General features: G+C 43.1%; 2 protein-coding genes across 3 annotated transcripts; both read left to right on the top strand.

The window, feature by feature from the left end:
• The first annotated feature begins 90,456 nt into the window (after window positions 1–90,456).
• FERMT1 (fermitin family member 1) lies at window positions 90,457–228,947 on the top strand. Of its 2 annotated transcripts, none has more exons than XM_030196311.1 (15): window positions 90,457–90,546; window positions 120,828–121,000; window positions 128,123–128,356; window positions 136,162–136,302; window positions 145,084–145,297; window positions 153,029–153,131; window positions 154,792–154,899; window positions 161,655–161,786; window positions 180,976–181,025; window positions 194,334–194,458; window positions 204,925–205,031; window positions 206,623–206,844; window positions 217,760–217,884; window positions 224,379–224,520; window positions 228,204–228,947. In XM_030196311.1, exons 2-15 carry the CDS (start codon window positions 120,850–120,852, stop codon window positions 228,375–228,377), a joined length of 2,028 nt encoding a protein of 675 aa, XP_030052171.1. In that variant the 5' UTR covers window positions 90,457–90,546; window positions 120,828–120,849; the 3' UTR covers window positions 228,378–228,947. The 2 variants fall into 2 exon arrangements, with proteins under 2 accessions (XP_030052171.1, XP_030052172.1); XM_030196312.1 differs by having other exon boundaries at window positions 228,254–228,356.
• Window positions 228,948–246,246: 17,299 nt separating this feature from the next.
• Window positions 246,247–277,749, top strand: LRRN4 (leucine rich repeat neuronal 4). Its single transcript, XM_030194985.1, has 5 exons — window positions 246,247–246,282; window positions 251,409–252,119; window positions 256,578–256,782; window positions 272,045–272,179; window positions 275,993–277,749. The coding sequence occupies exons 2-5, from the start codon at window positions 251,435–251,437 to the stop codon at window positions 277,251–277,253; spliced, it is 2,286 nt and encodes a 761-aa protein (XP_030050845.1). The 5' UTR covers window positions 246,247–246,282; window positions 251,409–251,434; the 3' UTR covers window positions 277,254–277,749.
• The last annotated feature ends 10,609 nt before the right edge of the window (window positions 277,750–288,358 follow it).

Genomic DNA, 288,358 nt, shown 5'->3' with positions numbered 1-288,358 from the left:
AAACTATTTTCCCTTTGACCCCCAGTTTCCATCTTCACTCATTTGCTTTGTTTTTTGCAGTCATCTGGGTTGCAGCATATAGTTTAAGAGAAAGAGAGGTATTTTCTATAATAAACATCCACGTCAGAATCGGGATGTCCTGCTCATAACAAGCAAAAAACATCCATTTCATAGCCATTTTTGAACAGGAAAAACATTCAATTCAATTCTTGTATACTGCTAATATCTCATTCAGTGCAGTTAACATTCTAGGTGAGACAAAAGCAGTTAGTATGAGGTATGAGAAACATTAGAGACCATTGGTGTAATACATGAGACTAAAAATATTAAAGGAAAGGATAATGAATGATACTAGGAAGTAGAAGTCATAATGGATTATTATGAAGCAGTCTTTGGGAAGAGAAAGGTTTTTAGCCTCTTCCTGAAGTTGAGGTAGCTGTTTTCTGTTCTGATGGGAATAGGTAGAGAGTTCCATATTTTTACTCCAAGTATGGGGAATAGAGAGCTGAATATTGGGGTTTCCTGTTTGAAAATACATGAGAACATCCAAAATGAACAGCCATTTTACAAAATAAAATGTCCAAATTATGAACACCAAAAAAACAGTGACAAGGACATCGGCCTGGCAGCATTTGTATGAAAATGCCCACACAAGATATCCTTGTAGAAAAGAGGGGCAGCCTTGTAGTCAATGCAGTGGACTTTAATCCAGGGCACCCAGGTTCATATTCCATTGCTCCTCTTGTTTTAATTGGTGAGCCGTCCAGAGACAGGGAAATACCTACTGTATCTGAATGTGCACCATCTCAATAGCCCTCAAGCTTGCAGGTGTCTTTGATATTTAGGTACAGTAGGTATATCTCTGTTTCTGGAGGGCTCACAATTTAAGGGTAAAAAAAGGGTGGGAGTTGAAGTGGGATTTGAACCTGGGTTCTCTGGTTGATAGCCCACTGTACTGACCATTAGGCTACCTTTCAGACATGCTTGCTACTCTGTTCAGAATGCCCATAATACTTGATGTTATCATGGGGCTTAGTTTCCCTTTCCAGTGTCAGTGTAAGGAAGGGGATCTGTAACCACTGGGGGATTAAGGGGGGTTAATTATTTAATCCCTCTAGTGGTCAGCTACTCAATCAGGGCACCTTTCTATACCCTGGACATGACTGAAACAGGTCTAACTTAGGACTCCCTTCTTTTTAGACTTGAATGTTTCTTCACATTTGATTATCAATGTTGGACTTCCAACATTTGTGCTCTCCCTTGTCCTGCTCTAAACATGCCCACAACATGGCCCCTTGCAATTTGGATAAACTGCAGTGTAGTACGTCCAAATTCTGCCTTTCAAAAATTGCTATTTGGATGTGTTTGGCAGATAGACATTTTTTTTGGCCATTTTGAGATGTCCCTATGCTTTGAAAATGAGCTCCATAGAGTCATATAGGATAATTTTGAATGGCAAGCAGTGTTGTAAGGTATGTGCACACTTTCTGCATCTGTACCGTGTAATACCACCCTGCCCTCTAAAAACAGCCAGCAAGGTATATATGGACAAAGCAACAACAACAACAACAACAACAATCATTTCTAAAGCGCTACTAGGGTTACGCAGCGCTGTACAATTCAAACATAGAAGGACAGTCCCTGCTCAAAGAGCTTACAATCTAAAAGACAAGAGAACAAACTAAAGACAAGTGAACAATCTAGAGGATGAGTGAACAGTTAATCTGATAGGGTGGATAGATTGGGGTATTTTACCATGTGAAGGGTAATTTTATAACAGAATGCTCATTTTATAAGGGCACAGATCAAAAAAGAATCATGTCCCATAGTACTGGCTGTCAATACCAATCTTCAAAAAACATTCCTCTATATATCAGGTATCTAACAAAGAAGTACCATATCATTTTTATATAGGACCTTTAGCCACAGGCTTTTTGGAGATTCTGATGATTCAAGTCTCCATTAATACAATAAATTGTAATACTAGGTCCTTATATATATGTGTAATTATAACTCTATATCAGGGGTACTCAAAGTCCAGACCGTGAACCTAATTCCTGTGGACCGCAGCTGAGCCTTAACTTGAAAAACATATGAGCAAAATCTGTATTTTATTTATTGATTGATTGATTGATTGATTGATGACATACCTCACATTTTCCCGTACAATATTGAATTCAATGGGGCTAACAAGCTAAAAAGAAGTCATTACAAACTATAAAACAAAATACAAAACTGAGTTTTAGCCCACAAAATTAATTTCAAATTGAATTTAGGCCTAAAAAGTATCATTTACCAATGATAGGGCAGAAAACTGGCAGATATGGCCATCACTGGATTGTTGTAGCAGCCCTATGGGTCAGTGCTGTAGTTAAACACAACATCAATAAATATATTTTGCAGTGTCAACAATCCAAGCATGGCCACGCCCATGCTCAACATCACAAAGTTGTCTCATAGACGATACCTATTGTAATAAATATAAGAAATGCCCTGACATGACCTTGCCACCAGAGGGATCTCTTGTGCAGAAAGGGCAGTGTAGTGACCTGAAGCAGGCTACTAGAGGCAGCTCATAGGTTGAAAACAACCTGCTTATATGGGAAGAGATCACTAGAGGGCGCTCTGGCATTAAAGGGGCTTGAGTTGACTTGAAAAAGCCACTGGAGGGAGCCCTATCTTGGTGATAACCCCATCCCAAAATAGCTTGGAGGGGGAGGGGTGGATGTTCCTTTGGAAGTGTAAGCTGCACCTGTGCCAGCCTCTCACCTACCAAGTACCAAGTTCTTTGAGTGCCACCTTCTGCTCCTCTTTGCTTTAACAGCGCAGATGTAGAAAGTCTTCTATTAACCCCCTCTGCTTCTGGGCTGATGCACAGGCCTCAGCTCTGACACAGGCACAATCATCAGAGGTCACCTAACCTATTGGTGCATGCATGTGACAATCTCTCAGCACACACTACCAGCAAATCAGAGATGAAGTGTACATGTGCGCTTGAACCCAGAGACTAAGAGAGCCAACCATAATTTTGTTTTTTGTTTTTTTTAGAGAATGGATGTAGACAAGATTCCAGCAGGGATATGCAGGAACAGATTAGATTTCTGACCCTGTGTAACTGGGTAACACCGGATCATGTAAAGTAAGACTGATACTAACAGCCGGGGGTGGAGGACATGTCTGTAAAGTTAGAGTGAAAATAAAAGTCCTGTCCAAGGGGCGGTGGCTGTTCTTAAACTGAGAACCCAACCAGTGTTAAATTGTACAGCGCTGCGTAACCCTAGTAGAGCTTTAGAAATGTTAAATAGTAGTAGTAGTGAAGAGTGACGTTGCAAGGAGGAAATAAGATCTCATACAACTGTGACAAACAAGGAAAAACAATGCTTTTTTTAGCGATTCTTCAGCACACAGTGCAAAAAGTAATCATAGATCAAAAAAAACCCTAAAAATATTTTTATATATGTTTTTTTTATCTTGCATTATAAAATCTTCTTGTCTTGCATATTGTCATTCTGGCACATCATACGCACTGCCTCACAGAAGTGCGCTTTTATTAGCACCATTTATAATATCTATAATATCTCTTACTGAAAAGGAGATATATTATAAGTATGTCTCCTACTAAAAAGGGGAGATCATCACAAGTTGGTACCAGGAATGGGGCCTAAAGAGCTACAGGAAAAGAGAAAAGGTGGAGGTCTGAAGAGCTGTACAGAGAGAGTAAAACCAGAAAAGCTCATACATAGACTACGGGAGGATCACAGGAGAACCCAGAAACCAGAGAGGTTGTGTCCTTTGCCTGGAGTCCCTGACTGCACACCAGAAGCTAACTCAATGAACTGGTGACCAGGGACCAGCACCATCCCAGCATACAGGCACTTTCCAGCTGCCTCTGAAGTTAAGAAGTACCTAGGGGGACTACTACTGGATTGGTAAATGCTTGGGGGTTGGTGGAGGCCTGAGCAGGCAGTACTGAGGGTTCTGGAGAAAAAGTACCACACTTGGTTGGAGTATTTTTGTTGTTGTTGTTGTTGTTGTTGTTGTTGTTGTTGTTTCAGCAGTACACCAGGATACACAAGGGTGTTGGTGGAGTCCAGCAGGTGATCTCAAGGAGTGAGGAGATCCAATCTCATCTGGAGAGGAGTACAACCGAGAGTATGGTGAAACAAAGGTAGAGGATGTGGTGACAGGATTTGCTGGAAAAGAGGAAGTTGTATGGCCTAAAGGACATCTGTGGAGTAGTGGTAGGATCCATGAAGTGGAATCCTTTATTTTGTTTTATCTGTGGAAGAGAACCCTGAAAGTAATATTGAATCCACTAGAAGAATCCAGTTTGTCTGAGGAGTCTGTGTTCTTGCCTAACCCCTTACTTAAAATAGTATGGGTAAAAGGGGGGTGGAGTTGGGGTATAAAGGAGGGTGTTCTAAGTCCAAATTTCCCACTAGAATCCTCAATGTTAGGAATTCTGGGGGTTTGGCCTGATGTTAAGGAAACAGTGGGGGGAAATAGGGCCCATGGTAAAAACTGTTTTGGGAACTGCTACTAAAGGGGCACAAGGAACTCAGGAGGGGTCAGAAGCCCGAAGGGGAGGTGCTAGCAGAAAGAGAGAGCATAGGGGTCTCACTGCAGGAGATGTATCAGTTGTCCCAGGGGCAAGAGTGGCCTGGAGTTCTGGAGATGCCATGAAGGAAGTAGAGTTCCGGGAAGTATTGATATATTTTTAGCACCAGAGAATGAGAAACATCCTTATCCTAAGGGGAAAGAGCCAAATCTGGTCTGGGTAAGGGAGACCAGGAAGATGGGTGTTTGGTATGCAGGCAGGAAGGTGGGAGCCAATAGACCACTGAGAAAGGAACAGATAGGCAATGCTTCCCGAGGGGGGAGGGATGAAGCCCATTAGGGAAAAAGATTCCCAGGGGTTCCAGAAATTGGAGGAGCCTGGAAGGAAGGGGCTCTGAGAGGATTTAGCAGGGGTTCCAGAGGGAGATCTGTCAGGGTCTATTTAGAAGGCTGTGCAAGAGGAAGTAAGCAAGAGATTAGTCCCCTTGCAATTAGACATAGAAGCTTTAAAGATATTTGCCCCTGCAGAAGGTACAGAGTTGCACAAATTATTGCAAGCATATATATATATATATATATATATATATATATATATATATATATATACAGCTGCAAAGACTTATTGGAACAGTATCAGATAAATTTGTCTGACCATCACCTTACCTTAACAAAGGCTAGCCGGGTGGATACTTACAGTCAATCAACACATCTCCAAAGAATAAAAATCTGAATATTGACAGCAATCACAGAGACTGGATTTAACAAAAGACAGCGAAACTCCACCTAATCTGACAAAAGAAAGCCTATCTACTCTCAGAAAAAGACTCTTTTAATCCTGTCAGATGCTTTCTGGATGTATATCACAGAAGATGTCCAGACAGAAACTCTTATGATGTCATTAAAACATGTGACCAGTTACCGTGCTCTATCTCAAAACTAGATGGAACTAGTTTTCAGCTATCCCTGATTTTTCATTGGATCAAATACACCCCACCTGACTTCAGCCTATGGTCCAACAAGAAATTATAAAAAGCCTGGAACATTTTCAGTTCACGCTCTTCCTCTTCTCTCTGGCCCTGCTCTCTTTGTCCTCTCTGCTGCTTCCTGTGGACCTTCACTGAGCCTTGCTGGACTTCACACACATCCAAGATAAGACTCTAGACTCTAGCAACAACTCTGCAATAAAAAGACTTCTTTTCCAGCAAGGATCTCCTTCATCACTCCATCCAGCAGCCTCCACCAAAGTGAGTTACCATTAATCCAGTCTAATTTATAATTCAGACTTTCTAATCTTGAAGCACATTTCCCTTGTGAAAGATCCCTAAAAACTGCCTTCTCTCTCTTTAATATTATTATTGCATTACCTGTATTGTAAATAAAGCTTTTAAAGTAAAATATATGGTCTTTATGTTCTGAGTACATGTCCTTAAACCTTACAATGCAGGTTAATGTCATTCAACAAATATATTAGTTCATTCCCCCTTTTCTTACATATTATTTTTACATCTATTATTTTTTACATTATAGATGAAATCCCTGTTACAGGAAGCCCAAGCAAGGGAAGAGGCCCAATAAAGGGAATGCTAAGAGGTTTAAAAGTTCTTACAGTGGGAGTTATATGGTGAATGGGCTCAGGCCAGCACAAAAGGAAGGGAGAGATAATCTAATTAAGGCACTCCAGGTGAGGTTGGCAGAGAACTTGAAGCATCAGATGGAGAGGAAAGCAGAAGTTATCCAGCTGCAGGAGGCCTTTCAAATAGAAAGACAGCAGTTGGAGAAACTGGACCAAGAGGCCCAGCGAGAGAACACCCTAGTGGTTCTAAAGCTAGGAGAGGAGTTAGAGCAGGCCATAGGGTTAGCCAAGAGCTTGGGGCATGCGAACCAAAGATTGAAAGCTCAGGGACAGAAAGCCACCCAGCAGGTAGAACAATTGACTCAAGAAAAGGAAGGATTAGGACTTGAGCTAGAAAAGTCCAAGAAAGCCTGGAAAACCTTGAGTATGATCTTTGGAGAGGCCTAGAGGAGGCTCGAGAAGCCTGGGAGGCTCAATATAGGGAGTTGAGTTGTAAGGTAGTAGAACTCTCCCAGAGTAAAATATCCCTAGTGTGAACTTGAAGTACCCATAAAGGCATTAGAAGTTGGGAGAAGTGAATTGGCCTGAGAGCAGGAGCTCAGGCAGTGCCAGGAGAAGGAATTAAGGAAGGTACAAAAAGACAATAGGGGAGTATGTTTGAGTAAGGAAGGAACTGGAAGCTCAGTTAAACCAAAGTTGGGTTACGGAAAAGGCTTTGTGAGAAGATAAACGGGCCCTAGAAAATGAATATAAAGCTTTAATTTTGAAAATAGGGAAACTTTCACAAGAGAGAGAAAGTCTGGAGTGGGAAAGAGCAAAGGCTGAAGCTAGGAACATCGAGCTACAGGGTAAACAAATGAAGGTGGAGGCCCTACAGGCTGAGCTGGTGAGGAAAAATAAAAGTTTACAAGGCCAGCTGGAAGAAAGGGGTACTCAAGAGATCCAAATTAAGAGGCTAGAAGGGCAAGTCATGGAGTTTAGCCTCTAGTTACTCCAGATGCAAACTCAGCTGCAGGACGAAGTACAGCAGAAGGATGACCTGTGCAATTCCCTTAGGAAGGGCAGGGAAGGAGTGATCCTATTATGAGAGCAGCTTAGAGAGGGTGAAGGAAAGCTTCAGGGATCTGCTGTAGTGCATCTTAGGTTTGGTGAGGAGGTAAACACCCTGAAAGGCGAGAATATTGCCCTAAAGTCGCAGCTAAAGGGCAGAGGAGAGTAGGCTAGCTCTGAAAGAAAAATGCAGGCTATTGACCTTAACCATGGAAGTCCTCTTCCAGGATGGGAAAATAAGATTACAAAAACTCCAGGATGCAAACTCCTACATTCCAGACCTCCAGAGAAAGGTCAAGGGAAAGAAGAACCCAGGAGGGGTTAGATCAAGTCAACTTCTATCTATGGATAAGGGCCAGAGAAGGCGGAATCAAAGGATCAGGTCAAAAACCCAGAAAGATGTGGGGAGATGACTAAGAGGTTTGAAAGACTCATGGGGGGCAGGGGAAAAGGAAGAAGGTGGCCCAAAGAGAGAAAGACTAAAACCTTATAAAGAAGGGTTAATCTTAGGCCTATGGTGGTGGTGGTGAAAGAGAGAGCTTCCGCATGGGGGACCCAGGTTTAGTCAGGGAGCAGGAAGAATTTTGAGGTACCCAGGAACTGGGGGGATTCCATTATCCCAAGGGATAATCCAGGATGTAAAATAGGGAGAAGACTGCCTGGTAAAGACCCGGTGGAGAGGAAAGGTATATCCTTAGGGGGAAAGACCCCTGAAGCCGAAGATCTTAGAAGTAGGCTATGGGAGAGCCCCTCAAGAAAAAGTGAAGGGTACAAAGCTGACTTTGAAAAGAGGGAAGAGGTTTAAAAAGAAAGCAACCCTAAGAGGGTGTAGAAGGCTCCGAGCTCAGTAACCTGGGGAGTGAACAGCTATTTTGTAATGCATTACCAATGGTACAGTTTCTGCTTGCATCAAAATTCTACTTCTATGTTTATTTTTGTTAGATATACTTATGTGAGAACCTGATATACAGAGGAATATTTTTGAAGATTAATTTTATACAGGCAACATAGGTATCTGTCTTTATAAAAGGGGGCACAAAGATCCAGCTTAAATGGGAGCCCCCTATGTCCTACCCGTGCTTCATCCACATGTACACCCCCTCTTTCAAATATATGCTAGGCAAGCTAGATGAGGATTTACAGAATAGTGCTTACAGCTAGTTAGCTCATTTATAGTCTGCTAATACCAATAAAATAGTTCACACTAGGTTACAACAAAGATACTAGATTAAGAAAAAAAATCTAGGATGTGACAATAATTTCGTTGTTTGACATAAACTGAAATAACCAGATAAATAATAATCCTAATATAACAACTTACATTGTACTGTAATTACTTCCTTAGTACATACTTATAAAACAACGTCTTCAGATCTTTCTTAAAAGTAACATAACTTGGAACAGGCCTTAATATGGGTGACAAAATGGGCTATAAAGTAGCAGCCTGAAATGAAAATAAGCATGTAAACAATTTTTTTGAAGTAATTCCCTGAGGCCTAGGAAAAGAAAAGAAAAATGAATTACAGATATTATATTGTTGAACCGAATTTGAGTAGCATACTAAGGAACGCATATATTGAGGGATTAAACCACATACAATCTTATATAATAAGCACCCCAATTTGAACAGCACCCTAGCCTCTACAGGAAGCCATGCAATTTGATAAAGAATGGAGTAATTTGATCTGGTTTCTTAAAAGATTAAATGTGGAGCTAAATTTTGGATAGTTTGAATCATTTTCAGAGTCTGTTTCGATAAGCCCAAGTATACAATGTTACAATAGTTCAATTTACTAAGAATAAGCGACTGTACTACTAGTCTAAACAGATCTTCTGATAGATATTTTTGAATACTTCTCAGTTTTCTCAACATAAGGAAAGAACTTCTTACTAACAAATTAATCTGATTTTCCATGGTTAATTTCTCATCCAACACAACATCCAAGATTTTAATTGAACAGTCTAACAAATAGGAATCTCTGTAAATATTAAACATTTAATCCATATCTAAACTCTGCCTAGTTCCCAACAAAAACAGAAATTTAGTTTTTTCTTTATTTAATATAAGATAATGAGAAGTCATCCAATCTGCAATGATTGTGAACAGTGAGAAATAGTACTTTATATATATATAAGATCTGTTATAATGGGAAAGATTATCATTATATTGTCTGCATATATATATATAAGCAGAATAGCCTTCCTTTTCCAAACATTTACCCAAAGAAGATATGAGAACATTAAACAGAACTGGTGATAGGGGAGGTCCCTGAGGCACACCCCAAGGAAGAGACCAACTTTTTGAAAGCAACCCATGCATCTTTACTCGATAAGATCTAAAAAAATTTAAAAGCCCTTAGTCCATGATAACGTCAACAGTAATACCAAAACTATCTAGAATTTCAAGTAAAACTTCATGATCAACTAAATCAAACACAGTAGAGAGATCTAATTGCACGATAAGAACTTTCTGGCCTTTGCTCGTGCATAAAATGGTTCAAAAGTGCAACCACCAAAGTTTCTGTACTATGGTTTGCACAAAATCCAAATTGGGACACATACAGAAACTGAAACTGTTCCAAATAATTGCCTTGTCATCAAGACCTCCGCTCTGACCTCCATCAGACCACCGCTGCTTGCCTCGACGACCGCATAATCATCATCACCGATGCGGTGCCCACTCTCGGCTTGGGCCTGCCGTCAGCACTCGAGAGTCCCTGCCTCCCCGGACTCCGGCGACTAACTGCAGCGATGCTAGCGAGCCAGGCCCAGCCCAGGCAGCGACGGCCCCGCCCCCGACAGTGACAACGACTAGGACAGACAGACGGCTCACCTCCAGGCTCCAGCTTCCCGCTCAATGTCCCGCCTTCTGAAGTTCTGATGTATTTCCTGTTTCCAGACCGCGAGGGCGGGAGTCACTGAGTGGGAAAAGCTGGAGGTGGTGAGGTGAGCCATCATTGCTGACGCCATCTCTACTGATTGAGTGAAGAAGGCTGCTGCTGCTGGAGTGCTGGTAGGCGACTTGAGATTGTGAAGGGATATTAGAAAGAAGAGGCAGGCAGTAAAGGGAGAGTGGAGATGGCTGGGGCTTGAGGAGAAAAAGACCTGATGGACCTTTGGGTTGGCAGTTGATTGGTAGAGGTAAAGGGAATTGTGAAGGGGTGGGGGAGAAAGATGTGATGGCAGGAGAGAAAAAAGGAACCAAGGTTTGAGGGTGAGGGGAAATGGGCACTAGGAATTGACACTAGGAATTGACAGGGAGAGGAGAAACCTGAAGGTGAGCGAATCAGCAGGGACTCAGGGACTAGAGGCCTGAGGAGGAGAATGGAAGGGAGAAAAAGTGGCCTTAGCTGGGGATGGCAGAACAGCGATTGGAGGGAGAAAGGGAGACCAGAGGAGAGAAGAGTGAGTGAGATTCAGATTGGCAGTGGGCTGAACAGGATTTGGACTGGAGGGAGAAAATGTTGTCTTGAAGGAGAGAGTGGAGAGTTGTGCAGGCACTGACAGTGTGAATGGGAGCGAAGGGCATTGGGTTTGAAGCAGAGAACACTATGAAAGGGGATGCGATTTGATATACTGTCTTTCTGTGCTACAACAGTTGTGCCAAATCAATCCATTAAGGCAGCAAGCCAGCCAGGTTACAGGTATGATGATAGCTTTTTTCTAGGAAGAACCTTTTTAAATTAAAGTACTGTCTGTCTCTGTCTGTGGTGGTGAAATGTTTCTGCTGCCTGTAGTCCACCATTTTGTCAAAGGGTTTTTTTTGCCTGTGGGACCCACCCAGGGGTGTGCTGGTAAAATTTTAACAACGGGCTCTCTCTCCGGACATAGCCAGCCCTGAAATTTGGGGGGAGGGAGGAATACATGCCTCTCTCTCCCCTCCCTTGTGCGGGCATGCTAGGCATACATTTGCCGAGCCCCACCAGCCAATAAATGGACTGCCACCATGGGGTGGAGCTAGCGTGGGGTGGAGCTAGGGTGGGGGCGGTGCTAGGGTGGGGCGGGGATAGGATGGGGCCCCACCAAATTGGTCTGAGTGGGCGGAGCTTGCTTAGGGGGAATATTGTCATATATGGGTGTATGTGCACTCATATGTGCATCTATACCAGGGGCGTAGCCACAGGTGGGCCTGGATGGGCCCAGGCCCACCCACTTTTGCTACAGGCCTGCCCCGCCCACAACAGCCCCCTGCACTGACCTGAAGCGCGTTCTCCCTCCAATCCAGCACCGGCGATCATAGCCAGCCTTCCACCACATCCAGCAGGAAGTTGCAGAGTAGGCGGGACGCGCCTGAGAAGAAGCTCCGACGACGCGCGCTGGACGTGGTAGAAGGCTGGCTATGCTCGCCGGTGCTGGATTGGAGGGAGAACGTGCTTCAGGTCAGTGCAGGGGGTTGTCGCGGGCGGACACAAAATGTGGTGGCGGCGGCGGCGGGTGGGCGGGGGGTGGACGGTGGAGAGGAAAGAGGTCTGTGCCCACCCAGTCCACCTCCAGGCCCACCCAAAAATTAATCGCTGGCTACGCTACTGATCTATACTAGTATTCTAAACATTTATGCAAGTTACCGTATTTTTCGGACTATAAGACGCACCGGACCATAAGACGCACCTAGGTTTTAGAGGAAGGAAATAGGAAAAAAAAATTTTCCTTTTTCCCTCCTCTAAAACCTAGGTGGTCCGGTGCGTCTTGTCCGAGTTCGGGATCGCCCTCCCCTACTCACATCACGCGATGTTCCCTGGTGGTCTAGTGACGTCGGGGCAGGAAAGAGCCCCCTCTTTCCTGCCCAGCGGGCTGCTCTCCGTCCTCCTGTATGCTGCCTGACGGTCTCGGCGAGATTCAAAATGGCCGCCGAGAATTGAAGTCTCGGTGGCCATTTTGAATCTCGCCAAGACCGTCAGGCAGCATACAGGAGGACGGAGAGCAGCGCGCTGGGCAAGAAAGAGGGGGCTCTTTCCTGCCCCGACGTCACTAGACCACCAGGGAACATCGCGTGACGTGACGTGAGTAGGGGAGGGTGATCCCGAACTCGGGGGGAGGGCGATCCCGACCTCGAAACTTGCTACCTTCGGACTATAAGACGCACCCCCCCATTTCCTCCCAAGTTTAGGGGGAAAAAAGTGCGTCTTATAGTCCGAAAAATACGGTAATGTGTGTATAACTGGTTTATAGAACTGCTCTTTTTGTTGTCATCTCTGGGAAATATACTTAGAGATCCATTTTCAAAGACACACTGAGTTGACAAGATAACTGGATAGTTTTAGCCATTTAGGAAAATTTAGCCAATCAAAGTTCAATGGCTAGATCTATATGTAGATTTACTAAGCTAAGTGAGTCACATTAAGATAACATACTCTATATCTGTGATGCACCTTATTTGTGTTTTAGTGCAAATGAGATACTACTACTACTACTACTACTTATCATTTCTATAGCGCTACTAGACGTACGCAGCACTGTACACTTGAACATGAAGAGACAGTCCCTGCTCAACAGAGCTTACAATCTAATTAGGACAGACAAACAGGACAAATAAGGGAATTACTAAGGTGAGGATGATAAAATAAGGGTACTGAACAAGTGAGTAATGGTTAGGAGTTAAAAGCAGCATCAAAAAGGTGGGCTTTTAGCCTAGATTTGAAGACGGCCAGAGATGGAGCTTGACGTACCAGCTCACTCAACACTAGACGCTGATCAGAAGGTATTTCTCCCGTACTCTTTTCGAAACCCATGCAAACAACACAACCAAAAAGATGTTCTACTGCATGTGGAAACTGAAAAGAATAAGATCATTCTTCCCAAGATCCGTTTTTCGCAGCCTAGTGCAATCCCTCGTACTCAGCCATCTGGATTACTGCAACTCACTGTACGCATTTTATACAAAGTGGAGAACCTACATGCTAATGTGGGCTTATAGACCAATGCAGCATGCATTAAAAATTTTACTTTAGCTTTTGAGCTGTAGTTATATTAACACGGGCTTGATCTTTCAATTTGTTTCTAATTCAAATGTGATCTAAGGGCAGAGAAACACCCCCGACACATAAAGGCTGCATTTCCAAAAGATGTTTTGACAATATAGGTAGCTGATTACAATACATCAGTAAATCAGCCATGTCAGTGTATTCAGACACCTCCTCATATAATCTGCAGAGAGGACAGCAACTGCCCAGGGCTGCTAAGAGTGAAGGCAGGGGACAAGATTCCCCTGGGCCCAGCCTCAAAGGGGGGATCTGGTGCCAGAAATAGAAAAGCTGCTTTCTTCTGGTGGCAGGCACAGGCAGAAGGTTGGAATGGTCTCCTGCTCCTTTGTGCTAGGTTATCACGTTATCATATTAACTGTGCTCTCTCGGCCATGTCCTACCTCCTACATGAAGTACTTCCTATTTCTGCATAGGTGGGAGGAGACCTGGCAGGAAGAATGACCCATGGCCAGCAGAGCAGACTTGACATGATAATACAATAACCCAGCACACAAGAGCAGGAGAGAGACCCAGAGAACAGTAGACTGCTGCCAGGTTGGATGCCAGGGGGGTGAGAGGCCTATGAGTGGTATGGGGGTAGGTGGCCTGCAGGGGGTGGGGGTCCCAGGGTATCACCCTCAAAATTGTTTGTCCCAGGCCTGACTTGGTCTCTCAGTGGCTCTGCAAGTACCTGTATGGAGCCAAGAAGGGAACAGAATAAGATTATGGGGTAGTCAGCCAGTCATTGCCATCATATTTTTATACCCAGATATTCAATGCTGCATCATGTCCAGGTACCAGCACTGAATACTGGTTTTGGGCAGTGGGCTATCCCTTATGCAGCTAAATGCAATATTTCATGGCTTGACAGAAATAACCAATGAAATCAATGACGGCCTGAGCATCATGGACTCCTGGGCAAATTCATTCCAACTGAAAATGAACACTGAAAAAAACACACTACCTCATCCTCTCATCTCAACATAAGAAGTACAAACCCACAACCATAAACACCCTAGAACACACCCTCCCTACCTCAGACAGCCTAAAAATACTCAACGTCACAATTGACCGCAACCTTACCCTTGAGAGCCAAGTAAATTCTGTAATAAAGAAAATGTTCTACTTTATTTAAAGAGGGAAATCTTTCGAAACCTAATGCAATCAATGGTCCTAAGCCATGCAGATTACTGCAATGCAATCTATGCTGGATGTAAAGAACAACTCGCAAAAAAACTCCAGACCGCCCAAAACACAGTGGCCAGGCTGATATTTGGTAAATCACGCTTCAAAAGTTTCTAAACCCCTCCGAGAAAAGCTGCACTGGCTCCCAATCAAAAAACGGATCATCTTCAAAATCTGCTCCTTTGTCCACAAAATTATCTATGGCATAGTCCCAGGATACATGACAGACCTCATAGATCTACCAACCAGAAACAGAATCAGATCATCACGATCATACCTAAACTTACATTACCCAAATTGCAAAGGACTTAAATACAAAACAACTTACGCATCCAGCTTCTCCTACGTAAGCGCACAACTATGGAATGGACTCCCAAAAGCTGTAAAATTAATCCATGACCATCTAAGCTTCAGAAAATCACTAAAAACCAACCTCTTCAAAAAGGCTTACCCCACCGATCCAACGTAAATCCCCACACCCAACAACACAGCACAATCAATGATCGTACTGAACAATATACAATCTTCATTCCATTCGACCTTCACGGTGCCTGACACACACCTACCTCATTTGACCACAATACAACCTTGTATTTGTTATCAACCAACTGGTGAACGCCTCTACGGTATTATGTAAGCCACATTGAGCCTGCAAATAGGTGGGAAAATGTGGGGTACAAATGTAATAAATAAATAAATAAATTCAGCTCGTAAGTGCCTAAGTGAAACCAGACAAATATAGAACTGGGATTTATGTGATCTGACTTGTCCAGTCAACTTAAGTGGTTACATGCTGAATATTGGCACTTAACCACAAAAGTACTGACTCCACTCCCTGACCGCCCCAAAATAGCCAACTATTGCTTTAGCGGTTAGTGCTGATATTCAGCAGCACTATTTGGTTAAGTGCCTCTGAATGTCAGAGGGTAGCCTTACACATGTGATTTAACCAGCTGGGAGATTCTCTTGGCAGGTAAAACCATTTTGAATATCGACCCCTACATGTATATTTTCAGTTCCAAAACCACCCTTCTGCAACTGCTTCAGCATGAGACTGGGCTCACAGAGTATTATGGAACTCTATGAAGTCCTCAAGGAGGACTTGGAATCTCTCATCAGCCATTCTCATGCCATCCTGGGAACTGTGAAGCTATTATGGGCACTTCATCTACTAGCTTCTGGTTCCTTCCACAGTATAGAAGCCACTAGGTGGTCTCTGAGGACTGGGTTGAAAACAACTGATTTAAACACCTTGGCTGGCATTTTAAACAAATTCTAGCCACTGTGTTAAGATATTGACCTCAGCAAGTTTTGCTTTTGAGCAAGACTTTTCTCACATTGAATCATTTGTTGTTTTCTGGGGGACTGGGAATTAGTAATACTGTTAAAGCATCATTTTGAAAGTTAAATTATGATTTCGTAACAGGAAGAACAAATTTCAAAGCAATTTACCTTGGTTTAAATTACCCTTTTTGAAAATTGCCCTTCCTTTTAAGAAATCATCATTCATATTTCAAAATGATAATTTAACAATATCTCTAATTCCCAGTTCCCCACTGTAAATTGGCTGATTGCATATTATTCTTCAATGAGGCATTCTTTGGGGGAGGGGTGTTTTGGTTGTGGAAGGAAATACTATTTATAACTTGCATTTTCAGATCAGTGGATTTTATTTTCCATTAAAATTCAGTAGTACTCGCAGAAAGAAGCTGGTACAATATGAAGTCCTTTTAATAAGATGCGCTGAAAAATGGCCTGCAGTAGTGTAGACGCGGGTTTCAGGTGCGTGCAGAATCATTTTTTAGTGCACCTATAAAAAATGCCTTTTTTTAGTTTTGCCAAAAATGGATGTGCAGCAAAATGAACATTGCTGTGCATCCATTTTAGGTCTGAAACCTTCCCGCTAGCCATTGAGCTAGTGGTAAAGTCTCACACGGTAAGCGGGTGGTAATGACTATGCGTGCCAAATGCCACTTGGAGTGTGCCCAATATGCGTGGCAGAAAATAAAATTTATTTTTCGGACGCACATATCAAACGTGCACCAAAAATGAAATTACCGCAAGAGCTAAGAGGTAGCCGTGTGGTAACTCCATTTTGACACACGTTGGGCGCACGTAGTGACTTATTCGGCTTAATTAAAGGGCCCCTATATGTAGAAGCATTGAGCCCATGGCAATTTTCAAATTGAAAGCAAGTCTGTACATTGGTTTTGAAACTTAGAGCACAATCTACATGTAAAAAAAAGAAAAACCCATAGAGTTTTGCCCAGAATGCATCATTTGAGAACTGATCCTTATACTCAGCAAATTCAAGATTATATATTAAAAAGTAGCCAGATTTTCTTTTTAAGCAGTAACCTTACACTCCTAATCATTTTTCTTTCAGAGGCTGTCATGCTACAGAATGACCCCTCTTCTCTGAACTTGTCAGCACCAGAGACAACACTGCTTTCCTGCTTTGATATTCCAGGCTTCAGTAAAGGTCCAAGACCTAAACTGAGGGTTTCAAGAGCACCCGGCTGCACTCTCTCCGGAGCAGAAGAGGTTGCTGGTGGTATCAGTCAACAGTATGTCCTGACACTTGACTTGCAAAGTGGCACAGGTCCTGGCTCACCTCCTGATTGTAGATAAAAATACGTTTCAGAAGTAGTTCTCAGTGGAAAGAGACATCAAAAATAAAACAGATGAGAAAGCAGAACAGAAATATATATCATTAGATTGCTAGTAGTTTTTAATTGCTCTCACTGGCAATTGGATATTTCAAATTCTAGGGCCTATGCAAAAAAAAAAACCCTCACACAATACAAATTTTTGAGGGGGCTCAATTAATGGCAAGTTAAATACCATGAGCATGATTAAAAGGAGTCCATTTTCCTCTTGGTTCTTCCTGCTGCCTCCTAAGGGGTCTATCACTAAGGACCCAGAAACTAAACTATAGTAATATGTGCAATTTTACCACACAAAAATTTAATGCAGGATTCACCAACCTGTTGTAAGTCAATATTGTAGCTTTGTGACTCCCCAGGCAAATTGACTTTTCCATTGCTGCAGCTATATGCATTCTTTTTGTTATTTTTCACCCATTTCCTCAGTTTGCTTGTCTCCCTTTCTAAAATTTATCTACTACTGCGGTAGTTTTCCTTATTAATTTCCCTTCAATGACTATTTAATTTGATTACATTATTGCCATGTGTACCAGATCCTGTACCTCAGTGAGGAATAGATATAGAGTAGAATGGAGAAACATAGAAAAATGAAGACAGATAAAGACCTTATGGCCTATCCAGTCTGCCCAGCCATGCCATCTACCATCCCTTCCTTTCCCAGAGAAATCCTATGCACTTGTCCCAAGCTTTCTTGAATTCAGACACAGGTTTCATCTCCACCAAGAGGCCATTCCACGAATTCACCAACCTTTCTGTGAAAAAGTATTTTTCAGGTTACTTCTAAATTCAATATTTTTATTAATGCTACAAGTGAATAAAGATTAATAAGATACAGTTAAGTATGTATTAAGTCAAATGAGCAACATCATTAAGGAAAACCAATACAAACAATGAATAAAATAGTACAACCATATAATGAGGAAACAGAGTTATTAACCAATGCAATAAAATGAAAAATAGAGGGGAAAAAGTCGATTTGACTGTAAAACAATAATCTATGGGAGACCACGGTTGACATAAAGCAGTTGAAAAAGACCTTTTCTTAGAAACATGCAATTTGTATTGTTTATATAGGTATACTGTATTCCACCAAAATGAGTAATTCAGGTAAGAGATATTTTTCCAGTTTTTAAGAATATGCTGAATACCAATTACAATACGAATGTCTATTCATTTTGGCTTACGGGAAGAGGACTCAAAACAAGGGTGTAGTGAACGAAGAAAACAATTTCATAAGAAACATTTGAAGAGCAATTGGTTATAAGTTGTATTGTTTGCCAAATCTGAATCCAAAAAGAAAAAAATTGGAGGGCAGTCAAAATCATATGACGCAAGGATCCAGAGGAAGTCGAACAGTGCCAACAAAGGTCATCTTGTTTGAGTTTCATTCTCCACATTGTGTCCAGAAAGCATTGTGCAATAAAAAAAAATAGAGAGATTGAGTCATTCCAGCTGAAAGTAGAGGCCTATTAGCTGTAGTCCAAAGAAGAGCTCAATTAGGTTGAAATGAGATGTCATCAAGATTAGAGCACCAAGTATTATGCAGGTTACTTCTGAATCTGTCCTCTTTCACCTTCATTTTATGCTCCCTCAATAATGTTTTGCTCAAACAACTGCGGTGTAAGATTACTGTGACAGTAAATGATAAATCTCAGAAAAAGTGAAAAAAGCAAACCTTTGACTCAGACTCTGACACCTCTATCCCAGTTCTGACTCCAACTCAGACTCCTGCAACTTGAGTCGGTGACAAAGCAGTAACCACCAGGGCAATATCTCAAACAATTTCAAGGTATAACTTATATTTACCAGTACTTTAGCTCCAGGAGAAAAAATATATGTAATAATAAAATGATAAATTTAATGTTATGGGTTTTTATTTTGAAGCTGAAGTTGGACTTAGCACATTTTTACCAACTCCACCCGAAATCACTTCCAACTGCAACTCCAACTCCATGACTCTGACTCCAACTTCACAGGCCTGGAACAGACATGCATCAGCATTTTTAAACCAGAGGTTCTTTTTTTCTGTAGCCATCTTTGGATCCAGTCGTCTGCAGGCAAGAGGTGCATGATATCCCCTGAAGCACTTGAATCAGCAAAACAAGGACCCTATCGGGATTAAAATTAGGTACCCTCATGGAATTAGAAGGACTTTTTTTTTTAATCTAACTACGTTTTGTATTTTTGATATTTTAGACATTTTTGTGAAATTGTGAAAGTGACACCACAGAGGGACCCTATGATTTTGCACTTTAATGTAGTGGGGCAGGTTTTTTGTGACTGCGTTTGTTGCAATTTGTAAAGCAGTTAATATTTTGAACAATTTGTTAGTGGAATTTATTTTTATGACCAATGATAGTACTGTTATCAACCTGAGACAAGGAGGAGCATTTTCGATATCATTTGTAGAGCCTCAAGATATGATAAGGCAACGCCTTTACTATGTCAAATTCATTGGATCCTGATCTATCTGAGAATTTCATTTAAGATTCTTATCCTTACATATAAAGCGCTTTACTCAGCTACACCATCCTATCTTGCGAACTTAACTATTCCATACACACCATCACAAACTTTACGTTCACTTACTAACAATAGGCTGGTAATTCCACCTCCCTTGAGAGCTAGGCGGGAATCAAACCGAGCTTCAGCCTTTTTCTTTCTATCACCATCATTGTGGAACTCCCTCTCAAAATTTATCAGGGTGGAAGAATCATTTACGCTCTTTTGTAAGGCCTTGAAAACCTATTTCTTTGAAAAAGCTTTTGATATTTAGCAATGCCTATCTTGAGAGCCACTCAGGAAGGAAAGAAAATATAACAATTGATTAGGGACTATATATTACCAAAGGAAATAGTATTGACTGATGTGATGTGTATGATTGATACAATTAATTGTTTTGTCCTCTTTGGTATGGAAGTTTTTGTTAGTGCTGTTCTATCATAAAATGGATTTCTTTTATAAGTGAGAATATCATTGTATGTTATTTGTATTTTTAAAGATGAAAACCATTCTGATTTGCTCTGCAAGAAGTGATGGTATAGTAATTAAATAAACGATAAATGATAAATGATATGACGTCCAAGTCAGACTCTGGAAGTTTTGCGCTAAACAACCCAAATCTGAATAGAAAACATGACCATTTTTGAAACCACAAAATGTCTAATTTTTTTCAAAAATATTGTTTATAATATGTTTTTGTGCCCTGTACGTTCATCTTTTCAGCCCATTTTCGAATAGGGCAAATGAAAAATGTTGAAAATCAAGTCATTGGAATGTAGGAGGGGCCAGCATTTTTAGTAGACTGGTCTCCCACACATCTCAGGACAGCAATGGGACACCCTCAGGGAAACTGCTGTGAGCTTCATATAAATGCTCCCAGGTACACATTTCACAGTTGCTCCCTTATCTTTTCTGCTGAACCCTCCATAACCCACCCAAAACCCACTACCCCAACTATACACCACTATAATAGCCCTTTTGAGTGCAGGTGACACCTATATGTGGGTACAGTGGGTTTCTGGTGAGTTTTGAAGGGCTCACAGTTTCCACAAGTGTAACAGGTAAGGGGAGGCATGGGCCTGGGCCCACCTGTCTACAGTGTACTGCACTGACTACTTCAGGGACCTGCATGCTGCTCTAATAGACCTGGCAATAACATAAGAATATAAGAATAGCCATACTGGGTCAGGCCAATGGCCAATCTAGCCCAGTATCCTGCCTTCAACAGTGGCTAATCCAGGTTACAAGCACCTGGCAGGAACCCAATCAGCAGCAACATTCAATGTTACCAATCCCAGGGCAAGCAGTGGCTTCCCCCATGTCCATCTCAATAACAGACTATGGACTTATCCTCCAGGAACTTGTCCAAAACTTTTTAAACCCAGATACACTAACTGCTGTTACCACATCTCCGGCAGCGAGTTCCAGAGCTTAACTATTCTTTGAGTGAAAAAAATATTTCCTCCTGTTTGTTTTAAAAGTATTTCTGTGTAATTTCATTGGGAGTCCCCTGGTTTTTGTACTATTTTTATTCACATTTTTGTACTATTTTTATTCACATTTTTTTGAGGGGTGAGAGGGAGTCAGTGACCACTGGGGAGGTAAGGGGGTCATCCCTCATTCCCTCCAGTGGTCCTCTAGTCATTTAGGGCCGTGCAGCCAAATTAGCACACACACCCTTAAGGTGCCATATATAGAATTTGGAGGATAACTTACAGAGTTACACAGGTACCTGCTACATTTAGGTACTTGTACATACACTAATTCTATGGCTGGGCTGTACCACATACCCTCAGGGCATTAAATGGAGGGGCCCATTTATTTATTTGGCATTTATTAACCACCTTTACGAAAAGATTCACCCAAGGCGTTGTACAGCAGGAACAATTTAACATTTAAACATACAATTTTGTTAACAGCATTACAATAGTAAAATGACCAAATATAAACATAAATAAAATCAATGAGGTATACTTGGAAATGACAATTTTGAAATCTAGTTATAGGGCTAACATGATACATTCAGAAATATACACACATTTAACAGCACTCTACAACAATCATATAACAGAAACAGGGGCGTATCTGGAATCCGGCGGTAGGGGGGGCCAGAGCCAGAGAGGGGGGGCACATTTTTGCCTCCCTTCCCCCCCCCCCCCCCCGCCGCCGCTGCCTCTCTCCACCCCCTCCCCACCGTCAACCCTCCCCCGCTGCTTACTTTTGCTGGCGGGGGGCCCCAACCCCCGCCAGCCGAGGTCCGACCCGCAGTCTTCATATTTCGTCTTCCTCCGTGGCCATGCTGCAAGGAAGTAATGCTGCAGTGCTAATTCGCTGAATCCAGTTCGGAGTCTGACGTTGCAGCACATTGTACGCGCGTACAACGTGCTGCGATGTCAGACTCCGAACTGGATTCAACGAAGCAGCACTGCAGCATTCCTTCCTTGCAGCATGGCCATGGAGGAAGACGAAATATGAAGACTTCGGGTCGGACCTCGGCTGGCGGGGATTGGGGCCCCCGCCAGCAAAAGTAAGCAGCGGGGGAGGGTTGACGGCGGGGAGGGGGGCCAGGGCGAAATCTGCGGGGCCCAGGCCCCTGTGGCCCCACGCAGATACACCCCTGAACAGAAATATGATCAACGTAAGTATAATACAAACAAAACCATAATGTACAGCATGGAAGAAAATTCAAATAACAGAGATATGATACAATATCAGTATAATACCAATGAAACACTTAATAGGCATGCATTAGAACATTCAAATAGCAGATATGATGCTGGTGCTGTTCTTACAATACAATGAAACATCTTACTATATAGGTGAGGGAGCAAGTGCAGCTGAGATATACAGATGGAGATAAGATTATAGAATTGGCATATATTACAACTTTCCAATCTTAATTTTTATATTTCCAGCATTTGCATATAGACAATTCAAAATATGTTTTTTTAGTTTTATTCAGTTGATGGGGGCAATTTAGAAGTCACTTATTTAAATGTACCTTTATCACAACCTGTCTTGGAATATTCTAGTTTCCTCAATTTGCCAGTATCCTTTGAAGATACATCGCTCCACACCATATCCACCTGACTGTCATTTCCTTCCATGGTCTAATTTAAAATCTGGTCTTTCTCCTTTTTAAACTATAGAGGCAGCAGCCAGATTGCATCTTGGCTGAGGTAAACCCATCCTTTCAGAATATAATCTCCATTCCCCCAAAATATTGCCCAGTTCCTAACAAATCTAAAGCCCTCTGCTCTGCACCTTTGTCTCAACCACTCATTGAGACTCCAGAACTTGACCTGCCTCTGGGGTTCTGCACATGGATTGTGGACATTTCTGAGAATGCTACTGTAGAGGTTTTGGATTTAAACTTTCCACCTAAAAGCCTATATTTGGCTTCTAGAAGCTCCCTCCCACACTGCCCTATGCCATTGGCACACACATGTACCAATACAGCCAGTTCCTCACCAGCACTATCTAAAATCCTATTTAGGTGATGCGTAAGGTCCACTATCTTCACACTAGGTAGGCAGGTTATCAAGCAATTCTGCTATCCACTAGCCTAAGGATCAAATGGTCAACTACAACAGTTTACCTGAGCACAGGACCCTAGAGATATGTCCAAGGTGAAAGGATACCGTTATCACCTGGAGAGCAGATCTAGCTACAGGATCACTTCCTACTACATCAAGGTGAAGCTCTCCTTCCAAATGACTTTGCTTCTTCAAGGCAGCATGGGGGCTGCCAAATTCGAAGTAGGACCATGCCAAGCAATGAAGAAGTTCAATGTTTTCTCCAGATTACAATATGTAATAATCCTGATATGTGATCAATGATTCTTTGGGTTTAGGTTGGGTTTTGTTGTTGTTTTGTTTTTCCAATTCTAGCAAGGATTCAGGTATTATGTTTTGTGATACACCAGTTCTGAACAGAGAGGGGTTTCTATTTACTGAAAGTGTTTTGCTCCATATGTAAGAACTATTGGCATGTCTCTCTTGAAAACTGCCTCATGGTAGTGGTCTACCAAACTGAAAGAAGGAGTCTCTCTTGGGCTGCTCAGAATACCTCTCCACTTGACAAGTAAAAATCAATTCAGTTTATAGGTTGCAAAATTGTGTTCTTTTACATGACTGGGTTAAATACCACTTGATTATATTTGAAAAATGAGAGCTCATATGGCAAAGTTCTAACTACCTGCAAGCAAATAGTCAAACTCCTCTTGGAGTTTCCATTTGGCTACTTGTGAATGTGTCTAAGGATCTTTACTGTAAACCTATTTGCTTCCTACTCCACCTCCACCCTTCACATGTTGAAAGTATTCCCTCAATGACACTGCTAGCATAAAATCCCTAGAGGCAGAGAGAAACTGAGATCACTCTTTATTTAGGTTTCCAGAAGTGAGCAATGATGTGCTAGCTTCCACGTTATCTGCACTTTGTGAAGGAACAGATGCCGGATTGCTTAGATGACCCCTGGCCCATGCATCAAGGGAGATAACATAAGTGTTGCATGCTTTGGACTGAAAATGGAATGCTCAGAAGAGGAATAAGATACTTACAATGGTGAGAAGATAAATATTAAGCAGACTGAAGAGCTGTACTGCTGCTTCTAAAACATCCAGAAAAACAAAGGTGTCTATATCTGAAATTTGACTCTTATCAGTGCAGTGTGATGTGACAATGCAGATTTTAACTGTTATGCTTTTATTAGTTTGAATTTGTAAAATAAAATGCAATGTTTGCGGGAAAGAAAGTTCCTGAAAAAATCAAATGACTGTGATGACTTTAGATTAGAAAGACCCAAGACTAAGCAATTATACAATATGAATCCTATTTTAGGCAAAAGTATAAATTAGAATTGAGAAGTCCAGATTGGGAAGTGTCAAATTCTGGTAGTATTTTAGAAAATGGATCTGCTGAGCTAAAGACTCTTCCAGTAGAGTACCTAGAAAATTTTGACACCTGGGATGGATCATTATTTAACACCCCCTCCCCCTCCTCTATATGACAAAATTGAATGAATAATAGTAGTGGCCAGAAAAGAAATGCAGACAGCTAGACCAACCAAAGATTTTCTTGGAGAGAGGAGTATTTTATCATTGACATTGTTTAGAATTGCCAGTGCCTGGTGATAATAAAAAGCCAGTGGCACGCAGTGACATATACTACAGGGGGTTCATAAATTTCAAACACTCCCAACACCATAGAGCATCAATACATCTAGTGAAAAAACTGAACAAGCCAAATTACTTCAGATCACTAAATAAAATTCATGCTACTAGAATACTTGGTCCTGATCACAGATACAATGCATCATATATTGCTTCCTTTATTAATCTTTATGCTTCGCTGAGACTTCTGCGAACCTTGAATGACCATCACTTGTACATTCCATTCATTTACCAAGCCAGACTTGAAACTTGGAATAGGTGTTCAGTGTGCGGCAGTGGCTAAGAAAGCAAATAGAATGTTAGGTATTATTAGGAAAGGAATGGAAAACAAAAATGAGGACATTATAATACCTTTGTATCGCTCCATGGCGTGACTTCACCTTGAATACTGTGTGCAATTCTGGCCACCGCATCTCAAAAAAAAAAAAAAAGATAGTGGAATTAGAAAAGATACAGAGAAGGGCGATGAAAACGATAAAGGGGATGGGACAACTTCCTTATGAGGAAAGGCTAAAGTGGCTAGGCCTCTTCAGCTTGCAGAAAAGACAGCTGAGGGGAGATTTGATAAAGGTCTATAAAATAATGAGTGGAGTAGAATGGGTAGACATGAATTGCTTGTTTAGTCTTTCCAAAAATACTAGGACTAGGGGACATGCAATGAAGCTACAAAGTAGTATATTTAAAACAAATCAGAGAAAATATTTCTTCACTCAACGTCTAATTAAACTCTAGAATTTGTTGCCAGAGAATGTGGTAAAAGCAGTTAGCTCAGTGGGGTTTAAAAAAGGTTTGGATAGCTTCCTAAAAGAAAAGTCTGTAAGTCATTATTAAGATGGACTTGGGGAAAATGCACTGCTTATTTCTAGGATAAGCAGCATAAAATGAATTGTACTGTTTGGGGATCTTGCCAGGTACGTGTAACCTGGATTGGCCACCGTTGGAAAAAAGATTCTGGGCTTGAAGGACCTTCGGTCTGTCCCAGTATAGCAATATTTATGTACTTTATGTACTTATTGTATTGTTCCATCTCTTTGGAATGCCCTGCCCTCCGAGCTTCATCTGGAATTGTCCTATAGTAAATTTGTCCTATAGTAAATTTAGATCTACTCCAAAGACTCATCCCTTTCAGAGAGCTTTTGGTGATGAAATTGGTTGTAGCACAACATTCTACCTGGGGAGGACTAGCCTATGGAGACTGGTTGTACTAAGACAATAGCATTATAGCCCTCCTTTCCAAAGAATGCACACGATGCTTTACAACATTATTACAATTCAGATACAATAAGTTACTGTCGAAAAGAATCCCCACTCATCCTTTTCTCACTTCCTGCCCCTGCATCCTTTGTCTTGCCCTCAAAACCTCTCTTTTTCCCTCCAGCCCCTCCCCCACCCTCAGAAAGGCAAATTTGGATTTGTAGGTTTTTTCCAAGGAATGGTCAAAGGCAGCTTACAAGAGGTATTATGAAAAGAACAATATCAGGTCAGCCAGAAATAATATTCAGATAGATGCATCAATTCTCTTAAGTTTAAATAAAAAGTAATGTTTTCAGTTTATGACAAACGGTCAAGTAATTGTGTAGCTTGTAAACTTCCAGAGGATGTTTATTCCGTAGTTTGAACACCTGCAAAAAGAATGATCCATTGTGGACCCATTTCAAGCAAGCTTCCTTGATCAAAGGAATATATAGAATGCAAGCTTCTGGTGACCTAAGTTAGTTACCTAGGTGAAAACCTTGGAATCAGTCACAAAAGGTCATTCAGCTCAAACTATTCATCTCCTTAAAAGTGAAGCATTGAATTTTAAATTGGTCTTTATATTCAACAGGAGGGCAATGCAGAACTTTCGTAACTGGATTATGTGTTTTTGAAGTCCTGTCTCATAAAGTAAACAAAGCCATAGAATAACAGAACAGTACTCAGGCAGATTATTGGCTTGTACACATTTATGTGCACATGCACACATTTATATGCAATTAATCTAAATATTCATGTGCACATCAACCCCCGGATTCTATATATTGCAACTGAAATTGTGTGTGCAAATCTGGTCGTATTCTGGATTTGCATGTGCAATTTAATTACTTAACAAGCCAATCAGCACCGATAGTTGCCACTTAACAAGCAATTATTGATACTAATTGGTATTAATTAGAATTTATGTACAAAACTTGCCAGGCGTATTCTGTAAAGTGGTGCGCATAAATTCTAATGCACGCTGCCAAAAAGGGGTGTGGCCATGGCCATGGAATAGGCAGACTGTGGGCATTCTGAAAATCTATGTGTGTGGTTATAGAATACACCTGCTCCACGTCTAATGTAGGTGCTGGTATTTACATGACATTTTGCTTGGCGTAAATGGACATGCCTAGAGTTAGGCACAGGCATGGCCGCTAGGCATGTTCTATAAGCCATGCTTAAATCTAGGTGTGGTTTACAGAACATGCCTAGGTAGAAATATTTTGGCACCAGTTTTTCAGGCACCATATATGGAATCTAGTCCCAAATGTATCAATGCAAGTGCCTAGTTTATAGCATTGCCCTTAAGCATTGGCACCAATGTTGGGCACCTACAGGTCTAACTTATGGCCTGGATGTGGCAAATCCTGGAGATTCTGGGCCAAATGTATAAGCCTTAAATGTAGGCACTGATATTCAACATCTATGCATGTAACTTACATGCAGAGGCACCAATATTCAGCTCCTATATGTACAGAGTAGGTGCATAAGCACCATGTATTTTCAGCTGTACATTGTATGCGTGCAGTGCAGCAAAAAATCTGCATATTCTATATGTATATGCATACATATAGGGGCCCTTTTACTAAGGCATGCTGAAAAATGGCCTGCACAGGTGTAGGCACAAGTTTTGGACATGCGCAGGTCCATTTTTAGCGCGCCTGCAAAAAATGCCTTTTTTTTGTGGCCAAAAATGGATGTGCGGCAAAATTAAAATCAGCACGCATCCATTTTCAGCCTGAGACCTTACTGCCACCCATCAACTTAGCCGTAAGGTCTCACGCGTTAACCAGGCGGTAATCGTCAGCACGTGTACTTCCAATTACTGCCGAGTAAGCGCCACAAGGTAGAAAACTTTTACCGTGTGTTTTGGATGTGCGTCAAAAATGAAATTACCATCTGAGGCATGTGGTAGCCAGGTGGTAGTCCCAATTTGACATGTGTTATACGCATGAAGGCACCTATTCTCAATGTAGGACACAGCAGTAAAATCACAATACTGAGAATAAACACATGAATACATTTATAGATGATAACTGAATAGCTCATGTGCTAATAACTACAAAATAGACCTATATAAAAACAAATTCAATTTATCTTAATAAAATCTGACAAGGGCCATGTTTTTATGAGGTTTTATTGTGTACTATCATCAATAAATGTACTCATTAATTTCTTTCTGTTTGGTTTTACTCCTGTACACTATCTGTTTTTATAAAATCCTGTTTGTCTTTTTTTTGTATTATCCCCAGTGTAGATTGTTGATCTGATACATCATTATATCTTTCCACTCAAGCCAACATCAAATAACAATTTTAACCTGATACATCAGCAATGTTGGGATTGCCATGCAGACTTGAGTTGAACATCTAGAAACATCCAGGAGTCGATATGATCAACAGCTTTAAACCAAGTCAAAAGATAAGCAATGATCCATTATTTTGTTTATTTGGACATAAGCTGGTTGATATTCAAAAGCACTTATATGGTTGGCAGTGGCACCAACCATATAAGTTTTAAAGTTTCATTTATTTGATTGATAACAACATCCTAAGATACCAAAGTGATTTAAAAAACAAAACATGCATATATAAAACTCAGGAACACAGTTGCTACAAAAAACGAACTGAAAGTACAATGAAAGCAAATTCAAACTCTAGTTACAGAATATGAAAATTCTTGTCCTCTAAACCTTACAATACTAGGGAAGATTTTGAGCTCACAGATTTAAACTCCATGTTAATACCCAGACTTGAGAGGCTTGAGGAATTAAGTGTTGATTTGGCTGTTACATTATGGAACACTGCATTGTGTGAGGCTCTCAACAGACCTTCACCTATGAAAGAATGGTGTTCAAGTCGCACGCATAAGGTTCCAAAGTATGGTGATCACCTTAAAGAACATAAGTGGAAACTCAGACAAGCTGTGAGGAAATGGCGGAAATGTCTTTCTAGGATAACATTGGAAGAGTGTAACTTATTATTGCAGTCAAGTAATTCAGCTAGTATAAGTGCAAAAAAGAATTATTATAATACGACTGTTGAATCCTGAATTGAAAGAACTTAAGAATAGACATACTAGGTCAAACCAATGGTCCAACTAGCCCAGTATCCTGCTTTCAACAGTGGCCAATCCAGGTCACAAGTATGATACCTAACAGAAACCCAAATAGTAGCAATATTTCATGCTACCGATCCCAGGGCAAGCAGTGGCTTCCCCTGTATCTATCTCAATAGCAAACTATGGACTTTTCCTCCAGGAAAATGTCCAAACCTTTTTTTCAATCCAGATACGCTAACTGCTGTTACCACATCTTCTGGCAACAAGTTCCTGAGCTTAACTCTTCATTGAGTGAAAAAATATTTCCTCCTATTTGTTTTTAAAGTACTTTCATGTAACTTCATTGAGTGCCCCCTAGTCTTTGTACTTTTTAAAACAGTAAAAACTTGATTCATTTTTATCCGTTCTACAATACTCAGGGTTTTGTAGTCCTCAATCATATCCCCCCTCAGCTTCCTCTTTTCCAAGCTGAAGAGCCCTAACCTCTTTAACCTTTCCTCATATGAGATGTCTTCCATTCCCTTATCATTTTGGTCACTCTTCTTTGAACCTTTTCTAATTCTGCTATATCTGTTTTGAAATACGATGACCAGAACTGAATACAATACTCAAGGCGAGATCACATTATGGAGTGATACAGAGGCATTATAATATTCTTAATCTTATTTCCCACCCCTTTCCTAAAAATTCCTAGCATCCTGTTTGCTTTTTTGGCCATCACCACACACTGGGCATAAGATTTCAGCATATTGTCTACAATGACACCTAGATCGTTTTATTGGGTGCTGACTCCCAAGATGGACCCTAGCATCTTCCCAATGTGTATCACTTTGCATTTATCCACATTAAATTTCATCTGCCATTTGGATGCCCAACTTTAAAGGTCAGAGTCTAGAAAAAAATAATTTTCAGAAGGTGTTGAGTGTTCCAAACTTGGGTCACGTGTGAACAAAATAATCCTGCATACGGCTACACCCCTAGACTGTAAACCTTTGCAGGTTCTTGGGTAGCCTTTGATTCTGCTCAGCTATTAGAATATAAGCTTGAGGCCACCCAAATTATATTTTTGAGTAGCCCCTGAGTTATCCAATTCTAATTTTGTGATAGCAAAGATCTTGCTGGCAGTCTTCTTATGACAACAGCTGTATTTACATTTCAGTTTTAGTGGAAAAAATCATATTAATGGGTATATTATAAACACACATGAAATAGTAGAGTGGCCAAAAATGTAAGTCTTTCAAAACAGGAAATTTCAAGAAGAACATATAGTTACTGACTTTTCTGTTATAATAGATAACCATATACAGTTCATTCAATGGTTTGATCTTCTGAACTCATTTTACTTCTGAACAAAATTAAGTATTACATTTTACACAGGAAGCAATTGAAGTTAGAAGCTCAGTCATCTAATGTGTTAATGTTACTATGAGCCAAACACCTTATTTAAAGACTTTCTTACCCCCCCCCCCCCCCTTGCCGGTGTGATAATGTCAACCCAGTCCATTCAAAGTGAATGGGCTGTGTCGGAATTGCTGCGCAGTAGCTACTAGCGCGGCTTTGTAAAAGGAGGGATTACAGAGTAAGCATATTACATTATTACACTGTTTTCTTTTCATTATCAATGCTGGACTATATCATTCTTCATTTTGAAAAAGTCAGCATAGTTAAAATGTTCCAGAAGGGTGGGAGAAAAAACAAGATGGCGCCCGGAAGGGAACGCTAGCCAGACGGCTCGTTACCCGTTTCCCCTCAAATTCCTTGTAATCTTTTTACCTTGCGATGCCGAAACGGAGGGGCAGGCAGCGGGTGACTCCCTCCACAGCTGCCGTGGTCTCGGGACCGATGGACCGTTTTGCGCAGCCTGTGGGTGTAACGGGGCAGGATTCCTCGCTGCAGGAGGGAGCAATGGGAGGTTTCTTGCTCCCTCAGCTTGAGGCCGATATCACCTTTAGCCCCGAACAGCGGAGTCCTCCGATGATGCCGGCAAGGGGTCTGCAGCAGGGGCAGGAAGCACTCAGTGTCTCTGACCTGGAAGTGCATTCAGCAGAGGGAACTGTAACAGACCAAGAACTACCGGCTGTGGAAGTCGGAGGAAAAAGACTCAGTGAATTGCTGGCTGGGAACCAGGAGCAGACAATGAAGAGAGATTTGACTGAGCTTACTACATCTAGTAAGTCATTTTTGCCTTCTAAACCTGGGAATATAACTCTTGACTCAATTTGGGAAGCCTTGGTGGGACTTGAGAACTCTTTTACACAGAAGATATCTCAGGTGCTACAAGTAACTCAATTGCCTTTGGAAAAAATTGACGCTTTAGAAACTAGAATGAGCAACACTGAAAAATCTTTAATTTCATGTAATGAAGCATTAAAAACTTCTCAACAAATACAATCAAATCTGATAAAGAGAATATTATTTTACATCAAAAGACTGAAAATTTGGAAAATCAACTAAGAGCTAAAACTCTTAGATTGATTAACTTTCCAAAAACTACACTAATGGCTCCACTAATAATGTTTAAAAAATATTTATCAGAAATACTAAAGATTCCCGAACAAGCATATCCTCCAATTTCAAAAATTTATTATTTGCCTCCATATAAAATTGAGAAACAAAAAGGTGTAGTGGACCAACAAGAACAAAGACCTGATGCTTCATTTGACATGTTGAACTTAACGCAAGAACTTCAAAAAGAAGAAATGACAACGATTCCAGCAACATTGATTGTCTCCTTTGTGTTAGAACCCGACCGCGATTGGGTTCTCAAACAATTTTTCCGTCATAGAGAGGAACTCTTTATGAATAACAAAATTAGAATATTCCCGGATATTGCCAGAGTAACACAAAGGAGACGTCAAGCATTTTTGAAGCTCCGCCTAAGGGTCCTACAGTTAGGAGGATTATTCTGGTTAAACTTTCCATGTAAATGCGTGATTAAAGTTAGCTCAGTCAAATATATTTTCTATGATGCATGTCAATTGAACAATTTTCTTGATTCTAAGTTTGCGGTTAATTCTAGTCAGCAATTACAGGCTCTGTCTACATCTACTCCGTAAAAAAGGATTATAACAGGCATATTATGTTCTCTTCCCTTTCTTTCTTGATCCTATGTATTAATGAGGAAAACTTTTCTTGGAATTGTACCTTGTTTTTTCTCCCATATTGTGGTCTTGAAATGGATGAGACAATGTAAATACCTTATAATTTGATTTTCCTATGAAAATGATGTATATTTTCTTCCATTTTTTCATTTACAAGAGTTCTTGTAATAATTTGTTAAAACTTATAAATAAAATAATTAAAAAAAAAATGTTCCAGAAGGGTGTATATGGTTCAAATACATCGCCAAGAGGGGAAGCTATCAAGGTGCAGTAAAGGGAGAGCTTTAGCTGCACTTTGATTTACCACAGAAGTCACCAGTCTAAGGTATCTCATTCCTGCAGGTTGCTGACTCCTGTGGCAAATGAATAATGTTGCTTGCGAGCCACCTTGCTAATGGTGTTATTTCAGCTGCCCGGGAATATTGGGTCTCATTACTGTCACCCCATAAGTGTAGTTTGGGGGGAACCAGGGAGGCATTGCCCCCAAATAGCTTGCTACCTCCGGCATTGCCCTGAGTGGTGTGGCATCTCCCTCTCTTTTTCAATCCCCTCCTTGTCAGATCCAGGATTCCTCACCCCTTCCCTTCCTCCAGCACTGCAGTCTTCAATGTGTTCCGGCCACTGGCAGTGTTTGCGATGTAAGCACTCTACCTTCAGCCTGTCCCAGAAGCCTTCTGTCTGCAGAGTCCCGCCTTTGTGGGAACAGGAAGTTGCAACATAGAGAAGTCTTCCAGGGCAGGCCGAAAGCAGTGTTCTTACATCGCTAACACTTCTGGCAGCCCAGACAGATTGAAGACTGCAGCACCAGAGGAGGGGAAAGGGGAGAGCAATCCTGAACCTCATGGGAAGAGGGAGGAGAGAGGGAGAGTGACACTGGACCACCCAGAGGGATGGGGGAGAGGAATACTGGACCTCCTGGGGGGAGGGAAGAGAGAAGAAGAGTGATCCTGGACTTTCCAGGGGGAGGGAAGAGTGAGGGAGACTGACACTGGATCTCGTAGGGGAGGATTAAAGATGAAGAGTGACACTGGATCTTGTGGAGGGGTGCAGCAGAAGAAGAGAGGCAGAGTGACACTGGACCTCATGGGTGGTGGTGGTGGAAGGAGATGCGGAGAGTGACACTGGACCTTATGGGAGTGATGGAAGAAGTGAGGGAGTGTAACACTGGACCTTATGGGGAGGAAGGAGGAGAGAGAGAGAGAGAGGGAGAATGACACTGGTCCTCACTGGAGGGAGGTAGTGGAAGGAGAACGGGAGATGTCCTACCCATAGCTGTGGAAGAGAAAAAAGATGCCAGATCACAAGGGTGAGGGAGAGAAATTGCTGACCATGGGAAAGGGGAAGAGGAAGCAAGAGCTTGGAGAAGCTGGGGAAGAGGGGGGGAGAAAAACTGGACCCATGTGGGGGAGAGAGAGACAGAGACATGCTGAGATGGGGGAGAGAAAGATGGGATGCATGGGGCAGATTGGGAAAGATACTGTATCTATGGAGGGGGAGAAAGAAAGAGAGAGAGAGAGATGCAGTACCATGGGGAGGGGATAGGTGAGAGAAGAGGGAAAGATGCTGGCCTTGGGGAGGGAGTGCAGGGGCAGAAGTGGGACAGGAGGGAAGGATGGGACACAGAGGGTAGATACTGAATATGGGAATAGGGACAGAGACAGAGAGGGAATGTGCTGGAAGGGACAGATAGGGACAAAGGAGGAATGATGGTGGACATGGAGAACAAATGTCAAATAGGAGATAGTGGAAAGCAGAAGGTGAATTGAATTGGATTGGGATGGAGAGAAGGAGCAGAAGATAGATAGGACTGTGAGGGGTGGTGGGTAGAGGAAAAGGACCAGAAAATGGATGGGACTGTGAAGAGTGGGGGTGGAGGGAAGGAGCAGAAGATGAATGGGACTGGTGAGGGAGGGGGAAGGAGCAGGAGATGGATGGAGCTAGGGGTTATGGGATGAAGGGAGGAGAAAAGCGGAAGATGGACTGGTGGTAAGGGTGGGGGAGGGGATGAGGCTAAATGGTGTGGCGGGAAAGAGCAGGAGATGAATGGGTCTGGGAGGTGGGGGAGGGGAAAGAGCATGAGATGGATGAGACTGGGGGTTATAGGTAGAGGGGAGGGAAACAGAGCGGAAGGTGGATGGGGCTAGGAGGAGTGGGTAGAGGGGAGGGGAATAGAGCAGAAGATGGATCAAGCTAGGGGGTGTATGTAGAGGGGAGAGGAAGAGGAAGAGGAACAGAGCAGGGAATTATGAATAGGACAGATGGAGTAGGAATTTATATATTTTGACATTATCCCAAAGATATTCAAATTCAATGTGGTTATCAGTAAATAAACAACAGACAAGGTTTACAAAGCTATAAACAAACTATCAAATATAGACCACTGATCTAAGATACTCCATCAATGGATAGAAGCCTCTCAAAGAAGAGAGTTTTCAGTCTTTTATGAAATACCAAGTAATCAGGCTGACCCTTGATTGCCATTTGCAATGAATTCCACCACTTAGCACCCTGGTATCTAAAGCCAGCAGAGTGAACACACTGATAACACACTCTCTTGCAATGTGGATGATGAAGTCTAAGGTAGTCCCTAGAACCAAAGGTTATATTGCATAGGGGAATACTTATTAAGGGCTGCATATAATCTGCTGTCATGCCATATAATATTTGAAAAATAAAAACACATAATTTAAAAATAATCCTGACTTTAATTGGCAACCAGTGCAGCTTGCATAATAATAGAGTGGCTCTATCAAAATGTGATACCTTGAGGACAAGCCTAGCTGCAGTGTTTTGGGCCATTTGAAGCCTTTTTAGGACACACTCCTTAATCCAGCATAGATGGAATTGCAGTAATCGAACTAGCAGTCTAAAGATGTCTGCAAGAAATATGATCTGATTCTCCTCAGCTTCCAAAGAGACCTGAAGGATTTTTTACTACTGAGGAAACCTGAGGATCGCACGTGAGGTGACTATCAATTAACATACCCAGTACCCCAAGCATAGAGTCTATGGGTATGACACAATGTCAATAGTAAAATTATTATATGCGGTACTGTTAAAGGGGTTGGTTACCACAAGAAATTTAGTCTTATCTCTATTTAACTTAAATTTGGAAGTCCAGGATTCCAACATATCCAGATCAAGCCTCATCTTAGGGAAAATTTCTGGAAGACCAGTTCTGAAAAGGATATAGATTGTGACATCATCAGCCACATAAATAAAAGTGCAGAACCTCGCTGCCTCTAGCCTTTCACCTAATGGAGCCATCATAACATTGAAAAGGATTGGAGAAAGCGGCAAACCCTTTAGCATCCCACAGTCATGAGACCAGGAAGGGGAGAGAAAACCTGACAACTTCACCTGATACGATCTAGATGTTAGGAAGCCATTGGAGGACCTTCCCACGCAATCTAAACTGATCCAATAGGTCTAAAAGCAACTCATGGTCAACAAGGTCAAAGGCACTTGATATATTGAATTGCATCACAAAAAACGTAAAGCCTAGACTTCCTAAAATCAGATTTTAAGGTGGTCAAGACCTTCTCGGTACTATAACAAGGCGTAAAGTCTGACTGGGATATATTCAAAAGGGAGAAAGAGGAAAGGTGATTCCTAAGTTGAGTACTAACTATTCTCTCCATTACCTTAGTGAAGAGTGGGATAGAAACAACAGGTAGTAACATCTCCCAATGAAGCCGAGATGCTCTTAGGGATTGGGGTAAGTACTATGGAATCTTTCTGCTGAAGAAAAGCCCCTTGAGTCAGCATAAATGAGATATGATCATGTAGAAGGTCAATGAATCCTGCTGGTATAGTTTTTAATAAATAATTTGGACAAGCATCCAGAAGGCAATGTGAGGAAGAATACTTTTTGAGAAAGGATTTGACAGTCTCATGAGTCAGTCAGCCACAATACCAGCATTTGGACTAGGTTGCTTGATGCAAGATAGAATGTCAATGGCCTCAATTTGCAATACAGCCCCCCTAATGTTAGTTACTTTTTGTTTGAAATACGTAGCTAATTGATTAGCAGAGGGAATGGCTACAGTTACTGATGTTGAGTTTTCAGTCGATACAAACTTATTAATAAGATTAAAGAGTTTATGGGTGTTTAAGTGGCTGTGACCAATATGCTCTTTATAGTAGAGTGTTTTAGATTCTACAATCTTTTTCTTATAATCTCTTATAACTTTCCTCCAAATCATTTTATTCTCATCAGATTTATGTCTGGACCACTTCCTCTCTAATTATCTACACTGCCTCTTCAGGAGGAGAATATCCTGATTGTACCAGGGAGACACCCTATGGGTGAGTTTGGGCAAAACTTTGATAGGAGCTACGCTATCCAGGGTAGAACTACATAACTCATCCCGCTTACACAAAAAATTCTTGCTGTCTGCATCTGGGAGCTGTGGACTATCAAAGATTCCAGACCAGAATTTTACAGGATCAATTCTGCCTCTTGATTTAAAAGAATGAAAGGTAACAGTGAACTGAAAAGATCTAGTAACTTCCCTCCAGAAAAGAGCTACGTATTTCAAACAAAAAGTAACTAACATTAGTGGGGCAGTGATGCAACTTAAGATTTCATTCAGTTTCTTTGACTCGTCAGCTTTGAATATCATTTCTGGCACCATTATCTCTCCCAAATCTTCCTCGGTGAAGACCGAAGCAAAGAATTTATTCAATCTCTCCGCTATGGTTTTGTCTTCCCTGAGTGCCCCTTTTACCCCTCGGTCATCTAAATGTCCAACTGATTCTTTTGCCAGCTTCTTACTTAAGTTTTTACTATATGTTTTTTGTTCCAATGCTATCTTTTTTTCAAAGTCCCTCTTTGCCTTCCTTATCAGAGTTTTGCATTTCACTTGCCATTCCTTATGCTGTTTCATATTAATTTTAGTCAGATCCTTATTCTGAAGGACTTTCTTTTAGCTCTAATAGAGGGGCATAATTGAACGAAAACGTCTATCTCCATGGGCGTTTATCTCCGAGAACGGGTCCGTGAAGGGGTGGACCGATCCGTATTTTCGAAAAAAATAGACTTCCATGTTTTATTCAACAATTTGTGAGCTGGGCGTTTTTGTTTTTCAGTGATAATGGAAAATGAAAGCACCCAGCTCAAAAACGAATAAATGCAAGGCATTTGTTCGTGGGAGGGGCCAGGAGTCGTAGTGCACTGGTCCCCCTCACATGCCAGGACACCAACCGGGCACCCTAGGGGGCACTTTTACAAAAACAAAAAAAAAGGTAAAAGAGCTCCCAGGTGCATAGCACCCTTTTCTTGTGTGTTGAGCCCCCCAAATCCCCCTCAAAACCCACTGCCCACAAGTCTTCACCATTACTATAGCCCTAAGGGGTGAAGGGGGGCACCTACATGTGGATACAGTGGGTTTGGGGGGGTTGGACGACTAAGCATTAAGCAGCACAATTGTAACAGGTAGGGGGGGATGGGCCTGGGTCCACCTGCCTAAAGTTCACTGCACCCCCTAACAACTGCTCCAGGGACCTGCATACTGCTGCCAGGGAGGTGGGTATGACATTTGAGGATGAAAATAAAAAGTTGTGAAACATCATTTTTTGTGGGGGGAGGGGGTTAGTGACCACTGGGGGAGTCAGGGGAGGTCATCCCCGATTCCCGCTGGTGGTAATCTGGTCATTTAGGGCACTTTTTGGGGCCTTATTCGTGAAAAAACAGGGTCCAGGAAAAGTGCCCTAAATTCTAGCTACAAACGCATACTTTTTTTCCATTATCGGCGAAAGGCGCCCATCTCTCCTCGGCCGATAAACCACACCCCAGTTCCACCTTCGCCACGCCTCCGACACGCCCCCGTCAACTTTGTAAGCTTCCAAAATCGGCTTTCCATTATACCGATTTATTCGTTTTTGTGAGATAAACGTCTATCTCCCGATTTGGGTCGCAATATAGGCATTTTTCTTTTTCAATTATAAGCTGGATAGCTTCCTTCACCTCACTTTTTAACCATGCCAGCTGTCACTTGGCCTTCCTTCCTCCTTTTTTAATACATGAAATATAACTGGCCTGGGCTTCCAGGATAGTATTTTTGAACAGCATCCATGCCTGATTTAAATTTTTGACCTTCGCAGCTGCTCCTCTAAGCTTTTTTTTTCACCATTGTTCTCATTTTATCATAGTCTCCTTTTTCAAAGTTAAATGCTAACATATTGGATTTCCTGTGTGTACTTCCTCCAAAGCAGATTTCAAATCTGATCATATTATGATCACTGTTATCAAGTGGCCCCAGCACCATTACCTCCTGCACCAGATCATGCGCTCCACTAAGGACTAAGTCTAGAATTTTTCCTCCTCTTGTTGGCTTTTTTACCAGCTGCTCCATAAAGCAATCCTTGATTTTATCAAGGAATGTTACCTCCTTAGCATGCCCTGATGTAACATTTATCCAGTCAATATCTGGGTAATTGAAATCACCCATTGTTATTGTGTTCCCTAGTTTGTTAGCCTCCCTAATTTCTACATCTGTCTGATCATCCTAGCCAGGTGGATGGTATTACACTCTTATTACTATCCTTTTCCCCTTTACACATGGAAGTTCAATCCATAGGGATTCCAAGATGTGTTTTGTGTCCTGCAGTATTTTCAATCTATTTGATTCAAGGCCCTCTTTAACATACAATGCTACCCAGTGCCGTAGCGAGGGCTAATGACACCTGGGGCGGGTCGCTGCTGTGCACCCCCCCCCCCCGGGTACAGCACGGCGTGACCCCCCCCTGCAGCGCACCCCCCCTCCAGAGCAACCCCCCCCCCCCGGACCACATTCTTACCTGCGGGAGGGCCGATCTGCCCTGAGTGCACGTCACTCGGAGCTGCGTCGGCCCCGCTGGTTCCTTGCTCTCTCTGCCCCGGAACAGAAAGTAACCTGTTCCGGGGCAGAGGAAGCAGGGAACCAGCGGGGTCGGCACCCCCCGAGCGTGTGCACCCGGGGCAGACCGCCCCTCCCGGCCCCCCCTTCCTACGCCACTGATGCAATGGGACTTGAACCCAGAACCAAAGCCTGCTGCACTAACCATTAGGCCACTCCCCCCTCCCACAGTGGTCAGGCTTTAATATTTGGATTTAGCACCAACCCCTGCACTATCTGGATAGTGATGATGTTCACTACACTATCTGAACAGCTACCTGGATAAAGTTTGGACAGCCTTTTTCACATACAGTACCACTCCTCCACCTTTTTGGCCATCCCTAGCCTCCCTAAAAAGATTAAAGCCCGGTATGGTTGCATCTCATTCCTGAGAATCATGTCTCTGAAATAGCAACAATATCCAAGTCTTCCTCAAACATCAGGGCTTGCAAATCTTGAAACTTGTTACTTAGACTTCGAGCATTTGTGTTCTTTGCTTTCCATGTGTTTAGTGAGTTTAAATGGTTTTCTATATTAATATTACCTTCCCCCACCACTGTCATGTTTTTGCTGGGGGTGATCATTTGAATTCCCTTGCTTCCTATTGTCACCCCCACCCTCTAGTTTAAATGTCTAGAAACATTCCATCTGAATTTATCCCCAAGGATCTCTTTTCCTGTCACAGAAAGATGTAGCCCATCAGTACAGTACAGTCTGTTATTTATCTACGTACTGCCCCATCCTCCTATGTATCTGAAACCTTCTTCTTTACACCACGCTTCAAGTCATTTATTGAACTCCTCTGCTTCACGTAGTATTTCCTCTCCCTTCCCAAATGTAGGGATAACTTCAGAAAAAGCTGCAATCTGAATCAAGGCTTGAGTCCCTCCCCAAGCTTCTGGAACGCTCTCTGTGCTCCAAACTTGCTATTGTTGGCCAGGTGTTTTGTCCCCAGGTGGATTACAATATCAGTATTAGAATCCTTACTGTCTTCTCAGATCACATTCTGTATTTATTTGGTACTTCTGGTAGCAGAGGATCCTAGGCATTTCACTAGATTGGGACCCTTGAACTGTGTTCCTAAATTAATACCTCTTATAGAGTCTCCTAGCAGTAAAGGTTTTCTCCTTTGTGCTGATCTGTCATTGTTTTGAGGATGTCCTCAGTACTAAGGTACAACATATATTGCATTGAATAAAAGACATGTTGATATGTTCCAGGAGGCAGGGTTGGCCCAACCATTAGGCCATCTGAGGTGGGGGCCTCAGAGAGCACTCTTTGGGGAGCGGCATCTCCCCTTCCTTCCTCCACCCCTTTCCCTGAGATTTATCTTCTTTCTTCATGTTCCAAAAGCCAGCAGCGGCAGTGATTCAATATGCTGCCCTGCCAGCAGCACCTGCCTCTTCTCTTTACTCAGCTGCCTCTCTGATGTAATTTCCTGTTTCATCAGAGGCGGCCGCAGTAGAGAAGAGGCCAGTGCAGGCGGCAAGGCAGCATATTGGAATCACTGCCACCGCCGGATTTTGAAACATGAAGAAAGAAAGTAAACTTGACTGGGGGGGGGGGGCAGAGGCATTTTAAGCTCCCTTGTGATTTATATGAACTGTGGAGTAAAATGTCCCAATTCTAAGTTTAGAAAATCACGACTTAAATGTTTTTGTGAGAAAAACATCCATTTGCTATTTTGTGCTGCTTTTGAGACATTTTTCTCATTTGAAAATGAGCACCATAGTCACTTTAAAAAATGCAGCTCTTTCACCAGGCAATGTTAAAAAAACTTGTGTTCATCAGTGGCTGGCTCAAACAGTAAAATAATTTATGTTACTAATTACTTTCCAGATGCAGGAGCAACTGCTATTGCTTCTGCTCAGCCTATCGTAGGCCACCATGGATGGCTTCAGATAGGCCTGGGGATCTATTAGGAGGTTGGGGTCTTTATAGGGGGTATGGCTGCATTCTGTAATGTGTCTTTTGAGGGTGGGGCTAGGGCAGGGGTGTGCTGGTAAATTGTTAACAGGGGGCTCACTTTCACCAGCAAAGTAAAAGAGAATTCAGGAGGGGCCCAAGCCCACATTTTGGGATCCATTTGTTAAAGTAGCCGTGGAGAACCAGCTCCCAAAATTCTTAAAAACTTAACAAATGGCTCTCGAGAGCCTGTGAGAACCTGCTCCAGCACACCACTGGGCTAGGATAAAGGTATCTTCCTGGAGAAGGGGGAGCCACTTCTTTTTTTCCCTTTCAGACCCCTTTAATATGGTGCTCTGGAGCTTCAGGCCACATGATTCTCCCAGAGAGGAAAATAACACCAGCTATGAGCTGGTGCAATTTTTCCAGGAATAATGCAGCTTGTGAAATTCACCACAAGCTGCATTATTTAACTTACATAATAATAAGGTGTTTGCATGCATTTGCCTATTTTACATTTCATCATTAGGTAGCCCATGGTAACATATACTAACATATATTATGGTAATATAACATACATCATTGCTGTTTAATGTACATTAAGAAGCAAATATTATGTGCTATTGCTGACCCCTGCTGCAGTGTGGTCGAAACTTGATATCAAGGTGGGAAACATTATGACGACAATAGAGTAATATATTTTTTACACCTCCTTATTGGCACTGTACCAGCATGGATTGTTGCAATGTTACTGAAGATAAGTAATTTTTTTTCATTGTGTTTTTATGTTTCTAGTTTATTTGGACTAATTTATTGCATAAAAATTTGTTTTAAACTATTAAGAGCTATGACTGAACTATATTTCTTATACAACAGCATTCATTGGTTTGCTACAATTTGAAGCTTCTGTTTCTGATGGTTCATACTCATCATTCTAGTATCCTTTTGGGGGGGTGAAGGGGAGTGATGAAGAAAAAAATGCATGATCCACAGTGAGCCATTTGAGGACAATGTATGTCAGTAGAAGCTGATGAAGGGAATGAGCAGGAAATACATGCGACTAGCAAGAATCACTATTTGCACACCAACAGTAGGAAATTAAAACACATCTGGCCTTGATAAACAAAGACATTGACTTCCTCCAATTTGAAAAGGAACGTTCAATGGTTCTATTTAAATTGACAGATGCTTTGATCAAAGCAGGATGGATAGCATTTCAAAATAAAGAATGTGAGCTGCCCAGTGGTGTATTCAGAAATAGAAACCAATCATTAAGAAAATCTCAGTTCATGAAAAGGCAGAACCACGGAGAAGAAGTGACTGGGATCTGGCTGGTTTATTCATTTTCTCAAAAAGGTTTGCTCTGCTTTTGCTGCCTCTTCTTTCCAAACATCACCAGAAAATTCTCCATAATTATTTGAGATACTGGTTCAGTCAGTAGAAAAAGCTGAAAAGCTGAAATTGCAAAAAAAGAGACTATACCTGGTAGTAGTTGGGTTGTTTTGGGTTTTTTGTGTTGTTTTGCTTTGTTTTTATATGGAAAGATGTAGAGCTTTCAGTAAACATTAGTGTAATAGTTGACTGAAAATAATCTTTAAAAAACAGATTTAAACTGAAAGGATTAATTGGAGGGAAGTGCTGTGATGATTACTGGATGTTATCAAATTACTACCTTGTCAGAATTTCCTTACATGTAGCCATTTGGAAAATATAGCACCAGACGAGGCAAATTCAAGAAATGGTTTGGCTGTTGCAAAATTGCTTGCCAAATACAGTACTGTGATGGAGCAATACTTCACTGGGCAATGATGAATCTATAAGAGGTGGGATACCTTGTACTGTAAATACTGTATGAGGGCAATTCTATAAGTGGGCACCTCCTTTTAGGCCCCCTGATACCACTGTTCCCTCTAAGCTGAGAGCGTGTCCTCCAATTGCATTTCTATCAGTAGGGGGTGCTGGTTCAATATTGTGTTTTCAATCTCTAGGTACAGGCAGGATCCCTGGAATCCTGCAGAAATTGTCTGTCCCTCACTATTGAAAATGTGATAGTGAAGCAGCTCCACCCACTGGCAGGACTGTAGGTGCAGCTGAGAGGAAACAGTACCCGATACTACATGTTGAGAGCCTATTCTATTTCAGCATCTGGGTGCACGGATTCCCTTATAGAATGCTAGGGTAAACTGGCATCACACACTTACATTAGACATAGACAACCTAATTGTGGCAAGGATGGACATAATAGTGGAGGAGTGGCCTAGTGGTTAGGGTGGTGGACTTTGGTCTTGGGGAACTGAGTTCAATTCCCACTTCAGGCACAAGCAGCTCCTTGTGACTCCAGGCAAGTCACTTAACCCTCCATTGCCCCAGGTACAAACAAGTACCTGTATAAAATATGTAAGCCACATTGAGCCTGCCATGAGTGGGAAAACACAGGGTACAAATGTAACAAAAAATATATATACATACAGTATTCTGTAAGTTGTGCATATAAGTGACAGTGCTGCCCATGCTTTACCCATGTGATTGCCCCCTTGAATTTATACACCTTGCCATTTATGTATGCCCTTGCAGAATAGCACTTAGTCACTGCTGCCACTTATGTGTACAGTGTCGAGCAAGTTACTTTGTAAAACTTATATATTAAAGTTGCTAGTTACTGCAAGGAAAATGTAATATATTACAGTTACTAATTACTTGTTTAATAAAAGTAATATGTTAAGTTACTGTGAAAGTAGTATGTTACTTTTAGTTACTTTTTAAATCTTGGATATAACAGTTGTTTCAACATTAATTCTAGCAATTGGAAATCCATCCGTTATCAAAGAAAACATCTAAACAGAAAATGCCCTCAAATATTGGGATCCAATACAATCAGAGAGGAAAAAAAACATATGAGAAGTGCAGAAATCAAACATTACCTATATTCAGCAGTCCTTGGTGTGGCAGCACCAGGCAAAACTTTTTTCTGGTGTCAATGCCAGCAAGAAACAAAAACTTGTTCAGTCAGGTCCAATGACAGTTTTCTCGTATCAAGGCACTGTTTTTTTGAAGTATAACACCTGCTAATACTTTAACTTAAACAGTTCCTATTACAACGAAGGAGCAATTACATTTCAAAATGTTTTTTTCTGTCATTCTGCATCTTCTTGGAGTCATAATTTGTCCACCCATGCTGAAAAGCTTTTCAACAGGAGCACTTGAAGGCAAACCCATGTTATACTTCAAGAACAATGTCTTCATATAAGGAAACAACTGTGATACATTGATTACTTCACAATTAGAAATAGGTCCAATTCAGCAGCAACATCATTTCTGTTACTGCCATCTACATTCTGAAAACACCACAGTCACTGGATGAAGCTGGTGCAGTTTGTACTGATGACAGCTTCACTGTCTTCATTGCTTCGAATGACCAAAATGCTCATTGGACCCATGTTGACATGCATGAACCAAAGATGAGGCATATTTAAGGTCTATATCAACTTTAGGGGTCCTTTTACTAAGCCACGTAAACATCTACGTGCACCCAATGTGCGGTAATTCTGAGTTACCATCTGGCTACCATGCAGTCCAGGTGGTAATTTCATTTTTGACGCGCGTCAGAAAATATTGTTATTTTCTGGTGTGTGGGCGGTAATCGGCATTTGGACACAGATTGACCATTACTGCCTGGTTAACACGTGAGACCTTACCACTAAGTCAATGGCTGGCGGTAAGGTCTCAGACCCAAAATGGGCGTGCGCTAATTTTCATTTGGCCGCACATCTATTTTCACCCCCTCCCCCCCCCCCCCCCCCCCCCCAAAAGGCATTTTTTTTACAGGTGCACTGAAAAATGATTCTGCGTGCATCCAAATCACACACCTACACTAGCGCAGGCTATTTTTCAGCGCACCTTACTAAAAGGACCCCTAAGAGGGGCATAATCGAACGGGGCGACCAAGTTTTCCTGAGGACATCCTCGCAGGACGTCCCAGCGAAGGGGCGTGGAAACCTGTATTATCGAAACAAGATTGGCGGCCATCTTTTGTTTCGATAATATGGTTGGTGATGCCCAAATGGTCGTGCTTAGAGATGGTCGTCCCCGATTTTCGGCGATAACGGAACCCGAGGACGCCCATCTCAGAAATGACCAAATCCAAGCCATTTGGTCGTGGGAGGAGCCAGCATTCGTAGTGCACTGGTCCCCCTGACATGCTAGGACACCAACCAGGTACCCTAGAGGGCACTGCAGTGGACTTCAGAAATTTCTCCCAGGTGCATAGCTCCCTTACCTTGGGTGCTGAGCCCCCAAAGCCCACTCCCCACAACTGTACAATACCATAGCCCTAAGGGGTGAAGGGGAGCACCTACATGTGGGTACAGTGGGTTTCTGGTGGGATTTGAATGGTTCACATTTACCACCACAAGTGTAACAGGTAGGGGGGGTGGGCCTGGGTCCGCCTGCCTGAAGTGCACGGCACCCATTAAAAGTGCTCCAAGGACCGGCATACTGCTCTCAGGGAGCTGGGTATGACATTTGAATCTGGCAAAAAATATTTTAAAGTTTATTTTAGGGTGGGAGGGGGTTAGTGACCACTGGGGGAGTAAAAGGAGGTCATCCCTGATTCCCTTTGGTGGTCATCTAGTCAGTTCAGGCACTTTTTTGAAGCTTGGTCGTAAGACAAAATGGACCAAATAAAGTCGGCCAAGTGCTCGTCAGGGACGCTCTTCTTTTTTCCATTATCGGCCGAGGACGCCCATGTGTTAAGCACGCCCCAGTCCCACCTTCACTATGCTTCCGACATGCCCCGTGAACTTTGGTCGTGCCCGCGATGGAAAGCAGTTGAGGGAGCCCAAAATCGGCTTTTGATTATGCCGATTTGGGTGACCCTGGGAGAAGGACGCTCATCTCCCGATTTATGTTAAAAGATAGGCACCCTACTCTTTCAAAAATGAGCCCATAAGTCACCTTCATTTTCAACATGACTAAAGTGGGCAGCAAAAAGCCCAAGTAACATTTAGCTTCAGTTTGTAGGATGTCCACAGCAGCTGCAAGTGCACTCATGACACGGCAGTACCCACCCAGAAAAATGATGGAATCAATTTTCTCAACAGCATAAAAGAAACAATTCTAGCATGTTGCATTAGGAATGATCAGCTGTATATTGCATTTTTCTTTTAAAATATCAGCTGCATGAGCACTTTGACTTGTCTTGTTTCATAATGCTGCACACGTTGCCACTGAAGTTTGAAAAAAAAAAATGCTATATCATTACAAGTATCATCTGAGTCATTAACAGCTACCAAGTTTAGAGTGTGTGCAGCACATCATTAGTGCAGTGGCAAAGCTTCCATCTCCTCTGCTATTGTGACCATCAAGACCTGACCTATAATTGTAAAGACAGTCCCCCCTGATATTCTGCTGGCAGCGGTCAGTGTTTTTTTAAATGCTTATCGTTGCCAGTTAAATTATCCCCTAATATTTATTTTTGTTACATTTGTACCCCACGCTTTCCCACTCATGGCAGGCTCAATGCAGTAGGCAATGGAGGGTTAAGTGACTTGCCCAGAGTCACAAGGAGCTGCCTGTGCCAGGAATTGAACTCAGTTCCTCAGGACCAAAGTCCACCACCCTAACCACTAGGCCACTCCTCCACTCAGCTGCATTCAGTGCCGGGCCAGGTCCGGGCAGGGGCACTGAATATTGGTCGATAATTTTGGGCAGGCAGGCTGCTGGAGCTTATGCAGGCCTGGCCAATAATCAACTGGGCCTGCATAAGGGAGTTATGCGGGCACCAGCTGAATATTGGGCTGGGACCACCATAAAAAATGTTTTGACCCCCTCTCGCTGATATGTGGCCCCTCCCCAAGGGGACTGCACTGCTGTCCCCAAAGTCCCCCGCTGGACCACTAGGGAACCAGGTGCATCCAAATCACAAGGAGCTGTGTTGGGAGTGGGATTTGGGCATTCCAAACACATTTTTCTATCATAATGGAACAAAGAAAAAAGGTCCAGGGTTAAAACCTAGACGTTTTGGGCTAGACCTGCTTTAATAACAATTAAGTCAGAAAAAGATGCCCAAATGACCACTGGAGGGATTAAGGCATGACCCCTTCTTACTTCCCCAGTGGTCACTGATCCTCTCTCACCCACCCCCACCCCCAAAGATGTGAAACAGTACATACCAGCCTCTATGACAGCTTCAGAGGTTATAGCCAATCCTATTAGAGCAGCAAGCAGGTCCCTGGAGTAGCCTAATGGTCAGTGGAATGGACTGTAGAGAAGTGAGCCCAGGCCCATATCCCACCCTAACTGTTATGCTTTTGGTGGAAAGAGTGAGCCCTCCAAAACCCACCAAAAACCTACTGTACCTAGATATAGGTGACACTTGCAAGCATAAGGACTATCATATTGGTGTACAGTTGGATACAGTAGGATTTTGGTTGTTTTCGGAGGGCTTACCATACAATATAAGGGGGCAACAGTGAGATGTATACCTGGGACCTTATTATGTACCCCACTGCTCTGCTGGGATGTCTGTGTGGCCAGTCTACTAAGAATGCTGGATCCCCTTACATCCCAATGGCTTGATTTTGTGCATGTTTCAGGTGGAAGTTTGTTTTGCTTTGTTTTCAAAAATGGTCCAAAATGACAGATGCACTGAATACAACAACATGTAGCAAATGGTTATTTTCGAAACAAAACGGACATCTTATAGAATTGTGCTATGCACATTAAATTTTCAGTGACGATTTTTAGGTGCTACTTACAGAATTTACTCCCAAACATATTCTATATACGGCGCCTAACTTTCAGTGCCATTTATAGAATAGCGCTTAGCGTGTTATTTTTTCAGTGACAATTTTTCAGCACTATTCATAGAATTTGATCCTAACTGTATCCCTCCAATATTGAGCTCACTGTAGTCAGCGGTTTTTTAAAACACCAGCTGCAGGTGAGTAAAAAAAAAAAAACATATTCAGGGACAATAGTAACGTAACATAGTAGATGACGGCAGAAAAAGACCTGCACGGTCCATCCAGTCTGCTCAACAAGATAACTCATATATGCTACTTTTGTGTATACCCTACTTTGATTTGTACCTGTGCTCTTCAGGGCACAGACAGTATAAGTCTGCCCAGCACTATCCCCACCTCCCAACCACCAGCCCCACCTCCCAACCACTGGCTCTGGCACAGACCATATAAGTCTGCCCAGCACTATCCCCGCCTCTCGCCACTGGCTCTAGGCCTCAGGGTATATTCTAATGCTGTGCCAAATCCGAACATGTTACCACTCAGGGTTTCCTCCACATCCTGCGGGATTCCCGGCTTGCATGCACTGCAACACCCTGATGCCAGCTGGAGGTCCCAAAGTGGGAACACTGCTTAACTGCTTACGCAGGAGTCACCATTCACCCTGAATGTCACCAGCGCAGCACAACATGTCCCAAGCAGTGATCTCTCCCCTGCACCAAGTAGAACTTGCAGCCCTCCAAGTGGTTCTGAGTGAAATTTTAGTCGGACTTACCACTGCCAACTGCTGCACTCTCCCCCAAGCTCACAGTCTCCACAAGACTTACCACAGATGAGAAAGGCTCAGGACTGATATTCTGTCTCATGCTCTTTCCTTTTCCTTCTTTTTTATTTTTTTTTATGGTTGCTTTGCTGGAAAAGGAGATCTCCACAGGAAACAGGGGAGAGGTGAAGGGAGGGAAGATGTAAATTTGCGGGCACCACAGATAGGGATCTGAAGACCTCCAGATATGACTCTATAGCCACCCACAAAGCTAAACTGGGGACCCGATGACCAACGGGACCAAGAGCAAGTCACTCAGAACCAGAGGCTGAAAAGTGTGTTGGAGATAGAAAATACTGAAGAGCTGGACTGGATGCCAAGAGAGACATGTCTCAGCTCAGCCCCCATGTCTCTATCTCCACCCCCTGGCCGATAGACACAATCATCCCACCGGTTCTGGAATAGTGGGAAGCTACGTAATGGAAACTCCGATTAGTTCTAGGAAGCTGGAATGTGAAGACAATCAGATGATCATTTTTAGTATCTGTGAAAAAACTCAAGGGGCTGGTAACTGGGTGTACTGGCAAAGAAAACATCAACTAGGGTATGAAAAGGATGTCAATACTGCTGAACAAAACAAAGAACTTGCAGAAGAACAGTTATGAAGGGCTGTGCTACATCAAATCAGAATTCACCAAACAAAATTAAGTGCTTTATTATAAAATTAATACAATATCTGAATAGTTGTTGCCACTGAATACCTGCAGCCAGCACTGACTGATTGTGCTATCTAGTTAGTGCCAATTATTAAGGCCAGTCTTAACTATGTGGATAGCTATGCAGTTAGTGTTCTAAGTGTCACCACTAACAAGATAACCTTTGGCTCCACCCAAGCTCTATCCATGGACTGTCTCAACACTATCTGGAGAATGCTGAAGCAGTCAGAGGAAATACTCAACGGCAGTATCCAGTATTACCACTATAGGGTAAACTGTCAATTAAGGGCATTTTGGACTTATTTATTTATTTGTTACATTTGTATCCCACATTTTCCCACCTTTTTGCAGGCTCAATGTGGCTTACATAGTAAGTAATGTTGATCACCATTTCCGGCATGAGAAATACAAAAACAGTTTAACATTAAAGTGCTTAAATGTTGAAGTAGGTTGTAAATAACATTTAACAGCCAGATCCCTAATAGTAATACAGCAAGATTGCTGTTATAGATTACAACTGCCATTTTCTAAGATCAGGAGTGAGTGGAAATTTTTTTCTGCTCCTGCTAGACACCAGGGACCCCAGCAAGGCCAGGGATGGGGATTGGGAGTGGTAGGGTCTTTGGGGGAGCAAGGAGGGGTGAAGTGGGAGGTCTTCTTTCTGGGGCAAAGGCTGCTGAGGAGATCAGATATATTAAGGATGGAAGAGTGGATGTGTTGGGAGGTGTGTTGGGGGATCACACGTGTTGGATTGATCAGATGCCTTGTGAGGGAGGAGACATTGGAGGCCTGCAGGTGGTTTGGGGGGAGCAAACCTTGGTATTGGCACTTGCCCCTTGAAGCAGGCAATTATGTATGCCTGGAGTCAGGTGTAAATGCTGGCATCTAGATTTTTTTGTCTACTTGGATTCCTCATATAGGATTCTACAACTATGTAAAATAAGAGTTATAATACTGCCATGTTAAATGTGAGCCACATTGAACTGAACATTGTTCAGATAATGTGGGATATAAAAGCAAATAAATGAAAATGAAAATATGGGAAATTCACATCAATATGATAGGTCCACCCAATCCTTTCTCTTTCCCAGACTCTACCATGTCTCCCGGCAAAGTAAGCATGGTGAGCACCCGCCACATATAAATAGCCCCCTTTCTAAAATAGATTCAGCTGCAACTGGTCTTTGGATTCCATATACTCCTCTTGTATTGCCCTTCTGTTGTGAATGGCAATCTACATGTGTAAAAGCTGCTATTTAAATGAGGAAATGCTTCTAACGTAAGGGCCTAAATGGCTTGAACTAACGGACATTAAAAACTCACTATAGTAAATGAGCCCCTAAATTTCCTTTATTGTAAATGAGCCTGAAAGTAGGGGGGGAGGCTAGTCTGACATGAATGAAAGCAGCTTCCATGTATTTTAGTTTCTAAAACAGAATCTACTTACAATAAACATAGCTATTTTGCTTCAATCATTTGCACATGTTTCTCATCTACAACAGACAAGTTTCGTTGAACCATCCTCGCTGCAGTCATACAGCACATAGCAGAAGTTTCTTTGCCTTCACTCTTGATTTAAATTTGTCATGACACATTTTTTTGAATAATAGCAGGAAACCTCACTTCTGACTTTAATTATAAAACACTGTTATAAAATTATATCCACATTTTGCTTTTCACAGTAAGCAATCCTCATTGAACACTGGGATCTCTTCCTGGCCAATCTAGTTCTCCTTGGTTGATTTCAGCACTTACTGTATGTAATTGGTATAAAAACACAAGGCTTAAGAAGCAGGACCTGGGACTTGCTAAAAGAAATAGTCATTTGCTGCTCTCCGTCTTTCTCTATTTTTTTCTTTCTTCTACATATCAAGAACACGCACAAGGGACAAAGAGAACAATTCTAGCTTTTCAAAAAACAAACCGATGTTAACCCAAGTTCTTCACTCTCATGTTAAGTGTTTTGAATGTAAAAAATCTGTGGCTCTCTTTCTTGTGAAATCACAGCTGTTTCCAGTGTTTAGAAAATGGCGGATACGTATAAATATGAATGGGAACTATAAATAACTATTAATAGCTAATAATTCTGCTGTTCTCTGTTAGGAAAATAGAGCACAAATACATCACTTTACAAATAGGAAGAAAGAATTTAACAAAAGTAGAAAAGGCATTTCCCCAAGAGTGCTTTTTAGTCAAAGGTTAAAGAGGGTTAACATCGGTACTGCTCAAAACAAATTAGCAACATACAGAGCAGAGAAAGAACTGTCCATTTCGATTAGTGATGATAGTTTACAAATTTCCACAGCTTTAACATAACCAGAGACTTCCTGACAGCCCATGTTTTCCCTCTGTCCCAACCTTTAACAAAATAAACGACTTCTGTTTTATTTTAATCAAAGTTGCATATTTCTTTTACCATATTTACAAAACACACAGATCAAAAAATGGACATTTTCAATGAGGCACCCACGCACCTATATTTTGGCTCACACAAGCCTAGCTGACAAGTGGGAGCAATTTTATTCTGGATTGGAGGGTAGGCAGGCAGCTATTTTTATCCTGTTTTATAAAGGGATATACTGTAGTTGCATATATGTCTTTATAAAATACTAAGATTAAACCAGCAGGCATTGAAGCTAGATTGAATCTGCAGATATTTATGTATGCTTGCCAGCAAGCATACAGTTTGCTGTGTAAAATATGCATGTATATTGGGCATTTCATAAATAATGTGTGATTTGCAACTATGCAAAGTTCCACATGAACCCCGCCCCAGAACACCCCTGGAGATGATCATTTTATAAGAGACCTTTTATGTGTATAAAAAAGGATTTTTCACTTAGGGGTCCTTTTACTAAGCTGCAGTAAAAGGACCCCTTACTCTCTACATTATCTGTGCTAGTGGCCATTTTTGCCACATGCTGAAGCCCTTTATACTACAGTAAGTAAAAAGGCCAAAAAAGGAGATGCCATGGTATTCATATACCTCTTATTATTAAATCCAATTTTTTTTTATTTTGCTCACACCTTTTTTGGTAGTAGCTCAAGCTGAGTTACATTCAAGGACACTGGATATTTCTCTGTCCCAGAAAGGCTCACAATCTAAGTTTGTACCTGAGGCAATAGAGAGTTAGGTGACTTGCTGAAGACCACAAGGAACAGTAGTGGGATTTGAACCAGCCACCTCTGGATTACAAGACCAGTGCTTTAGCTACTAGACCACTCCTTTCCAATGTTAGGCTCACATGCTTTTGAACACTTTAACTAATTGGAGGAAAAGGACCTCAAATGTCCCGGCTTCGCAGCAAGCATAATGTCTTAGTGCCAGCTCAAATTGGACTCCAATCTTATCGCTGGTCTAAAAAAACCTCCAAATATTGATTTTTTAAAAAATTTTATATGTATATCATGCACTATAACTTCTCCAAGTGTCTTTGAATTTTATAAAAATCCTTATATCACATTACTTTTCCAATTCTTCATAGATTATTACGGCTTTTAAAAAAAGGCACTTAGCTTAATTCTTGTGCCAAATTCAGATAATCGAGAGAGTAGGGGGCCCTTTTACTAAACCATGGTAAAAAGTGGCCTCTGCTAGGTTTGGCATGTGAAATTGGTGCGCACTGGGCCACTTTTTACCATGGTGGGAAAAAGGCTTTTTGTTTAAGGAGGCAGTAAATGGCCAAGCACTAATATTATTTTTGTTACATTTGTACCCCGTGCTTTCCCACTCATGGCAGGCTCAATGCAGCAGGTAATGGAGAGTTAAGTGACTTGGAGTCACAAGGAGCTGCCTGTGCCGGGAATTGAACTCAGTTCCTCAGGACCAAAGTCCACCACCCTAACCACTAGGCCACTCTCACCTAGTGCACAGCTATTTACTGCCACCTATTTAGAAGGTGGTAAAGGCTCATGTGCTAATCCCACTGTAATCGGGCAGTGTGCAGCAATGTGGCCGCTCTGCCATTTACCACTGGGAATGCTCCCATAGTAGGAAGTATACACCCCTTTGCAGTTACACCTATGTACGCCTTTACTAATATTACATGCATGCATGAACCAGTCCTATTGGGAAAGAGTGTGTACTCTTATCAGTGAATATCAGTTGAAATGGCCATCCAAAACTGAAGGTTCGATATGTACAAAGCCTGTGTGGTAAATGCAAAGGGTGTGGCCAGCATCTGTCTTGCATGTACTGCACAGGAAAGACACCTACCATACAGGCATTTCATTAAATGCCTTAGCAGATGGCATGGGTGCACTTGCGCTATCTGCTAAGACATGTTAATGGCAATTCTATAACTGAATGTGCGCCGTTATATGTGCCTTGCACTCATAAGTGCAAAGAAAAGGTTCACATGCAGAGACTCACTACAGGATGCTCTATAAGGCTGTGCATGAAACTGCAAAGGGGTGTACATGTAGGCACAGCATGGGAGTGGCATAGGTGGGGCTGCAAGTTGCACAGGTTGCATGCCACACTTATGCCTGCCATAGGGCAGTTATCATGGCTCTTTCCTTTGGAATTCCCTCCCTCTGCAACTCAGATTGGAGCCCTCCCTTCTCAAATTCAAATCCTTCCTTAAAACTCATCTCTTCTCTAAAAACTTCTGCACCTCTTGCCCATGACCTATCTTTACCTGGCTTACTTCCTTTTCCCTTTCAGTCCTGCTACTTTTTTTTTTAATTTTGCAAATTCAATATATATCAAAAGAAATTTGAATCAAGATATAGATGTTTAGTGGAAAAAACAACAAACATTAAAACACTATACAATAGGGGGAAAAGAAAAAAAAATTACTTGAAACAATCTATTAGACCACATCAGAGGGGAAAATCACAATTCAAACTTTAGAGGGAATATAACACTTCCCGTTGACATGAAAAAAGAAAATACAGTGGATGCCCCTGAAAAACAAAAATACAAAAAGACAGGATCAAAAAGGAACCCTATCAAATCCATCATGGCACTGACACTCCCTTATCTTCAAGAAACAATTGTAACTGTGAGGGATCATAGAAAACATGGGAATTTGATCTAAATAGATGACGCATTTACAGGGGTGTCTCAGTTGAAATTTAGCCCCTAAAGACACAACCTGTTGCTTAAGGGCCAGGAATGTTTTCCTCCTAATTTAAGTATATTCGGAAATGTCCGGAAATATAGAAATTTTGCCATCAAAAAAAAAAGAACTTCAATGGACCTAAAAAAGAGACACAACAGCACATCCTTGTCCTGCTCAGAAACAAAAGTCACAACCTACGTAGTTCTTAAAGTTTCAACTGAACTTTCCAAGACATTGGTAATATTTAAACTATCAGAAGACACTTCCACCAAAGAACTGCCAACAGGAGAACTAGTACATATAGGAACTGGCATATAATATATTTTAGGAAGAGGAGAAAGTCCAGAATCAGAATACTTCTGAACTTTTCCTTCAGAAATCTATAGAATGATTCTTTAGGTGTTACAGTCAGTATTTTTGGAAAATTCAGAAGTCTCAAATTGAAATGCCTAGTAAAATTATCCAAATTGTCTGTCTTCTGATGCAGTATTAATTTATCCTGAACCAGAAACACCTGAGTTGCCTGAGACTTCTGAAAGGTTCAATTTATCTGACTGAGGGGTCCTTTTACTAAGGTGCGCTGAAAAATGGCCTACGGTAGTGTAGGCGCGTGTTTTGGCTGCGCGCAGAATCATTTTTCAGTGCACCTGTAAAAAATGCCTTTTTGGGGGGGTGGGGCCGAAAATGGATGTGCAGCAAAATGAAAATTGGGGCTCATCCATTTTGGGTCTGAGACCTTACCACCAGCCATTGGCTAAGTGGTAAGGTCTCACGTGTTAACCAAGTGATCAAATGCCGATTACCGCCTGCATACCAGAAAATAAAAATATTTTCTGACGCACGTGTAGTGCACATGCGTAAAAAATTAAATTACTGCCCGGGCCACCCGGTAGCCGGGCGGTAACTCAGAATTGACATGCGTTTGGCATGCATAGGTGCTTATGCGGCTCAGTAAAAGGGTCCCTGAGTCTTCAACGCCTTCTCACACTTGGCAATTCTTTGTGTGTGCTGTGAACAAGAGGAGAGATTCCTGTACACACTTTGTAGGTGGAATCCAGCGCAGTCCAGATAGTATCCAGGGTCACTTCTGAGAGTCTCATCAGGGGTGGAACAGCTGGAGTTGCCCCCTCTCCCGAAAGACCCTCCACCAAACCACAGTCCTGCCACTTTAGTCTGATCTTGTGAACCACGTGGAGGGGCATAATCGAAAGGGGCGCCCAAGTTTTCCTGAGAACATCCTCGCAGGACGTCCCGGCGAAGGGGCTGGGAAACCCATATTATCGAAACGACGGAAAGCAGTTGAGGATGCCCAAAATTGGCTTTCGATTATGCTGATTTGGGTGACCCTGTGAGAAGACGCCCATCTCCCGATTTGTGTCAAAAGATGGGCACCCTTCTCTTTCAAAAATAAGCCTGATAGCTGCCTTATCGGCCCTCTTGCAGTATATCAAGAAGGGTGAATAAATAAATAAAAATATGTATAAACATGCATATCTACATTTAGGCATGCCAATGAGGGTTTACACTAGTTTCTCCCTCTTAATTTTCTGAGGTAACACAATTTCAGAGGTCAGATCAATCATTGAGAACAAGCAATGATAAGAAAGCAAACATGTCTGATTTGAGGCGCATTCATTATGCAGAAACCACAAAATGTGCATTTTCTGTTGCGAGTCCGTTACTGTGGAATTCTCTTCCAGATTTTTTCCGGTTTTGTAGTTCCCTGAAGCAGTTTAAGAAAGATCTACAGACATATTTTTTCTTCAAGCTTTTAATACATGATGACTTTGTGGATTGAGTAATACAGGCAAAGATGTGTTACATATTTTTGGTTTGCTTTGTATTTTGTGTTTCTATTTGTTTTTTTATTTTACGAACGTATTGCTAGTTTTTAGGCAGGGGTATAAGTTTTATAAATAAATAAATAAATACATAATTCTTTAACGTAATCCAGATTCCCACATGCCCAGTTATAGAATTGGCCCCATAACGTAGGCCCTGTTGCAAATGACACTACGATTAACACCCGTAGCCCAATCTATTCCCCTTGATAGTATCCTTGCCTGATCTATTCCCCCCCCCCCCCCCCCGTTACCCCTCACCCAATCCATTTTGCAATTAAAACTCTTGGGGGCCCTTTTACTAAGGCACACTGAAATATGACCTGTGCTGGTGTAGGACACAGGTCCATTTTTCAGCATGCGCCTGCAAAAAAAAGCCTTTTTTAGGCCGAAAATGAACATGCAACAAAATAAAAATTGACGTGCTTCCATTTTGGGCCTGAGACCTTCCTGCCACCTATTGACTTAGCAGTAAGGTCTCATGCATTAACCGGGCAGTAATCGTCAGAATGCATACACTGCCAATTACCACCCAGTTAGCGCCATGTGGTAGAAAATAAAAAATATTTTCTGTCGCACGTATTGGACATGCATAAAAATTAGAATTACTGCCCGGGGCATGCGGTAGCTGGGCGGTAGTTCTAATTTGACGCATGTTGTACGCACATTAGCGCCTATGCGCCTTAGTAAAAGGGCCCCTATTTACTACATCATGTGAGGTTTTTAATGCAGAAAATACTGTGAAATAGCAAGTACATGTCCTGCATTAACAATATATCCTAATTGACAGTTAAACAGCTAACATGAAACACAATATTCTGCGGCATGAAATGGAGTTAATGAAGAGGTTGCTACTGTACATTGCTTGTTAATACAGCAGATAATACAGAACAAGAACAGAAGTCCATTGACTAAATATAATAAAATATCTAGAAACCAATGTGACAGGCTTTAATAGAGATTTGTGTTTCCTATCACATTATAAAATTTACACTCTTTCTGGTTACCCATCCATCTCTCCCTGTTTCTTACCCCCCACCCCACCCCACCCCTACTTTTCCCCCTGAGACTGTCATTAGAATGCTTTTATGTTTCACTTACATAATTCTGATATTGTCATCTTTTGATCATACTGTCCTGACCTAAGGAGGAATGTTCTCACCTTCAAAAGCTAGCCAAAAATGTAATGTTAGTTCAGTAAAAACATTATCATTTTATTTTGTTTTGCTTCTATTTATTATAATACCTCTAGAGATTCTCAGCCTGCTGCTCTAACCATTAGGCTGATTCTCCAATTGTATATACTCTCATTTTAGGCTTTCTTTTTTAATATGGCAGGCTGAGTCTCTTATATGCATTTCTTTTATTTTCATTCATTTTACATGCCTGTTGTTTGCCTTTTTGTGATTTTGTTTGGATACTTAAAAGAAAAAACAAAGAACGTCACATATTAAGACATCATAGGTTTCAACCTAGTTATATAAGGAACTTTTAAATAGCATGAATATTTCCTGTTATAATGTTAGACTGCCCTCTCCTGGGGTAAATTAGATCACATTCTACTGCAGTAGCATTAGACATATTTGGGGGTCCCTTTACTAAGCTGCAATAGAAAATGGCCTTAGGGATCCATTTACTAAGGTGCACTGAAAAATGGCTTGCGGTAGTATAGGCGCGAGTTTTGCGCTTGCACCGATCCATTTTTCAGCACACTTGTAAAAAAGGCCTTTTTTAAAATTTTTGCCAAAAATGGATGTGCGGCAAAATCAAAATTGCCGTACATCCATTTTAGGTCTGCGACCTTACTGCCAGCCATTGACCTAGCAGTAAAGACTCATGTGATAACCGGGCGGTAATGACCTACGCACGTCAAATGCCAATACACGCATCCAAATATAATTTTTCGGATGCACATATCTGATGCGTGCCAAAAAAGAAATTACCGCAAGAGCCACGTGGTAGCCGGGTGGTAACTCTATTTTGGTGCACGTTGGGTGCACATAGGTGCATACACAGCTTAGTAAAAGGGCCCCTTAATGCACCCTTACGCAGGTCTTTCCTGTGCGCTAAGGCCATTTTTACCACAGCAACAAAATAGCCGATTTTCCTTTTTTTTATATTAATGGCCATGCGCTAGTGCAGATCCTTAATTACAAGGAACAAAATTGGATTTTCAAACTTAATTCTGTTGAACCTAATGGGCTCAATAGAGAAATTGAATGGATGTCTCTGATTTGACAAGTCCTGTTTTTGGTTGGTGGAGCCATGTGACCTTGGCTTTCAAAAAACTGTGAGGTAGACGTCACGGCCATCTTGGCTGAAGGGGTTGAAACACTTGATACTCTTTTTGAGACAGAAAGGTAACAGACCACGGAATTGAAATATATGGATAATGAGATAGTTATACTGTTGTCCGATATTTGACTGATGTAATTTTTTCTCTATAGGGGCATACCTTGAAAAAGCCTTATCAAGCGAAACACGTGTTGGTATGTAGCCCCAGTATTTAGTCCAATAAACATCAAGATAATTTAATAGCTAAGTAAAGATGATATCTTGTTTAAGTAGTAAATGGAAGAAGAAACTGAATATAAAAAATGTATTTAAAGAAAATATACTACAAATACATATAGGTATTCTATACCAAAGACCGATGACGAGAAAGGTGGGAAATATTCACCACATGAGAATTGATAATGGTGTACGTGCGCTAGTGTTGCCATTAGAGCATGGCCACTACAAAAACTACCACGATAGCAACTACCAACACCTATTTTGCAGGTGGTAAGGGCTCCTGTTCTAATCCTGTGCTAATCAGTTAGTGCACGGAAGAATGTGTGCTTCAGTTCAGGGTTTACCTGGGCATGCTCACAGGATCTGCGCTTACTGTGAAACTCTTGTGCGCTTGCGCCAGACACATTCTTTCCCCTTACTTTGTCTCGCAGCATGCATATAATTTCAACGCCATTAGCTTTGAGCATTTGAGGGCTATTTTTCTGCACTGTTTAGGCAGTATGGGGTGGGTGCTGTTTGTGATAGCGCTGGAGCTTTGAGCATCGGCCTCCCAGAGGTCAGAACCCAGTGTAAAGTTCCGAGTGCAGTTCTTTCAAGCTGGCTTTCAAAAACTTGTTCATTGTTGGTAGAAATATGGAGCGAATAGTGGCGACTATGTAGAAAAGTAAATACATGTAATAATAAAGCAAGTTTAAAGCATTATTTTAAATTTTTATTCATTACAATATCTTCATTTAAAGAAAAGTTACTTTTCATTTAACCCACATATAGAAAAGTGCCAAGAACTTATGCATGTAACAGTCAATTACTGACATTAATCAAATGCATAAGTGTCACGATTCCATATTGGCACAATTGGCACCTTACTTTAGGCACGGCTTATAGAATTGCCTATTAAATGTAGAGGAGCAGGTAGCTACAATGCAGATAATTGTCAAGGAGGGAGATTTCAAGAGGTCTATCAATGCAGCAGTAGCTCTTATTTGATGAGACTTGACTGTGGAACTGAGAAGAATGTCCACTTGTTCACAGCAGAATTGTATTCAAAAGGCTAGCCAGTCTGCCAAAGTTCTTTTCACAACAGGGAAGGAAATAAGACTTGGATTGAAAGAGAGAAATTGTTGAGTTGACTTTCTTGAAGATGCAGTTCTTTGTTAGTAGCAAGTGAGAACCTTTTATAATCCAGAGTATGAAGGGCTCTTTGTCAAGAATTCAAATGAGGCTTCAGATGGAAGGTAGGAAGCACTATTTATTCATTAATGTGGAAAGGCATGACAACCTTCAACAAAACATGGGATATATTCAAAGGACAACCTTTTGGTGATGGAACTGGGTACATGGCTCGTGCATTTGGCAAACCTATATGTCGATAATTTTGAAAATCAACACCTTACAGCTCACCCTTTTTCTCAACATGTCAAGATTTATTGTCGTTACATAGATGATATCTTTATGTTATGACAAGGGACTGAAGAGACTTTAATGGCCTTTTTTCAGTGGTTCAACACTAGAGACTTAAACCTCAGATTCAAGATGAAGTATGACATTAAAGAGATTCACATTTTGGATTTAACAATCACCAAGAATGAATACTTTTTTAGGACCACCATTTACAAAAAGTCAACAGATAGGAACACCTTTTTACACTATTCCAGCTATCATAATCCCAAACTCAAAAGTAACCTTCCTTTGTGCCAGCTCCTTCGCCTACAATAGATTTGTACAGACTTTGAAGAATTCAATCTACAGGCCAAATCCTAAAAGACACATCACTAGCGGATATATTAAAGCATTGACCCAAGACCGTGAAAGCCTACTAAAATCCACTCAAGAAAAGAGGGCTCCTGACGTGTCTGCACACTCAAGTATTCTTTTCAGGCTAAACATATCTCATGCTATATTCAAAGATGTTGGCACATATTAGAAGGACTTGAGTGTTTCAAGAATAAAGAATTGGTCATTGCATATTCTAGAAACAAAAATCTGAGAGAACATTTGGTACCTTCCACTTTGCCAGAAATTAGAACTACTTCAGGTATCCCACATTTAGGTCACAGGAAGTGCGGACACTGTAGCGTATGTAATCTGTGTCTCGAGACTGCTGTTTTTACCCATCCAATCATGAGAAAAACCTAGGTTTTGAAGCACACATCTGACTGTAACACTGCCTCGGTTATTTACACCATTTTGTGCCCATGTCCTCTTTTATACGTGGGGAAAACCATCAGAGCCATTAAGACGCGTATCATAGAACACAGAAGTTGGATCAATAGGAAAGTAGAATCTGCACCTCTTGTTCAACACTGGTATGCAGCTAACCACACTACAGCATATTAATGGTTCTTTGTGTTCAACTTTCACCAAAAAGTGGAGGAGAGGCAATTTCGATAATCTCTTACTCCAAGAAGAAAAGAAATTCATTTTTTACTTAAATACACTCAGTCCCCATGGCCTAATGAGATTGATTTCCGTCCATTCCTCTAAAATCACTTGCCAGCACTTGAATTCATATACATACTTAGAAATCTGTAATACAAGCACTTTTAGTATTTTTTAAACATTTCATGCACAGGTCTAACTTCTGATATATTCATTTCTAAAAATCCATATACTTCATGCATAGGTTCATTTTTTGATGCATACAATTTTTGTACTTCTTTATGTACTTAAGCATTTTTAACATTCATTCACAGTTTTATTTCTTCACCACAGATAATTTATGCTCCACAATTGTATTGTATATCTAATTGTTTTACATTCTTTAAGTTCTTTGTAATCAACTGTATTTATTATTTATTATAGTTCTGTATATCTTTCCTATATATCTTTTTATGTTCAATCACAGTATATGTCTCTTCACCATATTAAGTATGGTTTGGTAACACTAAACGTCTACCTGCATACATAAAAAGGTTTTTTTTTTTTTAATTATTATTTTTTTATTTTTTTTTTATGTATTATTATTTTTTATGAATATGGTTTGTTTTAATATATTTCATATATGTCTCAAGGTATCACTCAAAGCACTATATTTTGACCTATAGTGTAAATCATCAACTAATGATTGGTACCATCAAAAAAATTATTTTTTTATCAAAAGTACATGTTCTATTTTTATATTTTTTTATTATATGACAATCTACATACTTTTTCCATAATTTTACCAGTTGGATGGTATTTAACATTTAAGATAAATAAACACCTTACATATTCACTTTAAGTGTTCATTCATTATATGCACTGTAACTAATTATATGTCATTATTATACATTGTCTAGTAACACTGAATGTTTATTTCAAAAACATTTTTTCATTTTAATGTATTTTATCCTAACTGTATGTTTATATGTTTCTAGGTATATTTATATATAATATTTCTTTATATATAGATCTGTATATGTTTCATCTTCCATTATTTCTTTTATCAATGATTTCATTTGCTTGGTTTCTCTGTGTAAAAAATCTTTTCCTTAGGTAATTCATTAGGGGATTATAACACTCGAAAATGTTATTTCATTTTGAAGACTATGTTCATGTTCAGATCCATAAACATTTGTGCTGGCTTTTTAATCATATGGTTTCACTGCTCATTCACTCACATATTCCATTTCAAACATCATCCATGCAGTGTTGGACCTTTCATTCACACAACTCCACGTCACTGATTAAAAATGATTTAAAATATTTTATGTTGTATTGCACTATTATCCTCCAGTCACATCATGCATACATTTACACTATATTTTATGTTGGATTGTACTATCATCCTCCAGTTCATGTCATGAGTACATTAACACAAACAATTGCCCTTTCATTCACCGTTCATTTCAGTTACACATCACACATGCAAATAAACTATACGTCATAGACTTCAACATACTATTTCATTACAATTTATATTTCATTTGTTTTTGTTGTTCTTCCCCCCTTATTTAGGTTTCCACAATTTTTAGAATATTTTTCTATATATTTTTTTGTTCTATTCACGATTCGTTATAGTTTCAGTGTTTTCTGTATACGTCATGCACACGTCACATCCCTCATCTTTTCGTACACTTTTTGGTTTAAAAGACATTCACTGTCCATCAGCTGTTTTCAATATCATTCACTAGACTGCTTATCTCATGATTCAGCTGTAATTCTACACCAACGGTCTTTCTAAAGGTAAGGTGTTTCCTTGGTTTGAACGATCACAGCTACATTTATTCTACCTCTAGTCACTTTCAACGATTAAATTTGTTCACATTGTACACCCTGATACACATGGGCAGAATCTGGTGAGGTGCACAGGTATGAACATAAACTATTGAATATTATAATATATGCTCATTTTTTTAGCATTCTAGGGGGATGGGATGACTTCCCTATGAGGAAAGGCTAAAGCGGCTAGGGCTCTTCAGCTTGGAGAAAAGGCAGCTGAGAGGAGATATGATAGAGGTCTATAAAATAATGAGTGAAGTTGAACGGGTAGATGTGAAGCATCTGTTTATGCTTTCCAAAAATACTAGGACTAGGGGGCATGCGATGAAGCTACAATGTAGTAAATTTAAAACGAATCTAATAAAGTTTTTCTTCACTCAACATTTAATTAAACTCTGGAATTCATTGCCAGAGAATGTGGTAAAGGTGGTTAGCTTAGCGGAGTTTAAAAAAGGTTTGAATGGCTTCCTAAAGGAAATGTCCATAGACCATTATTAAATGGACTTGGGGGAAAATCCACTATTTCTGGGATAAGCAGTATAAAATGTTTTGTACTTTTTTTTGGATCTTGCCAGGTGTTTGTGACCTGGATTGGCCACTGTTGGAAACAGGATGCTGGGCTTGATGGACCTTTGGTCTTTCCCAGTATGGCAATACTTATGTACTTATGTAGGCACGAGCATTTACACTTCTCTAAAATAAATGAACATGACTGACTACTTTGGTCGTGACTTTGACACATTCTTCAGATTGACTTCTCTGTATTTTCTTTAAAAAGCATGATATCCCCTTTTTACGAAGTGTATTCAGGATTTTTTCTGATCTAACTAAAGAGATTCAAAGGAGAAGGAAGAGTTTTCCTCCACTTAAACATGGAGTGATACAATTAGGAGCACTCTTTTTACTAAAATATCCATATAAATGCATTGTAAAGCTAAGTCAGTTAAGTATCTATTTTTGAGCCCGCTTAGCTTTTATCTAAAGTAATAATAATATTAACAATAATAATAATAATAAAACTTCATTTCTAACCCACTGTATCGGAAACATTCTAAGCAGGGAACAAAAATACATAGAAAATAAGATATAACAATACAAACCAAACAACATAAAATACAATAAATAACAACACTAATACAGATTCAACCGCTACCAAAAATAAAACAGCATCATTAATCTAATGACCCATATGCTTGAACAAACATATGGGTATTTAATTCTTTCTTGAACTGAGCAATATTCTGCACAGAGCAAAGCTCAGCAGGCATAGCATTCCATAATTTAGGGCCCTTAATAAAGAAAATGGAAGGTCTATACTCTTCCAGTTGAATCTGCCTAAATGATGGAACCTCAAGCAACTGTTTTTGAGAAGATCTCAAAGAGCACAAAGGTTGATAACATCTTAGAATGGAACTGAGTGTCAGGGAAACATAACTATTCAATATTTTAAAAGCCAAAATTAAAATCTTGAACTCAATACGAAACCTAATAGGAAGCCAATGCAGGGACTTCAAAAGAGGGAAGATAGTCTCCGGTTACTACTACTACTACTACTACTTATCATTTCTATAGCACTACTAGACGTATGCAGTGCTGTGCACTTGAACATGAAGAGACAGTCCCTGCTTGACAGAGCTTACAATCTAATTAGGACAGACAAACAGGACAAATACGGGATAAGGAAATTACTAAGGTAGGAATGATAAAACATGAGTACTGAACAAGTGAATAGGGGTTAGGAGTTAAAAGCAGCATCAAAAAGGTGGGCTTTTAGCCTAGATTTGAAGACAGCCAGAGATGGAGCTTGATGTACTGGCTCAGGAAGTCTATTCCAGGCATATGGTGCAGCAAGGTGAAAGGAACGGAGTCTGGAGTTGGCAGTGGGGGAAAAGGATGCAGATAAGAGAGATTTACCCAAAGAATGGAGTTCCTGGGAATAGGGAGAGATAAGAGTGGAGAGGTACTGAGGCGATGCAGAGTGAATGCTCTTGCAAGTCAATAAGAAGAGTTTGAACTGTATGCGGAAACAGGGAGCCAATGAAGTGACTTGAGGAGAGGGCTAATATGAGAATAGTGACACTGGCAGAATATAAGTCATGCAGCAGAATTTTAAACAGACTAAAGGAGAGAAAGATGGCTTAGTGGGAGACCTGTGAGAAGCAAGTTGCAATATTCTAAGCGAGAGGTGATAAGAGTGTGGATAAGGGTTTTGGTAGTGTGCTCAGAAAGGAAAGGACAAATTTTGGCGATATAAACAAAGAAACGATAGGTTTTAGCAGTCTGTTGAATATATATAGAGAAAGAGAGAGAGAGAGGAGTCAAAGATGACCCCAAGATTATGAGCTGATGAGACAGGGAGAATGAGTGTTACCCACAGAGTAAGAGAATGGGGGAAGAGGAGAGGTTGGTTTAGGGGGAAAGATAAGAAGCTCAGTCTTGGACATGTTTAGTTTCAGATGGCAGTGAGACATCCAGGCAGCAATGTCAGACAGGTAGGCCAGTGGCGTTCCTAGGGGCGCTGACACCCGGGGCGGATCGCCGATGCACGCCCCGCCCCGGGGTGCAGTGCCCCCCCGGAACAGCGCGACCTCCCCCCCCCCCAGTGAAATAACCCCCCGGGTGCAGCGTGACCCCCCTGGTGAAAGAACCCCCCGGGTGCACGCTGCTGGGGGGGGGTGCCGCGTGCCTGTCGGCTCTTCGTTTCCATGCTCCCTCTGCCCCGGAACAGGAAGTAACCTGTTCCGGGGCAGAGGGAGCATAAAAACAAAGAGCCGACAGGCACGCAGCACCCCCCCAGCGGCGTGCACCCAGGGACGACTGCCCCCACCACCCCCCCCCTTGGTACGCCACTGAGGCAGGCTGATTCTTGAGCCAGGATTCCTACTGAAATTTCTGGTGTGGAGAGGTAGATCTAGGAGTCATCAGCATAAAGGTGATACTGAAAACCATGGGATGAGATCAGAGCCCAAAGGAAGAAGTATAGATGGAGAAAAGAAAAGTTCTCAAGACAGAGCCCTGAGGTACACAAACTGATAGTGGGATACAAGTGGAGGAGGATCCACCAGAGTATACACTAAAAGTACGAGGGGAGAGATAAGAAGAAAACCAGGGAATAACAGAGCCCTTAAATCAGCAAGAATTTGAAATGTATGAAGTCAGCATGGGCATGGGATTTCAGCCAAAGGCGTTTGGCAGATCACCTGAGAGATCTTTTGCTGTGTGATTTCATATGTAGGATAGTTCTCTGGAGTGTTCTATGCTACATGCTTATTGATTATGATACTTTGGAATGGGGAAACAGAGGGACAGAAAAAGGAAAGATGCTGAATATAAAGAAAGATAGTGACACAAGAGAGGAAAAATACTGAGCATGGAGAAACATAGGTACACTGAGAAGGGAGATAATGAACATGGAAAGAGCAGAAATGGCAAATGGACAGGAGACCCTGGCAACAGAATTAAGAGAAGACAGGGGAAAACAGAAACCAGATACTGGGACCAACATGATTAGAATTGTAGGAATCTGTGAGATTTATATACAAAGGCTGTGCATAGCAAATTCCTTCAGGCTCATCCAATGTAAAGTGGTTGCTATGTAGAGGGTATTCTATAGTGATATTCAAGAGTGCATCAATAACCAGAAGAAATGGGAGTGTCCAAATCTCTAATTGGTGAAAATTGGTAAAATAGGAGGTGATTTAGTCCTGGAGGGAAAGTTAGAAAATATAAAAGGTAGTTCCCAACTTTGAAAGTTGTCTGTTGGCTTCTGCATCCCGAGCCATCCAATGTAATGCCATTAGCTTTTTAGGCACAGCAAGTACTTTACAGCAGTTACTCAGTGAATCGCATGGAGACAGGAAAGATCCTCCAGTATCATGAAAAGCAGCTCAATATGTGGCAGAAAGATACAGAAATATTTCTCATTATTTTAGGTGCCACAATCTTGATCAAAAAGAACTTCTAAGCGTACTTGGATAAGTTACATCTTACGAACTCCAGAAAGAAGCTCTCTTTGGCACAATGCAAGTACTATAGCGAGCACTAGCAATAAATTTGAGAGAATGAGATCATACTCCACATATCCCAGCTTAGGAGTGAGGTTCATTCCTGTTGAGGTATTTGCAAAACTAATCCATTTGGAGAAATTCCCCCAGTCAACACATCATAGCTGTCAATAATTTTATTAAGCAACAGACAGGTTCCAGAAGCGTCACCCAGACCTCTGACCGGCTTTCCCTGTGGTGTAAGTGTGAAAACGGGGATCTGCCTCACCCCTTTCTGCTAGTAACTGGAAGAGAAGGAAGGAGCACTTGTGTCTAACCTGAGGTTTACCGTCTGGCAACTTTAGCTACCATCATTACTATTGCACAGTCTGTCAAAGTCAAATAACTGGCTGGGAGAAGGAACCCCTACACTTCCAGACTTGAACATCAGCACTTATTGAATATATCACTAACCTTTCATTTCCTAGAGGATTACAGGAACAAGCACTGTCTTGAGCAAAGCTACTATGATCGCAACAACTGTAAGTGTATCTGGTCCATTGTTATTACTTGCTACAGATAGCAATGACTTCTGCATGGCTTGAGTATTATTATAAATGTAGCCCTATGGGTTAAAGTTTAAAAGATTACCTGGCTCCTTCTAGATCTGGTGTAGAGGCAGTGAGCAGTGCAATGAAACTGAGTAGACTGTGCGAATACGCTGAGTGTTCCGCATGCTGATGGAACTCTCAACAGAGTTACAAACAGCTCAGGCTGGCAGACGGGAGGGATCTGTGTAAGGAATGGATGTCTGAGACTGCTAGTGTCTTTTGAGGTTTGAGAGTAATTTAAGGTAAAGTATGGCCTCTTGCAGGTGTGTGTTCGGGCTAGGAGAGGGAGCATAATTAATATGTGAGCCCGAGGTAGTTTAGGCTCAAGGTTGAGAGGGGAATTTTTACAAGGGCAGATGTGTGTGAATCAGCATGTCTGTTGAGTGTTTTAAGTGGGTAAATTTGCCTAGAAACCGAGTGTGTGTTAAGGCTATGAGTGTTTTAACTGAAATTCTGGGCTCCATGGTGGGGGGGGGGGGGGTTCCTCAAGGTTTATTTATTTGTTTTTTAGGATTTATTTACTGCCTTTTTGAAGGCGTTCACTCAAGGCAGTGTACAGTAAGAATAAATCAAACATTGTTGGGCAGACTGGATGGACCGTGCAGGTCTTTTCCTGCCGTCATCTACTATGTTACTATGGGGCTCATTTTCAAAGCACTTAGCCTTCCAAAGTTCCATAGAAACTGTTGTTTTATTTGCTTAAAGTTTGCAAATAAATCATTTATTTTCATTGTTAAACTCCCTGGTTGGTGTTGAGTCATTTTGGGGAAACACTGTGACATATTTGGTACCATCATTATAATACCTTGCTCTGCCACCAGGGGGCTTACATAACATTATTGGAGAACTCCAGAGTTCTCAAGAGAGATGTGAGAAAAGTGATATTGTACATAGATAGAGAAGCCCTCCATTTATAGTGCCTCTGCAACTATTGTCTTTGGATTATTGGAACTGAACAAGTGTGTGAAGTAAATTGATCATGTGGTTCAGAGCATATCTAACCATGTGGTCTGGCTGAAAATGGACGTGCGGTGAAATGAAACTTGGCACGCGTTCATTTTGGCCCTGAGACCTTACCGCCACCCATCCACTTAGCAGTAAAGTGTCACGCATTAACCAGGCGGTAATCGATAGCGCACGTACAATGCCAATTACTGCCCGGTTAGTGCCGCGCACTGGAAAATAAAATATATTTCCTGGCAGGCGTAGTGGATGCATGTAAAAAATGAAATTACCATCCGGGCCACACAGTAGCCAGGCAAGAGTTCCAAATTGGCACATTGGGTGTGAAAAGGTGCCTACGCGGCTTAGTAAAAGGGCCCCTTAAATGGCTTTGAAAACTGTTCTCCACACACTATAGCAAATTAATATCGTCTTTACTAGCCAGCAGGTGGAGCTGGTGCAGCTGTGCTAATGCTGTGAAAAGGCAACCATACATAATTTCACCTATTTCATTTTCAAATAGTCCTTGAATACATTGCAAGGCTCTGCTTCTCTTGTCTTATTGTATGTACAGGTGAAATGTGAACCTTACCTCTGCTACTTCTCACCATGGAGCTCCTCACTGACAAATTCTACTTGCTGACAGGCTTCCCTGCTGCTGTCCTTGTGGCCCTCTTAGTAGCACTGCAAGAAAACAGCAGGGACAAAGCCTATTGTTATAGCTCATGGCATTGTGAGAATATGCAGAAAAACAGAGGATAAATGGCCTTCTTCAAAACAATATATCAATAACAACCAAAAACTAATAGACTTCCTGAGCCAGTACATCAAGCTCCATCTCTGGCCATCTTCAAATCTAAGCTAAAAGCCCACCTTTTTGATGCTGCTTTTAACTCCTAACCCTTATTCACTTGTTCAGAACCCTTATTTTATCATCCTCGCTTTAATATTCCTTTATCTCTTATTTATCCTGTTTGTCTGTCCTAAGTAGATTGTAAGCTCTGTCGAGCAGGGTCTGTCTCTTCATGTTCAAGTGTACAGCGCTGCGTACGTCTAGTAGCACTTTAGAAATGATAAGTAGTAGTAGTAATTTGACTGATAAACAGGGAGAAAAGACCTCTGAAATCAATGACAAGATGACAACACACTGCTAAAGCCACTTAACAATCTAGTGGCTGATATTGAGACCACAGGAGGGTGCCCAGCTAACTCCTGTGGTCAGTGACGAACCTGGAAATTCAATGTCAAGGCCGTCTCCAGTGGCCAGCATTAAATTTCTGGGTTTTTTGGACACCAAAATCATAGCCGGTTAAGCCGATATTCCTTGGCTGACCAGCTAAGTTATAGCGGCCAAAGATAGGCCTGCTATTTACAAGGGTCTATCTGACTGCTAAACTTAGCTGGTCAGCCAATGAATATTGGCACTAACCAGTTATGTCACATGACGTAGCCGGTGACCGAGCTAGCTGTTAAGCAGTAATAGTCAGCCGAGATAGATGGCTATTTCACAGTGAATATTAGCGCTTAGCTGGCCAAGAGCTTTTCCTAACTAGTTAAATAGTTTAAATATCAACTTGCTAGTGACTCCACTTTCATTCATAGATAAAAAAAACTCCCACCTTTAAATATTTTTCAACTTGTATATATTTTTTATATGTGCAACTTTATGAGTTTTCAATCCAGGGGCGTAGCCAGACAACTGATTTTGGGTGGGCATAGGGAAGAACTGGGTGGGCACCAATTGTTCTCCCCCTCCCCCAACCACCACCCAAAAAATATCTCAGCTGGTGGGAAAACTCTTCTTTCCACCTTGGCAGTCTGCAGCAGGCATGCGCTGAAAACTGAACATACGCAGGTGACGGTATCATGGAGAGTAGCATTTTCATTACCATCAAGAGGAAGTCTTCAGCTGGCAGAGCTTGGGATCCCACCAGCTACCACTAAATGTGTGCTACTGTTGGGTGACCTGAGCCCTAAGTGGGTGAGCCCACCCAGGCCCACCTGTGGCTATGCCACTGTTTCAATCTCTCTAACCCTTAAAGAGTATCCTACAGAATGGACACTTGTCTCATATGTGTCAGACTCAATAGGGATTGAAAAAAAAAAGAGCACTTACCTTATAAATGAATCAAAGAATTTGACTTATTTGTTCCAAACTTCCATACCAAACTTCAAGTACATATCACACTCAAAATAGCACCTAACTTTGCAAGGACACCAACATAGCTTAAAATATACGACATAGCTGATGTCATGATATGATGGTTTCTTCATAAATTAACCAGTAAATACTGGTTGCAAAATTACTTAGGTACTATGTTCAATAATTTATCAGAAAATGCAGACCGTTTAAGGGTGAATTCTATATATGGAGCCGATAAAATCTTCACTGAAAAAAATCATCGCTGAAAAAAATGTTATTCTATAAGCCATGCTTAAAGTTAGGCACGATTTATAGAATAGCACTCATTCTCAGGAATCATGCCCAGCTTTAGTGGTGCAAATGTATGCACCTATATTAGGCGTGTTCAGGGGCGTAGCCAAACACCCAATTTTGGGTGAGCCTAGGCCCAAGATGGGTGGGCAGAAGAACCCCACCCCATCCCACAGGTGATTTGGTCTCTCCTGCATGCCATATGGTCTCTCAAACATCCCCCCTCTCTCGCATGCCTTTTACATAGCAGATTTTCACCAGCAGCGAGCAGCAACTAATGCACACTGCTCATGTTGGCCCTATAGCCTTCCTACTGATGCAACTTCCTCTTTCTGCATAGGTGGGAATATGTCAGAGGCAAGGCTGTAGGGCTAGTGCAAGCAGAATGTATCAGTCACTGCTTGCTGCAGGCAAAGATCTGCTATTTACAAGGTATGCAGGAGGGACAGTTGTTGGGAGTTTTCAGCTGGTGGGGCTTGGGAATCTCTGCCAGTCATATCATAGGTGTGCTGCTACTGGGTGGGCAAGAGCCCAAAGTGGGTGGGCCTGGGCCCACCCAGACCCACCCTTGCCCACGCCACTAGTATCCCTGTTATTCTATAACAATGTGCATTAATTCTAGGAACACCCCCATAATGCCCATGACCCTCCCATTTCTGCACCCCATTTTTTTACTCAGACGTAAAATTTAAGTGCGGATTCCTTGTCTAAATCTATGTGCATAAATTCTAATTAAATCTAATTAGTGTCCACAATTGCCTGTAAGCCAATTATTGGCATTAATTAGGTCATTATTCAATTGAATTGCATGTGCAAATTCAGCATGCACCCAAATTTGCATGTGCAATTTTTGGTGACTTTTATAGAATTAGGGGGTTACTGTTTAAATTCAATTTTAATAACTATAAAATGTATCCGTGCTCAAAGTGGCACCTACTTTACAAGGATGCCAACCGCAGGAAACTGCTTGATATTATTTGTGCTCACATGCCAGTTTTTGGTTATGATAATGGCTTATGGACTTTCTTTTAGGAAGCTAACTAAATCTTTTTTAAACCCCGCTAAGCTAACTGCCCTATGGTGTAATAGCATGCACTGAATGTGTTTCAACCTCTCAGAGCCAGCACATTTCAACTGATGGTCTCTCACCTCACACAAATTTCAGTGCTAGTTTTTATACTTTCTTGTACTTGTAACTGAGCAATCACATGGAACTGTGCTCGGTTCTTTGGTTACGTGATTGTTATTGTTTCTTCAGGGGAGTAATATTTTTGGATTGGGAATAATATTTTTGGATTGGTTCTAAGGGTCTGAGAGGCCCTTTCACTAAGCCGCATAAGCATCCACGAGTGCCCAACGTGTGCCAATTTGGAGTTACTGCCCAGCTACCGTGTGACTCTTGTGGTAATTTCATTTTTGGCACACATCCAAAACGTGCATCTGAAAAATATTTTTTATTTTCTGGTGCACATCTGCAATGCACGCCATGTGGCATTTGAGACGCGTGGGTCATTACCGCCCGGTTACCGCTAAGTCAATGGGTGGCGGTAAGGTTTCAGACCCAAAATGGACGTGCCAATTTTTATTTTGCCGCACATCCATTTTCGGCAGGTGCGTTGAAAATGGATCTGCGTGCACCCAAAACACGCACCTACACTACCAAAACACATGCCTACACTTCCGCAGGCCATTTTTCAGCGCACCTTAGTAAAAGGACCCCTACACCAGGCACGTAGCATCCCAAATTAGCTGTGTTCGTTCAACCTATCCCCTGAAAAATACAAAACATTTGCGGAACTTATACTCTAGATAATGATGGTATACAGGGTAGCATGTTATAAGAAAGACTAGACACTGATTATAAGCAACTGGTTGTTATTTAAAATATATAGAATGAAAATCCCAAAATTCAAACTTTCAATAAAACAAATATTATAAATTGGGATAATGTCTACTGGTATTTGCAATTGAGTTTTTAAATTCAAAGTGGAATTTTGCTCTGCTTAAGCACAAAAAGGTCAATAAGTGCAACAAGTCTGCAGTTTTGAGTCCTTCTCTTCCTCAAAACCGTCAGAATCAAAATTTTCTGAAATTTGCCAACCCACAGGGTCTGAGGAGCATGGCTTGCATGCCATGATTTAGATTTTGAAACAGAACTTCTCCTCAGGGCTTAGACTGGAATGTTACAGGCAGGTACATTATGCCAGCACTTTTCACACCCATCCAGCCAAAGAGAGGAGGAGGAAAGGCATGTGCAATCATCCACCTCTGCTTAGAATCAAGTTTTCCACCTCTCATTCCACAGGGTGATAATGGATCTGGTCTTTCTCTCTTAACAATTATAGCCTCATGTTTTCTCCTCTTCCCAGATGACACTAACCTTCTTTCCAGCAAAATATATATTTATATACCAGCTCCAGGACTTATATCAAGAGCTATAAAATTAGATTTAGGAAGGAAAAAGCAAATATTCATAGAGCCACTGCATCTCAACCATGGGCAAAAAAAAAAAAACAATTTCTGCAAAATGAACTCATTACCAGCTCCCTTCTTTTCCCCCGTGCTCCATCATCAGTTTTGCTCCCCTCTTTCCTCCCTCAGCTCTAGCACCACTATCCCATTCTCTCACCCCTTGTAGTATGAACAGTAGCAATGAAGACTGCAACAAGCTGCTGTTCTCTGTGACAGGTCTTACTCTGGTTCTGCATACTTCCTAAACAGAGTGCAAGTGCCTGAGGAAAGAGACAGAGGATCCTTGCAGACTGACTGTGCATATGTTTGCTAAACTCCTGTCTCCATGCTCATTTCTGCAGCCTGGATTTAGAGGAACGCCTCAGAAAGCTTAACATGGTGTGGATCGTGGGGAAGGAAGAGGGAAGGGTAAAAGATGACAAGTTACTTAGGGCCCCTTTTACAAAGGCACGCTAGCATTTTTTAGCACGCACTAAAAATAAGGGTGACTAAGGGGTCCTTTTACTAAGGTGCGCTGAAAAATGGTCTGTGTTTTGGACACGCATAGATCCATTTTTCAGCGCACCTGTAAAAAAAATGGCTTTTGGGGGGCTGAAAATGGACATGCGGGAAAATGAAGATTGGCACGCGTCCATTTTGGGTCTGAGACCTTACCGCCACCCATTCACTTAGCGGTAAGGTCTCATGTGTTAACTGGATGATAATGGTCTACGCGCGTACAATGCTTTTTACCACCTGGATAGTGCTGTGCACCAGAAAATAAAATTTATTCTCTAGTGCGCATAGTGGATGCGCGTAAAAAAATGAAATTACCGCCTGGGTCACGTGGTAGCCGGGCGGTAATTCCAAATTGACACATCTTGGGCATGCGTAGGCACCTACGTGGCTTAGTAAAAGGGCCCCTATATGTTACAGACATATGGGCATCGCTAGCGCTTAGCGGGCACTAAAAACATTAGTGCACCTTTGTAAAAGACCCCCTTAGTTCCTGGATGGAAATTTGGGGGTTTACTGGTTTTGAACTTACATCTCAAAACAGTGTAGGATTTCTAAAGTCTGATGCTACCCAATGAAAACAGTGCTATAAGTCCCATAATGCACCAGGATGGGATGGTCAGAAGTCCAGGTCTGTCCTAAAATCTCCAACCTGGAACTGGGTAACCTGGCACATCTTGAAGGGTAAGTTAGAAGAAAACTCCTGGAAGAAAGAGGCAGAAGATGAGAGAGGGATCATGGGTGTAGCCAAGGGTGGGCCTGGGTGGGCCCAGGCCAACCCACTTTGGGCTCAGGTCCACCCAGTAGCAGCACACCTATGATGTGGCTGGCAGGAATCCCCAAGCCCCACCAGCTGAAAATTCCCAATAACTGAACCTCCTGCATACCTTGTAAATAGCAGATCTTCTCCTGCAGTGAGCAGCGACTGATACATACTGCTCGCACCAGCCATACAGCCTTCCCTCCAGTGGCGTAGCTAGGGGGGGGGGTGCCAGGGGAGCGGCTGCTCCCCCAAACGGAGTTCTGCCGGTACCGGCGCCTATTTTTTTCACAACGTATTGCATTGAAAATGTGTGCCGGTGCCGGCAGAAGTCCGCTCTCACGCCGCTTTCATTCCCCCCGCGCCGTCAACCTGGCTCTGCTTCTGCTTCCCTCTGATGGATTCTCGCCTATGTGGAAACAGGAAATTGCATCAGAGGGAAGGCTGTGGGGCCAACATGAGCAGTGTGTATTAGTTGCTGCTTGCTGCCGATGAAAATCTGCTATTTAAAAGGTATGCAGGGGAGAGGGGATGTTTGAGAGACCATACGGCATGCAGGCGAGAGAGGGAGAGACCTAATCACTTGTGCGACAAGGCGGAGTTCTTCTGCCCACCCATCTTGGGCCCAAGCCCACCCAAAATTGGGTGTCTGGCTACGCCCCTGGGTCATGGTGAGGAAAGAAATAATCTGTTGAAGGGAGAAGAGACAAGAAAGGAACTCGAGGGGAGGGGAAAAGAGAAAAAGTGAAAAAGGGAAGGAAAGAAGAAGAAACTGAAAGGGGTAGGATAGGGGGAAAGAGGAAGGGTTGAGCATGTGAAAAAGAGAAGAGGAGTGATGCTGGTGTCAGGAAGGTAATGGACAGATAAGATATTATGGGCCAGATTCAGAAATTGGCACTCAGATTTAGGCACCGGGAAAAATTCACACTAAGCGCTATTCTATAAAGGGTGCTCTGGCTGACTGCCTTTTGTAGAATAGCACAGATTCCCATGCTCAACTTCAGGTGCAAGGACTTACATCTGCTAAACCACGGTGGAAATCCTAGCAGGCAAGTTGGGTGTGTAACCCTAGTATTCTACAACACTGTGCCCAAATTTTGGGAATGATCTAGACCCACCCATGCCCCTCCCATGGCCATGCCCCCTTTTTGAGTGGCATGCCACACAATATAGGCGAGCAGTGTGATAGAATAGTGGAATTAGTACCAATTAACTCCAATAATTGATGGTCAGTGGCTTGTTAACTAATTAGTTTACATGCAGATCTGGGCTCTGCACCCAAATGTGGGTGACTTATATAGAATCTAGAGGTATAGGCTGGGTTTTTATTCCTGTGTTGTACAGAGTGTGCACTATTCCAATTTGTGCATGCAATTTAATGAGCAAATTAGTGCCAATTGGCTTTTTAACAAGCAATTATTTGGGCTAATTGACATCAATTAACATTTACACATATAAATTTAGATGCATGATGCATGCCTAAATTTTACGTATGACCCGGAAAAGTGGGTGCAGAAATGGGAGGGTCATAGGCATTTCAAGGTGGAGCGTGGGAGTGGATTTAAGTTACGTGTGTAATTATAATATAGTAGATGATGGCAGATAACGTTTGATGTGAACTACATATGTATACTTGATCATGATTTGTCCTTGTCAGTTTCAGGGCATAAATCATAGAAGTCTGCCCAGCACTGACTTTGTTCTCCAGCTGAAGTTCAATTTTTCCAGCCATGATCGGGGCACAGACCGTAGAAGTCTGCCCAGCACTGAATAAAGGGGTTCCCCACATAAATTTAGGCGGGAGAATTTGCTCCATATTTTCATTGGTGCAAATGGACACGACTAAATTTACGCATAGCCCCTGCGCTTAAGCTCTATTCTATAAACCGTGCCTAAATTTAGGTGCAGCTTATGGATTAGCACTTAAGCATTTTTTTAGAGCTGATTTTTTAGGTGCAATTTATAGATTTCACCCCTATATGGAAAGAATTTTGCTCTTTGGGAACTTCAGAAAGAGTGCATATTCCTTCCAGAGAGCACACATTACATTCAACATTGCCCCCAAAATAAATAAAATCAGAAAAAGAAAAAGAAAATTCCCCTAAACATACAGGAAATTAAACAAAATGAACATTTAGGGGCTGTACCCTCCTCCTATGTGCATTGTTTACTACAGATGCTATTGGGACCTAATTACTAATAATTGTGTTAATGGTGTTGTGATGGTAAGACACCTTACTAAATTTTTAACGCAAATCTTTAGGAGAGCAATGTTGAAAGCCTTTTATTGCACAAAAACAGAGGTTAATACCAGAAAGGACTTGGAAAAGAGAAGATATGATTGCGGTGTACAAAAGTGGTGTAGTACAAAGACTAGGGGACACTCGAGGAAGTTACATGGAAATACTTTTAAACAAAAAAGGAGGAAATATTTTTCACTCAACGAATAGTTAAGCTCTGGAACTCTTTGCCAGAGAATGTGGTAACAGTGGTTAGCGTATCGGGGTTTAAAAAAAGGTTTGGACAAATTCCTAGAGAAGAAACTGCTTGGCCCTGTGGTTTGTAATATGGAGTGTTACCACGATTTCCAGTTTCTGCCAGGTACTTGTGACCTGGCTTGGCCACTGTTTGGAAAACAGGATACTGGGCTAGATGGACAATTGGTCTGACCCAGTATAGCTACTCTTATGTTCTTATGTATAAAATTGTCCTGGCATATATGCCAGTAAAATTATTCCCGTAATGCCATTTTGCCCATACTTTAAGAGTGGAGGAGCGGCCTAGTGGTTGGGGTGGTGGACTTTGGTCCTGAGGAACTGAGTTCATTTCCCACTCCAGGCACAGGCAGCTCCTTGTGACTCTGGGCAAGTCACTTAACCCTCCATTGCCCCAGGTACAAATAAGTACCTGTATACAATATGTAAGCCACATTGAGCCTGCCATGAGTGGAAAAGCACAGGGTACAAATGTAACAAAAATAAAATAAGCACAGTGCTGCTGGGGGTCAATTCATATAATTTATGCTCGCTTGCTCTTGCAGCAGGAATTAAGCACATTTACCCTACCTGTCTACTTTTGAGTACAAAAGGTTCTGGCTTGTGCATTCCTAAAAACATAGTTTATTCAAAGCCAGCAAGAACACAGAAACCAATTGTTCAAAATCTACTGACCAGAGTGACCTGTACAGAATCAGAATCTTGCAGTGATAAACTGGACTCTGGTCCTCAAAAGCTCAGTAAGGGGCCCTTTTAATAAAATGCACGACGAAATGTGCTTAGGGCCAGATTCTATATAAGGCGCCTAAAAAATCTGCACGGTAAACATTTTCACCCAAGCATATCCTATAAGTGGTGCCTAGAATTAGGCGCAGTGTATAAAATACACTTACAGTGGGGGAAATAAGTATTTGATCCCTTGCTGATTTTGTAAGTTTGCCCACTGACAAAGACATGAGCAGCCCATAATTGAAGGGTAGGTTATTGGTAACAGTGAGAGATAGCACATCACAAATTAAATCCGGAAAATCACATTGTGGAAAGTATATGAATTTATTTGCATTCTGCAGAGGGAAATAAGTATTTGATCCCTCTGACAAACAAGACCTAATACTTGGTGGCAAAACCCTTGTTGGCAAGCACAGCGGTCAGACGTCTTCTGTAGTTGATGATGAGGTTTGCACACATGTCAGGAGGAATTTTGGTCCACTCCTCTTTGCAGATCATCTCTAAATCATTAAGAGTTCTGGGCTGTCCGCTTGGCAACTCGCAGCTTCAGCTCCCTCCATAGTTTTCAATGGGATTAAGGTCTGGTGACTGGCTAGGCCACTCCATGGACCCTAATGTGCTTCTTCCTGAGCCACTCCTTTGTTGCCTTGGCTGTATGTTTTGGGTCATTGTCGTGCTGGAAGACCCAGCCACGACCCATTTTTAAGGCCCTGGCGGAGGGAAGGAGGTTGTCACTCAGAATTGTACGGTACATGGCCCCATCCATTCTCCCATTGATGCGGTGAAGTAGTCCTGTGCCTTTAGCAGAGAAACACCCCCAAAACTAACATTTCCACCTCCATGCTTGACAGTGGGGACGGTGTTCTTTGGGTCATAGGCAGCATTTCTCTTCCTCCAAACACGGCGATTGAGTTCATGCCAAAGAGCTCAATTTTTGTCTCATCTGACCACAGCACCTTCTCCCAATCACTTCTCGGCATCATCCAGGTGTTCACTGGCAAACTTCAGACGGGCCGTCACATGTGCCTTCCGGAGCAGGGGGACCTTGCGGGCACTGCAGGATTGCAATCCGTTATGTCGTAATGTGTTACCAATGGTTTTCGTGGTGACAGTGGTCCCAGCTGCCTTGAGATCATTGACAAGTTCCCCCTTGTAGTTGTAGGCTGATTTCTAACCTTCCTCATGATCAAGGATACCCCACGAGGTGAGATTTTGCGTGGAACCCCAGATCTTTGTCGATTGACAGTCATTTTGTACTTCTTCCATTTTCTTACTATGGCACCAACAGTTGTCTCCTTCTTCGCCCAGCGTCTTACTGATGGTTTTGTAGCCCATTCCAGCCTTGTGCAGGTGTATGATCTTGTCCCTGACATCCTTAGACAGCTCCTTGCTCTTGGCCATTTTGTAGAGGTTAGAGTCTGACTGATTCACTGAGTCTGTGGACAGGTGTCTTTCATACAGGTGACCATTGCCGACAGCTGTCTGTCATGCAGGTAACGAGTTGATTTGGAGCATCTACCTGTCTGTAGGGCCAGATCTCTTACTGGTTGGTGGGGGATCAAATACTTATTTCCCTCTGCAGAATGCAAATAAATTCATATACTTTCCACAATGTGATTTTCCGGATTTAATTTGTGATGTGCTATCTCTCACTGTTACCAATAACCTAACCTTCAATTATGGGCTGCTCATGTCTTTGTCAGTGGGCAAACTTACAAAATCAGCAAGGGATCAAATACTTATTTCCCCCACTGTAGGTAATGTCCCATCACCTAAAACTATGCACCTCTATTTACACCAATGAAAACATGGCATAAGTCCCCACGCATATATTTACGCGCACTGGGCCATATTCTATAACTATGCACGTAAATTTAGGAATGTCAACAGAACACCCATTTCTCCACCCATAAGCATGCCCCTTTTGAACTGTACGCATTGGATTTTAGGTGCAGTTCATTACAGAATATGCTTAGCGAGTTGTGTGTATAAATTCTAATTATTGCCAGTTAGTGCTCATTATTGCTTGTTAAGTGCTGTTATCAATGCTAATTAGCTTGTTAAGCCAATTAAGTTGTGTGTGTAGTTATAGAATACACCTAGATTTCAGCGCGGATCTCTAGGCGTGCTATATAGAATCCAGCAGTTAGCATGGGACTTTCCCACGCACTAAGCTCATGTTTAGCACATCCATAAAATAGGCTTTTTCAATTTTTTTTCATTTGTAGATCATGTGTAATGTCATTAGCATGTGTCAACTGCAAATAATTAATACAGGAACACTTACCGCCCCCTATTTAGGAGATGCAAAGGACTCCTGCATTAACCTTGAGTTATTCAGTTAGCCTGCACTGTCAGTCTACTATTTTTAATAGCACTTTTCTGCCCATTCTCTGCCTCTAACACTCTCCCCTCCCCCCAACCCCCAAAAAATAGCAATTAAAAGAAAATACTGCACGGTTACAATTTCAAAAGGAAAAATTACCGCAAGGGGCTGCATTCAGTAAATGACACTCAAAACTCAGCCAATGGAAACAGGAAGAAGGGGGGGTCCAGGTCTTCCACAGAAACGCAAGCAAAGCAGACCAAGGGTGGAAGTAAAACGGATCCAAAGGACCAGCCCAAACAGGAGAGTAAGTTTTGAAGCTCTTGCTCTCCTGTTTGGGCTGGTCGTTTGGATCCATTTTACATTCATCAGTGGTCTGCTTTACTCAAAATTCAGCGCCAAACAAAAGTTGGCACTAACCCCCGGATTCTATATCTGGCACCTAAAAATCCATATGGAAACTGAAGATAATCCATAACAATGCGCATAACTTTTAATTGGTTAACTAGTTAATCAGCGCTGTTAATTGGATGGCAACAAGCAATTATCAGCACTAATTGGCATTAATTAAGATTTACACACACAACTAGCTAAGTGTATTCTATGATGTGTTGTGCCAAAATTCTAAGTCACATCGTTGAAAAGGGGGTATAGGCAGGGGCAGGGCATGGGCGTTTCTAAAATCTATGCGCATTATAAAATACACCCAATCTACACCTAATTCAGTCATCTGGATTTACAGCAAGTAAAATGTGACCTAAATAAACACTCCCTTATTGTACCTATTTACCCCTACCTTACCTGACCCTTTATCTAACTGTATTTGTTTAATGCCTACCGTATATGGAATTCACCATTACGGTATCTTGTAAGCCACATTGAGCCTGCTAATAAGTGGAAAAATGTGGGGTACAAATGTTACAAAATAAATAAACCTGGTGTTAATGCTGGTGTCCAAGTTAGGCGCGCTGAGGACGTATTCTATAATGTTGCATGCAACTTTTCAGAATGTCCCTGACACACGCATGCCCATGCCCATACCCCCTTTTGAGTTAAGCATTTCTAGAGTTAGACACCCTTCCTTATAGAATAGCGCACAGCCAGATGTGTACACAAATTTTAATGAGTGCCATTGGTTGTTAGCACCCAATTATTGATGTTAATTAACTAGTTACTCAATTAATTTACACAACATTGTAGGTGCACGTACAAATGTGGGCATGCAATTCTGGGTACCATCACCCTGCTTCTATAAAGGGAAAGAGAAAGGGAAATAGGACTTGATATACCACCTTTCTGTGGTATTTTGCAACTACATTCAAAGCGGTTTACATATATACAGGTACTTATTTTGTACCTGGGGCAATGGAGGGTTAAGTGACTTGCCCACAGTCACAAGGAGCTAAGTCACCAAAAACTGTGTGCGTAAATGTAGGCATGTTCCCGATTTGCACGTGCAATTTAATAGAACAATGAGCCAATTAGTGCCAATAATTGGCTTTTTAAGAAGCAATTATTGGAACTAATTAGATTTAATTGGGACCTACATGTCCACGGGATCCACACCTAAAATTTACACACAGTCCAAAAAAGGGGACATGGAATGAGAGGGTCATGGGTGTTTCGGGGCAGAACGGGAGCATGGTTTTGAGTTACAGATGTAATTACAGAATAAGGGTGCTCCACACATAAATTTAGGTGCGTGCAGGCATTTGCACCATGTTTTCTTTGGTGCAAATGGTGACACCTAAATTTACCCACCACCTCTCTGCTTAAGCATTAATTCCATAAACTGCACCAAACTTTAGGTGTGGCTTATAGAATACCATTTAAGTGGGTATTTTTCTGCACCAATTTTTTAGGCACTGTATATAGAATCTAGCCCCATTTATTTTATTTATTTATGTATTTGTTTATTTATTTATGCATTCTTGTATCCCACTGTTATCCAAAAACAAGTTTCAGTTCAAAATGGCTTACAATTTACAGTTTGGTGAAATTGCAATATTGTTTAGCAGTTAGGATGTGGAGGGACATTGATAACTTACGTAGTTAGCTACAGAATTTTTTGAAGAGGTAGGTTTTTAGTTCTTTTCTGAACTGATGATAGTTAGTAATGCTTCTTGTGGTTTTGGGTATTGATTTCCAACATTTGGAACTCAGGTAACCAAATCCTGCTGTGTAGGTGGTTTTGTTTGTTATGTTTCTGCAGCTGGGTAGATGAAGGAGTAGGTAGCTTCTGGTTTCTGGGCTTGAATTTCTTGGGGATAGTTCAATCATATCTAACATATATTCAGGAGCCATTCCAAATGAGCCTGCCATGAGTGGGAAAGTGCGGGGTACAAATGTAACAGAAAAAATAGTATTTTGAAAATGAGTGTGCTAGCTTTCAAGAGTAGTCTTGCTTTGATTGGCAGCCAGTGTAGTATTTCAAGCAGTGGAGTAGCTCTTTCGTATTTCAACTTCTTGAATATCAGTCCTGCTGCTGTGCTTTGGACGGTTTGCAATGATTTTAGTGTTTTTTTCCTTACACCCTACGTATGCTGCAGTACAGTAGTCTAGTTGTGATGGTATCATCGATTGTACCATTATCTGGTCTCTAATCCTTCTCAATTTCGATAGTGTTCTGAAGCATTTTGATGTTACTGCTGATATTTGACTGTCCAGAGATAGATGTTTATCGAAAATAATTCCTAGTATTTTTAGTTGTGTTTCAATTTGGTATCTTGATGGTTGACTGTGAAATTTTGGTGAGATGTGGGGTTGTGTGAACTGGGTAGAACCAGGAACTTGTCTCTGTTTAATCTGATATATAAATCCGTATTAAGGCTTAGCCAAGTGTGCATAGGCGCCCCGTATAAGAGGCTTGGGGAGGCTAAGCCTCCCCAGCCCGCCACTGCCCCGCCCCGCCGCCGTACCTTTAAATATTATAGTTTTGCTGGAGTCGCGGGCAGCCGGCATTGAAGACATCGGCAGGCTTACGCTGGTTCCAGCAGCCTTCCCTTCCCTCGTTGCAAGTCGGATGATGGCTCCGCCCTCTTCTGACGTATTTCCTGTTTCTACGAGGGCGGAGCCATCATCCGACTTGCAACGAGGGAAGGGAAGGCTGCTGGAACCGGCGTAAGCCTGCCGATGTCTTCAATGCCGGCTGCCCGCGACTCCAGCAAAACTATAATATTTAAAGGTACGGCGGGGGGGGGCGGAAGGAAACAGGGCAGACGGGAGAGGAGAGGAGGGTTGCTGCACATGGTGGAAGAAGGGGAGAGGAGGGTTGCTGGATGGAGGGAAGGGGAGAGGAGGGTTGCTGGACATGGTGGAAGAAGGGGAGAGGGCAGGGGAGAGGAGGGTTGCTGGATGGAGGGAAGGGGAGAGGAGGGTTGCTGGACATGGTGGAAGAAGGGGAGAGGAGAGGGCAGGGGAGAGGAGGGTTGATGGAGGGAAGGGGAGAGGAGGGTTGCTGGACATGGTGGAAGAAGAGGAGAGGGCAGGGGAGAGGAGGGTTGCTGGATGGAGGGAAGGGGAGAGGAGGGTTGCTGGACATGGTGGAAGAAGGGGAGAGGAGAGGGCAGGGGAGAGGAGGGTTGCTGGATGGAGGGAAGGGGAGAGGAGGGTTGCTGGACATGGTGGAAGAAGGGGAGAGGAGAGGGCAGGGGAGAGGAGGGTTGCTGGACATGGTGGAAGAAGAGGAGAGGGCAGGGGAGAGGAGGGTTGCTGGATGGAGGGAAGGGGAGAGGAGGGTTGCTGGACATGGTGGAAGAAGGGAGAGGAGAGGGCAGGGGAGAGGAGGGTTGCTGGATGAAGGGAAGGGGAGAGGAGGGTTGCTGGACATGGTGGAAGAAGGGGAGAGGAGAGGGCAGGGGAGAGGAGGGTTGATGGAGGGAAGGGGAGAGGAGGGTTGCTGGACATGGTGGAAGAAGGGGAGAGGAGGGTTGCTGGATGGAGGGAAGGGGAGAGGAGGGTTGCTGAACATGGTGGAAGAAGGGGAGAGGAGAGGGCAGGGGAGAGGAGGGTTGCTGGATGGAGGGAAGGGGAGAGGAGGGTTGCTGGACATGGTGGAAGAAGGGGAGAGGAGAGGGCAGGGGGAGAGGAGAGTTGCTGGATGGAGGGAAGGGGAGAGGAGGGTTGCTGGACATGGAGGGGGAGGGAGGAGTGAGGAAGGAGATGAGATAACAGAAAAGGAAGAGAGTAGAAAAACTGCACATGGATGAAGAAAATAGGCAAAAGCTGGATCCACTGGACAGTCAAGTTTGCGGAGGACCCAGCTTTTACTTATGGATGTAGGACAAGAAATGAAGAAGAAAGGCGGAAAGTAAACAAATAAATGGAAAGGAAGCCCTGGAAACGGAGTTAAGAGGACAGATAGCAGCAGAATCGGATACTGGGCCAGCACAATCAGAAAAACAAAGTCACCAGACAACAAAGGTAGAAAAGATCATTTTATTTTCATTATAGTGTTTGGAATATGTCCACTTTGAGAATTAGGTGCATAACATTAAAAGTTTATATTTATTTACTTATTTATGACATTTTATCCCACATTAAACATGAATTATGGTGTTTTGTGGCTCTACACGTATCATGATATTATGATCCCTTGTTTCATATTGTTGACGGTATGCATTTTCCGTATGGGTGGTATATTGGTGTAATAGGTTCTGCCCAGTGTAATATTTATGGTACAGTAAGGTTCAGAGTGTGTTTTTGCACAAAGTTGTGCATAGTGTTTTGCAGTTGAGCGATTGTGGTTAGTATATGCTTTGAGCAACCACTTTATTCTTTGACATATGATACATACCTAATATCTAAATTTAATAAAAGGTATTAATTGTGACATTTATTTTTTTTTTCTGTGTGTGATCAGACAATTATGGATTTAAGCCCCACCCCTAACCCCGCCCCCTTTAGCCTCCCCAAACAGTTGGGCCACCGACCGCCTATGCAAGTGTGTTTTTTTCTAGCGAAAAAGGTGCCGGTACTGAAATTTCAGGCCACTCTTCAGGGGTGGGGTGATCACTGGGGGACCCACCCCACAATAGCCAGGACCCCTGCAACCAGTCACTGAATCTGTGACAAGGCAGAATTGGTGGTGTAGAGCCTGAGCTCTTTCATTAAAACTTGGGGACCATGGGTCAATTTTAGCAGACAATAGAAAAGGTGCCAATACTCAGTACCCCCAAGTACCCCATCGAAAAAAAGCTCTGGGCTTAACACACCTTTTTAAAAGGGCCCTTAAATTGGTTAGTCTATAATGTGTCACCTATCTCTGTCAATTTTGTTACACCAGACTAACATGGTTACCCTTTTTAAAGTTTTTATTATTGCATGCAAATTGTGTAGGTAGCATGGGTGCACTTATCGCCTGCTACATGGAAAAGTGGTCTAGTGGTTAGAGTACCGCTCTTGTAATCCAGAGGTGGCCAGTTCAAATCCCACTGCTGCTCCTTGCAGTCTTGGGCAAGTCATTTAACCCTCCATTACCTCAAGTACAAACTTAAATTGTGAGCCCTCCTGGGACAGAAAAATATCTAGAGTACCTGAATGGAACTCACCTTGAGCTACTAATAAAAAAGGTGTGAACAAAATCTAAATAAATAAATAGGAAGCAGTAAGTGCATCTGTGCTACTATTGATGAATCATCAATAAATTCCTTGGAATTCTAGCTAATAGACCATTGGAATAATCAAATGAAGGACAAACTACACTCTATACTACTGTACAGGCATTCAACAAATCTCTCAATCTTCTAACCATTTTCAATTTAAAGAAAACTTGCTGTACTGTTTTTAAAACTTGTGATTTCATGATCAGGGATGAATCCAACATAACTCCCAAATTTCGAATGATCTGCTGTTGGAATAGATATTTCACCCATTGAAAAAATAGGAAGGACATCTGTCACACAGTGACTAGAAAATAGTAAAATCTGAATTTTAGCCACGTTCAGTTTTAAGTGATTCCCCTTCATCCATTGTTCAATGGTAGCCAAACATAAATTCAGCAATGAAAAACAATCAATAAAAGAAATGGTCAGTTATCAGTAAAAACAATATTATCTACATAAACCCTAGGCAATGCAGCAATTTCCACATTGGGCAAGAGAAAAATATTAAATCGAATAGCCAAATGACAAAATCCCTGTGGAGCACCTATAAAACACATCATTTCAGAAGATTATTCAACATTTTTCATAACACAAAATTGCCTCTCATTGAGGCAAGAACAAAATTAATTCCAGACTGCTGCAGTAAGTCCAATTTCATATAATCGGTTAAGCAAAATTTTGTGAATTATTGTAGCAAAAACTGCCAATACATTGAGCGTAGCTAATAGATAGCAAGAACCCCTATCAAATACAGTCCTGATTATATCAAGACAAATGAGAAGTGTCTTGGTATCGTACTGTGTCTGAGACCCGAACCGATTTTTATCCAAAATCTCATTAGATTCCAAATAAGCCACCAACTGGTCATACACTTCTCTCTTTATTAACTTTTGGGGAAAAAAAGGCAATGGTGAAATTGGCCTATAATTATCAACCACATTAATATCCAATGCTTTCTTTTTAAGTAATGGGTGAACCATAGCAATCTAAAGTGTAGATGGCACTGGACCATCAGGGATTGTAAATTATTACTGGAAGGGGGTCTACTCTTTGTATTTTTTTTTTTGTATTGCAGTTACAAGTAATGCAGTTATGGTCTTGCACAATAATTTATAAGGTAAATAGAGAGCTCCAAATACATGCTTCAGATAGAAAAGTATTGCAGGAATTTAAGGGGCCCATTTACAAAGGTGTGCTGAAAAATGGCCTGCGGTAGTGTACACGCATGTTTTAGGTGCACGCAGAATCATTTTTCAGCGCACCTGTAAAATATGCCTTTTTAAAATTTTTGCCGAAAATGGACGTGCAGCAAAATGAAAATTGCCACATGTCTATTTGGGTCTGAGACCTTACCGCCAGCCATTGACCTAGTGGTAAAGTCTCACACGGTAACCAGGCGGTAATGACCTATGCACATCAAATGCCACTTGGCACACGTCTGAAAATAAAAATGATTTTTCCGACGCGCGTATCAGACACGTACCAAAAATGAAATTACCTCAAGAGCCATGCTGTAGCCGGGCAGTATCTCTATTTTGGCGTGCATAGGGTGCACATAGACGCTTACACAGCTTAGTAAAAGGGCACCTAAGTCTGTAAATTTGAGGTGATAAGCTCCTTAGGAATTAGCCTCTCTGTGGAGTTATAACATCAGCTGTCTCTCCAAGTATGGAGCAAAGTCAACCACTGTAAAAGCACCATGCTTTTTAGTTCCAGTTTTCATTAGCTGTGGTCCATGTGTGCAGAGACTATTTTGCATGAAGGTAAAATGTGGTCTTTCATTATTTAAATTATATTCTGGCTTTGATACTGTGGGTTTAGCAGAGGGATACAGACTGCAAGCTCTGAAATCCCTAGCGGCTCTCACTGTTTCACTTTCACACAACCCAACTTGAGTTTCAGTTTTGGTAAGAGGGCATGCCTAAATATAGGAAAGGATGACAGCTTAGGGGCCCTTTCAATAAGCTGCGTTGGTGCCTACGCTCGAACAACACGCATCAATTTGGAACTACCGCCTGGACCAGGCCGTAATTTAATTTTTATACGTGTCCGCTACACATGCCGGAAAATATATTTTATTTTCCGGTGCGCAGCACTAACCAGGTGGTAATCGGCATTGTGCATGCGAGGATGATTACTGCCCAGTTAACATGTGAGACCTTACCACTAAGTGAATGGGTGGCGGTAAGGTCTCAGACCCAAAATGGATGTGTGCCAATTTTTATTTTGCCGTGCATCCATTTATGGCCAGAAAAGGCATTTTTTACAGGCGCACTGAAAAATGGATCTGCACACACTCAAAACACACACGTACACTAGTGAAGACCATTTTTCATCACACCTTAGTAAAAAGGCCCCTTACTCTGTATTCTATAAGAACATTTAGGTGCATAGGTGATCTTATACAGTTGTGTAGCTAGGACTGAATGAGTCCTGGGTGAAAAAATTAAGACGGGGGGGGGGGGGGGGGGCCCTATAACACCATTTGTCCCAAGGTGGTGAGGAACAGGGGAGGAGGAGGAGGGATCCCTTTAGAACTCCAGTTAACAAATATGCAAACAGCCCAGTACAGAATACCTGTCACAGTAAATCCAAATAAATAAAAAAAATAGAAACTGAAAGCAAAATACCAGAGAAAGGTAATGATAACAGTGCTTGCAGTCTGCCAACTCACAATCATAGGTCCAAAACGAATCACACAAGAATTAACTATTACATAATGATGAAGAGAGACAGATACCAGAAAAATTATTATCACTAAAGCAAAAATTTTGCAAGCAACTAAGCTTAAAATTGTTTTCGAAACAATAAGAAAGAATTAATCTTTTTAACATCAACTGAGAGTGAACACCACGTAGAAACTGCCTGATACAGAAATAATGTCTATAAGGATTTCTTAAATCTTACTTTCACAAATGATGGAAAATAAAGAAGGCATGAATTGATGGCACGTGATGAAGTAGGAGATAAAGGAAATGAAAATAAAGAAAATAAATATTCTGGACATATACCGCAGAACATCTTATATACCTAACATGCAACCTTAAAAAGAATTCAGGCTTTAATGGGCAGCCAATGAAATTTGATCCAATCTCTTCTGCCAAACCTGACATATCACAATTAATAAATTCAGGAAAAAAACACTTTTTTCTCTCTTTGTTGTCTGAGCATTGCTTTCATTATAGTGTCTCTTTTCAAGGTTTCTCTGCTTTTTTTTTCCAGGATCTCTTGTTCTTTTGACATTTCTTCTCTATATCCACCATCCATCTATCCGTTCTGTCCAGTGTCTCCCCTCTGTATCCCTATCCCTCCCCTTGTGAACAGCAATGCCACTGTGTCCCTATCCCTACGCTCCATCCATGCCAGCACAAATTCTTCAGAGGAGTAGAATAGTGAGGATACAACACCACAGAAATGGAGTCAAGAAGCTTGTGCTATTAAAAAAAAAAATTATTAGTTCTGACAGAAATGAATATGAAAGTTTCAAGTGAAAATAATACAAGGTGATTCCACTCAACTATAAATATAGTGTGCCACTGATCGGACTTGACACCGCTGTGTTTCAGCGGTAATGCCTGCATCAGGAGTCATACAATCCAATAGAGATGTCACTCGGGGGGTCTTTTTACAAAGCTGTGGCAAAAGGGGGCCTGCACTGCTGTCAGTGCATGTTTTTGATGCATGCCAAGGCCCCTTTTACCACAGTGGGTAAAAGGCAGGTCTTTGGGGGTTTTTTTCAAGAAACGGCCATGCGGCAAGTGAAGCACCTTGCCATACAGTCACGGCGGAGCAAGGGCCGGGGCGGTCCACCCCAGGTGCACGCCGCTGGAGGGGTAAAGAGAGCAGACACACGCCTGTCTGGCTCCGCGGTTTACCTGCTCCCTCTGCCCCGGAACAGGTTACTTCCTGTTCCGGGCAGAGGGAGCAGGAAGCCAGCGGAGCCAAGAGCCACGCGGCTGCTCCTAGCAGCCAAGAATGCACCCGGGGGGGTTGATGCACTGGGGGGTGTCATTGTGCCGAGGGGGGTGTCGTGCTGCACCCGGGGGGGTGCGCATCCGCAATCCACCCCGGGTGGCAGCCAACCTAGGATCGTCACTGCAGTCATTTCGGGAGGGATCACCTACCGTCACCCAATGAGGTGGCAGTAAGGGCACTCATACTAACCTGGTGGTAACCGGGTAGCGAATGGCACTGCCCGATTACCGCCGGGTATACACTGGTGCTATAAAAACTGAAATATTTTTCCAGCACCGGAAATGGCGCACGATGGGGGAGGGAACTACTGCCGGGGTTACTGCAGTAGCCTGGCGGTACTTCCCTTTTGGTGAGCGGTAAGCCCACGTTGGACTTACTGCCGCTTTTTAAAGGAACCCTCAGTTAATGTGAAATAATCCAAACCATAAAGCAAAATAAACAGCAGACCAGTAACCCTCTGGTGGCACTACATTTCTTGCTGAGCAGAATTACCTTGGATTATTTGCGTCTGGAACTTTCATATCCATTTCTGTTGAAACTAATATATATATATATTAAAAGGTTTTAAAATAACACAAGGTTCTTGACTCCATTTTTGTGGTATTTTTATCCTCAGTATTCTGCTCCTACCAGTTACGTTCTGACATCTGTTTTCTTCTCATTTTAATGATAGCCTTTCCATTACTTACATTATGGTTTAACTTTTCATAGCGAATATCTAACTGATAGAAAATGCACTGCCACGTTTTTATTACACTTTTGATCGCTTCCTTTTCCCATCCGATTTTCGTAACACAAAAGACGAAAGTTTAAAGAGAATGAAATAACATGAACCCACTGGAAATGAAGGAGAAGCCGGAGCCTTATGCCAGTCCCAAACTGGCAACAACAGTGTAATGACGTGCTGAGAAGGATCTCAGATTACAGCCCTGCCTTCTACTGGGGGAGACGAGTGTGAGGAGCACAACAGGCCAGGTGTGGAAAGCAAAGCACACCAGGAGACAGAGCAAAGGCGAGGGAAAAACGCCACAGCAGGTAAGCACAAATGATTCAAGAATCAACAACTTAGAGCCTCCCCAAATGACTTCCAGGAATGAAAGAAGGAAACGGACTTCTTTGCAAAGAAAACAGGTTGCATTTTAGCACTTTTTAAAAAATGTAATAGTGATATTAGTAGTGAAAGTGAGAGCATTGTAGTCTATGGAGGAGTATGATATGGGGGAGTCGCCTTTGACATATGTGTATTAGACGCTTTTGTTCCTCATGTTTCAGGTGTTTTATTGAACGCCCTGTATTCACTCCCTAGGCTGCTCTGAACACTGTCACAAATTGGCACTGTTCCCCCTTTAATCAACAAGAAAACTCCCGAATAGGTAGCCGAGCCTTAAGATTTTGTGTTCCAGAAGTCTGCTATGGATATAGAATAGGAAGATGCTCAGGAAAATAACATTCAAAGTGCTTTCTGAAGTTTTATTTGCAAGTTACTTTGGTGCTCTTCTCTATATTGCTATGCGATTCTGTCATTCTTCAAGCTGCACAGAAAAGTTTGCTTTTCCTGCCCCTGGGGCTGCCCTTCTCTGTGTCAGTACTTCCTGGTGATATTCAGCTCCATTGTGAGCACGCCTGGCGTGGATTTAGAGCACTACCTGCAGAATTCCTTTCCTGTCGCGGTATTTTATCCCCACCGAGAGCTCACAGCTCTGGGCAGTGGCAGAATGGAGAAAGCCGACATCTCAGGTCTTTTCCAACAAGTAACAACTTGTTTAATAGGTTCTTAATGTTCAAAGTTCACTCTGACATGAAGGTGAAAGACACGCTCAGAGCAGGAATGCGGGGAAACTCGATTCTTTGATGGTCGGGACTATTTACTTTCCCTGGAATTCTTTCTTATCAACCAACTTAGCCCTTGAGATATGTGTAATCGCAGTGAGGTTTAATAAAACACTAATGAAACAGATTCCTTCTTGAGCGATGCACCTTGTATTATGGGAAGAATTTGAGGGCCCCTTTTACCAAGCCACGGCAAAGGGGGGGGCTGACGCTGGCCTCAGGGGGGCGTGTTTTACATGCGTGCTGAGGCCCCCTTTTACCACAACTGCTAAAGGGAAGTCTCACTTTCCTACAGGAAATGGCCAGGTGGCAAGTAAAGCACTTGCTGCACAGGCATTTCGGGGGGGGAGGGGGGGGGAGCCCTTACCGCCACCCATTGAGGTGGCGGTAAGGGCTCCCGCGGCAACCGGGCAGCACGTGCCACTGCCCGATTACCACCATATACACTACAGTACTACAAAAATTAATTAATTTGTAGCGCTGGAAATGACGGCGCGCTAGGGGTGGGAAGTACCACCGGGCTGCTACGGTAGCCCAGCGGTACTTTCTGTATAGCGAACGGTAAGCCCGCCACTTAGTAAAAGGAGCCCAGAATTATGGAGCAATTTGTTATTTATTTATTTTTAATCTGTGAGAACTAAGCACTTATTCTTTGACCCTCCTATTTCAAGACACTAAAGCCCTGGCAATTAGCTTAGCTGAATTTAAAAGGTTTTCTGAACAAGAACCAGGAGAAGACCATATACAATTATTAGACAGATAGACCTGGGGACTCCCTGGGAGTAAGCAACATGGAATGGCTTTGCTGCTTGGGATTTACCATGTACTTCCTAGCGAGCCATACTGATCACTTTTGGAGACAGGATATTGAGATTAGTGGACCTTAGGTTTAACTCAGTGTGGTTCATTTGATGTTATGTTAAATTAAAAAAGCCAATATATTTAAGTGACTCAGACTTTTTACTTTTTTCCTTGGCCTTCACTCATAGTTCTGAAGGGCAGCCAATAGGTCAGGTTTTCAGGCTGTAGGGTTACATACCATTAGCACTCACATCCACTTCCATACTCACTCACAAATTAAACCATACACCTGCCATCTTTCATGGAAGAAAACTTGTCTGCAGCTTTATTTCAATATCAATCAATCAAAAAATAATAACTATTTAACAATCGACCTTCAAATTACCTTACATCTATGTTGCTAGTTGGTGATGAACTCGCTGCCCCAATTCCATCAAATATACTTATTCATCATATGTAGTCCAGTGAGACCTGTGGTGTCAACAAGGCTTCACCTCGGCTTGTGGAGGTTTCACACACAAGCATCTCAAACCAGAAAGAAAACAGTAATTCAAATCATAAATATAGGCCACTTGCCAATTATTCATTGTCTTTTCCCGCCACTGCGACCCCCTACCCCATCCCCCCCCCCCAAAAAAAAACAATCCCACCAATACAAACAACACAGCACAAAACAAGAATGTTAAAAACATATCCCCAGCAAAATTTGAAACCAAAATTAATAACCCCCCAAAAAAGAGGTTGGCCAGGTGAGAGCAAAATTATCAAATTTAACACCTCCACATTCCTGCTCCAACCACCCACTGCCAAGGCCTTCTTCACAGAATATCTCCTCAGCCTCAATGTTCCGTTTCCTCCATCCTGCCTTCCCAGACTTCCAATCACATCTCAGCTTCCATTAACCCTTTCCTTGTCAGTACTTCTCCCAATAAATACCCTCAATTAAATTCCACATTAAGTTCCCCAAACCTCCTCTTAAATGTATTTAATTTAATTCCAATTTCTTTTAGCATAATTTTAATTTTATACCCAGCAGCTCCACATAAATTAATTAAATTTACTTGGCCCTCCAATCCTGCTATTAAATGTTTCCTTCTTACAACATGAACATACTTTAAACTAATTTCCGTGCCATTAATCCTACTTTGATTAATTTCACCCCCTCTCCTCATCCCATCCCACATCATAAATTCACTAACCAGATGGCATGCACTTCAGCTGGAGCAATGCCAATGTTATATTGCCCTCTGATAATTCCTCAGGCTTCCTTGAGTAGAGAGGTGTGGTAGCTGTGTTAGTCCACTTTTAAAAGTAATCAATAGAAATAAAACAAAATAAAACATGGAAAAGAAAATAAGGTGATACCTTTTTTATTGGACATAACTTAATACATTTCTTGATTAGCTTTCGAAGGTTGTCCTTCTTCAAGCTTCCTTTAAACTTGGCAATGTTGTTGTTGCAGCCTCACTAGCAAAACTGCAATAAAATTAAAAATATATGCATACAGTACAGGTTTGATGCTAATAAAATAAGAATAGCCATACTGGGTCTGACTAATGGTCCCATCTAGCCCAGTACCCTGCTTCCAACAGTAGCCAATCCAGGTCACAAGTACCTGGCAGAATCTCAAATAGTAGCAACATTCCATGCTACCAATCCCAGGGCAAGCAGTGGCTTCCCCTTGTCTGTCTCAATAGCAGATAATAAAGTGATGTTGGTTTTAGGTTCTCTGCTTTGATTCTCCCTTTTCTGGGATATGACTTGTCTCACACCAGGACCACTTTTCATATCATACAGATGCCACATCTCTAAGGCTAGAGGTCAGGCAGTCACTTAATAAGCATACCCAAATAACATAAGAGGAAGCCAGAATACAACACTCAAGTACATGCCCAGCCTGCAAGGCAATACCCTTTAGTCAGTCATAGAGCCAAACAGCAAGCACAAGAAAAGGCAGAGAAGAAACAAACATTTAGCTCTTCTCTATCAACAAGCCAGTCAGTGGCAGCTTAGCCAGCTGTGTTATAATCAGCTGGGTTCTACCCAATGCTTTTTTTGTAGACAAAAAGGTGCCGGTACTCATTATGGGCGGGGCCACCACATATGGCCCCACCCCTGTGATAGCTATACCTACATTAGCCACACCCCTTATACCAGCCATGGCGCATATTACTACTACTACTACTATTTAGCATTTCTATAGCGCTACAAGGCGTACGCAGCGCTGCACAAACATAGAAGAAAGACAGTCCCTACTCAAAGAGCTTACAATCTAATAGACAAAAAATAAATAAAGTAAGCAAATCAAATCAATTAATGTGAATGGAAAGGAAGAGAGGAGGGTAGGTGGAGGCGAGTGGTTACAAGTGGTTACGAGTCAAAAGCAATGTTAAAGAGGTGGACTTTCAGTCTAGATTTAAAGGTGGCCAAGGATGGGGCAAGACGTAGGGGCTCAGAAAGTTTATTCTAGGTGTAGGGTGCAGCGAGACAGAAGGCGCGAAGTCTGGAGTTGGCAGTAGTGGAGAAGGGAACAGATAAGAAGGATTTATCCATGGAGCGGAGTGCACGGGAAGGGGTGTAGGGAAGGACGAGTGTGGAGAGATACTGGGGAGCAGCAGAGTGAGTACATTTATAGGTTAGTAGAAGAAGTTTGAACAGGATGCGAAAACGGATAGGGAGCCAGTGAAGGGTCTTGAGGAGAGGGGTAGTATGAGTAAAGCGATCCTGGTGGAAGACGAGACGGGCAGCAGAGTTTTGAACCGACTGGAGGGGGGAGAGGTGACTAAGTGGGAGGCCAGCAAGAAGCAGATTGCAGTAGTCTAAACGAGAGGTGACAAAGGTGTGGATGAGGGTTTTGGTAGAGTGCTCGGAAAGAAAGGGGCGGATTTTACGGATGTTGTAAAGAAAGAAATGACAGGTCTTGGCAATCTGCTGGATATGAGCAGAGAAGGAGAGAGAAGAGTCAAAGATGACCCCAAGGTTTCGAGCTGAGGAGACAGGGAGAATGAGAGAGCCATCAACAGAATAGAAAACGGGGGAGCAGGGAGGTGGGTTTGGGGGGGAAATGAGAAGCTCGGTTTTGGTCATATTTAATTTCAGGTGGCATTGAGACATCCAGACAGCAATGTCAGACAAGCACGCTGAAACTTTGGTTTGGATGCAAGGTGAGATATCAGGGGTAGAAAGGTAGATTTGGGAGTCATCAGCATAGAGATGGTAGGAAAAGACATGGGATGAGATTAATGAACCAAGGGAGAAGTGTAGATAGAAAAGAGGAGGGGACCAAGAACAGAACCCTGAGGTATGCCGACAGGCAGAGGGATAGAAGTAGAAGAGGATCCACCAAAGTGAACACTAAAGGTGCGGAGGGAGAGGTAGGAAGAGAACCAGGAAAGGACAGAGCCCTGGAATCCAAGTGAGGACAGGGTATCGAGAAGTATGCTGTGATCGACAGTGTCAAAAGCAGCGGAAAGATCAAGAAGAATGAGGATGGAATATTGACCTCTGGATATAAACAGACATCATTGAAAATATTATACTAGTATAGGTGAAAAAAAATAAAGTGATTTTTTTTCATTATAAATGATTTCTGTAAGCTGTTACAGCTCCAGTATACACAGTGCAAAATAAGACAGCAGATGTAAATTCTCAAATTGGACATATTCCAAACACTAAAATGAAATAAAATGATTTTTCTACCTTTGTTGTCTGGTGACTTTGTTTTTCTATCTCAGTCTCTGATTCTGCTGCTCTCTATCTGTTCTCTTTCCTCCTTTCTTCTTCATTTCTTGCCCTACATCCATAAGTAAAAGCTGGGGTCCTCCTCAGTGGAATTGACTAGAGGAGGTATAACACCTTCCTTCACTCTTCCTTCTGCTAATCTTTGTACACTACTAATTGTATCTGATATCCTGGAATGACTATGTCATAACAAATCTCTATAAGCCACATTGAGCCTGCAAATAGGTGGGAAAATGTGGGATACAAGTGCAATAAATAAATAATAACATGGATCCAGTTTTTTCCTATTTTCTCCATCCATGTGCTTTTCTCCTCTCTTCCCTTTCCCTCATCTCCATCCATGTGCATCTTCTTCTTTTTTCTTTCCTCCCCTCCATCCATGTCCAGCACTTCTCCTCTCTCCTCCCCTCCATCAATGTCCAGCATTCCTCCTCTCTCTTCCCTCCCCTGTATCCATATAAAGCAATAATTCTCTCTCCCCTCTCTTCCATCCAAGTCTTGCATTTCTCCTCTCTCCCCACAACCCCTCCATCCATCCATGTCCAGCAATTCTCTATTTCCTGCTCTCCTGTCCATCCATTCCAGCATTTCTCCTCTCTGTCCCCTGCCCTCCCCTCTCATGTGCATCTCCTTCCTGTCTCCTCTCCCCTCCATCCATATCCAGCATGTCTCCTCTCTCCCCTGCCCTCCCCTCCTATGTCCAGCGATTCTCCTCTATCCCCTGTCCTCCCCTCTCATCCATATCCAATGATTCTCCTCTCTCCCCTGTCCTCCCCTTTCATCCATGTTCAGCGAATCTCTCTTCGCTGACCTCCCCTCCCATCCATGTCCAGCGATTCTGCTCTGCCCCCTGCTTTCACCGCCCATCCATGTCCAGCAATTCTCTCTTCCCTGCCCTCCCCTCCCATCCATGCCCAGCATGTCTCCTCTCTCCCCTGCCCTCCCCTCCCATCTATGTCCAGTGATTCTCCTCTCTCCCCTGCCATCCCCTCCCATCCATGTCCAGCGATTCTCCTCTCTCCCCCCTGCCATCCCCTCCCATCCATGTCCAGCGATTCTCCTCTCTCCCCCCTGCCCTCCCCTCCCATCCATGTCCAGCGATTCTTCTCTCTTCCCTGCCTTCTCCTCCCATCCATGTCCAGTGATTCTTCTCTCTTCCCTGTCCTCTCCTCCCATCCATGTCCAGCGATTCTCTGTTGATGGCTCTCTCATTCTCCCTTCTCCTCAGCTCGAAACCTTGGGGTCATCTTTGACTCTTCTCTCTCCTTCTCTGCTCATATCCAGCAGACCGCCAAGACCTGTCGTTTCTTTCTTTACAACATCCGTAAAATCCGCCCCTTTCTTTCCGAGCACTCTACCAAAACCCTCATCCACACCCTTGTCACCTCTCGTTTATCGACTACTGCAATCTGCTTCTTGCTGGCCTCCCACTTAGTCACCTCTCCCCTCTCCAGTCGGTTCAAAACTCTGCTGCCCGTCTCATCTTCCCGCCAGGGTCGCTTTACTCATACTACCCCTCTCCTCAAGACCCTTCACTGGCTCCCTATCCGTTTTCGCATCCTGTTCAAACTTCTTCTACTAACCTATAAATGTATCACTCTGCTGCTCCCCAGTATCTCTCCACACTCGTCCTTCCCTACACCCCTTCCCGTGCACTCCGCTCCATGGATAAATCCTTCTTATCTGTTCCCTTCTCCACTACTTGCCAACTCCAGACTTCGCGCCTTCTGTCTCGCTGCACCCTATGCCTGGAATAAACTTCCTGAGCCCCTACGTCTTGCCCCATCCTTGGCCACCTTTAAATCTAGACTGAAAGCCCACCTCTTTAACATTGCTTTTGACTCGTAACCACTTGTAACCACTCGCCTCCACCTACCCTCCTCTCTTCCTTCCCTTTCACCATTAATTGATTTGATTTGCTTACTTTATTTATTTTTTGTCTATTAGATGTAAGCTCTTTGAACAGGGACTGCCTTTCTTCTATGTTTTGCAGCGCTGCGTATGCCTTGTAGCGCTATAGAAATGCTAAATAGTAGTAGTAGTAGTAGTAGTCCTCCTATCCATGTCCAGCATTCTCTCTTCCCTGCCTTCCCACTCCCTTCTGTTCGTGCACCCGTGCTCCTGAGTTGAAATCTTTTGTTTACACCAAGTCGCCAGCGAACCCGGCAGGGATAGGCAGCAGGCAGGTTCAACATCCTCATCGCTTCCCTACCCTCTCAGCGTGTCCCGCCTTCCTCTGATGTAATTCCTTTCCGCGAGGGCGGGACACACTGAGAGGGAAGGGAAGCGACGAGGATGCCGAACCTGCCTGCCTGCCTGCTGCTTTCACTGTCGGTTCGCCACGACATCAGGTAAACAAATATTTCAACTCAGGGAGCATGGGTACACGAATGGAAGGAAGCGGGCAGGTAGCCTGACCTCAGGAAAAAGGTGCCAGTACGCTGTACCAGTGCGTACCGACACAAAAAAAGCACTGGTTCTACCCAAAGCTTCCTAAATGTTGCTACTATTTGGGTTTCTGCAAGGTACTTGTGACCTGGATTAGCCACTGTTGGAATCAGGATACTGGGCTAGGTCGACCATTGGTCTGACCCAATCTTGAGTTCTTATCCCGCCAACTGTTACTACTCAAATGCAGTGACTAAAGCAATAGGGATGTGCATTCGTTAGCAGGCATGCAGGTCGTTAGCACTGTTCCCTCTAAGCTGAGTGGAAGTCCTCCACCTACAGTCCTGCCAGTGGGTGGTGCTGTTTCGCTATTACATTTTCAATAGTGAGGGCCTGGCAAGCTGTACAGAACTCCAGGGAACCTGCTTGTCCCTAGTGTTTGAAAACACAATATTGACACATCGTCATCATCCCCCTTCCCCCCCCCCCCCCCCATTGGCAGCAGTGCAATTGGAGGACTCCAGTTCAGCTTCGAGGAAACAGTGATCGTTGGGCACCGTCACAATTTTAGTATATGTGTGCTCAAAGGTATGCACATAAACCTATGAATTAATACTCATGCAATCGATTTGCACATATTACAAACACACAAGCAATGCAAGCATAAAAACAGATGTGAAAAAAACTGGAAACAATTTGGGAAAAATGTGGAAAATTGAAAACAGATATGTTTTGGCCATACATATCCCTATAAATGAGTATTCTGTGCTGATATCCAGGGCTTTTTTTGAGGGGGTACTTGGGGGTACTGAGTACTGGCACCTTTTCCATTGTCTGCTAAAATTGACCCATGGACCCCACGTTTTATTGAAAGAGCTCAGGCTCTACTTACCAATTCTGCCTTGTCATAGATTCTGTGACTGGTTGCAGGGGGCCTGACTATTGTGGGGTGGGTCTCTCAGTGATCACCTCACCTCTGAAGGGTGGCCTAGCATTTGAGTACCGGTACCTTTTTTGCAAGTAAAAACGCACTGGATATAGCTAAAGCAGTACCAGCACTTAACATTCAGCTAAGAGCAGATCAGAGTCTTTCCTTCTCCTCCCATGGGGCTTCCAGGAGGGTTCAGATGAGAGAATATGATAAAGGTCTAAAAATCTTGAGCAGTGTGGAATGGATAAAAGTGAATCAATTTTTTTTTTACTTTTTCAAAAAATACAAACACTAGGGACACTCAATGAAGTTACACGGTAATATGTTTAATATGAATAGGAGGGAATATTTTTTCCACTCAATGAATAGTTAAGCTCTGGAACTTAACTCCAGAAGATGTGGTTACAGCGGTTAGCATATCTGGACTTAAAAGTCTGCTATTGAGATAAACATGGGGGAGGCCACTGCTTCCCCTGGTATCAGTAGCATGGAGTCTTGCTACTATTTGGGATTCTGCTGGGTGCTTGTAACCTGAATTTGCCAGTTTTGGAGGCAGGATGCTGAGCTGGATGGAGTATCAGTCTGACCCAGTATAGCTATTCTTATGTAGGTGTAGGGAATGGAGGGGCTGGTTGTCTCCTGCTGAATATTCCCAGTTAGTGCTTAGCAGATAACTGGCTGTATCGCGCGATATAACTGGCTATCGGCAAATATTCAGTGCACCGTCAGCTAAGTTTGGTGGCCAAATTGGGCTGCCAATATAGCAGGCCTATCTTTGGCCACTTTCAACTGAAACAGCCAGTGCTGAATATTGATTCAGCCAGTTAAGTTGGAACTGGCCATAAATTAACTGGATATTCGAAGCCAGTCACCAGAAACGGCCTGGCATTGATTATCTCGGCTCAGCACCAACCGCAGGAGGCAGCCTGGCTATTTCCCCGTGGTCTGAAAATCAGCCCCTTGATCTTTATCTGCTCTTGCCATTTTTGGAGCACAAACTGTAAATGTCTGCCCAGTACTGGCCTTATTTCCCAGTTACTGGAGTTGCTCTCTAAGCACCACTTAGGGTCCTTTTTACTAAAGCTTGATGTGCGCTATCGGAATTAGCGTGCAAAATGCTAAGAAGCACATAGATATAAAATGGGCTTCTTAGCATTCAGGGCTAGATTCTATATATCACGCCTAAAATATCAGCACTGAGAAAAAATACACCAAGGCGTATTCTATAAAGTATGCATAAATTCCGGCGTACTTCTTAGAACACGCCTAAATTTCAGCACGGTTTGTAGAATATGCTGAGCACCTGTCTGTGTGACTAAATTTAGTTGCGGGCAGTTACGCCAAGTAAAACTTGCTGTAAATGCCAACATCTAAATTAGGTGCAGACCTGGTGTATTCTATAACAATGCGCATAGATTTTGGAAACGCCCATGACCTGTCCGTTCCATGCTCATGATTAATCCTCCTTTTCAACTAATCAACTTAGAATTTACATGCTTCACATTACAGAATATGCATGAAGGCGTGTTTTCAAAGCACTTAGACTTACAAAGTTTCTACATAACATTCTAAATCTAAGTTGCTTCAAAAACGAGCCCCTTAGACAGTTGTGTACGTAAATTCTAATTAAAGCCAATTAGTGTCAATTGCTGGTTAATTGGCAATTAGCACTTATTGGCTTGTTAACTAATTAAGTTGTGCGCACAAATCCAGAATATGACCAGAATTGCACGTGCAAATTAAGTCACGCTATATAGACTCCAGGGTTTATTCCATTGGTGTGCAAAGTTTTAGTAAAAGGGCCCCTGAGTTTGTTTTGCTTCCATTCTGTTTTCATACAGGGATCTTTTATGTTTGGCCCATGCATTCTTAAATTCCATTACCATTTTCATCTCCACTATCTCCCAAGGGAAGGCATTCCAGGCATCCACCACCCTGTCTGAGAAAAAGTACTTCCTGACAGTACTCCTAGGCCTGTTGGTCTCCATATAACTTGCAGACCAGTCCCTGGAATACCCCAAATCTTGCCCTATTTGTTTTTTGGATGGATGATTTTGGCCATATATTGATTTCTAAGCCTAAAATTATCTGTTCAAGTGGCCCAGAGTTTTTACAATAAACACTTCTGTCATTGGTCTTCACGCTCAATTCTTGAGGGCTGCAAAGTTGCCAACAGGTCAGGTTTTCAGCCTAACCCTAATAACTATGCATGGTAAAGATCTACATGCCTACTATCTCCACTGTATTCAAATCTCTCTCAAGCATATTCATTAGGGTTATCATCAAAAGCTGACCCATTGGTGGCCCTCAAGGATTTAGAGTGAATGAATACCACTGACTTATGTCAAATAACTAATGGTATTGGAATCTGACCCCGTGCTTGCTCGGTCAGGAACTTAGAAAACACATCCTGCATTTTTACCTTACAGCCTTCGTCCTAATGGATATGATTCAACTATGAATGTTTAAGGCTCGTCCTGATCTATCTTATGTTGAAATCACTTTCCTGTCTGAGGAATGAATATTACGTGGATTTCTGTGTAATTGTCTGTGATACTAATCCTTCATAAGACAAACAATTCTGGTTGTATTTATGATCCCTTAAGGTCTGTTATTCACACTCATTGCATAATCTGACCAGTCATGTAGTCATTCATTCTTAATACTGAGCCTCCCCACCTTGTACTCATCATATATGGCTCATGTGCCTGATGTTTTTATAATCTCAAAAGTTAGTTAAATGTATACGCCTACTACAGCATTTTCTGAAGTTGTGTGGGTAACAAGGTAGACATGACATGAAACAGTCCCTGAATATTTAAAATATCTAAGAAAACATTATTGCACGAGAGAGAGACAAGCTTTTGTCAATATATCCTGTACAGTCCCTGATGGAAACTAAGGTCAGAGCTTTGAACAGGGGTATATGCTCAGATGAAACAACAGAACTAGTCTCCCTGTCCTTTTACTCATGCCTTTTGAGTTATTGAAATTATTAAGTGTGCAGTAGGTATGTTGAATGGTTCTTGGCAAGGAGGAAGGGATGAAGGTGCTGTTGTTTCTTAATGTTGTATGCTCCTTAGCTGACTTGTTCTTACATGTAGTCAGAACAATCCCAGGCTTGTGTAAGACCAGCTTACACAGAAGCTATTATATTTAGCTGAGAGAAGCTACCATAACACCGGCACACTCCAAAGTTCCTGTCTGTGTCCAAGGAGTTGAAAGGCACTGGAGCAGCAGTAAGAGATAGGATTGTCTGATGTCAACCAAAACAGACCAAAGGACGTGAGGCTCAAAGAAAGACAAGGAAATCTGGAGAAGTGAAAACAGAGGAAATATGAGAGGATGCATGGCATATTAGAAAAGTTGAGGAAACTAGATCACATGAGAGCATGGAAAATGGAGAGAGGACATGAGTGCATGAGACATCTAGAAAAAGTAAGACTATACAGTTATATATTAGAAAGGCAATACTGAAAGAAATTTACCTGGGGAAATTAGCCTGTCTGAAAATTGTTTTTGTCCAAATGTATCTGTGGGCTTCCAGAGCACAAGCATTGTTAACCAGCTAAAAAGAGACATTAACAGGAAAATAAGACAACATATATGGGATTTTCAACAGTGTGGGGAAAATTCTATAAATGGTGCTCAAAATTCGGCACCAAAAGAAATTGGCACTGAATGGTATTCAAAAACGTGCATTCCAGGATCAGCACCCTATATAGATTAGCATGTAGTGCCGGGATTCGCACTCAACTTTGGTCACGAGGAACTATACCAACTAAAATCAGGTGTAAATCCTGGCATGCAAGTTGGACACGGATCCCCTGAATTCTATAACACTGCACGCAATTTAAGGGAATGCCCCTGACCCACCCATGCCCTTCCCATGGCCACGCCCCTTTTCAGATCCACATGGAAATACTCAAGCGCTATTCTATAAATGGGTGTGTAAGTGTGTTTTAGTGCAGATCTGCCATTTTTGCCCCATTTTGGTACCTTGCATCCATTGGAATGCTTTTTCCCACCAAAACTTTGGCACAGAAGTAGCATGTTCAGTGCCACGTATAGAATTTCTGCTTTTGTGTGTCATTTTACTTTCCCCCACCCCCAGCCCTGCAGTCACCTACACAAATAGCAAGTGCAATGTGCAAAGGCACTTTTGGAGAGTAATTTTATAACAGAACACCTAGTTGAAGAGACCCAAGTAGGTGCCTGCCTAGGCACCTCTGTGCCTTCATAAAATACTAGCAAATGGCAGAAATAAATCATACCTTCAGTGCAGGCATGGACATGTACACCTGCTCGAAAGCCAGTAGAAATATTCTTGAGTAAAGTCTGCAAGTATATAGATCAATTAAAGTATTTTATAATCAACTTGTTTTCTTTCAAGCTCTATCTGCATTCCACCCAGACTGCACTCCCAGCTACTCCCACAGGCAAAAAAGGCACCTTCTTGACAAGGTGCATACATTTGAGCAAGTTGGTTTCTTTCTCTCGTTCGTCAATAAAGAAAGCTTTTTTTAAAAGTCAGTATTTTATAAAAGGCCATTAATGTGGTCACATGGAGGGGAATTTTTGAAAGAAACGTCCAAGTTGGGATTTGGACGTCTTTGTAAAACATCCAAATCCAGGGGTGGGAGAAACCATATTTTCAAAAAAAGATGGACAGCCATCTTTCATTTCGAAAATACCAAGGACGACCTTAGAGATGGGCGTCCTTAGACATGGACGTCTTTGACTTTCGGTGATTTTTAAAACCAAAGACGTCCATGTCAAAAACGTCCAAATGCAAGCCATTTGGACGTGGGAGGAGCCAGCATTTGTAGTGCACTGGTCCCCCTGACATGCCAGGACACCAACCGGGTGCCCTAGGGGGCACTGCAGTGGATTTCATAAATTGCTCACAGGTACATAGCTCCCTTACCGTGTGTGCTGAGCCCCCAAAACCCACTACCCCCAACTGTACACCACTACCATAGCCCTTAGGGGTAAAGGGGGCACCTAGATGTGAGTACAGTGGGTTTGTGGTGGGTTTTGGAGGGCTCGCTGTTTCCTCCACAAATGTAACAGGTAGGGGGGGTATGGGCCTGAGTCCGCCTGTCTGATGTGCACTTCATCTAAATATAGACTCCTATATAATATATCTCGCGTCAAATGTATGTTTAAATTTATAGGGGAAAAGCCTCAATCCCGGCGTGCGCTCCTTGTGTTGTAAAACAACGTAAGGGAGCACCGCCCGATCATCACTGGCTAAAAAACCCCTATTTAAGTAACCCACTTCTGTTTCCTATTTTTCAAAACAACTTAGATTGATGGTTACTTAGCTTCACTGCTGAAACTCTCTTAAGCAGTAAACCGGAACACAGTCGTCTGAACCCAATCCACGGCCCGACTCAGCCCAAGCTTCGCCTTCTTCCTCAGGGTCCGTGGGTCAATCAGCTGTGTTTCAATCGGCTTTTCGCTTTTCTCAATGTGCACTTCACCCACTAAAACTGCTCCAGGGACCTGCATGAACTGTCATGAACCTGAGGCTGGCATAGAGGCTGGCACAAAATATTTTTAAAGATGTTTTTTAAGGGTGGGAGGGGGTTAGTGACCACTGGGGGAGTAAGGGGAGGTCATCCCCGATTCCCTCCGGTGGTCATCTGGTTATTTCAGGCACCTTTTTGTGCCTTATTTGTAAAAAAAAAAAAAAACACATTTGGGTGAAAACATCCAAGTTTTACTTTAGGTCGTCCCTGCTTTTTTTGATTATGGCTCAAAGATATCCAAGTGTTAGGCACATCCAAGTCCTGCCTTCACCACGCCTCCGACACGCCCCCCTGAAATTTGGACGTCCTTGCAGTTGGAGACGTCCAAAATCAGATTTCGATTATACCGATTTGGATGTCTCTGGGAGATGGACGTCCATGTTTTGGTTTATGTCGAAAGATGGACATCCATCTCTTTCGAAAATGAGCCTAATATGCACAAAAAAGACTGTAAAATGATCACCTTAGTGATTTGCAAAAATATAAACAGAGTACGTGTGATATAAGCACTTATGCCCTTTGCCACTGTGCAAACTTATTGATAACTGCCCCTTTTAAGGCTTAAAATGGTAACGTGCATTATCTATCTACACCAACTGAACAAGCACTTAGCAAATGACCTAAAAATTACTATCATATACAACAAGGGGGAAGAATAGCAATGATAATACATTTCTATAATTTGATATTAGAAATATCAAACCCAATACTCCTAGGGGCAATTCTATAACTGTACACTCCCTGTTGTGCATCCCAATGCAATGTGAAAAGCGCCTATTCCAGAGCTTTCCAAACTGTGGGTTGGGACCCCAAATGGGGTCACAGAATCTGCTTTTGGGGTCAGAGCTGCTGAGAGGGCGGGCATGGGGGGCAAGATTCCTTAGGGTCCAGAAGCGTAACCAGGTTGTGACACTTAAATTAGGGGAGCAAACAGCGGACTGCTTAGGCACGCATGTGCACTACATAGGCATGATGGACTGCTGAAAAATAGGCATTGGTGCCATCGAAAGTCTGTTTGGGGGAGCAGTCGCTCCCCTGGCACTCCACTTAGCTACACCTCTGCCAGGGCCATGCCTCCAAGGAGGGCCCACCTGGCGCCAGCATGGCTGATTGGTCTCCTGCTCCTGTGTGCCACTTTAATTCTGCTCTGCCAACCACAGGTCCTTCTTCCTGCCTCATCCTGCCTCCTGTGTGAAGTACTTCCTGTTTCTGCAAACACTTAAGGAAAATAGCAGGAAGAAGGACCTGTGTGGCAAAGCAGAGTTAACACAGTCCTGGCACACAGGAGCAAGAGACAAATATTAAGCAAGTAGCATTCTCACAGAGAGAGACCATGCATAGTGGGAAGAGGGGTGCGCACGGAGGAGGTGCCCGGTGGGTGTTTATCCCAGGCCCAGCTGTGTCTCTCGGTGGCCTTGTTTGGTTTCACAATCTACTTAGTCTTTCCATAGGTACATCATTATTCTGCACCTCCAAAGGGGGTCACACAGTTTTATTTGGTAATCATGGAGTCACAGGCACAAAAAATTGGGAAGCAATAGTGTCCTATTCTGTAACTGCATCTGGGCACATGGATTCCATCTTAGAATACTAGCATAATCCGCACTGACATGCCTAAATGTAAGCATGCCAAGTTATGCCAGGACTATGGCAGGCTTAAATAGGTGAACCTAAATGCGGCAGGCATCATGTGTAACATAGCATTCTCTAAGTTGCGTGTGTGAATAACGCACTCATGCCCCTCCCATGCTCCACCCACATGTTTGACCCCGTGCAGCATATACTATATCACTTACATGTGCCCTTATAGAATAGCATGTGTGCACACATAGGTGAATAAGTGCTGATTATCTGTGCACTTACACGCGCAAGACATGTGTAACTGCACGCGCTTCATTATAGAATTGCCCTTAAAGATGTTGTGCTCCTTTGAGTTCAGCCTTAAAAGATTCCTAAATGTATGCTCAGAATTTCACTAAACTGCTAAGTTTAGGAACCTAAAAACTGGGTGATAACAGAGGCAGATTTAGAGTGGAGAAAAAAGTTAGAAGCCTAGTACTGATTTTTTTGTACTGAAAACCTAAGTTAGGATCACAAATCTAGACATATAAATGGCAAGGCCTATATTTCGGAGCATAAATTTGGCAATGTCGATATTGAAAGTCATTTAAATGGACAGGGGTGCTAATATTCATCAGCGCTCACTAGCCATGATCCAAGTGGATAGCTCAGGGGCATTACAGGGGCAGAGCCAGGAAGGAACCAGGAGTTATGAGGGTGCCAGCAATATTCAGTGTCAGCACCTGCATAGCTAACCAAAGCATGTAGGATTGCGTAAAAAACTATCCTAACTTTGCCCAATTAGCTATGCAGGTGCCGGCACTGAATATCACCTACCACCCATATACTTCCAGATACCAGCCTGCAAATTATACTGTCCTCTTCTTCCTTCCCATCCTGGTGTATTCCAATCCCCCCCCCCCCCCCCCCCCCACCACCACCTGACACCATAGGTGCCAGCTCCGTGTGCTTGAGCACCCCTAAAATTGAACAAACTCCATTACTTTAACCAGGGAACATTCACTTGTGTTGAGTTTAGCACCCCCAATAATTTTGAAAAGTTAGCTCCTATGCCTGACACCAGCTCCAATCCCGCTTGCAACCCTTCCCCATCCACAGCTCCGATCCCCTTCCAGTTTCCTCTGGCACCAGTTCTGATTCCACTCCCTCTCTCTCACCCAGCACCAGCAATTATTCCCCTCCCAATGCCTTCCCTGCACAAGGAGTGAGGACAGACCAGTGACTACCAAAAAATGATGAAAGAGGAAAAAAAAGATCCCCAGAGTTGGAAACATATATATAAAACTTTATTGAGAGGCCAGTACAACCAAGACCCGACACAGTGCCTGTATCTGAAAAAAAATACAGGAGTCTGTATCTGAAGAAAAGACTCTCCGTTTACAAAAAGAATGTCCTATCTTTATCCAGATACCTGTCCAGTTAGTGGTATGAATGGCGCTGCGTCCGGTTAGTGGTATGAATGGCGCTGCTAACCGGATAGCATTTCCAGGACAGCACTAAAGATCTGGTTTTATTTTAACTGCAGGGCCGGATAACAACAATGTAAACATAGTATGAAAATTTGAATAATGAAATAAGAAAACCTAAAGACTTTACCAGCCGATATTCAAAGTGATTTTAATGGACAGGAGCCTCTGTTGCCCGCTTAAATTGCTTACCACTGCCTAACCCCCGATATTCAGTGGCACTAAAGGGGGCAGTGGCATCTAAATATCGTCTCTGACCAGCAGGTCAGGTGCAGTACAGTGGGTGGTGTTAGGGAGTGGCTGGAGGTTATGCAGGTGCCAGGAATATTCAGTGCTGGGACCAGTAGCATTCCTGGGGGGGGGGGGGCGGTGGGTGCGGTCCACCTGGGTGCACGCTGCTGGGGGGTGCCGCACGCGCCTGTCCTTCGTTCCATGCTCCCTCTACCCCGGAACAGGTTACTTCCTGTTCCGGGGCAGAGGGAGCATGGAACAAACGAAGGACAGGCGCACGCAGCACCCCCCCCCCCCCCAGCGGCATGCACCCGGGGGGTCCTTTCACCAGGGGGGGGTCGCGCTGCACCCGGGGGGGCAGGGCGCATCAGCGATCTGCCCCGGGTGTCAGCACCCCTAGGATTGCCACTGGCTGGGACTCGCATAGCTAAGCGGGTTGATTTAGAATAGCTCTAAAGCTCTACTAAATTAACCCATTTATCTATGCGGACCCCGGCACTGAATATCGACTGGGACCCGCATAACTATGTTTTACCTTTAAAGCTCCCCCACCAATCCTTTTCTTGCCCTCCAAAATAATCCCCTTCCCCTCCTACCCCTCCCCCAGTCCCTGGGAATCAGAGGCCCTCCTTGAACAAGCCCTCCAACCCCATCCATCTCCCCTTAGATCTAGGTAGGCCCCCTTGGCCTACCTGATATCCCTGGTGGTCCGTGGGGGTCACTGGGGCAGGAGCGAAGTCCCATCACTGGGGCAGGAGCGAAGTCCCATCATTCATACCCCTTACAGCTGGCCTTTGCAATTGGCTGTTGCAACCTCTTGTGGTGGCTCATGGTGCTTCGTGTAGTACCACGGGCTGCCGAGAGAAATCATAGCAGCCATTTTCTAAGGGAAGTCACAAGGGCCAGCCAGCTGGGTTTTCAGGATATCCGTAATGAATATTCATAAGAGTGATTTGCTTATAATGGAGGTGACAAGCATTCAAATCTGTCTCAAGCACACTCATTAGGAATATCATCCCCATGACAGATATGAGAACCATTACTCTAGATACTGGCACTCTAAATAACCACCTAGTCTGCCCGATACTTTTATTTATTTTATTTTTGTTACATTTGTACCCCGCGCTTTCCCACTCATGGCAGGCTCAATGCGGCTTACATATACAGGTACTTATTTGTACCTGGGGCAGTGGAGGGTTAAGTGACTTACCCAGAGTCACAAGGAGCTGCCTGTACCTGAGGTGGGAATCAAACTCAGTTCCCCAGGACCAGAGTCCACCACCCTAACCACTAAGCCACATTCATTCATTCATTCATTTATTTACTTACTTACTTACTTACTTATTTAGATTTTGCTCACACCTTTTTCAGTAGTAGCTCAAGGTGAGTTGCATTCAGGTACTCTGGATATTTCTCCGTCCCAGGAGGGCTCACAATCCTGACAAAATAACTTTGAATATTGCCCTTGTTATGTATACCATTTTATTCATTATTATATATTTACATGTCTGTTATTACAGCTTTGTCACAGTCGTTTGTGATCTGTTACCTTTCGTGCATGCATTCTAGTCTGAGAGAAGCATTTTGTCTTGCACTGGGTTAACATCAAGTTAGCTTTGTTTCTTATATGAACATGTGATACAGAATGCCGTAGGAAATGCATTTTGCCAGATTTCATTTCTGTGTTGTATCTTATACTGAAGCTGATATACCTGAAATTTCTTCCAACAAGTAACAACTTGCTTCTCAGATATGGGATACTTAAAGTTCACTTTGAAAGAAGAGGTGTAGAAAAGTTTCAGAACAGGAATTCAGGAAAGTCTGATTCAGTAATGTAGAGGTATATCGATCTCTGGAATTCTTTCTTTTTATCATCCTGAAATTTAATTTAAAAAAAACAAAACCTTATGAAACAGCAACTTTCTGGAAGAGAGCACATCCATCTTGTGTGTGTATTGGGGAAGGGGAGGATAAATATAGAGACTGCAAAATATAGAGACTGCATATTTTATAAAGACCAAAAATGTTCAGTATAATTGAGCATAGAGGTGTGCATTCCTCATAACGGTTGTTGTGGAGTGTTTAGAAAGCTTCTAAAGGCCCGGTTGTTCAAGAAAGTATTTGAAGGTTAGCAGTTAGTCATGGGGTATTCATGGGAATTTCAGAATGTTGCTGTAATTGGCTCCACCTCCGGATTACCCCAGAACTGCCCAGTTAGTGCCAAGGCGGACCTCCTGGATTTTCAACAGCACTATCCAGGTAAGTGCTATTGGAAACCCTATTGGCGTAAGTAGGAGACACTGAAAATTGACCCAGGTGTTGTTGGGTTTTGGTTTCCTTTTATTTCTAATCATTAGGGTTTGTTTGTTTTTTACTTTGCCAGTCGCCTTGGGCTGTTTGACAAAATGAGATATCAAATTTGATAATCAAATACATTTTCAAAAATGCCTACCGCTCCCCCACCTGCCCTTACCACTTCCCTTTGTATTTGTCCCAAATGTGCTCATATCTTCTTACACTTTTGCTTATTACTACCTCATCTGGCAGGCTTTGCAAGCATCCACAATCCTTGCTGTAAAAAAAATAATATATTTCCCCATATTTCCTCTGCGCTTCCTTCCAGGTTAATATCACGACCCCTTGTTCTTAGGGAAAATGCCTCCTTCTACTTCATTGAAGGTAACTAAATATTGGATGTTTCTAAAGAGTGCACTTTCTCTCTTTCTGCAAGTACATTTTGAATTCCTTAAATCTCTCTGTGTAGGTGTGACAGGTTGCCACTCATGCCCTGTTCAGGACTGCTGCCCAATAGTCTGAAAATATTCACAGCTGCAGGCCAATGCACTGAAATAATGCAAAGCAACAGGAAGTTCCAGGGCGAGAGCCCATCTCGAGCCCCTGCCTTAACTGGGGCCAGTGCTGCCTGAGCCAGCTATGTGCTGATGTGGGTCAGCACATGGGGGGGGGGGGGTTTGGAAGGGGTGCTCAGCTTCCAGGGTACCCCTGAGATGAATCCCTTGCCCGATTGAGATGTAATTTTTTAATGATTTTGGCATGGAATCCCAGTGCCACGAGTAGCAGTCCAGTTATTTTAGCCACACCCTGGGAGCTCAGGTCAGTTCGCTTGCTGTTCAGAGGTAGCAGTCCCCCCACCCTCTCTTTATCTTGGCTATGTTAGTATGTCCAGCCCTGCATTTGTTCTCTTTGTCTGTATGGAGTTGTTGATATATGGGTGGTGTTTGTCGCAGCTGGTGGGAACCCGAGTTAATTTGGCTAGTAGTGGGGTAACAATTAGCCCTCATTAAGTTCACCTGGCAGTGAAATTAAGATTTTTTAGGTCATATGACCTGGCTTAGTAGCAAGGAGGTCCATGCTGGTTTCCTGAAGTCTCAGCTGCTATGGTGAGGTTAACAAAAAATAACCTGGTGAAGGGTCAAGCTACTTTTGAGTTATTCATGTTTTTGTGAATAGGCTTTGTCGGCATTGCTGCGCTGGAATCACTAGTGCGGTTTGCTAAAAAAGGCCCTTGGTTAGTCATTTGCTGACTAATGTTATTTACTTCCTAACAGGTTCAAGTTGGGGAACTGGAAGTGGGGGAGATGTCAAAGGGTTAAGTTAAAGGGGTTAGTGGGGTTTCAGCACATAGATTACAGGCAGTCACTGTTCCCCATGTTAGTGCATTTTCTATAAAACAACATGGAATGGAGGAGTGGCCAAGTGGTTAGAGCACCAGTCTTCTAATTCAGAGGTGGCTGATTCAAATCCCACTGCTGCTCCTTGTGATCTTGGGCAAGTCACTTAACCCTCCATTGCCTCAGGCATAAAATTAGATTGTGAGCCCTCCTGGGATAGAGAAATATCCAGTGTACCTGACTGTAACTCACTTTCAGCTACTACTGAAAAAGGTGTGAGCAAAATCTAAATCTAAATAAATAAAATCACCTTAACCATCCATTGACACACATCAGACCTGAACTTTACCTCTCAGGCTATATCCTGACACTAATCTGTGACCAGCCTTGAGTTGTGGCTCCCAGCAGCTTCCTTCAGGCTCCCTCGTGTCCTGGTAATGGTGACTCCTGTTGCACTATGGTCCTGTATGACTAGTCCTAGCACTTCTAGTTTGGCAAGATCTTCCCATCATAGAGCTAAGCTGTCCAGAGTCCTACAATCTACTTGCTTCAAGTTTCTGCTCTATCCTTGTCTTTAGCAATGTCTCCTTTACTCACTAAGCTGAACTGAAGCATGGATGCCCAGTGTAAGAGGTTTGGGTATACATAAATACACAAAAAAATCTGCTGCCACAAAATGACAATAAACTGCCTACAGGTCAAACTGTACGCTGACCAGCAGGAAAAAAGGCCTCAAAGAGCTTCCAGATCCTGAATCGATCTGTTGAAGCTATAATGGGTCTAAGGACCCTGCCTTCATCATTGGCCAAAAAAACCTAATGTTACAATGCACTTCCTGCTGGTAAGATGTAATCTCATAAAATTTCTTAGAAGATATGATACATTTACTTCAAATCAATAAAGCACCACACTTATCTTTATAGTAGGTGCTTCTGGACAGCGTTGCGTGCTGTACTCCACTTTCTGTTGTTGATGTGCCGAGCCGACGGTGGCAAGCGTTTCGCACGGCTGCTTCAGGGTCTCGGTGTCAGATTTCAGAGAAAGATCAGCACGACGTCTCAACGCTATCCTACCATCCCATCCTGACTTAAGGAAGGAGGTTTTGGCCTTTGAAAGATAGATGAAAAATGTATTAAGTTAATCCAATAAAAATGTATCACTTTATTTTCCTTTTTTTTTTTTCAATTTCTTAATTTGTAAGGTAGTGATTACAATATATCAATTTTAGAAAATTTACACCTGCTATCTTTATATTTGCACAGTATATGGAGACATGTTTGTGCTTCTCTTTCTTTGGTTGTTGCATTGTAAACAGCGTCTGCTTTTAGGAGTTATTATTATTATTTATTGCATTTGTATCCCACATTCCCACACCTATTTGCAGGCTCAATGTGGCTTACATAGCTTTGATAACATTGTCATAGCTGGATATCAGATACAGTTAGTTATGTGTAGTGATTAAGGAAGAGGAGAGGGAAGAAGTAAGAGAGTTGTTAAGGAAGTTATAGAAGGTGTGCGTTCATAGTTGAGTGAACTTAGTGAGGTTATAGGTTTTCATTGTAGGCCTTGTTGAAGAAGAATGTTTTCAAAGATTTTTGAAACATAGTTATTTCTTTGATTGCTTTCAGGTCTGTAGGTAATGCATTCCATATCTGCATGCTCTTGTAAGAGAAGGTAGTGGCGTGCATCAGCTTGTATTTAAGTCCTTTGCAGCTGGGGAAGGGCAGGTTGAGAAATTTGCGGGATGATCTTGTGGCGTTTCTGGGAGGTAGGTCCACAAGGTTTAGCATATAGATTGGGGCGTCTGCATGAATGATTTTGTGTACAATCGTGCAGATCTTGAACGCAATGCGCTCCTTGAGTGGAAGCCAGTGAAGTTTCTCTCTTAGGGGTTTTGCGCTTTCATATTTGGTTTTTCCAAATATGAGTCTGGCGGCTGTATTCTGGGCAGTTTGGAGTTTTTTGATTGTCTGTTCTTTGCACCCGGCATATAGTGCATTGCAGTAGTCCAGATGGCTTATTACCATTGATTGTACCAGGGTACGGAAGATGTATCTCGGGAAGAAAGGTTTTACTCTTTTAAGTTTCCACATGGTGTAGAACATCAGTTCAGTTTAATTTTTGTCTACGTAATCTATTTTTAGTTTGTGGTTACTTATTCTATACTTAGCGAGGGTCTATCATTGTTCTGCATGTGCAGGTATTCTGTTAGCATTGAATGTCCGCATAGGATTGATTAGTACTAATCCAGTTTGTTTAGTTTTTCAATAGGTGTATTGATGTTCTACTATCCACATCCAAATGACCTTATTTCCTATTTGGATTTTGGATGTTTTGTGCAAAACGTCCAAAATCGGATTTAGATGTCATATCAAAAATGCCCCTCCATGTGACTTAAAATGCAAAGTGAATGCCTAACAACAGTTCGCTCCCTGAATACTTCGTCACAATGATTTGGTGTTTGACTTTCATCTTACCCAAATGAAGAGTGATCCATGCTTGACCCATGTTTTCATGACAGTCTCGCAAGTATTGATCACCAAAGACCACTAGTGAGGCATTACTAGGAGACAAATGTAGCTCACAATGCCCAAATAATAACAGAACTAACTCCACACACAAGGGTATTATAACAAAAATAGTGCTTCTTTATTTACAATAGCTGCAAAAACAATATGGAAATTGCAGGAATGAAGACAATGAAGGTCTTATCATAGCAACAGCTCAGAGAGAACACACATTATCCAGACAGACATAATTTAGTCAGCTAGTCTAAACCCACATCACTTATATGGCAACGTACATGGCAACTATACAACCTGATGCAGAAGTCCAGCAGATGGCAGACTGTTCCTCCGATGGTCAGTCAGAGGCAAAGCAGGGACTGCTCAGATGGAATGTTCCCTTGTTTCATTTACAGTCCTTATAGAAGAAAAAGCCAGCTCCAGCTGATGTGGTGATGTCACTCCTGGCTTGGCCTGGACCCCACGTGTTCTCTCAAACAACCTTGTTTGTTACAGATTATTAAGACTTAAAGGGCCACAATGCTGTCCCATCAGCACTACAGAGAAGGGCACTTTAAACACAAATTCAGTGTTTCAGGGAGGAAGGTGCTTTCCTGAGATTCAACTGTGTCACTGAATCTGAGACAACATACCTGGGACTTTCCAACATTGTGGTTTACAGATCCCACCACTATTTCACATCCAAAATGTACCACTCTGACTGTGGAGTGCATTGTCCCAGGAAACAGCGTGTTGTGATATTCTGTCTCTCTAGCCATTATGTCAGCTCAGTCACCAAGGGAATTTCCAGTGGTCCATGGATGGCCCGCAGTTTTCATGCTGTCTGCAATGTCCTTGCTGACTGTGCCCACACACACACAGGCCTTAGCAGTGAACGATGAAGTTAGCCAAAGTTTGTATTTAAAGTCAGGTTGAAAATGCTGAACAGTGCCATGTATTATAATCCCACATACTTTATTATACAGAAATATACAGTGCTGTATATAATGCTTTATACAGGGGCCACAGCCCCACCTTACCCCATCCCATCCTACTTTATCCCCCCCCCCACCCCCACCCACACACACACACCTTAGCCTCCCCAAACACTTGAGTCATCGACTGCCTATGGTCTGGTTAGATAAGTAGTTATCTGACTTCTCTTTGTTTACACTCCTATAAAAGGGGGCTATATCTGCTCTTTTGTAGCTCCTGTTAACCTCTCCAGACTCCAAAAATAAATTGAACATATGGTGAGTATTTTCTTACATTCTTTCAGTATTGTAGGGTGTAGTCCAAGTCTGATTGCCTTCTCCACTTTCCTTTGTGTATTTACTTCAGGTTACTTCCTTCCCTGTGAAATGGGTTTGCAATCATTGTGCAATCATTTATTCTTCTGTATCCTACCTTAGACAAATCACCTTCCTTTCCTTTTGTGTGTCCTGAACTAAGTGACTTCTTTTACATGTTTGCCCTGTCATCCCCATCCTCCCTAAGCCCACGCTCTCCATTTATTCGGAACTATTCTATCTTTGATTTTATGCCTCTTCCTTAAATATTTAAAGAAGGGTTTATCTTGTTTGTTTATTGATTGGTCAATATTATCCTCTGTGTCTTTCCTTCTACAACTGCTACCTCTGCCTCCCTTATGCTTCTCGTAAGAACATAAGCATTGCCATGCCTCTGTATCGCTCCATGCTCAACTTGAGTATTGTGTTCAATTCTGGTTGCTGTATCTCAAAAAAAATAATTCAAGTGACCAAAATGATAGAGGGGATAGAACTGCTCCTATATGAGGAAAGGCTAAACAGGATAGGGCTCTTCGGCTTGGAAAAGAGACGGCTTAGGGGGGATATGATTGAGGTCTACAAAATCCTAAGTGATATGGAGCCAGTGGAGGTGAATTGATTTTTCACTCATTCAAAAAGTACAAAGACCAGGGGACACTCAATGAAGTTACATGGAAATACTTTCAAACAAATAGGAGGAAATATTTTTTCACTCAAAGAATAGTTAAGTTACAGAACTCGTTGCTGGAGAACGTGGTAATGGCGGTTAGCATATCTGGGTTTTAAAAAGGTTTGGACAAGTTCCTGGAGGAAAAGTTAATAGTCTGTTATTGAGATGGACATGGGGGACGCCACTGCTTGTCCTGGGATTGGTAGCATGGAATGTTGCTAATTATTGGGTTTCTCACAGATACTTGTGACTTGGATTGGCCACTGCTTGAAGCAGGATACTGGAATGGATGGACCATTGGTCTGACCCAGTATGGCTATTCTTATGGTTGCACACTAATGGCTATTGATTCAGAACATGGAAAAATGGCCCTAGCGCATGGGAAAGACCCTCATAAGGGTGCGATAAGGCCACTTTCTCAGTGCAGCTTATTAAAAGGACTCCTTAGATATTTGTTGATGTCTTTATGCTTTTTTGCTGTTGTACTTCCCATGATCATATGGTACATATTTCATCTGCTCCCTTCAAATTCTGGAATCCTGCTATGGCATCCTTTGCACAATCAATTCTTTTGACAGCAGCCTTTATGGAGTCCCTGTCCACATCCTAGTATTGTTCATGGAGATGCTATACTTAACAAAACAGAAGAGAAACAGGCAGCACTGTAGCCATTTTGGGCCACAGATGGTGGTCACTTCCCTTGAATATACTTATACCCTTCATTCCATAACAGATCACTTAAATTTACACAATGATTACATGCGTAAATTTATAGAATACTGCCATCCACATGGTTAAAAGGGCACCATCACACCTAACCAGTATTCTCTAATTATGCGCTCCAATGGCATAGCGCGTAACTGTTAGAAGGGAAGGAACGTGGGCAGGCCATCAATGGAGAATGCTGTTAGTTGCAAGCCATATAGGCAAGCCATAGATCTATCATATAAATGGTTGTGGCTACATTATGGCACACTGATGCAGTTTTAAAGTAGGTATTCTATATCATTGTATCACTGTGTTATTGTCAGGTACCTGTGTAAAAATCTCTATCTCAAGTGCGCTATTTAGGTGTTGTTCTGGATGCTAGCTTTTCTTTTAAATCTCAGCTACAGTTATTGATTCATAATTCTTATTTGAAATTGCGGATTCTGAGTACGTTAAGGCCTTTACTGTATAGAAAGGATTTTGCAAGAGTTTTGCAGGCAATAGTGTTAAGGGGGTTGGACTATTGTAACATCATTTATTTGGAGATGTCAGTTTTTTTGTATTCAGTCACTTCAAATCATTCAGAATTCAGCAGTGTGGCTAATATTTGGCCTGCCACAATCTGAAGCATGCCATATTTGAAGCGATTATGGCTGCCTGTTGTTTATTGTATAAAATTTTAACTGCTGATATCGGTTCATTGTGCACTTTATCAAGAATGTTCTTTTTATTTGAAGAATACTGTTAAATGATATCACTACTACTGTGGTCGGCAATGGGATGTGATCTTGTTTTGCCCTCTTTACAACGCTTGCATTTGGAACTGAAAATAAATAAAATTAATAAAAGCAGTTCCATCTCCACACATAGGACTTGATCCATGTTTCGTAACTGGTACTTCAAAGGCTGGTCCTTAAATTCTGTGTGAGTGCCTTTGAAGCAGCAGTTGTGAAACATGGCCCATGTCGGCCAGGGGTCCTGGTGTGGAGTTGGAACTGCTTTTATTAAGATAAGTGCAGTAATAGATTTAAATAGAAGTGATAATAAGTATTAAGGAGGAACTTTAATTCCAATATGAATGAAATGTTATTTAATAAATAGTATTTGCATACTGGCCGATGACAATGTTGGTGACTCATGAGTAGAGATGGCTAATGGGAAACGAGTCACCACTGAGGTCAATTTAAATCACTTCAAGCTATCTGTATTGTTCTTTAGTTGTTACATTTTCATGAGTAATTCAGCATTGAGCAATACTGCAGGTTCTGTTACCACTTACATGCATAAGTGTACATTTACCCCTGAAAGTGCTAGTATGCTATAAATTTACACGTGTAGAACAGCATACAATGGAGAGGGCCAATGTACACAGCACAAACAACCAAAAAAACAGCATAAAGGGCTCTCAAGAATGGAACAAGTGTGCTTTATTAATGACCCTTTTTAGACCAAGTGTGCTTTATTAATGATCTGACACTGGCCGTGATTCGGCATTACAGTGCCTACGTCAGGGGTTGTTAGTCCACTATGCAGCACACAATAAATGAACTGTTGTGCAATAAGATAAGATATGTCTGTTCAAAGCAGTCTTTACGACATAAACTGAAGCGGAGCAAAACGCTGTGTGATCATGTAATCACACGGTGTTTTGCTCTGCTTAAGTTGGGCAAGTCGAAGAGGGGTCCCTACTACTCACAGAGGCATAGGTACACTTCTTCTTCTCACCAGCCTCAGCAGGCTCAGACCCATCATGCTCATTCTCATCAACAGTGTGCGCCCAAGGCCCAGCCGGCTCCCCAGTCAAAACAGGGGATGAAAGTTTGACTAGCTCCAGCAGAGCATAGTCATAGTAAAACTAACTGTCCCGGACGACCTACTGGTAGGGGGAGGCTGAGTTTTTTTCAAGGTGCTTGGTCAGCTCAGGAATCAGATCTTGAGATCAACATCCTGGAGCCACAGGCAATCTGGAACTTTCTAAAGGCTTTCAGAGATCAACCTTTCAACCTAATTGTGCTCATTCAAACGGACAATCAGGTTGCAATGGATTACACCAACAAGCAGGGGGTACCAGATCTTACCCTGTATGTCAGGAGGCCGTTCAGATGTGGCACTGGGCTGTCCAGCATAGGATAGTTCTCAGGGCCACATACTTGGTAAGCAAATCCAACACCCTGACCGAGAAACTGAGCAGGGTCATGCAACCACATGAGTGGTCACTCAGTATGAGTATTACCCGTGAGATCATCCAAACATGGGGCACTCCCTCGGTGAATCTCTGTCACTCCACTCATCCACAAAGTCCCTCAGTACTGTTCCAGGGTCAGATTTGTCCTACTTTACAAGTGTAAGTGATGCCACTTACACATGTATGTGTATATTCTGTTATGTCCCTCACCTGTACGACACTCCTCCCAGCTAGGACGAGTATCGGGAGGGTCTGTTTTGGTTTCCTAAGTCTGGCAGTCGTCATCCGACTTAGAGCAATGGTTCAGCCATCTTGGATAGATCAGATCCCAGGAAGTCATCTTGGACTAACGAGGACAGGAAGGAAGCCCATATTTGGTCCTTAGAGCTCTGCTGATGGGGGCAGCCATCTTGGTTCAGCTGCAAATGCTTTAGCCTAATTCCTTCTCTACTTAAGGCACTGCCTCCAGCTCTTCAGTGCTTCGGCTTCTGCTGTTCAGAGGTTGTGGTCTGCATTCGTGTTCCTGTTTCCTGTGTTTCGACCTTGGCTTGTTTCCTGACCACACGTTGTGTTACTGCCTGCCTTTTGACCCTGGACTATGTTTTGACTATTCTCAGCTCTACTGCTTCCCTGGCTCTTGGACTGTGTCTGTTGGATACCTGTCTGGTCGGTGGTCCTGCAACCCCACCGGTTCCCGAAGTCCTGCCGGCCGCTTGAACCCAGGGGCTCAACTCCTGGGGAATAGTGGCTAAGTGCAGGTGAAGCTAGGGGTTGTCTGGCTGCCTGACCAAGTGCGGTGCGCTCCATCTTCGCCGTGCTCAGTCGGGGCACAAGGGCTCACATCTCCAGTCATAACATATTCACAGAGCATCGGAGAAGATTACAATAAAAATGTCATACAATCATAAAAACAAACATATGTAAAAAGGTAAAACAGTTTTGGTACAATTCTATAAAGGTCATCCAAGTTTTGGTGTTAAAATGCAAATGCCTACTTTTCTTCATAGAATCAGCTTGAAATAGGCACCTGCTTATCCACTTGTCCTGGGTACATCTAGGTTAATAGTGCAAGAAGGCACCTATTTTATAAAGATCAAAGGCAGCTGTGTGTCTTTATAAAAGAGTAGCACAGATCTTGCAGAAATAGCACAAATTCTAAAACGGCATCTGGGCCCAGATTCTGTCATAGAATAGAGCATCAGTTGGCATTTGTGAACAAACATTTGGGTGCCATCCCTTGCGCTATGTGAAAGGCAGGCATAAATGTTAGCACGTAAAGGCTATGCTTTAGCTCATAACTTAAGAAACATGGACATCTAAATGCTGGTTTTCAGATATCCAAAACAGGAACAGAGCTTCTGAAATACGATTATAGAATTAGAGGGATTATGTTTAACAATGCTGAAATGACAAAGTCTTAAGATGTTTCCTGAATAATACATAATTGGTTTCCTCTTTTAACTCCTATAGAAGCCTATATCAAATAGAAAAGCCTATATATGTAAAAGTCCTTTCTCAAATCGAAAGCCACCTAATTGGCGAAAGCGAGGGAATATCCAAGTGGAGCCAATTAAGGAGCCAACATCCAAAGCCCTAATGTTTTGCTTTTTCAGGTGGTTTTGAGCACCAACAAAGCCCAGGCCTAAACAAGCTGTTAGCAAATGGTTGTGCATGACTCAGAGAAAGTGTAAATGCCAACTCAGCTTTTTGTATATGTGAACCTAACCTTTCCAAAATTCCTTTCTAGGCCTGCTAGAAGGCAAAACAAATTTTGAGAATGTACGTATGATATCCCAGTGATTTCTTACGCAATTTTATTTTGCAGGCTTTCATTTCATAGTGCCAAGATGAGTTCACATAGTGAATATGGATCCACTTCTTGGGAACTCAGTGTTACTGTTGATCATCAGTACAAAGAAGAGCAAAAGGAATTTGGCATTCGTGTATCAGGAGATCTCCACATAGGTGGAGTGATGCTCAGATTGGTAGAACAAATTAGTAAGTACAAAGTCCTTCTGTTTCTTAAAGTAAATCCTGGTAGAAATCATAGAAAATATATTTTAAAAAGTACATATGAAGCATTGTACAAGTAATGCTCATTTAGTCCGTGAAGTAAAAACCCATATAGAGAATTCTGAGCATGAGCTATGTCCTCTGCTAATCCTATGAAGTCAACATTCCTACATATTAAATTCATTGATATTTGAAGTTATGCTTATCATATTTCATTTTGCACTGATCCTACAATATGCTATTTATTATGGATTTTGATGTTCTAAATTCAAATTTGACAATTAAAACAGTTGATTGACTACTATTTCCAAGATATAAGATTTTACATTTTATGTATATACATACAGTGCCATTTTAGATAAATTGCGGAAGTGGGAATAGTCATTTTTGTGACAGTTTACAATACTAGGGCTGTACATAGAGTGCGACGCCAATTATCCAAATGCTGCTTATCTGGATGTCCAATTATGCGGACAGACATCACCCTCCCCCCCTCCCCCCCCCCCCCCCCCCCCCCCCCAGTTTCCATTTCCCACAAAAATTAAAATTGCTCATCAGAAGGATGTGGAACCACCCAGAGATGGATAGAAAGAAGCCCCTGTGAAGCTCCACTGTATCGCAAGTGCCCGCGTGCCATGCATGATCACATTTACATGCATGCGCATCAATATGAGGCACGCACTACTCAAAACTGACCTATCTAACCTGTGGAAAATCATACATCATGTTTTAATGGCATGTACTTTGCTGGCAAGTGTGTGCAGGGGCAGCATGTCTGGAGCACACTAGGAGGCTCATTTTCAAAGCACTTAGCCTCCCAAAGTTCCATAGAAACCTATGGAACTTAGCCTCCCAAAGTGCTTTGAAAATATGCCTCAAAGGCATGCATAAATTATAGTATTTTATAATTTATGCATGCTCTAGTTAATATCTTGTAGTGGACATTTTACACCAGCGATAGGACTGTTGTAAGCAATCACATCTTAAATGTAAACATATTTTCTGCCACTTGCACCAGTATTTTGTAAAGAATATGTGGTGCCTACTTTTCTTCATAGAATCAGCTTGAAATAGGCACCTGCTTATCCTCTTGTTAATAGCGCAAGGAGGCACCTAGTTTTCATCTATATTACAAAGATGGTAGGTAGCTATGTGTCTGTATAAAACAATCACAAATGCAGCAGAACTACCACCTACACTGAAGGTATAGATATTTGCTTCTGCTCAGAAGCAGGTCTAAATGTTAATACTTAAAGGGGCCCTTTTACTAAGGCACGCTGAAAAATGTCCTGCTCTGGTGTAGGTGCATGTATTGGATGCAAGCAGGTCCATTTTTCAGCGCACTTGCAAAAAAAGCCGTTTTTTTGGCCCAAAATGGACATGTGGCAAAATAAAAATTGGTGTGCATCCATTTTGGGCCTGAGACCTTACTGCCACCCATTGACTTAGCGGTAAGGTTTCACACATTAACCGACCAGTAATCGATAGTGCACTTATAATAATACATAATTATACATTCTTCCTTAATTACAACACACTATCCCAATGTACACCCTCTTCCCACTCCCTACCTCTACCACCTTCCTCCCTTACCCATCTTTCTTACCCACTTTTTATTGTCCACCTCTTTATATACTATATTCTGCTGTTTTATCCATTTTGTATTCTTGTAAACCTGTTATTTTGTAAACCGCATTGAGCCTGCTAATAAGTGGGAAAGCGCAGGGTATAAATGTTACAATACAATACGTACACTGCTGATTACCACCCGGTTAGCGCCACACGGTAGGAAATAGAAATTATTTTCTGCCACGCATTTTGGATGCACGTAAAAATTGGAATTACTGCCCGAAGCACATGGTAGCTGGGTGGTAGTTTTAATTTGATGCGTGTTGTATTTATTTATTTGTTGCATTTGTATCCCACATTTTCTCACCTATTTGCAGGCTCAATGTAGCTTACAATATTCTACCCTGGTTATTGCCATAGCAGAGTAAAGATACAATTAATAATTACAGAAGAATATATGTAACAAATGAGATAAAGCATTAGTTATAACAGGATCAATAATAAAATGACAGTTAAAGTTGTACATGTGTAGGCACATACACACCTTAGTAAAGGGGCCCCAAAATGTGGATTTGCATATTTTATCAAATACATCCATAAATTGTGACCACCTATGATCTGCCCAAACTCCTTCCCTGAGCATGGCTACTCTAGCCTTACAAATACACTCCTACATTCTCCGTGTGTCCTTTAAGGAACTACCTAATTTTACATGTGTACATCAGCAGTTACTCATGAAAAAGGTTTGTTAAATTACTTCCATAGTTCCACGGTGGTCTGTATAGTGCCTTTGAAAACCGGCAGCTAGGTGCTGGTAAACATACAGGGCTAGATTCTATATATGGCGCCTGAAAAATCCGTGTGGTAAAAAAATACGCCTAGATGTATTCTCTAAAGTACACCTAAATTTTATAGAATCATCTTAAATTTCCATGTGGTATATAGAATACGCCGAGCGCCTCTTCACGCAACCAAATTTGGTCATGTCCATTTAGGCCTTGTTTTACTCGGCATAAATCCCGACGCCTAAATTAGGCACAGAGCAGGTGTATTCTATTAATAATGTGTATATATTTTCAAAACACCCACAACCGTGCCCCCTTTTCAGCTGTGGGACTTGGAATTTACCTACACCACATTACAGAATACACTTAGCGAGTTATGCGTGTAAATCTGAATGCCAATTAGTGCTTGTAATTGCTTGTTAACATCCAATTGACAGTCCTGATGAGCAAGTTTATCAATTAAGTTACGTGCATTGTTATAGAATACACTTCAATTTCTGTGTGTAAATTAAGGCACAATATATAGAATTTAGGGGAAAAGAGGTAGATTCAATAAATGGTGCCCAAAATTCAGCACTGAAAAAAATCTGCAGTGCCTGGTATTCTGTAATCAAATTTAACAGTATCTGTGACTTCTCTCAATGGAGGAGGCTCCTATATCTTCCAATAACAACGCCCAGCTCCAGACCAATTACAAATTCTTCTTATAAATAACACTTATGTCTAGTAGTACTACTGGATCTATTGGATGCACATGTCACCACTACTATGGCTAAATTTATCAAGCCAAGCATTGCTTAGAGTGGGCATTTATTCATCATTGATCCAAATTTTATTATTTTTTAACTTTTTTTATTTTTAATCTATCTGTTATCAAAAAACTTATTTTTCAAACTTCAAGTACTTAGCTTAAAAGCTTCTTTGTTATTTTCTCAATTCTTAGTTTCCCCATATTAGATTGGAGGAGACAATCCTTGACACAGCAGTTTTGCGAAATATGAGTTCATGTCGGTACGAGAAGTCAAGTTTTGCTGAGGACGTCCTCGCAAAACATCCCGGCGAAGGGGCAGGGAAACCCGTATTATCGAAACAAGATGGGTGTCCATCTTTCGTTACGATAATACGGTCGAGAATGCCCAAATCTTGAAATTTAGGTCGTCCTTAGAGATGGTCGTCCCTAGACTTGGTCTTTCTGATTTTCGACGATAATGGAACGCCCATCTCAGAAACGACCAAATCCAAGCCCTTTGGTCATGGGAGGAGCCAGCATTTGTAGTGCATTGGTCCCCCTCACATGCCAGGACACCAACCGAGCACCCTAGGGGGCACTGCAGTGGACTTCATAAATTCCTCCCAGGTACATAGCTCCCTTACCTTGTGTGCTGAGCCCCCCAAAACCTACTACGCACAACTGTACACCACTTCCATAGCCCTTATGGGTGAAGGGGGCACCTAGATGTGGATACAGTGGGTTTCTGGTGGGTTTTAGAGGGCTCACATTTACCACCACAAGTGTAACAGGTAGGGGGGATGGGCCTGGGTCCGCCTGCCTGAAGTGCACTGCACCCACTAAAACTGCTCCAGGGACCTGCATACTGCTGCGATAGATCTGAGTATGACATTTGAGGCTGGCATAGAGGCTGGCACAAAATATTTTTAAAGATGTTTCTTGAGGGTGGGAGAGGGTTAGTGAGCACTGGGGAAGTAATGGGAGGTCATCCCCGATTCCCTCCAGTAGTCATCTGGTCAGTTCGGGCACCCTTTTGTGCCTTGGTCGTAAGAAAAACAGGACCAGGTAAAGTCATCCAAGTGCTCGTCAGGGATGCCCTTTTTTTTCCATTATGGATCGAGGACGTTCATGTTAGGCACATCCAAGTCCCGCCTTCGCTACGCCTCCGACACACCCCTGTGAACTTTGGTTGTCCCCGCGACGGAAAGCAGTTGGGGATGCCCAAAATCAGCTTTCGATTATACTGATTTGGGTGACCCTGTGAGAAGGACGCCCATCTTCTGATTTGTGTCGAAAGATGGGCGTCCTTCTCTTTCGAAAATAAGCCTGCTAGTGTACCCAATTACTCCTATTAAGTCTAGTCTAACTGTAGTCACCTTTCCTTACACTTTACAATGCCTTCTTCTGTGCCAATAAGATGTTCCCACTCTTACCTATACAAGTTTGACAGCATGAAGACGGTCACTCCTTATCCTCTTCACAATAATTTGTGGAGTGTAATCAAGCCATCATGCCATCTGTGAAAATTATACCCAAGACTGAACTAAAACCTTATAGTTGTTCTATCATAATCAACCTGGTCATCTCTTCCTGAAAGGTTCACATAATTGTATCTCTGTTTTATACAAATCTGCTTTTGTTTCTTTGTGTACTGTCATGAAAGTACGTTTAATGATTGTTCTGTGGCATACTGATGATGGCTGAAGAAGAGCATATTAATCTAGAAAACATACAAAGAAAAATGATTTGGCCTATTAGTTTGTTTTACAATGGAGGGTTTTATTTTCCAAACAAGACGGATATAACATTTGGAATGTTAATTGAATCATTGAGTTATGAAAGTTTGAAAATAATGGCCCTGAAAGTAGAAATAGCATATCCTGTCTTGCTTTGGGCAATGGAAGTAAGCTTGGAAATGGATCATTTTTCATACAGGAACAATATTCATTACCTTTTTGCATGGGTATTTCCTGTTCTATTACAAAAGAGTAAAACTGGTAGAAAAACAATTGAATTGTTAAAGCCAAGTAATATCTTTTGCATTTGACATTTCACATGAAGACAAATTTTCACGTGAAGACAATATTCTTTCACATAATTAATTTCCCTACATAAAGTTTCATCTCCATCCAAAGTAGCACAAAATATCTAAGTAAAGATTCTTAGGACATTAAAAAGTTGAAATATCAAGTCTTTCTGTTCATTGACAAAAATATATTTAAGTGAAGTTAAAGATGTGCTTAAATAGCAACCCCCCTCCCCCACCACCCCCACCACTACTCAATGGCAACTGGATCTTTATAGACCTTCAAGCTTCTGGAACACGTCTATCTTAAGTACACAGGTCCTTCTGGGATTGGAGCCAAATCGAGGCAGAAAGATAGTTGGCAAAGAGGGGGGGGAGTTCTGACTTTGGTGCTCCAACAGAACCATAAACTTTCCCACATGTATACCTTGACCCCAGGTAGATCCTGAAAATCAACACACTCAGGCAGTTCATTACAATAAAATTACATTTGCTATTTAACTAGGGAAAATAACAAAATGGAAAATATTAACTTGAGTGAGGTAATAGAAAGAAAGAAATAACATAGGTTAAGGCAATACAGGTAATGGCAAACATATACCATCTCACAACATAGCATGCAAGGTTAGGTGGCAGTTCTATATAGTCACATGAAGATATAAGCACCACAAAGAGATACACGTAGCGTCAATTCAAGAATGGTGTTAGAGCATGCCTAACCTGATATAGAATATTATGGATATACATTGGAATTGTTGGGTAACCTGTTCTATGATTTTCTAATTAGTCGCTTTTCTCCAATACCGACATTGTTGTTGTTGTTTGGTTTCCCTAGCTCTAGAGGAGTACGTTTTTTTGAAAATTTTAATGCTTGGTTTCCTTTTGCAGTCATTTCTGAATGGAACTCTTTAATCTCTTTGATAAGGCTTGGAGAGTGCTTTTTTGATTATTTCGAAGGAAACTGCAAAGCTTGTTTGAAAACTAATTAATGCTACTTTATTTTGTATGTAATTTTGGGTGATTCTATGTAATTCACTTTCTTTTGTAAACCGCAGTGAACCTGTGAAGGGATATTGCAGTATATAGGTATCTGGCTGGTCCTCTCCACTAGGTGCCTCTCTCTTCACACTCTGTTACTTCCCTCAAATCATAACTAGCCTCACCTTTCCTGCCAGGTAGAAGGAGGAATTAACTCTATCACTGCTGATTCACAGTGAAATCGCCTGTCTTGCTGTTTACTTTGCTACACAGCACTAACCACTAATTTTCAACAGAGATAACTGCTTAAAAGCCGCTGAAAATTAGCAGAAAGCCCCAAACAAGTAATTTAACTAATCAGCAGCCGTTTCTGGCCAGTTATATCATTTTGAATATCGACCAGGTCAATTCTTATTAATCACTGAGGGGGTCCTTTTTCTAAGCTGCAGGAAAAAGGGCCCTGTGGTACCGGTGGGGGCCATTTTCCCACACTTCAGGGCCCTTTTTACCGCAGTGAGTAAAAAGCCCCTAAAAAATGGCCATGAGGTAAGATTACTCTTAACGTGTGACCTTGTGGGAGGGAGCACTTACCGTCACCCTTTGAGATGGCGGTAAGAACTCCTACGGTAATCCAGCAGTAAATGGGCAGTACGTGGCAAAGCCAGATTACCACCGAGTTAGCGCCGTGCTATAAAAAAAATTTCCAGCGTGCTGGAAATTTTGTACGCTCGAGGCAGAACTACCACCATCGGCCATGTTGGGCTGTCGGTAGTTCTGAGTTAGTGTGCAGTAAGCCCACATTGGGCTTACCGACGCTTTGTAAAAGGGCCCTGATTTCTGAAGATCTCATTAATTGTAATTCGTAACTTTATTAAAAGCTTCTACAACAGCCTTCCATGACTGGAAGTTCAAGTCCTAAATGGGCCATTCTTTTACTCTCAATAAAATGCTTGAAATATTTTCAAACTAAAATCTATGTGACTTCCGTATAATTTCTGTTATTTTATGTTTTTTTGTAGAAGTGTGTCAGGATTGGTCAGACTATGCACTTTGGTGGGGACAAAAAAACTGTTGGCTCCTGAAAACGCATTGGACACTGGACAAATACGGAGTTCAAGCTGATGCCAAGTTGATCTTTACAAATCAGCACAAGTCATTACGTCTTCGTTTGCCAAACATGAAAACAGTGAGGTTGAAGGTTAGCTTTTCGTCGGTTGTCTTCAAGGCTGTTACAGAGATCTGCAAATACTTAAGTAAGTAAAACCTAACTGAACATTACAATTCAATTTGCAAACACTTTCATGCAGCTTTTCTGCCAACAGTAGGAAAAAGGCAAAGAGGATGGGTTTCCAACCAGAAATATGCAAATTCAAGGCATGACTTCTGTCTTGATAATATAAGAGGTAGAACCCTACAGAACAGGATGAAGATGCCTCTTTGGAAGAAAGGGAATGGGATTTGATATCCTGCCTTTCTGTGGTTACATTCAAAGCAGTTTACATATTATACATAGGTACTTATTTTGTATCTAGGGCAATGGAGGGTTAAGGGGGTCCTTTTACCAAGCTGAGAGGAAAAGGGCCCTGCAATAGCAGTGGGGGACATTTTTCCTTCGTACCAGGGTCCTTTTTACTGCAGTGGGTAAAAAGCCACTAGACACACATGGCCATGCAATGGGGAGCCCTTACCGCCACCCATTGAGGTGGCGATAAGGGCTCCCGCACTAACCCGGCAGTAACCGAGCAGCACGCATTGATGCCTGATTACCGCTGGATTACCACCACACAAGCCATTTCCAGGGGTTTTCTTTTTCCCATGGAACTGGCATATACTCAGGCCAGACTACTGCCAGTGGCAGCATTGGACCAGCGGTCGTTCCGGAAGAGCAAGCAGTAAGCCCACGTTGGGCTTACCACTGCTCTGTGAAAGGGCCCCTAAGTGACTTGCCCAGAGTCACAAGGAGCTGCAGTGGAAATTGTACCCATTTCCCCTGGTTCTGATGCTGCTGCACTAACAATTAGGCTAGTCCTCCACTCCAGAAAGGGTATGGATAGGTAAACAATGCTGGGGGGAGGGAGAAGATACTGGTAGGGAGAATACAAACTGAATGGTACAGTCTTGGAAAAGAGAGAGAATCTTGGAAAGAGAGGGAGGAGCTGAGGGAAGAAAGAAGACATAGATTGGGAAGGAAAATAATGACAGACCGAAGCTAAAAGTGCCAGAATTAAAGAAAGAAAACAGCATGGGGAGAAAAAGAGAGAGTGACTACACATGGTAAAAAGAAGGGTAAAAATGCATACTTAGATTAAGGGTGGAGCAGAAGAGGCAGAATAAAAATATTGACAAATACTTTAGAACTATTAAAAACCAAGAAGAATTTAAATAAAATAAAATAGCTAGAGAGAGAGAGAGAAAAAGAAAGAAAAACATATGTTAAAATACTGACAGAGGAAAGCAACAGTATGAGATAAACGGAGACAAGAAAAAAAGATATAATAAAGCCAGAAATTGGAGCCACAGATAATTAGAATAGAAAAGTGATTTTATTTTTTTGAAAAGAGAATGTTCTTGCCAAAATTCCACATGATATACCTGGTCAGCGGCAGGTACCAGCCACAGATATGGTTTTGTTTTAAACTATCTGCACAGAAAAGTTTGACCATATAATTGGGTATATAGCCAAACTTTATCCATACATCTGGAGGATAGGTTAAAGGACGTTTGTTTGTTTTTTTCGGGGGAGGGGAGGGAATAGTTTTAGTTTATTTAAACACTTGCTCTAGGTTCAGCATCTGAAGAAGGGGTGAATAATTGCTTCTTTTTAGGTGCTGAGTATGTAACCTGAAACCAGGCTCGAACTGATCATCATCATAAGAACATCAGCTAGTAAGCCATGCAGTGGATTCTTAACATACTGCACAAGATATGGTCAACCAGTGACCTAGACAGCTTCACTGAACCTAGAACTCTCACTAAGCTAAACAAGGAGGCGGGATTAAAGGCAGTCCAAGACCTCTGGAAAATGTCACCAGGTGTGTCACCTTAAAGACAGGTATCAACCATCCCAGAGGGTGCTAGAAACTCTGCTAAAAAATACGAAACTTTGAGAAAAATGTGGAAAAATCATCCAGAGAATAGGGCATAGATTTATCTATATTTAACTGATTAGGAGATTTGGAAGGACTTGCAACAACATTGAAGAGTTTCTTTGGGTGATTTTGCTGAGAACGGATAAATTATAAATGTTTTGCAAAGCAGAAGACTTTTATTTTCTCCAGTTCCTCTGGGAGTGATGGGCCTGTCTTTACAATAGATGTACGCCATGAAGATACAAGGAATGGTCATGTTTAAATGCAAGGTCTTGTACCCGAAGCGAGCACGATCCATGAGATTGGTATTTAGAGGATTGTACAAACTAGAAGCTTGGTTCTCCAGCAATAACTCAGAAAAGCCACAAGGGAAGGCAAAGCATTTTGGGGCTAAGTCTTCCAAAATGACTTTGCTGTGCCTCTAGACTACCTATTGACTCTACCCTGGATGCAATTTGGTGGAGGATGAGGAAGATGAAAAGAGACTAAAAAATAATCAGTGCAGGACAAGGGAGTGGTAATGTCTTCATTCCCCACAGTAGGGACCTACCTAACAGAAATACAAGATCTAGATAGTGATATGACAGGGGGAATAGACGCACTGGAACAGGATGCCTATGTGAGAATTCTGAAAACTTGACTGTACCTCCAGGATCATCTGCACAAGGGAATATAAATACATGCCATCTTGTTGGTACAAGTATTTATACATACATATACCACACATGCAATTTACATGAAGAAACCACGTTACAATGGCATCTTTGAGGATCATCTGCATGAAAATTAAGGTCACCCAAGGTAACATGTGAAGTTACATTGGAGATCAATAAGTAGAGTTCCTCAAGAGAGGTCATACTAGATGGTGGAGGGTGGCAGACAATAAGAAAGGTAAGTGCAGGTTGAGTATATAGTTGAAATATCAAGCGCTCGGAGTACAGGAGTTTTCCAATGGTAAGTTCAGTAACTGAAATGATAGAGAGAAGAGAAATTAAGTCACTCTCCATGTAGCTTTATATATGTACCTTAAAGGATCAATAACAAATGTAAATTCCTGGGAGAAAAGTCCATAAGCTGTTATTAAGTTAGAGCTAGGGAACGTCACTGCTTATTCCTGGGGTTGGGATTTTTTGGGGGATCCTGCCAGGTATTTGTGACCTGGATTGGCCTCTGTTGGAAACAGGATACCAGACTAGATGAACCTTTGGTCTGACTCAGTATGGCAACTCATGTTACTCTGCTATTCCTTGTGATGTCGGGCAAGTCACTTTACTCTGCACTGCCTCAGGTGCAACTTAGGTTACAAGTGTACTTGGACAAGGAAAACATTTGTGTACCTATTTGTAATTTGCCTTGAACTCAGATTTGGTGAGTAATGAAATCTAAATCCCAAATTAAATAGGCATTTGATTTAATTACAATTCAGTTATATGGAGGGCCGCATTACATAGAAACAAAGAAAATGTATTCAGATAAAGGCTATTCGGCCTATCCAGTCTGCTCATCCATGCCATCTACTCTCCCTATCACTCCCTTAGAGATCCTATGTCCTAAGCTGTCTTCAATTCAGATACTGTTTTTGTCTCTACCACAAGGAAGCCGTTCCACAAATTAGAGTGGAGGAGTAGTCTAATGGTTAGTGCAGTGGGCTTTGAGCCTGGTAATCTAGGTTCAATTCCCTCTGCAGCTCCTTGGTATCTTGGACAAATCACTTAACCCTCCAGTGCCCCAAGTACAACAATTTAGATTGTGAGCCCTCTAAGGTCAGAGAAAGTGCCTATATATAATGTGTACAACTCTACATATGTCTAACAGTGCTATAGAAATGATTAGTAGAATTCACCATCCGAGATTCTCTCATCCTCTCCCACAGCCACCCGAGGTTCTGTTTCTCTCCCTTCCCCACTTCTGACAGCCACCCAAGGGTCTTTCTCCCTTCCCCCCCCCCCACAATGGCCACTTGCAGTTTTCTTAATTCCCCCTGCTGCCACCTGCATATGGTCCAGCATCTTCCCCCCTCCCTAACCGCCGAGAGTTCTCTCTTTCCCACCCGGTTTTACCTTTTTCCATTTTTAGTAAATGATGGCAGATAAAGAACTGAATTGTCCATCTTACAAAAAAGTTAGTTGCCCTTAACAATAGCTCCTTTCAGTTTTGCCCACTGTTTTCCAACTTCTTCCAGATGTTCCAATCCAGACAGCAATTCCTGAGGTAATCCCCCATCTGAACAAAGTTAGCCTTTTTTATATAAATTGATTGAATTTTTTTCAAATTTTCTAAAACATACAGAAAATATAAGAATGACAATCCAAATGTAAATAAGTACAAGAAAATAATAAATGATATCTAATAATGTAATACCATCAAGCCCCCATGAAGAGAAGTTAGCTTCACTTTTCAATGAGCCCTCTCCATGCCTACTTTAGGGGCCCTTTAACCAAGTGGCAGTAAGAGGTGGCCCACAGTGGTGTCTGAGCATGGGATTGCCGTACGCTTAGGCCATCTTTTACCGCAGTAGGTAAAAGGGTTTTTTTTTTTCAAAAGAGACAGTAAATGGCCATGAGCTACTTAGAAAATTGGTGCATGACCATTTCCTGCCAGAGCCCATACCATTTCCTATTTAGGAGGCGGTGAGGGCTCTGTTAGTAACCCAGTGGTAATCAAGCTGCCCGATTACCACTGGGCATGCCTTCTCCCCACTCACCAGTGCTAGAAAATAAAAGTTATTTTCTAGCACTGGAAACAGTGCAGCGAAACTTGAACTACCACCGGGCTCCTGGGAGAGCCTGGCTGTAGGGCCGATTCACTGTGTGCTACCCCGACGGTAACCCTATTGCCTTTACTAAAAGGGCCCCTTAGTATTAAACCACTGGTGATCACTGGATGCCAGATGATCACCTACTATAACATCAGAAACACTCTCCCTATTTTTAAGTACTAAGTCCAGTATGGCCCCAACTGCTGAAATAGTTCCCCCTGTACAGAATCCAGGATCTCAATGCTTCTAAAAGACCCCGCAATAGAGATACTCCAATCAACATCTAGCATATTAAAATCACCTATTAGTAGTACTTCACCTTTCACAGCTATAATTTGAATGTCTTCAATTAAATCTCTGTCCATTTCTTCTGTCTGTGAAGGAGGCTTGTATGTCACACCAATGTAAGTACATATGTCAGCGGTTTTCTTTTCATCACTTTTGCTATGTCCACAAACTTTCTTTCCAAGCAGGCCCACAGTCAAACTCCCAAGAAATATGCAGCCCTAATTTCCTTACCCTTTTACAACCAGGGACATCTAAATAAACCATACGGCTCTCTATTTTGGAGCAAAAAGGTTACAAAATAAAACATTTAAAACTTAGCTTTATTCCTCATCCTTTTCTGTAGTATTAGGGCTGCACCTTTCAGACCCTTGCTTCCAGGCCTCGCCTACCCCCAGGAAATTTTGCCTACAGAGCCTTAGACCTTTCCACGGCTTCCTGGCCCAGCATCTATTTTGGGGTCTTTCCTACCCCAGGTTGGGTAGCCCATTTACTCCCCGCTGGCCATCTGTAAAAGAGCTCTTTTCTCTCCTTCTCCCCTCTCTCCCTCTTCCTCCACTGACCAGACTTTTCTTATGCTGAGAAGGAAGTTTCCAGAGAGGTGTCTGGGTAGCCACATCCCTAGGTCTTTCCTTCTCCCAGCACTAAGACCAATGAGGATTTCCTAATCCCTTCCCACTTAAGGTTCCCAGTCTAGGGTTCCTACCTGTCTTAAAGCTTTCCTACACCCTTGTGCAAGCAGCAAGAGCACTGGGGGAGTGCCACGGACTCCTTGCTCATCACAATATATATAAACCATTTGTGTAAGTGACACCATTTGACCATTACACATATAGGTTATGCATTTCACTGTGGCACTACCTTATCATTCTTTTGGGTGGCACAAAGAAAATATATAAGGGTCAATATTTAGTGTTCAAGCAAAATGCCAACTGCCATAGTTAAAATGAAACCAGATATTCAGTAAAAGTACCTGGCACCAACCAACGCTGATATCCCTTTTCAGGATTGACCCAGAAGTGCAATCTGGCTAGCAGCCATAATCAGATCACTAACTGGATAGCGAACCAGATAAACAGGCCATTCTACCAAACTGTATTAGGCCCTTAATGTACATTTAGCATGGAAATGGTATTTTCTTCTTTTCCATGTGCAAACCATGCATTAACTATTTTTCAAAAATAGTTTTTTTATAGGGGACGTGTCATGGGCAGAAAGTGGGTGTGGAAATGTTAACCAGCTAGCGTGTTCCAATTACCATGTATTAACTGTCTAATGCCCGTTTATTAAAGGGTTGGGGCATGACAAAGGGCTCACCACAAGGCAACCCAGAACTACTGCCGGCCCAACGCAGCCACTGGTAGTAATTCCGCCTTGAGCGTGCACCATTTCCAGTGCTCTGAAATTATTAGCGCGGTGATAACCCAGCAGTAATTGGGCAGCGACAAGCGCTGTCCAGTTACCGCTGGGTTACCGTGGTAGCCTTACTGCCACCTCAATGGGTGGCGATAAGTGCTCCCCTCTCCCCCCCATGGCTTTGTGGTAAATGCAATTTTACTACATGGCCATGTCGCTTTTCAGCCTTTTTTACTCACTGCGGTAGAAAGGGCTCTGGCATGCAGCAAAAACAACTGCTACTGCAGAGCCCTTTTTACCACAGCTTGGTAAAAGGGCTCCTTAGTGCCTCCTAAATTGAAGGTGGTAAGTGCTCCCACGTTACCTTTTCCCAGGTACTGCACGCTAATATGAACATTAGCGCTTGACCTGAAAATCAAAAAACTTGACAATGCTCTAAAAAAAAAAGTGTTGCATTTAATCTGGGTTTAGGGCACAGGAAAGTCCCCCATTAGCACTCACTAAGCAGTGTTTTTGCTGTCCTAACTTTTATCTGATTAGCTATCTGGTTAACGGTCTGAATATAGCCACTAACGGGCTCTAACATGGCCACAGACCACCCCAGCACAGTCCAGATAGTGCTAAGTTGACCAAAGGGCATATTCAGTGGCATTATTACTGCCATTGAATATCCCTCTCACTAGACCTCATCCGGTTAGTAGCACTTGCTAACCAGATAAGTGCCTTTGAACATCAGCCCTAAAAACTATATGTTATTATTATTATTATTATTACATCCCACTTCTATACCGCTAAAACCATAAGTTCTAAGTGGTTTACAAAATCAAGAAACCAAGGTATAGTCCTTGGGAATTACATGGCATACAAAAATAACATAAGAATCATTATTCTCAATAAAAGTAAACAAATTTTCTAAAAAGTACAGTCTTAAGTTGTTTCCTAAAATGCAAATAATCTGTCACCATATCCATACCTGTCAGTACATTTTTCCAAACTTTAGGAGCATGGAAAGTCAACAATCTTTCAAAGAAATTAAATCATTTCACACTCTTAGGGGATGGTAATGAAAATGGTTGATAGTTATGTAACCTTCTAAATCTACCAGGAGTAGTAAAAAAAAAAAACCAAATGAACCAAAAGGTATCCTGGACATTCTCCATTTAAAATCTTATATAATATATGTGTAGCAGCTTACATTTATGGAATATGCATATAAGTACTACTACCCCCAGAATACTCCAAGCCCAATTCCTTTGTCTATATATAATTCTGGATACATAATATAATGGATTGTATATCTAGAATTATATAAATGGTGCCACTGGATTTTATTTTTTTTAGAAAGTACTTACACATTTAGTGCCGATGCTTTAAGTGTAAGTGCTTTCAATAGGCAGCTCCAATATCTATGTAGATATTTCTAGACAGAAATATTTCACCAAAAGTAAAACATTCAAAAACTAAAGTATTGGGCCCTTCCCAATTTAGTGCAGAGTCGACAGCTAGTGACTGTTGTATTATGTCTACGTAGCCAATTACTTAACCAGATTTCCTGTTCTAAATGGTACAGATATTAGGCGATCAGAAGAGCTTTCATTGTTAAAACCATCAGAAGAATCTGTGAAAAAGAAAAAGAAGAAAGAGAACAAAGACCCAGTAATTGAGGACATCTTGAATTTGGACAGTTCTCCAGTGATATCAGGGTCACCAGGTAAGAGCATTGAATTAGTTTTAATAAATCCTGCTTTTCTGTATCAAAAACAACAAACTCAGTCCCTGTTCTCCAATGAGTCTCCTAATAAGACTGTGTTTTTTAAAAAGAAATTGACACCTTAGCAAACCTTCTCCTTCCATTTGTGTAATTTAAAGGAAATATGAAGATATATTAAGCTGAATATTTTCTCTAAAGCAAACTCAAGCATCTTAAATATCTTAATCTAATTAAAGGGGATCCAAGAAATGACTGATGTCTATATTCATTAAAATATTTGTGAGTTACATACTTTGAGCAAAACAACCGCAAAAAGTGGAAAGAACACAAAGATCCCACAAGGTGGATAGAATCAAGGAACAAGGAGTGGGAACTGGATCAGGCTCTTCAAAAACAGACTCAGGATGCTGGAATGGAATTATAGATGTTTATGAAAGCTGACTTGACATGGAACCATGTTTCGGCACATGTATGCCTGCACTCCGAGTACAGGCCTGAAAGGCCATACACCACAAGAGCCCTTTAAGATACCAAGGAACTGAGTCTGCATATGATGCCTGATTAATCAAATATGCAATCTTACATAACACCCTAAATTGAATAGATAATCAATGCAACAAACGGAGTACAGGCGAAACATGCTCAAGCCAGGATGTACCACTTAACAAATGAGCTCTAGCATTCTGGACTTTGTGCAATGCTGTATTCTAAATTTAGCAATATCGAGGTACAGAACATTGCAGAAATCAATTCAAGAGATCACCATACTCTGTACTACAGACCTAAAATCATGCTTTGGTAACATTGGTTTCAACCTAGTCTGGCGACTAGATTTGAATATCAGGGGGGGGGGGGTTAACCATTAAAAAATTAACTGCTTATGATGGTTACAGATAGGCCTACTACGTGACCTATTTAACCACTGAACATAGCCAGTTAAGCGTTGAATATCTGCACCTAACCAGCTATGTCACAAGATAACTGGTTATCTCTTGCTGAATGTCCGCTGTTAGGCACCAAAATGCTCTTTAACTGGTCAGTGGCCATGTCTGCCCAGTTAAATAGCTTTTAATAGCGGGGGAGGGGGGCTAGTTTCATCAGAAAAAAAGAGTTTAATTTAACCAACCAAATTCTGGTTTGCTAATTTGAGTGCTTTGGACTATTTTATAAACTAACTCCATACTTCTGAAAATTGGTTGGCATAAGAATCAGGGGGCCAATATTCAGACCGCAGGAGGCAATCCAGCTAATTCCTGCGGTCGGCAGTGAGACCAGCTATTCAATGTCAAGCCGTTTCCAGTGACCAGCATTGAACATCCAGTTTATTTTTAGCCGGAAACTGCCAAGCCTTGGGTCGCAAAAATCCAAGGGAATGGTACAGTATAGGGGGTGTAGTGCTTCAGTGTGTGAAGGAAGAGCGGGACTTGGGGGTAATTGTGTCTGACGACCTTAAAGCTTTCAAACAGGTAGAAAAAGCAACGGCCAAAGCCAGAAGGATGCTTGGGTGCATAAAGAGAGGCATGACCAGCAGGAAAAAAGAGGTGATAGTGCTGTTGTATAAGTCTCTGGTGAGGCCTCATTTGGAGAACTGCATGTAGTTCTGGAGACAGCACCTACGGAAAGACATAAACAGGATGGAGTCGGTCCAGAGGGCGGCTACGAAATTAGTAAGCGGTCTTGAATGCAAAAAGTATAGGGACAGGCTTATGAACCTCAACATGTATTGGCTGGAAGAGAGGAGGGAGAGAGGAGACATGATAGAGACGTTTAAATATCTCAAGGGCATTTATGTACAGGAAGAGAGCCTTTTTCAAATGAAGGAGAGCTCTGGAATGAGGGGGCATATGACAAAGATAAGAGGGAATAAGCTTAGGAGTAACCTAAGGAAGTATTATTTCACAGAAAGGGTGGTGGAGGCATTGAATGGTCTCCCGGTGGAGGTGGTGGAGTCGAGGACTGTTCCATAATTTAAAACGGCATCGCTTAGGAACAGGAAGAATTAAGGGTTACAGAGGATGGGCAGACTGGATGGGTCATATGGCCTTTATCTGCCGTCATGTTTCTATGTTTCTAAGCCAATATTTAGAGCTGGCCTGTTAAGTTTAAACTGGCCAAAGATAGACCTGTTATTTCGGTGGACCAATTTGGCTACCAAACTTAGCCACTGCACTGAAAATTCGTGGATAGATGGTTATATCACATGATATAACTGGTCAGCTGCTAAGCACTGAGTTCAGTTCAGCGGGAGATAACCTGATATCTCCCGCTGAATATTCACAGATAACTGGTTAAGTAGCACTGAATAATGGGGGGGGGGGGGGGGCAGAGGTAAATATTGAGCTGGTAGTCAGCGATTTTTCACCATCACTGGCTTCATGCCTGGATATTCAATGCTGGGTCATGTTTGGGCACCAGCAATGTATATTCATGTATGTACAAATGGCCAGCACTTAGCCAATTAAGGACACCCCCCATGGCTATTTTAACAACTGGCTCCCAAAATGTGAGCTTGGGTCCCCTCCTGAATTCTCTTTTATTTTCTGGCGGGGGTGCTGAGCCCCACCAGCCAAGTAAATGGACTGCCACCACTCCCAGTTCCTTGTTTCCAGCTCTGAGCAGCAGGCTGGGACTTCTCATACATGTGACAGAAGACCCAGCTTGCTGTTCAGTGCCAGAAACAAGCAGTGGAGAGTGGTGCAGTCTATTTATTGGCTGGTGGGGCTCGACATCCCTGTTAGCAAAGGTATGCATAGTGTGCCTGGAAGAGGGGGGAAGAGAGAAGCATGGATTGCCCCCCTCAAATCTACCGCTGCCCCCCTCAAATTGCAGGGCTGGCTGTGCCCAGAGAGAGAGCCCATTGTTAAAAATTTACCAGTACACCCCTGGAATTCACTCGTGTAGAGCAAGAATAAGTCAAACATAAGCAATGGAAAATTACAGCAGTAAAAATATTCAAATAACAGTACAAAGTATGGCATAGAATACAACTTACAATGTCAACACAATGTGTAATAAAACATTTTAGACAGCGTAGGATATAAACAAAGATGGAAAATATAGATAGGTAAGATAAAATAAAAGGCATAAGAAGATGAAGGGATTAATTTAAGAAAGTTGCATATGAGGTCAGAAAGGTGCTTAAATATTATCTTATCTAGGGTAGGAGTAGATAAGCATGTCCTGCTATCATATGTGCAGCCGGTGTCACTCCTTGAATGTATGTGTGACTAGCAAGTTAGTTACTTCTTCCAGTGGCGTACCAAGGGGGGGGGGGCAGTGGGTGCAGTCCGCCCCGGGTGCACGCCACTGGGGGGGGTGCTGCGCGCCTGTCCGCTACGTTCGTTCTGTGCTCCCTCTGCCCCGGAACAGGTTACTTCCTGTTCCGGGGCAGAGGGAGCATGGAAACCCCCGGGGGGGTTCTTTCGCTGGGGGGGGGGGTCGCGCTGCATCGGCGATCCACCCCGGGTGTCAGCCCCCCTAGGAAAGCCACTGACGTCTTCCACTAAAGGCCTGGTTGAAGAGCCAAGCTTTCACCAGCTTCAGAGACAGTCTTGTGTTAAGTCTTTCAGGGAGTACATTCCAGAGTGTGGGAGCTACTCCAGAGAAGGCTTGCTGGCAGGTATCACATCATGTGATGCCCTTTGGAGATGATGTGATTTGGAATATTCCTTGGGAGGACCTTAGCATCCTTTGGAATTGTGTCAAGGGTGATCCTGTTCTTCAAGCACTCTGGGCCCTTTCTTTTAAGGGCCTTGAAGATCAGACAGAGAGTTTTAAATTTAGCCCTGTATTGTACTGATAGCCAGAAATCATTGCAGTTCAGTTTTGACAGGGCAGACTAGTTCTGTTATGGGGGTTGCAGTAGGTTGTTTACTATGCTGAGCAGATACTTGGTTGAGTTGGCAGCCTGTTCAATTCATTGAGAGAAATATTATTTTTTGGTTGCTGTTATTTGTTTCTTTGGTTGCTCTTAAGGTTTGGTGGTACTTTGTCATGTGGGGCATAAGACCTTTTTTAGTGGTGACATTTTCCCAAGGATAGGCAAGCTGGATCAGATTAGTTTATAAACCATTCCTGACTGGATGACATAAAACGTTTACTGCTCTGATACAGTCTGAACTAATCGAAACCAGTTTGGTTTAACTCAAATATTCAGGCTAAGTACAACTTCATTTCACATTTTATTTATTTAATTTAAATTTCTAACCCACCCATACCCTAGGCGGGTTACATGCATAAAATACACATAATATAATCAACACACAAACATAAAGACAATCCATTGCATCACTGCTTCACTATTATTCCAGAATATTAAGAGGGGCATTTTCAAAAAAACATCCAAGTCCAAAAAACCCGCCTTGATTATTACGTCCAAAAAATTAAAATCCATCTCACAGCCGTAATCAAACAGGAAAAATGTATAGATTTCCTGTTTGATTGGACATTTTTGCACCTGAAAACATCCATAATAAATAGCCATTTTCCAAATTGAAACATCCAACTTTTGAATGACAAAAAACAAGGACATGAACATCTGGCATAATTTTCAAAAATATGGCCACACAGATATCCCTGCAGAACAGAGGAGTAGTCAAATGGTTATTGCAGTAGACTGTAAACCAAGGGACACAGGTTCAAACCCCACTGTGTCTTTTTTTTGTAGATGTTATCCCTCCAGGACCTGAAAAATACGTACTATACCTGAATGTACATCACTTCAATAGCCTTCAGGCTTGCAAATGTCTTATATATATAGGCTCAGAGTTATTAAAAAAAAGAAAGGAGCTGAAGTGGGATTTGAACCCAGCTTTCTTGGTTTATAGTCCATCGCCCTAGCCACTAGGCTAATCCTCTGGTTTCACATCTAGGAGAGAGGGAGGAGGATGGAAACCACAAGGGGATTAAGGAAGGATCATGCTTTAATCCCTCCAGTGGTCAGCTGCTCAATAAGAGCAACGTTTTGTAACTTGGACGTGATTAAAACAGGCCTAGATAAAAACATCCTTCTTTTTTGACATGGACATTTCTTCCCATTCAAAAATCGCAGTTGGATGTCCTACTTTTGGGTCCTCCTTAGTCCCTCCCAAAACACGCCCACGACACACCCCCTTGCTATTTGGACAAAATACAGTATAAAACGTCCAAATTCTGACTTTCCAAAATCAGGATTTGGACATATTTAGCAGACGGACTTTTTTAAAGGCATTTTAAGACATCTATCTGCTTTGAAAATGAGCACCTAAATCAATCATGCTCTTATACTGCTGATGTCATAACAGTACCAGTCTTCTACCATACTGCTGCATTGGTCTGCCACAAAACTAAACATATTACTTCATTCATTAGATATTTTAAAAGGCCTACGCAGATAGGTGAGTTTATAGCAACCTCTTAAACTGTGCTACATTCCTACATAAACGTAGAGATCCCGGCAAGGAATTCCATAGTAATGGATCGACCACAGAAAATGCAGTTGATCTAGTATCTACATAATACACTCTCTCTCTCTAAAGATAAACACATTGCTATCTCTGATCTCAACTGGGCAAGTCACTTAACCCTCCATTGCCTGCCGCATTGAGCCTGCCATGAGTGGGAAAGCGCGGGGTACAAATGTAACAAAAAAAATAATAATAAATTTTTTTTAAAAACTGTCTCCTTGACACATAAGCTGACAAAGTGTTGACAAAGTACCAAGGAGCTGTATCATACAAGGTTTGATGGATCAATGATAATACCTTAAACTGTATGCTGTATTTTACTAGCAGCCAATGTAGCTCTTTCAAAATAGATGTCACATGAACATATCTATGGGCTCCACTAACCATCCTGGCCACTGCATTTTAAATAAGCTGTAAAGCTTTTTTTATGATATTTTGAACCCTCAACTACAATGCATTACAGTCATCAATTTTACATATGACCATACTTTGTATCACACTTCGAAAATCACTCTTAGGGAGCAATGCTTTCCGTTTATTTAACCAGCGAAGCTGAAAGAGAGAGGATTGCACTGTTTGAGCCACTTAAGCACCCATTGTCAAATGACTATCCAATACTACACCCAACAATTTCATCTCTCTTTTTTACTGGAATCATTATGGGACTCATTTTCAAAACAGAAAAATGTCAAAAAATCTCACAGAGCAGCAGATGAACTTTTTTTTTTTTTTGTAAAAATATCCAAATCGCTACTTTTGAAATACATTGTTTTTAGAAATGTTTCTATGCAGTGCGTCCAAATCATAAGGGGGGTGTGTCGGGAGCATTCTGGAGGTGGGATTTAGGTGTGCCTAACACTTTGACATTTTTCTGCCATAATTGAACAAAGCAACAATGTCCAAGGTTGAAACCTAGATGTTTTGGTCTAAACCTGTTTTATTAACAAAGTCACAAAATGACCACTGGATGTATTAAGGCATGACCCCCATCCCTTACTTTCCTAGTTGTCACTGACCCCCTCCCACCCCCTAATGGTATGAAAGAAACAGTACATACAAGCCTCTATGACCGTGTCAGATGTTATGGCTAGTCCTATTAGAACAGCCTAGTGGTTGGTGTAGTCCACTGTAGAGAAGGGGTCATAGGCCCATATCCCACTCTGTTACACTTGTGGTGGAAAGTGTGAATCCTCAAAATCCCACTGTACACACATATAGGTGACACCTGCAACCATAAGATAAGGGCTATTGTAGTGGTGTACAGTTGGGTATAGTAGGGCTTTGGTGGGCTTTGGAGAGCTCCCCATCCTATATAATAAAACTCACCCTCAACGTTCTGAGGACACTGACGTCACTGTCAGTTCCTTCGGGCACTTCCTTCCGTTTCGAAGGGTTTGTGGTGGTGAAGCCACCGAAATCACTGTGTTGGGGCCCCGCCCTTGCGTCAAACGTGATGTCATCGAGGGCAGAGCAATGGCGTCAGTGGCTTCACAACCAACGACTCAGCACATTGAAGGTGGCATTGGCGTGTGTCGAGGTCCACAACAATGGTGGCCAGTGCCTTCACAACGCCGAAGGGGTGAGCAGGGAGGGGTTCAGGAGGAAAACCTTGCTAGCGCCCGTTTCATTTGCGCCTGAAATGGGCATGTTTTACTAGTATAATATAAGGGGGTAATAATGAGATATGTACCTGGAAGCTTTTAAGTGATGTCCACTGCAGTGCCTCCCAGGGTGTCCCACTGCTCTGCTGGGATGTTTGTGTGGCCGGTTTACTGAGCATGCTGACTCCTCCTACATCCCAATGCTTGCTTTTGTGCGTTTTTCACCGTTTCTTTTATTTTGTTTTTTTTTGTTTTTAAATGGTCCAAAAGAAAGACGCACTGAGCACAACAACATCTAGCAAATGGCTATTTTGGGGAGAAAAAAAAAGATAGGCTTTTTCAGGTTTGAAAATGGCCATGTTCGCTACTGGATTTTTGAATATTTTCTGCACAGCGTTCAAAGTCAGATCGAAAAGGCCCCTCCACATCTCACAGATGCACAGACTCTGGCCACAGCTCATCCCCAATCCTCCTGAGGGGCTAGCCAGGGGAAAACAAAGCAGTAGCACTTGCCTCTATCCTTCTATTTTGCAATGTCATTACATTTAAATAGTAGCACTAGATTCATTTCTAAACACTGGTGTTTGATAGTGAATTCTGGTGATTACATACACATGTCAGACTATTTCTGTGTCCTAATTCTGCATGTAAGTTATATGCCAAGTAGCTGAATTTTGCAGGTCTGTACCTTGCCGCCAGGGGCGTAGCCAGACAGCAGATTTTGGGTGGGCCTAGTCAAGAAGTGGGTGGGCACTGAGTGTTCTCCTCCCCCCCCCCCCCCCATGTGATGAGGCCAGTATCAAGTATCATAAGCTTGGGAAGCTTAGACTGCTGAAGTGGAAAGCAGTGTTTTCAGCACCACCAGGGGTAGGTCTTCAGCTGGCGGAGCTTGGGATCCCCACTAGCTAGCACTAAATATGTGCTGCTGTTGGGTGGGCTTGAACCCTAAGTGGATGGGCCCCAGCCCACCCAGGCCCACCTGTGGCTACGCCACTGCGTTGCCACATCTCCAGTTTATCTTCCTCCATTATGCATAGCTGTTATGTGTATAGCAACTTATACACATAAAAGTTATACATATTCCCCAGGATTCTATATATTGTGCCTTAATTTCTTCATGGAAATTGAAGCGTATTGTGTATATTGTGTAACAATGTACATAACTTAATTGTTCAACTAGCTAATCAGTGCTGTTAACTGGATGTTAACAAGCAATTATCAGCATTAATTGGCATTAAGATTTATGCGCACAATTTGCATGGTGCTTGTAAATTCTAAGTTGCATAGTTGACAGGGGGTGTGGCCATGGGCGGGGCATGAGTGTTTCTAAAATCTATGCGTGCTGTTATAGAATACACCCACTCTGTGCCTAATTTAGGCATTGGGATTTATGCAAATTAAAACATGGCGTAAATGGCCGGGACTAAATTTGGTCACGTGGAGAGGCGCTCAGCATAATTCTATATACCATGTGGAAATTTAAGCCTATTCTATAAAATGTAGGCGTACTATAGAAAATACGCCTAGGCATATTTTTTTCCACGTAGAATTTTCAGACGCCATTTATAGAATCTAGCCCTTTAGGGTCCCAGTTTTATTTAAATGCTGCTTCTGTGGTCAATGCTACCAGTAGCCACATAACCAGCTTTGCATATCCCCCACCCCCATTTTAGTATCTTATGTTATTAATTCCACTCTGTGGTTTCTTCCATTCATTTTTTAAATTTGTCTTCTAGCAAGTCCTGGATTGTACAGTAAAACCATGACTCCAATATATGATCCTGTGAATGGAATGCCTGCCTCCGCCACAATTACATGGTTCAGTGATAGCCCACTGACTGAACAGAACTGCAGAATCCTAGCCTTCAGTCAGCCTAACTGCTCACCGGAGCTCCTCGCTCAAATGTATCAGCCTCGAAGCTTGATTGAGAAAGCAAAACTCAATTCTGGGTAAGGTTGATCCTTCATTGCAGAACCAGTATTACTATAACATTTCTTAATGCCTGACATACAGTCTGGAATATGGCCTTATGATTTTGTGGTTTTCCCATCATATCATATTATGTCTAGTATGCAGTTTCTTGCTCTGATTTTGTTTCAGTTTAATACAGGGCTTTTTTTGAGGGGGTACTTAGGGGTACTGAGTACCAACACCTTTTCTATTCTGCTAACATTGACCCATGGTTCCCAAGTTTTAATGAAAGAGCTCAGGCTCTACACGACAATTCTGCCTTGTCATAGATTCTGTGACTGGTTGCAAGGGGCCTGGCTATTGTGGGGTGGGACCCTCAGTGATCAACCAACCCCTGAAGGGTAGCCTGGCATTTGAGTACCGGCACCTTTTTTGCTAGAAAAAATGCACTGGTTTAATATATACAGTGAACTTCCACAAACCCAAATTGAAATACTCGCAGTATGGATTCAAACACTCAGTGCTCAACACACCTCTTTAATCACAAAGTTATTTAAACCAATATTTTTATTTTAGAATGGAGGAAAAGACCTTTAAAAAAATCTGTGGTACTTTTCTACCATATTCAATATTTTTTATGTTTTTAATTGTTACTTTATATCATTTTTATAATCAACGACCATAAAACTGTTTCCAAATGAAAAACAGAAGCATCAGGTAGAAATGCTTATCGTCTTAATCCCGACTGGGTCCCGTTTCGCCCACAGCTTTTTCACAGGATATGCTGTGCTCTGCTATCATCTGCAAACAAATAACGGAGGTCACAATGTTGATTTGCACCAGTGTTGGATGGCTCTTCTGTATGAAGCAATATAATCACCAGCTCAGCTCCTCCAGGGTTATAGAACTGCTTCACTTAAAACTTCAGCTTCTAGTGCAGACTAAAGGCTTCTTTTACAAAGCCGTGCTAGCGATTCTCGTGCGGCAAATAAGAGGAAGCCCATGGGAATTGAATGGGCTACCTCTCATTTACGCACAGGAATTGCTAGCGCAGCTTCGTAAACGAAGCCCTAATATAACATAGTAACATGTTGTAAATAAAAATAACACTTCCTTGCATATATACTGCATTGCATTTCAATGCACTGGGGCTTCAAAAATGGTGCCGGCTTTTAAATAAAACGTCAGCTTGCTGCTGACTGATCAGCTGACCCACACTGGTCAACTACGAGAACTGGGAGAGCTCAAAATTCTCCCGATTAGCTTGCTTAAACAGAAATTGATCAAAATGTCATCTGCTGGAAGAAACCCAATCATAAAAAAACTGCCCATTCAATCAATATATTTAAACCTGCTCGTTCCATGGAATTCACATTGAAGCAAGCAATGGGCACAATCTGCACCCCAAATATTGTTTTTAATCTGATCGATAACAAAGCAACTCAGTTGTGAAGAAACATGATTTGTAGCTGCACAATGCGCTACTAACGGATCCCCTTCTTTAAAATGTGCTATGTAGGACTTATGTTCAAATGTGTGTGAAATTTTCTAGTGGTTTTGCCAACATATATTCTGTTACTGGAACACTGTAGGATGTAGACCACATAATCAGAAGTGCAATCAGTCGTAGAACACATTCTAAAGCATTTTCCATTTGCTGGATTGATTCATTCAGTGCACTCTTCAGTAACATTGCAGATACTACAGCCTATACACTTTTGGTGTCTGGTAGATGAAATTGAACGTGTACTCGCTTCTTGTTTGCATAAGTTTGCAGGACTTAGCATGGGCGTAGACTGGGGGGGGGGTGAGGGGGGGACAACTTTCACCCGAAGTCGCAGTAAAAGCACCAAGAAACAGGCAGGCTCAACTCTGTGACGGAGTCTCCGTCCTTCGCTTCCCTGCCCTCTCTGCTTCCCGGACTCCTGCCTTCCTCTGACGTCATTTCCTTTTCGGCAGGACGCTGAGAGGGCAGGGAAGCAAAGGACGGAGTCGAGCCTGCCTGTTTGTTGGTGCTTTTACTGGTGCTAGTTTGCCGCTGCAAGCCTGCAAGTCTTGTCCTACTAGTGGAAGTGACTGAGCCTGAGCCTATCAGTCCTGAGTGAGTCCACAGAAGGAAGAAGATGTCATTTGGTAAAATCTCATTTTTTTTCAACTCCCCCATGCAGCCGTTGCCATTCACTCAAAACACAGCAAGCAAACCTGTGAGTTGCTGCTGCTGCCTGCATCCACTTTGTCATTCTGTACCTCTTTATCCATCTTGTTAGAGATTTGGACTTAGAATGTTTTAAAATAATAATCATGCCTAGCCTGTGAGCTGCTGCTGCCTGCATCCACGTTGTCGTTCTTTATTGGTCCATCTTTAGTCTACTACTCTGACACTGTTTTGTTGGGCAGTGCCTTACAAGATGGAGGAGAAAATAAATAACTTCAGATGGCCAGATCTGTAACACTGTTTTTGTTGGGTAGTGCCTTACATGATGGAGGAAAGAAGGAAGGGAGGGAGAAAGAGCTGGCTTGATATCTCACACATATTCATTATGGTTATTCCCCAAAAAATCCAGCTTTTTTTCCCTTCCTTCCTTCCTTCCTTCCTTCCTTCCTTCCTTCCTCCATATTAGCATATTCATTTGCATATATATATATATGCATATGCAAATGAATATGCTAATTTGCTCCGCCCCATCCTTTGCCCCCCCCCCAAATGAAACAGTCAAACTACGTCCATGAGCAGATGTGTCTGTATAATGTCCCAGATTTTTCTAACAATCTTTGCAAACTTATGCAAACAAGAAATGAGTACACATTCAATAGACATCCTAGTTTTTGTCTGCTTGGAGATATTCTCATTATTATTCTTATTGTAGTATGTTTCTCTACTGAATCACTACAAATTTTTAAAGAACCTATAAATAAATGTATAAGCCCAGAGAGAGGAGTGATGCTCCAGGAACATAGAGGTATCAGTGAATAAGGGACAGAACAGTAGAAATTTGGGACCTAGGGCCTATTTACTATGTTGCAATATGCAGTAATGTCCATTAAAGTTACGTTAATGCAGACGGATCCAAGATGGCCGTCTGACCAGACGTGTGTGTGAGAGCTCCAAAAGTTTTCCGTTCGAGGGCTGGCGACACGGAGCGCTCCCCGAGAGTAATGGGGAAGAGGAAAGGCAAAACTGTGGCTCCTACCTCCTCGAGCACAGTTAATGTGCCCACCAAGTCACAACCCACGTTGGAGAGCTATGGAATCCGCCCACCGGGAACGCCGGCTCTTGCTTCTAGAAGTTCCACAACGCCATCTTTGGAGCACAGCACAGAGGGAGCCACGTTGAGCCCCCTTGCCAGTTCGACCCCTCCACAACCTGGGAGAATTAGCGGGACTGAGAGCGGGCCGTATGAGGGAGCGACTGGAGTTGTCGACTTACCGACGGCTGTGGGAGGACCAGCCCTCACTTCAACCCCAGGTACTGTAACAACAGAAGGGGTTATTTACCCCTAGGAATAATCCAAGGAGAGCTTTCTCCCGGATTAGGAAGAGGCTCATCAAAACCTGAAAAAGTCACTATAGACACTCTCTGGGAGGCCATCCAAGGGGTAAACACGTCTCTACAGCAGATATTTAATTATGCTCAAACTGAAATAAGTCAAACAAAAACTACTAATGCACAGATATCCACTAAGGTTGAAAGCCATATTGCCAAACTGGAAACTTGTGACTCTGAGTTAAAATCTTTGCAAGCTACTGTGGTGTCTGTAATTAAGGATAATAAAGCCCAGCAAGCAAATTGGAGTATACTGAAAATCAGCTAAGAAGGAATAACTTAAGGTTTTTGAATTTTCTTCATTCATTACAGCTATTGAACTTTTAAAAAAATATTTCCTGGAGATTCTAGATATCTCGATAGAAAGTTACCCTTTAGTGACTCGAACACAATATCTCAAAATAATTCCTTGTCCAACAAATGGAACACCAGAACCTCCGCAGGAATTGAATTTAACTGATTGTCTTGAAAGATCTGAAATTTCAGATCGTGCTACATTGCTTGTTACTTTTGCACTGGAATCGGATAAAAATTTGGTATTGCGTACTTATTTCCGAAAAATGAATGTCATCTTTATGGGAGCTAAAATTCAGATTTTCCCAGATCTAGCTAGAGAGACTCAAGCCAGGAGGAAGGAATTGATGGTTTTTAAACCAAACATTCTTTCACTTGGGGGAACTTTTGTTATTAAATTTCCTTGTAAATGCATGATTTCTCTGCATGGAGTTCATTACCTTTTTTCCTGTCCTAAAAGATTACAAGAATTTATTACTGCTAGAGAGAATGTGAGGGTTACCCCTGAAATGGTTTCCTCCAGTTAATGTGCTGTCTAGGCTGCATGATCCTAAAATCCTTCTGGTCAGTTTGAATTATGATATAATTCTATTTATGTATTAGATAGTTGGATTTATTTCCTATTCTTGGATCCTTCTATTGTGGACAAAATATATTTGTATTTTTTTCTTCATTTTTATTTTTGCTTTAGCTTATTGAGTTAAGCAAAATATTGTGAATTCCTAAACATTTTGATGTAATATCATCTCTGTGTAACTAATTGAAAATTAATAAAAGATTAAATAACTAAAGTTACGTTAATGCACAATAGAAATCAACTGATCGTGGAAAAATGCTTAATCCCTACGAACGCAGTATCAGAATGGACAGCTTTTAAAATTGAGAGTCTCATTATTTTGGAATACTAAAAGTGGCTTTCTTTTAGTTTTCAAATAAGTTTGCCATTGAAAAAATATCTTTAACTTTTTCCATCATCAGGATATCAAGAAGCTCTATTACAAAACTGCAGTAAAAAGTGGCCTTAGCATATTCTTATGTGGGTGATTCCCATGCGCTAAGGTCATTTTTACCACCGAGGCAAAATGGCCAGTTTTTCTATTTTAACCATTAACGGCCATGCACGATTTTCCCATTAGTATGAGTCCATTAATGCATAAGCCCCTAATGCCATCTATTATGTAAGCGGTAAGGGCTCACTCGCTAAGCACATGGTGATTGGTTAGTGTGCGGCAATGTAGATCCAAGTTGCAACCACACCTTGAGTATTGCATTCAATTCTGGTCGTCATATCTAAAAAAAGATATAGCAGAATTAGAAAAGGTTCAAAGAAGGGTGACCAAAATGATAAATGAAATGGAACTCCGCTCATATGAGGAAAGGCTAAAGAGGTTAGGGCTCTTCAGCTTGGAAAAAAGATGGCTGAGGGGGGATAATGTAGAGGTCTACAAAATACAGAGTGGCGTAGAATGAGTAGAAGTGAATTGATTTTTTACTCTTTCAAAAAGAGCAAAGACTAGGAGACACTCAAAGAAGTTACATGGCACTACTTTTAAAAGGAGCAGTAAGAAATGTTTTTTCACTCAATGAATCGTTAAGCTCTGGAACTCATTGCCAGAGGATGTGTATCAGCGGTTAGCGTATATATGTTTTTAAAAAAGGTTTGGACAAGTTCCTGGAGGAAAAGTCCATAGTCTGCTATTGAGACAGACATGGGGAAGCCACTGCTGGAAAGTTGCCACTAATTGGGATTCTACCAGGTACTTGTGAACTGAATTGGCCACTGCTGGAAGCAGGATACTGGGCTAGATGGATCACTGGTCTGACCCAGGATGGTTATTCTTATGTTCTTATGATTAGCTCAGAATACAATAAAAGCAAATGATGTAAAGAATGTAAGATGCCAGTATAGCATTTGCTTTTTTCAGCAATGGTCTTTTTAAAGACCAGCTAATGTTCATTTTACCAGAAACATTGCCAAGGACAAATGTGAGTACCAAGACTCCTGAGGCAGGCACGTATGTGCCAAAACATGGTACCATGTCGAGTCAGAGTCAGCTTAAATAAACACCTTTAACTTTATTTTGGAGTCCTGAGTCTGTTTTTGAAGAGCCTGGTCCAGTTCCCACTCCTTGCTTTTTGATTTTATCCACCCCGTGGGATTTTGGCGTTCTTTCCACTTTTTGTGGGGAGGTTTTAGCACAGAATACACCCACTCCACTATTTTTTAGCATGTAGATAGAGCGCGCAGATGCCAAAATTACCACAGGATGCTTGAGCATGCCCTTTGGTAAGACATTTATTGCTGTAGGAAACACACATTAGTGCTTACTGCAGCTTAGTAAAATGACCCTTAAGCTTTTGTAAACCCTTCCACATATGCTGTTCTGAATGGTTCATCTATTCTACCTATCATAAACTTTTCTCTAATGTCCTTGTATAAGTAAAGTGATTCTTCATAAACAGAGATTTGTTTGTACGCACCTCTTTAGTCTATAACAGGTCACCTAAACTACCTTTTGCATGCTTACATTTATACAATACTCCATGTGGGACGTGCAAATGGCAGTAGTGTGCCTAAGTGCTATTCTGTAACTATGCATGTAAATGCCACCTGAGGCAATTCTAGCAATGGCATGCAGCAGGTAGCATTGCTTTGCGTGCACAAGGGGGTGCCTGTATTGGCAGTTACATGTGCTAATGCACCATGTGCTATTCTCTAAGGTAGCTCATATGTAGGGTTACCATATTTCCGGATTTACCCGGACATGTCCTCTTTTTGAGGACATGTCCGGGCAACCGGGCGGGTTTTGCCAATCTGCTCGTTTGTCCGGATTTCTGGACAAACGGGCAGGCTGGTGGGCGGGACGGCCCACCCACCAGTCTGCCCATTTGTCCAGAAATCCGGACAAACGGGCAGATTGCTAGGCTCCCCTCCCCTTAGTTACTACTGCCCTGGTGGTCTAGTGACCTTTTCCGCCTTCGGGACAGGAAAGAGCCCCCTCTTTCCTGCCCGGAGCGCTGCCCTGCATGCATCCTTCCTGTTGGTGATCTCGGCGCCAATTCAATATGGCCACCGAGAGTTGAAGTGACCTGAAAATTGCCAGCACCCGCATAACAACAAAAAAAGAATCCCGGAACCCCATCCCGCTCACCCCCTGACATCTCCTCCTTCCCTCCCGTCCCCTCCCCCCAGCCCTAGCCAATATGAAGCCTCCCTCTGGAATGCCCCCACCCACCCACCCCCCAGCTGTCCAGGTAGGTCTCCCCTGGGCCTACTTGTATCCCTGATGGTCCAGCGATGGTTGTTGGAGGGCAGGAGCATAGCTCCCTCACTCCTGCTCCTTCTGGTGCCATTCTAAAATGGCTGCCATGACCTCTCAAGGCAGATCACTATACTACACGAAGTGCCGCAAGCTACTGTGAGAAGCTGTGGCAGCCATTTTGATCAGTGCTGCAAGAGGCAGGAGTAAGGGGGCTGTGCTCCTGCCCTCAACAACCACCATCTGGACAGTTGGGGGACTGGGGAGTTCCGGGGTGGGCCTTCCTTCTGTGGACTTAGGGAAGGGAAGCAGGAGGCATTGTCAGGGGCAGGAGGGGGCTCTGGGGAACTTTATTTTCTTTAATTTTTTGTTGTGTGGGTCCCGGCCTGATATTCAGACAGTCCGCATAACTCTTCTGTGCCCAAAATTATCCCCTGATAGACAGTGCCTGTGTCTGGGTATGGCTCAGCTCTGAATATCGGGGGATAATTTAGCTGGTGACAATCAGTGGGGAGACTGATTTTCATTGCCCAATAAATCCTATATGCTGGTAGAAATTGGATGCTATGTGGATGTTGATTGTAAAACAGTAGCACTGTGATTATATAATTTAATTAGATTATAGAATCTAACCTCTGGTGTATCTTGCACTTCTTCTCATCATTTAACAGTTGGCTGGACTCATCCCGATCGCTAATGGAACAAAACATCCAGGAGGATGATCTGTTATTACTGCGCTTTAAATACTACAGTTTCTTTGACTTGAATCCAAAAGTAAGATGATCATTCATTCTTTGTAAAGTTCAAGGATTATATGTGGGATGAGCTATTATACACATACAGACTCATACCCCACCCCCTCATGCACAGATATGTCAAAAATACGCAAACATATAATTGTGTATTTTTGTGGCCATTTCCAGGGCAGGGTTAAATCAAGGAAGGCAACTACATGAATAATTTTGAATATTCAAAATTAAGGGGTGAATTCTATATATGGCACCAAAAAAATCTTGCACAAATTTTCACCTGCTCCGGCAGGAAGTGCAAATACATGCGTGTATGTACATATTTAATTAACTGTATACGTACATTGCAAACACCACCCCTGCTCTGCCTACACATATAGGGAAAGATTCTATATATGGCGCCTATAAAATCGGTGCTGAAGTCAGTGCCAACTAAGCGTATTCTATAATCGGCACCTAGATTTAGGCGCCAATTACAGAATACGCTTAGTTGATATCTCATCGCCTAAAAGTACGCTTATCCATTTACACCAATGAAAATGTGGCATAAATCCCATCACATAGATTTATGCGCACTGGGCCATATTCTATAACTACGCACATAAATTTTGGACCACCCATTTCCCTGCCCATAAATACGCTCCTTTTTCCTTGCACATGCTAGAACTTTGGCACACTTCATTACAGAATATGCTTAGCAAGTTGTGCATGTAAATTCTAATCAGTGCTAATTAGTGCTCATTATTGCTTGTTAAGTGCTGTTATCAGTGCTCATTAGCTTGTTAAGTTACACGCATTGTTATAGAATCTGCTTGGATTTTGGCACGGATCTCTAGGTGCACTATATAGAATCTGGGAGATATCACATAAAAGTAGGCCCTATGTTTCTGTGTATGGAGTGGAACAGGTAAACGTGAATCGATTGTTTACTCATTCAAAAAGTACAAAGATATGCCATGAAATTACACAGTAGCACATTTAAAACAAATAGGAGAAAATATGTTTTCACTCAACATATAGTTAGGCTGTAAAACTCATTGTCAGGGCAAGTAGTAAAAGCAGTTAATGTAACTGAGTTTGAAAAGGTTTGGACAAATTCTTGGAGGAAAAGTTCACAAACTGTTATTAAGGTTGACCTGGAGAAAGCCACTGCTTTTCGCTGGGGTTCAGTAACATGAAATCTTGCCACTTTTTGAGATTCTGCCAGGTACAGTACCATCTCGATTATCCGATGTAAACGGGACTGACTCATTGTCGAATAAGCAAAAAGTCAGATAATACGGAAAATACTGCATAAACCCCTAAAATAATGCATTAATAAAGGCATAGCATTCCCAATTTTCAAAAACTGTTCTAAAACAAAGATTTTTAATAGAAATAAATGCAATGATGTCACCAGGGGAGGGTCTGTTGGATATGCCGCATGGTCAGATTAACAAACATCAGATAATTGAGACTGTACTTGTGACCTAGTCTGGCCACTGTTAGAAACAAGATACTGAGCTGTATGGACCCTTGGTTTGCCCCAGTTCAACTTTTATGTTCTTATATACCAACAATTTATGCATGTTTGATCTTATAATAGCCATTTTCCACATGTATAACATGCTGTGCATATAAAATGGCATTCTTATTGTATATTATCTTCTTCGGTCAAGTTTTCATTCTTATCTTTTTTGATTCAGTATGATGCAGTACGAATAAACCAGCTATACGAACAAGCAAAGTGGGCCATTCTTTTAGAAGAAATAGACTGCACTGAGGAAGAAATGTTGATGTTCGCAGCACTACAGGCATGTACTTGATCTTGGTTACAAAACCATTTTCTTCCTGAAAGCAGAACATATTGAATGCCAGAAAATAAGAGCATTCCCTTTGGCTCATTATTTCTTTCACATATTCTCTTTGTCCTAAGTTATCCGGATGAGTTATCCAGATAGCTGAATAGCACCATTAGGTTTACACCCTGAGTTAAACCAGGGTGACATAACATGGCTTCGTAGCAGCAGCCACGGTAATTTATTTTAAGCAGCTGGTAAAGGAGACATTCGGGATTTATGTAAATTACTAGCCGTTGAGCCCGTAAAAACGGGCTAGTAAAGGAGGGGGGGTGAAAGCCCCCCCCCCCGGATAGATCGCCACCGCCCCCCCCCCCCCCCCCCCCCCGGAGTCCCCTCTGCCACCCCTCCACCCGGGCTGGGTACCTGGCTTCACTATTCAAACCGCCGGAACGCAGCACACAGCTCATCTGAGCTGCCGTCGGCCTTCCTTCTTCTCTGCGTGTGTTCTGCCCTCGTGTGACGTAACGTCGGCGAGGGCGGGACACAGGCAGGTAAGGAAGGCCAACGGCAGCTCAGATGAGCTGTGTGCTGCGTTCCGGCAGTTTGAATAGTGAAGCCAGGTACCCGGGCCGGGTGGAGGGTGGGTGGCGGCGGCGACTCCGGGTGGGTGGGGGGAGTGGTAGCGGCAACCCTGGGGGGGAGAGCGGTGGCGACGGCGGTTCCCTCACTCGCAGGTGCGCAGGTTCCCTCTCTGTCACGCCCCTGTTATCACATATTGACGCTGGGGCGGGACAGAGAGGGTCTCTACTGCGCATTTGCGAGTGAGTACGCCTCTTGCCATTTATATGTTTGATAGGCAGGTGATCAAAAGCCCCACACTGTTCCAAACAGTACTCTAAAAATAGCGCAAGAACAGTGCGAGGCTTTACCGCACCAATTATCAGAGATAATTACATGCAAATTTAACAATGAAATTCTCTCTGATCATGGGGTAGAAGTGCGGGAGGATTGTCAGGCACAATCCTCCCGCACTTGTTTGACAGGTCTGGGCTGTCAAAAGCCCAGACCTGTCAAACACAGGGGCTGGAGGTCCATAGGACCACCAGACCCCAACTACCCCTGCCCCAAGCAAGGCAAAACGGGGGCTAGAGGTCCGGTGGACCTCCAGTCCTCCTGACACCCCCCTCCCCTGACACAGGTTCAGGGCGGGCTGGAGATCTGGTGGGTCTCCAGCCCTCCCTAAACCTCCCCCCCAGCATTTCTAAGACGTCCCTGGTGGCCCAGTGGGCGACTGACAACCCCCCCCCCCCCCAGCAACAGGGGGCTGGAGGTCCGGTGGACGTCCGATCCTCCTGACCCCCCCCCCCCCCCCACACACACACACACACACAGGTTCAGGGGGGGCTGGAGATCCGGTAGGTCTCCAGCCCCCCCCCCCCCCCCCAGCATTGGCAAGAAGTCTCTGGTGGCCCAGTGGGCCGCGGTCAGTCCCCCACCCCGCCCTACCTTGGGTTGGAGGAGGGAGGTGGCTTCCCTCCTCTTCCTTCAGTGCCGCCTGCAAAATGGCGGCGCCCAGCTCTGCCCAATGTATCCTGGGATGTGCTGGGTGGGGCTTCACACCATATAAGACCAAGAATATTACAATGCCTCTTTATTGCTCCATGGTGTGACCTCACCTTCAGTATTGTGTTCAATTCTGGTCACCGTATCTCAAAAAAGATATAGCGGAATTAGGAAAGGTTCAAAAAAGAGTGACCAAAATGATAAAGGGGATGGAACTCCTCCCATATGAGGAAAGGCTTAAGAATTGAGTGCTCTTCAGCTTGGAAAAAGTACGGCTGAGGGGGGAAATGATTCAGATCTACAAAATCCTGGTATAGAACAGGAAAAAGTGAATCGATTTTTCACTCTTTCAAAAAGTACAAAGACCAGGGGACACTCAATGAAATTACATGGAAATACTTTTAAAATAAAAAGGAGGAAATATGTTTTCACTCAAAGAATAGTTAAGCTCAGGAACTCTTTGCTGGAGGATGATGAAACAGCAGTTAGCATATTTGGATTTTAAAAAGGTTTGGACAAGTTCCTGGAGGAAAAGTCCATAGTCTACTATTGAAATGTACATGGAAAAGCCATTGCTTGCCCCAAGATTGGTAGTATGGAATATTGCTATTAATTGGGTTTCTGCCAAGAACTTGTGACCTGTATTGGCCACTGTTGGAAGCAGGATGCTAGGCTAGATGGACCATTGGTCTGACCCAATATGGCTCTTCTTAGTGTACAATTTGTGTATTCATGCCCACAGCTCTAGTAATGCTATTCCCCTTCTTTTCCTCTTCAAAGTCAATTGAAAATAGTTAATTCACATGGAGTCCTACCATGCTATAGAAGCTTTCAGTCTCCTTAAATAGTTGCACCTCTGGCCCCCTGATCCAGAAAAGCACCATTTAACATTTTCATGAGTCCTCTGGCAACCTTGATTCAAGATTGTGGAATTAGTGCTTATTTTGACAAAAATGATATCTTATTGGTTTTTTTACACCTCCTCTATTCTTCCAGACCTTAGCCCTCTCCAACTTTGCTTGACTAGGTTTGCTTGACTAGGGTAACTGAATGGTTGAAGAGTCATATGCTCATCCTCAATCTTGATAAAACCACTCTCTGCAGGATGACAGGGCATCTCAGCCCACCTACTCTTTCCTCAGTCGTATAGGACTCCCCTGTTAAGACAGTAAGAGGGTCTTTTACAAAGGCATGCTGGCACTTTTAGGGCACACTAATGATTATCACACGCTAAACGCTAGAGATTCCCATAGAAATATATGGGCGTCTCTAATGTTTAGCGCATGCTTATTTTTAGCATGCACTAAAAATGCTAGTGAGCCTTTGTAAAAGGACCCCTAAGTTACTTTAAATATTTGGGTGTCATTTTTGACTCAGATCTGTCTTTCAGGGCTCATGTCTCCTCCCTTAGGCAGTTAGGTTTTCTAGTTCTCAGATTACTCTGCTCAGTTGAGAGCTTTTTTGACTTTGAAACTCTACATCTGCTTCTTCTCCCTTTGCTTGTATCTTGTTTGGACTGTTGCAGTGTTGTCTTTGCAGGAATCCCACTGTACCAGGTCACGCGATGGAGCATAGTGAGGGTTTATTCTATAATGACATCTGGATGTCAAGATTCCATTATAGAATATTAGCAAAACCCTGTCTGATGCGCTTACACCAGGTCAGTGGCAGACATCAGTGCATCTAAGTGCAGCAAGAAATACACACAACTCATAGTACTCTCTAAGTTGCGCGTATCAGTAAGAGACATGCCCATGCTCTCCCATGCTCCACATAAGTGTATGCCATCTTCCAGTTGTATGCTAAGCCACTTACACGTGCCCTTACAAAATAGCACTTCAGGTGCTTGCATGCAAATGTTACATAGCATCAGCTGTACCCCATGTAAAATAATAGAACATTCCTCCATTTTGGACGCCCAAAATCGGCTTTCGATTATGCCAATTTGGGCGACCCTGTGAGAAGGACGCCCATCTCCCGATTTGTGTCGGAAGATGGGCGCCCTTCTCTTTCGAAAATAAGCCTGATAGTATTTCCATTGTCCTAGTTTCCACCTTAGTAACTCTAACTTTTGGTTTTCATTCATGGAACTTGCATGTGGATCACACATCCATTGTCGTGTTCTGGCCTCTTTCACACTTCATACATTCCATGCATTCACACCAATCTCCACTGCTTCTTTTTCTATCTCTCTCCTCCTTTCTTCTTTCTTCTATTTCACTTCACCCTGTATCTCCTATTCCAAAGCATCACCTGTCATTAAGATGGGAGACAGATTGCTAAATATTCTTCCCTTTTACCATATTTGTTTTAGTTCCTAAGCACTAGAGCAACACACCTCTGGTTCTACCACTCTGCTTCCATTATCTGCTAACAGCCTAAAACATGTAGCAACAGACCCAACCTCACTGCATATTTTGTAATACAGCAGCTCTTTGTATCCTGGCTCTCTAGTTTTACTTTAAAGCTCCAGGTTGTAAGTTTTCTGATGGGGTGGGAGGGAACATGTGCCTCCAAAACTATTTACTCATCAGTCTTCAAATCTTAGGCTCCTCCTCTAAATGTTCTTGTCTGGAAAACACATCACGTATAGTTAGTCCATCTTTCTTCTCATGTGGTATGACTCTTTCCTCCATTTCTCCATATTCCAACAGTCTCAAGCATTCTCGGAATCTTCAAGGGGTAGTTACTTGTCTTTGTTCAACCAGGTTTTCCATTCAGACACAGTCACCCTTTGTATGGTGTTCCAGTCATTCTACATCTCTTTCTAGTCTTGGTACTGTTGATGTCATTGATTATATCTCACACCTCTTCAAAAGTGTGATCTTTAGCCAGGCTTTGCCATTCAAAACAAAACAACTGTTCTTCCGTGTCTGTTGATATATTGGTATTACTCTTAATTGTCATTGAATTATAGTGCCCAATATTCAAAAGGGTTTAACCAGGCAGGAGAATCTGTCTATTACAAAGCACATTGATCTCTCCTTGTGCTTTGCACCTTACACTGGTCTGGCTCCAGAGAAACCCTCATACTGTGGATGTATTTGTTTCAGATACTTAGTTCCCTTTCTGCAGCATGCGGCCTTCATCCACTCACCCCCCAGCTCCGTATTGTGGTCTTGCACTAATTGCACCCACAGCCTGCATGTGCCTTGGTTACGCCAGCCATGCTTTTTCAAGTTTGGCTTGTTTAAGCTTTTACCTTTACTGCTCTGCCTCACCAAGGGCCTGCTTTGCTCCTCCATCCACCTCATGCTCTCTCAGCTGTAAGCGGTCTCTCCTCAAACACCACCACGCCTCTCAAGACCGGCTCAGACATAGTTCACCACCTGGTCTCACCTGCGACTTCCCCAGCACTTTCTGCCCACCCCAGGTGCCGTTTTCTGTTGTATTTTAAGGTGTTATATTAGCAATTCTTTTTCTTTCTGGCCAATTTCAGGTAGTTGGATTGTGTTTAATTCTGTTAAAATGGTAAGGAGTATGGAACTTTCTAGTGCCCTCATGAATCCAGTTTTTATACTTGTAAATAGCACCTAAGATTTCTAAAATTACTCCACAATGGCAGATGGGACCTACATGCTAAAGAATTTTTTTCCCCCATTAGCCAAAAATATCTGTTTATTGTATCCATTTCCATTACATTAAATATACAAATGAAGGGTAATTTTATAATAGGACATCAATAAAAAATCAAAAATACATCCCTTTTTATGCTATGTTTTCTGCCTTTTTAAATCCCCAGCAGAGGACAAGTTAACTTGCACAAGTTACATCTGCTCCAGGGCAGGTGTAATATATGCATGTTCTCCATGCGGGTATGGGCATGTTATATTTATTTATTTGGATTTTGCTCACACTTTTTTCAGTAGTAGCTCAAGGTGAGTTACAGTCAGGTACACTGGATATTTCTCTGTCCCAGGAGGGCTCACAATCTAAGTTTGTACCTGAGGCAATGGAGGGTTAAGTGACTTGCCCAAGATCACAAGGAGAAGCAGCAGGATTTGAACTGGCTACCTCTGGATTGCAAGACTAGTGCTCTAAAAAAAATAGGCCACTCCTCCACAATATTTAAACTGCACATTCAACATTTCTTGTAAACAATGGTCACAGCATTTAAACTTGTGCTCGGATCTTCAGCACTGGGCAATATCTAGATCTAGGTTTAAAAAAGGTTTTGACAAGTTCCTGGAGGAAAAGTCCATAGTCTGCTATTGAGCTAGAAATAGGGGAAGCAACTGCCATCCATGGGATTAGTAGCATGGATTCTGGCTACTATTTGGGATTCTGCCAGACACTTGTGATCTGGATTGGCCACTGTTGTAAGCAGGATACTGGACTACGTAGACCACTGGTCTGACCCAGTAGCTAAAAAAAAAAAGAGGAGAGAGACAATGTCCTCACAAAAAAATGAGCATCAACCAAAAGAAAGTGAGGTGAATGCAAGGAGGATTCCAAAACAACTAAACTTTATTGTAGTAGTCATATAAATCGACCCAACACGGCCGTTTTCAGCATATAGGCCTGCCTCTGGGGTCAATGAACCAATTATATTTAGTGTTGATGAAGGGTAGCCTTTGATCCAGAAGGTATCAAAGTCCATTTCTTTGAGAAATTTCCATTTCAAGATGAAGAGCAAACATAATAGCTCTGTAACAACAACTCTGCAAAAACGACTCTCCGGGAAACCAGTGAGATAGTACATGGAATACTGACCTAGTATGTCTATTCTAATGTTCTTATAACTTAACAGCCAGGGTCTCTATGGGCTTTACTGAAGAAAAGTTTGATGTCCATGATGACAATTGGTTCCAGAAACACTTGACTACATTAAATTGTAGGAGATATATCTCTACCTACGTATATCAATTAATATACTTACAAATATACCTGTGTATATCCTTGTACATTGGAAGTCATTTTGCCAAATACAACTTTTTTGTAACTCCTTTTTTTTTTAAAGAATGTAAGCATGGGTGATTAAAACGCAATTTTCAGATTAATCTACATAAAAATTCTTTAACACAAAAGCATTACTGCATCTACTATAGCTGCCCATCCTCAATCCTCCCCAGGCCCAGGTGCCATAAAGTATCACAGTGATATCACGTTATAATAGAGTGGTTATAGTACTTTGAGATGCTTATAAATAAAATATAAAATGTGAATCGTTGCTTACTTGACCTATGTTTTATATTTGTTATCAGTATCATGTAGGCAAGTTGTCCTCATCGTCAGAGACTCAGGATTTCACAGCTGAGAGTGAAGCTGATGAAGTAGCGGTTGCTCTTTCCAACCTGGAAGTTGCTCTCGAAGGTGGAAAAACTGATAAGATTTTGGTATGTGCAACATGCATATATTCTTTGCTTTGCTGCATCTTCTGTAGATCTCAGATTTACATTTCTAATCATTTGTGATTATATATGTAGCGGTGCTATTCTTGTAAATGAATATACCTCTGACCAGCAACTATCCATTTAAAGATAGGTCTACTATAAAGCGAGATTTATTTCACATACATACAGTCCTACATTCAAAATGATTTATGAGGGCAAGAGAGGCTTCTGCCTGCTTAAATTGTGCTGAGTGGGTTGAGTGGGGATATTCAGTGGCATCTAGGCAATGCTGTTGAATATCCCCTCTGACTGCAGCAGCATTTCCCCGTTAGTGCCAGGGTGGTCCAAGGGCAGAGTTTGGGCTGAACTGAGAGTTATGAGGGCACTGGCGATGTCCAGTTCTGGTGCCCACACAGCTAACCGGGCAGGTAGGACCGCTTACACAGCAGTCCTAACTATACCTAGGAACAGCACCTGGTTAGTTAAATAATACTTAGTGGGTTATCCGGTGATATTCAACGGGAGGTAGCCGGCTATCTCCCACTGAATATCGCCGGTTAGTTTTCATCTAATATTGTATTATTGTACAGTCATCTCTGTATTACTGTTTGCAAGTGACCCTTGTAGAATGAAAAATTATAAATAAATGATTAAAAAAAAGAGAGAAGTGATTGGAGGACTTGAATATATATACGCTAGAGAAAAGGAGAGAGAAGTGATATACAGACACTTAAGTACTTGAAAGGTATTAATATTCAAACAAACCTCTTCCAGTGATGTAGGAGCAGTATAATTAGAGGACATGAATGGAGGTTGCAGGGAGGCTAGACGTAGGACTAACATCAGGAAATACTTTTTCACACAGAGGGTAGTGGACACCTGGATGCCCTTCCAGGAGAGGTAATAGTGTCAAAAAAACGAATTCAAAAATACATAGGATAGACACCGGGGATGCCTATGTAGAAAGAGGATATAAAACACAACATGGCTGTTGAGGTGTTATCTTTGGAAAGAGTAGTGAGAACTGAGGCCGATGTTGGACAGATTTCTGTGGTCTGTGTCCCGCAAATGACAAAAGACTGAAAACAAATAACCCAAATCCAGCATGGGGGAACTGAGACCGGTGCTGAACAGACTTCTCTGGTCTGTGCCCCACAATTGGAAAATACAGGTGAAGCTTCGGCAACTCCAGTTTTATAGCTCACTTTATTGTCAAGTGCTGCAAGTGAAGGTGCAGTGCAGCTAAGAGGGGAGGGGAATATATCTTGACTGTAAGCTGAATAGTCAGCAATACTTGGGGATGATATGTGACTATAACCAAGACTCCTTTATGTTTAGCTGCCTATATGGTTGGTATGGTGTAGACTTGACAACCAGCTTTTAAGCATGGGTGACTGAGGCCCACACAGAATAGTGGGTGGAACGCTGGCTACCTTGTTGGGCAGACTGGATGAACCATGTGGGTCTTTATCTGCCATCATTTACTGTTTTATTGTGTTAGTGTGTACAGTGAAGTAATGCAAATTCTTGGCTGCAACCAATTTCTGAAGTGTCTGTACTAGTGTACTCCACCCATTTACCTAAGCAAACAGTATGTGTTTTGAAACTACTGCCTGTATCTGATTATTGGCCAAATAATTTCTTTGAAAGTTTATAAAGTAAACATTCACAGTGTGACTAACAAATGCCTAATTTCTTCAAGTGAAAATGTCACTTGGACAGAGGCATTCAAGTATAAGATGCTTTGGGAGGCTAAGCCTTCCTAAAACCCAGGCCAGATCATAGAGTTCTGAAAATATAGGCTGAGAGCAGAAATAGTGGTAGATGATGGAAGAAGAGGTTCTTCTTCTTGTAGCGTCTTTAATTCCCCACCTCCTGCCTCTGGTCCTAGTTAGCTGAATGAGCAAATCAGCAGCCAGTGGTGGAGAAATACTTTAACTCCTGTAGTGACAAGTGAAAGAAGCAGAGAGAAGAGAGTATGAGTATTGTGTGAAGGATGGCAGAGTGCATGAAAGTGGGCATACAGAGTGGAAAACCTAAAAGATCGTGTACGTTTAATATTTCCCTAAGGGAAGATTGGGGGAAAAAAAAGAAAATCTGTTCAGCCTAGCTCCCCTCTCCTCTTCAAGCTCCTCTGTTTCAGCTTCACCAAACAAGTGAATCATCAGTCACCCATGCACTTAGAGGAAGTCATTATTTCAGCAAACATGTTAAAATATGAAAAGGTGTCGGTCGTTATCAATCTGTCGTTTCTATATGCAGAGTTATGTTGCTTTGTGTTACCTCAACACGAGGGTTAACCATTAACCTGTTATCGCTAGCAAAAAGCTTGCATGTGGATTCTGCTATAAAAGGAGCACTGAATTTCCAATCAGTCAACTAGAATCAGCAGACTAGCCCATGAAGCCAAACAGTTTGACACCAACAGGATGATGATGACCAAGCAGTGCCTCAGCAAGATGAAGAAAACAAGAGACAGATAAAATACAATTTATTGGCAAAGCAGGCCATGGGATAGTTGCATCTGATGTGTGGCAGGAAATGGAACAGAGAGCAGCAGAAAACAGCAGTGATTCAAATGGGACCGGAGACCATGATTACAACTTAGGAATGAAACCAGTACCAGAGGTACGTTGACCGTACAGTATCTCCTTTCCGTTTTCTGGGTTTTCCCATTTAACTAGTGACTTTTTAAAGTACTCCTCATCATAACAAAGATTGTTTTCCTGAAATCTAGGACAATCGTATTTGAATTAACCATTTCTAGACTCCAATATTGAACCATACTGTGGAGTGATCATTGGATACCAAAGGTCATCTACAATGACATCAGGAATATTTTCCTCATTTGAAAGATTTCATTGCAGCTATGGTTTTAGGTGTCTTAAACACGGTCAAAGAATTGTATTGTAGTGTACACTGTATTGGGTCAGCTGTAAGATATTGGAGGGTGAGGATGGAGGCTGGTGATGCCAGTGCCATTGAGACAGTAGGAACAGAGGCAGAGGAGAAATAAGCTCTTAGCATATTGACTTTATCAGCAAAGCAGTTTGGAGCCTGACCATTGATGAAGGTTAAGGATGGAGGATTAGCAGATGAGGTGTTCATATGCCTAATTAGTTTAAACAGTCTTAATGATCTGGCACCTTCTGAAAGTTGAGAAATAGCACTTAACTATTCCTTGCTCCACCATCCCATCATTCCTACAGTTAATTGCTGGGTTTGGGAAGTTCTCTGGATGCAGAGTGAATTAGGCAAAGACAGAGTTAATGCCTTTGAATATTTATTGTACTAAGAGCATGATTGATCCATTACCAATTCAGTGGTGTAGCTCAGGAATGAAGTATCTGAGGATAATGTTGTAGCCTACCATTTTTGATATGATTGTAATGAACGGAATATTTTGCACAGGGTAAAGAGCATGTGTGGTGGGTGGGTATCGCTACATTTAAGTTAGTGGGGGATGCTGTAAACTATTAAAATGGCACCAATCATAATGAATAGCATATGCATGATACCTGTAATGTTTTCTGATGGGTTTTATAAGGACATTAAGAACTGCTCAACTTCCTGTGGAAGCACAAGAATCCGAGGACTGTATTGTGAACGTTGCAGAGAAGTAAGGAGGAGGGTGGTGTGAACTTCCCGCATTTTCAAAATTACCACAAGGCTTTTCTTGTCCAACAAGGTTTACTATGGCTTGTGGACATGGACTTGCAGCTGATACCTTCCTGGATGGGCCTAGAAACATCATTAGTTCAGCCTTTAAAGCTGCAGTTTTTGTTAGGAACTAGGTTCCCTTCACGAACAAAGCAGAACTGGATTCTTGCATCATTGTTGCTGATGTTGCAGGCACTGGATGCTGTTTTGCCACCTAAGGTTGGGGATTCTAAGACAGCTCCTTTGTGGTGGAACCCTCACCTCCGAATAGACGTAAAGGAGCTGTATTGTGAGGACAGCACAATATATGGACGGTTGAACATTTGATGTGTGATCAGAGTGTTATGCCATTTCAAGAGCGTAGGCGCCTGAAGAGTCTCCCTTTCTCACAGATTTACAAGTGGTGTCAGCTCATGCACACGCTGAAAGCATGGAAAAATAATTTAGGATCAATTGCTGAGGTTTCTGGACTTTATGTAAATTTCAGAGAGTAGAAGATGTCTGCAGCTAGTCTGTATAAACTGCTTCATCAGTCAGAACAGTGCATCAGATTTGGGAGCAGGAAGCTGCTGGGCATGTAACACTTGCCAAATGGAAGGCATTCTGGACTTTATGGTTCATTGTGCTGCTTCAGCATCTATGATGCAGTCCATGTTTTTCTTGGCGCATAGAAACATATGGATGCCAGTCCGTCTCCAACATCTGGGGCCTTGGGTATCTAATCAGTGTTGGTCCTGTGCATCTTCTGTTGGAACACTAGAGCATATGCCTTTCTTTTGTCCCATGTGCATACATTTTGGGAGCTGGTATGGCAGAGAATTTGTGAAGTGTTTCAGCTAGAGGCACTGCTGACTAGAGAGTTGTACAGGGACAAGAATTTAACCCATCCCCACAAGAATTTAATGGTACCTAAAAAAAAAAATTCCAGTTGGCTCTTTCGGTCTCTGGGTTCAATCCACAGCACACGTAAGACTTGTCTCTGATTCGCTGGCACTGTGTGCTGAGAGGTCACCAGATGCATGCATCAATAGGTCAGGTGACCTCTGATGCTCGTGCCTGTGTCAGAGCTGAGGCCTGTGCATCAGCCTGGGAGCAGAGAGGGTTAATGGAAGACTCTACATCTGTGCTGTTAATGCAAAGAGGAGGAGGTGACATTCAAAGAACTTGGTACTTAGTAGGTGAGAGGCTGGCGCAGATGCAGCTTACACTTCCACAGGAACCCTGCAGGAACTGCTTCTGACTCTATGGGAATGCCGCAGGAACTGCTTCCATTCCCACAGGAACCCCACAGCTCTGGAGGGAATTCCCGCAGGATTCCCACAACCCTGAACCTGTGCAGGTCTGTACTGCTGACCTCTTGTTTGGGTTTCCAGGTGACTTTTTAACTAAGTCCTGACTATGTGGCAAGCTCTATTGTCTTATGGTGGCTGTTGCTTTTCAAGACACATTGAAGAATTGGAAGAATACATCGGTGCTGCATGTAACATTCTGGTGGAACTCTGTTTACTTGATATACAAATATGAGGCAATAGCAGCAGAGTTGCCAGACATTATGAGAACTTCTGTTCTCCTCTGCAGTGTTACATGGGGTTTTTGGACTAGTTTGGGTAGACCTTTGCTGTGTCTGGGGGGGGGGGGGGTGGATTGGGAAGGTTATGTGCTTCTTCCTTAGTCTCTTTAATCCCCCTGGGTAAATAATACAAATTAATCACATTTATCCCCTGTTTACTAATCTGTGCTAGCAGCTGCTAGTGCACCAATACTGACTCAGCCCATTCATTTTGCCGCTAGTGCAGCTTAGTAAACAGAGGGGTTAAAGTATCACTATTAGAAATTTAAAGAGCATGTCTCAAAAAACAGCGCAGATCACAAGGATAAAATTCAAAAAAGTCCAGTTTATTCACTACTAAAATAATAAATAGATAAATAATTTAAAGCCCAACATGGCTGTGTTTCACCCTGTCAAGGCTCAATCAGGGGCTTGTAACAGAACTGACAATAAACACATAAAAATAATTTACTATAAATAATAAGACTATATATATATATATATATATATGTGTGTGTCATATTGTCTTTATTGAAACTTACAACAAGACAAACCAAGCATACAAACAAGCGATAAAACAAGCAATAAAACCCGCTAACTAATACATAAATAAAACCTTACTGGCCAATACCCCCGCCCCTCAACAAACCCTCCCACTCAGGGAGGCTGAAACGAAAAACCCCTCCAATGCCTTGCCCACTGTAGTCCAGAACAATGCTCCTTCTCCCTCACTGCCAGCTGCTGGACAAAATGTACCACATCCCCTGCCACCTCCTGTACAGACAGCCACTTCCGATATAATGAAGCTTGGCAGCGTGCCTGCCACAGGAAGTAACAAAGGGCTGCAGCGATGATATACAGTGTCTCCCTACACCACCCCTTTCCTTTTGGAAACCCTCCATAGGCCCATTCTGCATAAGATAGCTGGTGGAAGAAAGGAATCCCTAATTGGCGGGCTACTGCCTGACAGACTTGTTGATTGAACGGGCACTTGAGGAGGAAGTGGTCCATTGTTTCATCCTCCGTCACGCACTCCCCCCTCGGGCACTTACGATCATTGCTGTTTCTATTTTTCATGTTAGCTCGAACATAAAGCCGGCTGTGGAAAGTCAGCCAGGCCATGTCCGCAATCTTCCGGGGGAGGCGTGATGAATTGAGGAAAGCCAGACCTTCCTCCTGTAGTGGACCTGGGCAGTCCCTCAAGGCTAGATGTGTTGAAAAGTGTGTCTGAATAATGCGGTGTTGTAGCTGCCTCCTGTCCTCCTTCTGGATTTCCTGTACTGTGATACCCCATCTCTTCACCAATCTCAACAGAGGTGAGATGTACTGTGGCAAGTATCCCGCCTTCCCTCGCAGGGGCATTGCCTGACCTCCCCTCACCCAATCCCTCAAGTACCGCTGAAGCCAGGAGGCCATGCAGTCTGCCCAAGCCGGCCTCCCTTCCCGCAAGACCCCTCCCAGATTTTGTTGGAAAAAGAAACAACTAAAATGTACCACAGGGTTGACCATTCCCAACCCCCCCTCCCTTTTGGGCAAATAGGTCACCTCCCTCCGGATAATATTCATCCTGTTCCCCCATAGCTGTTGGAAAAACAAGCTGTATACTCTGGCATGTAACGATATAGGCAGTAAACAGACCTTGGATATGAACAGGAGAAGGGGTATCAGATAGGTCTTAATGACATGCAGTTTTTCCACAAACCGCAACTTATATGATTTCCACTGGGCCACCCTTTCCTCGACTCTCCCCAGCCCCTTCTCCCAGTTGATCGTATCATAGTCCTGTCTGCCTACCCAGAGACCCAGGATCCGTACTTCATCCCTTGCTACTGGGTACTGACTGGGAAGTTTGAAAGCTGGTCTGCCCTGTCCTACCCAAATTGCGGAGCTCTTATCCTGGTTTATCTGGGCCCCCGCAGCCTGTGTGTATTCTGCCATCCAGGTCTGAACTCGCTCGGCTTCCTCCTTGCTACTGATTACTACTGTGACATCATCTGCGTAGGCGACACATCGCCATGTGTGTGAACCCAAAGAGATGCCCTCTAGTTGACCGCTAAACTCTCCACTCAACCTTCTGAGGAAAGGATCTAAGGAAAGGACGTACAGCAAGGGGCTGAGGGGACACCCCTGCCGTACCCCTGACCTCACTGCAAAGCTCTTGCCCACCCAACCATTTATTAGAGTGCTACTCCTTGCATTGCGATACAAAGTCTGGATCCACCCTATAAACTGGTCGGGTATCCCATAGCACCGAAGCACTAGCCATAGGTACTCCTGGGACACCCTGTCAAAAGCCTTAGACTGATCAAGGGTCAGCAAATACTTTCCCTTTGTCCCACCTTGACTCCTTTCCACTATTTCACGGATGGTACAAACTGCTTCCACTGCCCCTTTCCCCTTCACCGAGCAAAACTGTGCTGAGGACAAGAGACCACCCACTGCCCCAGCCAGGCGGTTGTAAATAATCCTGGCCATTATTTTCCTATCTACATTCAGAAGACTTATGGGTCTCCAGTTCTCGATAAGTTCCAGATTTCCCTTCTTTGCGAGGAGAACCAAAATAGAACACTGCTGTGAAGGGGCCAAACGCCCGTTCTGCAAACAATTATTAAAAATTGCAGCTAACACTGGAATCAGGACCACACGGAATTTTTTGTAGAACTCTGGGGTCAGCCCATCGGGACCCGGAGTTGTACGTGCTGATAGCGTATCAATAGCATCATCTACCTCTCCTGTGGTAATGGGCCTAAGCAGTTGTTCCATCTCCCCCTCCGAAACCTTTTCCAAGCCTGGGGCACTCTGCACGTATGATAGCATGAAGTTAGAAACCAAGCTCTCTTTCCCCCACAATTGGGTGTAAAACCGAATGACCCTGGCCTCGATTGAACGTTGGTTCGTCAATCGCTGCCCTGCTTCATCTCTCATAGCATAAATGACCTTGTGTCCTACTGCTACCTTGCAATTCTGGAAAGGATCCGGGGAATACCGATGCCCATATTCCCTTTCCAGAAGCAAAGCAGCGTATCGATCAAATTGCAACAGCCTCAACTGGGCCTGCAAAGCTTCTATCTCTCCCTTCTCTAGATGGTTGGAGACCGCGTGGTCCAATTGCTTACGAAGACGACAGCACTGTGCCTGTAACCCCAGACTCTGCTTCCTGGCTAGGGACCGGAAAAGGGCCTTGACTCGCCCCTTTACCATGTCCCACCAGGCTCCCTTATCATCCATCACCTCCCATAGTGTTTCTTGGTCTGCTAAAAAAAACCTCAAATATTTGTCTGTTTTCCTCTACTTCTAATAACTTTGCACTCAGTTTCCAAAATCCTGGGCCTTTCTGCGCCCCTTCGCATATTGTTAAGACTGTGGAAACTAAGGCATGATCTGAATATTCCGTCCATCTATTCGGCTGCCCCTGAAACTTAGCCAACCCGCCTACAAAGAGCCAGTCAATACGGCTCTCCGTGTCTCCCCTTCTAAAAGTGAACCCCTTCCCTCCCGCCACCTCCAGTCTTGCCTGTTTTACAATTGCTGCCAGCTGGAGGCTGTCATAACCCACCTGACGCCTGGACCCCTTTCTATCTGCTTGCTGTAAGACCATATTAAAGTCTCCTCCAAATACCACCAATTTGCTTGTATATAAATACGGTTTCACCCGGAGCAACAGCTGCTTGCGTTCCCAACTAATCTGGGGCCCATAAAAGTTAATGATTCGCACTGCTACCCCTCTAATGAAAACGTCTAAGACAACACACCTCCCTATCTCCACCTCTATTTCCCTCGTAATCTCCACTTCTCGGGTGGCAAAAAGAATAGCCACCCCTGCGCATCTTTCTTTGGCCAGAGACCAGAATGAGGGCCCCCCTTTCCAATCTCTCTTGGCCCGGTGCAGGAGCTGCAAAGAATCCAAATGAGTCTCCTGCAACAGGATGCAGTCTACCTTGCACTGGGTCAAATCGCTAAAGGCGACAAATCTAGTTCTCTCTGCCTTTATGCTGGCTACATTCAGAGTTGCAAAGATTAAGGACAAGGCAGCCATGGTTTATTTCTTAAATTTCTTACCCCTCCTCATCTCTTCACCGCAATCCCTCTTCACAGATATTCCTGCCCCCATCATTTCTTCAGGATCCTCTATAATTTCTTCTAATTCCAAATCCTCCCACTCTGAGTCATCTTCCCCGGCTTTCTTTCTACCCTTTTTTTTCTTGGTTTCCTCTGGACCAGCCCTTTCCCCTTTCATCCCTTCCTTACCCTCCTCTATTTCCTGCATGAGGCCCTTCGTTAAACTAGTAGGATGTGATGGTAGACTTGGGGGTAACACTGCTGGCTCCTCTCTGTTAAGTCTTTCAGATGATTCATTCCTCGCTCCCCTCCCCTCCCTCCTCTTCTCCTCCAAAACCTCCCTTTGGGGTGGATTCATCTCAAGATCACCCTCTCCTTCACCTGAAACCTGAAACACTGCATATCGATTACTCTGGCTCTTCTCCAGAATATCTGTTCTCCCCGCTCGGGCTAGCCCCCTCCCCTCCTTCCTCTGACCCCCCTTCCCTCCATGTTTCCCTACCAGGGTCCATGCTTCCCCTTCTTCTCCCCCCTTCTCCCCACCTCCTTCTTCCATCCTTTCACAAATACCCCTTCTTTGAATGTGATCCAAACCTGATGCCCTTTTCTCCCCCTTTCCCTTTCCCTTAGTGCCTGCCTCTGTATGAATACCAGTATTTGATTTATCCATTAATCCCTTTAATGCTTCCCACTTCTGTCCTTGTATCCTTGTAGTTTCTGCTTGTGCCCCTTCCTCCCCCCTCCTCTCTCCCTCTACCTGATTGTGCGATGCTTGTGGGCACTTGCTAAAAGGGTGCCCCAAGCCTCCACACAGGTTACAGCGTATGGTAGTGCAGTCGCTGGTGTCATGATCTGCACTACCACATCGCGAGCACTTTAACACTGTACACGACATGCTTAAGTGACGGAAAGATCCGCACCTGTAGCACTGTCTGGGTTGTCCTGCATAAAAGCATTGAATTCGATCCCTTCCAATGTATGCGGCTGAAGGTATATGTTGGGTGACATAGCCTGCCTGTTTTAATTTTACAAGGGCACTCCACCCCCCCCCGCCCACACACGACTCTGGTCTGGTATTTTGCTTAATGGGGTCCTAATTTCGGCATACCGTCCCAACCAGTATGACAGGTCTGCAGCCATAAGAGACTCATTACGTACCAAAATGGTAATCTGGACTGCGTCCTGTCTACTGATGGGGACAGCCTTAAAATCCACCCATCTACCCTGATGCTGCACCTCTGTGTACTTTTCCCAAAACAGGTCCAAACCTCGCCCTGTTAAGAAACTAATATCATATTCAGGGATTCCCACAGGGTGTATGCATGCATACAAATCTTCAGGGATAAAGCCAAGGGAGAATACCATTCTTAAAACAACCTCTCTAGGTGGTGCTACCCCTGTGCCCACCCAACGCAGCTGGACAACATTTCGACGTTTTGGGGTAACACCGCTCCCGGGACCCCGCAACGGACCAGAAAATGGATTTCCCCTTGTCTCCATGTCTGACTCCTGCCTCCCCTCCTCCTTCCCTGTCTCTGCCCCTCCTCCCCGTACTACTGCTGCAAAGGATAAAGGGGCTGATACCAGTATGCTCCCCCCTTCCCCACTCCCTTCCTGCCTTCCTCCCCTCCCCCTCTCTTCCCCTCCCTCCTCTCCCATGTCCACTAACCCCACTATGTTCAGTTCACTTGTGCTGTTTCTGTCTCTTCCCCCTCTGCAATATTCTACTTCCAGTCCTTTGCCAGTTGCTGCTGTTCCCAACCAGCACTCGTTCCCTTGCTCTGCAACTGTCCCACTCAGACCAGGTCTGGGATCTGTCTCCTCTTGTAGCTGACACTCTCCTCCATGCACTTTCTCTGTTTCTGACACTGTCATACTCAGTCTGAGTCTTGGCTCCGCCTCCTGGTGCAGCTGACACTCTCCTTCATGTACTCTCTCTGTATCTGGCACTGTCTTACTCAGTCTGGGTCTTGGCTCTGCCTCCTGGTGCAGCTGACACTCTCCTCCATGCACTGTCTTACTGGGTCTGGGACTTGGCTCCGCCCCCTGGTGCAACTGACACTCTCCTTCATGTACTCTCTCTGTATCTGGCACTGTCTTACTCAGTCTGGGTCTTGGCTCCACCTCCTGGTGCAGCTGACATTCTCCTCCATGCCCTGTCTTACTCGATCTGGGTCTTGGCTCCGCCTCCTGGTGCAGCTGACACTCTCCACAATTCTCTCTCTCCTTTCTGGGACTCCTGCTTTGATGGGCATGAGTTTCTGAGAAGCTCCCTTCTGCTCTTTCTTCTTGTTTCTGAGTGGCAGAATCTATTGGGAGCCCCTGCCTGTCACTGAGCTTCCCCCATGATGTCATCAGCACTTCTGATTGAGATTGGATGGCAGCTCTTGGACAGCCCTGCTCAGAGGTCTGCCCTATCAATTCTGTCCATGAGTGACTGTGGTGTTCCCACGATGTTCCCGCCCTCTGTCCACCATATTTGCTCTCAGCTTCTTCCATCTCTTGTAGTACTCCACTCAGGGGCGTATCTGGAATCCGGCGGTAGGGGGGGCCAGAGCCAGAGAGGGGGGGCACATTTTTGCCTCCCTCCCCCCCCCCCCCCCCCCGCCGCCGCCGCCGCCGCCTCTCTCCACCCCCTCCCCGCCGTCAACCCTCCCCCGCTGCTTACTTTTGCTGGCGCCGAGGTCCCGACCCGCAATCTCCGTTTTTCGTCTTCCTCCGTGGCCATGCTTCCAGGAAGTAACGCTGCAGTGCTGATTCGTTGACTCCAGTTCGACGTCTGACGTCAGACGCCGAACTGGATTCAACGAATCAGCACTGCAGCGTTACTTCCTGGAAGCATGGCCACGGAGGAAGACGAAAAACGGAGATTGCGGGTCGGACCTCGGCGCCAGCAAAAGTAAGCAGCGGGGGAGGGTTGACGGCGGGGAGGGGGGCCAGGGCGAAATCTGCGGGGGCCCAGGCCCCTGTGGCCCCACGCAGATACGCCCCTGACTCCACTACTCCATTCCTGTACTTTCCCATCCTCTTTAGTCTCTGTCTCCATCTGCAAAACCCCTTGTTTTTGCTCTACTTTCCCTCCCGTTGTTCCTGGTAACTTCTGTACTTGCTCAGTGTGTAGTGATTCTTCTCCTACCTCAGCATTCAAACTGTTCTGATTCTCCTCAGCATTCAAACTGTTCTGATTCTCCAGGCTGTCTTTCTTCTCTGTCTCTCCCAGCAAACCTGAGCTCTTCTCTGTGGGTTCGGCTATGCCCTGCCAGCTCTCTAAGTATAAGGGACGTTTTTGAATTTTTTTCAGTTTCATAGCTCTTTTGTGTTCCAAACTTGCCAGGCTCTCTTGCTGCATGCAGTGCTGGAGCCCCTCCTTATCCACAGTACCTGCCACAACTGGACTAGGAGCCTCTGTTCTACAAGGCTGGTAAGTGGATGGAGCAGGGGCGTATCTGCGTGGGGCCTCAGGGGCCTGGGCCCCCGCAGATTTCGCCCTGGACCCCCCTACCGCTGCCAACCCTCCCCCTCCGTTGCTCGCCTACCTTCGCTGGCGGGGGACCCCAACCCCCGCCAGCCGAGGTCCGCGTCCTCCTGCCGCTGCCGGCTGCCTTTGGTCCTTTAATTCTTCCATTGAAGCTGGCGCCGACGAAAGTTTCTTTTGAGTCTGACGTCGCTGCACGTTGTACGTGCAGGACGTCAGACTCAGAAATTGTTTCTGAGTCTGACGTCCTGCACGTACAACGTGCAACGTGCAGCGACGTCAGATTCAAAAGAAACTTTTTCGTCGGCGCCAGCTTCAATGGAAGAATGAAAGGACCAAAGGCAGCCGGCAGCGGCAGGAGGACGCGGACCTCGGCTGGCGGGGGTTGGGGTCCCCCGCCAGCGAAGGTAGGCGAGCAACGGAGGGGGAGGGTTAGCAATGGCAGCGGCTGGGGGGAGGGGGATCGGCAATGGCGGCGGCGGCGGCGGGGCGGGGGGGGGGGGCTATAATGTGCCCCCCCTCTCTGGCCCTGGCCCCCCCTACCGCCGCAGTTCAGATACGCCCCTGGGATGGAGCACCTAGCTCTTGGGAATCCTGTAGGAAATAAAATACTGGTGATAACTGGGAATTATTTGTGTCAGTCTTGTCTTTTCCTCCTTCTGGCTGCTGCTGTTTCACTTCCCCTGCTGTCCCTTCCAGCATAGCCTCTGGGGTGTCTGGAACCACGGAGTCCTGTGTGTCTCTGGGTTCTGCTTCCTGCTGAATCTGGGACTGCGTCTGGGTCTGCTGCACGCGCTCCCTGTTCAGGAAAACCTCACGAAGGGGATTATCTCTGCAGTTCTTTAGTTTTTGCAGCTGCCTTTGTTTTGCTGTAAGCCGCTTCTGGAGCGCTTCAACTCCCTTAACATACTTGTCTCGTGGGCCAGTGGAAGCCAGGTTACACATAGTTTTTGCTAGCTTCAGCCGCTTCCTCAGTACCTCTATTTCACCTTCTACTCGATTCATTTTCTTCACTGATCTAATTACCTCTTCAGGATTCATATGCTGGGCCTCTTTCTTCTGCCAGGCCCTAGGCCTGGATTCCTCCTCCTCCTCTTCCTCACTAACGTCCTCTTCAGACTATCCACTATTCTCTTCCACCACCTCTCCTCTGATACTGGATGCAGAGAACCCTGCTCTGGAACCCGGGCCCTGCCTTCTTGCCCCCTGTTCTTCACCCAGCTTAGGAATGTTATGGCCAGGACTTACAGTCAGGGTGAGCTGGCTCCTCAGCAAGCGCTGCTGGGCTCTGGTCCTTCCTCCGTCCACAGGCCTGGGCTCTCCTGGTTCTCCTGGTTGCATGCTTGGGGCTTGGGTGGAGGAAGCCTCCCCTTCATAGTGTTTCTCAGCTCCAAGTGTGCTAGGCCTTTCAGCCTGGGGCCCTCCTGCAGGGGGGCCCCCTCCCCTCTGCATTGTTCAGCAGCCACAGGGTACAGCAGCTCTCCTTTCAGCACCTCTTCACCACAGGTCTGTACTCTGTGTGTGTGTGTGTGTGTGTGTGTGTGTGTGTGTGTATCAGTTATTAGTACAAACCATATATAAGAAACACAGAACATGTACAAATGTTAAATTTACATAATCACACATGCCACAAAAAAAAAATATTCAATTGCTTTAAGATGCCAAGCATAAGATTACAGGATTACATGCCCCAAAGATGTAGTCTCTCAATTTCACCTATTGGTTTTAAACAACTGAAAACAGAAAATATTAGCACTTACCCCCTCCCCTCTTTTACAAAGCCATGCTAGCAGCTGCCATTGCGGTAATGCTGACACTGTGTTATGATTCTGCTGAGACAGGCAGGGGAATGACTGGGACTCACTTCTGATTGGCCCGTCAGGGATTGAGCTGACGTCTGAAGCAGCAGACGTCAGAAGTCAAACCTATTTAAACTTACCTCTCCCTACACCGTACACTCTAGCGTTGATTCCTGTCAGCTGAGCCTGGTTCCCTCATTCAGTCTGTGCTTGTGCACAGTGTATATTCTTTGGAGTTTGCTTGCTCTTCCCATTGCTTATGGTTTCTTTGTGTGCTGGTTGTTACCAGCGTGTCCTTGATTGCTTCACTGCACTACACCTGGCTCTGTCCTCTGCCTGGTTTCTCCCTGCCCCCCCGAAACTGCGCTTACTAAAGTCTCCAATGACCTATTACTGGCTAAATCCAGAGGTCAATATTCCATCCTCATTCTTCTTGATCTTTCCGCTGCTTTTGACACTGTCGATCACAGCATACTTCTCGATACCCTGTCCTCACTTGGATTCCAGGGCTCTGTCCTTTCCTGGTTCTCTTCCTACCTCTCCCTCCGCACCTTTAGTGTTCACTCTGGTGGATCCTCTTCTACTTCTATCCCTCTGCCTGTCGGTGTACCTCAGGGTTCTGTTCTTGGTCCCCTCCTCTTTTCTATCTACACTTCTTCCCTTGGTTCATTAATCTCATCCCATGGCTTTTCCTACCATCTCTATGCTGATGACTCCCAAATCTACCTTTCTACCCCTGATATCTCACCTTGCATCCAAACCAAAGTTTCAGCGTGCTTGTCTGACATTGCTGTCTGGATGTCTCAATGCCACCTGAAATTAAATATGACCAAAACCGAGCTTCTCATTTTCCCCCCCAAACCCACCTCCCCGCTCCCCCCATTTTCTATTTCTGTTGATGACTCTCTCATTCTCCCTGTCTCCTCAGCTCGAAACCTTGGGGTCATCTTTGACTCTTCTCTCTCCTTCTCTGCTCATATCCAGCAGATTGCCAAGACCTGTCGTTTCTTTCTTTACAACATCCGTAAAATCCGCCCCGTTCTTTCCGAGCACTCTACCATCCACACCCTTGTCACCTCTCGTTTAGACTACTGCAATCTGCTTTTTGCTGGCCTCCCACTTAGTCACCTCTCCCCTCTCCAGTCGGTTCAAAACTCTGCTGCCCGTCTCATCTTCTGCCAGGGTCGCTTTACTCATACTACCCCTCTCCTCAAGACCCTTCACTGGCTCCCTATCCGTTTTCGCATCCTGTTCAAACTTCTTCTACTAACCTATAAATGTACTCATTCTGCTGCTCCCCAGTATCTCTCCACACTCGTCCTTCCCTACACCCCTTCCCGTGCACTCCGCTCCATGGATAAATCCTTCTTATCTGTTCCCTTCTCCACTACTGCCAATTCCAGACTTCGCGCCTTCTGTCTCGCTGCACCCTACGCCTGGAATAAACTTCCTGAGCCCCTACGTCTTGCCCCATCCTTGGCCACCTTTAAATCTAGACTGAAAGCCCACCTCTTTAACATTGCTTTTGACTCGTAACCACTTGTAACCACTCGCCTCCACCTACCCTCCTCTCTTCCTTCCCGTTCATATTAATTGATTTGATTTGCTTACTTTATTTATTTTTTGTCTATTAGATTGTAAGCTCTTTGAGCAGGGACTGTCTTTCTTCTATGTTTGTGCAGCGCTGCGTATGCCTTGTAGCGCTATAGAAATGCTAAATAGTAGTAGTAGTAGTGTTTTGTCTGTGGTAAGCTCCTTCCTGCTTTGTTTGTTTAGTTTCCCTTTCCTCAGTTTTAACCTTTTATGTGCAGAGCTTAGTATTTGCCTTCTGTAAGCCCTGCCTCTGTTAGGCAGCCTTTCTCTGTGTTTGCCTTATTCCTTTCTGTACTCTTGTGTGCCTGCTTCTTTCCTGTCCTTATTTGAAAGCAGCCTTTTCCTTCAGCCTGTTTTTCCCTGTTTAGCCTTCCTGTGGAGCTTCGCTTTTGTAGAGTCCATGTCTGTACATCCCATACTGTCTCCAGCTTTCCCTTTTTCCCTGTGGGCTTTGCCCTCCGCTACCTGAGTTTCTGTGTAGCCTTTGTTTGTATTCTCTCCCTCTGGTCGTAGGCTGTATCTGCCAGTATTGTCTGTCGCCCTTCCCTTTGTGTCACTAGCTAGCGCTGTGTGCGTTGCGTGAGCTCCTGTCCCTTCAGGGACCTCTCGTTGTGCTTTTCCCTTCCCTAGTGTATGATTCAGTTCCAGTTTGGCCTTGAGGCCCATACGCTTGGACTCTGTACAAGTGGGTTCCGGATCGGCCTTGCGGCCCGCCTGAGTGGTCTATCTCCCTTTTCTGGTGGTGGTTGTTGATTGTCTTGAGTGTGCGGGGCTTTGTGGCCTGTGGTATTGCTTAGCACCTGCTTGGTCTACCCTACGCCTTGGCCAAGGTCCTTCCTAAGCCTTCCTAAGGCTCAAGGGCTCACGATCAGATTAACACACAGCCCATTCACTTTGTGTCAGCATTTCCACAAGGCAGCCACTTGCGCAGTTTTGTAAAAGGGGAGGGGGTAGTCAGAAAACCATTCTTTCCTTATTGCTTGGTAGTATCCACTTGGGTTCTCCAAAATGAAGCCAGCAGATAGGAAAAGCAGAACAAAATCAGTACTTACATACCTTCTGTCCTAGAAAAACAGCAGTATGCAGTGAATCTAGCATTGTACTTTCAAGGCTGACTCGATAAAGTAGCCGCTAGGGGTTCAGGGGTTACAGGCATGCCAATTCTCAAAAAAAGTTATAAGTAACGATTTTAAAACAAAAGTTAAAAACAAAAGGCATAAATCTCAGCCACATTGCTGACTGATTCACCATTTTTATCAGTTTCTCAAATCAGGACATTTTTGCTTTCTAAGGGAGGCAGTCTGGAAATTTTTATTTATTTATTTATTAAGGGTCCCCTCTACCAAGTTACGGCAAAAAGGGACCTACACTGGCGTTGACATGTGTTTTTGGCATGTGCCGAGGCCCCCTTTTACTGCAGCAGTTAAAAGGTAGGTCTTTCTTTTTGTTCAGGAAATGGCCACGCGGCAAGTGAAGCACTTGCCGCATGGCCATTTCAGGAGGAGCCCTTACTGCCACCCATTGAGGTGGCAGTAAGAACTCCCATGCTAACTCAGCAGTAACTGGGCAGCGCGCAGCATGGCCCAATTACCGTAATTTTTGTAGCGCTGGATATGACGGCGCGCTGGGGGTGGGAGGTACCACCAGGCTGCTATGGTAACCCGGCGGTACTTCCTTTTTAGCGAGCAGTAAGCCCACATTGAACTTACTGCCGCTTTGTTAAAAGGGCCCCTTAGAGCAGCAACATGGCTGAGATTTATGCTTTTTTTTGTTTGTTTGTTTTAAAATTGCTACTTATAAGTTTTTTTAAGAATTGGCTTGCCTATAACCCCTGACCTCCTAGCGGCTTCTTTATCAAGTCGGTCTTAGAAGTACAATGCTGGAATCACCACATGCTGCTGCTTTTCTGAGAGAGAAGGTATGTAAATACTGACTTTGTTCTGTTTCTCCTAATCTGATGGTTTGTTTTTGGAGAACCACAATGAATACTACCATGCAATAAGGAAATAATGTTTTTCTGAGTAAATGTTATTATTTTCTGTTTTTATTTGTTTAAAACCAGTAGGTGAAATTGTGAGACTACATCTCTGGGCATGTAATCCTGTAATCTTATGCTTGGCATCTTAAGGCAATTGAATACTTTTTTTATGCGGCATGTGTGATTATGGATTGTTAGCATTTGTACATGTTCTATGTTTCTTATATATGGTTTGTACTAGTAACTGATATATATATATATATATATATATGGTCTTATTATTTATAGTAATGTATTTTGTGTTTATTGACAGTTCTGTTACAAGCCGTTGAAGCAGCCCTTGAGAGGGTGAGACATGAGCATGTCGGGCTTTTAATTATTTATCTATTTATTATTTTAGTAGTGAATAAACTGGATATTTTTGAATTTTATCCTTTTGATCTGCTCTGTTTTTTCCATGCTGGATCTAGTAGATCCTTAGCCTATTTGTTTTCTTAAACATCTCTCAAATACATCCTGAACAACTCCCTAGGGGATAAATAATGAGTCACAGGGAAGTTCAGTAACCTCAGGTTATGTGCTCTTGCTGCATTCTCAATTGCCTCCATCTGCATATGAAGCAAAAAATTATCTTTAGTAACAGCAGCAAGTGCTGATTGAACAGATTTCAAGCTGAGAATCAGTCTTGGGTAATTGCTGCTCCACTAAATTAACATGATTATCATGTTCAGCAAGTTTCTGAGAAGTCTCTTCCAAGAATTTAGCTAACTTATGTTTTTAACGCGCGTTAACCATACATGTGCCTACAATATCCCTATAGGCGCCTACATGGTTAGCGTGCGCTCTAAGTGTTGGCGCGCTAAAAACACTAATGCACCTTAGTAAACAGGGCTCTTCATTTGAGTTCAACAGTGGACTCATTCAGGTACGCATTACTATGTGGTATCAGATACTAATATATCTGGACCTAAGCTGCTAAAATAGATGATGAATATTAAATTTCAAAATTACATTTTAATACTCCAGTTACAAAGCTCATAACAGTTTCTAATTTCTCAACATGTTTTGCTTAATCTTAGGAGGATATCACAGATATACCAAAACTTGCAGACAATCTCAAGCTATTCAGGTGAGTATCAGGAAAGAAATCCAGGACAGAGCTGGAAATGGCATTTGGTTGCATATTTTCAAAACAATAACCACGAGAATAGAAAACGTTTCCACAGAAAATGATGACTTTTCTAACAGGGCCGTTCACTAAAATACATAAGGAACATTGAGGCCTGTTTACTAAATGTGCTAAGCACTGTAGGGTAAATTCTATAAATGGCACTGAAGTTTAGGCACCGGGAAGATGTGAGCGCAAATCCTATAACCAATTCCATGCGGAACTGCCATTAAAGATCAGTAGCGTAAGTTCCCAGTTTTGTGCCTCACCTTAGATGCAAGCACTTATTCCATGTCAAAGGCCGCAGTCAGTGCTCGCACCTAGCTGTTGGCAGTTAGGCGCATGAGCCTAGTATTCTATAAACTGCACATGTAACTTTTAGGCATGCCCCTGACCTACCTATGCCCCTCCCACAGCTACGCCCCCACTAAAAGTTGCACATGACAGAATTCGCAGAGCAGCTTCTAGAATAGTGACTAAGATCATTTGCATGCACAACTGCCAATTGGTGAGAACTAACATCAGTTAATACCAATTTAAGCCAATAATTGGCTGTTAACTCCAATCAGCCGCCAATTCTTAAATTGACTGCGCAACTGACCTTATTCTATAAATTGGGTGCCCATCTTTGCTCACTAAGACCCTGAAAAATTGGCACTGAAAAACCACATGCATAGCGCTATTCTATAAACTATGCCTAAGGTTAGGCGTGCTTTGTAGAATATGCACATCTGCCCTTCTTGTGCCTAAAATTTAAGCGCACCCATTTAGGCCACCTACAACCAGGTCTAAATACCTGCGCCTAAGTTAGGCGCAGATCAGATGTATTCCATAACAGTGCACATAGTTTTTTGAAACACCCACAACCTGCCCATTCCATGCCTATGACTATTCCCCCTTTTCATCTGTGTGTATTAGAATTTACACACACTGCGTTATAGAATATATCTAGAAAGTTGTGCATGTAAATTCTAATTAAAGCCAATTAGTGCTGCTAATTGGCTAAGTACCAATTATCAGCGCTGATTGGCTTGTTAATCAATTAAGTTGTGTGTGCAATTTGGCCGCAAGCACAACTTGAGGCGCCATATATAGGATTTGGGGGTAAGCATAAAGTTGGGTGCCTGATTTTATAGAATTTCAGCTAGGTGAACTGTATGTAAAATGCATAGCCCTTTTTGCTGGTTTTGTTCCTCTGATGCTTTTTTATAGACATTTATTGCAGTAAGCTGTTTTGCTGAGTTCCAGCTTTTTTTGTCCATTTGGATTGTATTTTTTGGATTTTGTTAATAACGCATTATGCAGATATTTATACTGGGTTTTCAGTGGCATAAATGGTCATGCCTAAAAATAGGTGCATTACCTGGCTCTATGCACATGCTATTTTTGGCGGGGGATTGGGCATCCAAATGGCAGATGAAGTTCAACGTTGACAAGTGAAAAGTGATGCACGTGGGAAGGAGGAACCCGAATTACGGCTATGTCATGCAAGGTTCCGCTTTAGGAGTTACGGACTGAGAGAGGGATCTGGGAGTCATCGTGGATAGGACGTTGAAATCTTCCGCTCAATGTGCTGCGGCGGCTAAGAAGGCGAACAGAATGTTGTGTATTATTAGAAAAGGGATGGAAAACAAGCATAAGGATGTTATAATGCCGTTATATCGCTCCATGGTGCGACCGCACCTGGAGTATTGTGTTCAGTTCTGGTCGCCTCATCTCAAAAAAGATATAAAGGAATTGGAGAAGGTGCAGAGAAGGGCGACAAAAATGATAAAAGGGATGGGACGACTACCTTATGAGGAGAGGTTAAGAAGGCTAGGACTCTTTAGCCTGGAGAAAAGGCGGCTGAGGGGTGATATGATAGAGGTGTACAAAATAATGAGTGGGGTAGAGCAGACAGATGTGAAGCGTTTGTTTACGCTTTCTTTCTTTTTTTTTATTTATGAACATTTTAGTATACATAATATTCAAATAAGAATAATAATACACAATTTGTGAAATATCATAATGAAATAAAGAAAAAGAAATTAATATACAGCTACCATCGTCCACAAGTAGAGTAAGAAATGATCCAAGAATTTAGAAAAAGCAAATATATCAAGCTAGAAAAACCAAGCTTTTAAACGAAACTATTTAAATCAAAGGCTGCGCCATGCCCTATGGACTCACTCCAAATTGCTATACAGTGTTACAGTGGGGGAAATAAGTATTTGATCCCTTGCTGATTTTGTAAGTTTGCCCACTGACAAAGACATGAGCAGCCCATAATTGAAGGGTAGGTTATTGGTAACAGTGAGAGATAGCACATCACAAATTAAATCCGGAAAATCACATTGTGGAAAGTATATGAATTTATTTGCATTCTGCAGAGGGAAATAAGTATTTGATCCCCCACCAACCAGTAAGAGATCTGGCCCCTACAGACCAGGTAGATGCTCCAAATCAACTCGTTACCTGCATGACAGACAGCTGTCGGCAATGGTCACCTGTATGAAAGACACCTGTCCACAGACTCAGTGAATCAGTCAGACTCTAACCTCTACAAAATGGCCAAGAGCAAGGAGCTGTCTAAGGATGTCAGGGACAAGATCATACACCTGCACAAGGCTGGAATGGGCTACAAAACCATCAGTAAGACGCTGGGCGAGAAGGAGACAACTGTTGGTGCCATAGTAAGAAAATGGAAGAAGTACAAAATGACTGTCAATCGACAAAGATCTGGGGCTCCACGCAAAATCTCACCTCGTGGGGTATCCTTGATCATGAGGAAGGTTAGAAATCAGCCTACAACTACAAGGGGGGAACTTGTCAATGATCTCAAGGCAGCTGGGACCACTGTCACCACGAAAACCATTGGTAACACATTACGACATAACGGATTGCAATCCTGCAGTGCCCGCAAGGTCCCCCTGCTCCAGAAGGCACATGTGACGGCCCGTCTGAAGTTTGCCAGTGAACACCTGGATGATGCCGAGAGTGATTGGGAGAAGGTGCTGTGGTCAGATGAGACAAAAATTGAGCTCTTTGGCATGAACTCAACTCGCCGTGTTTGGAGGAAGAGAAATGCTGCCTATGACCCAAAGAACACCGTCCCCACTGTCAAGCATGGAGGTGGAAATGTTATGTTTTGGGGGTGTTTCTCTGCTAAGGGCACAGGACTACTTCACCGCATCAATGGGAGAATGGATGGGGCCATGTACCGTACAATTCTGAGTGACAACCTCCTTCCCTCCGCCAGGGCCTTAAAAATGGGTCGTGGCTGGGTCTTCCAGCACGACAATGACCCAAAACATACAGCCAAGGCAACAAAGGAGTGGCTCAGGAAGAAGCACATTAGGGTCATGGAGTGGCCTAGCCAGTCACCAGACCTTAATCCCATTGAAAACTTATGGAGGGAGCTGAAGCTGCGAGTTGCCAAGCGACAGCCCAGAACTCTTAATGATTTAGAGATGATCTGCAAAGAGGAGTGGACCAAAATTCCTCCTGACATGTGTGCAAACCTCATCATCAACTACAGAAGACGTCTGACCGCTGTGCTTGCCAACAAGGGTTTTGCCACCAAGTATTAGGTCTTGTTTGCCAGAGGGATTAAATACTTATTTCCCTCTGCAGAATGCAAATAAATTCATATACTTTCCACAATGTGATTTTCCGGATTTAATTTGTGATGTGCTATCTCTCACTGTTACCAATAACCTACCCTTCAATTATGGGCTGCTCATGTCTTTGTCAGTGGGCAAACTTACAAAATCAGCAAGGGATCAAATACTTATTTCCCCCACTGTACATTTGGGTCTAAAGTCTCACAACAACACTCTCTTTACTTTTTAGAAAAACAGCCAACTGATTGGGTTCAAAAAATTGATATTGTTTAGTGTGAAGTAGAATCCTACACACACAAGGAAATTTCAAAAGAAAGTTTGCACCCAGGGCTATTGCCCTAGGACGCAAAACAAGAAATGACTTACATCGCTTTTGGGTTTCCCTAAATAAATCTGGGGAAACCCTTACTTTTGAACCCCAAAATAAAGAATTCAAGTGTTTTAGGGAAAGCCTGAGAACTGCATCTCTATCTAACTCTAACGCGAAGGTCACCAGCAAAGTGGTTCTTTGCGTGACCACCTCCAAAGAAGATTCCAGGAAAGCTGTTAAATTCATTGCATTTTGAGGGTTTAAATTTTCTGGGACTTGCCCAGTAGTTTGAAGGTAATATGCCCTTGTAATAGGTGGCAATGAATTCTCGGGCATTCCCAGAATATCCACAAGATATTTCTTAACCATTTGTACAGGAGAAAAAATAGGTGATTTCGGAAAATTTATAATACGTAGGTTAAGTCTCTTGGATTGATTTTCCAAATATTCCATGCATCTAGAAATAAAATTCCTCTCTTTAATTAGCGTTTGTTCCACAAGTTCCGTTTTTTCAACTCTTTGAATAAGGTTTTTTACTTCAGTCTCATGAACCTCATTAGTTTGTAATTGTTTTAGTGCCGCTTCAGCCAGAACTTTGATAGTGTCTGTATTCTTTGAAATAGCTGACTGCAAATTTTGGAGAGTTGTGGAGTTTAGGTCCCAAAGTGATTCTAAGGTCACTACAGCAGGTTTTTCAAACTTTCCTTCATTAAATACCAGGGGAGACGCTTGAACAACTTGTTCCAGGGTACTCACGATTGCAGAATCTGCCACAGCAGTGGCGTAGCCACAGGTGGGCCACCCTTTTAGGGCTCAGGCCCACCCAACAGTAGCACACGTTTAGAGGTAGCTTTCCGAGTCTGCTGAGCCCAACTAAGAACGCGTCCGTTAGCGCTAGGTCAAACCGTCGCCATCTTGGATCAGGTTGTTTATGCTTTCTAACAATAATAGAATCAGGGGACACAAGATGAAATTAGAATGTGGTAGGTTTAAAACAAATTGGAGAAAGTTTTTCTTTACTCAGTGCGTGGTTAGACTCTGGAACTCATTGCCGGAGAAGGTAGTGAAGGCAGCTGGTCTTGCTGAGTTTAAAGGGGGTCTGGACAGATTCGTGAAGGAAAAGTCCATTGATCGTTATTACACTTTGGGGTTTTGCCAGGTTCTTGGGGCCTAGATTGGCCGCTGTCGGAGATGGAGTGCTGGGCTTGATGGACCTTCGGTCTTTTCCCAGCGTGGCAGTGCTTATGTACTTATGTACTAAGTCTGTGTAAAATGGGGCTCAAGACATGTCTGTGGCAGAAGTGGGACTTGAACCCTGGCCTCTTTGGTTTGTAGCCCATTGTTCTTATCAGTAGATCACATTCTTTCCCTTGAAATGCACTTCATTGAATAAAGAGGCATTCCTTTTTTGTTTATTGACTTTTATTTCTGTTATTTTCCAAGGAATTTAAATCCTTAGCCCAATATGTGCTCCTTCAAACCTGTCCAAACAAACTATCATTGAGGCTTTTGCACCTTTATTTTCTTAGTGATTTCATGAAACTCAGTCTAGTCCTACACCTTTCTTCCTGTCTACATTGACATTCAATTGCCTCCAGTTTCAATTTATTTGTCATGATTTTCAATGAGCAATAAAAACTGATGGTTCAGCAACGTTAGACAAATGAATCATGGCAATTCCAGCACCCACAGACAATACAAAACTCAGTCTTCTGATGCTTCTACCCAACCCCTGCAATTACCATGTTTACAGTATGTGTTTCACTGCACCTCTGATAGTCCAGGGCTGGAGGGGAGATTCAGAGAGAAAAGAAATGCAGCATTCATGGCAGCATCAAGGTGTGCTGAGATGAAAGACAATGCGTCCCTTTGATGTTGCAGGAGTTATTTTAGAGAGGTTTTGTTGTTATGATTATTATTATTTTATCCTTTTTCATTTATTGTTGTTTGTGCTTAAGGAACTATTATTTAGATAATCTAATAGCTAGGGGGAAAAAAGCAAAACATTTTCAAGGAATAAAAGATGAGGCTTTCACATAAAACCAGGGACCCTTTTACTAAGCCGCGTAAGCGTCTACGCGCGCCCGATGTACACCAAAATGGAGTTACTGCCTGACTACCATGTGGGTCTTGCAATAATTTCATTTTTAGCGTGCGTCCGATATGCGCGTCTGAAAAATATTTTTTTATTTTTGGGTGCGCGTAACGGACGTGCACCAAGTGGCATTTGACACACGTAGGTCATTACTGCCCAGATTCTATACCACTAGATCAATGGCTGGTGGTAAAGTCTCAGCCCTAAAATGGGCATGTGGCAATTTTGATTTTGCCGTACATCCATTTTCGACAAAAAAAGGCCTTTTTTACAGGTGCTCTAAAAAATGGATCGACGCACCCAAAACCCACGCCTACACTACCGCAAGCCATTTTTCAGTGCACCTTAGTAAAAGGACCCCCCACCCTAGTCTTTATAATGCTGTTTGTCTTACTTTATATCGATCTGCCTTGTTTCAGTGTTAAAATGCTTGCAAAATATTTTCAGTTCTATCCAGTTGAGATATCATATCAATTGTATTAAAAGTCACAATACTGTAAGATAATTTAGAGCGTTCTGGCTGAGTAGCAGAGTTCTGAAGTTGATGTTGTACATTATAATGACCAAAACAAAGCAAGAAGCCCAAGTGGACCTTCAGGAACGGAACAAAGGAAACTATTGGATGGACCGAACATGGTCTGCATTTCGATGACCAAGCACCTGTGTCAGGGGAGTAAAAAGTTACTTTGAAAATGCCCCCTCCGCCAATGCAGATAAAAATCCTTGCAATTTCTTAGCATATGTAATTTGGACTCAGCCAGGTCACAGCAGCTAAATGCATTCAGTAAAGGCATAGGAGGGGGCATTTTCAAAGTAACTTTTTAATCAGACCCCTGACGCAGGCACTTGGTCGCTGAAATACAGACCATGTTGGGTCCATCCAATAAAGAGTTTTCTTTGTCCTGTTCCTGAAGGTCCACTTGTGGTTCTTGCTTTGTTTTGGACTTTGACTGTACTCAAAACCCTCTCTTTTCTGCCTTTGTACGTTATAATGACTGCACATTCTATAACATGATATGTTTATCTACTTGTACCCTAGCTAAGATAATATTCAAGCACCTTTCTGACTTCACGTGCAGCTTTCTTTAAATTAGTCCCCTTATTTTCTTACACCTGCTACTCTGTTTTACCTATCTATATGTTCCATCTTTGCTTACTTCCTTTGCTGTCTATTAAAATGTTTTATTGAGTATTGTGTTGATATTGTAATATAGCGCTCTCTGGTTGTCTGAAATTTTGCTTTGGTGCATCTATAAGCCACTGAAAGTTTTTGTTCTGCTATGATTTAATCCTCCATTCTAAGATAATTTCCCCCTGCACCAAGCTGCAATATCTTAAAAAAAAAAACTAAAGAAAACAAACAATTTATCTGTTTAGGAATCTGAGGTTCATGCCCACTTTGATGTATTAAGTACATAAGTACATAAGTAGTGCCATACTGGGAAAGACCAAAGGTCCATCTAGCCCAGCATCCTGTCACCGACAGTGGCCAATCCAGGTCAAGGGCACCTGGCACGCTCCCCAAACGTAAAAACATTCCAGACAAGTTATACCTAAAAATGCGGAATTTTTCCAAGTCCATTTAATAGCGGTCTATGGACTTGTCCTTTAGGAATCTATCTAACCCCTTTTTAAACTCCGTCAAGCTAACCGCCCGTACCACGTTCTCCGGCAACGAATTCCAGACTCTAATTACACGTTGGGTGAAGAAAAATTTTCTCCGATTCGTTTTAAATTTACCACACTGTAGCTTCAACTCATGCCCTCTAGTCCTAGTATTTTTGGATAGCGTGAACAGTCGCTTCACATCCACCCGATCCATTCCACTCATTATTTTATACACTTCTATCATATCTCCCCTCAGCCGTCTCTTCTCCAAGCTGAAAAGCCCTAGCCTTCTCAGCCTCTCTTCATAGGAAAGTCGTCCCATCCCCACTATCATTTTCGTCGCCCTTCGCTGTACCTTTTCCAATTCTACTATATCTTTTTTGAGATACGGAGACCAGTACTGAACACAATACTCCAGGTGCGGTCGCACCATGGAGCGATACAACGGCATTATAACATCCGCACACCTGGACTCCATACCCTTCCTAATAACACCCAACATTCTATTCGCTTTCCTAGCCGCAGCAGCACACTGAGCAGAAGGTTTCAGCGTATCATCGACGACGACACCCAGATCCCTTTCTTGATCCGTAACTCCTAACGCGGAACCTTGCAAGACGTAGCTATAATTCGGGTTCCTCTTACCCACATGCATCACTTTGCACTTGTCAACATTGAACTTCATCTGCCACTTGCACGCCCATTCTCCCAGTCTCGCAAGGTCCTCCTGTAATCGTTCACATTCCTCCTGCGACTTGACGACCCTGAATAATTTTGTGTCATCGGCGAATTTAATTACCTCACTAGTTATTCCCATCTCTAGGTCATTTATAAATACATTAAAAAGCAACGGACCCAGAACAGACCCCTGCGGGACCCCACTAACTACCCTCCTCCACTGAGAATACTGGCCACGCAATCCTACTCTCTGCTTCCTATCTTTCAACCAGTTCTTAATCCATAATAATACCCTACCTCCGATTCCATGACTCTGCAATTTCTTCAGGAGTCTTTCGTGCGGCACTTTGTCAAACGCCTTCTGAAAATCCAGATATACAATATCAACCGGCTCCCCATTGTCCACATGTTTGCTTACCCCCTCAAAAAAATGCATTAGATTGGTGAGGCAAGACTTCCCTTCACTAAATCCGTGCTGACTTTGTCTCATCAGTCCATGTTTTTGTATATGCTCTGCAATTTTATTCTTAATAATAGCCTCCACCATCTTGCCCGGCACCGACGTCAGACTCACCGGTCTATAATTTCCCGGATCTCCTCTGGAACCCTTCTTAAAATCGGAGTAACATTGGCTACCCTCCAGTCTTCCGGTACTACACTCGATTTTAGGGACAGATTGCATATTTCTAACAGTAGCTCCGCAAGTTCATTTTTTAGTTCTATTAATACTCTGGGATGAATACCATCAGGTCCCGGTGATTTACTACTCTTCAGCTTGCTGAACTGACCCATTACATCCTCCAAGGTTACAGAGAATTTGTTTAGTTTCTCCGACTCCCCCGCTTCAAATATTCTTTCCGGCACCGGTGTCCCCCCCAAATCCTCCTCGGTGAAGACCGAAGCAAAGAATTCATTTAATTTCTCCGCTACGGCTTTGTCCTCCTTGATCGCCCCTTTAACACCATTTTCGTCCAGCGGCCCAACCGACTCTTTGGCCGGTTTCCTGCTTTTAATGTATCTAAAAAAATTTTTACTATGTATTTTTGTTTCCAACGCTAATTTCTTCTCAAAGTCCTTTTTTGCCCTCCTTATCTCCGCTTTGCATTTGGCTTGGCATTCCTTATGATCTATCCTGTTACTTTCAGTTGGTTCTCTTCTCCACTTTCTGAAGGATTGTTTTTTGGCTCTAATGATTTCCTTTATCTTACTGTTTAGCCACGCCGGCTGACGTTTAGTCTTTTTTCCCTTTTTTCTAATACGTGGAATATATTTGTCCTGAACCTCCAGGATGGTGTTTTTAAACAGCATCCACGCCTGATGCAAGTTTTTTACTCTGCGAGCTGCTCCTTTCAGTCTTTTTTTCACCATTTTTCTCATTTTGTCGTAATCACCTTTTCTATAGTTAAACGCTAGCGTACTTGATTTCCTAGTTTCACTTCCATCAATGCCAATATCAAAACCGATCATATTATGATCACTGTTATCAAGCGGCCCTCGTATCGTTACCCCCTGCACTAGATCATGAGCACCACTAAGGACTAAGTCTAGTATTTTTCCTTCTCTTGTCGGCTCCTGAACTAGCTGTTCCATGAAGCTGTCCTTGATTTCATCAAGAAATCTTATGTCCCTTGCGTGTACAGATGTTACATTAACCCAGTCTATATGCGGGTAATTGAAATCCCCCATTATTATTGTGTTGCCCAGTTTGTTTGCGTCCCTGATTTCCTTTAACATTTCCGCATCCGTCTGTTCGTCCTGGCCAGGCGGACGGTAGTACACTCCTATCACTATCCTTTTCCCCTTTGCACATGGAATTTCAATCCACAGTGATTCCAAGGAGTGTTATGCACCACGTTACTGCAATGTTAACAATTTCACTGTCTAAGACTGTCTAAACTCCTATTATTGCTATACATAAAAGTCAGACATTGAAAGCAGACATTAAGAACATGTCAAACAGTATTACTAATTTTAAAAAAACACTTCAGGTGTTCAATTACGTCTGGGTGATCCCTCCCCTGTGGATTGCAACACAAGCATTCCTTTGGAAATACTGAAAGCCTTACAGTCTGCTGTGTTCCTTACTCACTAATATATGAGCATTCATGTGTATAGCTGTGTATCTGTGGCATACCAAGGCAACGGATTAAACTCAGACACAGCGCTGATAGTATCTATCTCAGAGCAGCAGTGCCATGGGCTCGGTTGTGTTTGATTTCAGAGAATAAACAGTCACAGCACTACTCCAACCAACAGTATCGCCGTCAATACCACTGTGAATAATGAGGCTAATATTCAAACTATTTGTCTGGGTAACATCAAGGGCTAAGCAGACAAATCATGACCACCATCAGAGTGGTCAGGCTTTGTCCAGACAATGAGCTCCAAATTCATTCAGTTAATAGAGGATGGGAAGAGGCATGCCAGGAGCATAGTTATTGTTTATATAAATGGCGCTGAAAACCATTAATCCCCCAAATTATATAAAAAATGCTAAAAATTGCATGTTCAAATTTGGGCACACTCGCAATTTAATTGAATAATGAGCAAATTAGCACTGATAATTGTCTTTGTTTAACAAGCAATTAGCACTAATTAGAATTAATTAAAATGTATACATGTAAATTTAGGCTTGGGATCCATGCCTAAATTTTACAAGTAAGTCAAAAAAAGGGGTCGTGAAAATGGGAGTGTCATGAGTAGATCAGGGGCATCCCTTTCAGTTACGTGCGTTATTATAGAATAAGGTGAGATCCGCCCCCTAATTTATGAATGAGCATTTGCACCACATTTCCATTGGTGTAAATGGCCGTACTAAATGTAATCACAATTCCTGGGCATAAGCACTTGCTACGAAATGCCTAGCCACCCGCCTGGGGTTACTCCACGGCCACCTAGAGGGTCTATCCCCAGCACAGTTCAAGTCCACCTGCACCTGCCACTTTTGCTCTACACTAGCACCTCCTCCCATTGACTGGGTCACAACCGCCTCTGGGTGAGTCTCCCGCTCTCAAATTATCCCCAGTGATTTCTAGGTTGCTGGAGGCCACACTCCCAGTGGTCCCCCCGTTCTCAGAAAGCACTCACAGACCCAACACACAAACCACTAGGATTCTTTATCAGTCCAGACAGGCAGAGGCAATAAACAATTATTTATTGTATTTAAAAACTGAACAATGAACAAAAAATGTGCAATCAGCAAACAATAGAAGATAACTGAAAATGGATCAATTAGAAAACTAACTAAATGTTTGTATACTGTCTAAACAGTACCTGGGAAGATCAGAACAAATAATTCACCAAGCCTCAGCAAAGAGATATGTCTCTCTTTTCTCCCAGGCTAAGACTGAAGCAGCAGCCAGCAACAACCACTGGGTAATTTCAAACTCCAAGCCAATCAGAGCCCAGTCAACAAGTTTTAAAAGTATACTGCTCACAGTACTGTAGATTCATTTCTTCACTAATGCCCAGATGATTGAAAGCCCCGCGCTGTTCCAAACAGCGCTCTAAAAATAGCACTGGAACAGTGTGGGGCTTTACTGCCCCTATGATCAGAGATAATAGCATGCAAATTTAAGCGCACTATTATCTCTGATCATAAGGTAAAGTGCATGAGGCTCAGGCACAATCCTCCCATGCTTGTTTGACAGGTCTGGAGATCCGGTGGGTCTACATCCCCCCTACCCCCCCCCCCCCCCCAGCATCCCTCCAACAAAAGCCCTTGTGGCCCTGTGGGCCGCAAATCAAGCCCCCCCCCCCCAATATCTAGCTCTTTTCCATCCCCCATATCTTTGTTGAAGGAGGGAGCTAAACTCTCTCCTCTTCCAGCAGCACCGCCTCGAACATGGCAGCGCCCAGCCCTGCCCAGTGCATCCTGGGATGCGCTGGGCAGGGCTTCACACCATATAAGGGAGTTTCATGGCACAAGTTATACAAGTTTGCCTGCTGGAAGAGCAGGTGTAAAAACCAAGACCAGCTTCACCATCCGATCCTCCTACCCTCGCCTCCCATCCCAGCATTTATTCAGCCCTGCCACCAACATCTGAGCCAAAGTTTAATGGACTCGACACAAATCGTGCTTTGGCCACAAAGGCCTGCCTCAGGAGTCCCTGTGCACTGTAAATACTGGGTTACTCAGCACCCTAAAGGTATAGCAGCCAAAGTAAACCTTAGTTTTATGTGTCAGTAGCAGGGGCGCCAAATGTACAAAGTTGCTGCTAAACAAACAGCATGATCATGTGTCACATTCGCTGGGTTTGTTTGTTTGTCAAGAAGAATTAGATGCCAGGAGGCCTTTTTTGTTGCCGGGGGGGAGGGGGAGAGGGATATTGATTGGCAGATGGGATTGGATGCTTGGGGAGCTAATTAGGGTGTGAATAGAGAACAGGAACTGTAATTTTAGAACGCTTCTCCCATTTCCTGTTCTTGCCAGACATGGGAAGACATGGATATGGAGTCTTGCACAACTTTCTATACATTTAACAAAACCTTTGTAAAATCCAGGAGGAACTCTGCACATAACGCAAGAAATATGGTCTAACACAGAAAACGGTAAAGCGTTTTGCGTTAGGTTTTTTTTTTTCTGAGGAGGCATGTCAGGGGCAGAGAATGGACGCGGAAGCGCTATTCAGCTAGAGTGCTGGCATTAGTACAAGCTAATTGAATAATGCTGACAACATGGGATCCTAATGGTAACATTAGTCCATGGCCAGATAAAGATATAATTGAAAAAGGCCAAATTTACAGCTGCGCTAGAAATGGGCTTAGCGTGTAGGAAAGTCCTGCGTTTAGAACATGCTAAACCCATGTACTAGCACAGTTTAGTAAAATGGCCCAGAATAACTTTTAATATCACCACTTTAATTACCCACTGAATTCTACTTAACATGCCATATAAACAATGGGACATCATTAAAAGATGATATGCTATAGATTGGATGTGAGCTTTAAAACTGATCTTTCTGTTTACCTTGCAGGCCTAAAAAGCTAACATTAAAAGCATGTAAACCTTATTGGTTCATATTTAAAGACACATCTATATCATACTTTAAAAGCAAAGAAGCCGGACATGGAGAACCCATTGAGAAACTGAACCTTAGAGGTAAAAATAAGCTATACACTATTCAAGCAAAGGAATAAAAACACAGAGCAACTTACAGACTGTATAAAAATGGTGAGGCTGATATTTAAAAACACTTATACTGCTAGCACTGAGGAATCTTCTCCTAAATGCCTTTACTTAAATTTGCAAGGATGCTTTTTTGGTCATATAAACTGATATCTGGCCAATATTTATCAGTATACCTTTAGGAAGAGCCAGGGGTGTTCCGGGTGCCGGGCCTAAATTTATCCGGAAAGTGTCAATATTCAGTCACTATCTGTATAAATAAGCCATATAAACAGCATTCCTTACCTGATACATAAAACTTATGGGGGTAATATTCAGCCTGTGGGTAGCATTAGCCACAGATATTCAATGCTGGCCTATGGTCACTGGTGCTGAATATCTGGGGCTAATGTAAACAGGACATGCATAACTTTGTTTGTTTCTTTGTATTTTAGCCACTCTGATCCCTCTCCCAGCCCCTGAAAAAGACCCCCTCCTTCCCTCCCCAGCCCACACCATGCAGAAGCCTGTAGAAAATGGCACCAGTGACCTCTTGTCGCAGTTTGCGGAACTTGTGTAGTGCCATGAGGCTGCCATGAAAGGTTGGCAGCCATTTTCTACAGGCAGCCACAACGGACAGGAGCAAATGGGCTTCGCTCCTGCCCCCATCGCCCCCACTGGACAACCAGGGAGCAAAGAGTAGGCTCAGGGGGGGGCCTATCCAGACTGGGAGTTGGGGATTGGGGGGGCGTTCTAGGGGAGGGAGCTTTTGAGCTGTCCTAAATTCGCCTACTTAGCTACGTGGGTGCTGGCACCCACATAACTGCCGGCTGTCCCCCAACACCGCCCCCTTGACTACTTTTAACATGGACAGTCAGAGCCAATATTCAGTGGCATTGCCTGGTTTAATGCTGCTAAATATCAGGGTTAGGTGGTTACGGGCGATTTAAGTGGGCAGGAGCCTCGCTTGCCTGCTTAAATTGCTTTGAATATCGGGCAGTACAAGTTCAGGATATTCAGATGTCCAACTTTACATACTAGTTGGCTGATTATACACCTAAAGATCCTTATGCATTCAACGTTTAATAATGCAGCTAAATTTCAAATATAATAATTTGAGGGACTTTGTTTTTAATTGCAATTTCACAAACCAAATTCTTATGACAAATCAAGAAAGATGAAATATTGTTCCATAATAGCTGCAACAGCAAATAAACGTAAAGAAATACTGTAGTACCTAATATTCATCTATAGTCCACTTCTTATCTCATGGGAGGCCAAAAAAAGAAGAAGAAGAATTATGTATATCGACATATAGAGGTGTATTTTCAAAGCACTTAGACTAAGAGGGGCATAATCGAAAGGGGCGCCCAAGTTTTACTGAGGACGTCCTCGCAGGACGTCCCGGCGAAGGGGTGGGGAAACCCGTATTATTGAAACAAGATGGGCGGCCATCTTTACTTTTGATAATACGGTCGGGGACACCCAAATCTCAACATTTAGGTCGACCTTAGAGATGGTCGTCCTTAGAGATGGCCGTCCTTAGAGATGGTCGTCCCCGATTTTTGGCTATAATGGAAACCGAGGACACCCATCTCAAAAACTACCAAATCCAAGCCCTTTGGTCATGGGTGGAGCCAGAATTTGTAGTGCACTGGTCCCCCTGACATGCCAGGACACCAACCGGGCACCCTAGGGGGCACTGCAGTGGACTTCAGAAACTGTTCCCAGGTGCATAGCTCCCTTACCTTGGGTGCTGAGCCCCCCCCCCCCCAAAACCCGGCCAAAACCAACTACCCACAACTGTACAACACTACCATAGCCCTAAACTGTGAAGGGGGGCATCTACATGTGGGTACAGTGGGTTTCTGAAGGGTTTTGGAGGGCTCACATTTACCACCACAAGTGTAACAGGTAGGGGGGGATGGGTCTGGGTCCGCCTGCCTGCAGTGCACTGCACCCACTAAAACTGCTCCAGGGACCTGCATACTGCTGTCATGGAGCTGGGTATGACATTTGACGCTGGCATAGAGGCTGGCAAAAAAATATTTTAAAAGTTTTTTTTGAGGGTGGGAGGGGGTTTGTGACCACTGGGGTAGTAAGGGGAGATGATCCCCGATTCCCTCCGGTAGTCATCTGGTCAGTTGGGGCACCTTTTTGAGGTTTGGTCGTAAGAAAAAATGGACCAAGTAAAGTCGCCCAAGTGCTCATCAAGGACACCCTTCTTTTTTCCATTACCGGTCGAGGATGCCCATGTGTTAGGCACGCCCCAGTCCCGCCTTCGCTGCGCTTCCGACACGCCCCCGTGAACTTTGGTCATCCCCGCAACAGAAAGCAGTTGAGGACGCCCAAAATTGGCTTTCGATTATGCCTATTTGGGCCACCCTGGGAGAAGGACGCCCATCTCCCGATTTGTGTCGAAAGATGGGCGCCCTTCTCTTTCGAAAATAAGCCTGTTACTAACTTATGCTTTGAAAATGAGCCCCCTAGTATACTGAAGCAAGGGGAACAGGAAACGACCTCTATGGAAACACAAAGGCAATAAAACAAAGTAGAAGAGACAACAAGAGTAACACTGCTGTGGCGTCCTGTTGAGACTCCATGACACTTTCTGGCTTCTTCAGCACTATTTTGCCTTCTCTGAGAGTTCACATTTAAATATGGTACTCACGCTAGGTTATTTTCCAACATCCATCAGTGTCTCTACGACCCCTGGGGCAGGCAGGTTTGCTACGCCGAAACATGGTCCCTTGTCGGGTCCATACTGGTGCAAATAAAGGTTTTCTCCTGGACAGTTACCTGTGTGGGATTTTTTTGCATACACTCCCAGAGCTGTTACTCTTGTTGTCTCCTCTACTTTGAATTATTGCCCCCTGGAATATCACCATATACCTTAATCAAATTCCAATGAGGGTTACTGCATTAACAAAAAGGGGTAATTTTACAAATGTTGTTTTCACATGTAAAAGGGATATTGTAAAATTGCCTCATGGTTTACATGCATAAATGAGCACATGGGACCAGGGCACTTTATAGAATCATGCATAGTGCCAATTCCTGGACTCTAACGTTAGGCACCAGCAGGGGCGTAGCCAGACTTCGGCAGGAGGGGGATCCAGAGCCCGAGGTGAGGGGGCACATTTTAGCCCCCCCCCCCCCCCCCCCCCAGCTCTACCACCACCACCAACAACAACTTTGACCCCCCCCCCCCTGCCAACAACCCTCTCGACCCCCCTCCCGCCACCAACTCTCCCCCGCCATCACCGTTGCCTACCTTTGCTGGCGGGGGACCCCAACCCCCACCAGCCAAGGTCCTCTTCTTCCTTCGTTCTGTTTCTGTGAGTCTGACATCCTGCACATTACGTTTTGAAGCGAGGGCAGGGCAGTGAGGGGGAATGGAACGCTGGAGGCTGGCTGACGTCATCAGATGTTACAAACCCAGGCAGCCAGACAGCGATGGAATGTTGGAGGTGCAAATTATTATATTGTATACATAATGGACTCAACACGAATCGTGTTTTGGCCGTGAGGGCTTCAATTGAGAAGTGTGCCTGTGTATGTTATATTCTACTTCAGTTCAGTAGTGGCCGCTTCGGTGTTTGATACAACAGATATTAGGTCATTTCAGACACCATAGAACGTGGAGAAGTTCAATTTGTACACTATACAGGGACTCCTGAGGCAGGCCCTCATGGCCAAAAGACGATTCGTGTTGAGTCCATTACATATTTTTGAATAATCTCTTTGAGTCCATTGGATGTTATTTCCACATCATCCTTTGTGTCACCTTTGCTGTGTTTGCAAGCTATTGGCAACATTAGCGCATGTCCATTAATAGAAAAAAAAATAGAAAATGGGCCATTTTCCAGCTGCAGTAAAAATGGCCTTAGCACGTGGCAAAAACCGTGTAAAGGTGCGCTAAGGCCACTAGTTACCACAGCTTAGTAAAAGGTCTCCTTAATATATAGCCATTGCTTTTAACAGATTAAGAGGCCTTTTTACTAAACTGCAGTAAGCATTAATATGTGCATACCGCAGAGTAAAAGGCACTACAGCGGAGCAAGCTCAGGCGTCCTGTAGTAGTCTTGTATTTGTTGTGTGCTACCCATGTGTTAAAAAATAAAAAATATTTTTTAGCGCTGGGGCAGGTCTGGGGATGGAGCCCAGTTCTAATCAGTTAGTGCAGCTGCATCACAACGCGGTAACCAATTAGTGCAGCTACATTGCCGCACACAATCCGATTAGTGCATGGATAGCTTGGAAGCCCTTACTGCCTAGAAAATAGGTGTCAGTAAGGGTTCTCGCGCTATTAGCCACACACTAATAGGGAAATTAGAGCGTAGCCATTATTAGACAAAATGGGGCCATTTTACGACCACTCTAAAAGTGGCCTCAGCATGCAGGAAAGCCCCGCGCTGGGGCTACCGCAGGCCACTTTTTAGCACAGCTTATTAAAAGGGCCCCTATGTCTGTAGGAGTTTTATGCAATTTGTTATCCATGTTTATTTGTTTCTGGCTCAGAAAGTGGATGATATGGGTGATAAATATTTTAAAATAAAATTAATTTCCTTATGCCATCAATAACATTCCAGCTCATTTTCAAAAGTGATCGCCGGCCATCTTCCGACACAAATCGGGAGGTGGCCGGCGATCTCCTGAACCCGGCCAAATCGGTATAATCGAAAACCAATTTTGACCGGATTCAACTGCTTTCCGTCACGGAGCCAGCGAAACATCAAGGGGGCATGACAGTAGGGTAGTGAAGGCAGGACGGGGGTGGGACGGGGGCCTGCTCACGAGATAGCCGGCTTTGCCCGATAATGGAAAAAAAAAAGCCAGGCTTGACGAGCATTTCGCCAGCTTTACTTGGTCCCTTTTTTTTCACGACCAAGCTTCAAAAAGGAGCCCCAACTGACCAAATGACCACCGGAGGGAATTGAGGATGACCTCCCCTTACTCCCCCAGTGGTCACCAACCCCCTCCTACCCAAAAAAAAAACTTTTTTGCCAGCCTGTATGCCAGCCTCAAATGTCATACCCAGCTCCATGATAGAAATATGCAAGTCCCTGGAGCAATTTTTAGTGGGTGCAGTGCACTTCAGACAGGTGGATCCAGGCCCACCCCCACCCCCTACCTGTTACACTTGTGATGGTAAATGGGAGCCCTCCAAAACCCACCCAAAACCCACTGTACCTACGTGTAGGTGCCCCCCTTCACCCCTTAGGTCTATGGTAATGGTGTAGAGTTGTGGGGAGTGGGATTGGGGGAGATTTGGGGGGCTAAACAACCAAGGGAAGGGAGCTATGCACCTGGGAGCTATTTTTTTTTATTTTTAGAAGTGCCCCCTAGGGTGCCCGGTTGGTGTCCTGGCATGTGAGGGGGGCCAGTGCACTACAAATGCTGGCTTCTCCCATGACCAAATGCCTTGGATTTGGCCTGGTTTGAGATCGCCGGCATTATTTTCCATTATGGCCGAAAACCGATGCCGGCCATCTCAAACCCGGTGAGCTCTGACATTTGGCCGGGCCCAACCATATTAGCGAAGAAAAAGATGACCAGCCATCTTTTTCGAAAATACGGTTGGCTCCGCCCACTTACGGCACCATCCCCGGAGATGGCCACCCATAGAAATGGCTGGCACGGTTCAATTATGCCCCTCATTGTGACCTAAATATTATTCTAATTGTGATGTTCAAACAGTGTGCATTATGTTATGGTACTTATTAAAGATGAGGACAAGCCCATATTCCCCTGGATGCTATATAGTGCGACCAAAATTGTGCATGCAAATCTGGTTGTATTCTGGATTTGTGCACGCAATTTATTTACTTAACAAGTCAATGAGCACTGATAATTGCCACTTAACAAGCAATAATTGATACTAATTGGCATTAATTAGAATTTATGCACACAGCTTGCTAGACATATTCTGTAAAAGTTCTGCACATAAATTCTAATGCACGCTGCCAAAAATGGGGTGTGGCCATTGGCGTGCAATAGACGGACTGTGGGTATTCCGAAAATCTATATGCGCATGGTTATAGAATACACCTGCTCCATGCCTAACTTAGGCACCGGTGTTTACACCAAGTTTTACTTGACGTAAATGGATATGCCTAGAGTTAGGCGCAGGCATGGCCACTAGGTGTATTCTATTAACCACACCTACAGAATACGCCTAGGCGGAAATATTTTCAGCACCAATTTTTCAGGTGCCATATATAGAATCTAGTCCATTATGCTTTATTTTGTACTATAATTGTTGTGTAAATTTAATGAAATCTACTTAAGCCAACCTGATAAAACAGAGAGTTTCAGACACGTTTAGCAAGGTCTGCATGGGACAGATTCTATCTTAAGGTATTTTGGATATACTGGGTGCACTCCTAACAAAATGTTAAACAAGAAAATATTATTGCACAGCATTTGGGATGTTCATCATCATAAGAATAGTTATGATATCACAGGTCAGTGTTATTTCATGTGCTTTTCCTGTGACACCTGGAATGTGAAAGCTTGCAAATGTATGTTGTTATTTAGAGAAAGGATCCGAACAGGAGCAGTGCATTCACACAGAATCTGAGTGTAGTCCACAGTGCATGGTATCACTGCAAACCACTGTCTCAATAGGCTTTAGTTTCTCTGGTATTCAGCAGTCCTAGGGTATAGACTGTGAGAACATTTAGAGCTGCGTGAAGCTATGAACAGCCAGGCTACAAGTCTGTTCCAGTTTATTTGTGTTTGCCGGTGGCAATGGAATTGTGAAAAATCATGCTTTGTTTTCTTATACACTGGCAGGAGCTGCCTAGAATTCATTCACATTAAAATCTTAGAACAGTTTCAAGAATTTGTTTAAAGAATGTAAACAATAAAATACTGCTAAATTTCCGCAGTAAGCGTTTTTAGTTGTTTTGTTTTTTTGTTTAATCCACATGCCTCGATACTTTTTAGAAATCATCTTTCACTGCAGTGCTTCGCAAAACTGTTACAATAACATTAGTAGAGCAAGGAAGGCATCTCTGTGCTCCCATCAATTATTACGATCGTGGATTATCTTCTTGTTTCTCAGCTGCTTGCTGTGGCATGTCTCCCTTGCTCTGTGGCAAACCTCCATCAAATATTTTTGCCCCCAGCCATGTCTCTGCAGTGCGAGCAGTTTAATGTAATTAAATTTGCTTTGTGAGCAGTTGCAGCTATAACATTTCCTCTAGGTATATGCAGAAGATGAAAGACAGACCTAGAAAAATACAGGCTTCCTTTATATCATGGATGTGAAAAATAAAGAATTCACAGCACAAATGTAATTAAAAGGGCAAATGTAAACTATTAATATATCTAGGAACCCTTATATATAAAATATTCTTGAAAGGCTCTTTCTCCTAGGTATAATTTGAAAAACTTCTCAAGATAGATATACACAAAGGAGGAAATTCTATAAATGGCACTCAAAATTTGGCGCGGAACGGTATTCTATAGCAAGCATTCTGGGATCGGTGCCCTTTAAAGAGTAACCAATAGTACCAGGATTCATGCTGAACTTGGGGTGCGCGTGCGAGGAGTTACATCAACTGAACCACCAAGGGAACCTGGGCTTGGCTTTCTCCTTTGACATCTCACTGGGCCCAACTGTGGCGTGGCAACAGAGAATAAACCTTCCTTGCTGAGGTGCTGTAGGGAGTTTCTGCAAAGCATGAGGAGGCTAAGGGTCAAGGCCCAACATGAAAGTTAAAAGGAATTTAATCACTGGAGAACAGGGTTTACTGGTTACACAAACATGCAGAAGTACCTCTGGGTGTTTGAGGAGTCCCGTCAAATGCAGGATTTGTGTTGGCACCAGAAGAATTGTGAGTTCTGTTCAATCCTATCCTGTTTTTTTCTCTTACTCACCCGAAAGTTTTTTCTTTAGAGTCAATTTTGGATACAATAATTTCTTTGAGAGCATCAAAATCTATACAAGTTGGTGAACTGCATCAAAAAGTTTTCAAGTATGGATAAAATATTTCTTATTTGGAATCAGAAATCAAACAGGTTTGGAAGGACCTTCAAGAACATGATGATAAGAAGAATGTACTGTGACTTTTGGAACACAAAGTCACTGATTTATGACAAGAACATAAGGAAGAGGAGACTTTCAGCATTATTCTAGAGGCGAGAAACCTCATAATACTAGTGGAAATAAGGATGAGGATACCAGATGAGCAGAACAATGTCTTCTGCATTAGACAATCTTTTGGCAGGCACTTGCAGGTATTGCAAATGATTGTTTTGTTGGCATCATAAAAATGTGTATCTGAACTAAAGGGATGTGTTTTCTATATAGTCCGTGATAGGATTGGCCTGGTCATGATGTTTAAAAGAGAGTAAGTCATCATAGAAACATAGAAAATGACAGATTTCAACCATCCAACTTATTTTCAAAGGAGAAGGGCGGCCATCTTCTGACACAAATCGGGAGATGGCTGGCCTTCTCCTAAGGCTGGCCAAATCGGTATAATTGAAAGCCGATTTTGGCCAGCTTCAACTGCTTTCCATCGCAGGGCCGGCCAAAGTTCAAGGGGCGTGTTGGCAGTGTACCGAAGGCGGGATGGGGGCATGGTTAAGAGATGGCCAGCCTCGGCCGATAATGGAAAAAAGAAGGCCAGCCATGACAAGCATTTGGCCGACTTTACTTGGGACCTTTTTGTTCATGACCAAGCCTTGAAAAGGTGCCCAAACTGACCAGATGATCACTGGAGGGAATCGGGGATCACCTCCCCTTACTCCCCCAGTGGTCACCAACCCCCTCCCACCCCCCAAAAAAGTTTAAAAACATTTTTTGCAAGCCTCTATGCCAGCCTCAAATGTCATACCCAGCTCCATCACAGCACTATGCAGGTCCCTGGAGCAGTTTTCAGTGGATACTGCAGTGCACTTCAGGCAGGCGGACCCAGGCCCATTCCCCTCATACCTGTAACACTTGTGGTGGTAAATGGGAGCCCTCCAAAACCCACCCGAAACCCACTGTACCCACATCTAGGTGCCCCCCGTTACACATTAAGGGCTATGGTAGTGTTGTACAGTTGTAGGTAGTGGGTAGTGGGGTTGGGGGGCTCAGCACACAAGGTAAGGGAGCTATGCACCTAGGATCAACTTCTGAAGTCCACTGCAGTGCCCCCTAGGGTGCCCGGTTGGCGTCCTGGCATGTGAGGGGGACAAGTGCACTACAAATGCTGGCTCCTCCGACAACCAAATGGCTTGCATTTGGTCATTTCTGAGATGGATGTCTTTAGTTTTGAAAATCGCCGAAAATCAGAAACGTCCATGTCTAGGGACGTCCAAATCTAGGGATGGCGAAATTTAAGGATTTGGATGTCCCTGACAGTATTTTCGAAACGAAAGATGGACGTCCATCTTGTTTCGAAAATACGGGTTTCCCCGCTCCTGGATTGGGACGTTTTGCAAGGACGTCCAAATCGAAACTTCCGTAAGGCACTGAAAACACATCTCTTTAATAAGACATACCATAATGACATAATTGGAACTGTAATTCACCATCATTTACTTAATAATCCCTTTATCATACTGTTTAATTTTGATATGTAATCCATGTTCAATATGTGATACCAATTGTATATTTTCCCTTTTTTACCTCACTGTTCATTTAGCATTCATGTTCTATATATATATTACCAATTGTATATGTATTCTGAAATGACATAAGCCATGACGGAAAATTGTAAGCCACATTGAGCCTGCAAATAGGTGGGAAAATGTGGGATACAAATGCAACAAATAAATAAATAAATAAAAATGTCCCTCAATGTCACACAATGGAATGATTTACTGTCTCAATGCTCTATGGATTTAATGTTGACAAGTATTCAAAAATTAAATCAAATAGTAAAAACAACTCAGGAAGAGGTAGAAAGAAACAAATACAAGAATTAAACAGCAGGAGCACAGGGATTGATTCTGAAAAGAAATATGAAGAACATATGCAAAATATGGAAAAATATAAAATGGAAATAAGAGCACAAAAAATTCTAAATTCAAGCATGATGAGCAAGATTACACTGGTGGGTTTGCACCATCCAGGCAAATTCAAAAAAGGAACAGATAAGCGCCGTGCTGATACATCCTAAAATGCAGGTGCCATCTTGGATTTCTGACAATTCTATCCTGGTGCATTATGGACCTGCAGCGCCAATTTCATTGGTTAGAAATAAGGACTACAAATACCACACTGCATTGGGAATGTAAGCAACTTTAAAACCAGGACTGGTCTACGTTATACATACTGGAACTGAGTGTTAGCAGCTATGTATCTCACAATTTATAACAAGCATTTTCATAACAGTATAGAAGTAATTATGTTACAATGATTCCAAATCTGAAAGTAAAAACACCACAAGATGAAAACATTTAGTCATAGCATTGATCCTGAATAAATTATTTCTTGTACTGTCTTCTTTTTCATCCAGGGTGTGAAGTTGTACCAGATGTAAATGTGGCAGGGAAAAAATTTGGAATTAAATTACTCATTCCTGTTGCAGATGGCATGAACGAAGTGTGCCTTAGATGTGAGAATGTGAGTAAAGCACCAAACTGTTGATACTAGATATCTTTCATTCGCACGTATTTCTCTAGATTTGTCTTCCTTCCTATTAATTGTGTCTGAAATATTTGAAAACTGTCATAGGATAACTTTCTGCTTCTGCTGTAAATAAACTCAAGGAAGGGCAGTTCAGATCTATGACAAATATAAATGAGAAGCCTAGGCATCCATGGATATCTGCAGTGAAGATGGACTTGTTCTGCAGAAATAAGCCCAAACCTTAAAAAAAAAATTTTTAACTCAGTCTCTGATAACACATTTCATAGCTTAATCTTTCATTGAAAAAAATTACTTTTTGAAATTTATTTATATTACATTTGTATCCCATGCTTTCCCACTCATGGTAAGCTCAATGCACAGGCAATGGAGAGTTAAGTGACTTGCCCAGAGTCACAAGAAGCTGCCTGTGCCAGGAATTGAACTCACTTCCTCAGGACCAAAGTCCACCACCCTAACCACTAGGCCACTCCTCCACTCAAATGTCATTGAAGTCTGCTAGTTAGTTTCATGGAATGTCCTTTATTCTGGTATTTTTTTATGTGATTTTGTAAACTTCTATCGCATCTTCGTCTCTTCTCCAAACTGAAGAGCCCTAAGCTGCTAGACACTTCCTAATAAGAGGAGTGTTCCATCACCTTTACCCCTTTTGATGCCTATTTCAAGCCTTTTCTATAAAGAACAGTAGGCACCTACCTTTCTTTACAGTATAGTAGGGCAAGTGGCACAAATTGTGCTTATAGTTAAGGTCTGATCATTTACACAAGCCTTATAACTGGTAGAAATGCTCATCCCTAGAGGTTAGAACACATGTAAATTACTCTATAATCTAGACACATATTTGCTTGGTCCACTCATGCTTTGCCCAAATTCCACCCATACACATGTCTGATGGCAAAGTATTCAATAAGAGGTCATTTATGATAAGTGGCCACTAAGGGGCCCTTTTACAAAGTGTCGGTAAGCCCAACGTGGGCTTACCACATGCTAACCAGGAACTACTGTCGGACCAACGCAGCCACCGGCAGTAGTTCTGCCTCGAGTGTGCGCCATTTCTGGTCGCCAGAAAAGTATTTTTATTTTATAGCACAGCACTAACCTGGCGGTAACCAGGCATCGCTGCATGCTGCCAGTTACCACCTGTAACTGTGGGAGCCCTTACCGCCATCTCAGTGGGTGATGGTAAGTGCTCCCCCCACCCCACATGGCCATGTGGTAAGAGTAATCTTACCGCATGGCCATTTTTTTAGGGTCTTTTTACCCGCTGTGGTAAAAAGGGCCCTGGCGCATGGGAAAATGGCCCCTGCCACTACCTCAGGGCCTCTTTTCCTGCAGCTTAGTAAAAGGACCCCTTAGACACCTTAGTGATTAGATTATCACCATTTAGATGCATTCCTGCCCCGTAAAAACGGTGGCTTCTTATAGATTTCAACATCATTTTGCTGAGTAAAAGAAAGGACAGCTTCAAACTATGAGTGGCCTTTACTGTACCATCATGATCCTAGAGAAATGTAAACCCATATTCTTTGTATACCTTTATACTAATTATAGTGTATTTTTTACATAGGAAAACCAGTATGCTAAATGGATGGCAGCTTGCATTTTGGCCTCTAAAGGAAAAACGATGGCTGATAGCTCATATCGTCCTGAGGTTCATAATATTCTTTCATTTCTAAAGATGAAGAACTGTGTGGCTGTTCCTCAGGCAGCTTCTGATCCTGACAATGTGGACATCAAGCCTGAATGCTTTGTGTCACCACGCTACACCAAGAAATATAAAAATAAGCAGGTAAAGTTCAAGTTGTGGGCAAAAGTTGTTATTCTAAGTAAAACACATGCTCAGCTGGGTCTGATACTCAAACATATCACCACCATGTTAAAAAGAAAAGTGTAGCAGGCCAAATGAAAGCCTTGGGCTGGTCATAATCAGGATTTTATATGCAAACCAACTGCTAATTGTAATGTGAAAAGGGAACCAACACAACAACCCCTGGCCCCACTGCTAGCCAGGATTTCCAGATACGAAGGGGGATCATTTTCAAAGCAATTAGAGTTACAAAGTTCCTACAAAGTCTACGTGCTTTGAAAATACACCTCGCACATGCCTTTACAGTTGAGGTAGATGGTCTGCAGACTTCTTGAGTGTGGTATTTACTCACCAGATTTATGGCAACGACCAAAGTAAAACTATGCGGGTATTTCACTTTGATCATTTATCTCCTCATGAGCCATTTCTGCTGCCTTAAAGGCAGGTAATTTTTTTAAAGAGGGAGCAATATGCATAGTTTTGAATATATAAAACCACATGCATCATTGCCTTCACCATACTTTGCCATGATGGCCGACAGAAGAGCAGCTCCTTGAGAAGCTCCCTCGCCAAACTCCCAAAAACCCAGACGAACTGACTACCTGGGCCGTCCTGACCGGACCGGAACGGACCGGGAGGGAATTAAACCACGACCGAATCCTACCGCAGTGGTCCTAGCACTGAATAATCCAACCAGGCAAAGTTCGGGAGGGTAACCGGCGAGTCTTGGAGGAGCTGACCACGCCACGAGGCCCATCTGCCTGCAGGCGACCAAGACCCAGAGCAAGCGGAATCGCTGGGTCACCCAAGCAGCGAAGAACGCCCTGACCGCACCGGAAGGGTTCGGACAGTGCCGAAGCCGAGGCCCTTAAAAGGAATCAGCAGGAATCAGCTAACCTTCTTGAATCGGAGGACCTGAAGGCAAACGCCAGGTCTGATTCTCCGGGCCGCAAATCGAGGAACGACCAACAGCGGGAAGACAACAAGCAAGCCGAGGCTGACCTGGCGGCTCCGAGTGATCTGCCGAAAAGGACGCCGCCGAACGCAGAGCAACGGAGCTGCAGAGCCTGATTCGCCGTAGAGCTGACCCTGCTGAATCCAGTGGGACCGCACGACCTGACCCACCGAGCCCAACGCAAACAGATGATCAACCGGCGACCTGAGGCCACGCAACGCCGAAGACTGATCGAGACGCAGGAACGAGCTCAGAGGATCGCGGGGAGCAGGTCGAGCTCTCCTTTGACCAAACGACCGTGCTACTGATCGCCGCTCGGGCCGCCAAGGACGACTGCTGACAATCAAGACCGACTGTGAGGGTCAACCTGCCTGAACAAGATCTACCTGCTGTGGCCGAACTGAGTATAAAATACCTGCTCACTTTAACTGCATGCATGCACTGCTTAGCTTTAACATAATTTAAAAATCCTCGCTTTATCCTGTTTTGCTATGCTTACTTTTACTGAAAGCCACTGTTGCCATGCTTTAAATCAAACTCCCGTTAAGATTAATGCAAATGCAAATATTACCTCATTTGCCTAATAAAGAATTGTTGCCAAACTTTCAGTGCAGGCTTGCCCAGCAATAATCCGTTGCCAAGCTCTAAATTAAATTGTTGCTATAATTAAATACAATTATAAGCACTACTGCGCATGCCTAGCACTGAACCGCTGCCAGCTTTAAACTAAACTGTTGCTAAGCCTAACTGAAAACGTTAGCACTATCTCGCTTGAATTGTAGCCAAGCTCAAATACAATTGTAAACTGTGAATTGCTCAAATGTTAGCTTTAACCTAACTATTGCTAAGCTCAACTGACAATGTTAGCACTAACTTGCTTGAATTGTAGCCAAGCTCAAATGCAATTGTAAACTGAATCGCTCAAATGTAAACCAGACGCCTAACTACCACAGCGCCCAACACATAGACATGAACACCAGCAACACACTCATAACCATCCAGAGTCTCATCATACTCACTATATTCTTACACGCTAACACAACCCACAACCTCGACAGCAACAACCCCACCACCCACAATACGCACAACACTCACACACACACAATGCACGCCCAAAACAACAATCATCACAACCCAACTACATATCACCAATCCTACGCACAATATTTAAACAACCTACCAAATCAAAGACACAATAACCAACCAACTGGAATAAACCCCAGATATGCACACCACCGGCAAAACAAGGAAAATAATGACAACAGTAATCTCAACCACCGAATAAACAGACAATTAATAAAAATAAACACATCAAACCCCACCATGGAACCACATCACCCAATCCAACTAGGATACATCAATGCAAGATCAGCAGTAAGAAACTCAGTAGACATACTAGATTGGATCATCACAGACAAATTAGACCTCTTATTTATCACAGAAACCTGGTTCCACAGTCCCACAGACCCAGCCATCTTACAAGCGTGCCCACCAGATTACAAAATCACGCACTGGACAAGAAATGGAAAAAAAAGAGGAGGCGGAATAGCGATAATATACAAACCTGAATTCACCATCACAATCACAGGCGAATCTACCTCACCACAACTTGAAATTGCATCGACTAGAATCAGCCATCCAAGCCTAATAGGACACCTTAACACAATCCTATTCTACAGGCCACCAGGAAAATGGCAAGACACCCAAACACAACTCATGGATTTCATCTCGAATACCTGCGTATCAGCCTCAAACATCCTCATACTAGGCGACATCAACCTACACCTAGAAAACGACACACTACCAAGTACACGAGAACTCAAAGAATTCTTAAAACTCTGGGACCTGCAAACACCCAACTTACAACCAACCCACGAAAAAGGACACACGATAGATATCATAACAAACAGATTCGAACCGGACTCAACTATCACACTCACTAACACAAGATGGACACCTACACTATGGTCAGACCACCATAAAGCAAATGTCACTCTTTACTGGCGAAAAACACAACTAAACACAATCAACAAACATGAACGAAAAACCTACACAACAAGAGGAAAAATAGACCCCACAACATTCTGGCAACAGATTTACCAGAGCGAATGGACCATAAACGCCAACACCATCCAATTCCTCCAAGAATGGGACGATATAAGCACAACAACACTAAACAAAATCGCCCCAGTCCAAACCAGAACATCACACAGGAAAAATGCAAATCCATGGTTCACCGAAGAACTGAAAAAACTGAAAACACAAGTCAGGAGACTTGAACGAACATGGAACAAAAAGAAAGACGAACAAACACTAAATGACTGGAAACAACTTCGGAGAAAATATAAATACACCATCAAACAGACAAAAATACTACACTATAAAACACTAATAGGACCAAACTACAAAGACACACATAAACTCTTCAACCTCGTGAACAAACTGTTAGACACCACACCTGTTACAAACAACAGCAAAGATATACCAAGTGTCGACAACCTTGCGAAATACTTCAAGGAGAAAATTACACTATTGCGACACAAAATACCTGCCAGCCCTATAGAATACACCACTCTCCTAGACTGCCTAGATCCAGAAGAAGGAACACACCCAGCAGACAGAACCTGGACCGAATTTGAACTATTATCAGAAGACCTCATCTCTAAAACTCTCAAAAGATATGCCAAATCCAACTGCAAACTAGACATATGTCCGAATAGCCTCATGAAATCTGCTCCTCAAAAATTCATAGTAAACCTAACAAACCACATAAACTACATGTTACAAAATGGACTCTTCTCAAAAGAAAAAGGAAAAATCTTACTCACACCAATTCCTAAAGATACAAAGAAAAACACGAACGAAATAACGAACTACAGACCAATAGCATCCATACCACTAATAACCAAGATAACCGAAGGCATGGTAACTAAACAACTCACAAACTATCTAGACAAACATTCGATACTGCATGATGCCCAATCAGGATTCCGTTCGAATCACAGTACAGAAACAGTATTAGTCACCCTTGTGACCAAATTCAAACAAATAATTGCAACCGGCAACAATATACTCCTCCTACAATTTGACATGTCAAGCGCCTTTGACATGGTTGACCATGAAATCCTACTACACATACTTGAATACTTTGGCATCGGAGGAAGTGTCCTGAACTGGTTCAAGGGGTTCTTAACCCTGCGTTCGTATCAAGTGACATCAAACTCAACCACGTCCAAAGCATGGATACCTGAATGTGGAGTCCCACAAGGATCACCTCTTTCACCAACCATATTTAACCTAATGATGATCCCTCTAGCGAAACTCCTATCAAGCCATAACCTCAACCCATATATATACGCCGATGATGTGACAATATACATCCCATTCAAACAAGACACCAAAGAAATCTCCAACGAAATCAATCAAAGTCTACATATCATGAACACATGGGCAGATGCATTCCGCCTGAAACTAAACGCAGAAAAGACCCAATGTCTGATACTCACCTCCCAATACAACACAACCGAATACAACGTGATAAACACACCAAACCTAAAACTTCCAATCTCAGAAACGCTAAAAATCCTCGGTGTGACTATCGACCGCCACCTAACACTTGAAACTCACGCAAACAACATAACCAAGAAGATGTTCTTCAGCATGTGGAAATTGAAAAGGATAAGACCATTCTTCCCAAGATTCGTCTTCCGCAGCCTAGTGCAATCCCTCGTCCTCAGCCACTTGGATTACTGCAACTCATTATACGCAGGCTGCAAAGAGCAAATACTGAAGAAACTTCAAACAGCCCAGAACACAGCAGCCAGGCTCATCCTCGGAAAACCTAAATATGAAAGGGCAAAACCACTGCGCGAGAGACTACATTGGCTTCCACTCAAAGACCGCGTTACTTTTAAAATTTGCACACTAGTCCATAAGATCATTTACGGTGAAGCCCCAGCGTACATGACTGATTTAATAGACCTACCACCCAGAAACGCCAAAAGATCATCCCGAACTCACCTCAACCTTCACTACCCAACTTGCAAGGGGTTGAAATACAAGACGATATACGCGTCAACCTTTTCCTACATGAGCACAAAGTCTTGGAATACACTACCGCGCAACCTAAGAACGACTAACGAACAAGCCTCCTTCCGTAAACTACTAAAGACTCACCTGTTTGAACAAACTTACGGAAAAAGCCAAAACACTTAGAAACCACACTCACTGTTCACCAACTCAATACACATCCACTTCTGATCCCACATCCCTTTATCCAGTCAATCATTCACCTACCTACGGAACAATGTACCGTGATACTTTCAATGCCCTTTTTTTTTTTTTTTTTTTTTTTTTTTCCCATTGTCTCCCTCTAATGTTTCTATGTTGATGTCCCATTGTCATACTCCCATTGATATTCGAATGTCTCGCACAACTCTGTTCAATGTAATCCATAACTTAGTCGTAACAAATGTTTTTCTATTATTCATGTCTTATTGTAAGCCACACTGAGCCCGCAAATAGGTGGGAAAATGTGGGATACAAATGCAATAAATAAATAAATAAATAAAATACAGGGTGGCAAATAATCAAACAGCAACTATACAAGAGTAGATTATACAAAAGAATGTTTAAGAAATAATTCCATTAAAATCTAAAGCAGACCCAACAAGGCCATGTTTCACCTAAAATGGCTGTGTCAGGGGGGGGGCTTCGCAGATAACAAGCTCTGAGGTTGCTTGGATTTGGTAGAAGGTTTTTCATTTTTTAAACAATCTACTTCATTGTCATTTCTGCACACTGAGGCCTCCATACAAGACCCCTGATGCAGCCTTTTTAGGTAAAAAAAAAATATATATATATATAGCCATGTCAAGTCTGCTTTAGATGACTTTAATTGAAATATTTATTAAATTTTATTTTGGACAAATTACTCTGATACAGTTGGTCTGCTCTGTTGGTTGTCTTTTGACTGTAGACCACAGCTTCTCTTTTTGGTTTCTCAATTATCAAACAGCCTATTTCTATGAGTAAAAACCTGTTTTAACCCTCTGAAATGGCTTTTATTATTGCCCTTCCCTTGTGATATTGAAAATTAATAGAACAAAACTAAGGGGACCTTTTACTAAACCATAGTAGACACTAGCGCATGCTTACCACGTTGAAAAAAGCACTGCTGCTGGACACACTGAGGTGTCCCATGGTAGATTGCCCATCAGCAAGGTTCTGGTGTGGATTAGGAATTGGTTATTGGACAGAAAACAGAGGGTAGGGTTAAATGGTCATTTCTGTCAGTGGAGGAGGGTAAACAGTGGAGTGCCACAGGGTTCTGTACTTCAACCAGTGCTATTTAACATATTTATAAATGATATGGAAATTGGAACGCTGAGTGAGGGGATTAAATTTGCAGATGATACAAAACTATTCAAAGTTGTTAAAACACGTGCGGAGTGTGAAATATTGCAGGAAGTCCTTAGGAAATTGGAAGACTGGTCATCCAAATGGCAGATGAAATTTAATGTGGACAAATGCAAGTTGATACACATTGGAAAGAATAATCTGAATCATACTTACCTGATGTTAGGGTCTGCCTTGGGGGTCATCACTCAAGAAAAAGATATGGGTGTCGTTGTAGATAATAGTACGCTGAAATCTTCTGCTCAGTGTTCAGCAGCAGCCAAACAAGCAAACAGGATGCTAGGAATTATTAGGAAAGGGATGGTGAATAAGACCAAAAATACTATAATGCTTTTGTATCGCTCCATGGTACATCCACACCTTGAATATTGCGTTCAGTTCTGGTCGCCGTATCTCAAAAAAGATCTAGCAGAATTAGAAAAGGTTCAAAGAAGAGCGACCAAAATGACAAAGGGGATGGAACTCCTCTCGTATGAGGAAAGGCTAGAGCTCTTCAGCTTGGAAAAGAGACAGATGATGGGAGATATGATTGAGGTCTACAAAATCCTGAATGGTGTAGAATGAGTAGAAGTAACTCGATTTTTTACTCGTTCCAAAAGTACAGAGGACACGTGAGGAAGTTAACATGGAAATACTTTTAAAACAAATAGGAGGAAATATTTTTTTACTCAACGAATAGTTTAGCTCTGGAACTCTTTGCCAGAAGAGGTGGTAACAGTGGTTAGTATATCTGGATTTAAAAAAGGTTTGGACAAATTCGTGGAGGAAAAGTCCATAGTCTGCTATTGAGACAGACATGGGAAACAACTGCTTGCCCTGGGATTTGTAGTATGGAGTGTTGCCATAATTTAGATTTCTGCCAGGTACTTCTGACCTGGCTTGGCCACTGTTTGGAAAACAGGATTCTGGGCTAGATGGACCATTGGTCTGACCCAGTATGGCTACTCTTATGTTCTTATGAGGTGTGTCTATGGGCAGAGAGTAGGTATGCCCTACGCTAATCATGTAATATGGGTAACATTACTGCATAACATTACCAGTTAGCCAAGAGTCCTTAGAGCCTGCTAAATAGGTGGCGGTAAGGGTTGCTGCGGTAATGGCCATGCGCTAATTTGGAAATTAGCAAATGGCTATTAATGGAAAGGATTGAAAAGTGGCCATTTTACCACCACACTAAAAGTGGCCACTTCATGTGGAAAACTTGCACGCTAGAAGTAGTGTCAGCCACTTTTTTAGCGCAGCTTAGTACAAGGACGCCATAAATTACTAAATCTGATGCCTTGTGATACACTTTTTAATTTAATATAATTTAATGTAATTTAAATTTTGGTATTTATAATCTGCTTCACCATCAAGTTCTAGGTGGAGGACAATCAATCTAAAAGAGATACAATCAACTAGGATGCAGAAGCGTAGCCAGGTTGAAGGCGTGGGGACAGCTGACTGCTGACTGCGCCAGCACAGATTTTAAATGCACCAGATCATGTGAAAAATAGTCACCAGCACCGACGGAAGTCCATTTCCTGGCGACTCACTTAGCCACACCTCTGATAGGATGATCTTAAGACTTTTACATAATACAAATGCAATCAGTTCAATACATAACAATATAAAAGTCAGACAGAATTCAATATCCAAAATGTTTTTGAAAAAGCCAAGTTTCCACTAAGCATCAAAACCTCATATAGGGTTCCTTTTATAGTGCAGCAGTAGTGGTTCCCGATGCGGCAAATGCGACGAAGCCCATTCAGTTCCTTTGGGCTTCATCGCATTCACCATGCGGGAATCATTAACACGACTTTGTAAAAGGAGCACAGAGGGGGTCTTTTACTAAGGCGCACTCACGTTTTTAGCGCACGCTAAACATTAGAGACGCCAATGCATTCCTATGAGCCCCTCTAACATTTAGCGCACCCAATTTTAGCGTGCGCCAAAAACGTGAGCGTGCCTTAGTAAACGACCCCCTTAATTCATTGTCAGTCTAATTTCCAGAGGTAAAGAATTCCAAAGTTCTGCTCCTCTTCCAAGTATAGTTGTGTTGAATGTCCTTTCAGATGACATACCGAGTAAGTAGGGATTATCAATCTAACAACCTGCAAAGACTCCTATTTTCTCCTGGATCAATTGCTCTATACAGGTTTCAAATTTATATGTCATTGAACTGATTATGCATTCAAGTTTCATATGTGTATGCTAAAAATAGAACGCTATACATTTGGGCCTTTAAGTGTGCATATAGATCCCTTTAACAGTGAACTAGCAAGCAGTTAACATGAGCATGCTAAAATTAGCCTGTCCCATATTCAATCAAAGGACATCATCCCCCTGATTCTATAAAGGTTGCCAAAACTTTTGTGCACAAATTTAGGCACAGCCCCGATTTGTACATGCAATTTTAATAGAATAATGAGCCAATTAGTGCCAATAATTGGATTTTTAACAAGCAATTATTGGCACTAATTATATTTAATTGTGATTAATGTATGTAAATTTAGGTGTGGGATTCATGCCTAAAATTTACGCATAATTCAAAAAAGGGAGCACAAAAATGGGAGGGACAACAGGGCTGCTGAGAGAGGGGAGTAGGGGGGCAAGATTCCCCGGACCCGGCCTCCAAGGGGGCCTGGCACCAAGGTCTGTCTCTCCCCTGCTCTTGTGTGTCGGGACCCGGGTGATTGAGGTCCCGGCACACAGGAGCAGAAGAGAGACAGATCGAGGGAGGAATAGATGCAGGAAAGTAAGGGGGTGGCTGCTGCCCAAGGGGGGGGGAGTGGAGGCAACAGTGGCCCGAGTGGGGGGGGGCAGTGGCCTGAGTTAGGGGGGGTGATAGTGGCTGCGGCGGTCCTGCCTGGCCCGGCCCTGTCTCTTGGCAGCCCTGATGGACTGGCCAGCTTTTCTCAGCTGTTGCAGCTAGCCGCAGCATAGTTCCAAACATCCCTTCTCCCAGGATAGTCACAAACTCTTATTACCATCTTCCCCTTCACAGCAATGGTAGAATAACTAAATAAATAAAAGTGTCACCTTGTTATATTCCTTCAGGTTGTATCTGTTATGCAGAGCTTTTCCACTGCTCAAACACCTTCATTGGTCAAAATTCTGATCTGTGAATTGGTCTGAGAGTTCCTCTACCTGCATAGTTTCAGATACTCTCCCAAGCATCTAGTTCCCCCACAGCCTGCTCTGGTACAGGAGGCCCACCCTTAGGCTCTAGTCCTCATCTGCACTGATTGAAGAAATGGATATTTCTGGGCAGGGCCAAAGACTCCAGCTTGTCATAGGTCTAGAATCCTGCCTGTGTGCTCCCCTCATCCCTATGGCCTAGTGGTTAGTGCAGTGGACTTTGATCCTGGGGAACTGAGTTCAATTCCCACTGCAGCTCCCTGTGACTCTGGCCAATTCACTTAACCCTCCATTGCCCCTAGAACAAATAAGTACCTGAATATAATATGTAAACTGCTTTGAATGTAGTTGCAAAAAAAAAAAACACAGAAAGGCAGTATATCAAGTTCCCTTTCCCTATTCTTTCTCCTTAGCCCTTGGGGTTGCCCTAGCTGCGTTCCTTTTGCCTTCTGAATGCTTACTGAGTGGACTCCATATCTCTTTTTTAGGTTCAGTGCCATGATGCATTTTATAAAATATGCATGTAAATCACAAGTTTGCCCATGCTCTACCCAAGCTCTGCCCCCATACCCTCCTAGTGTACAAGTAAGTGCTGGCTTTTATCACATGAACTTTTAGGCATCACCTAATTTTATAGAAGCTTGTTTATATGTGGAAATCAGCATTTCACGTCCAAAAAATCATTTATGCTTAAATCATGTTTATTAAGCAAGTGGCATATGAAAACAATCCAACATGCTCAACAAAAAAAGCAAAAATCATTTATAAAATTACCCTGGATGAGAAGGAACAATTTCAACCAGGGCAATATACCCTAGTAAATCCCTTTCAAAATGGAAATCAATGATCTGCTTGACTTGGGATCACTTGTATTAACCAGGTTTGTGAGTGCACAATGTGAGACATTCCAATCGAGGGCAGACTGACCCTTCAGGCAACCGGGCAGTGCCCGAGGACCTAGAGCAGTTGGGAAGCTCCCCATTCCAAGCTGCCAAGGGAAACCGGTCACTGTGCCAGAATCGAGATAATATGTGGTTATGGTTTCTAAGGTTGCATGTGCCAGCTTTGAACTCCTTGATGTTCTATACATTTATTTTTCTAAAATAAATGTTTATGCTGCAGACATCTGGCACATAAACATCCATTTCCCTGAATTTTAGAATAGGTTCTACTTCAGTGGTGAAACTTGAGATGCCCTGACCTACACTCTCAATTCCTAGTTCTACAGCCTGTTTAAAATGGGGGTGCCCGTTAAAAAAATGATCATCTAGTTTGCAACAGTGCCGGGTATTTGAAAATTGCTCCTTAAAATGTAATGATAGACTTTTATGCAGTTGAACTGGATGTTCATTTAGCTCTCAGTTTACAGCCTGTAACTTTTGTTCTCATTATTGTACCTTATAGCTGGCAGCTCGCATTCTGGAAGCACACCAAAACATGGCACAGATGCCTTTGGTTGAAGCCAAGTTGCGTTTTATCCAGGCCTGGCAGTCCTTACCTGAATTTGGCCTAACATACTACATTGTAAGGTAATTATAATATCTGCCTATGAAAGAACCTTAATTAGGTGCCCTCCTATCACTAGTGCAAGAGAGACTAAAGGACCCTTTTACAAAAATGCATTCAATTTTGAACTTAACGTGCTTTACTGTTGTAAATTAAAGTGTGCCAAGAACAAAACTAACACGGTACTTAATGGGGTCGTGCCCAGCATGTAACCTGTAGTTACCGCATTGAGGGGCCCTTTTACTAAAAGGTTGGTGCATGGCAAGCCCAATCCAGAACTACCACCGAACTACCACAGGAGCCCAGGAATAGTTTTCACACACAGCGCTCACTATTTCTGGCGCTACAAAAATGTTTTCAGTTTTGTAGTGCTGCTGCTTACCCAGCGGATTAGTGTAGATGCTACCCCAAAAAAATGGTCACATAGCAAGTGGTTCACTTACTGCACAGCCATTTCTTTTCCCGAAAAAAGACAGCCTTTTACCTGCTGCGGTATAAGGGGGCCTCAGTGCGTGTCAAAAATATGCACTGACGCTAGCACAGACCCTCTTTTACCGCAGCTTAGTAAAAGGACCCCTAAAACATCCATTAGCGCAGAGTACTCAGCAGTTAGCACTTAGCACCTCCTATTTAGGAGGCAGTATGTAGTCCAGTGCTAACTGCACATTAGTCGGTTAACGCACGTAGTTATTACAGTACTAGTGGAACCATGCCCGTTTCCTCAACAATGAAACGGGCCCTAGGTAGGCTGTCCTGTAAGCTTTTTTTTCCCTCTCTCCCCTGCCCTCCCCTCCATGTCCAGCTATTCTTCCCTCCCCTCCATGTCCAGCGATTCTCCTCTTCCCTGCCCTCCCATCCGTGTCCCGCGATTCTCTCCTCTACTGTCCTCCCATCCCATCCATGTCCTTCAATTCTCCTCTGCCTTGCCCTGCCCTCCCCTCCCCTCCCCTTCCCTTCGTTCCTTCCTTCCCTCGATGTCCCACAATTCTCTCCTCCCCTCGATTTGTACCCGAATGTTCTCTGACTGGCTGGCTGGCACTGGCTTCCGTTCCATTCGTAACATCCCTCCTGACATCTGCTCACCTCCAGCGTTCCCTTCCCTCTCTTTGTTCCGCCCTCTGACGTCATTACATTTTGACACGAGGGTGGGGCAATGAGTGGGAATGGATGTTAAGAACCCAGGCATCCAGATGTAGAACGTTTGGAGGTGCAAATTATTATATAGGATGTTAATGGGGGATTCTACAAAAGGTGCTTACAGTTAGGCGTTAATTCTGCGCCCATGTTTTGACATAGAAACATGTTCTAACGAATGCAAGGCATCAAAATGGGGTTGAAATGGCAAATCAGTGTGGAAATAGGCCAGTTATAGGATAGCGCCTAAGTGTATTTGCACACAACTGCAAAGGGGGTGGGTCAGGGGCATTCCATAAAATTTGCGCGCAGTATTATAGAATACCGCAGATGCATGCTGAACTTGCATGCCAGGATTTACACCTGGTTTCAGTTGGTATAACTCTTCATAACCAGTGGCGTAGCTATGTGGGGCCACAGGGGTCTGGGCCCCCATAGCTTTAGTCCTGGACCCCCTGTCAATGACCCTCTCGACCCCCCCCCCCCTCCTGCCGCCAACCCTCCCCCCCCCCCCCCCGCCGCCATGGGCTACCTTTGCTGGTGGGGGACCCCAATTCCCGCCAGCCGAGGTCCTCTTCTTCCCGCGAAGGCTTCGTTCTGTTTCTGACATCCTGCACGTTGTATGTGCAGGACGTCAGACTCGCAGAAACAGAATGAAGCCTTTGCGAGAAGAAGAGGACCTCGGCTGGCGGGGATTGGGGTCCCCCACCAGCAAAGGTAGCCCACGGCGGCGGCGAGGGAGGGTTGGCGGCAGGAGGGGGGTCGAGAGGTTCGTCGGCAGGGGTTGTCAAAGTGGTAGTGGTGGCGGCAGTGGCAGCAATGGTGGGGGGGACGGCGGCACCGCGGGGGGGGGGCTAAAATGTGCCCCCTCACCTTGGGCTCTGGACCTCCCGTCCACTGAAGTCTAGCTACGCCCCTGCTCATAACCAAAGTTGGGCCTGGAATTCAGCACACAACGCTTTTCTATAAAGAGTGTTCACCCCAGAGTGCCCTTCATAGAATAGTGTTAGGTGGCCATTTTTTTCAGCGACCATATGTGGGCACCATTTACTGAATCTGGCCCCGAGTGCCAAATATTCTCCATGTCCAATCTCCACCCATGCCCCGCCCAGTTCTGTCCCCTTCCAAAAAAATGGCCTTATCAAGCGACTAACTGTAAATACAACACTTAGGCTGTTAACACATTTGTGTGCTAACTGTTAACATGTACCAAATCATGCAATAACAGCCTAACACACGTTAGTAAACGGGCCCTTAAATATTCCCTCTGCTCAGAAACAAGAATATGTGCTCCATACACAGCAACCTAAGATGTTTTTTTACTAAGTTCAGGTAGGAACAATTTTTAGTACTGCTGCCCTGATAACTCTCCAGTACCTCTCCACTCTCATCTCTCCCTACATTCCTCCCCGGGAACTCCGTTCACTGGGTAAATCTCTCTTATCTGCACCCTTCTCCTCCACTGCTAACTCCAGACTCCGTTCCTTTTATCTTGTTGCACCCTATGCCTGGAATAGACTTCCTGAGCCAGTACGTCAAGCTCCATCTCTGGCCGTCTTCAAATCTAAGCTAAAAGCCCACCTTTTTGATGCTGCTTTTAACTCCTAACCCTTGTTCACTTGTTCAGAACCCTTATTTTATCATCCTCACTTTAATATTCCCTTATCTCTTGTTTGTCCTGTTTGTCTGTCCTAATTAGATTTTAAGCTCTGTAGAGCAGGGACTGTCTCTTCATGTTCAGGTGTACAGCACTGTATACGTGTAGTAGCGCTATAGAAATGATGAGGAGTAGTAGTAGTTGTAATATAATTAGGACAGCAAAAATTGAATATTGCCACTCACCAAAGAGTAGCTGTATCCACATTTTTGGTGGCACCCATTATCCTGAGTATCTGAATTTTTTTGCCCATGGTAGCCAGCATTTTTTTTAAACTCTGATTGCTGCAGGCTCAATATTGGGTGGGAAGGGGTGAGGTTGATATTCATGTTAACTGTGGCCCAAAATTCTCCATGATAATCAACCCTTTCAGTTTAGCCAGTTAGCAGTGGTAATTTACTGTGCTCTGAACTTCAGCAAAGTAAGTACTCCTTTCCCAGCCCTATGAAGCCAATCATAGACACCCCCTATCTCTTCCCCGCCCCCAATAGGCATCTCCCTGACAAGGATTTCCTAAGGCCCATAGGAATCTACTCAGTAGTCAAAATACCGCCCACCAGTCCCCCAGCCAGGGCTGGCTTAAATTGCCTAGGATTGCAGTTTCTGAGAAACCAAAAGGAGAAACTGCAATGAAAGCAAAACAATAGATCCTGACAACCACACTAACTCAAAGAACCATCCCATCGGCATGTACTTACACCTGCAGAAATGGTGAGTAATTTTTAAATAATCTGTTTACTGGATAAGTGTCTTTTCAAAATTGCCCTCATTTCACAAGTGTGTACGAAATAAAGTTTAATATTTAAAAGTGTGATATCCGTCTGTGCATTTCATAGGATTATTCTGGGATGTGTGGTGTTGAGGTAATCATGAGGGGAGACACAAGGTTGAAGATTCGCTTATGCTCATATGAGCTAGCTCTAAAAATGCTGTGGTTGCTCAAGCACCCCCCCCCCCCCCCCCCCCCCAATATTGAGCAAACTCCTTCAATGTAGTCAATGAGGGGCAGTTTGTTTTGAGTCTAGAACCCCCAATCATTTTGAAAAGCTGGTTCCTATGCCTATGGTGTTTAATATCCTTGCATCAGCAACCCCTTTAGCGACAAGCCTTATTATGCTGGGGAAGCAACCCTCCCCCTCTCGCCCACACAATATTCAGCCGGCAGTGGACAGTGTTTTTGTTTTTTCCACAGCCAGGGCTAAAATTGGAAATGCAATGCCTGGCCCTGTCCAGGTTTTGGCAGTGAATATCTGTTTTTTTAAAAGCCAACTAGCACATGATGACCAGTTAAGTTAATAGTCAGACTTATCCAGCCATGGGTTAATGGATAAACATAAGACAGTTTTTTATGTGGTTTTGTTTATCCACTAAAACTGGCCAATTATGTCTGAATATCAGGATATAACCAGACTCCGCTCCTGGACATGGCTGGCTTGAAGTTCGACGTTAACTGGTCGTTTTTAGCAGCAGTATCCAGTTACGTGCCACTGAGAATGACCAGATAGCCATGAACAAGTGAGTTAACCAGTGGATGGTCATTCTCAGCCGGTTAGCTTGCTTTGAATATTGTCCGGTGAGTCTTTAGGAGCAGAAAGAATATCACATCTTCCTACTTGCACCACTACCAATAGTGAATAATACTGCTAGGGGTGCTTCACCCCATCAAATGATGGGATAAAGCACCCTAGTAGTGTTAGTCACTGGTGGGAGTAGTATAAACAGGAAGAAGGACTCTTGCCTCCTTCCTGCTGTGAAGGCCCAGCCCTTCCAGAATGATAGGACATGTTTCCAGAGGTATGGGGAGATAGGGGTCTTTGGCCACTAGGGAAACACCCTGCGGAGCAACTACCCATTGAAGGGATATGTTTATGTAGAAATAAATGTGCCTGTGGAAAGGAGTGCCTTGTATATGAGGTGATAGTGCTCCAAATTTGGGGAAGAGAACTTACTTTCTTATGTGACTCAGGGAAGAGGAAATTTCCTATACTATCTGACCCAAAGTGAAAGGGACAATAATATTGATCATACTGGGCTGTTGCATGAATGGAAAAAAATTTAACATCTCGTGCAAGGTAGGAATGTCAGCATGCTAATGTTCATAGTGCTGCAGACTAAGGCAATGCAATTATCCTTTTGGCTGCACTATATCACTATGGTGTAACACACCAAGGGCCTCATTTTCAAACCAGAAAAATGTCCAAACAGTGGCACAAAGCGGCAGATGGACCTTTTTTTTTTTTTTTACAAAATGTCCAAATTGCTATTTTCAAAACAAATTTTTAAGACAGTTTTCTATGCAGTTCATCTAAACCTCAAGGGGGCGTGTTGGGGCGGGATTTGGGTGTTCCCAAAACTTGGACATTTTTCTGCCATAATGGAACAAAGTAAAAACATCCAGGGCTAAAAGTTAGATGGTTTGGTCTAGACATGTTTCAATCACAAATACATCACAAAAAGGTGCCCTAAATGACCAGATGACCACTGATGGGATTAAGGAATGACCCCCCCTTTACTCCTTCAGTGGTCACTGACCCCCTCCCGCTCCACAAAGTTGTAAAAGAAACAGTACATACCAGCCTCTATGACAGCTTCAGATGTTATGGCCGATCCTATTAGAACAGCAAGCAGGTCTCTGGAGTAACCTAGTGGTCGGTTCAGTAGACTGTAGCGAAGGGGACCCAGGCCCATAACCCACTCTAACTGTTATAGTTGTAGTGGAACATGTGAGCCCTCCAAAACCCACCAAAACCTACTGTACCTACATATAGGTGACATCTGCAGCCACAAGAGCTATTGTAGTAGTGCACAGTTGGGTACAGTAGGTTTTTTGGTGGGTTATATACAGTACATTTTCTCTAGCAAAAAAGGTGCCGATACTCAAATGCCAGGCCACCCTTCAGAGGTGGGGTGATCACTGAGGGACCCACCCTACAATGGCCAGGCCCCCTGCAACCAGTCACAGAATCTATGACAAGGCAGATTGTGTGTGTAGAGCCTGAGATCTTTCATTAAAACTTGGGGACCACGGGTCAGTTTTAGCAGACAATGGAAAAGGTGCCGGTACTCAGTACCTCCAAGTACCCCCTCAAAAAAAGCCCTGGTTATATACAATATAAGGGAGTAACAGTGAGATGTGTACCTGGCACCTTTTATGTGAAGTCCATTGCAGTGCCCCCTAGAGTGTCCCACTGCTCTGCTAGGATGTCTGTGTGGCCAGTCTGCTAAGAATGCTGGTTCCCCATACATCCCAATGGCTTGTTTTTGTGCGTTTTTCCCTTGGACTTTATTTTTCGAAAATGGTCCTAAAAGATAGACACACTGAGCACAAAAATGTCTAGCTAATGGCCATTTTTGAAACAAAAAGCTGGATTTTTTTTCTGGTTTGAAAATGATGATGTTTCTTTTAAATGGCAATATTTTATACAATATTTTGTATGCTCGCTACTGGATTTTTAGACGTTTTACGTAAAACATCCCAAATCAGATTTAGACATGTCGAAAATGCCCTTCCACATGTTCGATCAGTTTTTACTCCAAAGTTCTATGATTCATTTTTTTATTGGTGCATCCCTACTTCCTTGACCTCTAGTAACATGCGGAGCATCTAAAGGTCAGACTTGAATCCCATTTGTTCTCACTAATCCAAAAGAAACATTTTTATTAGATATGCCCTAAACTGAAAATGCAACAGCCATTTAATATGCAAAATAATCTACTGTTTTACAGATTTAAAGGCAGCAAGAAAGATGATCTGCTGGGAATTTCATATAATAGGTTAATAAGGATAGACATCACCACTGGCGACCCAATTACAACATGGAGATTCTCCAATATGAAACAGTGGAATGTCAACTGGGAAATACGTCAGGTAAAAACTAAATTGTTCTCAACTTCACTTCCTGATAACATTCTGTTTGATACTGTTCCCCATTCATTAAAATGCTTCTATCATTTCTGAAGTGATTTTATAAAAATGAGGGTCTGGGAAGGTAGGTCAGGAAGACGCATTTACTAAAGAGTTCTATATACAAAATATCTTTTCATCAGAGTAAGATGTGATCATGACAATTTCAGTCTATTTTTATGGGCATGAGGGTGCAAGAATGCTGGTTGCTGCTTCTATGGCTATTGAACTCCAACACTTTTTTTAAATATTCACAAACACTTGGAAATTATTCTAGTGATCACTAAACAATGCAGTGGCTTTAGATACTTCTCAAGAGTGTTTTGCACATGATAACCCAGTCAGACTCAGAAGTGGCTTTGTATGCTAATTTTTATTTTCGAGATTCACATGATCTGATTACTGGTTTCATCATCTCTGTGCTTAATCCATTAAGATGTTCATGCTCACTCTCAGATTTAAGACTTGCAGTACCGAGTGTAAAATATTGCCATTTAACAGAAACAAGAAATGGACAATTATAGGTAACGATCCTTGTGAGGGAGTGGATGGAATAGGGTAGAGTACTCCCTCACTGAGGATACAGTTCAGCCAACTTGCAATAAGTGGCGCTAGTCTGCTAAGGCTGAGTTTGAGTCATGGGGGCGGGGCTCAGGCCAGGAGGGCGTTAAATTCCCTGAGCCAGAACAGTTCAGAAAGGCCCCGATACAGGGTTTTCCACCAGGGAGGCCCTGGGAGGAGAGAAGCTGCCCTGGAGCGAGGGTCTCCACAGCTTCTAAGTAAGCTGCCAGAACCTGAAACAAGGTAGGCTAAGCTTGACTTTTAAGCTACATAATACTGTTGAGGTCTGGTGGGACGCAGACCCGTGTAGTAAAACCTAACAAGGAACGTACTGTGGGGTTAACACCAGTAGTTTACAAGCCTGCCTAGTTGACTCTGGAGTAAAAGAGCCTATATTTGTTGTTCACTGTACCTGTGGGATAACAGGCTGCAGAAATGGTTTAATAAAAGTTTTGTTTCACTTCCCCTTGGTCTAGCTGTACATTTATGAGGGCCTCCTGCTCAGCTTGGTTCACGCATTATCACAATCCTATAATGTGGAATTCCTTACCTGTACAAATAAGAACTTTGCATAGTTATTCTGTTTTTTAGATGTGCTGTGAAGACCTGGTGCTTTTGTAAATGGAAATTTTACTGTATCTATTATAGTTGCAAAAATTGTAAACTGGATTCATTCTCATTTTGTAAGTTGTAATGAGCTTGGTGGGTTAAGCAGCCTCTAAATGACCCTTTTAAATTAAATTATATATTCACAGATCACAGACCTTGGTCACAATTTGGTTGCCCACAGGTTCATCTAACTGTGATCCTAACAATCACATCCAGTCTCAGACCCCAGTGCAGAATGCTTTGGATCTACCCTGCTACTGATTAAACTGAGCAGCACAACCAGGTGCACAGACTGGTGTCTTAAAACAATGAGAGAATAATTCCAAAGAGGGCACTGAACAATAATAAATTGTCAAAGCAAAAACCTGCCTTACCAATATTTTTATTTTTCACAAACACAGTTTATATTTTTGCAGAGTAGCATTTTGAACCAGTTTAAGTGACTGCAATAAAACAGATCTCATTCAGCCTTTAACCAGCTGAATTGCGCCACCTAGTGGTAAAAGGCAGAACACTAACAAAAAAAAAAGAAATTGAAAGATTTTCAAAGCCATTTACCCATTTACGTTTGACTGTATGGAGTGCAGGCTCGTGGAATTGTGGCGCCCTGAGCCAACCTTTGCTTCGTGGCACCTTCTGCCTGCCTGCCCACCCACCTCAGCCCTTTAAACAAGCAGCAAGAGCATGTTATGCTCTCACCGCTCTCCTCCCTGAGCGAGGACCAGCACCACCACAGATTTAAATACAAGAGCAGGAAGTACCTATGCTCCCATTTAAACCTGTGGCAGGGCCAGCGGGCATGTAGAGAAGAGAGGTCAGTAGTGATAGCAAAACACACTCCTGCCAATGAAAAGGATGAACGGTAAGGCAGGCTTTTGGCACCATGAGCCAATGCTTCACTTTGCTCATGCCTTAAGCTAGCTCTGACTACACTAAAATTGGCATTTTCAATCTGAGTATACCGCCTGCATATTTTTAGCTGGGTTTTAAAAAAATGGGAAGCCCTGTCCTGATAGGGCACAGATGAGAGATGCTGGGTATGGAGGTACACAGGGCAATGCTGGAAATAGGGTGAATAGGGACGCTAAGAGGGCAGATGCTGAACAGGGACACAGAGGAGAGGTCCTGGACAGGACAGATAGGGACACAGAGAGAAGATGGATGGCAGACATGAAGACAGAAAAAGACACGGACCAAATTGAATGGAAAAATAAAAGTGTTTAAAGTGGAACAGGCAACAAACAGCATGCAAAGGGCAGTTCAATAACAGGGCACCTATTATTTGTCACACAGAGAGTACCTGGTAGGAGCCTATGCTATCAAGGAACATGGATGTCTACTTTCCTTTATTGAATACTAGCCTGATAGGGTATATACACATCTGGCAGTTAAGCATGAGCATTTGTGCCAGTCCTGGATCAGGTGTAACTGTGGGCACCTATATGATGAATATACATGCCTACTTTAGTGTTCTATAAGGTATGCATGTGTGTGTCCTACTTATGCTCATGTGTACCTCCACTGCTCTTCCTTCTGTTGCACCGACTCTGTCTGCACTGCACAACTTGGCTCTGTACCTTTAAGCTGTGTAGTGCAGGAAGGTACTCCAGTGTAAGTCACACAAGGCTGTGAGACTTGTACCAGAGTCCTTCCTCCACTGTATGGCAGTAGATGTAGGATGATGGTGGTTGCGGTGCCAGTGGTTGACAGCTCAAGGGGGTGGCAGAAGCTGCAGCTCTGGGGGGTGGGGAGGGATGGCTGTGGTGCAGTCAGCAGCTCAGGGGGGCACTGATTCAGGGCCGGTCTTAGGCAGGGGCGACAGAGGCAGTCGCACAGGGTCTCAGCATGTCCCTCTTTCGCCATCACCCTACATTGAATCTAGCATCTCTCCTTCCCACATCCTCTAGAGTCTAAAGTTAATTCACCGCCGGCTGGCAGCTGCCTACAATTAAGGCACATTGCTGGGGCCAGTGGCGGAACCTGCCCTCTGCCGTTCCTGCCCATGCGGAAGCAGGAAGCTACTGCACGGAAGGCGGGACCAGCAGAGGGAATGTCCCGACGTTGGCAACAGCAGTGCAAGACCCAGTGCCCTAAACTACCATGCTCTCGCCCTCTGTATCCTCCTGTGTGCAGTGTTTCTTTCTCTCTCCTTGCCCCCCTCACCCCAGGCATCTTTCTCTGCATCGTGACAAAGGCAAGGGCAACAATGTAAGCAGGCTACTTCGGCATCCCCAAAAGACTTCCCTCGGCCGCGTCTCACCTTCTTTGAAGCCCCTCGAGAGCAGGACGTGGCTGACTGATATTCCTGCACATATGCTTTACCAGGATAGAATAAGTGTAATATATAGGTAGGGTCATTTTCAAAAGCATTTCAACAGACAAACAATGCAGAACCGAAAGAAATAGTGTTTTGAAATTGCATGTCCAATATGCACATTCCATGTCTTCCTCCCTTATTCCTGTGTTCTGTATTTTAGGTTGCTATAGAATTTGATCAGAATGTATCCATTGCTTTCATGTGCCTCAGTGCAGACTGTAAAGTCGTCCATGAATACATTGGTGGCTACATCTTCCTATCAACTCGCTCCAAAGACCAGAATGAAACATTAGATGAAGATCTGTTTCACAAATTAACTGGAGGCCAAGACTGAGCTAAGCCTGCTTCATGTTATTCTTGCAGAAGAGGAAGCGGAAAGAACAAACATCTTTCTTCTCTGACTCTTATTGCTACCAAAGAACAGGCAACATTATACAAATATGTGTTAATATATTGCATCCTGTGAATTAAGGCTGAAACATACTGTTTAATATTTGGTGATTAGTATTCATGGGCTGCTCGTTTCAGAGTTTGCTTATTCTCAAGGCTGTTTGAAGACATTAATAAAAATAGCCATGTTAATATCAATCTACCTTGTAAACACTGGGGTCATTTTTCAGTTTAGTTACATGCTTACTGGCAGCCAGAAAGGGCCAGATTCTGTATATGGCGCCTGAAAAATCCGCGAGAAAAAAAAATTACGCCTAAGCGTATTCTCTAAAATATGCATAACTTTTATAGAATAGACTTAAATTTCCATATGGTATATAGAATACGCTGAGCGATTCGCCATGCAGCTAAATTTGGTCACTTCCATTTAGCCCACGTTTTACTTGGTGTAAATTCTGATACCTAAATTAGGCGCAGATCGGGCGTATTCTATAATCACATGGATTTTCGAAATGTCCATGCCCCGCCCATAGCCATGCCTCTTTTCAACTATGTGACTTAGGATTTAGGCGCACCATGTTATGGAATATACTTAGCGAGTTCTGCACGTAAATCTCAATTAATACCAATTAGTGCTGATAATTGATTGTTAGTATCCAATTAACAGCCCTGATTAGCTACTTAACCAATTAAGTTAAACACATTGTTATAGAATACGCTTTGGTTTCCGTGCAAATTTTCAGGCGCCATATATAGAATCTGGGTGAAAATGCATAACTCTCTTATGCGTGTATTTTCAGTCACTATTTCAGTCACAGATTCTATAAAGGGTCACCCATATTTCGCTGCAGATCAAACTAATTAGTTAATGAGTTGTTAACAGTTATTTACATTAATTGGCAGTAATTAGAACTGATGCGCAGATCTGCCTAGCACTATTCTTGAACACTGGGTACCTAAATTTCATTGTGCTCAACTCAAAGGGGGTGTGACCATGGGAGGGGCATAGTTGAGTCAGGGATGTTCCCAGAAATTAGTTGCGATATTATGGAATACTTTTTCCATACCCACCTGCCATCATTTGGGCACCTGGATTTTACACCAGGTTTCAGCAGGCGCAAGTCCTCGCTCGCAATGTTTGGCACGGGAATCGGCATTAAGCACTATTCTATAAAGGTTGCTTAGCACTAAGCAAGCACGGCATTAGGGGGTGGCAAACAGGGCAGCTGCCCTGGGCCCCACAGCTCCAGGGGTCTCCGCGGTCCACGCATCACTTCCCCTTCTCCTCATCACAGTCTGTCTTCTCACCTTCCCGATCTTCTTTAAAAAAAATTTCTTTTCTCAGCAGGGCCCCAGCATGGCAGCCATCCTCACAAGCTGCCTCCAGCTGCCCTGAAGGTTTCCCTGTCTGCCGCAATCCGCCCAGGCAGAAACAGGAAATTGTATCAGAGGGGCGGAGTGAGCGTGGCAGAGAGGGAGTGCTTTTGGGCAGCCAGAGGCAGCTTGTGAGGTTGGCTGTTGCACCGGGGCCCCTCTGAGAAGAGAAATACGTTTTTAAAGAAGACCGCAAGATGAGGGGAAGGGAGGGAGATGAACCATGGTGGGGAGAAGGGTAAGAGTTGCCCGGGCACAATGCAGGTGGGGAGATCGGTGGAAGGGGAGAAGAGAGGGGATCAGGGGCCCACTCCTTAATTTCTGCCCTGGGCCCCACTATGTCTAAAACTGGCCCTGGCACTAAGTAACCTGTATAGAATTGGCACCTAGCACGGATTTTAATTGCTCCTAATTTGGACGGCATTTACTGAATCTAGCTCTATATGGATAGTGTCGGGTTAAAAACATGCTAAGCAATCTGACAATATCTTTATTTTGAAGGGGCAGAGGGAAGGCAGATAAGGATGAAGCAACAAAATTACCTATATAGCCCAACATTCAACCGCTATACAGATACGTTGTATGGCAGAGCCGGTGGGGGGAGGCAGAGCTGGTGGTTGGGAGGTGGGCCTTGTTCTGGGCAGACTTCTACGGTCTGTGCCCTGAAAATGGCAGAAACAAATCAAGGTCAGGTATACACATAAAGTAGCACATATGAGTTTAAATTGTTGGGCGGACTAGATGCACCGTGCAGGTCTTTTTCTGCTGTCATCTACTATGTATGTTACTATGTAATTAAGGCCTGCTGAATTATGCATTATTTTAAATGCCATGGCTGGTCTTCAAATAGAAATGCTGACAATCACCATTAAATATTACTTCCATTGTTATGTAAAATTCACAGAAATATCATGTGGCCCAATTTGATAACAATGCAGATAATATAATAAACATTTTCATCACTTTGTTTATTCAACTGCAGTATTACAGATGTGACACCAGCTCACTGCAAAAGTAACATGGCAAGTCGTGAATAAACTCACAAGATTTCAAATATTAACTTTACAATAAAAGTGCACCATTAGTACACTAAAACCACATTGGTTAAACTTTTATATACCTAGGGGAACACTAAGCGCGGATTGCAGCAAAGAGAAAGCAAAATGTTGACAATTTCCAAACTCCCAGCAAAAGACAAGGATGAGTTTCGATGGTTCTTATGTATTACCACAATATAAGAATATAAGAATAGCCATACTAGGTCAGACCATCTTGCTCAGTATCCTGTTTCCAACAGTGTCCAATCCAGGTCACAAGTACCTAGCAGAATCCCAAATAGTAGCAACATTCCATGCTACCAATCCCAGGGCAAGCAGTGGCTTCCCCATGTCCCTCTCAATAACAGACTATGGACTTTTGCTCCAGGAACTTGTCAAAACCTTTTTTAAACCCACATATGCTAATCTCTGTTACTACTTCCTCCAGCAAAGAGTTCCAGAGCTTAACTATTCTTTGAGTGAAAAGATATTTCCTTTTATTTGTTTTAAAAGTATATCTCCCCTTATCTGTCTCTTCTCCAAGCTGAAGAGCCCTCACCTCTTTAGCCTTTCCTCATACGAGAGGAGCTCCATCCCCTTTATCATTTTGGTCGCTCTTTGAATCTTTTCTAATTCCACTATATCTTTTTTGAGATACGGCTACCAGAACTGAACAGAATACTCAAGAAGAGGTCACACCACAGAGCGATACAGAGGCATTATAGTATTTTCAGTCTTATTACCATCCTTTTCCTAATAATTCCTAGAATCCTAGCATCCTGTTTGCTTTTTTGGCCACCACCACACACTGAGCAGAAAATTTCAGTGTATTATCTACATCTAGATCTTTTTCTTGGGTGCTGACCCCCAAGGTGGACCTAGCATCAGGTAACTGTGATTTGAATTATTCTTTCCAATGTGCATCACTTTGCATTTGTCCACATTAAATTTCAGCTGGGGAGCACAATACAACACGAGATCAGCCAGCACTAATTTGGATCCCATCAGCTTAGGGGCAGAAGGGGGCTGGGCTTGAAACTTCTTGAAAGTGCCATAGAAAGGGTACGTCTTGTGGACTTGAGAGGTCACCTGGGCGAGGTTTTCTTGATTGGTAGGAATCTTGTTTGTGAGGTTTCCATAGTGGAGGACTTGTTGAAGAGATCTCATTCAAGATGGTCTTCCACGGGAGTTGGGTTCTTCTTGGAGGTCATTCAGATGAGAGCAGGGTAGTGCATGGTTTAGAATGGCAATGTGCCTAGACTTAGATTAATCCTCAAGGAGGTGGGGGCAACCCAGACTGGACTGGGGACAGTTAGCCCAGAGAATTTCAGAATGCATTATATACACACTATGGGCTAGATTCTATATATGGCACCTAAAAATTCCACGTTGAAAAAAAAATACACCTAGGCATATTCTCTAAAGTATGCCTAAATTTTATAGAATAGGCTTTAATTTCCACTCGATGTATAGAATACGCCAAGCACCTCTCCAAGTGACCAAATTTAGCCCCACTTTATATTGTTGAAATGAAGTTTCTGCAGAAAGAGATAAAGGTTGTGCATTCCACAAGGTAGGAGCAACCTCACTGAAAGAAGAATGATGTGTGTGGTCAAGTTGGCAGTGTACATGCTGAAATATAAGGAATAAGTGTATTAAAGAGAAATTGCAGAAATTCAATGTAATAATGCTTGAAATGCAATGATAAGAACTTTAAATGGAATGCGTAAGTGATAAAGTAAAGGCGTAACCCTGTCAACTCTTTTGGTATCAGCCAGGAATTTAAGAGCTGTACTTTGTATTAGCTGTAATTTTCTGATAGTGTAGCGAGGCAATCCATGATACATGGAATTGCAGTAATCTAAATGAGAAAAGTCTAGCAAATGATGAAGCCTTAAGGATTTCTGGTCTAGTAAAGAATGAATCCAACGAATCTGTATTAATGTAAAATAGCACTTCCTAAGCAAACCAGAAATATGAGCATCAAATGTGAGGAACCTAACCAAAGCAATTATTATGTTAACTAATAGTGAGCTGCAAAGAAATCCACACTGCATAGAGATTGCAAGGGGGTGTGATTTGGGCAGAACTAAAATCTACAAATGTATTCTCCATTTCACGAAGGGAATACAGGTATAGGGGAAAAGTTTTTAAAAAGTGATGTCTTCAGCCAGGGCTTTGCATGAGGGATTAAGGGAGTCATTCTTCTTAATCCCATGTATTTTTCAAACCACATTAAAGTTGTGGCCTCACTGCTTTATTGGTGGCACTTCTATATATAGGTTTGTAAAATGGGGCAACTAGATGTGGAAGTTGAGAAATCGTCTCTTCCAGGGGTAAGTGCCAACACCTGACAAGGAAACTACCAAGTCTGTGCTGTTCATTTTTTCGTGTGTATTTATAAAATGCTGCTACCGCTACATGCGCTAGCAAATACTGTGTGTATTTTACGCCAGCAGATCCTTTTGTATAACACCTCTAAAACTGAGCATGGTGCAACCTAGCTGTCTCAATTCCATTCTCTACTGTTTGTGTGAAAAGAGGCTTAGCACATTAAGGTGTCATTTTACAAAGGAGTGGGAAAAAGAGGCCTTAGCGCACCCCTGTCCCGTGCACTATGGTCACTTTCTACTGCAGCAGTAAAATGACCAATTTCCCATTTTTAATTAATGGCCACATGCTAATATGCACAAACTAAAAATATATAAACACAGGGGCACTGGTTCCAATTCCTTTTAACTCAACTTATAAATACAGAATCAGTTATTCAAAAAGTAAGTCAAAGATTATCTCTTATAAAGAGGAAATCGCCTCAAGAATAAGCTCCTCCCAATAAATTTCAACATGGGATAAAAGCTACACTTTCTTCAGCATGGGCGTTTTGCTCAAATTCCTCTTATTTTTTGAAAATCGTTTTCTAATATTTTCTAATATTCAAAATAAGCCACTCTGCCAAATCTAATATATCTAATAGTTCAACTTAGCTTTGGCTGGCTGTAGGCTTTTTTCTCTCTTAAAACCGTGGTTTAACTGTGGTCAACGGTCCCGTTTCACATAATGCTGCTTCAGGACCACAGCCATGTAATCACCCGGTTCTTTGAATTTCAGTCCGTTCATTCTTGCCGACGGTTGCATGCAACCGTCGGCAAGAATGAACGGACTGAAATTCAAAGAACTGGGTGATTACATGGCTGTGGTCCTGAAGCAGCATTATGTGAAACGGGACCGTTGACCACAGTTAAACCACGGTTTTAAGAGAGAAAAAAGCCTACAGCCAGCCAAAGCTAAGTTGAACTATTAGATATATTAGATTTGGCAGAGTGGCTTATTTTGCACATGCTAATATGGCCATTAGCACCTGCCCATTAAAACAAATTAGCGTGTGAGCACTTATTTTGTAGGTGGTAAGGGCTCATGTTCAAATCATGCGCTAATCAGATAGCACGTGGTGTGCTAACTGATCAGTGCTGGCAAGCCTACTCTCCACTCTCCAGCACACCTCCTCTGCCATAAAAATGAAAATATTTGTTAGCCCGTGGCTTGTACGTGCTAATCTCAGGTAGCCTGTCAACATGCATCCTATAGGTCCCTTAGAGCCTCTTAAAGAAACAGATGTGGATAAAATTCCCCAACTGTGATTTCCTAAGCCAAGACCCACACTCTCTAAAATCCCCTTCTCAAATAACCCAATCCTCTGCACCTACCAGAGGTCTTCTTGGTGGCTAGAGGAGGGTAGGAATAATCCCCAGTCGTGCCTGCTCGCAGTACCTAGGTTCAAAACTATGGCCAATGGCCCATAGTGGTAGCCTCATGGTACCGCTGCTAGGGGGTCAATCTACCTAATAAGGGAGTGCTGCCATATTTGGGAACTTGACTCCTAGTAATAGTACTAACAGTCTACTATTATGGGGGCTTTGGCTACCATTTTGAACCCAGGAACTGCCAGAGCAGAAGTGATGAGGGATCTGTGTCTACCAGGGTGAACCCTGGTAGGTGCTCAGGGTGATAAGGTGGTATTTAAGGAGGTGATTTTGTTGGGTGGGAGGAGGTCTTGGATCAGCAGACGGAGAGGTAGAGGGGTTTTTCAAAAGATTACAGGTCCTGATTCGGGGCCTGCTATATTTGTGTTGCTGTAGCCAGGAATGAGTGCTGTTCCTGAATGCAACAATGCAAAATTAAATCTACTACGTAAGTCACTTACATGGGCAATAAGTCACTACAGGTTAGTGACTTGTGTTAAATTTTGGTTTGATAAAATATTGCATTTTACCACAGCTTAGTTACTACCCCTCTCAATCTTGCTTATAACAAACACAGCTTACAAGTAAATATTTTCAGCTATGCAGTCTAAGGCAATATATCAGGTTAATTACATCATCAAAATGTGAAAATTGGCTTGAAATACATCAATATTTTGTCTATATTTGTCATACAGGTAAACATTTTTACACAAAGTACTATTACATAACGATGCATGTTTTCAAATGTTTCCTTATTTTAAATAAAAATTATTTTTACTGATGCATGACTTGAACATACTTTCCTAAGAAAGCTGTATGTTTTCTGCATTTTGTGCAATTTTCACCCTAGTACAACTAAGGACTTGTGGAGAATAATTTTATAACAAGTAACCTAGGGAGCCCTTTTACTAAAGCACATTAGCTTTTGAAGTTGCCACATCTTAATGTGTGGTAGGTGCAAATGTCATGCAGTAACTATTAAGGGCATATCCAGCATGTCCTTTTGCTGTTCCCTCATCAAAGTGTCCATTAGCATGAGGTACTCTAGCTGCAATTAGTGTTGATACACTTAAGGGGCGCTAAGTGGAACTGCATTAACTGCACAAGTGCTGGTTAGTTCTCCATTCTCCTCTCTGCTCATGCCCTACCTAGTTACTACCCGTAACATACAATTCTCTTAACACACAAATTTGCGCGTGCTAACCATTAGAATATCACAAAAACTGTTACTGCACTTGCATTCCTAATGCAGTTTAATAAAAAAGGCCCCTATGTTTGGAAGATGACAAGACACATAAGTACTTTGTGCCTTTATAAAATGCTAGGAGTAAACCAGCAGTATTACAGGTATATTGAAACCACAGATATTTACGTCTGCTCAGAAACAGACATGCGTATTAGTATATTAACTATGCACATAAAGTGTGACTCCTCCCATTCTCTGCCCAAACTCCACCCCAGAACATGCCTACATGTGGGTCGCATAACAATACGTGTCTTCTTGCTGTTGCATGTGCTTATATGCAGATATTACCAGGGTAGTTTTATAAAAGTTCTTATAGCTACACACAAAGAAATGTTTATACAATTACCTTTGCAGTCCGGCTTTTCTTAGAAAAATTAGAACTATCAAATCCATAATGGAAATAAAAGCAGGACAGATTCAGTCTGGTCAGAAGAAATGAATGATAATCTTACCTTGCTGCTGTCAGGGCCGCCGAGGGGGGGGGGCAGGGGAGGGACAAAATTCCCCGGGCGTGGGCCTCCAAGGGGGGCCCGGTGCCGGGGTCAGGCCGCCGGCACTGCAGTTCCTGGTCTCACCTGCCTGCCTTCTCGGCTCCGGGCCCCCTGCATTTGAAGCGGCAGTCACAGATTGCCTCCTTTCGTGCCTTCCCTCCCTGTGTCCCGCCCTCGCGGAAACCGGAAGTTACATCAGACGAGGGCGGGACACAGGGAGGGAAGGCCCGAAGAGAGGCGATCTGCGACTGCCGCCTTGAATGCAGGGGGCCCGGAGCCATGGAGGCAGGCAGGTGAGACCGCGGACTGCAGTGGTGGGGGGAACGATGGGGGGCGGCAGAGGCGGGGCAGCCTTGCCCCGTGCCTGGCCTAGTCTCTCGGCGGCCCCTGCCTGCTGTCCCATAATAATTCAAAGCACCTCGCACCATTTTAGATTGATTTAGCTAATAGAGATGCCACCATTTTCTAGGCACTGTTGGGCTAATACTCAGAGGTAAGAAATCCACTGAAAGTTAACTCAGTCACTTAGCTGGTTAACTTTAAGCAGATTTTCAGATGACTTATGCAGTTATGTCAGCCATTCAGTAAGTTATTCACTTACCCCCAGATTCTATATAGCGCGACTTAAGTTGTGCATGCAAATCCAGTCATATTCTGGATTTGCACATGCAACTTAATTAGTTAACAAGCCAATCAGCGCCAATAATTGCTGCTTAAGAATCAATTATTGACACTGGCATTAATTAGACTTTATGCACAGAACTGTCTAAGTGTATTCTATAACATGATGTGCGTAAATTCTAAGTCACATAGTTGAAAAGGAGGCGTGGTCATGTGCGGGTTGTGGGTGTTTCTAAAATCTATGCATGTGGTTATAGAATACACTCAGTCTGCACTTAATTTAGGCATCAGCATTTACACCAAGTTTTACTGGTGTAACTGCCCACAACTAAATTTAGTTGCACAGATGGGTGCTCAGCGTATACTATAAACAGCATGGAAATTTAGGCTTATTCTATAAAGTACGCCTACATTTAGGTATATTTTATAGAATATGCCTAGGTGAATTTTGTTTTGACGCCGATTTTTTAGGTGTGATATACCGTGGCGTTCCTAGGGGCGCTGGCACCCGGGGTGGTCGCCGATGCGCCCCCCCCCCCCCCCCCGTGCAGCACGAACCCCCTCGTCACCCCACCCCGGCGAAAGAACCCCCCACCGGGTGCACGCCACTGGGGGGGGGGTGCCGCGCGCTGGTCAGCTTCGTTGTTTCCATGCTCCCTCTGCCCCGGAACAGGAAGTAACCTGTTCTGGGGCGGAGGGAGCATGGAAACAACGAAGCTGACCGGTGCGCGGCACCCCCCCAGCGGCGTGCACCCGGGGCAGGCCGCACCCACCACCCCCTCTCCTTAGTACGCCACTGGTGATATATAAACTCTAGTATCTTGCTCTGTTGAAGTTATTATTATTCAGATTTTTGCTCACACCTTTTTCAGTAGTAGCTCAAGGTGAGTTACATTCAGGTACACTGGATATTTCTCTGTCCCAGGAGGGCTCACAATCTAAGTTTATACCTGAGGCAATGGAGGGTTAAGTGACTTGCCCAAAATCACAAGGAGCAGCAAGGATTTGAACTGGCCACCTCTGGATTGCAAGACTGGTGCTCTAACCACTAGGCCACTCCTCCACCTAACCACATAAATTTAACTGAATATCTGCACTATCCGGTCACCTTATAGCTACGCCTGCTAAACACTTTCCACGTTTATCATGGATAACTGTTGCCTGGATGACAAGATGTCCAGGAAAATGTTATGCTGTCACCAGCTGTGAACCTTTAAAACAAGGGATCTATATTTAACTGGCAACGGTGAGTGTTTTTTTTTTTTAGCTGCTGCTGGCATTATTCCTGGATATTCAATGCCTGTCCATGTCCAGACACTGGCATTGAACATCCAGCTTTATGCAGATTTATTTATTTATTTTATTTATTATTACATTTGTACCCCGCGCTTTCCCACTCAAAGTAGGTTCAATGCGGTTCAAGCGGACGAGTCGGAGAAACTTACTGACTTCACGGTAAACCTGGAGGACGTAATGGGGCAGTTCGGCAAACTGAAGAGTAGCAAATCTCCTGGACCGGATGGTATTCATCCTAGAGTACTGATAGAACTGAAAAATGAGCTTGCGGAGCTACTGCTAGTGATATGCAACTTATCCTTAAAATCGAGCGTGGTACCGGAAGATTGGAGGGTGGCCAATGTGATGCCCATTTTTTAAAAAGGCTCCAGGGGAGATCCGGGAAATTATAGACCGGTGAGTCTGACGTCGGTGCCGGGGAAAATGGTAGAGGCTATTATTAAAAACAAAATTACAGAGCACATCCGAGGACATGGATTACTGAGACCGAGTCAGCACGGCTTTTGTGTGGGGAAGTCTTGCCTGACCAATTTACTTCAATTCTTTGAAGGAGTAAACAAACATGTGGACAAAGGGGAGCCGGTTGATATTGTGTATCTGGATTTTCAAAAGGCGTTTGACAAGGTACCTCATGAAAGGCTACAGAGGAAATTGGAGGGTCATGGGATAGGAGGAAATGTCCTATTGTGGATTAAAAACTGGTTGAAGGATAGGAAACAGAGAGTGGGGTTAAATGGGCAGTATTCACAATGGAGAAGGGTAATTAGTGGGGTTCCTCAGGGATCTGTGCTAGGATCGCTGCTTTTTAATATATTTATAAATGATTTAGAGATGGGAGTAACTAGCGAGGTAATTAAATTTGCTGATGACACAAAGTTATTCAAAGTCGTTAACTCGCGACAGGATTGTGAAAAATTACAAGAGGACCTTACGAGACTGGGAGACTGGGCGGCTAAATGGCAGATGACGTTTAATGTGAGCAAGTGCAAGGTGATGCATGTGGGAAAAAAGAACCCGAATTATAGCTACGTCATGCAAGGTTCACGTTAGGAGTTACGGACCAAGAAAGGGATCTGGGTGTCATCGTCGATAACACACTGAAACCTTCTGCTCAGTGTGCTGCTGCGGCTAGGAAAGCAAATAGAATATTGGGTATTATTAGGAAAGGTATGGAAAACAGGTGTGAGGATGTTATAATGCTGTTATATCGCTCCATGGTGCGACCGCACCGTGAGTATTGTGTTCAATCCTGGTCGCCGCATCTCAAGAAAGATATAGTACAATTGGAAAAGGTGCAGCGAAGGGCGACTAAAATGATAGCGGGGATGGGACGACTTCCCTATGAAGAAAGACTAAGGAGGCTAGGGCTATTCAGCTTGGAGAAGAGACGGCTGAGGGGAGACATGATAGAGGTATATAAAATAATGAGTGGAGTGGAACAGGTGGATGTGAAGCGTCTGTTCACGCTTTCCAAAAATACTAGGACTAGGGGGCATGCGATTAAACTACAGTGTAGTAAATTTAAAACAAATCGGAGAAAATTTTTCTTCACCCAACGTGTAATTAAACTCTGGAATTCATTGACGGAAAATGTGGTGAAGGCGGTTAGCTTAGCAGAGTTTTAAAAGGGGTTGGACGGTTTCCTAAAGGACAAGTCCATAAACCGCTACTAAACGGACTTGGAAAAATCCAAAATCCCAGGAATAACATGTATAGAATGTTTGTACGTTTGGGAAGCTTGCCAGGTGCCCTTGGCCTGGATTGGCCACTGTCATGGACAAGATGCTGGGCTCGATGGACCCTTGGTCTTTTCCCAGTATGGCATTACTTATGTACTTATGTACATAGTAATAGGGATTACAGAATATTGATAAAGAAAATAAAAGTTAAGTATAGCAGAATAACAAAGAGAAAGGTAGGTAGAGAAGGACAGGGGTGAAGGGAGTAGGAGAGGTATGAGCAAAGTAGGTGAACATTGGAAGAGGGGTGGAGGAGGCGGGAGGGTGATGGGTTACAGGATAAGCAGAGAATTTTGGTGGGAGAAGTAGTCTAGGTTAAGTAGGAAATTCAACACTTAACGCGTAAGTGACGCCTCATAAAGATAGGACTGATTTTTATGCAGTCCAATTTCACCATTTATTATTAATGAGCGTCTCTAGCATTTAGCTCATACTAATCATTGCATGCTAAAAATGCAACTGCAGCTTAGTAAAAGACCCCCTTAGGCATTTAAGTGCTGAATATCGACATTTAACTGCATTTAACTTTTTTTCACCATCCAACAGGGTCCCGTTTCATCTCCTGGCCTTTTTCAAGGAAGGACCTGGTGTATATGCTTTTTTATCTCCTTGTCTCAAATAATCTTCTAGTTTACCACGGATTTGTGGTAAGCTAGAAGATTTGGGACACGGAGAGTAAAGGTAAGTGTTATATGCTATAAAGCTAATGAATTAATTGTAGACAAGAATAAAAATGGAGGATTTTAGCCAGTGATGAATTGCAGTCCAGTGGGTCACAAGTAGTATGTCTATGACTGAGGACATACAGAGGCTTTTTCCTCCAACAAACAAAAAACTAAAAATACAAAATAGAAACAAAAATTGAGAAAAACTGCAAAATAAGTATATTTGAGAAAGCAGAAGTCACTATAATTTATCCATCAGAATCCCCTGAGCTGCCCAAGTATGGTTGGGGGGGGGGGGGAGTTTGCATATCAGGTGTAAGAGATGTATCAGAGCCAAAGCCCAACACCATTCTACCTGGCAGTGGCATCAGGGCAACCTGTGAATCCCCAACTCCTGAAGGCATCAGTCCTTCATGACATATAAATCCAGCAGTCCCCTTCTTTTTCAGAACCTCTCTATGCTGCAGCCACCATCTTGATTCCTCCCACCATTCTAGAAATAACACATGTTAACGGTAGCCCATGTTGATAACTTCCCTCCTTATTCATCTAACCCCATAATTATTTATTTTTTTATTTTGAATATCAACCCTCAGGTTACTGATGTTATGAAAGGTCTTTCCAACAAATAAACTTTCCTGTCCTCTCTCTCACTGCTCTGACTTTCTCATTGCCACCAGCATGGCAGTGTGAGGACACTTGTTGTGTTCTATCGGGCACTGCTAACAACAGAATGAGAGGCATTTGTGCTCTAAATATTATGCTTTTCCTAATTTTCACTTATATTTACCTAAATCTTCACTACCCAAGCTGCAAAGGACTAAAATATAAATCAACCTACGCATCCAGCTTCTCCTACATAAGCACGCAACTATGATGCACTACCAAAAGCCTTGAAAACAATGCATGACCTAACAAACTTCCGGAAATCATTAAAGACCAACGTGTTCAAAAAGGCATACCATAACGATCCAACACCAGAAACATGCAACACAACAAAACCTATAATGGAACTGGACAAAACTCAACTCCTCTAATTAATATACTATACCACTCTTGAACTCTAACGCAATTACCACTCTTGAACTCTAACACAATACCATTTTGTATTTCTCATACCGGAATTGGCGATCGCCATGACGGTACTATGTAAGCCACATTGAGCCTGCAAATAGGTGGGAAAATGTGGGATACAAATGCAATAAGTAAATAAATAATTTAATTAATTAATACAGTAATAATTTTTTTCACCAGCTTCGCAGTGAGCCATGGTTCATTTTTCACAGTTTTCCTTTTTTTTGTTTGCACCCTGGCATTGCTATATAGTCAGAGTCCTGCTCTTCGGTGATTCTATGTAAGAGTAGCAAGGTTTGGCACCTGCTTAGACAGATGTCGTTTGTACAACTTTGCCCTGGACAGATGCACACACAGAACAGTAAAATGTAGGGCTTGCAAGTTAAGAGATCCCTTTACTAAGCTGCGTGAAAGACGGCCCTGCAGTAGCGGCAGGGGCCATTTTTCCCATGTGCCAGTGCCCTTTTTACCGCAGCGGGTAAAAAGCTCCTTTAAAAAATGGCAATGTGGTAACAGAACCCATTGAAGTGGAGGTAAGGGCTCCCACGGTAACCCATGATGTCTGATTACCACCGGGTTAGCACAGTGCTATTAAATTTAAAAATATTTCCTGGTGCACCAGAAATGTTGTCCACATGCCAAAGGGGTGTGGTCTGGGCATATTCTGGGCAGGGACTAGAGAGAGCCCAAAATATGGAGATCCAACTGCAATCACAGATGAGGAAGGGGTGTCCATGTCTAAAAAGATGGATGTTGTTATTTAGACCTGGTTCTTGTCATGTCCAGGTTTCAGAAAGGTGCTCTGATTGAGCAGCTGTCCACTGAAGGGATTAAGGCACAACATCTTCTTAATCTTCCAGTGGTTGCTGTCCCCCTCCCCCTATGACAGCTTCAATTATTATGGACATTCTTAACAGAGCAGCCTGCAAGTCAGAGGAGTAGCCTGAGTTAAATTTCAGGGCACTGAGTTGCAAGCTTAATTAAGTGGAAATTCTGCAGCTGAGAAGGATAGGTGTCAGCAATATCCTACTTGCAGGAGGTGTTGAAACCGTGAACGTAATGATTCTAAGGCCTCAGCTTGCCAATATCCTGCCAGTCTGAGAGGCGCTTAAAACTGTAAGCACAGAGTGAGGCATGGAACCCAATTTACAAATCCCCTCCTGTGAGTGGAAGGAGAAGCTGCAAAGACCACCCTGTTTGTAACATTCCTGAATCCCAGGTGAATAAAGACCTCTTAAAGCATTTTGCAGACGAATTGTGTCCCAGGAGTTTTATATAAAACAGAGTCTGGTGGAAAAGGGGGACAGCCTGTGGGGAGACGCTAGTTTACAATATTGACCTGTGAATGTATTATCTTGTATTTTAGCTCACTAGCAATGGGTAGAGAACTTGATGTTTTCCCTGAGTAATAACAAAGGTCTGTGACTAAAAGAAAAGTTAGAACATAAGTGGTAAGCATACACAGTGGGGGTGACAGGAAGGATGAGGCAGAATAAAAACATCCAATGGACTAAACCAGTTCACATCAGAAGCTTTATTCACAATGGACTCTACACAAATCATGTTTTGGCCACAGAGGCCTGCCTCAGGAGTCCCTGTGAGTTGTAAATATGGCTGCACAAACCTCTGGAAACGCCGAGGCCTAAAAACCTAAAAAGTAAATATCAAACGCCAAAGTGCTGTAAAAAAAAAAGAGTCATGGCTGACAAGCCCACCATCCTATTTGTAACATGGCCAGACTAGTCACTGGGAAGTTTCTGGCAGATTCCAAAGAGTAGATCCATCCTTTCTTTCTCACTCCCAGGGATAAGTAATGGCAAATAATGGTTTATGAACTTTTCTTCCAGGAATTTGTCCAAACACTTTTCAAACCCTGATTTGCTATATGACTTGACGACATCCTCTGGCAATGAAATTTCACAGCTTAAATACATATTGATGGGCCGATGCTCAGCAATTGAGTGCTGTAACAAACAGCGCTTGAGAAAAGTTTATTTATTTATTTATTGCATTTGTATCCCACATTTTCCCAGTTATTTGCAGGCTCAATGTGGCTTACATAGTACCGTGATGGCGATCACCGATTCCGGTATGAGAAATACAGAGTAGTATTGCGTTAGAGTTCATGAGTGATAGAGTAAATTAGGTAATCAAGGAGGAAGAGTTAAGTTTTGTCCAGTTCTGGTATAATAGCAGATCAGAAATTTCATGTTTGAGTTCTTTCAGTACCCTTGGATGCATGCCATCCGGTTCAGCACCCAGATGCACAAAAACTAAAAGTGCAAGAAAACCACAGGAAAATAGCTCCCCGATGCTCAAAACTAATTGCATGCAAATAATATGCGCACTGTGAGGCCAAAAGAAAGGGGGAGAAAAGTGTGTAGCTAACATGAGATGCCCTGGTAAAAGCACTATATAAAAAACTTCACATAAATAATTACATATCACATTTAAGTCAATTTCCTTTGATACTTCTTCCATGAAATTAAGTTTGGTTGAATCATATCCCCTGACCCCTTGTTTACTAACATTTACATTTCAAGATCCTCTCACTTGTCCATAGGGCTTTTTATTCTACTCTGTCATCTTATCTATCTGCTCTTCTTATCCCCCTCTACTCCCCTTAAGCCCAGTCCAAAACCCCATTGGCTATCGGCCCAGAACCATGTGCCTATTTCAAATCCACAAGATGTGTGGCCTTCTTTTTCCTTGTCTCTACCCTCTGGAACGTCCTCCCATCTACTCCTCGGAAGGAATCCTCCAATGAAAATTTCAAAATTGATGTCGAAACCCATTTCTCTAACCTGGCCTTCAATCCGGGAGCCCCAGGGTAGCCTTCTGGCCTAGCCAAGGGACAAGATGGGCAGGGGTCATCTTGAGCCTGCAGTGATCTGCGGCCTCCATCCTCCTTTGATCTAGCCTGTTGTTAATGGAGTCACCTTTGTTTTTCTGATGTCTTTGTATTTTTTGTGAACCGTTTTGGCCTGCCCTCTCGAGAGACAGTACAGCCAGTCCATAAATATATCATTACAAATTCTGGGGCCCTGTTTACTAAGCAGCATTTAGGCACGTTAACATTTTTAACGCGCGTTAACCATGTACGCACGTTAATCGTGTATGTGCCTACATGGTTAGCGCACGCGCTAAGTATAGGTGCCCTAAAAACACTAACACACCTTAGTAAACAGGGTCCCAGGTCTTTTCCTGGCACTTTAAATTATATTATAATACTAATTCCATTTTATAATCGTTATTGTAAATCTCTCTGAATATAAGTCAGCATTATTACTTCTCACTGCCCACACTTGCTTTCTACACCCCCTTTTCAGCTAAGTATCCATTTTGACCTTTAAATTCATTTGCGGGCCTTGCAGGTCACTACTGTAGGTTGGAATTCCTGCAATGGAGACTTTACAACCTGGTACCATCTCCCATAAATGTTTCTCAGGCTTCTGTTTATCTCTCGGTGTCATGAAGGAATGCAGGATTCAGCCTCAAACATTCCAGTTCTTGCAGTCAGAAAGATGAAGATTTCAGCACAGCACTGATTGCCAGACCAAAGCAAGAAAGGTGACTCAGCACAGGTTCCCCCTTCAGAGACCCTGCACCTAAGTTTCTCATAGATTCCTTTTTGAATAAGGCCTTTTTTCTTATGGAATCGAGTGTCTAAATGGTGCAGACTCTGTGCAGAATTTGTGCTGGTAGCAAAATAGAAATCATGTACTAATAATGGGAAATGGTTTGCACTAATAAAAATGTACAGGTGCTCCTATTTGCAAAACGTAGAAAAGAACTGTTTGCAAATAAATAAATCCTATCTTGTTTGTAAGTAATAAAGGTTATCAGCAACACCTAAAGAATGCCGGGAGTAAAGCTAAGCCTGGATAGTCTTATAGTCTCAGTGTACAGCTAAGAACCCCGAGCATTAGCTGAGGGAAATCTAGGAAGCTCACACAGAATATAAGTGGGGCTTTCTAAGACAGGCATATTGAAATATGTAAAAAATATATATTTATTTATGCATGCATGCATTAAACTTGCCAGCTATTGATAAGTAACCTTACTTTCCTGGCTACAGATTTTCACGTGTACCCAAGCATATCCACACTTTGATAATAACAGCACCCAATTCTAACCCGATAATCACTTTATTTAAAGCATCTTGCCAGTTGGAATCGGAACACCGTTTGTGGTTGTCTTAAAAATCTACACAGCACCTTCCCCACCTGTGTTTCAAAATTGTCTTGCCTGATATCATTTTCAGTGTCTGGTACTATAGCCTAACTGGCTGATAGAAAGACATGGATTGATTGTTGATTTAAAAAAAAAAAAAAAAAGCCTTTTGCTAAGGTATATGAACACAATTCCTATCAAACCCTTCTTCACCTTGTTCTAAGACATTGTGATAACTAGACAGGGAACTCCCAGATCTGTGATGAAGGGGCGTAGGAGAGAGCAGGGAAGGGAGGAGAGAGACAGCTTCACGCTCCACAAGTTAACAGTTGAAACCACTGAAAAGAAAGCGAGGAAACAGAACACAAAAGAACTGGGGAAGTCATCACACTGGTGAGTGCTTTACCTTGTTTCAACAACTTTGAATTAGAAGAGCCATTATTATTATTATTGTTTCTAAGTACTTTTCCTATTACCACAAAATAGGGAAAATCTTTTGTTGATCTAGCATTTGGTGCATGAATATGTTGTCTGGTTTTTTAAAGACTGTAAACTGCATTGTTGTACCTGTTATGAAATGCAAGGTAGCAAATGTTCAACTAAACGTACAGCAATTGATTCTATTTCTGAAATGGAACTGTTTTTTCGTGTCTGTGCAGTGTAGCTAGGAATGAGTGGGTCCTAGACAGAAAAATTGAGGTAGGCCCCCTATAACAGGTGGCTCTCTAAGTGGTGGGGATGGGGGGGGGGGGGGAGGATACACATTTCCCAAAGCTGGCATATTACAGTTAATTAAGAAGAAATACGTTTTTCTACTTTTTTGTTGTCTGAGCAATGCTTTGGTCCTAGTGTCTCTGGTCTGTATTTTTTTTTTAAACTCTCTCCAGAGTCTCTCTCTGTCTCCTCCATCCATCTTTCCCATGTGTCCCTATTCATCCTGTCCAGCATCTCCCCTCTGTGTCCCTGTCCCTATCCTCCCCCCATATTCTGCATCTCTTCTCTGTGTCTCTATCCCTCCCCTTGTGTCCAGCATTGCCATTCTGTCCCTGTCCCTATGCTTCTTCCACAGCCAGCATCTCTTCTGTGTCTATGTTTCCCTCCTCTTTCTTCCCTTCCTCCTGCAGCCCCTACCCTCTGTGGTATGGCATCTCTCTCTCTCTCTCTCTCTCTCTCTCTCTCTCTCTCTCTCTCTCTCTCTCTCTCTCTCTCTACCTCCCTCCGCTGGTCCAGCATTTCTACCCCTCTGTCCCCTGGTCCAGTCTTTCTCTCTCCCTCCCCCCCCCAGTCCAGCATCTGCCCCCTTTTTTCTCCCTCCACTTTGGTCCAGATCTCTTTCACTTTCACTTTCTCTTCCCCTTCCCCTCTCCCCCCAGTCCAGCATCTGATTTCTGTGTCCCCTTTGGTCCATGTCTCTTTCTTACTCTTCCATCTGTTCCCCCCCCCCCCCCCCCCCACACACACACACAAGATCCAACATTACTCCCCTTCTCTTCCCATTCTCCTATGTTCTTTCTCTCTCTTCCAACTGTTCTCCACTCACACCCCAGTTCAGCATCTGCCCCATCTCTTCTCTGTCCCCTTTGGTCCAGATCTCTTTCTTATTCTTCCATCTGCCCCCCCCCCCCCCCGCCAAGATCCAGCATTATTCTCCTTTTCTTCCCATTCCCCTATGCACACTGTCTCTCACTCCTGCTCCCCCAGCATCTCTCCTGACCTCCATTCACCCCCCCCCCCCCCATTTCTCTGGCTTTTCCCTAGTGCTTCGGCAGGGGGTTGGCAGTGGCAGCCCTGAAAACTGGCTGTTTCTGGCTGGCGGGCCTTTACTTTGCCACGTCCCACCAACAGGAAGTTGCATCAGAGAGGTGGGACATGGTAGAGGAAAGGCCCCACCAGCCACAGACAGCCAGTTTTCAGGGCTTCTGCTGCCGCTGCTGGCACCCCACCTCAGCATCAGGGAGAAGCGAGAAAAGCAGGGGAGGGATGGAGCAATGCCAGGGTGGTTGTGTGGGGGGGGGGGGGGGAGGAGAGTGAGAAAGGAAGATAGGAATGCCTGACCTATGGGTGGGAGCAGCTTCAGGTGGCCCCTACATTGGGCAGCTCTTGGCATTTTACCGGGCTCGCTGAATGGCAGCTATGCCCCTGCTAATAAGAAGAAGGTCACTTTAGAACTAGATCATTTGACAGAAAGGAGGAGCTTTCCAGAACAGTAAACCATTTTTGTGCATATAAGAAGATATATTCTTGGGACTGAGCCACCATCAATTGTATGCAACCATGTGGAGACCCTGGTTCAGTTTCAGACTTGACTCCTCTGCTGCTGCACAGGGAGTGTTCACCATCACTGGGAAGGTCTCTTGGCTGTCACTTAACAGTGACACCAATCAGTTGTTAAAAATCACACTTGTAGTAGCTCCAATAGCCAGAATGAGGGAGATATGCAGAAAAGAATGGAGGGGTCTAAAATTTCCTGGTCCTCTGAGAATGGAGGCTCAAGACTATTGAAAGAGCTGCTGGAATCAGAAACCCAGCACAGTGCAGCAATGGACTTTACAGAGATTTTTTTTTAAGAATTTAATGGAGATAGCTGTGCTGGAAAACCAGGGTATTTGTTGAGAAAGGATTTACAGTTGCAAAATTCAATCTTTTCAATAACGGTGTTAGCCTGAAAGATAATTAAGTACAGTATAATAACATCTCAGTTGTTATTTTAGTGTTTCCTAGCACAGCACTGCTGTTCCTTCAATACAAATTCACACTGCTAACCAAGTGCAAGATTTGGGAGTCAGTCCTGGTTTATAACTTTCATCATATTCTGTCTTCATCTTTCAAATGAAGCAACTCCCAGATCAGCTAGTGACCCGAAACAGAAAAGCAAAGACAAATCTCACTGTCAGAGGTTTTAAGTTGAATTTGGAGACCGTTTCAAGAACTGTAGCAGGTTTCTTCTGCAAAATGTAGTGCAGTGGGGTTTCCTTTTGTACCTGTATGTACACTCTGCAACACTGCCAAAGAGAAGGGCGCAAACCTATTCAAGGGCACTATAGAGACTGTTCCTAGTGCCGAATAATTTTATAAATGTCTTGAGCATGAGGAACAGTGTTTTACGTCTTCAACAAGGCACCTGTATAATTGCCTTGACTTATACATGCTTAAAAGTAGACACGAGAAAAATGTAGCACCTACTGTACAGGCATTCCTAGGGCTGAGGTAGCACTTATGTTAAAAAAAATAATAATATAATTATATATATATATAAACGCTGATTCCTATCAGCACATACACATACCTTTATAAAATAGGACTTCAAATAACCCCAAGTGAAACTACTCTGAGTAGAAACCCACCAAAACTGCCACTAAAACTGATTGAAAGCTTTGGTTGTGTGAATGTGAACCAGTGAGAGCAGCTGGGGATTGTCTGAATTTGCAGTCTGCATCCTTTTGCTAAACCCACAGTATGCAAGCAAGAATACTAATTTAAATAATGGAAGATCATATTTTACCCCCAAATAAAATAGTCTCCACAAACGGACCGCCAGGCTTTTACCTGCTTCCTGAAATAGAGGTAGTCTTGAGTTAGACGCAACCCTCTGAGAGTAAATTCCAGAGCATGGGGGCTACTCCTGAGAAGAATCGTTGGTATCACATTGTACAATTTCCTTTGATGAGGGGACAGATAGTAATGAGCTTTAATAGGATCTTAGAGGTCTCAAAGGTGTGTAAAGACCTAACTTTAAGTACTCTGGTCCATGTTGTCTGAGTGCCTTGAAAATCAAACATTAAATTTAGCCCTGTAAGGCACTGGTACATAAGTACATAAGTATTGCCATACTGGGAAAGACCAAAGGTCCATCAAGCCCAGCATTCTGTTTCCAACAGTGGCCAATCCAGGTCATAAATACTTGGCAAGATCCCAAAAATGTACAAAACATTTTATACTGCTTATCCCAGAAATAGTGGATTTTCCCCAAGTCCATTTAATAATGGTTTTTGCAGGAAGTGTGTGATGTGGTCATAATGGCACATGCTACATGGTTACCACACGGGTAGCACATAAGCCCTTACTGCTAGGTCAATGGCTGGCGGTAAGGTCTCAGGTTGTAAATAGGCATGCGCTAGTTTTATTTTTTGCACATGCCCATTTCCCAGCCCATTAAGGTTATCAATAGAAATCAAACAAAATAAAACATGGAAAAGAAAATAAGATGATACCTTTTTTATTGGACATAACTTAATACATTTCTTGATTAGCTTTCGAAGGTTGCCCTTCTTCGTCAGATCGGAAATCAGATTTTTTCAGTACACCTGTAAAATATGCCTTTTTTTTTATTTTTGCCAAAAATGGACGTTCGTCACAATGAAAATTGCCGTGCATCCATTTTGAGTCTAAGACCTTACCACCAGCCATTGACCTAGCAGTAAGGTCTTACACGGTAACCGGGCGGTAATGGTCTACACACATACAATGCCGATTACAGGCCGATTACTGCCCAAGCGCCAGAAAATAAAAATATATTCCAATGCACCTAACGGACACATGTCAAAAATGAAATTACCACAAGGTCCACATGGTAGCCGGGTGGTACCTCAAAATTGACATGCGTTGAGTGCACATAAGCGCCTACGAGGTTTAGTAAAAGGGCCCCTCAGTGTTTTAGTCTGGTGTGTATGTGCATGTGTGTGTTTTGCATAACCATAATTAATATGTATGCAAATGGTATGCTAATGTGTCAAGCCCCACCCTTTGTCCCCCTCCCATATGAAACAATCAAATTACACCCATACCAAGATCACAAGGAGAAGCAGTGGGATTTGAAATGGCCAACTCTGGATGTCAAGACTGGTGCTCTAACCACTAGGCTACTCCTCCAGCCATGAGAAATGTCTGTTGTAATGTATTAGCACAGGAGAATGGGCAGCCAGGATGGGTCACGCTGATAATAGCTGCCATTTTGTTCTATTTCTGGTGATTCTTCCCATGTGATTTATTTCCAGATTACATTAACCTGAACTCATACAATTTAAAAGAGTTCAAATGAGTGATTTGATCCAACCATAAACTTAATAAGCCATTGCTGGATGATGAATTGTAGTATTAATTGCCATTTGGCAGGAGGAAAATTATAGCAATGGAAATATTCTAATACCAAAAATGTCTGAAAATCAGTGGTGAAGTACAATATGCAAATTGTTTTTGTTTTATATCACTTGTCTCCTTGAACATGGTACTAGAACACAGCTTAACAGGCCAGAGATTCTGGAAATTATGGCAGTAGTTGAAAAGGCTATATTGTTCTTTAAGATCCACCCAAAGATATTCCAAAATTGTAAGCAAGTTGGAGTGATACAGTCCACTAGCATAAGATATGGAGCTAGGGCTGAACAGGCCACTACTTCCTGTCCTTCTTAACAGGATGGAAACGAGGAAGTACTCAAAAATGCTTGAAAAGTATGCAAAAAAAAAAGTGTGACATTAATGAAAAGTTGAAAATAAACTATTTTTTCCCTTTCTGAAAACAGAAATTTACTGCTTATTGACAAAAAAGATGCTCTCCTTCATTCTACCTGTGGCCTTTTTGGTATGGCAGGGACTGGCAGACACAGATAGCACATTACCATTTACAACTCTAGAGGACATCACTGCTGTTTTCATTCTAACCAAGCAGCATGACCTTGCTAAAGACCATCAGAACATTACTGGCCTGCCCTGCAAGGAACTGAGCAACCAGGCCTCGACCAACCTAACTTTGATGAACAAAGGCCTGTTGGTCTTTCCTTCCTGTCTTCCGAAGACTCTGGAGATCTTAGACCTCAGTCACAACAACTTGTCTCTAATAAACATAAGTGAGATTGTTCAGCTCTCCCAGCTGCAGGACCTTGCAGTGAGACACAACGGCATTGAAGCATTTCACTGTCCAGATGAGCATTCAAGTTCTTTGGAAGTCTTGGACATCAGCTATAACCGATTGAAGTCTGTGCCAGCATGCTCTGTTCTGCTAAAACTCAAAAAGTTATCACTTGCAGGAAATCCAATTATAAGAATTGAACCTTTTGCTTTTACCTACTTTCCAAATCTTGCATTCTTGAACTTGTCTGCAACTCAGCTTGGAAAAGCTATAGATGGAGGAATTTCTGAGTCCTCGTTTGCCTTAAAGATCAAAGGGGATAGTCCGAAAATACCTATGACAGCTATGAATGTCCTGGATCTCAGTGAAACATTTCTTCCAAACAGTAAGTCTTAATAATGTTATAGTTGAGAGATAGCCAAGACAACCTGGTTGATCATGTTCTCGTAAAAATTTGGACCACATTCTCTATTTCAGCTCTGAAACAATTAACATTTCAACTTCAAAAGGAACAAAAGGATTAAATGTAGATTTATTTAGCTACAAACAAAATGCATCCTGTTTATTTATTTATTTATTTGTTGCATTTGTATCCCACATTTTCCCACCTATTTGCAGGCTCAATGTGGCTTACATAATGTATTTAGCATTGTATTCTACAACATTTCATATCAAAGGGCTCATTTACTGCACAGGTTTTAAGATGTGTTAAATAGCTGCATTACAATTTAACATGTATTAAAGCCATATTAATGAGATCATGTCAGCATTATTGCTGTGGTGGGAGTGATTACATTAATTTGCACTAAAATAAGTTTAGAGGCGGACCAAATTTCGGTTTCAGTTTTGAGTTTGACACTGAAACCAGCCCAAAATTCATGTTCGCCCTTGTTTCAGTCTCAGCTAAAAATATGGGCTGTGCTGGATACCTTAGCTCTCCTTCCTCCCCCCCCCCCCCAAGCCCTCCACCTTCTTCTCTTCTCTTTATCCCCTGTGCACAGAATGAGTCCCCCCCACCCCGGGCCAACTGACTATTCTATAGTGGTCTAGTGGGTAGTTTGGGCAGGAACAATCCTCAATTGCTCCTGCCCATGTCCTCTCCACTGCCAAAATAGCTGCTGTGAGCTCTAGCATCAGTCTTGCGAGACTGCAGCTGGAGGTCAAGGCAGCCATTTTGAGACTGGAGCCAGCAGAGGCAGGAGTAAGGATTACTCCTGCCCCAACTTCCCATTAGACCCTCAGGGAATGGACGGTAGGCTTGGGGAGGGGAGCTGGGTCTGTGTACAGGGGGGAGGGAGGGGGTACATTCTGTGCATGAAGGGAGGGAGTAGGGGCTCATTAAAGTGCAGGAGCCAGGCTGGGGCAAGCTCTAGCAGCCAATTTTGGTTTCAGCTTTGGCTGAAACCAAGCTGCTTATCTTCTAAAATGAACCAAGTAATATTGAAAAGTATACTAATTGGCTCATTTCAGTATAATGCAAATCATATTAGTAACACAATTTGTGTTGATGCCGTGTTTAATGCTTACACTTTAAAGATGTAGTTAAAGATTTTGTATTGAACATGTGCCTTTTAACACATGGTTTTTGTTCACATTGTTTCTGCACTTTAATAAAAGCTAGTTTCTAAAGGATGTAATGTATTTTAGTAAATAGACTCATCTATTCAGTATAAAGGAAGCTCTCATGATCAACAATACACATTACTTGAGCTAAATCATTCTATGTAGCATGTTGATTGAGGCACGTCATTATAACAGGTTTCCATTGAATTATGTCAGTGCTGTATGACGTTCACGTTTGCTCAAATTGTAACTTAAACAACAACAAGTCACCCAGAATTGTACATGGATGGTACAAATCTTTTTAAATAAATAAGTAGATGCATGTATCCATGCTAGGCTATTGGACCATGGCTAGTGCAAACATAGGGGAACTTATTGATGTCTTGGCTCCTTGAATGATGAGCAAAAGATTAATGACCATAAATTTGGAGGACTCCTGGACCTCCATGAAAGCGTAGATTCATGACTCCGTGACCAGAGTATGAAGGAGTATTATGGAATATATACAACTCTATTCCAGAGAGTTATACTGGCTTTTGGAAACACTGAGCCTATTAACAGTGTGCATGGAAAAGAAATGTATTCATGTTGCATAGCTTCATTATGATTTCATGCAAATCCTTGCTCTCTTGCGTATCTGCAGGCATGGGAAAGGCTGCAATATCTGTCCTTCTCACTTACTTTGCTTTATAGAATAAGCCTGATTAGGTGTTACAGATTTGTCCTGTATATGGATGGTGCAGCTGAAAGCCCTTCCAGACTGCCACAGCACTATTTTTTTTTAATTCTAACCATTTATTATTTATTGTGAATCATACAATAAATAAGAAATAAACTAGCCCACTACATCAGGGAACAGAGAGAGAAACTTCCAAAGAAATACAACATAACGGAAATAACAGGATACAATATCCATTACCTTAACTCCACTTACATCAGGCCTTAAAATTCACCTTTTACTTTTCTCTCAACAACAGAAAAGATTCCAACTGAGAAAGATCATAAAAATACATACTTTTTAGTTTCATAAGTAATAAGACAACAACAGGGATACTGGAGAAATAAAGATGCTCTTAGAGTCAAAACACGTTCTTTAAATACCAAAAATGGTTCTCTGAGCGTTTGAGTAGCTCTGGTTATATCTGGAAATACTTGAATAGACTGGCCACAAAACGCCATATCTATTTTCTGAAAATATAACTTCAATATTTTGCTGCAGCTCTGTACTTCTGGCGCAGGGTGTGTGCAGAGCATGGACGGCACGTCAAGTTATCCGACTAGCAGCAATATTCAGCTTTCTTGCTGTCCTACCTGTATCTAGAAAGTTATCTGGACAGTGGACTGCCATGTATTTTCAGTACCACTCTCTACCTGGATAGCGGTGCTAAACATATGTTTTATATAACTGCTGCAGCCAGTGTTTTAAAAACCCACTGACCGTGGTAGCTGAATATTGACCTGTGTAGTTTTATAAAATATGTGGCAAAACAGTGCGGACAATATTCTAATCAGTGAAAACAGTTTATTGTAGATTATTCTGGACTCGACACAGCTGTGTTTCGGCCAGATAGGCTTGCATCAGGAGTCTCACATATTTCAAATAAGGCTATCCACTTGTTGGATTGTCCGTCAAAATGTCAAAGAGTCATCAAGCTTATGCTCCGGTCTTGAAAAACCTGTGCGTGACTTCATAAGCAGTAACCCGGAGAAAACACTCGTGTTGTGGTAAATACAATATTCAGCACTTAACCAGCTATGGCAAATTGCATTAAGATACTACTGATTTTTATGTGGTGCTCTTTATGCAATTTTCTTGGATGGTTACGTGCTGAATATTGGCACTTAACAGGCCTAGTGCTGACTCCAACCCAGAACACCCCTAAAATAGCCGGTTTTGAGTTGGGCACTAACTGGACATTTTCATCGGCTCTAACCAATTAAGTGCCACTGAATATGACCGGTCAGCCTCGAATAAGCAGTTTAACCGGCCAGGAGCCATTTCTGCTTTGAATATCAACCCCTAAGAGCCTCATTTTACATTAGCATAGTGCAGGGGTGTAGCTGCTATGGGGCCACGGGGGGCCTGGGCCCCCGTAAATTTGGCCATGGACCCCCCCTGCCGACGCCCCTCTCAACCCCCTTGCCAACGCTGTCTGTACCTTTGCTGGTGGGGAACCCCAACCCCCGCTAGCCGAAGTCTTCTTCCTGCGTTTGGTTTCTTCTGACTGAGTCTGACGTCCGTCAGACTCACAGAAACAGAACAAAGCCCTTCAGATCGCAAGGCTTTGTTCTGTTTCTGTGAGTCTGACGTCCTGCACATTGTACGTGCAGCAGGACATCAGACTCAGAAGAAACCAAATGCAGGAAGAAGACTTCAGCTGGCGGGGTTGGGTCCCTCGCCAGCAAAGGTACAGACGGCGACGGATGGCAGGCGGGTCGAGAGGGAGGGGGGCAAACTTGTTGGAGGTGGTGCTGCCAGCGGTAGGGGGTGACGGCGATGGCAGCGGGGGGTGTCGGCGATGGCAGCGGGGGGGTGTCAGCAATGGCGGCGGGGGGGGGGGTCGGCGGCGCCGGGGGGGGGGGCTAAAATGTGCCCCCTCACCTTGGCTCTGCCCCCCCTACCGCTGAAGTCCAGATACGCCCCTGGCATAGTGATCAGAATTGAGACATGCAGGCTGATGAAATATTTACCCTCCTGTTTACTTTGAATGTGCTGTGTCAGCATTGTCGCTCAGCAATCATGGGGGGGGGGGGTGTGGTCAGACGCCCACCAGACAGAACTTAAAAATCTGAGTTTTCTATACCATTATAAACCATAAAATTATACTGCTTTGTCACCCTTTTATCACCCTTCCATCTCTCCCTGTTTCTCACCTATTCCACCCCACCCTCTTCCTGTGAGACTGTCATTGGAATGCTTTTGTGTTTCACTTATATATTCTATTTGTCAATATTTGCTCATTTCTGATCTGAAGAAGGGGATTATCTTCGAGAGCTAATAAAAAAATGTATTAAGTTAGTCCAATAAAAAAGGTATCATATTTATTTCTATTATTACCTTTAACAGTGTACTAACACGGCTACCACATCATTATACTCAAAAAGTTTAAACACTACCTATCAGTGAATTAAATAAAAATTGAAACACAGGTGACTTTAATGATCTTAACTGTTGATTTAATTCTGTAAAAAAGCATTTCCTCATACGGTTGCATCAATAATAAACATTGTGTTTGTGGTCTTGTAAGTATTTGATACAACAAATATTTATCTCCTTTAGTTCAACAAGAATGGACCAAAAATTTTCCAAACCTTAAAGAACTTCACATAGCAAAGATGGCCCACTTGCACAGTCTTGACACGAATGCACTGAAGTATCTACCAAATTTATCTCGTCTGAATTGCCAAGGCTCTCGTGGTCTGAGCTTGGTTAGAACAGAAATATTTAAGGATGTGCCTCAGTTGAACTATCTTGACTTGCAAAAGTAAGTTTTCTCTGCTCTTTTGTTTAACAATATTATGAGTGGCCTAGTGATTAGGGTGGTGGACTTTGGTCCTGGGGAACTGAGGAACTGAGTTCGATTCCCGGCACAGGCAGCTCCTTGTGACTCTGGGCAAGTCACTTAACTCTCCATTGCCTGCCGCATTGAGCCTGCCATGAGTGGGAAAGCGTGGGTTACAAATGTAACAAAAATAAATAAATATTCAAAGCAATTTAACCAGCCAGAAAGGACTCCTGACCGGTTAAAATGCCTGCTCAGAGCTAGCTGCTAATTTTCATCAGCACTTAACCGGCTAGCGTTGAAGTCTAAACTGGCTATTTTGGGGGTCTTCTGGGGCGGAAATGGCACTTAGCAAGTTAAGTACTGATCTTCAGAACTTAACTGGGCAGGTTAACCGAATACATAGGACTATATCCATATCCATAGGGATAGTGCTGGGCAGACTTATACGGTCTGTGCCAGAGCTGGTGGTTGGGAGGCGGGGATAGGGCTGGCCAGACTTATACGGTCTGTGCATTGAAGAGTACAGTACAAATAAAAAAGTAGCACATATGAATTTATCTTCTTGGGCAGACTGGATGGGCCGTGCAGGTCTTTTTCTGCCGTCATCTACTATGTTACTATGTATATAAAAGTTAGTCTTGCCTTTATGCAGAGAGAATCTGGGAGTAATTCAACAACATGCTGAGTAGTGAAGCTCTTTATACTTTTACACTTGTAAAATCTTGATTGCTTCACAGTAGCTTGAAGAGGATCATATAGCAGAATGCAGCATGGGCAGTTTCAGTTTACAGAGGAGATATGCTGCAGACTAACTCTTATAGATTGGATGGGGAGAAAAAGTGGGCAACTAACCTAGCATGCACAGAGAACAAGGCAAGCTAATAGAAAGAGTCCCATAAGACACAGGAATCTGAGACATGTGCTCTGAAAGAGTCTATTACAGAGAACTACAGGATTACAGGGATATGTAGTTCAAGGACACAACCTTATTTAAAGATACAGGCAATGTAATCTGTTACAGACAATGCTTAACATATACATAAACAACAAACAGCCTGCCTCCGTGCAAATGAGGGCAGAACACCCAGCAATGAGGGGCCCTTTTACTAAGGCGCGTAGGTGCCTACGCACATCCTACATGCGCGAAATTGGAACTATTGCCCAGCTACCGCGTGCCCTGGGTGGTAATTCTATTTTTGATGCACACCCAAAACACGTGGTCGAAAATATTTTCCATTTTCTACCGTGTGGCGCTTACTCGGCGGTAATTGGCAGTTTACACTTGCTGGCCGCTTACAGTCCGGTTAGCGTGTGAGACCTTACCACTAAGTCAATGGGTAGCAGTAAGGTCTCAGGTCAAAAAATAGACACACACTGGTTTTAATTTTGCTGCACATCCATTTTTGCCACATAAAAAACGCCTTTTTTTCCAGGCGCGCTGAAAAATTGACCTGAGTGCGTCCAAAACATGCGCCTACACCAGCGCAAGCCACTTTTAGGTGTGCCTTAGTAAAAGGGCCCCTGAATTTGTGATCATAACGCTGGTGGCAGTCAGCAAAACACAGAGCGCCACCGGCTGAATATTTACCCCTATGTTTGCTGTGGAAATTGGTGTAAATGTGTGAACGCAGCACTTCATAATTCCTCCTCTTTGTCCCTTACAAAAAAAAAAAATCAATCTGCAGTGATACAAGTTCTCTTCTATGGCCCTTTCTATAGCTCTAAGGCCAGCTTAACCATTAAGCATACTAGTCAGTTGCCTAGGGCAGCAGTTTCTTGGGGGCAGAAAAGAGCAGGTGCAATCAAAATAAAACAATAGATTCTGACACCCACTTAAACTCAAAAAACTCTCAGTGTGTACTTTGGAGGGAGGAAGAGTCATTTTTAAATATGCCATTTATCTGGAAATGCCATTTGCTGGGGTAAATGAGTTTCAGAAATTGCTGTCATGAAGGGGTCCTTTAACTAAGTTGTGGTAAAAAGCGGCCTTAGCATACCCTTATACAGGTCTTTCCCGTGTGTTGAAGCCATTTTTAGTGCAGCCATTAAAAGAGCCTTTTTGTATTTTTTGTATTAATGGCCATGCATTAATGTTGTCCTTAGCACACAGTCATTACAAATATTTGCTGCGTGAGCTCTTACCGCCACCCATTTTGTAGGTGGTTAGGGCTCATGTGTTATCTGTGTGTTAACCAGTTAGTGGACGGTAATGTAGCTGCACTGTTTAGCACAGGAATGCCCATGTTCAACCCCTGACATGACCACTTAAAAAATGTTTAAATATTTTTAGTGTGTAATTAGCATGTGCACGTTTGGCAGTTACCACAGGACACCCAAAGGTGTCCCGTGGTACACCATTTTAAGCTGCATTAGGTGCAGAATAGTGTCCAGTGCAGCTTAGTAAAATGGCCCCTACTTCTGTCCATCTATGCATTTTTACAGAGGCATTAAAGATAATTGGGAGGGGGTTGCACAAGGCTGAAAGTTCACCTTGGACATCTAATACCTTTGCACTGGCCCTATTCAACTCTATTGTCAAGCAAGACCAGATGGAGTGTAGATGGCCGAGGGAGACAAAACAGCCACAGGATTCACTCAATAATAAATGTTATTCCCTTTTTGCCCCAAAACGGCTGTGTTTCATGATGTGCCTGTATCAGGGGTTATTAATTATATGGATCTGCAAAGCTATAATAACATACATATAATTATATTCTTAAAGAAAATTAAATATGAATGTTAAAATGAAGGGAGAACACACATTAATACATAAATTATATTTCAAAGCAGGAAAACTAACACAGAAATGCACTGTGCTTGTGACCAGAGGGTTTCAATTCTTTATAAAATGGTATGAATGGGTATAAATAAATGACTAACACTTACATATGTGCATACAAAATTTAAAAAGCATATGCAGGAACATATTACATAAGATCAAAGAGTACTGAACATATATAGAAAGATGTAGCCAATAAGATGACATCTCTCTATATAAAAAGCAACACCAACATTCTATGAAGCCTCCAGCCGGAAGTGTGAAGGGGGCGAGATATCCGGTTTCCCTATGAGTGTCTGCCCCGCCCTCTCTGTAACACAGTCAGTGAAGGAAAACAGCAGAGCACGAAATCAAATCACTGGCTCTGTAACAGTGAAGGACTCAGAGGGGGGAGGGGAGAGAGGCCAGAGGGCAGGGACACACACACTGCCACATGCACACAGAAGAAAACATTGCAAGCCCCCCCGTTTCATTTGCTTCAGAAACGGGGCTTTTTTACTAGTACATACATAAAGAAAAAGGTACAGATAGAAGCAAATTATATAGACATCGGTGAAAAGAGGAAAGGGACTGGGACTTGATATACTACCTTTCTGTGGTTTTTGCAATTACATTCAATGTGGTTTATGTGATAAATATGGGTACTTATTTGTACCTGGGCCAATGGAGGGTTGGGTGACTTGCCCAGAGTCACAGGGAGCTGCAGCGAAAATTGAACCCAGTTCCCCAGGATCAAGGTGTGCTGCACTAACCACTAGGCTACTACTACTCCTCTATAGAGGGGCTGACATTCAAACCATGGTGGTAAGAGGCTGGCAAGCCACAGGCAGAAGTAACCCCATATATTCAATGCTGGGATTAATCCAGAAGTTAACCGGACAGCAGCTCGTATTCGGTGCATAGTTAGGATAGCTGCCTTGCTGTCCTAACTTTATGTGGTTACTTAGAGTCTCTTTTATGAAGCCACGTTAGCAGTTCCTCTGTGACAATGTCGACGGAGCCCATTCAAAGTGAACAGGCTCCGTCGGCATTACCGAACCGGGAGCTGCTAGCGTGGCTTGATAAAAGAGGCCCTTAACTGGTTAGAGGACCACAAATCATTGCTAACCAGCTAAGTTTCCGTTCTGCCATAACTCCGCACCCCAGACTGCTCACAAACTAGCCACTTTCAGCATAGGCAGTTAGAGGGGATATTCAGCAGTACTATCAGGTTAAGCACTGCTGAGTATTCCCAGATACCCTGCATAGCAATTTAAACAGCCAGGAGCCTCTCCTGGCCATTTCAGTCGCATTGAGTATTGACCCCAAAGAATGCAATGGTTATAAAAATGATGCAAAAGTATCACTTACCTGTGAAAACAATAGCAAGAAGATTCAGATTGGTACACTGTTAAGTTGAACCCTTCTACAAATTTTTCCTTCCGCCTATAGTAACAAAATTTGAAAAAGTTGATTTAAATACCATATGCATATTAAAGGACGGCAAAAAGAAATAAAAGGTGTTTACAGATAAAGGATGTTGCAGCCAGTACTGTTTATGTGCACCAGCTGCTGCTACTCGCTGACACTGCTCTAAAAGGACCCACAAATAAAGGGGTCCTCGTACTAGGGTGCGCTAATGGATTTAGCATGCGCTAAATGATAAGAAGCCCATTATATTCCTAGGGGCATCTTATCATTTAGCGCACGTTAAATCTGTTAGCATACCTTAGTAAAAGGACCTCTAAGTGTAATAAACGTGGCATAATATAAAATATACATACAAGCTATGGAAATAACTAAGGGACCTTTTTACTAAGCCACGTAGATGCCTACATGCACCCAACGTGTGCCAAATTGGAGTTACCGCCCGGTTACCGTGTGGCCCTTGCGGTAATTTCAATTTTGGTGCGCGTCCACTATGCGCGTCTGAAAAATATTTTTTCTTTTCTGGCACGCGGCAGCTACGCATTTAGACCGTTACCACTCGGTTACCGTGTGAGATCTTACCGCTAGGTCAATGGCTTCCAGTAAGGTCTCAGACCCAAAATGGATGTGTGGCAATTTTCATTTTGCCGCACGTTTTCGGCAAAAAAAAAAAGGCATTTTTTGTAACTGCACTAAAAAATATTGCGCACGCCCAAAACACACGTCTACACTAATGCAGGCCACTTTTCAGCGCACCTTAGTAAAAGGACCCCTAAACAAACTTAAATGCTACTGTACTACACTATTTTAAAAAAAAAACTTGCAAAGCTTGTTTTCTGTATAACTTTGTGTAAATCTGACCAAGTTCAATAAAATGTGTAATATATCATCCTGAATACATTTGCAATAAGCATACACTCATGACAGCTACCTCACCTAAACAATATCACTTCACCTCGCGGTTCTTCAATTGTCACAGTGTTTTATTCAGTGCAAACTGATCAGGCACTGCCACCGATCTGTTGAGCCCATTTTTCGCAAGTCCTTCAAAACATTCTATGCTTAACCTCTGCTACCTCTTTTCTGGAAACTCTTGCACCAGCAGTGGTGATTCTTGGTTGGCTGCCACCCGGGGCGGATTGCTGCTGCGCCCGCACCCCCCATCCCATCCAAGTCCATCCTTGGCCCTCTCTGCCCTTCCCCTGCCCCCCTCCATTCACCCATGTATCCAGCAATTCCCCTCTCTCCCTGGGCCCTGCCATCCCATCCAAGTCCATCCTTGGCCCTCTCTGCCCTTCCCTCCTCCATCCACATCCAGTAATTGTCCCCTCTCCCTTCCCCTCCATTTCCAGCAATTTCTCCTCTCCCTGGGCCCTGCCCTCCCATCTGTTCCTCTCTCCCCTGCCCCCCTCCATTCACCCATGTATCCAGCAATTCCCCTCTCTCCCTGAGCCCTGCCATCCCATCCATGTCCCTCTTTCCCCTGCCCGCCCTCTTCTCTCCCCCACGATCGATCATCGATCCCATTCCCTTTCCTTTTTTGCTTTTAAATTTACCTCCAGTCCGGCAGCGTCAGTGAAAGCGCTCCCAGCCAGTAAAAGCGCTTCTCTTCGCTGTATCCCGCCTTCCTCTGACGTCATGATCGATCGTGGGGGAGAGAAGAGGGCGGGCAGTTCGGACGAGTGGCGGCGATCCCCGGGCGGGCAGAACTAGGTCAAGGCTGACTGAGGCGTGCCGCGCGGGGCCCTATGCGGCCGCCTCAGTCGCCTCGGCCTAAGACCGGCCCTGACTGTGCACCAGTCTATGAAAAACTTCAAGTCCAAAAGCAGCAAGTAGATATAATTTAACTGAGTAGTACTCTTAAGACAGGAGGAAAAAGTCTTTAGATGCTCAAAGTGCTATTGATGCACAATTTGTCACCAAGAAGGCTTCGTCATCAGTCCAAAAAAATCTCCTGTTAAAATACGTTTAATTTTTTTAAATAATTTTTCATGACTATCTCAAAAGAAATCTATATTAATAAATCCCACCTTGAACGTTCTGAAGCTCACTCCAAGGCAGAGAAGCACAAAAATCCTGTAGTCTTCATAGGCTAGGACCAGTCACCCTCACTCATAGACCCGCCCTCAGCCACGCCCCATCTGTACATAAAACGCTACCTCAACATTCTGAAGACAACCTGCTGAAGCCATGTGCAAAATCCCTAAACAGTTCGTAAGTTCATGGTGGTGAAGCCATCCAACTCACCATGTCTCTCTGCCCCGCCCTCGAGGGCAGAACACAGAAAGTAAAGGGATCCATATAGGCACCCCTACCAACTGGCAACTCCCTCCAACAAACAACGACCCAGGCAGGGGGAGTGTTTCCGTACTCCTCCCCCTGCCTAGGAATCGCTACAGACTGCTGGCAAACTCCCCAACCACACGACCACAAAAGCCACCCGCAACCCCCCCCCACACACACACACACACAAACACACACACAAACACACACACACAAACACAAACACACAAACACACACACACACATAAACACACACACACATAAACACAAACACACAAACACACACACACAAACACAAACACACAAACACACACACACACATAAACACACACACACATAAACACACACACACACATAAACACAAACACACAAACATACACACACAAACACACACACAAACACACACACACACAAACACATACACACACATAAACACACACACAAACACACACACACAAACACACACACAAACACAAATACACACACAAACACATACACACACAAACACACACACACATAATCACACACACAAACACACACACACAAACACACACACACACACGCAAACACACACACGCAAACACACACACACACATAAACACACACGCAAACACACACTCACGCAAACACACACACACAAACACACATACAGGCACCCCTACCAACTGGCAACCCCCTCCAACAAACAACGACCCAGGCAGGGGGAGTGTTTCCGTACTCCTCCCCCTGCCTAGGAATCGCTACAGACTGCTGGCAAACTCCCCAACCACACGACCACAAAAGCCACCCGCAACCCCCCCCCCCCCCCCACACACACACACACAAACACACACACAAACACACACACAAACACAAACACACACACAAACGCAAACACACACACACACATAAACACAAACATACATACACACACACACACAAACACACACACAAACGCAAACACACACACACACATAAACACAAACATACATACACACACACACACAAACACACACACACACACACACAAACACAAACACACAAACACATACACACACATAAACACACACACAAACGCAAACACACACAAACACACACACACACACAAACACACACACACAAACACATACACACACACGCAAACACACACACACACATAAACACACACGCAAACACACACTCACGCAAACACACACACACAAACACACATACACGCAAACACACACACATAAACACACACACACACACACACACACACACGCAAACACACACACATAAACACACACACAAACACACACACAAATGCAAACACACACACACATAAACACACACACACGCAAACACACACACACACACACATAAACACACGCAAACGCACACACACAACCACACAACCACACAAACACACACAAACACAAAAACATACACACACACAAAAAAAACACACAAACACACACACACAAACACACACAAACAAACACACACAAACACAAACACACACAAACAAACACACACACAAACACACATAACACACACACACAAACACAAAAACACACACACAAACACACACACAAAAAAACACACAAACAAACAAACACAAACAAACAAACACAAACACATACAAATACACACACAAACACACAAACAAACACACACAAACAAACACACACACACAAACACACACACACAAACAGCCTCGACGGTGCACCTCTAAGTGCCCCCCCCTGCCGCATCGCCACAACAACCCGTGCAACGGGGCATCAGAAAGCCCCTATCCCCTTTCCCTCCTCGCCGTATCACCCAACCTCTCCCCCACCGCTTCACCAAGCCCCTTCCCCCCCACATCGACCGCCTTGCCACCCGCGACCGCTAATACAAACTCTGTCCGGTGGCTGCTGCTGTTTCTATTCAGCAGCAGCAGCAGCCCGTACATAAAGAAAACAAACAAACAAAAAAACAACCTCCTAAAACGCACCTCCGTGGAGAACTATCTCACATTGGCTGACGTCTCTGCAGCCGCTCCTCCTCTCCCCTCAACGTCAGTGCCCCTGCCGGAAGACCCCGGAGAAACACCGAGACGTCAGAGGGGAGAGGAGGAGCGCATGCTGAGACTTCAGCCAATGTGAGATGCTTCTCAACGGAGGTGCGTTTTAGGAGGATTTTTTATTTTTTTTTTGGTTTTCTTTATGTACGGGCTGCTGCTGCTGAATAGCAGAAGCAGCAGCCACTGGACACAGTTTGTATTAGCGGTTGCGGGTGGTGAAGGGGTTGATGAGGGGGGAGGGGCTTGGTGATGTGCCACGGTGGGGGGGGTCGGGTGATGCACGAGGGGGGGACAAGGGGCTTTGGGTGCTGCGCCGGCTGGGGGGGGAAGGGGGGTCTCGCTGGACATGGGTGGCTGGAAGGAAGCAGGGGGAGGGGAGGAGAGGGTCGCTGCACATGGGTGGCTGCAGGGGGGGCAGGGAACAGGGAGATAGGGATGGGGCTCCACACACCACATGGGTGCCTGCAAGAGGGACAGGGGATACAGGACAGACACTGCAGAGCGGGCAGGGGGACAGAAGGGTTGGTGGTCATCGGGGGGGACAGGTGGGTCGATGGACATGGCTGGCCACAGAGGAGGAACAGGGAAAAAGGAGAGGAGCGTCCTCAGACATGGGTGGCTGCACAGGAGAGGAGGGTCGCTGGACATGGGTAGCTGCAGGGGGGGCAGGGGGACAGAAGGGTCGCTGGACATGGCTGGCTGCAGGGGGGACAGGGGAGAGAGGAGGGACACTGCACATGTGTGCCTGCAGGGAGACAGGAGGGATGCTGAGGGGGGGGGCCTGAGACCACATGGGTGGCTGCAGGGGGAGCAGGGGAGACAGGAAGGACGCAGCAGGGGGAGGGGAGGGTTGATGGGCATGGGTGGCTGCAGGGGGATGCTGGACATGGGTGGCTGCAGGGGGAACACGGGGAGAGGAGGGTCGCTGCACATGCCTGGCTGCAAGGGGGCAGGGGAGAGGGAGGGGGTGAGGTGGTTCCTCACACCACACACGCAGTCACTCATTCTCTGTCTGCCACATACACTCTCACTCACACACTCACTGTCTTTGTCCCTCTCTCTCACACAGTGTCACACAGAAACACAAACACTGTCTCTCACACACTCTCTCTCTTGCACAAACACATACACTCTGTCTCTCTCTCACATTCTCTCTCTGACACACACGCTCCATCTCTCACACACGCTCTTTCTGAAACATACACTCCAAGGAAAACCTTGCTAGCGTCCGTTTCATTTCTAACAGAAACGGGCCTTTTTTACTAGTCATCCATAAAAGGACTTATCTGTAACTGATGTGCTCAACAGAGCGCTACCGTTTCACATATTAGTTTCATCAGGAGCAACACCAATAGTGGACCTCTTCTAATCCTTAAACAAAAAATGCAGTGTCATTTTCAAATTGTATTGTTGCAATTTCACTGCCACTATTCCCCCTGTTTGCTAAACCATGCAGTAATGCCGACACAGCCCATTCAAAGTGAATGGGCTATATTGGCATTAGTGCACCAGCAGCTAGTGGGGAGAATGAAACTGCAACAATACAATTTGAAAATGACGCTGCGTTTTTTGTTTAAGGATTAGAAGAGGTCCACTATTGTTGCTCCTGATGAAGCTGATATGTGAAACGGTAGTGCTCTGTTGACTACATCAATTGCAGGTAAGTCCTTTTATAGATGATTTCTTTTAAAATAGAGTCATGAAAATTACTTTAAAATTAAACATTTATTATCATTAAGTAAAGCTAACAAAAGGTTTTGTTTTTGGACTGATGAAGAAACTCCTCAGTGACAAATTATGCATCAATAGCACTTTAACTGAGTGTCTGAAGTCTTTTTCTTCCTGTCTTTTGGGTCTGTTTACAAAGCAGCGCTAGCGGCTGTCCATGCGCTAGTGCAGACACGGAACATTCAAAGTGAATGGGCCATGTCGGCACTAGTGCATGGACAGCCGCTATCACTTGAAATTTTTCATATTGGCAAGTGCAATGCCTGTTGTTAACCAGTCTACGAAAACCATAACCTTTCTTCAGATACAAATTTTTTGTAAGGATGTGATCCTCCTGTCTCAAAACCACGGTAAATGTTTACGATTAAAGCAGGTGGTGGCAACATCATTTAGGTCAGATAACTGGCATGAGTGTAGACGTATTGCAAATTTATTCAGGATGATATTTCCCGAATTGTATTGAAATTGGTCATGTTTTGACAGTTACAAGTTTTGTAGCTTTTTTTTTTTTAACAGTGAATTTTTGTATGCTAAATACTGTCCACTTTTGCTACTTCAAGAACGGCAAATATAAAGTTGGGGAAAAACCCCCCAGAAAGGATTCTTTAAAAAAAAACCACAGGATTAAGAGCTTCTTTGTAAAACAGCATCTACATTACAAAAAGTACCCTTGCATGGCCTAGTGGTTAGGGTGGTGGACTTTGGTCCTGGGAAACTGAGGAACTGAGTTCGATTCCCAGCACAGGCAGCTCCATGTGAATCTGGGCAAGTCACTTAACCCTCCATTGCCTGCCACATTGAGCCTGCCATGAGTGGGAAAGTGCAGGGTACAAATGTAACAAAAAAAAAATAGTAACACTGAATGTGGCAGAACTAATAGAATGCTGCGCTACAAAATGTCACATTAAAACAAGTCAAAGTTTAAATGATGGGGAACAAATATTTGAAAACTACTCTTGGTCTCACGTACTTACAAATATGGCATCCATAAGTTAGTAACCTCAAAGAACTCTTCTCAGGAACATCAAAGTGAGTTTCAAACATGCTCATTTAAACTTACAAGTGCGCCAATATTTATAAAGTCATGGACAAAGGCAATGGACAGCATGAGTGAACAAGAAAAGAAATGGTAACAGAAAGAACCAAACGCTATTAGACCAGCATGCTGAAAAATGTTGTTTATGTGCTGCAAATATTCAATTTCCAATAAACAAACCAACAAAACAGAAAGAAAGCAAAGAAAACTGCTAATGTATGGTTTGACAGTGTACATTGCTTCACAGAAACCAGATCCTGTGCCATCTAGATCAAATATTTGTGGAAAAAAATAAATTACAGGGTGTATGCTGCACTTACTAATTTAAGCACATTCCATGTCAATGATATATACTTTCCTTAATACAGTACAGTCATGCAGATTCAAGAATAGCAAAATACACAATGGAGCTCCATGTTCATTTCTTTTAGTATTGACTGAAAGCCATGGGCCAGAAAAAGGACCTTTATTAACAAGTCTATAAATTATATCTATTCAAAATGCAAAAAGCAAAACTACTAACTAGATAAAGACAAGGTGGTACCCTTTAGTTTAACCAATTTAGGGCGTCTTTTACTAAGGTGTGCTCACGTTTTTGGCGCACGCTAAAACTGTGGGCGTGCTAAACGTTAGAGATGCCAATGCATTCCTATGGGCATCTCTAACGTTTAGCGCACCCACAATTTTAATGCACGCTAAAAATGTAAGCGCACTTTAGTAAGATGCCCTTATTGAAGTTTGGCGCACGCTAAAACTGTGGGCGCACTAAACGTTAGAGATGCCAATGCATTCCTATGGGCACCTCTAACATTTAGCGCGCCCACAATTTTAGCGCATGCTAAAAATGTGAGCACACTTTAGTAAGACGCCCTTATTGAGGTGTGAGCATTCGAAGACTACAGTCCACTTCATCCAGTGCATCTTTTTAACAGCTACAGATGTGAAAGGGGTATGAATAGAAGAGGCTTTGTGACTTTCAAAATTATTATGGTCTCCTTCTCAGTCTCCCCTAAATTAATTCTGATCATAATGTGTATGATACAAAAAAGTATGTCTACCCACAAAAATCTAGATGTGAACTACAACATATAAACTATTAGACTTACGGTGGCAATCAGAAACCTGCATATTCACATTCTTCAGGGCCCTTTAACTAATCCGCGCATTGAAATAGGGGGAGAAGACAGATGCTGGAGGGGAGAGAGGAGAAACACTGGTTAGAAAGGATGGAGAAGATGGAAAGATGCCAGATGGAAAAGGGGTAGAGAGGAGAAAATCTGCATGCAAAGTGAGAAGGGAGTTGCTGGATGCAAGAGGGGAGATAGTGGATGAAAGGGGGGAAAGATAGAGTTAGTGAAAGACTGAGGAATAAGAGGACGGGGAATAGAAGAGATGGGGTGAGGGAAAGAGTTGGAAAGCTATAGGTAGATGCAATAAAACGAGAGAAATTGGATAGTAAGAATAAAAGAAATTTGGACAGAGAGGTTGAAAAATAAATGGAATAAAGCTGAAAGGAAAAAAAATCAGTGTTGGAGATACATGTTAGAGGAAATGAAGAAGGCAGGAGGAGAGAGATAAATGACAAACAGGCAGAAAACCCTGTGAAGACAGAAGAGAAGACAAAGGAAAGTAGAACCCAAGGACTGGGGCTGACACAAAGAGAAAAATTGGCACGAAAACAAAGGTAAATAAAAAGAATTTTGTTTTTATTTTAGAATACATCATTGTTTACATGGCCAATAGGAAGATGCTGGACTGAGGAGCTAGGGCTGACCAAGAGCCAAGTGTTAAAATATCTATACATAATACTGCATATACTATTCTCTTTAGTATATTGTATAATTTTAATTTTTGGGGCACATAATTCCTTGGAGTGTACTCAGTGCATATGATACCATCAGTTACAGAGGTACTAGGGAGAGGCAGTTGGTAGGGGTTCTTCCGTACTGTGTTTAAAAGTGCATCTGCTGTCCCTTTCCTGCCAACATAGGTGTTGCCCCCCCCTAAAGTTTTTAACTTGACTCCGCCCAGCTTATCCTCCCCAAACAATTGAGTCACCGGCCACCTATGTCGGCATTAACTGCTAATATTCAGCAGGAGATAACCAGTTATTTCCGCTGAATATTGCTGGTTAGCATCTGCCCCCGGTTTCTATAGAGCACAGCTAGAGATCCACTCCGAAATCCAAGCATATTCTGTAACAACCTGTTAAAAGGATTTTACCAATGATACTCGCAAACACCACGAGACCAAGTCAGGCTTAAAGCAGTTTTATTTCTTGCGAGGAGACAAATCCAGCATACCCTCGTGAAGTTGTCTGCCCTCCCCATACCTTCCCGTTTCTTATATACCTTTTTAGATTCTTATCTACATGCAGCTGTACTTGAAGCATATCTTTTAAGCTTGAATGAACATGTTACAGTTTTAGACCATTAGGAGGTTTTTATAAGCTAGCCAAAAAGCATATCTAAGAACATTCAGTTCTTCTTGTGACTCTGAGCAGTCACTTAACCCTCCATTGCCCCTGGTACCTGAATATATGTAAACCGCTTTGAATGTAGTTGCAAAAACCTCAGAAAGGCAGTATATCAAGTCCCATTTCCATTTCCCTATTTGAGATTCAACATGGAACATTGCTACTATTTGAGATTCTACATGGAATGTTGAGATTCTACATGGAATGTTGCTAGTGGAGGAGTAGCCTAGTGGTTAGTGCAGTGGACTCTGATTCTGGGGAACTGGTTTTGATTCCCACTGCAGCTCCTTGTGACTCTGGGCAAGTCACTTAACCCTCCATTGCCCCTGGTACAAAATAAGTACCTGAATATATGTAAACCGCTTTGAATGTAGTTGCAAAAACCTCAGAAAGGCAGTATATCAAGTCTCATTTCCATGCCCCTATTTGAGATTCAACATGGAACATTGCTACTATTTGAGATTCTACATGGAATGTTGAAATTCTGTTGCTACTATTTGAGATTCTACATGGAATGTTGCTATTCCACTAGCAACATTCCACGTAGAAGCCTGCCCTTGCAGATCAGCAACGCAGCCACGTAGGCTTCTGTTTCTGTGAGTCAGACTCACAGAAACAGAAGCCTGCACGGCTGCATTTCTGATCTGCAAGGCCAGGCTGCTAGATGGAATGTTGCTAGTGGAAGAGTAGCCTAGTGGTTAGTGCAGCAGACTCTGATTCTGGGGAACTGGGTTCAATTCCCACTGCAGCTCCTTGTGATTCTGAGCAAGTCACTTAACCCTCCATTGCCCCTGGTACAAAATAAGTACCTGAATATATATAAACCACTTTGAATGTAGTTGCAAAAGGTGGTATATCAAGTCCCATTTCCCTTTCCCTTCTTGTAACACACAAGGTCAGAAGCCGTTTCTTTTCTTATAATCTACACTTGTTTGGTATATGTTAAAATGATTAACTCAATAATTTCCATACACAACCCACATAACTTAATTGGCTTAACAAGCCAATCAGTGTTAACAACACTTAAGCAATAATAAGCACTAATTGGCAATAATTAGAATTTACATGCATAAATCCCTAAGTGTATTCTGTAAAGCAGTGCGCCTAACCAAACATGTTTAGCGGTCAAACAGGACCACATAAACAGCTGTCCTATCTTTAATCGCTATAAAGTTAACTGATTAGCATAACCAGTTAACTTTTTAGAGGTTAAAAAAAACTCTGGATATTCAATGCCAGTCGCCAGAAATGGCCCGGCTTTGAAGATCTAGGTTTAATGCCAGCAGCAGAGAGCAAAAGTGCTGTCGCTTTCTGGCTGAATTTCAGCCCCTTTGTAAATAAAATACCTTGCAAATTTTAAACATCTTTACTTGAACAACATTTTTCTGATCCAGACGTCCCACACAAAATTGGGTTACATATAAAGCTATCCGGTGCTCACAGAACTGAATATAGGCCGCAGTGTGGATATGGTAAACCTTAATGATTGCTTTGCTTTCTGTATTTCAGCTGTAACTTGAGCACTTTGAATTCTTGGAGCATCAATTCAAGTACACTGAATATCAGCCTTTATGGGAATCCTTTAAAATGCAGTTGTAAGCTATCCTGGCTCCTTTCAGATCCTACAACAGTTGTACTGCTAAGGTAATTATATTCTTTAAAGTCTATGAATCTTAGAACCTGTCACAATGGATAAATTTGTTCCAGTCTCTTTTTCTGGTTCCAATGGATCTGCATTGTCTCAGTGATAAGGATGTGTAATGAGGAAAGTTGATTGTGGGTCATGGGTGCTTAAGTTGTGCTGTATGATTGGTCTATATTCTTCCTATTTTATTTGACATTCTTTTCCCAAGTGTTATTTGTTTTGTTGTAAGCTGCTATGACCTGTTTTCTGTAATGGTGGGATATCAAGAATTTTAATAAACGTAGACATAATAATTATGGATGGCAGAAATAATTGCTAAATTGTCCCTTTTCCCATACTAAGCTGAGCTTCCTGAAAGGACAAAAATAAAATACATTGGGTTGTAAATAAAAAGAATCTTGTAAAGCTGGGAAGATTGGGCAAGGGTGTGCCTCTGGAGGGGGAAGGGAATGGTGGGGTATCTATTGAGCGGTCTGAGTACTAGAAAACCTCCATTCCCTTTTTGAGGGCCCCCTGGAGCATCAGGCTTTACAGTAGCAGCCCTATACTCCTGGAGACAAAATATAATGCAATTTATGAAGCTGAATGCAAGTTGCGATATTTATTTACTACAGAAGTTACTAACCACTGGTACTAAGTTACCACAGGCTACTGACTCCCATGGTAGATTAAGCTGTGGTAAAATGCAGTATTTTACCACAGCATAGTAAATACCCTTCTAAATTACTTAAGGTGTGCTAATGAACCACAGGGCCGCTGAGAGGGGGGAGGCAGGGGGAGCAAGATTCTCCAGGCTCGGCCTCCAAGTGGGGCCAGGCTCTGGGGTCTGTCTCTCTCCTGCTCCTGTGTGTCAGGACCCGGGTGATTGAGTTAACGTGATAAACCGGGTCCTGATACACAGGAGCAGGAGAGAGACAGACTTGAGGGAGGAGCAGGTGAAGGAAAGTAAGGTGGTGGGGTAGAGGTGGCGGCAGCCCAAGTGGAGGGGCAGAGGGCTGCTGCAGTGGCCCTACCCTGGGTCCGGCTCTGTCTCACGGCAGACCAGATGAACCAAATGCAGACAAACGCAAACTCCTATGACTTAGAGTGAAACCTCTTTCTGCCCACATATAGCAATTTGAAAATTCTTCTCTAAGTACCTAGTAACAGTTCTCTGTAAAATAACCATTTTTTAGACAGTCTCATGCTAATTCCAAAGAAGTTGTCACAACCTGCAAAAAAAAATTATTTTGATTACTGATGATTCCTGATCTTTGATTTTATGATTAATCATCTCTCCTGTAATTGCTTTAACAAATAGGTCCCTTATGTTTATAGGAAAAATACTTTGATTCACTAAGGGATCCTTTTACTACAATGTGGTAAAGTTTTGCACTTACCATGCTTTAACAGAAGAACAAAAATAGTGTAGGGTAAGTGCAAAGGTGTGTGCTAACTGTTGTGGGTGTGTACAAAATGTTCCCTACAGTTATCACGTGGCAAAGTTCTTTACTGCACCTTAATCACAATGAGTGAGGATGCACTTAAGTGCACTCACACCAACTGCACAAGTGACAGTGCACAGTAACTGCAATGTACACTCCACACCCATTCTCTGCTCATAGCCCTCTGAGTTACCACCTCTAACCCAATATGCAGTTCACACACGAATGTGCACATCCTGTCATGCTGGGGCAGTAACAATTACTGCACTTTTGCACTAACAGTATGCTCTAATTTTGCACATTTATTTATTTGTAGCATTTGTATCCCACATTTTCCCACCAATTTGCAGGCTCAATGTGGCTTGCATTCAGGAAGGCATTCTATAAAAGATGCCAAGATTTCCAGTGCTGAAAAAAAAAAAATTGGCACAGAGCACCATTCTATGGGGGTCTTTTACTAAGCCGCAGCAGTAGCACTTTTAGCTCACGGAAGAAATCAGCAGATACTCATAGGAATATTACAGGCATCTCGGCTTTTACCACCAGCTTTCTACCGCAAGCTAAAAACACTATTGCAGCTTAGTAAAAGACCCCCTATAAGTAGCAGTCTGGTTTGAGCACCATTTATAAAATAGTGCTTACAGCCCATTCCTGTATTAAAAGTTGGGCGCTGGTATTTATGCCAGCTGAAACCTGGTGTAAATGGCAGCATCCAACGCCATCAAAAAGAACTCTCCGAAAAAGATCACCGATTACTAACAGGAACCTTTAGAGGAGGACCACTATAAATCCCTCAAATAATATAAACATTTTTATATATAGGATCACTCTGCAAAACACCATGAATTTGATGGCGTCTGAATGAAGGACTCTGGTGTTTTGATACATTCAAAGCTCCTGAGGAATTTAAATGAAACGGAGCATCTCATTGAGCTGTAGTTTTTCAAGTCTGCCTCAGCTAATGATTGTTTTTGGATATGAAAGACATTCAATATGAATTTTAATGGTCACATTTGGGCATTTTACTAAGCACTTTATTTATTTACTTATTTATGTGATTCACAGATCTGCTGGAAGTTCGGGCATTATATTTTATGCAACATAAATAAAATTATTTTAATTAGTTCACACATAGGATTACAAGGATGTGCACTGAATCAAGGGTGCTATTTAGCTCCATATTTTCTCCTTACAAGCACAGGGGAGTGCTGAATTTCAGTGACACACTGAGTGATCCTACATTTATTTAATTTTTTTGTTATATTATTTGTGGGATTAATAGTGCCCCTTCTCTAAAGGTTCCTGTTAGTAATCAGTGATCTATTTCAGAGAGTTCTTTTTTATGATATTGATATATTCTCTCTGTACAGAAGTTTTATATTTACAAAGGCACCCAACTCCAGGCATTTTGGTGTGGAAATGAGGCTATTCTATAATATTGCATGCAACTTTTAGGAACGCCCCTGCCACTCCCCTGGCAACAACCCTTTCGAGTTGCAAGCATTAGGCGAGCAGGTTATGGAATAAGGTGTGGGGAGATGCGCGTGCAAATGTCAATTATTGCCAATTAACTGTAGCTTAGTAAAATGGCCACTTTCTAATTTAGCTCCTGTTTACTAAGCCATGCTAGCGGCTACCGTGCTCTGATGACACAGCCCATTCACTTTGACTGGGCTATGTTGGCATTGGCGCGTGGCAGCCATTGGTGCAGTTCAGTAAACAGGGGGGTTAGCTTTTATGCACTTAAGTCAATAGTATCAACAAAAAATTTGCATGTTAAAAATGCATTTGAATAAATGAAACAAAAGAAACAAACGAAGTTGTATCCCTTAAAAATGGTCTGACATGGTGTGATACAAAGCAGGGCCTTATCTCTAGAGGCTGCAGTTAACTGATGTTGATAGTTTAGACTGCTTTAACTATGGCAACCTGGGTACTATGGCAGTGCAACAGGAAATAAATCAGGAAGACTAAATCACCCTTCTAGTTACACACTATGGCACTTAAGTGTGACCTTAGAGAGTGGCACCTGGTGTACCGATGCACATACCTGCATAGGAGCCAACTTTTCAAAATTATTGGGGGTGCTAAGCCCAATGGAAATAACCCCTCCCTGGATACATACAAGGAATTTTCTCAATATTGGGGGTGCTCAAGCACCCACAGCACCCACAGAGTCGGCTCCAATGCATACCTGCCATTTTTAGTGCATTTGATACACATAAGTGTTGGCATCAACTTATGGAACTACCCTCTTAAACTGTAAGCCCTCCAGGGACTAGAAAATTACTAGTGTACCTGAATGTAACTCATGATGAGCTATTACTGAAAAAGGTGTGACCTAAATGCAAATAAATGTTTTTTAAATATCTTTATTTCATCCACCAGGCCAGAAAAAACGCTCTGCACAAGTAGAGCTGACCGAGGATCTTCATCTTCTCTATCACTTCTAGAGTTATATAATGAATGCCAGTCTAATAATGGGAGCTCAAAGCCTGTGCAGCCAGAAAACACAACCCATGTGAACACTCACTCCTACAGAGCCAGCCGAAGTCTTACAACTGCTCCCTCAATGGCTAAAACAGGACCTACACTGCCTGTATTACCCTTTGTGAAGTCCAATGTGCAACCAAACAACACAACCACTGTGAACACTCACATCACAGTTTCAAGTCTTACAAATGCTCCCTCTACTGCTGAAGCAGGACCTACATCACCTAGATTGCCCTTTGTAGATTCCAATCTGCAGAACTCTGGCAGTACAATTCAAATAGACCAGAGCACTTTACTCTATGAAGATATTACTCATGCTCCATCTATGAAAGAGGGAGAAGGTTCAGTGCCATTTCCCGATGAACCTTCCACACGTTTCTTTATGCTGAACAATGCACTGAAGACTACTCAAATAGATGATTCAAAGACAAATGCACCAGCACCAAAACCAAACCCCAGCCAGAAAAGTCCTCATGACGATGTGCCTATTAGTTATGTGTCAGATGACTATGACTATGGTGCAGCTCAGGAAGAGAAAAGCACAGTCCAAAGTAAGGCTATGCTTTGTGATTATCATCCTTGTAAACACCTCCAAAGGCCTTGCCTGGAACTTCAGAGTTTATCACGGTGTTTCTGTCCTGGACTGTCTGGGGAAAACACAATTCCAGATCCACCCAGACTTAGAGATGTGTCTGAAATAACCGATACTTCAGCACTGATCCACTGGTGTGCACCAAATTCAGTAGTACATAAATATGAACTTATATATCAGGCTGAAGGTAGCCACAGGACTGTGGTTGATGATATCTACGTCACAGCAAGGCAGTACACTCTGTATGGGCTAGCGCCAGGAACGACTTATCAGGTTTGTGTAGTTGCTTCAAATAAAGCAGGGTCAAGTGAACCTGTGAATGAGAGTTTTTCAAGATCACCGTGCAGCAAACTGAAAACCAAACCAAGCTACACCATTATTTTGGCTGTCTTGTGCTCAACAAGTGGAATTCTTTTAATTGCAATAATTATATTATCAGTGTGTCTCTGCAAGAAAAGTAAAAATCCTCAAACCGATCAATACGATACCCACCTCGTTTCATACAAGAACCCAGCATTTGAACATCAGTTAAAACCACAAACAAGAAATACACTTACAGAGTAAAGGGTTGGCCATTATTGGTTTTGGTTTCAAACCGCATGGTCAGCTCATGTTCCAATTCTATTACCTTTACATTCTGTATCAGTCTTTTCAGAAGTTAGCTTATTGAATGCCATCTGGTAATAAGAATTCTTAGAAACATAACCTCCACTTTATAGGAACAGCAGTTAAAAACATTCTATATTAAAACTATGGAAAATATGCATTAAGACCATATGGAACATATTTCATTCTGGAAAATATACCATTGCACCTTGTCATTAATATTTAATTCTGGAATAGTTTCTGCACACTAATTGAGAATCAAGACACCACGACCCAATTTTTAAGGCGCAGTGACATTGCTGATATTTTATTTCAGTGATTTAAAAATAAAATAAAAGCTTCTTCAGCGTTTGAGAACTCGCATATTGATTCTTCTGTGATGCACACTCTGCCCTATGTGTGTCGTCCCCCCCCCCCCTTTATAGTATGGAGCACTGGTGAGAAGGGGGTGTAAGGCAGGGCCATGCCTAGGGTCTCTGGCGCCCCCCTGCAGACTATCAGTTGGCGCCCCCCCCTGCAGACTATCAGTTGGCGGCGGCGGCGGCCCCCCACCCCCCCCCCCCGTGAAAATGATCGCTCACCACTTGCCACACTGACAGGAATTGTCAGCAATATTCTTAGAAACAAACTGCTATACATTGCAAAAAAAGATAGCAGATGTAAATTCTCAAAGTGGACATATTCCAAACACTAAAATGAAAATAAAATGATTTTTTTTCTACCTTTGTTGTCTGGTGACTTTCTTTTTCTGATCATGCTGGCCCAGTGTCTGATTCTGCTGCTATCTGTCCTCTTAACTCCGTTTCCAGGGCTTCCTTTCCTTTTATTTCTTTCCTTTCCTCCTTTCTTCTTCATTTCTGGTCCTCAGCTTCTGCCTATTTTCTTCATCCATGTGCAGTTTATCTCCTCTCTTCCTTTTCCCTCATTTCATCTCCTTCATCTCTCTTCCCTCCCCTCTATGTCCAGCAATTTCTCCTCTCTCCCTGAGCCCTGCCTTCCCATCCATGCTCCTCTGTCCCCTGTCCCCTGCCCCCTCCATTCATCCTATTCCAGCAATTCCCCTCTCTCCCTGAGCCCTGCCCTCCCAATCCATGCCCATCCATGCTCCTCTGTCCCCTGCCCCCTCCATTCATCCTTTTCCAGCAATTCCCCTCTCTCCCTAAGCCCTGCCCTCCCAATCCATGCCCATCCATGCTTCTCTGTCCCCTGCCCCTCCATTCATCCTTTTCCAGCAATTCCCTTCTCTCCCTGAGCCCTGCCCTCCCAATCCATGCCCATCCATGCTCCTCTGTCCCCTGCCCCCTCCATTCATCCCTATCCAGTAATTCCCCTCTCTCCCTGAGCCCTGCCCTCCCAATCCATGCCCATCCATGCTCCTCTGTCCCCTGCCCCCTCCATTCATCCCTATCCAGCAATTCCCCTCTCTCCCTGAGCCCTGCCCTCCCAATCCATGCCCATCCATGCTCCTCTGTCCCCTGCCCCCTCCATTCATCCCTATCCAGCAATTCCCCTTTCCCTGAGCCCTGCCCTCCCAATCCATGCCCATCCATGCTCCTCTGTCCCCTGCCCCCTCCATTCATCCCTATCCAGCAATTCCCCTCTCTCCCTGAGCCCTGCCCTCCCAATCCATGCCCATCCATGCTCCTCTGTCCCCTGCCCCCTCCATTCATCCTTTTCCAGCAATTCCCCTCTCTCCCTGAGCCCTGCCCTCCCACTCCATGCCCATCCATACTTCTCTGTCCCCTGCCCCTCCATTCATCCTTTTCCAGCAATTCCCTTCTCTCCCTGAGCCCTGCCCTCCCAATCCATGCCCATCCATGCTCCTCTGTCCCCTGCCCCCTCCATTCATCCTTTTCCAGCAATTCCCTTCTCTCCCTGAGCCCTGCCCTCCCAATCCATGCCCATCCATGCTCCTCTGTCCCCTGCCCCCTCCATTCATCCCTATCCAGCAATTCCCCTCTCTCCCTGAGCCCTGCCCTCCCAATCCATGCCCATCCATGCTCCTCTGTCCCCTGCCCCCTCCATTCATCCCTATCCAGCAATTCCCCTCTTTCCCTGAGCCCTGCCCTCCCAATCCATGCCCATCCATGCTCCTCTGTCCCCTGCCCCCTCCATTCATCCTTTTCCAGCAATTCCCCTCTCTCCCGTCCATGACCCCCCCCCCTCGCATCCATGCTCTTCTCTCTCCTCTCGCTACCATGTCCCAGTTGGCCTGGCCTGGCCCGCCCTCTTCTCCCCTCCCCCTTCGCATCCATGCTCTCATCTCTCCCCTGCCCTCCCGCTCCCATTGTTCAACTGCCCGCCCTCTTCTCTCCCCCCAACATCCCTTTCTTTTTTTTCTTTTTAAATTTACCTCCGTGGCGGTTCCGGCAGCGCAGCATCAGTGAAGGAGGCGGCGCTGCGCTCCCGACGTCTCTAGCCTTCCCTTCGCTGTGTTCCGCCTTCTTCTGACGTCAAGGAAATGACATCAGAAGAAGGCAGAACACAGCGAAGGGAAGTCTAGAGACGTTGGGAGAGAGCGCCGCCTCCTTCACTGACGCTGCGCTGCCGGAACCGCCACGGAGGTAAATTTAAAAAGGAAAAAAAAAAAGAAAAGGGATGTTGGGGGGGGGGGAGAAGAGGGCAGGAAGTCGAACAATGGGAGCGGGAGGGCGAGCGAGGTGAGCATGGTGCGGCGGCGCCCCCCAGAGGGGAACGCCCCCCTGCCATGCTTACCTCACTTACCGTGTTGGCACGGCCCTGGTGTAAGGGCAATACAAATGCTTGTAGCAGCAATGTGTAAAGTACATAATGTTAAGATGATAGTTTGCAAATAATCATCTGTTGAATTTGGTGGAATTGCTCAGTTTAAAATGGCGAAAGAATAAATTTGCAATGCAAAGGGTCAAGATGAAAAGAATTAAAAGCCACTACATAGGCCATGTTAGAAGGCTTGCACAGCATTTACACATGTACAGTATATAGTCTATGGGGCAATTCTAGACTTGGGCACCTCCATTTAATGCCCCAAAGTAACAACCTATTCTGTAACAGCGCCTGAGCAAATTCCATTATAGAATACTAGTAAAAAAAAGGCCCGTTTCTGACACAAATGAAACAGGCGCTAGCAAGGTTTTCCTCGGAGTGTGTATGTTTGAGAGTGTGTGTGAGAGATGGAGTGTGTGTGTCATATAGAGAATGAGAGAGAGACAGAGACAGCATGTGTGTGTGTTTGTGTGAGAGAGTATGTGAGAGACAGAGTGTCTGTGTGTGTGAGACAGAGAGATATCTGATAGACAGGGAGTGTGTCAGAGAGAGTGTATATGAGAGACAGTGAGTGAGTGTGAGCCCACACCCCCCTCTCGCAGGGACCCCCTCCCCGCCCCCACCTGTCTGGTCTCAGGACCCCCTCCCCACCTCCCTCTCTCCTACCCCCACCTCTCTGGTCTAAGGACCCCCTCCTCACCTCCCTCTCCCCTGCCCCCCCTCCAGCCATCCATGTCCAGCGACTCTCCTCTCCCCCTGCAGCTACCCATGACCAGCGACCCTCCTCTCCCCCTGCCCCCCCCTGCAGCTACCCATGTCCAGTGGCCCTCTCCTTCCCTCCCGGCGCATCAAACCCCCTCGCCACCCGCAGCTGCCAGTGGTAACGCTGTCCGGCCACTGCTGCTTCTCCTGTTGAGCAGCAGCGGCCGCTTCAAAAAGAAAAGAAGTGATAAATGTTTTTAAACCCAGCCCAAATCATTCGCAAATGCCCGAGTCTTAAAACACAGTCTTTGCAGTTGCTCCTCCTCTCGCCTCCACGTCACTGCCCCTGGAGTAAGACCCTGGAGGAGCGCAGTGACATGACAGGCGAGAGGAGAAGCGGCTGCAGAGACTGTGTTTTAAGACTCAGGCATTGCCTGGGAATCAGCTGTTGGGTTGGGGGGGGGGGGTACTGTGGTGCCACGCTTGTAGTTTTTTTGATGCACCGCTACCTGCCACTTGCTCCAAAGTGGCAGGGAGCGGTGCACTGACAGCTGATTCCCAGGCAGGGAGAGGAGTAAGGAAACACACGAGTTTCCCTACTCCTCCTCCTGCCTGGGAATCAGCTGTTAGTGACGGCATCCTGGCTACGGAGCCTAGCTCAGCAACTCCAGGAGCCACAGACACAGGCAGTCCCACATTAGAACGTTGGTGGTGAGAATTATTATATAGGACTAGTGTACCCAGTATCAGCACACCTTACATTTAGGCACCTGCAGTTAAACAAGCCATAGACCTGGTGTAACTATGGATGCCCAAATGTGGTTAAGTTGTGTGCCTAAGTGGCAAAAAGCACTTACAGAATAGTCATTAAGTGTACACTGGCCTGGAACAGTGACTATAGATAAGTACATGCCACACTGGGACAGACCAAAGGTCCATAAAGCCCAGGAACCTGTTTCTAACAGTGGCCAATCCAACTTGTGTGCTTAAGTGGTACATAAATGTGAGTGCTAAGTTATAGACCCTTTGATATCTCTGAATAGTGATTTTTAGTAAGCTTGTAGATTTGCAGAATGCACAGTGTTGAAGGGGGCATGTTCTGGGTCCAAAAAGGTGAAATTTAGTCATGGCTGTTAATTTCCTTTCTTTAAGTCTTGCTGCACCAGTATGAACCGATGTGCTGTATCCTCTTTCCTACCAGGAGATGCAGGAAGAGAACTGAGTTTTCCAGCAACATCACCAGTATATTGGATGGTGATTCATAGAAGTCTATGTGCAGGTCAGGAAGACCTTTGAAAACTGGTATTTGGATCACTCTTTTTTTCCCCTGGATGGCACAGGTCCCGGACATTCTGGAGTTTCTTCAGAGAGGTTTTGAGCAAGATCTGGCCCAGAGCTCCCTGACAGGGCTTGTGGCAGTACTCGCCTGCTATAGAAGGCTGGTTGGGATTCGGCCCATGTCTCCCAGTTATTGAAAGGGCACATTGTGCCCTCTAGTCCAGCCCATGTTACCTTTTTGGGGTCTGAACCTGGTCGTCAATACTCTGTCAGAACTGCCCTTTTCGAGCCTTTATGGGTGGGCTTCCCCTAAAGGATCTCACTCTGAAGCCTATTTTTAATTTTTTTTTGTAGCCATGGTTTTGGCAAGCAGAATTTTGGAATTGCAGGTGCTGGTACGCTGAAGCCTGTTCCTCTCCTTTTTAGAGGATTCTGTCTGTTTGCACAGTGCTATCCTTCCTGCCTAAAGTGATCTCCATGTTGAGGTCCAGGGACTGATACACACCGGGGAAAACCTTTACAAGCTGGACATTTGCAGAATTGTACTCAGCTACTTGTAGGAAACAAACTTTTTGCGTCTCTGACCACCTATTTGTCCAATTTCAGAATCTGGGTAGAGGGTTGGCAGTCTTCATTTAATATCGCATCAAGGAAGCGATTGAAGCAGCTTGTATTTGTCAGAACAAGCAGGTTCTGAGGGCTTGAATACCCACTCTACTCATTCACAGGTGTCCGTGTGGGTGGAGGCCTGCTTGGTGTCGCCTGAAGCCATTTGTAGATATGATTGTCGCTCCATTCCTTTACAAGGCACTACAGAGTTGATGTGGTGACAGAGACTGGGTGGCCTTTGGCAGGGTGGTCATTCAGGGAGCCTAGTCTTTCCCTACCCAGTGAGGTTCTGTTGGGGTACATCCCAATAGTCCAGATTTGATGCAGCTATATACTAAGGAAGGTGAAATTTAATCATACCTTTAAATTACCTTTCCTTTTGCTGCAGCAATCTGCTACCCACCCTGGAAGACTTCAGCTGTTAGGACTCTGGGCTTCTCTGCTTCTCTCTCAGTGGGCTGCTAGGTAATTAGCTAATTTTATTTATTTATTTTTTATTATTATTTTATTTATATATTATTAAATTTACATTTATGCAATAATACATAGATGCACACTTCACAAATTAAAGTTTAAACTTAATATCTCAAAAATGCAAAAATATTCTCTTATTTAGTCCACAAATATTGACCCAGGATCTAGGAAATAAAAAAAAAAAAAGAGCAGATAGGACCTACAATATCACAGCCAGGATAAGCGCTAGCAATCAAGGACTTTCACAGCAATTATTCTTTAGTTGAAATGAACTCTATTAGCTTCCCTGTGTCAAAAAATGTAATTAACAGCATTCAAAGAAATATAACACTTGCATGGAAACTTTAACATAAAGGATCCTCCAATTCGGAGAACCCTCTCTTTTAACACCAAAAACTGCTTTCTTCTTCTTTGAGTCTCTCTACAAAAATCCGGAAATATCTGTATTTTTGATCCACGAAAAGGAGAGTTCATGTGTCTGAAATAAAGTTTGAATATATTATCCCGATCCAGTTGTAAGGCAAATGTAACCAGCAGTGTAGTTCTTTCAGTCACTACCTCCAAAGATTGCTCTAAAAATTCTGTCAGATTTACATCAGACTGGGGATTAGTAGGCAATTTACTCAGACCGGCTCCTGAAATATATTGTGTCCTGGTAATAGGCGGAAATCCCTCAGAGGGGATACCTAGTACCTCTGAAAAATATTTTTTAAGCATATCTAGAGCCGGAATGAGGGGAGCTTTAGGAAAATTAAGAAATCGTAGATTGTTCCCTCTAATCTGATTTTCTAGGTATTCTATTTTTCGCTGCTGGAAATTACTATTTTTTATCAGCATTATAGTTGAAGAATTCACTGCTACTAAATCTTTATCAAAAGTCTCCATTTTAGTCTTCTGTTCTGCAATTTCAGATTTTACTACAGTTTGAACTTGCTTTAATTCAGTCACCTCTCCCTTCAAAATACCTGTAATTTGCTGCAAGTTGGTATTCAAGCCTTGAATTGCTTCCCATAATAAATCAAGTGTAACAGTCAGTGGTTTAATCAACCCTCCAAGATTCCACAGGGGTTCACCGGGCTTCGCTTCAGATAGCAAACCTGTCTGAGCTGTTGTTCTCACTGGTGTCGAAGAAGCAACGGGGTCTCCAGCCGCGCCTGCAGGGGACCGACTTCCAGATTCTGCTAAGCGCTCCCTCGTTGTCTTCGCTTCAGACCCTGGTCTTGGGGGGACTGTTATCCGGGGAGGGCTCAACGAAATTCCCTCTGCGCTCCGGTCTCCAAGATCTCCTGGATCTCCCAAAGTGATACCTCCGGTCCCAAGCACTCGAAGGCCTGATTCCTGTAACGTCGTCTGACGCAGCAGAGGGGGATCGACCCTGCCCGTGGAGACAGGCAAGTTAGACTTCCCTTTCCTCTTACCCATTTCGGGTTTGAGGAAACTCAGTTGCGCAGATTTTGAGCAGGGTTCAGGAGCTCCCGCGGGTGCTTCCGCTCACGCCGCCATCTTGGGTCACCTCTTAAGGTCCTCAATTAGCTAATTTTATTATACTGCAGTGTGCTTTGGGGTCGAAACGTGGCAGCCACTACCACTATCACCTTGGAGAAGGTGCATGGTGCTGTACTGGCAATGCCTGAAACTGTTGCCCCAGGACAAAGAAGCACAAGAAATGCTTGCAACCTGCCCTGATGGGAATGTGGAGATAAGCCAAAAAAAAACTTGCTTGGATAAACCAAAGACAGAGTCTGCATAAGGAATCTCAGAACTCGGAGAACTGCATGGACCCCTTTGAGATCAAGGATGGGCCTAAGTGCTCCTCCACTGGCACCTCAAAATAAATGGAGTAGCAGCTGCTATCTGCCTCTGTGGGTGGGACCAGTTCTACCACCCCCAGGGCAAGCAGATACTGCAGAGTGTCAGCCACTGCTCGATACTTCACAGGCAAGCCACAGAGGAAGACCAAGCATGTCATCATGAAGGAGTTGGGAACCAAGCATGCCAGGTCCATCACATATCCTTGACTGACCACCTCCAGGACCCACTTGTCTGTGGTGATGTAGGCCCACTCATGGTGAAAGAGGGCTACAACCTGCTTCCCACCATCACTGAGGGGCCTGGTACACCCTCATTGGGTTGCTCTGGTGGCTCCCCAGACCCAGAGGGCTCCTGGTTGCTAGGTTTTCTTGGTTCCCAAAATAGCCTACTCCTTGCTTGCTTCCTTTACACTGAGGGGGGCCACAGGTAATAACTTGCCCTGCCAAAAATATCCGCTCACCTTTGGGCGCATCTTAGGAGGAAGGAGAGGACATGCCTCCCCTAAATTCTCCTGATCCTCTCTAAACAGCAAGCACCCATAAAGGTTAGGGTGCTTAAGAGTGTTTTGGAGGATGCATCTGCCACCCAGAGGCATAGCCATAACCACCTCCTGGCCCCAACCATAGAGGTCACTGCCCAAGAAGAAATGCAGACTAAATCATATAGCGCATCCACCAAAAATGCAGCCCAACTCCAGGCACGCTACCTCTGGAGAGCTAGGCACCTGATGCAAACAATGCAGCATGGCCCTAGCCACCATTGAGGAGAAAATCAGCTTGAGCAGATGGCTTTATCTTTCTCTTGTGGAACTCCTTGACAGCACATTCTCCCTCCATCAGGATGGTAATCTTCTTGGTGACCACCATTTCTAGGGTGTCAACCTTAGGAATACAACAGTAATTGTCGATCTCCTGGGGCAGGGGTTACAGCCTCTCCAGTACTTTAGCCCCCCGCAGAGTCCCCTCCAGGTTCTCCCACTTTGCCATCATCATGAGAGTGACAGCTTTGTGTAGTGGGAAGGCCTCGGGCAGCCCCTACAGGTCTCCCAAAAGGGGGTCCACTTCTTCCTCTTCAGGTGGGGAAAGTCACCAAGCTCAAGGTCTTTGTCACTAAATCAATAAGGTGGAGAACTCATTGTGCAGATCACTGGAGAATGCATTTCATCCTCCACTGGGGGAGAATCCAGCTCAGATTCCACGTCAGATGCAGGATCTCCAGGCAAGAGGAACCTCTTCACCCTGCAAGTCCACTCTGGCTCCCTGAGACACCCCAGATGCCAGCTCTGCCTTAGGGCACTTGGCCAGCCTAAGCGTGGCCCTTGGACACCAAAGAAAGGGCATCAAACCCTCCCCCCCCCCCCCCCACACACACACACTGGAGCCCAAAGGGGCAGAGTCCCTTACAAGGGGCTCCACCAAGAGCCCCACATTCTGGTGTCATTCCAGTAGTGGGTCCTCTGAGGGGCCCCCCTGCTGGACATGTAACCCAAGCCTGGCACCTCTCCTGCCAAGCCCCTCCTCCCCTCTGGCTGCTTTACCTGTTCTGGCAGCACAAATGGAGGAACCACAAGGAAAATGGCTGCGTCCCACCAAACTCCACAAAGCCCAGAGTACCATGGGGAGGGCTAGTTTGGAAACAGCAGCCCCCCCAGGCATCTTCCAAGTCCTCCTGAACAAAGGGCAGAGGAAAAAGCAGCTGTACCAAGCAGCCGCTTCCTGCATCTAGTGCATCTTTCTCTTTGCCTGGATCCGTGCCTACTTCCCTGACCCAAAGCTCTTGCAGTCCAGGACTCACTGAGGTTCAGAACAACTATTTCCCTGAACATCAGGGAAATAAAATAGTGCTAGGGGACTTGGATTTAATCTTGCACCTCCTCTAGCTACAGTTACTTCCTGCTGCCAGAGACTTTCCGGCACTTGGGAGAGGGGGTGACCTTCCATTCAGAATCTTATGAAGATCAGGTGGGTTTTGGGTCAGATCTCTTAAGATCTGCAAAGTTCACACACTCCTCCAGTTCCATGTTGCAGTTTTACGTTGCCAATATGCAAAAAATGAGAACAAATGAGAAGCCCCAATTATATCCAATTCCTTTGGGTTTACAGGATTTACAGAGATATCAGGAAAAATTTGCACTTCAGGTCCTCAAAACTGAATTATGTCTTGGCCTCATATTATTCATGAGCTTGACTGTTCATAAAATATTAATGGAAGTATGCTATGATCAGCCTGAGGCCACTGTTGCCTGACTAGTTCCCCAGACAGCTGTAGGCTCTCTTCAGGTGAACCATTTGCTTAGCCTCTGGCATAGCGTGCATAAATGTCTTGTACTATGTGTGGGACATCCTCATTTGAGTCATCTAATTCAGGAATAACAAGGATGCAAATGTTACATCTTCTCTGGCTGTTCAAGCTCATCATCCTGCTACTCTCTTTTTCTTTAGTCATCTTCTTAAATCACAGTGAACGTATTAGGACTGTATGATTGATTCTGTCTGCTTCCCTATATGGATCTCATTTTGAGAGATTTGAGTGTCCAATGCTTTTAGCTCCAACTTCAATGCTCCTACCACTTTCAGCAGCTCTGCTCATAGCAGTTGAATTTCCTGGAGTATCTCTGCTACATGTGTATTGGTGAAGGGAGCGGTACTCCCAGCTTGTTGGTCAAAATGGCCAATCTACTCAAGAGATCATACTATGCTACCAGTCCTTTCCATGTCAACATTTGCAGACTTACTGAATATTGCCAGAACCGAGGATTAGCTGGCTTTCCCTTCCAAGCCAATTGCACTGCAGTAGCTGTGCAGTCTACCTTATTCCACCTATGTCAGCAACCATAGAAATACCTCATTAAGGGCAAAAGATGAAAATAGGGTCCCTTTGGTACAGCACTCTGTAGCTCAAATCTGATCACTCATAGGTTGAATACTGGGATCTTGAATTCTTAATTGGCATTAGGCACCAAGATGACACACAATGGAAACATGCTGCTGCACTTGATTACAAGCTGCTCCTGCATGCTGGGACTAAGACATCAATCAACAGCTACTTAGCAAAACTTATCCTGCATTTTCCCTGCTTAATCAAAGCACATTTATATGAGTCATCCTTGCCAATTCATGACCTAGTGCTGGGGTTGCTGTCTACAGGCCACAACATTACAGCTTGCAGAAACGCAGTAGATTTGCATGCTCACCTCTCTGCATCTTTAGCAGTTTCCTCAGGCACAGCCATATGCTCTGCCTGCTCATCGGCTGCCTGGGGTTGGGTATCTTGTCAGGGCTCTCTCTGGGCTTACTGTACCACATCTAATCATCACTGCACTCTCCTGCATGAACGATCTGTGCAGAATGGGTCTAGCAGCTCCCACAAAGATGTAGAAATGTTGGCGTCCAGATTTGCATATAGTACTCCAAACATCATCACCCAAGAGACAACTAGAGGCA

The sequence above is a fragment of the Microcaecilia unicolor genome, chromosome 3 (assembly GCF_901765095.1).
Source record: "Microcaecilia unicolor chromosome 3, aMicUni1.1, whole genome shotgun sequence".
NCBI lineage: Eukaryota > Metazoa > Chordata > Amphibia > Gymnophiona > Siphonopidae > Microcaecilia > Microcaecilia unicolor.
This window is presented reverse-complemented; position numbering and strand designations above follow the sequence as displayed.

Excerpts from the sequence above, each read along its gene's own strand:
- LRRN4 (XM_030194985.1), top strand. The coding sequence starts at position 251,435 with ATGCTCTCCTTCATTCTACCTGTGGCCTTTTTGGTATGGCAGGGACTG. Across the intron at positions 256,783-272,044 it reads AACTATCTTGACTTGCAAAA|CTGTAACTTGAGCACTTTGA; the intron begins GTAAGTTTTCTC and ends TCTGTATTTCAG. Across the intron at positions 272,180-275,992 it reads ACAACAGTTGTACTGCTAAG|GCCAGAAAAAACGCTCTGCA; the intron begins GTAATTATATTC and ends TTCATCCACCAG.
- FERMT1 (XM_030196311.1), top strand. The coding sequence starts at position 120,850 with ATGAGTTCACATAGTGAATATGGATCCACTTCTTGGGAACTCAGTGTT. Across the intron at positions 136,303-145,083 it reads AGTGATATCAGGGTCACCAG|CAAGTCCTGGATTGTACAGT; the intron begins GTAAGAGCATTG and ends TTTGTCTTCTAG. Across the intron at positions 217,885-224,378 it reads CTAACATACTACATTGTAAG|ATTTAAAGGCAGCAAGAAAG; the intron begins GTAATTATAATA and ends ACTGTTTTACAG.